The 204,865-nt window shown below is 40.0% G+C and overlaps 11 protein-coding genes across 17 annotated transcripts; 5 read left to right on the top strand and 6 right to left on the bottom strand.

The window, feature by feature from the left end:
• Nucleotides 1-14,121: 14,121 nt before the first annotated feature.
• Nucleotides 14,122-36,326, bottom strand: kpna4 (karyopherin alpha 4 (importin alpha 3)). The gene is made up of 17 exons (XM_036150219.1): nt 36,081-36,326; nt 31,889-31,933; nt 31,252-31,341; nt 28,605-28,634; nt 28,431-28,483; nt 26,837-26,932; nt 26,480-26,565; nt 22,881-22,967; nt 22,516-22,685; nt 22,162-22,206; nt 21,890-22,021; nt 20,253-20,381; nt 19,578-19,682; nt 19,412-19,483; nt 18,156-18,318; nt 17,978-18,072; nt 14,122-16,605 (listed from the first exon to the last, which is right to left on the bottom strand). The coding sequence occupies exons 1-17, from the start codon at nt 36,147-36,149 to the stop codon at nt 16,510-16,512; spliced, it is 1,563 nt and encodes a 520-aa protein (XP_036006112.1). The 5' UTR covers nt 36,150-36,326; the 3' UTR covers nt 14,122-16,509.
• A 4,394-nt stretch (nt 36,327-40,720) lies between these two features.
• Nucleotides 40,721-44,264, bottom strand: LOC105932597 (ADP-ribosylation factor-like protein 14). Its single transcript, XM_012871827.3, has 2 exons — nt 43,714-44,264; nt 40,721-41,877 (listed from the first exon to the last, which is right to left on the bottom strand). The coding sequence occupies exons 1-2, from the start codon at nt 44,026-44,028 to the stop codon at nt 41,569-41,571; spliced, it is 624 nt and encodes a 207-aa protein (XP_012727281.1). The 5' UTR covers nt 44,029-44,264; the 3' UTR covers nt 40,721-41,568.
• A 1,766-nt stretch (nt 44,265-46,030) lies between these two features.
• Nucleotides 46,031-107,362, bottom strand: ppm1lb (protein phosphatase, Mg2+/Mn2+ dependent, 1Lb). Its single transcript, XM_012871825.3, has 4 exons — nt 106,453-107,362; nt 59,191-59,401; nt 51,198-51,359; nt 46,031-48,877 (listed from the first exon to the last, which is right to left on the bottom strand). Exons 1-4 carry the CDS (start codon nt 106,849-106,851, stop codon nt 48,534-48,536), a joined length of 1,116 nt encoding a protein of 371 aa, XP_012727279.1. The 5' UTR covers nt 106,852-107,362; the 3' UTR covers nt 46,031-48,533.
• A 2,896-nt stretch (nt 107,363-110,258) lies between these two features.
• On the top strand, nt 110,259-130,150 carry nmd3 (NMD3 ribosome export adaptor). 2 transcript variants are annotated; one of them, XM_012871837.3, is made up of 16 exons: nt 110,259-110,367; nt 111,755-111,836; nt 114,088-114,222; nt 114,338-114,434; nt 115,517-115,597; nt 116,110-116,238; nt 118,816-118,906; nt 119,520-119,598; nt 119,873-119,969; nt 121,037-121,154; nt 126,151-126,296; nt 127,818-127,930; nt 128,151-128,223; nt 128,423-128,529; nt 129,057-129,127; nt 129,943-130,150. In XM_012871837.3, the coding sequence occupies exons 2-16, from the start codon at nt 111,793-111,795 to the stop codon at nt 130,074-130,076; spliced, it is 1,515 nt and encodes a 504-aa protein (XP_012727291.2). In that variant the 5' UTR covers nt 110,259-110,367; nt 111,755-111,792; the 3' UTR covers nt 130,077-130,150. The 2 variants fall into 2 exon arrangements, with proteins under 2 accessions (XP_012727291.2, XP_012727292.2); XM_012871838.3 differs by having other exon boundaries at nt 110,319-110,396.
• Nucleotides 130,151-133,641: 3,491 nt separating this feature from the next.
• On the top strand, nt 133,642-140,036 carry sptssb (serine palmitoyltransferase, small subunit B). 2 transcript variants are annotated; one of them, XM_036150174.1, is made up of 3 exons: nt 133,642-133,916; nt 134,032-134,131; nt 137,290-140,036. In XM_036150174.1, the coding sequence occupies exon 3, from the start codon at nt 137,298-137,300 to the stop codon at nt 137,538-137,540; it is 243 nt and encodes an 80-aa protein (XP_036006067.1). In that variant the 5' UTR covers nt 133,642-133,916; nt 134,032-134,131; nt 137,290-137,297; the 3' UTR covers nt 137,541-140,036. The 2 variants fall into 2 exon arrangements, with proteins under 2 accessions (XP_036006067.1, XP_012727257.2); XM_012871803.3 differs by lacking the exon at nt 133,642-133,916 and having other exon boundaries at nt 133,953-134,131.
• An 8,443-nt stretch (nt 140,037-148,479) lies between these two features.
• otol1b (otolin 1b) lies at nt 148,480-156,992 on the top strand. The gene is made up of 5 exons (XM_012871805.3): nt 148,480-148,655; nt 151,440-151,867; nt 151,962-152,051; nt 154,706-154,777; nt 154,860-156,992. The coding sequence occupies exons 2-5, from the start codon at nt 151,453-151,455 to the stop codon at nt 155,756-155,758; spliced, it is 1,476 nt and encodes a 491-aa protein (XP_012727259.2). The 5' UTR covers nt 148,480-148,655; nt 151,440-151,452; the 3' UTR covers nt 155,759-156,992.
• Nucleotides 156,993-159,106: 2,114 nt separating this feature from the next.
• On the bottom strand, nt 159,107-164,648 carry LOC105932611 (Fc receptor-like A). Of its 2 annotated transcripts, none has more exons than XM_012871848.3 (6): nt 164,578-164,648; nt 164,444-164,479; nt 163,929-164,216; nt 163,442-163,714; nt 159,801-160,082; nt 159,107-159,680 (listed from the first exon to the last, which is right to left on the bottom strand). In XM_012871848.3, the coding sequence occupies exons 1-6, from the start codon at nt 164,600-164,602 to the stop codon at nt 159,394-159,396; spliced, it is 1,191 nt and encodes a 396-aa protein (XP_012727302.2). In that variant the 5' UTR covers nt 164,603-164,648; the 3' UTR covers nt 159,107-159,393. The 2 variants fall into 2 exon arrangements, with proteins under 2 accessions (XP_012727302.2, XP_012727303.2); XM_012871849.3 differs by having other exon boundaries at nt 159,586-159,680; nt 159,763-160,082.
• A 3,011-nt stretch (nt 164,649-167,659) lies between these two features.
• rabgef1l (RAB guanine nucleotide exchange factor (GEF) 1, like) lies at nt 167,660-175,378 on the bottom strand. The gene is made up of 9 exons (XM_012871806.3): nt 175,240-175,378; nt 174,343-174,528; nt 174,051-174,223; nt 173,117-173,295; nt 172,188-172,269; nt 171,947-172,079; nt 171,769-171,860; nt 171,420-171,676; nt 167,660-169,890 (listed from the first exon to the last, which is right to left on the bottom strand). The coding sequence occupies exons 2-9, from the start codon at nt 174,510-174,512 to the stop codon at nt 169,456-169,458; spliced, it is 1,521 nt and encodes a 506-aa protein (XP_012727260.2). The 5' UTR covers nt 174,513-174,528; nt 175,240-175,378; the 3' UTR covers nt 167,660-169,455.
• Nucleotides 175,379-176,788: 1,410 nt separating this feature from the next.
• LOC105932585 (caspase-1-A) lies at nt 176,789-183,201 on the bottom strand. 2 transcript variants are annotated; one of them, XR_004933310.1, is made up of 3 exons: nt 183,067-183,201; nt 177,070-177,317; nt 176,789-176,928 (listed from the first exon to the last, which is right to left on the bottom strand). XR_004933310.1 is itself a non-coding variant. In XM_012871807.3 (3 exons), the coding sequence occupies exons 1-3, from the start codon at nt 179,782-179,784 to the stop codon at nt 176,920-176,922; spliced, it is 264 nt and encodes an 87-aa protein (XP_012727261.2). In that variant the 5' UTR covers nt 179,785-179,867; the 3' UTR covers nt 176,789-176,919. The 2 variants fall into 2 exon arrangements, 1 of the variants encoding a protein (XP_012727261.2); XM_012871807.3 differs by lacking the exon at nt 183,067-183,201 and adding an exon at nt 179,778-179,867.
• Nucleotides 183,202-185,562: 2,361 nt separating this feature from the next.
• On the top strand, nt 185,563-204,554 carry LOC105932578 (caspase-1). Of its 3 annotated transcripts, XR_004933240.1 has the most exons (10): nt 185,563-185,672; nt 185,944-186,186; nt 186,403-186,687; nt 186,957-187,066; nt 187,451-187,627; nt 187,720-187,954; nt 188,046-188,183; nt 188,268-188,377; nt 188,691-189,073; nt 204,536-204,554. XR_004933240.1 is itself a non-coding variant. In XM_021321139.2 (9 exons), exons 2-9 carry the CDS (start codon nt 186,114-186,116, stop codon nt 188,808-188,810), a joined length of 1,248 nt encoding a protein of 415 aa, XP_021176814.2. In that variant the 5' UTR covers nt 185,563-185,672; nt 185,944-186,113; the 3' UTR covers nt 188,811-189,247. The 3 variants fall into 3 exon arrangements, 2 of the variants coding, with proteins under 2 accessions (XP_021176814.2, XP_036005779.1); XM_021321139.2 differs by lacking the exon at nt 204,536-204,554 and having other exon boundaries at nt 188,691-189,247; XM_036149886.1 differs by lacking the exons at nt 185,944-186,186; nt 204,536-204,554 and having other exon boundaries at nt 188,691-189,247.
• LOC118566708 (caspase-1-like) lies at nt 199,520-203,208 on the top strand. The gene is made up of 8 exons (XM_036149887.1): nt 199,520-199,596; nt 199,677-199,955; nt 200,072-200,154; nt 200,294-200,470; nt 202,335-202,569; nt 202,647-202,808; nt 202,884-202,993; nt 203,094-203,208. The coding sequence occupies exons 1-8, from the start codon at nt 199,590-199,592 to the stop codon at nt 203,196-203,198; spliced, it is 1,158 nt and encodes a 385-aa protein (XP_036005780.1). The 5' UTR covers nt 199,520-199,589; the 3' UTR covers nt 203,199-203,208.
• Nucleotides 204,555-204,865: the final 311 nt, after the last annotated feature.

The raw sequence follows: 204,865 nt of genomic DNA, 5'->3' as shown, positions 1-204,865 counted from the left end.
GACAGGGAACCTTCTAGGCTTAAGCCGACTATAAACTGGAAACTGCTAGACACCAACGTCACTGTCCACAGTGACGCAAGTTTCATACCAACATAGACAGAGAGGGGGACCGATCATGAAAGATCAGATAGCTCAAATCCATTTTTAAAAAGGGTCACAATCACAGGAAAAAAAGATTATGTTATCTGGCCACAATTACAGGAAAAAGCTTTGAAAAAGTCACTGCAAAGCTTTTAAACCCATGAACAAATTTATTGACATAAAATAACTTCTCAAATAAAACAGTAAAATCACAAAACTGATACTTATGACGATGATGAGGGGATGGAAACTTCCAGACAGGAATTACCCCTTTCCCAAAACCTGCTTGGTGGGAAATTTACTGACCTGCGAAGGGGCAACAGAGCGCAGTCACACAGCAGAGGGTTGTCCCGCAGGTCGATCATCTCAAGGCCGGTGAGCGCGCTCAGGTCAGGAAGCTCCCTCAGCTGGTTTCCCCTCACAGTCAGCACCGTCAGTCCAGGTCCCAGGCCCAGCAGGGCCTTCTTCGACATCTAACCACAAATACAAAATATAGACAAGGACCTTCATTATAGAAAGGACTTCTTATTTGCTGCTTATTTTCACAGTCAAATCAACACTTTCTGTATCAGAAGGTTTTTGTTTTAGTTCAGTCATCAAAATTCTAATTCATCTTTACAGGATCTCTCTTACCTTTTTAATCCCCATCCGATCCATGTAAAGCCTCCGAAGACTCTGCGATATGTGCTGGAAGGTCCGGGGTCGGATCCAGCGAACTGAGTTTCGAGACAGGTTCAGCTCCTCGAGGCGCGGGGCGTCAGCCAGAGCGTCAGCAGGCACCTCGGTCAGCTTGTTTGAATCCAGGTGAAGTGTTCCAATGGGAGCAAAGCTCAGGGCCCCTTTGGCGATAACGCTGATGGCGTTGTTGCTCAGGTATAGGTTCATCAGCGTAGGAGCGGCTGAGGACGGTAAACCTGCGGGCTCCAGCTTTGAGATGGCATTTCGCTCCAGATGCAAAACAAACAATTTTGGTAAGCATGACAGAGCTGCAGAGGGAGAGCAGAGAGAAAGAATAAAAAAGCAACTTTACTTTGGTTCCATTCATGGGTGCAGTGGAACCTTTAGGAACATTACTCTGACCTGCTCCAGGGACTTGTGTTAGTCGGTTCCCCTCCAAGTGAAGATGGGTGAGGTTTGGGACTCCAGCGAAAGCTTCGGGCTCCAAAGATGTGAGGTCATTGTCAGACAGATACAAATAAAGCATGTTACTCATTCCCTGGAAGGCCCCGCCTTCGATTTTGTGGATTTTGCAGAACTCCAGGTTAAGAGACTCAACTTGGCCGGTGCCTGGGAAGCTGCTGGAAGGGATAAAATGGAAGTGGTTGTATCTCAGATCGAGGTGCCGAGTCCAGTTGGGGAAGCCTCGAGGGACTTTATTAAAACCCCGGCTCTCACACGTGGCATGACGGGCTTCAGTCTGGGAGAGAAATCAGCCAGAGAGGAAGTTGTAGTGCATGCTTGTCAAGAATGCTTTTTTTTAGATCCTACAATAATCTCAGGTTAACTTTCAATTATTCAAGTCTTCAACATTCAATGTATCAAAACGTTATCATCCCACTTTACTGCAGACCTAGCCGAAGAAAAATTAGGCTTAGCAGATCTAAGGAAGAGTCGGATGTTTCATTTTTACAGCTAAGTCTGCACCGTTATATTTGTACATCGTTTCACTGTAAAACTAAGTCACGTCTCTTTCTCTGCTCAAAAATAAACAAATGTGTTTTTAATCTTGATTTAGAGGAACTCAGCTGTAATTGGCTAGCATGTTGTCTTCAGTTGTTGATTATAAATGATGGCCACTCAGAGTTTAAAAAAAAAAAAAAGTACAGCTTCACCCCAATGCTGCCCATCTGTGCTCGAATATCATGGCTGTGTCTCATTCCGCCTACTTCTACACTTCGAACACTTAGTTTTAAGTAGGTAGTGTAGATAACACAAAAAGTCAGTGCACTGAAAGTACCCGGATGACCCCCTAAAAACGGGCACAAAATGCAGTGTGTAACGATGGACCCTACTCGCACTAAACGGACGCCATCTTGACTACAAAGCGGAAAGGGAGGGGCTAAGGACGTCGGGAAGATGTTCCCATTATGAAAATAATGGCGGACAATTCAGCCGAGACAGCCAAAGCTGCGACACCGCAATCATATTAAAGTAATGGTGTTAACGATTTGTGTTTTTAAACAAACGCCGGCATATATTTTTGGCGGGCTGAAAATTCGCGTTCACGTGTGTTGTATTCGTCACGTCATCTGGTCATTTCCGGTAAGCGTTTTAACATAAGTGTTCCTTTTGGAACACTACTAACGATCGAAAGTGGGCACTACTGCAGTAAGTGGTCAGTGCACAACAGCAGTGCACTGACGGAAGTATTCGGAATGAGACACAGCCCAGGAGTCTCAACCGCGGCGCCGGCGGCAGGCGCAGCGCGTTATATATGACAGGTACTGGCTATTAATCATAATTCTATGAAGGATGTTTAAAATATCGGGCTCTGAAAAAAAAACTTTGGTCTCCAAAAGGGGGTGCGCGTGCCACCCGCGCCCCCGCCTGTATCCGCCACTGTACACAGACACCAGCACTTATCTACATAGGAGCAAAACTATATACAGACAAGTGAGAGCAAAGGTGCTCATAACAGCATTTAAAAATTCTATAATTCAAACTGCGATCTGGGTGGGGGGGGGGGGGAATCAACAAAAAACCTAATAACGCATCTTAGAATAAAAGGCATTACAAAATCATAGCAAAACCAAAAATACCGTATAATATTTTACATAAATCATGTCTATCCAGTAATTTAGGACTATTTTGTTTGTTTTTGGTGTTTAATGTACTTTTCTCTACTTCCATCCCTGCTTCCAATTAGCACATATTGTGTTTATGGCAGAAAAACTGTAACTGTAAAGCATGAGGATTATCTATCATAAAATCTTACTTATGGAAGGTAATTCCCCAGGATCTAGTATCCTTTTATATGCGCACCCATAAGCGGAGCAAAACTCGGGTAGCTCTGGAAGTTTACTTACTTTCTATACAAAATCGAAATTATTTATTAAGTTAGACAATAATTTAATTCAATCAGTTGGTCCCATGTAACCTCTAAAGGGGTGACGTTTCAGTCAGTTGATTTATCTGGAAATCGGTTGAGAATTCACCGGATTCAGAGTGTCTGAAAACATAAAGTAAATTTTCCTGTGTGTGTTCTGTCTGACTGCAGCTTGGTTTGACCTAAGATAGCCGTTCTGTAGGCGCGCCCCTCACCCGACTCAGTCGTTGATTTGATTGGTTGGACTGAGACACTCAATGCTCGGTCTTTTCGCCGGGTCTGACTCAGCGAAGTGGCTGGGCATTGACAAATGACATTGACAAAAAAAAAAAAAATACACCCCTCGGTTACTTAGCGGATAACAGGCTGGTCTAGATCGTGCTAGACCAGGTTGAACTTCCTCACCTCGTCTACTTCCAGGGGAATCTCTTTTAAGTTCTTGCCAGCGCAGTCCACTGTCTGTTTGGAGTCTTTATAGCTGCACTCTTTGGGACATTTCCTTGCTTTGATGTTTAAGCTTGTTGAAACGAGCAGTAAGAGTACAGCAGAGCGCTTCAGCGCCAGCAGTGTCATGATTTCAAAACATCTGAGATATCCTGCAAGTCAGAATCAGAATCAAGTTTATTCGCCAAGTACGTTTGCACTTACAAGGAATTTGATTTGGTATTGATGTTGCAGACAAAAAATAAGAATACAGTGAAATAAGAAGTAAAACACGGAAGCTATATACACTCAGTAAACTGTGCGTTAATGTAACACAGAAACTTGTAAATCCTGAACGGGGGGCGGGGGGAGACAGTGTCCAGATTCACAGGTGGCTCTTGTTCATAAGGCTGGTAGCTGATGGAAAAAAACTGTTCTTGTGGCGTGAGGTTGTGGTCCTAATGGACCGCAGCCTCCTGCCAGAGGGAAGTGACTGAAATAATCTATGACTGGGATGCGAGGTATCGCGTTTGTCTCACAAGCTACATCTTTTAAGGGAAAATGTGAAAAATCAAAACTGCAGAAATCTTCTGTAGTAGCCTATGTCAAACTGATCAAAATTGCTCTGTAGAATACAAGTGCTGCTGGAGTTCAGACCCCTTCAGATATTTTCTCTTCTTTGCCTTTAAAACTACTAAACCATTTTACTCGTTTGGAAAAGGTTTAAATAATCCACTTGTGGACATCAGAACTTTTATATACAGTACAGATTAAGATATACACGTCAGCTAAGTGAAGAATATCCAGAGCGACATGCAGACACTGCAGACACCTTACCTTAAAGTAGTGATGTTACGTTATGTGCCGAGGCTTCGAGGCGTGTGTCGAGTAATGGAGGGGGCGTTTCCGTGAAGCGCGTATCGAGGCTTGCTTCATTTAGGGGAGGAGCCGAAAACGATGACGTCCGATGCCTCGCTGGCCGGCTGTACCACGTGACTGCTTCGGGAAGTGGGTCAGATGTTGGCGCGGCTTCGACAGCTTTAGAATCCCCACAGGCTCCATTCAAAATGTGGGTTGTTGTAGGCGAGTTGCGGTCAGTTGAGAGAGTGGATAGAGTTTTGATAGTTTGGATAGCAGAGTTTGGATAGTGGTTATTTAGTTTGAGACAGTTAGTTTGGTGTTTGGAGAGTTTAGGAGAGAGATAGATAGATAGGAGATCAGTGCTCTCAACTATCACGCATTGACCGTCACTGACTTCACACGGTCACACGCAAACATGGCATTTTTCACGCATAAAAATCCCAACGCCCATCTGGGCAGCGGACGATAAAAACTCCGCCTTCTGCTGAGATGTTTCAGCTTCTTTCACAGCTTGTGGCCATCAGTAATTCCTGCTGCAGTTCATGTTAACAGAGCAGCAGGAAGAGCGATCAGAGTTATGAATAATTTTAGTCTTAACCAGCGGTTGAAAGTGTGCCGGTAAGGTCCTGTACTACGTACGCAGGAGGGGAGGGGGCGGGGGAAGAGAGCTGCTGCCAGATATTGCCTTCATTCAGAACCAGTGATGGCTGCACTCTGGATCATAAAACAGTTCTGCTCACCAGATGCAGTTTAAAACGCTACGTCTGGTTATAAGTTGTTTTTATTAATTCTGCATTTTTTAACTACATGCACCGTATTTCTGTGCCTCAGTGCTTCGATGCGCTTCTGCCGTGCGCTTTTTTCAGGTGCGCAAAATCACGTTACTTGTAATTTGGGTGCGCGCTTTCATTTTAAAGAACTTGTAACATCAGGAGGCTGATCTCAGACTGGTCAGCTCCTATGATCACTGTATAGGAGCCCTTTACAGTTTTTATTTATGCATTTCCCCTGTTTATCCCTCGCACGCAGCGCACCATCGGGTAAAATCCTCCCACCTCACCGCCCAGAGCGCACTGAGGAGAGCAATAGAGATTTGTCTGGTCGACTGAGATGAGAAACCTGTTGCTGTGAAAGGTGATAATGGTTATAAACTGTTACTGTCTAGAATTGCATTGAGCTGAAAAGAGAGGAGACATCAGCAGCTGGATCGTGCGTAAAGACGCAGCGGGAACCTCTGTGTGCTTCAGTGTTGCTGCTGAGGGGAAACTGTGGGACCGTATAGTACTGGGCTAATCATTGGTCACAGTACCCCAATCTGTACATACTTGCACTTATTTATTTATGCACCCCGGCATCATCTGTGCCATGTGAGCGTGTCTTTTCAAAGGTTGGAGAAGTAGTATCAAAAAAGAGAAATCATTTGAAACCAAAAACTGTGGAGAAATTGTTGTTTCTTAATAAAAATGCATGAAATCATCCAAGTTACACAAGCATTAGCCTATTCACTACCCCCTGCCTAGTTCCACAAGCACTTTCATTGTCCTCTGCCTGATTAAGCCCATGCCATTTTTCTAGAGTCACAGAAAAACATTATTACACAACATGCCATATCATGTCACTACTATTTTGGGAATAATTACACACAGAGAATACATTCAAACAATATTTTATTGTACACATGTGTTTACAAAATTTATGTAGACAAATGATTTCGTCCTACACCTTCTGTGAAGTCATTCCCAAGAGCCATAATAGACAAAAAAGATATGCATCACACGTGTTAAGATACAGCTGGCTGTGATTATACAACTTGCCAGTAGGTGGTGCTGTGTGCACATGAACCGTCAAGAAATGAACCTTTTCTCGAACCAGTTGGCTGAGTGGTTCAATGCCTCATGAGGCTTCATCTCGCCATCACTACCTTAAAGCAGGATCCACCACCAGTGCTTCCCTTGGGAGTATTTCAGAATGAGCTGTCTCACTTACTCTTGTGGGCCCCTCCCACTGAGCTTAGCTCGGCGTGGCTATGGGCGTGTCAGGAAAAGAAGTCTGGTCGGAGCGTGGAGGTTCAAACACAGACATATATACGTAGACGCGTCATAGGGCGCAGATTCGCACGTCATATTGTATGTGGCAGAAAAAAGTTGAGTTCTGTTATTGTGAACGTGGATCAGAGAAGATGCCTCATTCCTGTGTTGCAATAAATACACACACACACACACACACACATATATATATATATATATATATATATATATATATATATATATATATATATTTGTGTGTGTATGTGTTATAAATATAAGGATCAATTTGTTAAATCTAAACATTGTGGTCTTCATTATTTCATAAAACCGCGTCACATGTGAACCTTTAGGAACAGACTTTTTGGGTGAGTATTAAAGAGGTAAAATTAATAATATGAGGAAAAAAAGTCCTAGGTCAATAAAGTAAAAATAAACAAACAAACACAAAAGTGATAATGTTATGATAAAAACATCATATTATGAGAATTAAGGGGGAACATTTCCAGAATATTCAGTTTGGAGAATTATTTCACTCCTGGAGTAACAGGGCCAGGTTAGATTATGTTAAATATTTTTATTCTTTAATAGAATAAATTCAGGAGAATGAAGCTAAAGGGATATGAAAATAAACTTGTAATATTACAAAAAGAATACTACGAATACAAAGTATATTCAGAGATTAAAGTCCCTCTGATACTGTTTAAGTGACTGAGTAACTGCAGATTTGCCACATTTAAGATGGCGGACGCTCTGACGCATCGCAGCATAGGCAGAACCCGCCCAATGACGCGTCTACTCTTATATTATGTCTATGGGTTCAAACGTCATGTTACTTACTCCAATATGGTAGGTGGCGGTATGCACCTAAAAGTCATGGTTGTAATCTGCAACTAGAAAAATTTGCATTTCCTGCGAAAATGCACTGTGAATGCAGTAAGCTGAATGATTGAGCAAAAGATGCAGAAGTTCTTTGAAAATAGCTGAAAAGCATTGAAGAAGTTGAAGAATTTGAACATGAAAGAATAATAGCTGAATGATTAGAACAAGAAAACACTGAGGGAATGGCACCAAACATCTCCTAACTCATTCTAAACACTGAATCATTTAACAAAGCAGAAGTAGAATTTGAAACTTGAATATACTGTAGCCATATGTGGGCCTGCATTTCAAGGAGTATAAGGGGTTTCACCCCCCATTGAAAAGCATTGCATGTTTGACACCTCATAGCTTGGAGATGCTTTATGCGACGTAGACCAAATTTCTTGTGTAGCTTTCTCTTTAAAGGAAGTACAGACTCTGTGAAGCAGAAGTTTGTACAAGCTTCCTATGGCTACTTCCGGTTAGCAACATGCTAACCATTAGCTGCTAACATGGTTGTGTTTGGTATCACTGGGTGAGTGTACTCTGTTAGTTTGGTCCAAATCCTGTACTGGGATGTGCCTCAAATGAAGAAAAGACGTCGTTTATAATGTTGCCATGGTAACTCAAAATGCCGGGTGGTACAAAAAAATACTTCATGGGATCAGCAGACATGTTTTGATATACACACTGTGGAGATTATAATATAAAACTCTACCGTCTACCACACCGGGAATCGATCCCATGACCTCTTGCATGCAAATCTGCACTTTCCATCTGAGCTATACTGTAGCCATATATGGGCATGCATTATTGGGACCATAAGGGGTTTGGTCCCCCATTGAAAAGCATTGGATGTTTGACACCTTGTGGCTTGGAGATGCTTTATGCGACGTAGGCCAAATTTATTGCGGAGCTTTCTCTCGAAAGGAAGAACAGACTCTGTGAAGCAGACGTTTTTACAAGCTTCCTAGAGCTACTTCCGGTTAGCAACATGCTAACCATTAGCCACTAACATGGTTGTGTTCAGTATCACTAGGTGATTGTACTCTGTCAGTTTGGTCCAAATCCTGTACTGGGAAGTGCCTCAAAAAGGGGTGCCAATGCTTAATGTCACCAAACGTGACCAAAGTTCATGGGTCAGATTGGCCTTCTTTAGCAACTCAGCCTCACCAATCTGGGCCCAGAACTCAACATTTGACCAAAATGGTGTGTAGCGCCATTTCCCACAGGTGCGTGGTGCTGTATTGGCCAATTGGGTCGTCTCTAGGCATCATGCCAGGTCCTGTTGGAAGCAAAGGCCCAATAGGAAAGCATGTGAAATCCAAAAAGTGACAGAAAAGTCACACATGCCTCATAATCACTTGAAATTTTAAAAATGTTAAGAGGAAGTGACTGTGCGAATTTCAGATTCCTACATTAATCACAGCCACTGCAGTGGGTGTCAAAAGTTGCCATTCTATCCCAATGGAGCCTGTCCCTCTGGTCAGCAGAGTTCCGTCGTCATGGAAACTCGCTCACACCTGCAGCGGGCCATTCTACCGAAGTGCAGAGACTTTGCTCAGAATATGTCCCATTGAGTTATAATGGAGAACTTTGCCTCACACAACGCTCCATATCTCCTGATCCGTAAATGGTAGAGACGTAATTTTTTCTGCGTTTATTTCGTAACAGCGAACAAGACAAACTATCTGTTTTTGCTGGAAATATTTTAATTTAGCCGTAAAAAATTATGATATAAAGGGGATTTTTAAGGAATTTCAAAAATCCTCTAAAAACGGTCCCGAACAAATCGCTCTAGCTGACAAAGTATAAGAGATATCAAAATAATTCTTTCACTGTGAGTATCAGCAGGCTTTGGAGGACTATGTTGCTCATTTTTATGTTTGTACAAAAATCGGTGTAGGCATAGCGACGATGTAATAAAGTGGATCATGTGGAAAAATGCAGCTCTAAAGCATTTTCAGGATTTTACACATTCGCTACTCCCGAACAAATTGTTCCTGCAGCAAAACCATAACAGTTATCCAAAAAATTCCTTTTTTTGTGAGTGCCAGAAGGGTTGGGACATTCATGTGTGAAAGTCTCATGCCTGTACATCAAACGGTTTAGGAGTAGCGACGATGCGAAAACGTGTGATGTTTTGGATTTTCAGACGTCATTTTTCAAAACCGCTCCATAGGAAATGAATGGGGGAGGTTTCGGGTTTGTGTCACTCTGAGGTGATTTGCGAAAAATCTATAAATACTACACCAATCAGGGTTACATTTCCTGAATCCAGACAAAAATTCCTACGTTTTAATGTATAATTTATGTGGATAGGTTAAAAATTGAGCGAGTGAGAAGAAGTTGTTCGGAGAAGAAGAATTTGTTGAATTTCTAGAGTGTGCACTCTATAACTGTCTCCTTGACAACCATAGCAACGCATGTTATATGCTGAATTTCTTGAAAAGCCAAAATTATTTTAAGGAGGTACTATATGAAAATGGTAAAAGATATGAAAAAGCTGAAATATACCATAATAGCTGAAAGATATCACTACATTTTAAAAGTTGAATGGCGTTTCTAGCTAAAAGTAGGCTGAAGCAGTAAACTGTCAAAAAGCCGCTGAAATGAGCGGAATTTTAGTGAATTACATTAATTTCCTATGGGAGAAAAAAAGCTAAAAATTTGCAGGAAAAAAAAAGTCTACTCAATTCTGACTTTTTTCTCAGAATTCTGAGATAAAAGACAGAATTCTGAGAAAAAAGTCAGAATTCTGACTTTTTTTCATCAGGAGTTTTGACTTTTTTCTCAAAATTCTGATATTAAAGACAGAATTCTGAGAAAAAAGTCAGAATTCTGACTTTAATCTCAGAATTCTGAGGAAAAAAAATCAGAATTCTGAGAAAAAAGTCAGAACTGAGTAGACTTTTTTTTTGAGTGGCCCTAATCCTCTTCCGTAGTTTAGAGTTGCAGCCTTATCTTAATAATTTTAGATGCACTCTTACAAGTGTGTCTTGTAAAAAATTTCATAACAGCTTACTGTTGGTGATGCGAGGAACTTCAACAAACGGCCTTAAAAACTTTCCCAGGTGAAAGTCCGACTCTAGGAGCCATTACAGTTGATTTTTTTCCATTCAGAAGCCAGAATTTCCGAGCTCTGACTGCAAATGGAATGCAACATGACCTTCCATCCATTCTGACCTGTACAGGTCCCGGGCCAGTAAAAGGGCAGCTAGAATAGCTGTCTACCCTACTCATCCTAGCCACAGGTTATTTGGACTTTACCCTTAAGGTCGCTACTGTAGGTTAGGGGTATTTATCCATCCCACAGGTGAAATCTAAAATAGAGTTGCAGACAATAGCACTTCACCATGAAGACAATTGATAAATCTCCATAGTGAGTGCTTCATGGTTTAACTTAAAGGGGCTGGTGTCATTGTTAAGGTGTGTATCGTTATTTGCTTTCAAACACTGTCCTCTTGGGATGACTCAATGTGCAAAGTCCAACCATTTAATTGAATGTGGCATGCTCTTACATCAAGGTATGGCGATGTGGTGTCAGATTTATTTATGGAATACCAGAGATCAATAGACTGTTGGAGAGGAAATGGATGTTTCAACTAAACCAAATATGCGTGCTGTGATGGCGCCTGAGACAAGCACGCGACCCGCGTTCGGAGGCCTCGGTACTCAACACGGCCGTCCTGGGTTTGAGTCCTGACCTTTGTCTCATGTCTTGTCTCTCAGCCCCATTTCCTGTCAGCTAAGTGTCAAGAGAAAGGCTACTAGTGCCAAGAAAAAAAAAACCCAGAGACACCCATAAATGAGCACCATTAACCTTAATCCAGACCATAATGTACATTACTGTCCAGTCCAATCCAGGGAGCTTCATCCTGCTGAAAATGTGTGGGGAAACATGGAGCATGCTGCTTCTGTGGTAAAACCAAAAAATGGTGAGAAACTATGCATCGCTTTGAGCTGGAATACCTTTTCACAGGGAGGACATGTCCCTGCAACACATGTGAAGCAGTAATTACACAACTACGTGTAGTGATTCACAGTAAAGCTACCGGTAAATGTTCTCGTATTATTTGATTTATGCAGAAAATTGAGGTTGATAAAGCGTATTTATTTTCCCCTCACTTCTTCTCGGGTGATCAAATTTAAAATGTTCTCTGCGTCTTGCTTTAGAAAATATCGTGAAGGATTCTTGTTTACCTTCAGGTGCATGGAAATGAGAGCTAGTTTAAGAATTGTAGTTTTTTTATTACCGGTGTTATTTTGACATCTGCAGAAGTGGGAAGCCTGGTGACATGGCGTGATAGCAACATCACTTCCTCTAACATTGATAAAACCAGGGAGAAGATTTTGGATTTGTTGATGAAACTCAGGCTTGACCATCAGAGGACTGAAGCAGAAAGAACCAACTGTTCCAAATAAAATAGATTTCATCAGCCTGAATGACTGATGAAGTACCACCAAAGTCTGTGAACATCTATAGTGATAATGAGCTCAAAGAACCGTCTAGTATCAGTGTGTTTACACAATCAACAGATGTGTGGGGGGAAAAAGGGTTACTCCGAGTGAGGGCACTAACCTGGTTTTGTTTTATCAGGGCAGAATGAGGAAGAAAACCTTCAGACTCCAGAGAAATCTTCAGAATAAAAATCAAATCTGAGTTTAAATGATCATTAATGTCCATAAATCATAAAAATATATATATCTTAGAGCCATAAAATGCATGGTTGTGAAAGTATGAAATATAAACCATGATAGGCGCTTCTATTGTTCAGCAAAACAGGGTTTTCTTTGGCACTATTGGGCTTTATTTGACATTAAGCTTACAGGAAATGGAGTTGAGTGACAGGAAGAAGATATGTGGCAAAGGTCCACAGACCAGGACTCGAACCTGGGATGGCTATATTATAAAAGGGCATAAACTGTTATTATAAAGACTAATGGGAATATATTGAATGAAAGTGTATCCTCTTATTGGCAAGACCTAAGACAAGATGGAGCACTTTTGTTACACTATCTATACGAATAGTGAGTGAGCTCCATGCAATAAATGGGTAGAGATCAGTTTTATTTTCTTACACTAAAGCCTCAGTTGCTCTTATTGCCTCAGGATAATGTTAGAAAACGATTGAAATTCAGGATTTGGGGGGAAAGCACAACTTGACCTTGAAGAGCACAGAACTAGCCCTGGCTAGGACGGACAGCTTGAGCAGTGAGTCAACAGGCAGACCGTCTAGATTACAGAATATATAGTGAAGTAAGAAGCCATTATTTATTGTAACTGATATGGTTTAGAGATAACAAAAACCCCAAATTCTCTCAAAAGTTAGAATATTACATAAGCTTAATTAAAAAAGGATACTTTAAACAGGAGTATCAGGCTTCTGAAATATGTTTATTCCTACGTAGTCATGGTTGGGGTTCCTTTCACATTAATTCCTGTATCCATGAGGTGTGGCAATGAGGAGATAAGCTGTGGTTCTGCTGAGGTGTAATGGAAGCCAAAGATGTTTTGACTACGGCTGCTAGGCTGTCTGCACCGTTGGATCTGCCGTCTCTCACCATGACAATAGTTTCTCTATGGGGTTCAGGTCAGGCCTGTTTGCTGGCCAACCGAGCACAGTAACACTATGGTCATTAAACCAGCTTTTGGTAAATTTTGCATGGCAGGCTGGTACCAAGTCCTGCTCGGAAGTGAAACAAGCATCTCCACAAAGCTCGTCAACAGAAGGAAGCGTGAAAATATCTAGATAGATGGCCGTGTTGACTGGACTTGTGGAAACAGTGGATCAACACAACCAAATCATCCCTGACTGAGAAAACCTCACACTGGACTCCAAGCAATATTTATTATGTGCTTTTCTATTATTCTTCCAGACTCTGGGACATAGATTGTTTTTTTTTTTTTTTTTTTTAATGAAATGCAAACAGTACTTTCATCTGAAAAGATTACTTTGGACCACTGAGCAACAGTCCAGTTTGACAATCGCTTTCCCGGTGTAGGGCAGGATTAACCTGTGCATAGTGGCTCTTGATGCACTGACCTCAGTCCACTCCTTGAGAAGTTCCCCCAACTTCTTGAATGGATTTTGCTTAATCTTCTCAAGACTGCGGTTGTCCTTGTTGCTGGAGCACAATTTCCCCACTATACGTTTTCCTTCCACTCAACTTTCCATCAATGTGCTTGGATACAGCTCTGTGTACAGCCAGCTTTGAGTTTCCAATAATTAACCCTTTCCCAACCTCTTAATTTTCTGAGACCTTGAATTTTTATCATCTGTAAACCCCAATTATTGTATTTCAACTTATTTTCCATCCAACAGATGTGGGATAAGGGAAACTAGCTGCAGCGTGATTGGCCTAACAGTTAAAAACCCCTGCAGGTAAAAACACTGGGTGATTCTGTGTAGGGGGGAAAAAAAGCATGACAACTGCATGGTTTGCCAACCCAAAGTAGGCCATTCTGGTGACGGTGAGCTTTTAAATCCCTCCACCGGGTGCCAGATTGTTAGGTCTCCAAATTACTGACTCTTCCGACTTCTTGCTCATTGGACAAACTCTCATATTTTCACTTTGAACACAAGCCAGCTGGAGACTTTTATATCCCTACTTTTGTCTTGGATGAACATCATGCTAGCCCTAATGCAGAGTTTAGCGTTACAGATTTTTTGGCTGCTTACCAGGCCATCGATTCCCTTTCACACTTGTAAAAGTGCTCTGTGCCACTTAAGTACATGCATACAAATTATGGTGTTGGATAGATCACTTGATTTTTCACAAACATCACACACACACACACACACACCCACACTCAGCCTCTCGGTTTGGGTTTCACTATTTATTTTCATGAAGACAACCTATGCTTTAGCCTTCCTTTCCCCTCCCCCCCAAAAAAAAAAGTTTTTTTAGGCTTCCTCCAATCTTCCAGGTCATAATTTTAAGTTTTGAAACCACTTTGCTAACAAGGAATGCTGCAAAAACAAAAACAAAAAATATTACCCCTATGTTCAACAGAAGGTTTATGAGCACAATGTATAATCATTACTACAGTGTTTGCAGTTAAAAAAAAACAAAAAACAAAAAAAAGGAAGGTTAAGCTTGTACACTTAGCTTGTAGAAGAGCAAAGAGGGGTAAAGGGAGGAGACACTGCAAGGTACTTAAATTACAGCAAACCTGTTCATGGGTTCATTTATTATTCAGGTAAACCCGCTTTGAACAGCTCCAGTCTGACACATGGGACGCCTTTGACTTTGAGAGGAGGGAGGTTAAATCCCCCCCCCCCCCCAAGTCAAGCTGAGATACGTCAGCAGATTCAACTGCTGCTCCTGAAATGAAATAATTATATTCTCAAGTAGCACTAAAAAGTATCATTAGATCACTTTAGAAAGACAAAGACTGTGGCTGAGTGATGCATAATGTAAAGGTTCGTTGGAGGGTGGGGTGGGCGGTTGAAACCCACCAACACTCACCCGGGCCCTCCTTTGCAGTACATGTGCAAAACCATACAGATCATTTAGCAAATTTGACAATAGTGAGGAGAAAGGGGGAAAAGGGACACATGTAACATTTAAGCACAGTATTACTTAAAAGAAAAATTACACTGTATTCACAGCCTAAGGAAACTAAAATACCCTAAAAATAACTGTGCTAGTACATGCAAGGGTTATGATTCACGATCCTACGTAACGTGGCCATCGATTTGTTCTCCTCTGGCGATACTCAAAGCTGTGGCAACGGTACTCCAAAGCTGTGATTATGCTGTAAAACGAAGAAAGATGAGGGGGGGGGGGGGGGGGGGGGGGTTACAAAAGGATGTGGTTGATCATGGTGGTGGAGTCTAAATTTCACAGCATCAAGCCCACGTCTTGTGTTCAGGGTAGGGGGGTTCAGGTTGAAAGGATGGAATATGATGATCGTCATCATCATCATCATTCACCTGTACAGAAAAGCTGTGAAACTAAAAGCTGAAAATAAAATAAAGAAACAAAAATAATAAAAATAAAATAAAAAAAAGGAACACACCGGAGGCAAAAAGAAAAGCCCAAAAGCATCTTAATTCAACGCACTGCTGCTCCTCCACACCTGCCAGAAACAATGTCCAGTGTCAATTAATACCAACGTCATAATTCTGAACAAAAAATATTAATCTTTGTGATGATTTCTCTTTTTTTTTCTTCCTCTTCTTTTTTTCCATTTTCCAAAGTTCTTCCTTTCAGAGATTTGAGGATCGGCCTCATTCAGAAGGCAGAATTGCTTTCCTGCAACCTTTTTGCGTTTAACGTGTTGCGATTCTCTTCAGGTGTTGTCGTCGTTTTCGTATCCCTTCCCTTTCTCTGCATGCGCTCTCACCCAAACTCGCACTCTTCCCAGTCACGCACGCAGCCAAGCGCACACACAAACGCATCCGTCCATTCTCACGCACATGCGCCACGTTCAGTCGGACTCCTAGCCCCGCCCACTGTGGTGAGCCGGGTGAGGAGGAGGGATGGTGGGGGGGTGGTCGCCTCGTTGGAGGAGATGAACCTGGCTCCTCAGCGCTGAGTCCAGACATTCATACGCAATGAGTTCATTCACACAAGTGTCTGATAAACGTGGCCGATTGGGGGGAGGGGCACGTCGTAGGTGGCGCCCCCCCCCCCTCGTGTCGAGAAGACCGCAGAATTGTGATTATTTGTGGTTCATCTCTGTTCATAATTCGATTCATGTCTGCGTTTTTCCCGGTGATATTTTCGAGATGTCGTGATTTCCTATTTTAAATGTCCACGGTCCCCCCCCCCCACCACCTGGACAGACATCCCGGTTCTCTTTTGTGTTTGTCGTCGTTTGAAGAAGTTTTCCCGACGTCGACAGCTCCGATAACACAGAAGTTACGCCGGCGTGTCTCAACGCATTCGATGTAGATGTTTTGCTTCTTTTTTTTTTTTATCCCAAATGTTTGTGTTTGTTTGTTTTTTTTTGCAACATGTAGCCACTCATTCTCACTCGCACCCACTCGCCATCTCAAACTTCATTTGGGCTGGTTCCCCCTGGAATGCCAAATGAAATCCACATATTTTTCTCTCATAAGATGCAGCCATGGATCCCACGAGCCAAGCACAATGGATCGAATTTCTCACACTCGCTCTCTCTCGCTCTCTCTCTCCTAATTGGTTTATGTTGAACAGGGTGCTGCATCGCGAACAAAACTCCAGAATACCCCCAGGTGACGTCTAGAACTGGAAACCCTTGGCTGGCACGTTGGCTGAGTTAAAGCTGAAAGTCCCGCCTTGGATGGCGTCTGGGACCAGGCTGGTGTCTTCGTCAATCTGAGTAAAACAAAAACAACAAAAAAATAAAATAAAAAAATAAACACAGTGTTAACAGAGTGCAGCGTGCAGAGAAACAAAACAACAAGAGCGATCAGGCTGATAAGCGGAGATGCTGGTGAACTGGCATCATAGGGCTCAGAGGAATGCTTAAAACCACTTAAAAATGTAATATTTTAAAGAGTAAAATCACCTTTTGCTTTTATTCAAAAGCGAGTTAGCAATAATAATGCTAATATGTAAGATTTGTTGTGATTTTGCTGCACCTTCCATGAATGGAGAGGGTTTTTTTTCATGAACAGACATTTTCGCACCAGCATATTTATCCTTCAGCCAGCTGACCGACCATGTGCAGCAATAGGTGGGGGAGGGAAATCGTCGCTTTGCTCAAATTTCCTGCCCTTTCTCTGGCCTCTGAGAAATTAGACTAAACTGTAGGAACGGTACGACAAATGATTTGAGCACGTTTTGAAATCATAACTGGAATCAGAATCAGAATGAGTAAATTTGAGCAGCGCAGATGAAGACTTCAGAAAGGTTTTAGCAAATATTTGCACATACACAGAACGTTTTGGTGACATAACCACAGAGGACAGAGATTTCCATTTGAAATGATAAAATCCACATTTAACCCCCACTAAATTCTGGAAAGGTGCAGTCAGCAAGTGGACAGAAGCTTTTCATGAGGAGATTACTATCAGATAGTTACGCCTTTATATACACACAATACTCTTAAAAGCAAAGACGCCCTGGGAAGAGTTTCACTAATCAGGCTTTCCTGTCTAAAACCAATTTCTGTTTCTTTTTTTTTTGGTCTCACTTGTCAATTATAGTTTTGACCTGATTCAGATTTAGTTTTATTAAGCATACAATATTAATAATGAGCCACTTGTTTTTGATAGTAGTAGAAAGCACAATCGAGTAAAGAACTTGTTTTAAGAAGCCAACAAAAGCATCTAAGTTAGTTTAAGGAATGGACAGAAATATGAAAAATGTTGATTAACCCCTGTTAGATGTGTACCTTTTTTCTTAACACTTTTTCCTTCCACTCAACTTGCCATAAAAAGGCATATTCAGTATTCTGGACAACTAGCTATTTCAGCAGATTTAGATCAAATTAAAAGAATGAGTTCTGCCTTTTTCCACCCTAATGTTTGAATTGTGAACATTCACTTTTTTTTTTGTTTAAGGTTTTTTACCTTTTGTTGTTTCTTCCTGGCCAAAAGATTTGTGCAAAGAGTTCAACAAATCTACCTTTGTTCAAATTTTTCCACTTTCAAAGATTACAGGAAGGTTTGTCTCATTGTGAATTGCACAAAGTCATAATAATGAGCATTTCTTTAATAAACCTGTTCACTTTTGTGTCACTTACATCATCAGATGAGAAGTACTGATCTATAATTTCATATGCCAGTTTGTAGATATCTTCGTTTTCATGATTTTGCAGCAGTTCAATTTTTTCCAGCCCTGCAGAAAAAAAAAGGTCAACGGTCATTTATTACACACGACTAAAACAAGAGCTGCCCAGAGATGAGGCTGGCTAAACTTACCTCCACATTCCTCAATGAGATTGGCAATAGTTTCGGCCTCGTCGTCGGCCATCTTCAGGATATTACTGAGGCCATCGAGAACGACTTGCACGACTTGAGCGTCCTTTACTGTGAGCAGGTTGCAGAACGGAGGGATCACCTGCTTCTCTATGAGGTGTGCCACCTGTGGACGACGCATCCAGACAAAGACAGATCTTCATTAATTAATTCTTCCCTTTTGAACTAAATTATATATACACACACACACATTCAAGGTGGTTCTACAGTAAATTAAGGGTAACAAACAACTTACAATTCTCATACCTTTATCAAAAAACATAGGTGCATTTAAATTTATATTAAAATGTTTTTTTTACCCCAATTATGTGTGTGCTTTTTCTTAAATTTTCCATTAACAGGTGTGCATTCAGTATCGTGGTTGTCCATTACTGTCAAATCAGCTGTGCTTGGTGTGCTTGTGTAGGCCATAACATCAGATTTCTTTATTAAAATTAGGATTGGACGATAGGGGTTACAAATAAAATCCCAGATTTTATAATCCTGAATCACATTAATCAAAAAAAATAGATTTCAAAAACTTGCTTTTATTTCAAGCTTTTCATCTGGGAGTTGACCTGAATTTAAAGTGCAACCAAATACAAGCTGTGAAACATGCTTGTAAAACAAGATGGCGGCCCTGCCGTTGTAAACAAAAATATTTATGACATGTCTGCTGCTAGTGGTATGACACAAAGAGCTGAGAACACCTATACAATTTCAAACTACCTATTAAATTAATAAAGTGTCTCGTCTTATGGTAAAAAGGTTTCCTCTTTACATATTTTGACAATATATTGTCCTAAACATATATTCAGCATTGCTGTTCTCTTCATGCAACCCCAATGAAGCCATTGGCGAAATAAAGTCCAGATTTTCAAAAAACAAAATCTTAATAAATTGTAAATTTCAAAAATTGATTAAATCTGTTTATTGCCTAGCCCTAATTAAATTGGTCTCATATAAATTTGAGAAACTGAATTTTGGGCGTTTATTAAATGTAAGCCATAATCTAAGTTAGCAAAAAAGGGCTTAAAAAGGTATCACTGTGTTTCATTAATCTATGCGAGTTGTTTGGAGTAAAATTATTTAACTTTTCAAAGCTCTTCTAATTTAACACAGACACACCTGTAGGCAGTGTTTTGTGATAAAGCTGTGGGTAAAAAAACAATAATGGCAGCCATTATTAGCATTAGCAACAACAATGTAGGATATTTTACCTGATCCTTCCTCCCGCTTATCGTCAGGTTACTGATGGCCCAGGCCGCTTCTTTCTGAGTGCCGAAGTCGCCCTGAAGTTCACACATTCAGCATGAGCAACACATCTGTTGTGTTTTGATTAAATGTTCTTCACAACAGTAAAAAAAAAAAAGGCGTGATTCAAACCTTGTCGAGCAGGTGGATAATCATGGAGACCAGCTTTGCATCAATGACCGCCTGCACCTGCTGCTGGTTACCTGCTGTGATGTTGGACAGGAACCACACTGCCTCCTACAGGACAAAGAGTTTAAACGCAGGAATGAACCCTGATAGGCTGAGCACCTCACACGCAGCCGTTCAGCGTTTAAAGGCTAATAAAACACGGATTTGTGTTTCGGGTTGGATCAGAATCCAGAGGTTGACCCTACAGAGTCGACCTCTGGTAGAGACAGGAGTGCTGTGGGTGGGGAGAGGGTGATTTGAGGCTCTAATCATCGCCCAGTCACAAACAAGGCCTCGTTTTTTAATGACTGGACTCAGATGCACTCCGATATCAGCAAAGATTATTCAGCACCCTTTACTCCTCCGACCCATGATGACACACATTCACACTGACACACACACCTGAACCCCCCCCCATATCTATCACCAACTACAAGTGGCTGTTCTTCTTCACCGTCTTCATCCTCACGAATCTTCTTGATGTGAATTCTTACCATTAGCTGCCTAATCCCCCTATCATCTCTCACACAGCAATCACACCTGCACATAGTCTCAGATTTCATCACTTCCAGGTAAAATGTGTTGTCTGTTTCTAAAAGGTTGTCAGTGTGTGTGCAGTAAAGACGAGAAGCACCTTACCTTGTTGATCTTTTCTTTAGGATGAGTGAGGAGTGATGGGAAGTGGCTGAGGGCGTCACAGTTGAGGACCACCTGCGTCTGTTCGTCCGTTCCGGTCACTATGTTCCCGACGGCCCTGAGGGCTGCAGTCTGGAAGTGGAGAGCAAGCAGGAAAACTTACAAGCTCAGGAGGCGTAGAAGTAAAAGCGGTCTGTAAAAACCTCAACTTTAGTTTTTCCTCTAACAGAAAAAAAGGTGCAACACAGAACGTATAGAAAAGACCGACATGACTGATGCTTTAAGTAATGATATATCCAGTTCTAAAACATTTTATCCTAAATCATGGATGTCCAAATCAAGGAATATTTGTTTTTATCAGAATTTAAGTCCATGACAAACTTGTCTCCTGATATCTGCAGATGCACTGTGAGATTTAACTGCATCTCCAGTGCAGCTGCATACCCCACAGCAGATATTTAAAATTCCCCAGTGTTGCAAAACTGTATTTTAGATAAGATAAGAAACGCCTTTAAGGTATCATGGTAGCTTTAAGTCATGCAGAAGTATCAGTTTCTGTTAAGAAAAATGGAGGCTGCGGTTTCCTGAATGCCAGTGATGAGTTAAGCCCAAGTACCGCTGGTTCACCTTTGATGGTGATTTGTTTTTTTCCCGGACCAGTTTTGAGTGAAAGCCCCTCTTTTCAGTGATTGGCCGCACGGCGAGGAGAAATGAGAAGGTTTTTCAGAAGGTTTCCCTCTTCCAGGCCTTTTTAGGCCTGTCGAATCACTAAAGCGGGCCAAAATCATCCAAGCGAGGAGGAGCTGAGTAGGGCGGGTGAAACCAGGCGGGCCAGTGACAGCTCTACACCATAAACCCCCTCCGTGGACCAAACTGTACACTTGACACAACGCAGTTAGCAAAGTGCTGCTGTCCTGATAACGACCAAACCCACACTGCAAAAACAGAACTAAAAATAGGTACAATTTTCTTAAAATGAGTGTATCTGCCCTTGATTTAAGCATATAAATAAGATGATCTGCCAATAGAATAAGAGTTTTGAACTTAAAATAGGAGCAACTCATCTCCATCATCTTATTTCAAGTGCAGGATGTCTAATTATCTTATTATACTCATTCCATTGGCAGATAATGTTATTTAACTGCTCAAATCTAGGACAGAAACACAAATTTTAAGAACGTTTTACTTATTTTTAGATCCGTTTTTGCAGTGCAGACACTGGACTGCTGCGCTCTGTCCTCAACCCAACATTAAGGCGTCATACAGCTTGGAGGTTTGTAGCCAATGACTGCAGAAAGTTGGCAACCTCTGCGCTCTGTGTTCCTTAGCATCGGCCGATCCATCTCTGCGATTTTAGTTATCGTCGTTCTGAATATCTCCCACGTTCTTATAAACACCACTAGCCTGTGGAATATGTAGAGGCGAAATATCCCGACTGGATTTATTGGACAATGGGCATCCTCCTGATAACGACCCGTACTTTATCAAATGTTTGTAGAAGCAGTCTGCGTGCATAGGAGCTGGATTTTATAAAGCTGTGGTCATGAAGTAATTATTTATATGGCTGAACGGATACTTTTGGCAGCATAGTTTATAGGATTGGAACTTGATCAACATCCCATTCCGTTTCCTCCTCATACCTGAACTTTGACTTCGTGATGACTGAGCAGCGGTACCAGGTGAGGAACAATGCCAGAGTCAATGACCATTTGGATCTGCTCATTGCCAGCGTCAGTCAGGTACGACAGGGCCCAGACAGTGTCCACCAGGATCTGGACAGAACCCAAAAAAAAAAACAGCACGGTTAAAACAGGCTTGTCTCTTCAGCTCTCCCTGACCTGTGCTGCTGTAACAGAAACCCATCTGTGACCAATCCAAGGTAGAAAAACAATAATTTCTGTTGTGTACTTACACTGACGTCAGTGTGATGGATCAGCACACAGAGAGCAGGCAGGATCTGAGAAGAAATGATGCCATTAGTGACCCAAAAAGCTTTGATTTTAACATAAGACGCATCAGGCTCCTTGCATAAAAAAAAGCCTCATTAGCACCGAATCCCCTTCAGTTTTACACGAAGCTCTGAAATGTAATCTTTCTAAAGCTGCGGATTAATCAGATTAAGACCTCAGAATTTAACACAGTCACCTTTTGCGGGATTTCTCAGATAAAAGCAATCCCTCCAAAACATTTCTACCAAAAAAACAAACAAAAAAACAATCCCTTCCTGAAAACAGGCACTAAAATAGCTGCTTATATCTCCACACACCTCTTGGATCGTCTCCATTGGAGGTGGAGGGTCCTTGTGGCGGCACAGGTTGACCATGACCCACGTGACGTTGCGGAGGAAGGTGATGGGGATGGAGGGACTGATGAAGGACAGCAGGGGCTTGACCACTCCCAAGCTGATCACGTAGTCTCTGCACTGTGGACCGTCACCTGAACACATGGGACAGAAAGCCCAAAATAAACCAGCAGATATGATGCAGACGGGTTGTTTCGGCTTTCAAGCGCCCTTCCTGCCGACCTCACTTATCAACCATTAAATGCTCGTTACCCCCATCGAGACGAAGCGTTAAGATACATTATTCATCCCGGCAGTCAGAGAAGGACGTGAAGTCAGTGGTTACTCACCGATGATGTTTCCCAGGGCCCAGACGGCCTGTTCACACACATTCTGATGAGGAGAGTGGAGCAGCCTCAAGAACAGCGGCACAGCATCTTCACAAAAAGAACAGAGACGGTGATACAGACATCGTGCAGACAGAGCTCCAGACACACACCCTGCAGAAAAATGATAAAAGTCTGCAGTAAAAACCCTTTAGATGCAGCAGGTTTTCTTCACATGTTTATGTCTTATAACACGTTTCTGCAGAGGAGAACAGAAGGGTCCCTGAAGTCGACCAGTTTCAACAGACTTTGATTAGAAGCTGGGTTCAAGGTCTTTTGGAAGACCCTTCCTTAGTCCTGTACACTTTCTGCAACATAGGCACACAAATGAGGAGTTTGCATCCCTAAATATAAACTGCGAGTAAGATTTTAAGCAGGCTGCATAATAGAAAGCGTATCTCTACCTTCCTCAGACACAAGTGTTGATTATCTGTAACTAATGAGCAGCCTGCAGTGTTTCAACATCAGATTTCCCCAGTGGGTTCACTAAGAACCTCAGGCCGACGCAGCACAAAAACAACAACATCAGTACTAGCAGTGCTTCCTGCAAAAAATAAATAAATAAATAAAGTATTGTGCCATGTAATGAACGTTTTAACTCTCCAGGTAAAAATGTATCAGCTACTTTTTAATTAATCTGCTGTAGGTTTAGCTACAGCAATTATCCAATCAGAGACTCTAAACTACTTAAAGCAAGATCGTGTAAATCAATACATGTTTTACAGGGTTTATCCAGGTTTTTAGGGAGTTAATTTAACAGCGTTAAATGCACACATTTTTTCTATTTAAGATTTATATTAATAGCAGAAGAAAAAAAAAAAAAAAACACGTAATATACACAACTCATCTAAAACGGTCAAACAAGGTAAATTCAATTATGAAAACCTGTGATGATGATTATGACCGACACCAGGGTATTTACACCTGGATTACTACATTTTAACACGCATCGAATATTTTTCAAAGCGTCCGGAGTCTAAACGGTCATGTCGCATTTTACGGTCTTTCACATCACTCTGCCGTCTCTCGCTACACATCCACACACAGTAGTCGCTCCATAGAAGACCATTGTCCGCAGTTTTATTTAAATACTTTCTTTTTTTGTTCAATAAATTTATTGAACACCTGTAGAAACGATTACATGCATAACCATAGTATGAACAGCCGCCTCATAAAAATCTGATTTGAGCGGAAAAATCGAAAATGAGCATCAAGACCTGCAGTGTGAACGTAGCCTAAAACATACATGTTGCTAGGCAACCACGATCACCATGGCTTTCAGACAAACAAAGTATATTGATACTCTTGATGTGCTAGAGAACGATTGCACCACCAAAAAAAAGTCGCTGCTGTCAGGATCGACCCGTATGAGGTAGATGGTGCAGACAAACTGCCTCCGGTATCTTAATACGACAAAGTTAATTAGTGAACACGCAGAGTACCTACACAACGAAGGAGCGTTGAGGCCTGAAATCCACGGACGCACACCATCAGTGTTTTATCAGCTTTGCAAAGAACGTTTGAACTCATGTGAATAACAACTGACTGGCAAAGTAAGTAATAACACCTTAATGTCCCTCAGCTTGCAGACACAGGCTACATCAGCTAAGCTAATTTGTCTAGTGTTACAGAACCCAGGAAATCGTTATGAAGCGAGCAGGTACACCAATGATGCCAGTATCACATCATCAAAACTGACGACGAGGACATTTTTGATGACATTCTGAGGCGTGCCAAAGTAACTAAAAGCTCAAAGCTACAATGTACTGCAGGGGACCACACAGGCAGAGCGAGTGTTTAGCATAGCGTAGCTAAGGCAAGCACAGCAGACACAAACTAAACCGTGAACAGAATAATTAGCAGAACAAAAGCATTTAAAAGCAGAGTCTTGACGTTTTCTATGGCTGATCCTTTATAGACAACGTTTCCATGTCAGACTCACAGACACTCAGCCCTCAACTACAGTTCTTTGTTTTTTTCCTGATTTTTGGGATGTAGTGAAAACTATGCTTTGCCGAACCGTGTACACGGCTGGAACGTCCTTTCACCCAACATGAAATAACCACAGCAAGCTTTATAGAACGTGAAAATAAATAGCTTATCCAGCCATTTCTGAAGCAATTCTACCTACCGACATGGCGGTACGACATCACATGAGAACTATGCATACCACACAGTCCAGTGACTGCTGATGTATTGTCTTTCCCTATTCAAGACCCAAGAAATTTAATTAAATCTAAAGCCCCAATGAAAAAAAAAAAAAAAAAAAAAACATTCAACATATTCAGAAAACATTCAGGTTTTAGGACCCAGAAGAAACTTATCAGTTTGTCAAAAGCTGCCGGTTTAGAGTCTAGAAAAAAAATCTCTCTGCTGTCTTTTGGTTATAAATCTAATTTCAGAAGAGCCACAGCCTAAAAAGCTAAACAGAAGCATCTACTTTTAATTTAGGTGAAGCCACTTTTAAAGTGTAACCAACATTTTAAAACAACTAAGAGTTTCTGTCAGTGTTTCTGAAGTTTTAAATACTCTCGATGAGACACCAGCCAACATTTTGGAGTGAGCAGAGTGTTTTCAGCAGCACAGAGTAACAATGGGGACTCTCCACCACCTGTAGCTACAAACTCTGTTATCCAGGGGGAGCTCAAAGTAGAGCCGCTGCTTCTCCGCATTGAAAGGAGGCAGCCGGGGTGATTTGGGCATCTGTTTAGGATGCCCCCCCTGGGCGCGACCCCATAAAGGTTTTCCAGGCGCATCCGACTTGGAGGAGACCCACAGGGAAGACCCAGAACTTGTTGGAGGGATTATACAATCATATTCAGTAAATTATAACATGAAAATTACTTTTAAGCAAGTATTAAACACTTTTCATTAAGCCATCGTTTATGTATTAATTTAAACTTTACTGGTTTGATGTGATATTATAATCTTGAACACCATGTTTTCATTAAATGCAAGCAAAAATCTTCATTAACAGAAATAAAGTCTTTAAAACATCAGTCTGTGAGTAATTAATCCATACTGTGTGTTTAGTTAACTGTGTAATTGAATCAAACTGACTTTTTGGCAATAATAATAATAATAATAATAATAATAATAATAATAATAATAATAATAATAATAATAATAATAATAATAATAATAATAATAATAACAACAACAACAACAACAACTTTATTGATCTCACAATGGAGAAATTTACAGTGGCAGTGGGCTGCCACTGTGCGCCACCTGGGGAGCAATCTGGGGTTAAGGGTCTTGCTCAGGGACCCAGAGTGCAGGCAGTGGGGATTGAACCGGGTACGTCAAACCTTCTCATAGCGCAAACGCGCTGCTCTAACCACTAGGCCACCACTCCCCCCTTATTATACACTAATACATTAAATATGACCGTATATCCTGTCTGGCCAGGGGTCGACTTGGTGTCCCCCACAACAAGCAGGAGGATGTTGGAGGGGAGAAAGATGTCTGGGTTTCTTTCCTGGACCTTTTACCCCCACGTTCTTTGATGAGTGGTAGACTATGGATGGATGGATTGCTTTTATCTGAGTGAGTGGACTTACTGGACTGAACCACAGCTTGGGTTTGCTCCGAGGTACCCGACGCGATGTTGGTTAGAGCCCAGGCTGCTTCGAACTGGAGAGACGGGCTGCAGGAGAATAAAACGGACCGATTGAGGTGCGATCGGGCCGCAGAGTTCAACAATACCGTTATGCTGATTAGTCATTCACCTTCTGGGGTAAAAACTAGATCACATTTACATAACGGCAACACTATTCAGATGTGCGGCGAAGCCCTACCAGCTCATCTGCCCAACATCGAACAGGATCAAGGAATGACTTCGACTATAATTACCACACATTCAAGAAAAATAAAGCATGAGTCATTGCTGCAGGCGGACAGAACTGCAGCTAGCTTACTTGTCATCTCTGTCCAGGCAGTGGACCAGGATAGGAAGGATCCCAGACTTAATCAGGTCATCTATGGGAGGATTACGGTCACTGGATAACAGCTTCCTGCAAAAATATAAAGGAAACATCAGAACATGGCAACCCTAACAGGGGGAAAAAAACCTGCACATACAGAGAAACAGCTAACAGAACCAGCAGGGTCCATCTTGTTCCCAGTTTAGCTTCACTTTAGCGACCGTTTGGTCCCGTTCCAACCCCCCATACGTTGCCACAGAGCACAAGTTGGTGCAGGTGAACGCAGAAATGTTTGCATCAGACGCTGAATCAAGGCTTGGGACACTAAAAATTAACTAAAATATTAGGTTTGTGTAACATTTAGGCAGAATTATTATGGTAAGTTGAAGCAGCTCATTGCAGGAGATAATTATGTTAAGATTGATGGAGGTGTGATGAATGGTGGCCAACGCAGATAAAGGATCAGAATCACAAACACCTGAAATCAATTGAACTTTTAAACATCCTCTTTGCAACTGCAGTTATAAGTAGAGCTGCAAAAAAAAAAATAATCTAACATGCTGAATATCAGCATGACAGGACTTAAAACGATAAATGTGCATCACTTGTGAATTAAATCTCCCCACAATAAATGCTGACACCAGCATTAAATATTAATAGCCAAGATTAAAGATTATGGAAAAATGATGGAAACAGTGAAGACAAAAACAAGAAGAGTCCATAAAATGTGAGCCACTCACTGCTGAATTAATTGTTGCAGTACTGATTTGCTAAAACAACAAGCCTGTCAAGTAAAAAATGTAATTATTTGAAAACGCTCCCTAAACCATTGTGCATAAATCTAATGTTCTGTCCAACAATATCTCTCAGCAGCTAGAAACCCTAGTCTACGTTATGAAAAGCATTATTAAACACAGCCTGCTCCATAAGCTATACGGCTATAAAGCTGTCCGTCTGCAGCTCAAAAGAACAAATAAACAAGAATGAAAGATGAAAAATAAACCTTTTCCCCGCACTGCAGCTCTCAGCAGAAACTGGGAGCAGAGTTGGCCTTAACCAACAGCAGCACCAAATCAGGAACAGCACAGCTATGATGCAATTAATTAAAAGTATCACAGGAAGAAAAAAATAAATAAAAGGCGTGGAATATAAACAAGATCAATACATCCATGAATTTTGGCAGCTTTCAGCTCCCTTCCAGTGGGCAGCGAGATGGAGCCACATGGCCCCTTCCAACATCCATTAAACAGACAAGGCCCACTGCTGAAGCACAGCGGCGGTCTCCAAATGCGGAATCAGCAGCTTATAAAGACACCTGTGAGCCAGATGCGAGTCATTATTACAGCCAAGCTAAGACTCTTCACATCCCAAAGAAAACCTCATCAGTGAAGTCGCCACTTGCTGTAAATCCTGTTTTTTTTAAAACCATAACGTGCAACATGTGTTTCCGATGTCAGAAACATAAGCTTGACACACATTACAAACATAAATCCTAAAATATTTTTATCTAGCTTTCAGATTTCTGCAGCAACAGATAATAATAAACCCTGTAGTTTAATGCAGACAGACATGAGGCGCGTTTCCTTACCTGGCAGCCTGAACGGCGCTCAGCTGGATGCCCTGGTTATCACTGGTGGCATTCTGCAAGTCAATGTGGCAAACTTGTTTAAAAACAAACAACTACATTCAATTTTAAAATGAAAAAAAAAAGGCCTAAAATGCACAACGCAGAGATGTGTAAAAAGTAAAGAAACTGACTTACTTGAACTATTGTTTCGAGAGAGGTGTTTTGCTGCAAAAAGAAAAAACAGCAGAAGTTAGCTTCAAGAGGTTTTAAATGTAATACGTAACCGATTAACCCTAAAAATGACAGGAGGAAGCTCAAAGGGGCCATTATGAAAAAAGGTAAATGGTTCCTTTCCTGGCAAACAGACTGTGAACAAAGAAGGCCTCTTGTCTTTTTGCATGTTACAACCTAATGAGTATAAAAACGGCTGACGATGGACCGACCCGGAGGAGGGAAGAGACGTGTTTTAGGGACAGAGAAAGTCACCGAACCAATCAGTGGATGCATCATGACACTCAGTGACGTGTGTGAAAAGCATATATTCAAAGTTTTCCATCAATAGATGCTTTCTATACTACAGTTCAACATCTGCAGGCAACTTATTGTTCCCTTTATCGTATTTTTAGGACTAAAATCGCAATCTTTTTCATTGTTTTGCTGATCAGGGCCGACGTATATAACGTTTTTAAATTGCTAATTCATACTGACCAACACGAACCAAGTAGTAAACATTACCGTCCGCAGCTACAAGAGGAGCGCTCCAGGCTTGTGAAAACTAAATGCAGCTTCTGTACCATCTAAAGATTTATTGAAATGTTAACTTAGACTGAACACGTTTAGCCTTTTCAGCATGCGTTCACGCAGCAGAGCGTTGCGTGGTGCAGCTCGAAGGAGGAGTCCAGACCGTGACAGAACTCTGTCCGTGAAGCTAGTAACAGCTAGCATTAGCTTATGCTGTCCGGGCAGTTTATAACTTCACTGATGCACGTTCAAGAGCTTTACTGAGCTTTCTATGTTGCTCTCAAACATCCGTGTCGCACTGTTAGCTTAGCATGTAGCACTGTAACGCCCACGGTCTAATTTCAGCATAACGGGACGATTTATATTCCGGAGTCCAATAAATATTGCAATTATCAACCGACCTTGAATGTGATCTCTATTAGGTTGGCTGCTGTCTGTCAGGGTATTGGTCAATTTGCACCTTCAGCAATTTGTAGACCAACTTCATGCATTTCATTTAACTGCTGCAAATCTATTTACTTCTCCTGCTAGTTCAGTATTATCTGTGAATTGTTGCAAATAATCACATTTCACCTATGATTGGATTTACATTTAAATAATGACACCCTTTTCCCACAAGTTACGGTTCTGGTCCCTGTTTGGATCACAACTCTTATTAAAGGTTGAAAGATCTTTAGCCCAGATGAACCCAAAAGATCCACCAGAGACTTGCTGCTGGATCAAGTCAGGCATGATTCGACACATTGTTTGATACCATCTAATTTTTGTACAAAACTACAATCCTAAAACAGTAAATCTGCTGTCTCTGACCCTCAGACACTTCTGTGCCCAAATGTTCTGAAACTACAACACAAGAAGCACGACCATTAGCATCATTTAAACTTGAATCATAATGGAGGTAGCTTCATTCTTTGCTAAAAATAAGAAAAACAGTTGAGAAAGAGTAAAATAGTTCATTCAGGAAACATTTCACACCCACAAAAAAAAGCACAGATTGGGGGTGACATTTTTTAATTTTGTTTCAAAAACCATCTGTGAATGAAAAGCTAAAACATATGTCTGTCAGAGATGATAACTACTGCATTACTGTAGCCTGCCTTCACTTTCCCCAACAGCAATTACAAGGCCCCCCTAATGCCTTTCACCAAGTCGGACCAGCAGGCTGTGCCTGATATACTGCTGAAAGGAGCCCGCTCTGGACCAGCCTTCAGCACCGTGAAGTAGTTACAGTGATTGAATCTCAACAGCCGAGTGGACATTTTAATCTGGCAATGCCACCAAACCCAGAGACCTTTGCCGAAAGACGGGGGTTTTGAGTCATCTTTTTCCTCTGACGTTTTTAGTACGCCACAGGCGGCCCTGATGTTTGCCCCGACCGCATGTTCTGACAGACGGCTGCTGCCTTATAGAGAGGACCCAAGATTATACAGCAAACTATAAAAAAAAAAAAACTGAAGATCAACATTTGGCCAGCACATTATCAAAGGATGCATGTAAATAGTAGATATTGTTACCCCCATTTTCCTCACTGTCATTTTGTGAGCTTCAGCAGCTCGATCATCTAAACCCAGACCGACTTTGGACTTAACTGTCCTTTACACCCAGTCAAACTGGGCAAAGCTACCACTGCCAGGCAGGGCTAATGGTTGTGACTTAAAATATCACAGCCTGCTGAATTTTGCAGCCAAGCCGTCCTTTTTGGTTGCAGTATTAGACACTTCAGCTGCAAAAACTATTTGATATAGTGTGCAACTCTGGTACAAATTCATATTCCTTATTGAAAGTAATACCTAGGAACCGTTCACTTTGAATGGATCAAACTAAACAAAAATATTGACCCCAAAGGATCAATTTGGGAATGAAACAGGTAGGCAGATCTTCCCTCTACACCTCTAAGGCTCTAAATATCATCCCCAGACCCACAGAGAGTTTAATCTGTTAAAAAGCCCAAGGTCCCGTGAGATTGTGTTTGATCAGGAATTCATTCACAGAGTATCAAAAAAAAGAGCCTCACTGGAGCAACAAGATTCTGTCTATTACATATGACGTCTGAAAATGATCGACAGATATTTAGTTAATGTAAAACAACAAAAAAACGTACCGCTCTGAAATCCCCATCGACATCAGAGTCCTCGCAGATGTCTTCGTGGGGCACGTTTCTCCTCTTCAGAAGGTGCTCGTCTCTTTTGTGCTGTGGCATAGGAAGCAGGCGAATTACTTTATAGACACTCCTGTGTTTTCATGAAGTTATAAATCAGAGAGTGTGGATCACTACAACAGGATACCTTTCTGGTCATTGCATTGTGTACAGCACATTTATTTAGGCAGCTCTGTAATTTAACAATAATTCAGCTAATTAAAACGAAAGAACTACAGAGAGCAGATTTGGCAGCAATAAAAGAGTTTTCTGGTATAACAGCAAAAAATATTTCAATTAAAACTGCTAAAAGAGACTGGAAAATGATTTTTTACAAAGTTTAACAGAATATAATAGCAGCTGTTAAGGTGAATGGGGACTTGTAGACTTCATTCATGTGTAAAGCGGGTACAGGCCAGTTTGTTGTGTCTTTTGAGCGTTTGCTCAGAACAGAAATGGCTCTGGGGGGGAAATAACTATTTTCCAGCCTGTTTGTGTGTGTTTAGAGGGATTTGTATGTCTTCCCAGACGACGGCAGTTCAAATAAGCGATGGCTAACTGGGTAGGTATAGCGGATGAGACAATGTGACCGAGTTATTACCTTCCTGAGTTCCACCACCACCTCGGTCCGCTGTCGTCTCATGGTCTGTAGGAAACATATGAAGATTAGACGAGAAAAATATAGACACAAAAACACTGATCATTGCTCAAATATAAGCCAATATGTACCAGCCTAACTTAATGCAAGTCAGCTTCCGTTACTGCAAAACCAAGGTTAAATATGCACATTTTAAGTAATCTACATTTTTATTTATACCTCTGCCATTTCCTGTTGACATTTGTTGTAAAAAAAATATATACCAATAGTCTGCATGGACCCATTAAAAAGGTCTGTGATGTGCATTTTAAAACTCATTATTCCAGCTTTACTAAAAGCATATGTTTGTTAGCTTTATTATGTTTTACCAAGATGACATTATGCTGAGGTACACCTTAAATATGTAAATATATTGTTGCATTGAGAAAGAGAGAAATCTTAGGCCCATTTCTAACAGGCAGAGGTCAACTGCAGGTTGCAGAAATGGCCTCCTGTGCTGGCAGTTTCAGTAATGGACCCGAAGGAGTTTGTCTGTAAATGTGTAATATATACATATATATAGGTCATATGTGACGCACTAATAGATGTTCATTTGCTCTTTTTCTCCTTTGATTCTGTGGCTCTTCCTGCAGACTTGATATCCGAAAGGGAAATTTACTTTCATCCGAAACAAATTGAGTTTGAATTGTGCAACAAAACTTCCAAGTTCCCAACTACATGAGAAAGATTTACACTGCATTTGTATTTTTAAGAAACAAAACCTTCTAAGCACAGATATGCAACAAGTATATTTAATAAAAACTTTAAATACAAAATTTTGAAAACTGGGAGATGGGATGTTTCATTTAGTTTGAAATATTTTTGTTATCACTATAAGCATGAATTTCTATGATATGTCTCCACAGCAAAGCCTGACAAGAAGCAACACATAAAAATACCAGTTATCAAGTTAAAGGTAGTCAATGATATTTACTCATTCTAACGTTAACGCAACATTGTTTCCGCCAAGGTTCCCATTTCAAAGTAAAAAAAAAAAAAAAAAAAACTTATGGTTGCTCTTTTGGTTCTAAAGTTTTTTAACGAGAATCCAGAGAAAGTGACAAATAGCTAAAATCAAATGTTAAATTCATATTATATAGATTCATCACACAGTGTGATATATTTCAAGCCATTATTTCTGATACGTTTGGTGGTGACGATAATGAAAACCCAATATTCAGTGTCTCAAATAAAAAGAATACAGCATAAGATAATTTAAAAAATAATATTTAAACTGATATATCAGGTTTCTCAAAAGTGTTTCCTATGCACTTAGTTGGACATGAATTACTGGATCAATGCAACGTCGAGAGAATCAGCCTGTGGTTCTGCTGAGGGCCAATGAAGCCTTTGATAGCGGCCTTCAGGTCATTTGCATCGTTGTGATCCTCTATGGGGTTGAGGTCAGGCGAGTTTGTTGGCCAATCAAGCACAGTACCACCACGGTCACTGAACCGGCTTTTGGTACCTTTGGCAGTGTGGGCTAATACCAAGTCCTGCTGGGAAAGTTTTAATCAGCATCTCCAAAAAAACAAAAAATAAAACAACAACAGTGGACCAACACCAGCAGATGACACGACATCCCAGGATCATCACCAACTATGGAAACTTCACATTGGGCTTTAAGCCACGTGGATTCTGTGCCTCACCAGTCTTTCTCAGGACTCTGGGACCTTGATTATTAAAAGACTTCAAGCTTTGCTTTACTCGCCGACTCCAGCCTCGGTCCACTCCACAAATTCTTGAATGGATTTTGCTTAATCCTCTCAGGGCACGGTTATCCCTGTTGCTGCATGTTTTCCCACCACACATCTTCCTTCCACTGAACTTTCTAAGACTATGCTATAACCCTTTCACAACAGTGAAATTCTCTGAGACTGCATTTTGGGTTTTCATCATCTTTAAGCTATAATCAGACATTACAAGAAATATTAGAGGCTTGGAATATTTCACTCGGTGAAATTAATCTGTATTTTATACGAGTTTCTCTTCCTGAAATGAGACAAAACATCAAACTTTCGACAACATTCACATTTTTAGCGGCATCACTACCAAGGCACTTTTTTATTTGGTTAAATACAAAATAGTGTGAAAAGGCGACATAATCACTACACGCACTCCGATTCAGTCATTAATTGAGTCTTCAATGTCGTTCTTTTCAGCCACCGTGGGCACACCGACACAGAACCAGATTCAGATGGAAGATTCTTCGTATTTAAAGAGTTGTTCCTTTCCACTGTGGCCACAAGCTTGCTCGAGTCAGGAACTGATGCAAAACGAACACGACACGATCAACCAGCCACAGACTGGAGACGTGTTTGCTGCAAAGTCAACGACTAAAATGATTCAATCAGCTGATAAGGTTTTACCAAACCCAACTACCGGCGGCACTATATTCTCGCTAGGATTGATTACGGATGCATATAACGAATTTGAATCTGCATATGACTGTAGGATTCATTTGTTTACAGCATTTAACACATTTTGGAACTGTTTTTACTGTAAATCGTCTTAATGCAGCACTTGTTGTGAATATGTGTTATTTAATCAAACTGTCCTGCAATGAGAATCTCACAGCAGCTCGTATCTATCGTATCGTATGTTGGTGAAGATTCTCAGTCGTCCAGGTCACGATCAATCCAAAAAAGGTTCAAAAACAAAAAACAACTGGACTTCGATTCCAAAGCTAAAGACGTTTTGCTTCCCATCCAGGAAGCTTTCTTACTCCAGACATTTTGAATTGAGAAAGCTTCCTGGACGGGAAGCAAAACGTCTTCAGCTTCAGAAAAGAAGCTCGTATCTAGTCCGAAGTTCAAGTATCGGCTTACATCAAACCGAAAATTAAATGTTTTTCTCATGATCAACGAGCTTAAATTAGGGCTGGATCACGCTGAGAGGGGGGGGGGGGGGGTTAAATACGATGTGCACAAGTGCATTTGTATCTGCAGAATCCTCGGCACTGAAGCTGATTGCGCAACTGATGAATTTCAGCGCAACTACGAAGCACAACACTGGATGCAAGGAAGTTGCCTCACTGTCCTGTATTGAATTCAGCCATGTGTGACTAAACTCTGGAGCACTTTAGCATGCCTGTAATGGCATTTAAACAGCAAATACATTTTTTTTTTTTGGTTCATGGTCCGGCTGCTTGTTTGGAGATAACGAAGGGTGTGTTCGGCATTTACGTGCCTCTACGTATATCTCAGGTTAAAAGACGACACGAACCTTGAGGCCCGTCTCGCTAACTGCAAGTACTTGTCAGACAGGATGTAGGACCACACGCCTCGAGTGAGCCCACCTCCACAAATATCGATACCCGCCTGCAGCCTCCATGAGACCCTGACACGCCGGGCTGACTGTAAATCACCTGGAAATGTAGTGACCCGACATCGGCTAGCGTGTGTGTAGCATTCATCTGTCAACCATTGGATTCCGCCTGAAAAAAAAGTGGGCGCCCCGAGTTTAAAGCATAAGCGGTTTTTAAACACGTAGTCAAAAAAATAAATAAAAAATAAAGATTCACAACTGACTTTACGGCAAGGTAACAGGGCAGCCGGGACGCTGACTGGTTTCCGCCATTGTTTTTGATTATCGGGACGGGGGATGGGTGGAACTGCAGCTAGCAGCGGGCTAAGCAGGCTAGCCTGCTGCGGTGCTGAAATTACGTTAATCTACTGCCGTGCTAACGAAGCAAGTAATATAATAATCACGTCCTGATAGTTAAGAAATAAGTTGACTATATCAGCTTTTAAACAAACCGTTTACATTTGACACCGGGCAAAAAAGGAGTGGGGGGAAATGATATGCTTCAGTTGAGCTAGCTAGTTAGCTAGCCAGCTAGCTAGCGTGCCCCCCCCCCACCCGCGGGCCTAGCTCACCCAGCGGCTTTTCTGACATGTTTAACGAGCAGCGCGGTCCGCCGGGGTAACGAAGCCAAAAACCCGAACGGGGAGACCGCCGGGCCGAGGCCAGCGCTCTCCACCGGGCTTTATGTGAAGGGCCCCGGCCGGGCTCACGCTACAGAGTTCCCCGTTGAGTGGGAATTAGAAACGACGTCACAGCAGAGCCGAGAGGCAAACGCTGGCCGTGAACGCAGCAGCAGCGGCGGCGGCGGCGGCGGCCGTTAAGCGGAGACTCCTATCTGCACAACTTTTACCTCCAAATCTCGGCCCTTATTCTTGAAATTCTTCAGCCGCTGGTTGTCCAGTTTCTCGTTGTCGGCCATGGTAGCGGTTGTGGGCAACGTTGGGTACAGTTGGGCTCTGGAGTTTAGCTGGTGAGCTACTACCACCGTTTCTGGTTCCCTTTTCACAGCCTTTCGTTAGCAGACTATTTTTTGCTGCTGTGTCCGCGGTGCATACTGGGAGGGAATGCCGGGTGGTGGAGGAGGGCAGCCTCGCTCTGGCGTAGAGGAAGGGTGGGGAAATCCCCCTCACTCTCATTGGTTTCTCCGCTCACGTCGGAGTGCTGGGAACGCCACACCTCACTCACCCACAGGCAGCGGGCATGCGATCATATTCATTAATGTGAAAACATCCATCCATTTTCCTACAACCTCTCTAGATTAAAACATTTGCGAAAACAATAAAATAAACAGGTGAATCTAAATTGTAATAGAATAAGAAAGTTAATTTATTTCAGTAATTAAAGACAAAAAGTTCATCTCATGCATTTATGACATGCATGGTGATGTATTTCGCCTTTTTTCCTGTTAGGTCTGATGAGTGTTACCTACATTAGGGGTGTCCAAACTTGTCAAAATAGTCAAGTCAAAACTACTTGAGGGCCATAAAAAATAACTTTCAAAAAACAAAGTGATCAATAAATTATATTGTAGGGTACTATTAATTTTTTTACTTGCTCCCCACAAAATGAGGATGCAATATTTAAATTAAACAAATAGTCAGATTTTCTGGAGGAAGGAGATTTGATAATAATTACTGATTCCAAACTCGAAATATACAGTATATATATACAGTATATATATATATATATATATATATATATATATATATATATATATATAGATAGATAGATAGATAGATAGATAGATAGATAGATAATATATATATATATATATAATATATATATATATATAATATATATATATATATATATATATATATATATATATATATATATATGGCCTTCTCAGCAGTAAGATCAGGATTTCGGTCAGTCAATGTTAATATCTGAATTAAAGTGCACCAAAGTCTGCCTTTGAGTAAAAGTCATTGGATAGATGCTTCCTTTTTACTATTAATTAAAGAGAATGTGAATTGTGGCTTTTAAAAGACAAATACTTTAGGTTGTATTTAAAATTTTCAATTCTAAGAAGTTTTTAACTTCTCTGTAATAATTTAGCTATATTTGAAAATTTAAAAATCTCCATCTGCATCAAACATCTGTGCTGGTGGGCTGTGCTTAGGGGCTGCACAATATAAGTCTAGGGGCCGCACATGGCCCTGAGCTACACTTTGGACAAACCTGGCCTACATGCAATGGAAATCCAAATTTGCATGAATTACTGCATCAATGCAGCATGACAATGTAATCCAAATTCTTTAAAACAAACATGTTTTAATGATAAAACAAACAAAACAACGGATTCAGTGGGAATGTATAAAGGTCTCCCTCAAGAGGAGAGTTTGTGTTTTTGGGATCTTAATGTACCCTTTGTACTCTGATTTAAGATTTTCTTTATTTTATTGTATAAGGTAACGCAGATGTGTTTTGGTTATCCAAAGACAAATTGTTAAGATGGTTGTATGAAAGGGAAAATTTTGCATTTGTTGTTTTTATTTGTAAAGCCTGGGAAAGAAGACAGCAAGTGTTGTATCCTGTTTGAATACAGAAAAAAAAAATCAATGATATTTACCTTGAGTTTGTGGTACATAAATGCCCATCCTCCACTGTTTTTTTTTTTTTTTTTTTTTTGTACATGGAGTGCCTTGAATGCCCATGTAGACTGGGCACTTTCTATTAAATTTGTTAATAGAAAGTTTGGAAGGAAAGGGTTTGGCAGAAAACGTCCTTGTGCAACATAATTGAATTGAGAAGCAAAATTCATGCAAGAATTTGGAGAAAATTTCCCAGTGTGAACAGCAGCTGGAGTCTGTGCATCAAGAACCACCACACACAGACATATCTTGCACATGGGCTACAAAAGTCCTTGTGTTAAGCCACTCCTGATTAAGAAACAACATCAGAAGAATGGACATAGAATGATCATCTTGGTAGGACTATGCTGAAGAATAACTGGATTATGGCTCAGTTCAAAATAGTTCTTTTTAGGAAAAAAGGTAAATTGGCATTTTCTTTGGAAATCAACAACCGAGAGTCTGCAGGAAGCACTGAAAGGCACAGAATCAAAAATGTTCAAGCTGCAGTGTGAGGTTTTCACAGTCTGTAAGGATTTGGAGACCCATGTCATATGATGGTGCTGGTCCACTTCATGCTTCTCTCCTCTGACAAGCTTAATAGAGGTGTTAGTTTCATTTTCCAACTGAATTAGGCACCTGAACAGATTAGCAAAAGCACTGGTTTATTAGCCATGGTATCACAGGGCTTAATTGCAGGCCTGGTCTAAAGTGGTTTAAATCCTATTTGAAAGACGGGGATTTTTTTTTTTTTTTTTTTTTTTTTTTTTGGGTTAGTGTACTGTTGCATCAGAGACCACAACAATCACTTGCAGGGTTCCCCAAGGGTCTGTCTTGGACCCTATTCAATATCTATATGTTTCCTCTAGCTCAGATCATTAAAACAACAACATAAGTTTCTATAACTATGCAGACGACACACAGCTCTACATCATCATGTCACTAGATGACTATGAACCCATTCAAGCACTGAGTAAATGCTTAGACGAAATTATTGCATAAATTTGCCAAAATTGCCTTCAGTTAAATAAAACCAAATATAAAGTAATTATTTTTGGACCAAAGGAGGAACGATCAAGAATTAGCTCACAGCTTCAGGTGCTTCAGCTACTAACCACTGATAAGACACAAAATCTGGGTGTAGTGATGGACTCACACCTGAACCTTCAGAGGCATCTACAGACAATTACAAAGTTGGCCTTCTATCACCTGAAGAACGTTTCCAGGATTAAAGGGCAAATGTCTGAGCAGGATCTTGAAAAACTAATCCATGCGTCTATCTTTAGTAGAATTGATTACTGCAACAGTGTTTTCACAGATCTGCCAAAAAAGTCGATCAGACAGCTGCAGCTGATCCAGAACGCTGCTGCCCGCGTCCTCACTAAGACTAAGAAAGTAGAGAACATCACCCCAGATCTAAAGTCCTTACACTGGCTCCCTGTAGCTCATAGACTTTAAACTACTTATGTCAGTCTTCAAATCCCTGAATGGCTTAGCACCTAAAATACATCACAGACTTGTGACTCAGTGTATCAACCCTCCAGACCACTAAGGTCTTCTGATTCAAGACTACCCTGCATACCTAGAACCAGAACCAAACACGGTGAAGCAGCATTTAGTTTTTATGCTCCACTTATCTGGAACAAACTCCCAGAAGACTGTAGAAGTGCTGAAAGCCTGAGTTATTTTAAATCAAGGTTAAAAACCTATTTGTTTAAAGTTGCCTTTGAAGGTTCTAGTGTTATATTTTACTGTCTATAGAGGGACGTCTGTGATGCCTAGTTGGCAGTCTGGGACTCTGAGGGTCCACGTGATCTAGGTCCATGGGACATCAGGGATGTCTATTTCATAGTCGGCTATAAAGGGGTTCTGGGAACCCTTTAATAAATAACAAAAAATTGATCACATTATTAATGAATCTAAATAGAAAGATTTACTTTTTGAATAAAATGCTGAAATAAAAGCTAATTTTCATTATGTTCTGATTCATTGCGATGCTGCTGCTTATTCAAATGTTCTGAGGAATAAGGATACGAAAATATCCATTATAGCAAAGGATATAGTTCTTTAATAGTCCTTCATCAAATAGTATTATTTTAAAGTAGATTTTTATTTAGACCCCTCATTCTGAGTTTGAACTGAGCATAAATTTATCCCTGAAATGTTAGGAAAAACAAGATTGCATACCGCAGGTCAAAAAAGGATGTTGTTCTATATTAGTGGACTGAACTTTAGGTGTGAATGCAGCAGAAATGTTGCACTTTGTTGCATCTCTTTGTGGACTGAAGTACCTTCATGTCTGAATTTAAAATGCTCATACTCTTTTTCAATACTCCAACCTTGGAAGGGTTCACAGTTTTATCATTAATTCATGTTAAACAAATTTCTGGGAAAAAACAACACATTTACTTTTGAACACATGAAAAAACACATGACTTTCCTTTTAAAATTTGAATTTCAAATCTCTAAAATTGTGTTTACACTCATTTAGATTACTTAACCAATCTACTGATATCATAGGAACACCTTAGATTAATCTAGCATGATTTAAATCACAAATTGCTTGCCGGTTCTAATCAACAAAATAACTTTCCTAAACTGGCATCGTTATCATGTCCTTAATTTAATCAGATACATCTGTTCACACGTCCCACCCCCTCACTCAACTCTGCTGTTCAAATGAAATCGACAACAAATAACAAGTGTATACATCTTTATTTATATAGTTCTTTTTAAAAACCAAGGTTACAAACAAAGCATTGCCTTGGAGTAAATATAAAAACTGAAATAAATTGTTTGCAAATTCAGTAAAACAACTGGACAATACACCACCAGGATACAGCTCCAACCACATTTATGGTACCTTATGGTACCTTACAACCACCATTATATGGCAACTGGGTATCTCCTATTAATGCCAAGAAAAAGCTTTTCTGATCAATAATTACAAATGTAAACATGCTAAATTTGTCAAACGCGACCGGAGCTTTCAGGAGAACCTTGTATTTTGGGACAAAGACTGTGCTTTTTGGCCCAGGGAAACTTGTTTAAGTACCAGAATAATTTAAATACCAGTATGATGGACTCTACCAGTTAACAACAAAGAAAAAAACTATTTACCAAACACAAAATCAACCATTTGCCTTGATATGAACTATTTTTTAAATACACCTGCCTGCTTTACATTCAATGTAAACCACTTTATACTTTTTAAAAATATTTTATATCAGTGTAATACAAAGACAATACCACAATAGATCAGTACTTACATGTCAGGAGTTGAGACATGTTACTGTTTAGCGTGTTACAAAACTTACTATTTAGTTACGTTTTAGTTACAGGAGACGATCTTTGCAGTCTAACAGATTTTGAGTCCAAGTCCAAATAAATTAATAGAGGTTCAGCGACAAAGCAGCGGCAACTGGTGAAATTTGATAAAGTGATGTTGAGAATAACACATAGATAAGCAGATAATAGAAAATACAAATTAATCAAAACACCAACCGGCATTGTTTATGTGACAGTCTTTCTTGAGTCAGATTAAACAAGGTTTCTCCCAGATTCCTTGTGGTTTATATTTTCCCAGCTGAAGACGCTGCATCAGGACCACAATGAGACGTTGGTCCACACAGATTAACTCTGACGTCTTGCTTTGCATCATCATTCAGCCTTGCAGATGCCTCGTTTGAACCATGTGCAAATAAAGGCCCTAGGAAAGCAACAAGGAACCTTTAACATTTTATAAAACAAGGTGAATGAACCCCATCAGCTGCCACAGAGCATGGCTTGTTTCACTGACGTGCAACTAAAACCTTTGGACCTCATCTTCACTTTAATGTCCTCTTGAGTCTGTCTCAGTGGAGTTTTCATCAGATAGACCATTCTTCTGAAACCTTCTTCGAGGCCCGCGCCCGTGGCGGCTGAACAGGGCTTGATGTACCACGCTCTGCCGTCACACACTCTCCTCAGGTCCAGCTTCTGGCAGAGGATTTCCGGGCTCAGAGCGCCTGGAAGGTCCTGTTTGTTGGCCAGAATTACAAGAGGAACTCCTTTCAGACTGTGGTATCTCAGGATCTAAAACGTAAAGGAGAGTATTATAGTATTACTGTGATGTAAAATAAACAGTTTAAAGAAACACTCCACTTATGAGGCATTTATAGTTTCTATCCTTTGTAGGAGGAGCCTTTTATGATCTGATGATTTAATTACAAAAACTGTATTTCATGGGTCACCTCCTAATTTCCTTGCCTGCTCTAGTCACAACCTCTCGGCTGTGCAGTTGCTGTCCTCCAGTTTCCAACATATCAATGTTTTTGACCACCTAAGTGTTTGTTAATATAAGTCATTGCTCTCCTATGAATGTTTTTGCCTATTTAGAACTTCAGAAATTGTTGATGGTTAGTTGTCTTTGAATATTGATTGATATGTTGACCCAATTCTATTTTTAACAGCATAATTGAACGTTGTTAAAGTAGTTCCATGTATATAGTCATTTTTCAACAATGATCGCTTGTTGACAATTTTTGGTCTCTCTCTTTTAAGCAGCGATTTAGGAAAAGTTATCAATTCCCTTTTTCCTTGGCAGTGTCACATGACTTTGCTTGCATGTTCTTCTACGTCTGTCTCTGATTGGCTGATGAGTCCCCCATGACAACTCCTCCCCTGGAAGCCCCAGCTGCTCCGGAGCGTTTGTGACATTCGCGATAGGCAGAAGAACCAGAGAACTCGGCAAGAAGCCTTTTTCCCAGTCGAGTGAGAGTCTAGTCTGGTAAGCATTTCAGATGTGTTCGCATCCCTTTATTATATTTTTCTTATTTTCTGTCATGTTCTTCCAAGGAGTTTATTTTGTTTTTCCGCCACACTTTGAACGATGTGTTCAGCATCATTAGGAAACTCCCTTTCAGAAAGATTTTTCTTCATCACCAACTGGTTTCTTATCCATAGAAAAGGCCCATGACTGCTACCAGTCTAGAGACCTTTAAGCAGACAGAACTGTTGCTGGAGCCCAATGACTGTCCCTCAGTCTGAGAGGGACTGATCCGGGAGAACAAAAATTGCTTCAGAGAACATAAATATCTCAGTCTGACCCAGAGAAGCACTCTTTCAGGTTCTATCCTGTGTGGTTCTTTGATGGATGGATGGATGAAATGTGGTTTCAAGACTGAATTCCCTCTGCGTTTTCTTTTCTTCTCAATTTAACACAGCATTGGAACTTTATGTTGTAAACCCCCTTTTTTTAGGCTCTTGAGAGATCGGTAAACTCATAAGTTTATTTTTGTTCCTTTTCATAGTTTCCCATTTCTAACTTATAAATGTAGTTTGTACAGTAGAATTAGAAACTTCATCTGTTTGGGTTTATTTGTAATAATTTAAACTGCTAATAGAAATTAGTTTGATTAATGAAAAAACATAATCCTGGATTACACTGATTTTAAGCTCCTGGGGTTTTATTAAATTCTTCTCAATTCAACTGATGTGTAATCGTTGTAGATCTATTCGTCCTAAATATATCTTAATTCTGAGAAATTTATAAAATCTTGCTTTATTTGTGATATATTGCTCAATGCATTAGTAAAGAAATAATTCTCCAGACTGCTTTTTGTGTGATTATGAAACTGAATGTGAGATGAAGTTATTTATGCACAAAAATATATCTTAACAAGGCATTCACTGCTACATCTGTTAAAGTTTTCACATTCAATAACCTTAGTTTTATATTTATTCTATATTTATTCCACATTTGCATGATCAGCAAAAAAAATGTTGATTAAACTGTAAACAACATTTTTCTATTCATTATTTTATTCACCCATTATGAGACAATTTTGTATCAAATCTCAAATACAGAAAATAATATGTTGACATGCTGCTAAACAGAGTGAGCAGACCATTATTCACGGATTGCATTACCCGGTGGAGCTCCTTGCGTGCCTCGTCCAGCCGCTTCACATCCCAGCTATCCACCACAAACACCAGTCCAGCGGTGTCCGAGAAGTGATGTTTCCAGTGGGGCCTCATCTTGCTCTGGCCCCCGACATCCCACACCGTCAGTCCCGGGCTGCTCCTGTCTGTCTCCAGCATCTCCACGTTGAATCCCACGGTGGGAACGGTGGCGACGCTCTCGTTGTACTTGAGCTTGTAGAGCAGGGTGGTCTTCCCTGAGCCATCCAGGCCCAGCATGAGGACCTGCACTTGCTTCTTTGGCTTGGACCCATGCATACCCATCTCTGAAGCCTAGTAAAAAGTGAGCTGTGCTGTCTCCACTCAGTAACTTAGGTCTATGGTCGGAGAGCTTGGTGCGTCTGCTCTCTTATGACTTTTTAAGCCATCTCTCTCTCTCTGTCCTCTGACGGGAGACAACTCTGTTGCTTTCGGTAAAGCTATTTATATCAGGTGTGACGATGCAACTAAGAGGGACGGCATGCAGCCCGCAAGCCAGCACAGTCACAGCAGTCACACTCCACCTGTCTCAGGTCATCAAACACATTAACGACCTGGGGGTTTGTGTTTGGAACAACGGGAAGATTGCATTTCCTTCTGGCTGGATATCCAAAGCAATGACATCATCGTTATATTTTTATTGCCCTGGCTGAGAGATACATATGGGTAAATGCTTAGAAATCTTATTCTTGTTGAAGTAGACCTTCTAGATTCCTCCTAAGATTTTTAGTTTGGACATTTTTGTTTTAATGGTTAAGAAATATAATGAATGCATATATAGATTTCAGTTCTTGTAAAATTAATCGGTATAAAGATGCATATTTGCATAAATTGTAAGGAAAAGTATATCAAAACAATACCTCAAACATTGAATGTCTTGAATGGCGGTTTCTTGTTTATAACTGTTGCACTTTTTACATTTTGCCATGCAAAAACCACAAACTTAAATGCATTAGAGGAATTTCATGTGACAAATAAACACTAAGGATATAACTGTGAATTGGGTACAAAAATCTTACCTGGTTTAAAAAAAAACCTAAAAAGTGTGATGTGTGTTTGCATTTGGACCTTTTGAGTCAATATTTTGTAGAATCATCTTCTGCAGCAATTTCACAAAGACTTTTTGGGGAATATCTCTACCAGCTTTGCAGACCAAGAGACAACTTTTCACCAGTGGTGCTTTGTGGTTTAACTCGAGGAGAGTCAGAGTGTACGGGTATTTAAACATTCATTTTCAAGTGTTTCCTCAGATTCTGAGTCAGATTTAGGTCTGAACTTTGAATGAGCCACTTTTAACATAATCTCTTCTGTTCCTGACAGGTTTTGTCTTTCAGGATTTATCCTGCATTTAACTACTTTAATCTTCTCAGCAGTTCCGATCCCTGTTCCTGCTAAGGAGTAGCAACCGAAACACCACGATGCAGCCACCACCATACCATATATTTTGTACAGCACTAGTTTTTCATCCAACATAAAGTGTTTTGTGCAAAATGTTAAATTTTGTTGTCTCCCCTGCATGGCTTTCTTTCCGCAATATTCTCTTCCACAAAGGCCAGAATCGTGGAGTGTACTAGTTATAGTCCTGTTCTGTTGACAGATTCTCCAACCAGAGAAATGGGTCTCTGCAGCTCACCCAGAGTTACTGTGGGTCTCTACGCTGCTTCTCTGATTGTTTCTGGATGATGGTTGAACAGAGCTTTGGGGGATGCTCAAAGTTTAGGCCATTGTTTTATAATCCAATGCCGCTTTAAATTTCTATTTTCTAGTCTTCCTGATGCTTTTTGCTCTCTAGCAAACCTCTGAAGGCTTCTCGGAAACACCTGGATAAGGGGACATGAGGATGTTTATTTGTCCTTAATATGCTACAATGAACCACAGCTGGACTGTATTTACTAATCAGGGGTTTTTAGAGGTGATGGCTTTGGATTTTATTTAGGGAGGTCAAAACGAAGAGGGCAGAATACAAATGGACACCGTACATTTCCAATTTCTTTGGTAAAATAATTGAAAACCATGAATAATTTTCCTTTCCTTTCCTTTCCTTTCACAACTACACGCCACTTTGTCTTAGTTTTTCATATACAATCCCAGTAAAATGCATTGAGAAATGTGGTTGCAACGTCACAAAATGTGAAAAAATTGAGATATTAATCCTGTCGCAAGGCGAAGTATATAAATAGGTCCTTTTATTCTTCAAAGGAAAACAAAGTTTCAAATGTATCTTCAACAAACAACACAGTTAATCAATCTGCCCATTATTTTGTTTTAATAATTAACAAGTAATCCATTTTTTTTTACCTTGCTGTGATTTTATTAGTTGTATTATAATTCTTAAGTCGTGGTCGGACTTCTAACCTCTTTACAGAATTGCGCGTCTGCATTTAATTTAATTAGAGCACAAAACTAGGCAGGTGCTATTCCTTGTATGAACATGACGAAAAGCTGTAGCATAAGCATTGTAACTCAGCAATCTCACAGTCCAGTCATTCAATTAGCCAAAAACTTTTTGCACATGAATCAAAATCAAGGTCTTCAAAGAAAGGAAAGGAACACATTTCACGTTCTATGTTTTAGTTTACACATGTAATTAAAATGCAAACAGACTAGAAATACTTACATTATTATTTTATTAGAGTTCCCTTCGTCTGTCAGGGATATAATGCTCATTTATAATTTATAGTTTTTTAGGGTTATTATTTGTAACATTTTCCTAAGACTATGATGTTTGTAATTTAAACTACAAATTATCCTCATTAAAAAAACAAAACAAAATGACAATCATTGCTTTAATGTCTCTATTATGATTTACAGTGTAAATTTGCTTTTTTTTTTTACAGTTCATTAAAATCAAGAAAAAACAAGTACAAATGCCACAGACATTCTGTTAGATACATTATAATTATTATTATTAAGGAAAACACGTGAACTTTCATATGTTTTTTTTATCTTTGTCGTAAACAGCGTGTTTGAGTGATATCAACACATCGAAAGTATTTACATTCATCTTACAATTTTATGTCTCTCAGAGACGTTCTTCAATGCTGCATGTTTGAATTTACAAGATATGACGCTGAGGTCGAGCCTTGTGTGCGGGCGTGATTGCCTGTTTAAAAATCATGACACAGAGAGAAGAGCAGTTTTGGCAGCAGAACACAATAATAAGGCAACAGCGACACATCTTAAAATCAAAAATTCAATATTCTGTTACATTCGAACTCGCTTCAAGTTCAAACCCTTGTTCTAGTTAAGGTGAAATTGTATTTAAAAGGTCACATAACAATAACCTGTCACTTTCAGCATAATAGCCTTTTATTTACTGTAGATATAACTAAATTATAATTTTAAAATTAACTAGCAGGTCTATCTTGTATCTATGTCTTAACATAGAATTATAAATTAGCGAAATTATGTTGTTTCAATTTGATCAAAGTTATATGTCATATAGTAAGTATTTGTGTGTATAAGAAAAGTGAAATCTTATGCACAAATAATTAGCAGTCCGCAGCAATGAGAAGTACATTATCAATCCACTGAGTATGAAGTATCTCTAGCTCCAAGATCTTTCATCCCTCTCCGACAAGCTGCGGTTATATCATTAAAAATTATTAGTCACACAGATCTCAGCTGTGCTGAAACAGTAGAGCTGACTAATATCGGCCGTAAAAGTTGCAAACGAGAAAATTCATCAGAACTGAAGTCAGTCGCAAAAAAATGATAAAACACTTTAAAAAAACAGGATAGCTCAACTCAAAGTCATTCGTTCTCACATCACATACAATAAATGTGATATAAAAACCTAGTCAGTTCTATTACTGTACAGGTTAAGGGGTTATATATGTGGCATAGGCAAAATTAGCATTTGTGTTGTTTATGAAAAAATATTCAATAGCTTCTAAAATAATACATGTGAGGTGTACTTGACAAAAAAAAAAGTAATGTGAAAATAATTTTTAAAGGAGCATAACGCAGGTTTTAGAGTTTTTTGCAGACGTCTGCCCCCTATGGCCAAAAGTTGAAATGACACCAGTGTATGGGACAACAGGAAAAAGGATCTGCTGCTGGGACTGCACAGGTATTTTAAGAGGGGTAATGTCTTCTGTGGTAAAAAAGTTATAAATATTGAAGTTAGCCCGTGTTCGCTCGCTAATGCAACGATTACAGCGGAGACTCAACAAAGTAGCCAAGTGAACGAGAGCGTGCAGTGTGTCACACCCACGCGCACAGCAAGAGAATATGACCTGAATCACTCTCCCATGAACTGACTAATGGAGCCTATAAAGGCAACTGCGGTAAATAGAGGAAATTCATTTTACATGTTTTGCAAATGTAAGGACATGTATGGGAAAGAAATTTTTTTTACCTTTAAACCTGCGCAATGCTCCTTTAAGCATCATATTAGACTGAAAAAATATGGTAATGACAGTAAATCATCTGTTTAAAAAAAGAATCTGTCTCAAACATCAAGACTATAAGTGACACTGTTGTGTTTTTGTTCAACATAAAGAGAAATACGTCTGCATTTCTCCTTAAAATCCTCTTAAAAGAACTCATAACAACTCAAACTCAAGACCCACAGCTGTATGAAATGCAATCTGCTTATTTACATAACAGCAACCCTGCTCCCATTCGTGTCTAATCTTTAATGCAAAGCATAAATTCAGCTTGTTTCTGATTCAAAAATAGGGACAATTGGGGGATGTTGATGTTAGCTTTGACGGGCAAATGCTGGAAATATCTGTGGTTAGTTCTCGTTCCAACGGTGTCTCCCAACCGAAGCCCTTATTCATTTCTTACTTCTTTTCACCCGTCTTGCCTTTAAACTTGACCACCATGACGGTGATGTTGTCAGGGCAGCCACGGTAGAAGGACTGGAGGACGATGCTCTTGGCCCCGAAGTGCGGCTCGTCCAGTCGCTCCCTGATGAAGCGGACCGCCTCCTCGTTGCTGAAGGTGTCCCACAGGCCGTCCGAGGCCAGGATCATGAACTCTGGCTGCAGCTTGTTCAGGTCAAAGGACATGATGTCGGGATCGGGGACGATCACGTTGAGGTTCTTCAGTGGGTAGTCGCCCAGAGAGCGGGACATGGCAAGGATGCCCTGGACGCGCCACGAACCGTTGAAGCTGATGAAACCGCCTGCGGAGGACAAAGGGAAAACAGAAGGCATGATGGGAAAGGAAAAGTGGGTGACGAGATGACACGATTAGGGGTGTGAGGGGGGATTGAAAGTAAAGGAGAAGATCACAAACATCTAACTGCAGCTATAACAACATATCTGTTCTGTTGATAAGTGCCTGAATATTTATTAATTTCGTCAAAGCTGAAACTAATGAATTCACCTTAGACCTGAACTTTAATCTTGATTGCTGCCCCTGACATGTTTCTACTCATTGTTTCCTCTCACAGAAGCGTTTGTGTTGGATATGTTTCAGTTCATCTCCTATCCTGGTAAAGCCGCTGTAGCTTTAACAGATCTGTAAGAAGGGAACTGCTTTGAAAATAAGCACAGAAGACGGGAGATTTCGAAACTTGGTCATGAAACCCTCTTTATTCCTTGGTGATCAGCCCTAACAGCAGGGATTTGAAAAATATATGTTCGACGACAAAACCAGTTTGATGTGTTTTTCCACTATAAAATCCCTCACAGGGATATTAGATACTTTCTAACATCTGTCAGGAATATATGGTCATAAATAATATTAGACATTTGTTTTTCATGACTCTTTATTTCCTATTGTTTATTTTATTCCTTTCTGAATTTTTAGTTTGTGTATTCATTTATTTAAAATGCACCAGATACCCAATTTATCCTTAAAGGCAAAAATTAATAAAAAAGATGAGTGGTCAGAAAACCTGAATTATAAATTCCACATCTCAAAATGTCTTAAAATCCTGAGAAATCCATAGAAATTTAACATTACTATACTATACTTTGATTTGGACTGAATTGGGCTCTATGTAGCTGGACCTGGGCATGACAGAACTGTATTGCACTGATACGCACTGAATTTCAACTGAACTTTTGGTCATATAATTGTATATAAATGTGTTTGAATATGATTTTCCTGTAGAGGGCCTTCAGGTGACTTTTTTTGTATAAATTGACAAGATATAATTAACATGAATCGAAAAGAATTCACATTTACCCAGTGAGTTAAACTTTACTATGGTTATATGCTAAAATGTATAGGTTCCTACATGTTCTTCATTTCTAAACTCAAAAAAATATATTTTTTTAAACATTTAAATCAAAATATCAAATCAAAAAATCAATCATCCACTTAGACTCTATTTGTAAAGTGGTATTTATGTCGCTTTCCAGCTTATCAAAACCTAAGATACTGATGCCTGAAATGTTAAACTTAGTACTGATGTGGACAAACTAAATTGTAACATCCCAGTGATGGCATTTTCATCTTTTTATTTAGAAACAGTTTGAAAATACTTTGGTTCGTTTTGCCATTTTTTTCTCCAAGATGAATTAATATCGAATATTAGGAAGGAAGCGGTGAAATAATGATGCTTCTCTTTTCTTACGTTCTTTTTGTGAGGAAACTCTAAAGTGTTTGGATGTTGATTTGGTTTCCCAACCTAAATTTGAAGCTTGCATTAGAAAAGTGGCCAAAACTATAAAAACTTATCTGAACCACTGTCTTTTCATAAGATCAGAGCTGCTTATAAATGCTGACAAAATAAATTGAATCATACTTTGTAACCCTTAAGGGCCAAAGGGGTAAAATTTCAAGAAAGATTGTTTACAAATGTAAATAGCTTTTAAATGTGGTAATGGCCTTGTTACAGAGGTAAATGTTCAACTATAATCCAGCAAGATGCTTAAAATCTTTTAGACATTAGGAATACAGGGTGATGTTTGCGTCGATTTATGGAAAAGGTATGATTGTAAATACGAATCGGCCATCTTGTTCTAACAACATTGAGCAACGTTGGGTTTTTACTTTTGCCACTTGAACCATTTTTGTGACTGTTGCTTTGATCAGATCATCAACATGTGCTGTTTACCTTTAAAACATGATTGGATGTGATTATATGATTTATCTTAAGCTGTTCAATTGTACAACTGTGTTAGAACATTGTCATTTGTCCCCCAATTTATTAATGGATTTGTAAGTGGGAAGCCTTTTTTTTAGGAGTCGAACTTACCAAGGATCAGGTTTTTTTTTTTCAGTGCACAAAAACACCATTAGATGGAGCTGTTGAGCTTTGTTAAATTAATATCAGTATCTCAAGTCTCCTCTGAAATAGCATGCAAACACATCCACCTGATATAATGTGCCCCCCTCTCCCTGCATAATGATTCTCATTATTGATCATGAAGAAATACACTTCTTGCTTTTATTGTCAACAACTGGGGCTCTGATCAAGTTTTCATGAAAGCATTTGTTCAGGCATAGGGGATGAAAACACAAGTCTGCAACCGGGGGTTGAGCTTTCTCACCAGCCTTCTTGATCCTCTTGCGTTCCTTGAGCTGGTAAGGTTTGTGATCATGCGACAGAGGAATGGCGTTTCCGTCCTTATCGCACACAACTCCCCGCGAGTCACCGACATTGGCCACGATCAACTCCTTATCAGACAGCAGCGCCACCAGACACGTAGTGCCTGCAGTGGAGGAAGGAAAGATGCAGAGGAGGATGAGAATCAAACCAACGTCTCTCAAAATATTGCATGTTCGGGAAAATGTCAGGAGATCACAGACTGGAGTCTGTAAGATTTGTCCTCGGGGCAGGAACATGTCTGCAAATTTTCCAGGCTGTCCATCAAACTGTTGCGGGGAGATTTCAATTTTACCGAAGGGATGGGGAAGCTGAAAGACTGACATGACATCAATACCCGAGTGCTTCTTGTTAAACCTATTTGGAGGATGATTTATTTTACCCTGAAGATTAGGTGAAGCCCAGAAACATTTTAACTGCAGAGATGAAACCGCCGACTGTTTAATTACAAGACAATCCATGTAAAACAAACACTTAATAACAACCACTGTCAGTTGAAACTAATTCAAGTCAGGCTGTAAAAACCAAGCTGCTAATAAGAGATTAAAGCATGCAAGAAGTGGTCGCGTTAACCTCGTCTTGTTCAAGTCCAAAAATGCTTTTGTTTCTCCTTCCTCTCTTTGTTTAGTGTCCCAGCCAAGCAGACCCGGAGCGTAGGTTCGGAATCTGAGGCCCATTGTCTGAGATCCAAAGTCCTGCAGAGTCAGAACAGATCTCCCCGTTTGGCACTGTGCTAAACCCTAAACTAAAAAGGCAAAACTGGAGAGTGGGCGAGGAGAGAAAAAGAAAAGACAGGGGAGAAAGCAAGGGGTCCCACCACTTGGGGCTAGACCACCCAGACAGAGAAAGATGGGGAAAATGAGGCATTCGGCAAAGTCACACCCGGGATTTGATTGAAATCCAGGGAGAAACATGAGTGTCATTATTGTAAAAAATAATAGCACAAGAGGTTTACAGTTAAAGCCTTGATGAAAAGTCAACGTAAAGTATTCACAACCTCTTGAGCTTTTGCACATTTTTCACACTATATCCACAAACTCCAGGGCATTTTATTGGGATTTTGTGTGAGACACCAACATCACTTATGAGACATTTTCCATGTTTTTCAAAAATGTTCCCACATAAGTTTGAAAACTGTTTGGTACATTTGCATTTAGCCCATCGGCTACGTTGGTGCTGTAGAACCACCTTTCGCTGCAATAACAGCTCCAATTATCTATCTACTTTACACACCTAAAGAATTAAACTTTTACTCATTCTTGTCAGGAAAACAACTCAAGTTAAGCCAGAACGAATGAGGAAGATATGTGAACATTAATCCTCAAGTCTTGCAACAGATTCTCAATTGAAAATAGTTTTTAGGTCATGCTAACGAATATGCTACGAACTGATCCATTCCACTGTAGCTTTGGATGTGGCATGCTGGAAGGTGAACCTCCGACCTCTAACAGGTTGTCTCACAGGACTTTCCTGCTACTTTGGGCTGGACGATATGGCCAAAACTTATAGCACGATATATCTCTTAACTTCTGTTGATACAATATAATTACAACATCGATACAAACAAAAATAAAAGCCTCGGAAAGACTGCAAAGAATGCCCACAACAGATCACTGTACACATTTATGACAATTATTGTGCCATTTTTATAAAAGTCCTCAAACACTTTAGAAATATTTGCTTTAATATTTAATATTTAAAATTACATAAAGCCCAGAACGTCAGTCAGTGACAAATGCTGTAATCGGGACAGAGGGCGTGAGGGCAGGATCGCAAATGACCAATCTGACTGAATGGCAGGGATTGGTTAGAGTTTTTACAGGCCTACGGCTCCCACAGAGTTAAATTTTTTTCAATACATAATGTACTTACTACTTTCAGGATGGAAGGACCATTTTACCCAGTATAACAAAAAGTGTTTCTGAATAGGATTACCAACTATAGCTTTAATAGTTGATGGATTGAACAGTATTACATTGTTTTAAGTGTGATTTAAACTTCTCAACTGTTCTTTGGTCTTCATGATGCCTTTCTTCACTACTGTTCTCTAACAAACTAAGTAGAAGTCACAGAACTACATGCTAGTTAAGTCCACTTTTCCTTCAAAGCTGCACGCACGCACAATCGCGCACTGCATCTGGATTCAGCGCGCACAGCAAATCTGTGCAGCTGAACTGGAAACAAAATAATAATAATAATAATAATAAACAAAGTTATTTTGTACCACTTTGCATTTCTGGTGAGATGGTTTTCCACGGTCCCACGGGAACGGGTGGGAAAGACACCTTTTATAGTTGGGCAGGTTGCGGTGTGCTTCTTTGTTACTCCTGCCACATGTCAACTGTTTCTGTCGCTGTGTTCTTTGGGATCCGCTTATCTGAGATCGTAAGTGCCGTTGGTTGTTTTTTGAGCGCTACACCTTCTGTTTGTTTCTGGAGCGCTGTTGCTCCACTGGCGTTATCAGCTGCAGATGGAGTCCTTTGCAGCGCACGGCTTCTGCTGGTTTCTGACCAGCCTTCTTGTTCTACCTCTGTTTTTGAAAAGCAGCTCTGTTTATACGTTTCTAATTTTCTGAGCGCATGCCTGAGGACGACAGCAATATATATAAATGGCTTAAACGTGCATAGCACTTTATCAAGTCCGACGACCCCAAATCGCTGGTCAGTCATTCACACCCTGACGGTGGTGAGCTACATTGTAGCCACAGCTGCCCTGGAGCAGACCGACAGAAGCAAGGCAGCACACATTACCACATGTTTGTGCTAAATCTCATTGCACAGATGTAAATAATTTAATCGCAAAACAATTTGAACTCTGAAATATGTACATGTCTCTCAGTTCTTCCTTGGCAAGACCCCTACTCTGACAAAAAACATACTATACAGCTAAAAAAAAAAAGGCAAGATGTTTGCATTTTTCATTTAATCGGGTTAAATCAGTTGTGTCCTAACTAAGTAAATTAAGAGAAATTATTGCTGTAATTTGATTATTTTAGTAAGACATGTAACTAACTGAGTTATAATCTCAGATTTTGAACAGGTGTAATACTGGTGTAACCTCAGTGTGCATGTGTGATGTTGCTCACAGAGGTCAGAAAGTAAGTGGTTGCACTGCATTTTATTTAGGGGTAACTGAGTAAACTGGGCTTTTCATTTTTTTATTGGTAAAAACTTTAGAAACCATATCTCATCTTTCTTTCATGTCACAAATTTAAGCTACTTAACAAGCACATAGAAATCCAAATAGAGTAAAAAGAAATTTGTGGTTATAATGTGACAAAATGGGCAAAGCTCAAGGTTTAGGGCACTGTATGACAGCCTGTTGGGACGGTCCTTCCATCCTTCCTGATGCAGTAAGTCTGTACACAATGAGAGGTGACAAGACAGATAAAATAAAAATTGAGAGCACAAGATGAGAGGTTAGTTGGCCAAATGGCAATTCTTTACAATAGGTATAAAAACTGAACATTGTGTTGTTTATCCTAGTTTCAAGCGAGTAAAACAGAGACAAAGCAGTGAGAAACACGCTGAAAGGAAAATTACACTGACTGATGGAGATGCTGATACCACAAAATTTAAATAGCTCCCTGAATAATGATGTTTCTTTAAGTTTCATCATAGTTTGCATCCTTATATCCTGCTGTACGGGCTTATAGCTGAAGCAGCATGGTGCCTTGCTGTCCAGCTAATTATCCTTATCTAGTTCCCATGGTGATGAGATAATAGACTGAGGTGCTTTGCGCGCACACCCTTCCCAATTAGCTCAGCCATGCCAAGCATATATTCAGTATTCCCTATTAGAATGGCACCAAGGTCCACATGGACCCAGCACTCATGCCAATAATTAGCTTAGCTTGGACAGGAAAACCCTAAGCACTCCAGTAAGATTAGCATCTCCTCACCAGTTTTGCTTTCCCTCCAATCTGCATCATTGTGGCCATTTGTGGAGAGCTGAACATCTCAGACAGGCTGCTTTTGAGCCCTTGGTAGAGCTCCGTTCATGTTCAGCTGATTGGCTGAAAAATAAGAGGTGATGGCCAAAAAAAACTCTGCAACACACTTTTCAGGTTTTTTTCAAAAAAGCCTTTTGGCAATTAAGAGAATGGTTCTGCATTTCCTAGAGCTGCACAGTTTACAGAAACAAAATCAATGCATCAATGTGTGCAATATTCTAGTCGCAAAGGACTGCTTGGGGGGAATATCTGCAGGCTAAATTATTTTAGTAGTCATGCATTAATGCTGCTCACCCACGGAGAGTGGCAGGAACACCGTTATGACTGGAAAGAGGGTATTAAGCAAAACACGGTTTTAATCTCAATTAATATTAATGCAATATATAAAAACAATATCCCAATGTCACGTGTTTGGGCTTGTTGCTTTCAGATATATGGCCTTATGTTCAACTCAAAAGAGTAGAAATAAAACCTGTCCGTCCTCCTATCCATCAATCGGTCCAGGTCCAGAAGGGAAACCCTCTCCCCGGAGAGAAACATGAAAGTGAAACTCGTATATCATATATGATCGGCTCCATGCCACACTGCACTGACGCAGTAATTCATGCAAAAGTAAGCCCAACCTAAGAATGTTAAAATGTTCTTTCTTTTTTTACTGAATTTATGTAATTCTCATTGTCTAGAAGACATAATCATCAAACTCACTAGAAATATTTCTGTCTGTGTGTAATGAATCCATATAATTGATGAGTCTCTCTTTGGCAAATGAGTGACTAAAAATATTGAACTTTTTCACCATATTCAAACGATGACAGACAAAGGACCCCCCCCCCCCCATCAAGGCTGGCAGTTATCTAAGTCGATGTCCACACATTAATAGTCTTTCTCCCTGTGCAAAACTTGCCTCAGATTGTTTGGAAATAATCTTATAACCCTTCCCAGACTAATGAACAGCAGCAACTCCTTCAATAAGGTCATCACTGATGTCTCTTTCACCCAGGCGTTGTGTCAACAAACACCTGTATGCTTTAGAGAGCAGCACACTGCCAAAACCCGTTTTTAATAGAGTTGATCATTGATTTTAGGGCATCCAGATGCTACTTTTCCTCTTAAATCCTATAGAAACAATGAGGGTGCTCTTGCCTATTGCTGCTGCTGTCTAGAGGCAAAGTCTGAATTTATGTAAAAAACAGGCAATCACATAGGATTATTTACGCAACCTTCCCCATGCACTGCCATCTGCACCATCACAGAGAATATTTTAATCCCTTAAAGAGTTAAAAAGAGTCAGGTTGACTGCAACAAAGAAAAATACTGAAGTAGGAAAAAAAAAGTTGATAAAACCTCGATTAAATGACTTGCATTTTAGGACAAGCTCTGAAGTAAATATATGCACCCTTCACAGTTCAAATAGAATAATTTCCTGCCTCAGAAACAAAGAGAAGCTCGAGCGTGAAACGCTGAAGTGTTTGAACAAACATGCTTGATTTTAACAAACACTTAATCTAAAGGGAAAGGAATTTATTTTTTCAAGTAATCAGAGAAAACTGGTATCAAAGCGCAGAGGAAAAAGCTCTTGTAGTAAATTGCAGCAACAACAATCAGATAAACACAATTTACAGAGAAAATTGACTGTAAACTCAGAAAGGCAGAGGAAAACCAAGCCAGATCGGTATCTGGACAAGGCACCGCTGTGCCCTGCACGTTTGTGGATCTACTAAGCAGAATATCCCTCTGCACCGGAGAGCCTGTTTACATAATAGTCTTTATTTTGGGATATCAGAGTAAAAGAGGTGGAACAGACTCTGGTAACAGACAAAATAAACCAACTTAGTGTTTATTTAAAGGTAAGGAAGCAAATTTCTGATCCTGTAAAGATGCGGAAGAATAAAGTACTCCAGTTACATACTCTAGTAATATCCATAAGAGATTTTATTAGGGGGCCTCAGGGTAAAAGAGATAAATAAAAGACTTTGGCACATCATAGTGAAGGGGTCTAAATACCAGATTATTAATAAACATAATAGACTACTTAGGCCTATCATAGAAAAGGGGAGGGAAATAATAGGCTCTTGTACTAAATGTAACAGGCTTTATTTAGGGGCATCACAGTGAAAGAGGTTGAATATCAAAGTAATACATATTAGATTTTCTTCTGGGCTATCACAGGAACAAGGGCTGCATATTAGGCTCTGGTAACAGTGATAATAGGCTCCCCTGGGTGCTCCATCAAAGTCTATCTTTCTTTCAAGCACTTGGGTTTTGCTGTCAAACAGAGGGACGAATGAACGGGGTGAGAAATCCCATACGCCACTTTCCCCTCACTCCTCGCTGGCTCATTTTAGGACCCAATTACTACAGAAGCCTGGGAACTGTGCGCTTCAAATGATTTTAAATCTAATTCTGGAAATCAGAGGCAAAATGTTTACTTCATCATCAACTATATACTGCTTCAAACTTATTCTACAAATTATCAACCAAGATAACGCAAGATTTCTATTTACATTTATAACAGTAAAGGATTTTGACATTTGTGCTCTAAAAACACAGAATGGAAAAATAATAGAAAGAACAAACATTGTGGATGGATGCTGACTGCAACAGTTTGCTGAGCCTAAAGGACGAAGACAGAGAGTTGAAGAGCAGGATGAAAGCTTTGCCAAGCTGATGTTTTCCTGGCAATACCGGCATCAACGTTGATGCTCATCTGAAGGTCAGAAAAATAGTGAACTTAGCAAAAGTAAGAAAAGGGTACAGCTGAAGCAGGATGGCCCCTTAGCATCAGCAATTCTAAGCAGTCACCTCAAAGTTGCTCTAGATTTGCACCTATTAATTCTCTTCAGTGCATCAGATGACTCCTACTTATGAGGATATGAGACCTCAATGGCTCTTTCATACAAGTGGCCCCTACAAGTCACATGTCAGCAGTTTTTAATAGGCTGTACACTATAGTTCAGACTTACACACTGGTCTGACACTTCGGATCGGATCAGGCCCTCGATCAAAAACCCGGCTACGGATACCTGTTGGAGCTGTGCGTCAAACATTTGTGCAGCCAATTTAAACTAAACTGTGTTTTGGACAGGGCACATTGCATTACGGATCTAATAAACCAGAGGTTTTCCTGACAAATTCAAGTGTTTTTCACTGCTTATAATGACATAAACAGTGAAAGAGAGACTGTGTTGAATGCTGCAGCTCCCCGTCTGTGTGCGTCATGTAATCGGAGAGCAGCTGAAACACCAGTGAATACGGTGTTTAAATGATATGCGCTTTCCTTAAAGCTTAAGCATTTTATAAATTAACCAGATTTTATTGCTTGTATTGTTCATCCTTTTTTCTTCCTTTCTTTGTAGACCAACATATGTTCTCATTCCATTTCCACTTCTGCAGTGTGGTCCTTTTCCACTGTACTGTTCACCTCTCAACAGCCCAAATGCTCCCTTCCCACAAAATATCCCTATATTTGACCCATTCCTTAGCTGTCTCCGCCCACCTCTCCTTCTCTCACGCTATTCTCTTTCTTCCATATATCGCTTCAGAGATAATTACTACAAGCTTTGTAAAGATCAACTTGTATTCAAACAGCTGAATAAGCAAGACCTCCAGGTGCTGACAGTCCCTATTCAGCTACTGTCAAGTGCAACACCAAAGTAGAACATGCTGCTTAAAATGCAGCATTACGAGATACTAGGTACATAAAACATGGAATATTTTGTTCTTATTATATCTGCTTTGAACCACAACACACGGGGCTTCCTTCTATCTCTACAGTCTGTAGTTTTGTAGTCTCATATTCAGGCTGATTTATTGCTTCCACATTTAGATCCCGGAGGGTTAATGAACCAACGTAGCGTCTTGACTTATCTATGGCACATACTGACATTTGTGGAGAAATCAAAGGTTCCTGCATGGATGCATTATGTTTAAAGTTATTTGAGCATATATATTTTACAGGCATTTGGGGTGTTAAATAGATACAGACCTGCTTCATTGTAGTTGGCAGAGAGTTTGTCCAGCATTTCCCTGTCTAACGTCAGTATCTGCTGCTCCAGGATGGACGGATAGGAGAGGCCTCCCCTCTCCTTTTTTTCATCTTTGTCTTTTTCTCGGTCTCGATCTCTCTCTCGTTCATAGGCAAGTAGCTGCTGGCGCAGAGCCTCTGCCAGGTGGGTCTTGGCAAACTCAGCAGCAGCCTGATATTGGAGAGCAGGGGGAGACAGAAGAGAAATTAGATGGCTGCAGATAAAAATTAGGTTGCTTAAAGTAAAGACTGTAGGAGGTATAGCACAGAAATTCGCAAATGTTCACATGTTTCAAATCTAAACCTTGAAGTTTAGGCAGCAGCTAGGCAAAAGTACTCATACAAGCCTCATCTGACAGTGACACATCATTCCTTTAATATCTTTACATGTTCAAACCCTGGTAATGTCTAATCCAAATTTTGCCTTTAGCTATAAGAAATTATAGCTGTCACTTTTTACAACAGTGAAGGTTCCTAATAAGGCTGCATCATAAAATATTAGGAAAATATGTTAATAAGATTATTAAGCTGAAAATGTTACAACTAACCAAAAATGTTCTGCCTTTTTTTAAGCATTACACAATATCCCCACCAATCTACATGAGCTTCAGCAAATCAACCAAGAAGTCCAAGAAATCTGCGCTGGGCCGAGCGGGGTGCCCCCCTTTTGGCCCTCACAGTTTTAAATGCACTTCAGAACAACATGCAACAACACGACATTTGAGTGGGCGGAGGCACGCGCAGCGAGGTCTCCGCTCGCTATCTCACACCCCTGTTCTCCGATTGCCATTCAAAGTTTGGGGCCTGGAGGAGGAGCGGGCCACCTAGTCGGGGTCAGGGCTGGGGACAGGCCTTGGGTCCCGGGGGTCAGCTGGGGCTGGCACTTCTGCTTTCCCCTGGAGTCCTGGGGTAGGAGGGTTGAGTGTGGGGGAGGCAGCTCCTTCGGGTTTGTGGGGTGGGCTTTGGTTGGCTGACCCGTTCAGTTCATTTCAGCCACATCTCTGGGTGGATGGGCTGGTGGGTCGACCTGGCTGGGATGGGGGTGGGGTGTTGGGGCTGGAGTATAGACCGGGTATGTTGGGTTGTGGGGACTGTTGGGTTTGATGGTCCCCCCTCCATCCTGATGATGGGGTTCACCTCCCGGGTCTGGTAGCTGGATACCCTTTTGGGGTGCTGGTACCTTGGCCTGGGAGTATAAGATATGTGTGGTGAGTGCAAGTGTGTGTGTATCGTGTCCTTTTTTGTGTGTGTGTAATGTGTGAATGTGACTATGTAACTGTCTTTTTCTCAGGTTGGGTTATGGACTAACCCTTTCTCCTGGGACATCTCAGGTCTCCACTAGGTAGGGAGTCCCCCCTGTCCTGCTCCCCTCTGTTGGCTGGCGTTTTACCCCGTTGGTGCGTTGGTGGTCCTGGGTGTCCAGGGCTGGGTACTTGGGTGTGTGCTGGCTCACTCCTGGCGACTGGTTTGCGGAGCTTGGGCCCAGTGGCTCTGTCGGGGCCCCGCCGGAGTGTGGGGTGCCCCTGTGCCTCAGGTCTCTGGGCCCATGGCTGGATCCGTTCCGGCATGGCTGCCAGCGGAGCCTGCGGGCTCATCGCTGCCGCTCCCAGGAGCTTTGGCGCTGTGGCTGTTGGGGGGGTTTCTTGGGGCTCCTCTCTGCTCTTCCAGGGGATGGGGGGGTGGGGGGGTGGGGGAGCGGAACTATCCCTGTGTTGGTCCCTCTTGGGCACCTTTGCTCTGGGTCTCCTTTCAAGCATCTGGGGTTCTGGTCTCCCCGGTGTCTGTCTCTGTGCTTCAGGGGGCAGGTCTTTGGTTTCTCACAACCACTATTGAGAATTTTCCTATTGATAAACCTTACATATAAAAGTGCACTCTTACAAACGCCTACAGGTGCTTGTATTCAGGTGCTTACAGATTCACTTCTGTACAGAAAATCATTAGCTTTAGCTGTCACTTTGTACGTCTTGTATTAAACAATATTGTGTACCTGTAATACTTTATTGGTTGATTTTGCTGCTCTTTTTATATATCTCTTTGCAGGTGTAGAAGCAGACTCCAAGGACGTTATCTTGTTCTCTCCTTTTCCTCTCCTCTATTTTGTTACCTTTTCTCCCTTTTAGCATTTTGTATCATCTGTTTCTGTTCCTTTTTTTTCCTCTTCTACCTTCCTGTTTTTGTGTCCATTGAATGTGAAATATTCCCAGGATAAAATCTAACAAAGCTTTTTGCATATATAAATCAAGCGGAGCACTATGGCGAAAGTAGTAATGCTCCACTTGTGAAAGTAAAATCTATTGGGCTCTCTTTGGCATTAAGATACCAATTATTAATGCTACACTGCCAGACAAGACATGTAAAAAAAGAAGTCCAAGAAGTCGCTTGCATTTGCAATATTGCACATTTTGATGATAACTGCGATTCAGTGTACTATGTAGTTCCGACGGATTTTAAAATCAAAATTCTGTGCTGTTTCAGAATCAAAGCACTAAAGTGCCAACTTTTATACAAATTCACATTAAAGTTAGGACAGATGATTCTAAAGTGGTCAGACTTTACATCAGAACCTCAGCAACTGAAACACTGACTAACTGATGGGAGGATGAATGGAAATGCACATGGAACATTGACAGCAGATGGATGGATGGATGGATGGAAGCATAGATAGGTGGAATGATAGATGGATTACACAGGATTTTTAAAAACACTTTACATAGATCTACTGTAATAAAAACAAAGAATGTTGTGTGGCTTAATTACTGTCATGCATCCAGCCGGTATTCTGTTGTTATTTGGGCTGGATGGATGTATTCAGCTGCCCACTCTGCTAATTAGTGGGAGCAGCTTCACCTGCACTGATCCTAATTACCTGCATGGGTTTCAGCTGTGACTTTGTCCATTTCAACTCCAACAACTATGTATCCCTTGCAGGTTTTGTGGCGCTTTTGCTTCGCTTTAATCGTCAAAATCGCATGTTTTGCGTCGCTAGAATTGCCTCTGTGGCTTTGCGTCACGTTAGTCCTCTGTGGCACCTGTACATAGGGATATCATGTAAATCTGTTGCTTGGCCTGACACATTCACGCTCAATGTGAACAAACATTAACATCGTGTCTGGCTGAATTAACAGGTTCTCTGTCTGGTGAATTATAAAACCTTAATATTACAATTGTTATGGTGAGATATAACGTGCTCCCATGTTAATTACCAGGAGCCTAGAGAGCAAAGCTAGATTTCAAGAGGTAAAACTAATAATCTCAGCATTGGTGAATAAAGTATTTTGTTGAGAATGCTGTTTACTACAATTATGCAACACACGAACATAAATTCCATGATTCTGAAATGTGACAGACTTTTACTCCTTGGGCAACGCTGACCAAAAAAAACTGTGGGAAAAAAGTGCAAGAAAAGAGCAAAACCCTAACCAGGCACTTGTTTAAGAATGCATTCCTCCAAAGGAACCACGAGTCCGGCGTTGGCGCAAACTTCTAAAAACTATTATGATTTAAGCTCCGGTCAGATCCAGACGAAACATTAGCTTTTTTCTTCAAACATGGAATTTGTCCATATCTCAGAGATAATAGTTTACCTCATAGATAATAGAATTGCTTCAGTTTAGGCAACTGAAGCAATTCAGTTCAGTTCATTTATACATTGTCACTTTGTCTCAAGGCATTTTACAAAGTCAATTCTACCACATCATACAGGCAAATTGGTCAAAAGGTTTTGTATCTAATAAAAGCAAGCAGATTGTTTTCACTCATTGAGCACATACTCCTCCTGGATGAGCATGCACAGTGACAGTAGAAAGAAAGAAAAACTTAACCAAGTTATTTAATAGAATCTTTGAACATTAAGAAACCCTAAGTGTGCAAACATTTGTTTCCCTTTGGTCATCTATGGGGGAAACCAGGTCTTAAAGGTATAATGATTGCCTTAAAAACCCACCAAGGAAACTAACTTTTTCACAGAAGCTCATTTACTTCTCTGTTTTCTTGCTATGGCGTACTGCAAAGAACTTTCCTGCAACACACAGACTGATGGAAACCCCCCCACAAATACACATGTATGTACGGTCTGCAGAAAGCTGGTCTCAAATAGCAGTAACCTTGATGTCCTTTCTGCCTTGCCACAGAACATAAACAGAGATAAAGAAAGAAATAACCATCCCCAGTCAAACACACACACAGGCCTGAGCTGTGGGATACAGCTGAGCTAGAGAAACTATATCCTTACCTCTACCTATTTCTTTGCCAAGGGTAACACAAAGTGAACCTTTTCTCACACATTCCCTTTGTATTTTGAGAGCAAATAATGCCCCACCCCCACCCCCCTACTCTCCCAGGCACAGGGGCAACCAGTCAACACAAGGTCACAGAGTGTGAATGTGAGATAAAACACTGCCAACATGCCTCCAATCAGTATACAAAACTCAAACAACTCATATTTTACACAGATACAATCTAACATCTTCAGAAAACGGTAAGCAAAAAGGATTAAAAAGAAAGAAACATAGCCAATTTAACGTAATTTGACGAAAAAACTGGAGATAAACCCAAAGTTAAATGCCTGAACACTGTCTCAATTTAGCTCCATCTCAAATCTATACCTCCCTCTGCATCCTTGCTTTTCATGGACTTAAATAACCCTGAAAACTTTGCTTTTTCCTACTTATGCAAACAATTTATCTACCCTCTCATTATATTTTGTCAGCACAGGTGATTTTTTTTTCTGTCTGTGCACACTCTGTCAGTCTCGCTCTATCTTCCCCCACTTTTCATCTCCTACAGTCTCTTCAGTCTGCTTCCATGGTGATGCTCAGCCTAAAATCACCCCGGATCTTCTCTGCGTGCTTTTCTGACTCTGCTCGGAGAACAATATGAGCTGACATACTTTTCTTCTGTTGTTACAAAGCACAAAGCTCCATTCAACAAATTGGGTTCAGAGGTCAGAAATGGAGCCCGGAGTCTTGCTTCCTTGGGTTATGCTGTCCCAATTACCAATAACTACTACTTCCTACCTCCCAGGGTTACAGTTTAGATCCAAATGCAGTTTCTAATGATTTCATTTAAAAGAAGAAGCCATCCAACTCTACCTGGCTCTATATGAACAAGTAATTACCCTCTCAACCTAATACATTTTGTGCCACCATTTCTTATATCTGGCAGTGAGTCTTTTACATTGCTATTGGGAGGAATTTTGATCCACACCTTTTTGCACAGTTGTTTTAATTCAGTCATACTTCAGGGTTTTTATCCATGAACTGCCTGTTTAAGGTCAAGCCACAGCTTCTCAATCAGATTTAAGTCCACACTTTGGCCAGGCAACTCCAAAATCTCTCCAAAAATCGAACTGCTCTTGAGTTTAAGGTCACAACATGATGGCTGGATATTCTCTTTTAGGATACTGCTGGAGGGCACAATCCATCCAGTATGGCAAGTTGTCCAGGTCTTCAGTTGGACTATGATACTATTAGCTTTTCCTGTCCAATCGTTCTGATTTTGTTTCATAAGTTCAAAGAATATTTTCCCAACTATATCTCCAAGTCTTGTGGATCATTAAGATGTGCTTTTGGCCTTTCTCATCATGAATGCTGAGCTTAGGTGAGACCTGCAGTATTCTATATGCTTTCCTCAGTTCTTTGTGACTTCCTGGATAAAGTCGTTATTGCACTCCTGGAGTAACTGCAGTAGGTCAGCTACACATGGGAAAGTTCACCGCTGTTATACATTTTCTCTAATTGCGGATAACGGCTCTCAGTGTTTAGTCACGTAAGCCTCTAAGTCTTACAGTGGCTTTGTAGCCCTTCCCAGAGTGCTAGATTTTAATGACTCAGTTTCTCAGCTATTTTTTTTTTTCATGCAAAAATCTCTTTTTTAATCCTTAAATACATTTTTGTTGTGTGCTTGGAGTCTCTAGGAGTCCAGAAAATGTGAATGTAGTCTCTCCAGGAGCTGCCTGTATCTTCATATTCTTTTTGGTTCATATTTTTTCAAGCCGTTCAGTTTTCTCTGTTTTCTATAACGCTTTTAACAGTTATTTCACAGTATTTGCTGTGGACCTGCAAAACAAGGTCATGGACTTCCAGCTTACCAGCCCTACGAATCTGCCATTTTTAATTCATCTAAGCGGTTTTGTAGTCCAAGTTGAAGGATGGCAAAGCTACAGGTGTATAAGTCATTGGTTGTTCATCGCACCATCCCCGAGCATACTACAAAAATGGCCAAATGGGGTGAAATGGAACCCTGTGTGACCTGAGGGTCAGATTTAAAGCACCAAAACAAGTTGCTCTTAGATGCACACCAGAACAGGGGAAAAAAGGGGGAATGTGGCGGTAAAGTAACGAGGAATTCAGACCAAAGCATTGTATTTCCACTTTACATAGACCAATGATGAATGATTTCAATGTGAAAAGGAAGAATTGAAAAGCCTGATTTATCCCCATCAAGGTCAGGGCAATAACGTGTTAGTTTTATGAGATCTTTCAGTCAACTTCATGCGGTCAGAGAGGGTTTTTTTTCTTTTCTTGATCCAACAGGTCCTATGGTAAACAAGTCTGGATGCATCTAGTGAAACCCAACTTAGCAATTACTTTTTCTTGTTATGGGAGTTTTTGTTCTCCTTAGTAAATGAAATCCGCTTCTTGTATTTACGGTGAAAACTGTTTCTTGTATTTACTCAGGTCAACATTGTCCGAGAATTAAAATCTTGTTTAATGACCTGTAACATTTAAGTATGTGACCTATTTTACAACGTGTACCAATGTAGGTTCCAAACGGGAGGGCAAGTCCTGAATATCTGACTCCATACCCTGCTGGGTACCCAGACTGGCCCTTCTAACACCAGATTAGAAGATGAAAGGAGGGAATGGTGGATGAGGGAGGGAGGGCAAGGATAGAGGGAGATGGAAACTGAAACAGAGAGATGAGGACTGGGATCAAGAGAGGTAAAAACACAGGGGAGCAAAATGTAGCATGAGATTAGTAAGAGGCATGAGAACAGGGTGAAGGAATGTAGAGCATGAGAGGGTAAGAGCCAGAATAAATGGGATGGAGGAGGTACTGTAGGCATTATAGTCAAGCAGTAGGGAATGTAGGAATGGGCCAAAAACGTGTTGCATCAAAACAATCATACAAACAGTATAAAATATATAAAAATTGGCATGAGATTGTATTACAATGCATGTTCCGGACCCTTATGTGAAAGCCTTCACATCAATAATAAACCTGGAGGTGAAATACATCTAACAAAGGAAGGCAACACAAGTCTCAACAACCCAAATCGAAATTTTTAGCTGGCACACAATCATAAAGAGCTTTTAAAAAGAGGAAAGAAAAAGCTTAAATGATTCGAATTGTTTTTTGTTTTAAACCAAAACATCCTGAACAAAATCAATTGGCTCATCTTTGAAGAATCAAAGCCCCAGAAAAAAGGACAAATAATGTCAGATGTGCAGTGTGGGAAAAAAAAGGATAAACAGTTCTTACTAGCAGGCAAAGAAAGCCTTGAAGTTAAGGGAGCTAGAACCAAATATTCCAAGAATCCAACACTTTGAAGAGCCATTCATGCATCCATCCTCTATACTTTTAGTTCTGACAGGACGGGATTTAGTATCCATCTCCAGGGATCCAACAATCTGATATACAACATTTGGTTCACAAGACTAAAACGAGATATTTTAAATGCTTGAAAGAAAATTAAACAACCCAGTAGTTTCGCGCCAAACTGGAAGCTATGAGATGAACGCAAAATGCACCTTAGTGTATACAGATTAAAAAAGACCAACTAAATTATTATTATTTGTCTTTTCAAGCATTAAAAAAATCCTCTGTAGCTTATTAAAGAATCTGTGAGCAGTATTGATTCAGGTTTGGTTGGACCACCGCATTAAATGTTTGAATTTGATATTCGAATGGGACGCTACAGCAATATTGTCTTACAGAACATTCAAATCCTTCCTGTCTTGTTAAGGAGAATTTAGCTTCCCAAAATGTCGCCACAACCTCGCTATAAAAGAATACATCGCTATACATCAGAATCTCCAGGTCAGATTTAGCCACACTGACTGCCTTTAAGACATTAGTTCACAACACAGACTTCCTCTATATGAGAAACAACGTGATGTTTCCATATTCACATCTTGTGGTAGCAATCTTGTTACAATGTGATGTCATGTTTTAATTTAATTCACCGCTGGGACTTTTCAAAACCATTGCAGCACATCTTTTAGGCACAAGTTTGTGTTTTGTGCCAAACCAGGACAGCCAAGCGTCAGCTAAATCTTCTAAAAAAAAAAAAAAAAAAAAAACTTCTGTCTTTGCTGTTCAGCCAGACAGAAAAAGTGAGAAGTAGCACTTTATAATGAGCTTCATGCTGTCAGGGAGGCATTGTGCTACTCCCCTCTGGCGGAGTGATTATTTTATGTGTAAAAAGAAGCTAAAAATAAACAGCACAGCCGTTCACTCTGACTAAAATATCAGCAAAACTCCTGACTCCTGTTTTCACGTGTTTTTTTTTGTTCCGATTGTTTTCACTGACGAAGGTGCTTCCTAGCTGCACGCAGACTTGTTTCCAGCAGTAGTCCCCTCATTCAGAACGACTACACACTGAGCCCACGTTCACGCAACATGTCACCTGGATCAAACATTAACAAACCTGTAAGCAGAATCACGACACACACGCACGCACAAACTCTTCTCTGTCCCAACAAGTCAACCGTTTCCACCCGTTATGCTCCCAGACGGGCTCGTCCTGTCAACACGGGCCTATACTTGTACGAAACAATCCACCAGAGGTAGACGGTCCTTTCAGACGATCCTGTTCATCGTTTTTTGCCAGGACGGCAGAAATGTTAATATCCATTTTCTCTTCAGAGTCACAAATGTCTCTCCCTGCCCCCTGCATGCTCTGCTGCTGAGAGGACTTGCTATTATCTGACAGATCATGCTGACAGAGAGCAGAAAAAAAAAACGGGGAAAACAAGGGTAGGAGTCTGGGAGGGGGAATGAAGTGCCTCCATTTAGCAACATTCAAGCAGTTAATTAAAAGAAAATACTCTTATTTTTTTTTCATATAAGTTAATGACCCAATAAAGGCAAAGAACTGCAGGGAAAGCGTTTAATACACGCCAATAAGCCCCAGGGCCGGATTATCCATAAGGGCCAGTGGGCCAGTGCCCAGGGGCACCAACGATGGGGGGGCACCACATGACACATGCTTTAAAAATATATTTTTCATAAATTGTTATATTATTTACTTGAAATTGTTGAAAGACCATGCGTTATTCGTTTTGTGAACACTCTTGTCACAATAATAATAAATGATAAATAAATCAAGATTTTTTTGATTTCAACATTTTAAAATGAGATATTTGAATATTGCTCACTGCTCATATGCCTACATGTAGTTGTGTAAGTAAGTGAATAGTAAATTACATTACAGAAATCCCCTTGATTATGTCTGATGTTTTTGACCGGAGGACAGCACGGGTAAGGGGGGGAGGGGGGGGGGGGGGGGGGGGCTTTGAGGTATAGTGCCCAGGGGCACCACATTGTCTTAATACGGGCCTGATAAGCCCGACGGAAAGGAACAGCTTATTTGAATTTCGAGGTTTGAGTTTGATTCCTGGGGAATAACAGACAATGATCTTAAATTGTAAGTTAAAACTTTAGACCTTCACGTAGAGCATGAGAGAGAACAAACTTTCTGAGCACAGATGGCCTCCGAGAGGGAGGGGGGAGATGGTGAAGGCGACGCTTTGGTGAACCTCACATCTCCTTTATCGAGCAGCAAAGCTCAAAAACTTAAAAGAAAAAAAGAAGAAGAAGAAAAAAGCACACCACGGAGCATCTTTCATATTCAAATATGCGTCATGTCCCAGAGGTGATATGTAATGGCCCACAGCAGGCCGCCTGGCCGACAGCGTTAAAAAGGAAGGGAATGATTTCTGTGAAGTGAATGAGGATTTCAGAGGCAAGACGCAGAGCTATAAAAATGAATGAGGACTGGAAAGTTGAACAGAGGTCCATTAAAATGTGCAGGAAACGCTTCAGTGCCTTCAGCCTTCAAAGAGAGATCTACAAGAGGTGGGACGCCGCCAGCTTTTAGCGCAATGATTATACAAGTGTGAGACAGGTGTGATGAGAACATCTGGTAACCACGGTTACAGCTGTCAAAGGTACTGACAGGCTCGACATCCCGTCCCACCTCAGCAGACGTCTCACTGCATGGCCCCTCAAACCTGAAAGCCCCGCGCCGGAGGACAGCAGGCGGTTGGCTTATTGTGCGTCCTATAAAACACGTTTTATTACAAAGGTGACCGTTCAACGACTCCCAAATCTTCCGCTCTGAACCCCACAGCCGGACAGATACACACCTTCGCACAAACAGAGACAGCCCATGCCCATAAAAATGAAGATAACTATTTCTGAGGCTTCTCACATCCAGGGAGAGATCAGACTCGGGACTCATCAGCACAGCTCTCCACTCATGACACACACACACACACACACACACACACACACACACACACACACACACACACACACACACACACACACACACCTCTGGGTAAAAAGGGTGCTGCGTGTCCTTCCTATGACCGCCAGATCCATTAGAAGAGGTGAGACTCATATTAAACCCAAACAGACTATTGGAAGGAGGCAGCCTGGGTAATCCATAGCGTAACCTGGTAGAAGGAGCTCCCTGTCTGAGTCACTGACTTGGATACAGACTCTAATAGACTGATATTTAGTTTACAAAAAAAAAAAAAACGAGAAAGAAAAAAAAAAACGATAAGGCAATATTTTCAAAGTTCAGTGTTGTGTTAAACAAGATCAATAATACTGCCGAGGGAGGAAGAGATCCATGTATACATCTTTTATTGAATTAGACATTTGGAAATAGCACTTGATATGCTTAAAAAGGTCAACCACAGGATATTTATCTCAATTTAATTTAAAAAAAAATAATGTTTTTTATTTTTTTGTTTGTTTTTACACTAACCAATTTACGCTGAACACAGCTGAACAATGTAGTATAGATTTTCACAGCAGGACTTCAAAGCATACAAACATTTTAAAGTGTGCACTAAAGAAATTCTGTTTGTGTTTTACTAAAGCTTGTATGTAAGCATTAGTAAAACACGAGTGAAATTCATCAAATTCCAGGAGGGATTTTGAAGCATTTGAGTTGCAAAAAGCACGTCTTCATTCACCAAATAGATGATACAAAACAAATGAGATGAAGAATATCTTGCTAGCATGGGGCAAAATAAGATGGATAGTTTCTGGGGCTGCAGCGAATATCGGGGATCACTCTGCTCAGGTTCCCTGAGAAAGCTTACTCTGGGATGTTGGAGAGCGAGCACCGACTGATTGTTGAACCTCAGAACTAGGAGGATCAATGTTGCTTTCGTCCTCGCCGTGGACCAGTGGACCAGATCTTTATCCTTGCACAATTGTTTAAGGGTTCATGGGTGTATGGTTCTCCAGCCTACATGTGTTTCGTGGATCCAGAGAAAGCCTACCACCATTTCAAACAAGGTATTTTGTGGGGTGCTGCAGGAGTATTGTGGCTTTTGAGGGCTATCCAAGACTTGTATTCAAAGTCGAGCCTGTCCCCTAGTGTGCGTTGGACTATGCCAGGGCTGCCTCTTGTCACCGATTCTGCTTGGTGTTCACCGATAGGCATAGTCATGGAGAGGGGGGTGTCTGGTTTGGAACCTTAGGAGCTCATCTTTGCTTTTTGAAGATTATGTGGATTTGTTGGCTTCTTCTGGTCACGACCTCCAGCGTTTACTGGAGTCTTTCGCAGCTGAGTATGAAGTGACCGAGACAAGAGTCAGCTCCTTCACCAATGGCCACGAGATATCAATCATGACTGAAAGGGTGAGATCCCGGATACTTGCAGCCAAAATGATCTTACTCAATAGTATAGACAGGGTGAGGACCTCTACCGTCCTGGAGGAGCTTGGAGTACAGCTGCATCTGAAGGACTCATTTGAGTGAGATTGGGCTTCTGATTAGGATGCTTTCTGGGCACCTCGCTTTAAAGCTTTTCTGGGTTTGTCTCACTGGGAGGAGACCCCCTGGGAATACCCAGTGACTGGAAATGCCTTGGAATCTCCCAGAAAGAGATGGAAGATGTCGGTAGGCAGAGCAATATCTGCGGTGCCCTATTGGTTCTACTGCACCCACAACCTGATCTCGGATAACCGGAAGACAATGGATAGATGGATGGACAGACACACAGATAGAAAGCATTTTCAGGAAACAACTAATGTAGTTCTCAATCATTATTTTTTTGATTTTACAGTATACAATATACAACCTGCATTTACAGCGCAGACCCTCTCCTCGAGAGTCCACAGGCAAGACAAAAGATAAGTGAAGGGTAGCCTTGGCTTCATAGCAGGGCACAATGCTGTGAGAGGCAGTCTCATGTTTCAACTCAGTCCCGATTTTTCCTCATGGCTTGATGGCACAACACATGGCAGCGCAGGAGGACGCACGCGTAGCTGCTGCTATCACATCTGTTTTGTCAGGATCCACAATTTCTTCTTTGAAAGAAGAACAGCAAGAAGTGCCTTGACCAGCTTACCTTGTTGTGGTAAGCTAGTCAAGACGTCTGCTGCATACATTTTCATTTGATACTATGATTGGCTAAAACCAATCTTTGGTAGGCGGGCACTAGGAGTCGTTTCGGCCGATCAGCTCGGAAAGTTCTGCTGAATGTCCCGCCTTTCCCCAAGTGGATTCGAAAGGAGCAGTCTCAGGTTGATAATGTGTAGAACTAGAGTGCTACACATTATCAACCTGGGTTGCCAGGTTAGCTTTAAGTAAGTACTAGTTTAAAACAAATAACAGTGGAACAAAATGAAACCATGACATATTGTACTATATGTGACCAACCGTATCTAATGAGAGTTTAATTGATTTAAAAAAAAAAATCTAGCTAGCAGTTTGAAACATTTAATTAGTATTCCCTAGAAGTCTTGTTCTCCATTTTTATAGGAGTGTTGTTTATACAATTTCAATTGAAACTGCCTTGTCATAAGCATATCTGTCACATGTAACACTGGGAAAAAAACAGGAACACTGCCAAGGGAATGAGAATATAAATCATCTACCTCTTTCTTTCCAAGAATTAATGAATTAGAACAAATTAGAGCCATATTTCACAAGACAGTTGCAACCACTTATTAAATTAGACCATACTGAAATCCAACTGCTACTGCAATGGCAGCCTATTTGGCTGGGGTTGAATTTCCCATAGCGTCTGCCACCAGTGTTTTGCAAACAAGAGTTAATGTGCTTTAAGGCAGGTGGATCACGCACAGATTTTATCTGCATAAATTACCTAAAATACCTTTGGTGTCTCTTTCCTGACTTTCCTGACTGATTTCCAGAATCAAAAAAAAGCGAGCCTACCAACATTACTTCAAATATGTAACAGCTTAAATACTAAATAACACTGTTTTCTTCCACAACACAACAGCAACGCATTGCTCAAATGTACAAACAGCTGCCAGAAGGCAACTGTGGCTCCCGTGACATGCAATGCCACCCACTTAGCAACACGGCACTTTCATGTTTTGGGAAAGCGGTAAACATACGATTTACTGTAAAGCAGCAAATAAAAAGTCTTGTGCCGTGTGCAGCAAAGGTGTGAATATCTGCACTTCCCTAGGCCATAAATAGGAGCATTAATAACATCTAACTTGGTGCTTCACACGTCACAAACATCTCACAGAAGAAACGTGCAGCAATGAGAAGAACGACAACTGGCATAAACTGGTAAAGCACCCCAACACAGGAATACAAGTGAAAAATAAAAGCAGCACATGTTAGGATGGAAGCTACCACAATAAAACTATTTAATATGAGAGCTGAGGTGAGTAAAACTGGTGAAATGAGGAAAATAGGTGGAGGGGGGGAAAAAACAGCATCAGTTCCTGCATCGTTCTGCTTCTAAATTTCTTTCATCTCTGGGAGTGATTGAAAAAAAAACGTGCAAGCCAACTTCGTCCCACAGCTGCTTCGCACCAAAGAATGACTTCTCTAATCCTCACTGAAAAGTAAATAACAGGATAAAACCATTTAAAGCATTTTCTGACCACAAATACCTCCGAGTAAAGGTTTTATAACAGGTAATTACAGATATTTACTGTAAACTTTAAAATTACTATAAAAAGTGTGAATTCTGCAATACTGAACCCTTTGGGTAAACTGTTTTGGGTAGTTTCTCAGCCCACACCTTCAGCAAGTCTGTTATTATAATAAACAACCACGCAGCATCCCGAGCCTTTACTTCTGCTGCAAAAATCAAATAATGCCGTATAAACATCACTCATCCCTATTATGAACCTGAGCAAATAAAAAACAGCATACAAGCTTCTTTGTGCAAACGCATTTAAGAAGGCTATAATCTGAACATAATAGCTGGAACAATGAGGGATGAAATGAAGTCACAAAGTCGCAGGAACAACAGTTCACCTGCAGAGATGACTCTTCTTCATTAAAGGGTCTATATCTGAATTTAGTTTTAGTCTGGTTAAGAAAAATACTCTTTATCCAATATATTGTGAGTTTAAAGATGTAATATGATAATAATTCAGTAATTCATCGCGCGATCAAGCAAGTCCAGGCTTTTTTTAGTAGGAAAAATGGTTAAAATGTTATGTTTTCCCACATCCTGCACCTTTTGTTTGCTAACATAAATAAGACGCTCGACTGTTGGTAAATACTTGGCATTGCCAAAAACAAAAAACAAAAAAAAAAACAATGACACGGACAGTCAGAGTGAAATCTAAAGGAGGGCCAGCCATCCCTTTAGCTGGGCTAACACTGTTTCAAACCACAGCGGGCGGTACATCTGTTAAATAGTCGGCTGCAGGCTAATTAATAAAAAAAGACAAAAGTTGGAGGATTCTTTGCACTACCAATAAATTTGAGGCTTGCCTTATTTTTTATTAAATTAAATGTATCAAAACTTAAATACCAAATAAATGTGATGAATATTATGATTCATAATCTGGTTGATTTTCAGCAGCAGTAGAAGAACTATTGCATTTTTGTTTATTTATAAAAACTACTAAGATCATGTAACTACAGTATGTGTTGTGTTTATACTGTGTAAAGGTGATATTTTTACTCATGACATTTGTGAAAATTTTTCTTTTCTGAAAGCAACATTTTTACAGCCTTGTATTACTAAGAAATAAATAGGTAAAGGGTGACTAATTTTAATATAACCGAGGCTACAAGTGATTTATTCATTATGGCATGAGTATTTCAAATGGCATGTCAATACTGATTATAGTCTCAACCGAAGTTCAGATTGTTCTCCTGTCCTATCTCCTGTTCATTTCTGGCCACAAAATCACAAAACAAAATAAAAATCCGAATATTAGAGAGAGAAATACAAATACAGTAGTACAAATCCGTAGTTGACTACAAGACGGTTAGCTCTATCTTTCACAGACAGTAAATGGTAAATGGCTTCTCCTTGTACAGCACTTTAACTAGTCCGACAACCTCAGAGCACTCTACACTAGAGTCATTCACACACACAGACACCACTGTCGCCCCATAAGAGTGGTAAAATTTTGTAAGGGTTAATAACTTCTGCAGAGCTGAAAGTAAAACTATCATTCTGAAATGAAAACAAAAGAAATCTTAAGTTTCAAAACTAAAGTAAACACAGGAGCTCATCTGAATACAGTCTGGTGGACAAAACCCTGCCACCACATCAACAAGTTGCAGAAAGCACAAACTTTTTTTTCTAGATTTAAAACTGGGAAAAACATGCATAACCACGGCAAACTAATAATTTTGAAAAAGAACATCAACATGGCTTATTTAACACTTATTCTATTCATTTATTCTATTGGTGGGGCAAAATAAGAAATAAATGTAACAAAATATTCCAACTGCAGTTGATTTGGCTAAATAAATAGCAAAGGAGACGGTCATCTCAAGGTTCTAATGCTGTCAGCGGTGAAAAAAACAATTTACTTTAATGGCCAAAGTGCAGAATTATGACAATAAACGGCCTAATCATTGCACACTTGCAATTTTCAGAAATGAACAGATGTAAGATGAGAACGATGAGTGTTTCGGTTGAGGACCCAGCGGGTTTAGCTAAGCACTTCTCAGATAACCATCAGTTCATGCATTTCAATGTGCTAAAGACAACAGCAGTGCCGTTATAGGTTTGTATTTATATTCTATTAACAGCTTAATACGTTTTAGAGACAAGAAGAAGACATTTATTAGAACAGCGTTTATCCTTCGAACCCCCACTCCTACCTCTGGTCTATTTATACACACTCTGTAAGGTGTGCAGAGAATAACGCTGACATTTACTTGTCTTCATTTCCTCCTGCTGTGTGGGAACAGAACGACCGGAGGGATTTCACAGTGGTGCAGCTCTCCATGCAGAACTAGAAAGCCTCCTCTTGTTCTATTAGTTGTTTCTTCACACTTAAAAAGGTAGCAGTTTAGCTGCTAATAAACATTTTCAAAAACAAATAAAAAAAAAAACATATTTAGGAAGCTTGATGTGCTGAGGAATGTTAGTCAGTGTGGGTATTTATCAGGACAGACAATCACTCTTCAGTGTTAGCTTCCTAGCTGACTTTGTACCAGGATGCCACGATGTAATCACTTAAGACTAGACTTTACATGTAGGGCTGGGCAACTTATTTTTTCTAATAACCTTAAGCCTTGGTTAAAAAACAACAAAAAGAAAAACCGTTAGCCCAAAAAGGCTTGTGATATATACAATAAACTTTAAGGCTTTTAAATACATTTTTACTAGAGCTGCACAATATATTGAAACCCAAATCCTTATCTCAGGGTCAATGTGTGCAACCTCCTAATCACAAAGCACTGCCAGGATGCAATATTTGGTATCATATGTGCCATGTATGCTATTTCTGCAGACCAATGTTATTTTGGCCTGTTGGATACACATTTAAAACTCATAAAAAGTAGATGCACACTGATGAAGGAAAAGAAGGGACTTTCACCCATCACCCGTGATTTTGAAAGCATTTTGACCCAATTTTACAAGATGATTTCAACTCCCTGGTCTGATGAAAAGGTATTCTTACCCAATGGCGGAAGAAAGCAGCAAAAACTGTGATTAATGTTTGATATATGAACATTTCGGTGACACGCAACAAACTTTTACAATGTTTTTTGGCGAGAATGGCTGTGTAAAACTCGAATATCTGCTAAATGCAAGAGTTCCCGCTTACAGACAGCTCGCTTGGTAAATGGCTTGAGCTTGTATAGCGCTATATCAAGTCCAACGACTCAAAAGCGCTATACACTACAGTCAGTCATTCACGCATACCCAGACGCTGGTGAACTCATTAATTCAACAGTACAGTAGTATCAGATCGGTATCGGTCAATACGCTCAGCCTAGGTATCGGTATCGGATTGGACCAGAAAAAAATGGATTGGTGCATCTCTATCTGGTTACATTATTCCATCAGGGACAGCAAGTCTTCCAGGTCCTGAAGAGCTAAAGAACTTCCAGACCATCACAATGCCACCACCATGTCTTATTTTTAGCATATTGTTCTTTTTCTGCTTTTTTTTTTTAGATACTCCAGTATACCTTAACACCAAATGACTTATCAGGAGAGGTCTACCATGCTTGTCCTCCAGTTGCTGCCATGACAGCAGAAAAAAAGGGCATGACAAGGAAAAGAGCAGCAAAGAAAGTGCAAACTCTGTCTCATAGAATACAAATTGCCCTCAACCTTTTTTTTTTTTTTTACCCAGCAGCATCCATGTTCTGGATTTCTGTGCCATATAGGTAGCCATTAATAATGTGTAGGTTCATTTCTCGGAGGAGGAATCCTTCAGTTTGATTATTAAGATAAAGCTCTGTGAGTATAAATAGTTAAATGTTTCTGTGACCCAGGGAACCTGCTCTTGAAGATCGAGAAAAAAAACATAATTTTATTCCATTTCCCTTTTTTAGTGGCTTTAAAGGGTGACAACACTAACAAGAGAAAAATACATGTCAGTAAATCAGTACATGGAATTCATAATTGAAAAAAAGAGACCAAATTAACCTTTAATGTTCAATATGTTCAGGCTGAAAATGTGGCCAGACAGCTGGTTGGTATTTCTTACCCAATCCTTGTCCCCCTTTTACATCAGTGTAAGAGTGGTGTTTCTCAGGCTTTCATCTCCTATTTTAATGTCACACTCTGAGCTTATTTTAGCAACTTGCTCGGAACAAACAGAATAATGCAACAGAGAGAGCGAGGTTGCACTAGTAGTGGGGGAAGACGGCAAGGGAAAGTTTCACAGACAGGAGTCAATGTTATTCTCCCTCTTTTGAATGTGGGGCACAAAAAAGCCTAGAGGAGAAGAACTAAGTAAATGTCAGCTATGCCTTTTCCTTCCCTCACTGACATGCCGACATACACACACCTCAATTTTACACCCGCCCAAAAGCTCATGTACTCCCAGGCCTATAATCTTTCACTGCGCCCACACACGCACTTGGAAATGTTCTTATTTGTATTCCTCCTATCTGGAGCCTGTGTTCTCTGGCAGACACTGATATATCAATTGCATAAATATTCATACACTTGTCAGGGTGGTGAGCCCCATCAGCCTCCTCTTTTCTTGCAAATGTGATTGAAGAAGTATACACATACACACATAAGGTTGTCCTGAAACAATGTTAACCTTTCATGCAGACACAGGTGCATCCCAGGGAATTAGAATGTCACCAGAAAATTAATTCACTTTAAAAACAATAGATTTTTTTTTTAGAAAAATAAATGTCATCCAGCTGAAAATCATGTCTATGCATGGCACAGAATATGCACTCAGCACTTCATTTGGACTCTTCGGAAATATTGCATCACTGCGACATGACATGGACCTAATAGATTCTTGATGGGGCTTAGGTCAGGAGGGTTTGCAGATCGGTTGAACATGGTGACACCGTGGTTATTGAACCAGATACGTTTGACATTGTGAGCAGGCGCCATGTCCGGCTGGAAAATGACATCAGCTTCTTTATAAAGCTCGTCAGCAGAAGGAAGCATGAAGTAGCTCTGAAAGCCTGGCAGGCTGCATGGCTCACCAAATCATCACTGCCTGTGGAAACTTCACAATGGACCTTAAGCAATTTATAATGTGTGAACCTCCACTTGGGATAAGAAAGCCTCCTCTTGTTTATCATGAAAAAAGCTTAAGGCATTAAGAATTAGTGATAAACTAACAGACTATTTATGCAAATACAGTTTGGTTGGGATAGTTGTTTTTCCTGTTTATCTATTTTTTTTTTTGCATTACAATTGCAAAAAAAATGGTATGATAAATACCAATAATCATAATAATAAAAAAAATTCAAATAGTATCTTTACTTCAGACCACTGAGCAACAGTCCAAACCTTTTTCCTATTTAGAAATATTTCTTCTACCACAATTTCTCCTTCAACTCAACTTTTCATTAAAATGTTTGGGTACAGCAATCCTTAAAAGGGCCAAATTCCTATCAGTTTGGTATCATTTTGGGCTTACCCTCTTTATGGAGCGAATCACTGACTGCAGGATTACTGTGAAATGAGCATTCTTCCCTGCAATTTTGTAGGCCATAATAAAATCCTGCTTCTACTAGTTTCTCAATACTTTAAAAATTTGAGGAGTTGAATTTTGAGTTTTCCTCTGCTATAAGCCAAGATCGTAAAACAAATGTCATCCTCTGTGTACCAAATCAATGGACAGAATACACTTTATAAACTTAATTACTGAGATTAAGTAACCTTTTGACGCAAATCTAATTTATTAAAGATGGTCCAGCACAATTAGTGACCTCTGAGCTGCAGAGGAAACGTTCTTCATATAACAACCACATCTGTGTCTGTTGATTATCCCACACAAACACATAATAGACGCGTTTTTCAAGTTGTCCATCAGCAGCCGAGCACGTTTCCTAGAAACCATCCTGATTTAAACAAAAAAGCATCGAGAAATCTATAAATAATTAAAAAGGCTGCAAATGAAAATCATTTCTTCTCAACTTCATTAAAGTGGGAGCACAAATCCCCTCGCTGTTATTTCCTTGTATGCCATTAAGGTGCTGATGGTGGAGAGACACTTGAGGACCTTTTGTCACAGTGCATCAATCATTTTGACTCAGCAGCTTTGTCTCCAACGTCTTCACAGCTCATTGCTCCCATGCAATAAGCAAACCCCCCCCCCCCCACACACACACACACGCATTTCACAAATTCAGCTCCTCTGATCTGAGATATCCATTTACATTTTGTTCAATTCACTGCGAACACTGTGCAGATTTATGCACAGATACTCCATCAAGCGCTCTCAGTAAAACCTTATTCTTCTCACTCTCTTCAGCTTTGATTGAAGGACTGATTCTATTTTATTTTGCAGTCGTCTAAAAAAGGGGAAAGAAGAAGGCAGAAGCTGAACTTAAAAGTCCGCACATGTCTCACTGCTCGCCTCCCTTTCCGTTCTTCATGTTGAGACATCCTCTGCTTTTATCAAAACACAAAGTCAGTGTAAGCGTGGCAGCAAAAAAAATGAAAGTGAAATAAACATAGATGGGAGTTCAAAGAGTACACGTGCAGTGAGGTGTAGAAGGGGAAACAAAAAGATTTAGAGATTAAAAGGCTGGGGATCTTTTGTGACGGCATCAAAGTTAGTCTGAAGAACAGCAAATCAAACTCTGATTACAGATTACATCCTTTGTTCCTCAGCTGTGCCAATGCTTAATCCCATCCCATGCTTCCAACTTTTCCTCTATAATATTCTAACTTTGATTTGCAAACTGCACCTCCTGCTCTTCCAAACAAACCAAAATATCCTCCTGACACTGGTTGTGTCCGAGGGTGGGCAATATGGACTTGAAATTGTATCACGATACTTTGTGCTACTATTGTGATAACGATAAAAGTGACAACAAATAAAAGCATTACTTCTTTGCAGTCTTTAGCACGCATAACTGTATTTGCACTGCAGTCAAAGCCCCAAACACATATACTGAAAAATACTTTAAAAGACACACCTATTTGAAAGAGGCTTCTTCAGGACACCACATGCAAAAAGAAGTCAGATTTTTTTTAATTACTAGACTCAACACTGCAACTGCATATAATCATATTTTTAAATGTATTGATATTTATTGATGCTCTAATTGGGAAAACAACAATATGAGACAATACATTCAGATAATAAGACATTTTTCATGATAACGATATGATAAAAGCCTACCCTGGCTGTTTAAAAAAAACTAAAAAGATTAGATTAAAGCAGACAGCACCTACACAACCCGTTAGTTTTATATTAAAATTCAGTCATCCGCAAAATATAATTTTCATTCCAGTTTTGACAGATTCCAATATTTTTGCTCCACGGGTTTTAGCAAATAAAAACATGGATTCCAGGTTCTTTGATATAAGCTGTAGCTTTGAACCCAACAGAGGAAGGAAGGAAAGAAGGAAGACATTTCAAGATTTTTTTAAATCTATGCATCAAAGCATCTGTCCCTAACCTTTTCTCTGCAAGACGATGGATATTAATTCTCAGCCCTGTGTGAACTGGAGCTCAAGGTTCCTAATGAATAAAACTAAATAATCAACATGGTTTTATTTTCTTAATCAGAAAAACACTAAAAAACCTTTCCACAATTTCTTGTCTACAATATCTTTTGACGCTGTATGTCTGCTGTTCCTAATAATGCAAATTAGAGCAGCACAATGTATCCAATCACAATCGTAATCATAATCAAATTAACAATTTGGTAATGTCGCAACCACCAAGGACGGCTTTCTCTGGCCCTGAAGCAGAAACTTAATGTAGAATCCATGGAAACAAAAGCTAAGAGAAACGACCGGGTTTGTTAATGAGATAAAACAAGGGGAAGAGTGAGAAAAACGCCTAGTGATCTCCATTGATAATCGCAATCACAATTTTCTACAACTGTGTTTTCTACAACTCGCAACTATTTATTTTCCTTATATTGTACAGCCCCGCTATAAATGCAGATATAAGCTGTGTCTCAATTTGCAGGCTGCGTCCTTCGAAGGACCCAGCCTACTCAGCCTTAGGAGGACCCAGCCATCGGAGGATGCTCCGGAGGATCCTCAACCGTTGGTAAATGGGACGGTCTAGCCTTTGGAGCACTTCCTGGTTGCGACACGACGTCCCCAAGCCCGGGGAAAACAGCGCCAGACGACAAAAAAATGGATATGGAAATTTTTATTTTTTATTCACTTGTTATTGGAGGAGGAGAGTCTGCTTCGGCGGCAGCAAAACCGGCGACAAATTGTTCTCAGGCTGGGAGAGCGGAGTGGAGAGGTAACATTTACCTGCTATTATTTTCACCCAGGGGCCTGCTAATGATCATAATATACCAGTTATTAAACAAACGCTTGTCAGCAGATTGCGAATATGTTTAAATATTAAATTTTATATTTATTTGTAGGACTTGATATAAGCTTCTGTTTGTAACTTTAGTAATTTGAATTGAATAGTTAAATGTGTACAAACCCTGTAAATAACTGACTTAAATCACTACTTTCACTATCACTAAAAAAAAAGCGTGCGCAAAGCACCTCGGGAAATCTTATGGCAGGCGAGGCCACTAAGGATGGTAGCGGTGCATCCTCAGAATTCGGGGAAAAGGAGGACGCATTCGAAGGCTGCATTTTAAGCATCCTCAGAATCTTTGCCAAATGGGACAGCCTCCGCGCATCGTTGTGACGTCACTGGCCTTAAAATGCGTCCTTCGAAGGACGCAGCCTGAGACACAGCTATGGTTGGTGCTAGGGCTGTGCGACACGGCGAAACATGTATCACAATATAAGAGTTCATATCATTCGATATCGTTAATTATTGAGTAGTGTTTTGTTTACCTATTTGAAACAAAGACCAGGGGAAAAAAGCCCAAATACAAACTATAAGCCTATTTAAATGTAACCTTTAAATGTCAGCCCAACTACCAACCTTGCTTAGTTTAGCCATCAGAGGTTAAGAGTCTAAATCCTTTCCTTTGTCTATATCCCCCCAGACTACCATGTGGTTCTGGATCGGAGTTCAAGTGGAATTATTGAACATTTTATCAGACATATTTTATATTGCTATTGATCAGGTGTCTATCGTGATATATATTGATATTGATTTATTGCCCAGTTCTAGTTGGTGCTGTGGTTTTCCCAAGTCACACCGCAACAGACTGAGCGTTGCTTCCGCCTCTCAGGAGTCAACCGCTTCCTGGACTCCATTCATCCATCCATTCACGGCCACGCTCATCTCCATACAGCTGGCTTCCCTGGCAGAAGAACTGTTTCAGTTAAACAACACTGCATCTATAAAAACCTCCGACCTCAAAGTGAGCATATGGCGCAGGGCTCCGTATTTTTTTCATTTCCACATAATCACCACACACATCTAGCACAGTGAGAGGCAGAAAGCAGCAGGCTTATAATTGGGACACCCATAAATAAGGATAAATAAGGAGAGCAGAGCGATGCCTGGAATGCTGCTGATTTGTTTAGCAGGGGATGTGCGTGTGTGAATAACCTGATGGCGTTTCGCTGCATGAGAACGGCAGTCTGCTCGTAGAGTCACCCCCCCCCCCACCCCCCCACCTCCAGCTACAGCTCACAACTTCTTTGGTTCATCATCCCTCACCCTCCTGATCAGACTCCATCACAGTCTAATTTCAGGGCTTCAATATATAACCTCCTGGTCCACGGCCTCGCCCACTTTATCTGTCAGCCGTATTAGAGACAGATGTCGGATTTATAACATTAATAACAAAGTACCATTCTCTCCATCTCAATCCGGAAAGTCCCAGATAAAAATGCCACACGCTTAACAGATCTTCTTAAAGAGCAATAATGAGTTATATACAAGTTTGTGTCTGCAGTGCCTTGCAGGAATATTTATACCTTTTGAACTCTTGTACACTTTGTTAAAATTGGGGATGTCATGTGATAGGGAAACACTAAAGAGTGCATGATTGTGAATTGGATGCAACAGGAAAAAAAGATTTTTAAATGTTTTTTTTTTTTTTTTTTTTTTTTTTTTTTACAAATACAGTAGTGGTGTTACGATACTCTGATTAGTGCTGAAATTATCTGGTACAGCCCCGTCAGTTCGGTGTGCACATGTACTGGACAAATACAGCGATGTCTTATACCTGAACAAATGGACGATGAGCAAAGTGTGCAATGCAACGTTCTGTGGCGCAACTTCAAAGGCCCAGTTTGTACAATTTTGTCATGGTAAATTATTACAAATAGCTTCTATTGAGGCCTCGGAGTATAACAAGTGTGATGGCAAAAATAAACTTCACTGTTAAATTAGATAAACTTACTTGTCCAGAATAAAGCCTGCAACTTCCGCATCAGTTCTGAGTCCGCGTTCCCTCAGAATTATCTTCACTCCTGGTAATAATAGTTACGCTAAGATAAAATTATATTAAAGTGATAATAAATGAGTAATAGAGCTTGACGAGTTGATGAGCTGGATGTATTGTGTCTCAATGAGACTACCTGTATAATTAAGCAGAGAGGAAGACCCGCCCGGTAGGTTAAAAAAAACATTGTTCACAAAGGATTATTTTGGTGTTTTTGTCTTGTAAAATGGGTGGGGGTGTTGGCGACATTGCAGCGTAAACACAGACGTACTAGCGCGCGTGAATAGGGGCGTAATGCAGCTGCTGTCTGGTGAACATTATTGCACACTGATTGCACGAAGAAAACTAAAATGATGCGGAGTGCTGCTGCTGCTGCTGTATCGACTCCGCTTCTCCCGGGCCCCGTCTAGCGATCGCCACCTCCCCTCCGCCGCTATTTAAGTAGAACAATGACTAGTGCAGAATTAAGTTGTATTTACCAGAGATGAAGTGTAGACTGCAAATTCTGTCGTAATATGATGGCTCCCCCAGTCCATTGGGAATGTCTGCCTGCGCTCTTTTCATTGAAATTATCCATTTCTTTCTTCTTTCTTCGTCCTTCGGTAAACGACAGAAACGTACATCCAACGATTTGGAATGCCTCTCTGTGCAACCGGGAGCACAACAAGTCGTAGGCATTGTTTAGATTCCAAAAATAAACGAAATAAAAGTACGCTCTAAATCACCCATTTTGTCATGTAGTAGACGAGAACAGTACTGTTTTTTGCCTACCCGCGGGACCCGGATGTAGCGCTGACGTCACGCGGGACGTCATGCGTGAACTGGTCTATAGATAAACAGCAATTCTCCAACCTAAAAAAACTCTCACAGATTTTCTGAATCCTAAATCCTAAATATGCTTCTGATCATGGGGGTGGGCGTATGTTTAGGGTTCTAGTCTAAAGTCTTTACAGTCTCCAACGGGTTTTCTTCAGGACAGCCCCATGATCTTTGGTGCCGTCCATATATTCATCAACTCATTCCCTGTCCCTGCTTTAGAAAAGGCATCCTTTAAGCATGATCCGAATACAATCCACTCTCTTCATATTTTTTTTATTTGTATACCTCTTTATTACCATGTATCATTTTCCTTCCACTTCCTTCTGAATTATTTTCTGTTGATCTGTCAAATCCCAATAAAATTACTGGAAGTTTGAGGTGGTAGTGCTAGAAAATGTGAAAACGTTCAAGAAGCATCTAAACAGGGAATTTCCTGTTTGTGAATGTTACTGAATAAAACCTAGATACACACGCTAATAAACTTACCAGCGTTCATAAAAAAATCAATACTCATATCTGCTCTCTCTGCTCATAGGGCCTAATGTAAGCGCTACACCACGGAGAGTTATGACCCCTCTGAAGCCGAAGATGTAAAAGATTGAATGGACGCTGGATATGCGGATTGTTTAAGTGCCTGCAGAGGGACTCAGCAGAAGGAATTACAATAAGCCAGAGAGGAGTAAGTGTATAAGGAGGAACACAGAGGAGTAGATCCTGAACATCAGTTTTTGTGTCGCACGCTCCGTGGAGGGAAAAGTTATCCATTCCCACGCATGGGAACAGGAGATAATGGCTAAAACCAAATACGGTATGAGAAATAAAACTCCAAACGTTAGTCTTCTTCAGCCCAGGGACGGAACAAGGTATTAACTTAATCAGTTTTAGTCTTGGAAACTGGTTGGCTCACAGAACTCGGGCATGTTCATAGGATTTATTTTGGGAAAAGAAAATCACCTCTTCCCACGGGTCAGATTAATTTCACAGCAAAAAAAGCATATAAAAAGGACAGATGATGAGCTTCTGACGACATATGCCTCTTCGTGATGGCTCAGTATGCCAGCGCAAGCCAAGTTCCCCACTCAACGTAACGAGGACAGGATGTGAAGCCAAAGACTGGAGCGGGAGCCCGCTTTCAAAAACAACCCTGCACGTTGCCAATTCCAGCTCAAAACTATACCGCAGCCATTTAAAGTTGGACACAATTAGTAATCTTAACATGGAGAGCATCCATCCTCTCCAGAATGGTCCAGCTAATAAAATGACCCTAAGGTTAAATGCTTAGTGAGATTTTAGGATGCTTTTACATAAAAAAACACCTAATTAATCTGGTTGGCATTTTGTTACAGTGTCTCGCACGTTTGTTTTCATGCCTGTTCAGAAAGAGTGAGGGGGTGATAGATCCAGTGGGCATATGGCCACACAGCCTTTAAAGCAGCCCAGTTTCCACAGCAGGTGCAGAGCCGCCATGGAGCCATGGAGCGGCTCCACTCTGGCCTAGTCAACATTTCCAGCCTCAGACAACGCTGCTCCCAGAGGGGACTGCCCGCTAAGAATAGAAGGCAGCGTGAGCTTCTGCCCCTGCCTCTGTGTACATTTGTGGGGTGGAACGTATAAACCATGTAAATCCTGATGGGTTGCTAAGCGGTATGTGATGCAAAGAGCAGAAATAACCTGCATACCACTGGTGACAGCTCTCCAGCAGAGAATTGATTCTGTTCTTAAGAATTAGGTGTTTTCACATAATTTATAGGCAACAAATCCAATGTTGCACAGTTACAGTCGTGTGCGTGTGTGTCTTTTTGCCCTGTTTTTGCAACTAAAAAAGTATCAAGAATCATATTAAGGTCTAAGCTGCAATGGAAAAACCTTCTGTGACTTCAGAGCTTTGCATTTAGGAAAGAGATGAATACAGTATTTATAAAAAGGAAATACATACATACTATGTACAGAATAGATAGTAATAGGTTGCAAAATTGGAACCGTTTTTACCGATTTTCAAAACCTTTGTGATCTTGGGGATTAATCATTGAATTTGTTACAAACTGGTAATACCATGAATCTTTTCACATTCTTGTCACATTACCAATACAAACCTCAATGCTTTTCATTGTGATTTTAGATAGATAGATAGATAGATAGATAGATAGATAGATAGATAGATAGATAGATAGATAGATAGATAGATAGATAGATAGATAGATAGATAGATAGATAGATAGATAGATAGATAGATAGATAGATAGATAGATAGATAGATAGATAGCCATGTTTTTTGTATTTAACAAGTTTTAAGTGTTTGGAACCAAAATTTTTAAAGGAAAAAAGATAACATCAATAAAAACACTGTTGGTAAAAGAAAAACAAAAAAATAACTGAGATCTGTGGCCAACATGGAAGATGATGAGACTGGGCACCTGCTTAGGATGAATGACGCTAAATAGTCGACAATCTTTGAAGAAAAGCTGTTAGACTTGATGACAACCTGAAGCATCCAGCCACGACTGGAGTGAAATGGTTTAGGATCAAAGCACGTGAGCATGTTATAATGACCCGGACTTAAATGCAATCGGGAATCTGTGGCAGGAATTAAAAACGGATGATCACAGATGATCTCCGTCCATCTGACTGAGCCTGAGCGACTCTTGCAAACAAGAATAGGCCAACGATTCAGTCTCTAGATGTTGTTCTATAGGTACTGACCTGAGGGCTATATACCAAACACATCTCAAGCGTTTTCCAACAAACATGGACGGATGTTCCTGCAAAGCCAACATCCCATTTTCCAACTCATATGAGCTGATCTCCAAAGATCTCCGGCTGTCAGTGGTGTCCTGGAACTGACGCGTGTACCGCAGTCCCTCAGGCACACATGCAGAAGGTTTTTGACAGCATTCGTGTATCTACAACGTCCCAAAGGAGCAGCATTGTTCAAGACTCAGTGCTGTCTGTCCCTCTCTAAAAACCAAGAGCAGGCGCTTAAAGGCCAAGACAGATGTAGCAAGAGAGTTTCCAGCACTTTGTACATAGGGCGTATTGTGTGCATTCAAAGAGAAAGACCTGGACTCCCCTCCAGAGGCAGGAGGCTATTTAATATTTCAGAGCAGTGATAAATAAGTCAGACAGACTGCGGGGAGATAAGGTGACTCTGCGGGTATGCAGGAAGCAGTCAGGGGGGAAGGAAAACCGGGAAAAAGGGGAAGAAGAAAGGCGATATGAAGGAGGGGAAGTGTATGACACATGGTGATGAGTCAAAGCTTAGAGAAATAAATTAAAAATGGAAATAAGAAACATCAGCTTTAAGAGTCTAAACATAGACCGGAAGGATGCAGTGGACCAATGAGGTGCGAACAAAAGAGGAGGAATAGCTTTTCCCTCGTGATTCCTGCTTCCTAAAGCACCGACTTGAAGACACTCGGGGTGAACGGCGAACTTTGATTTCTGTCAGCGGAGGAAAAAGAAAAAAAAAAAAAAAAAGAGAGGATGAGACAGAAAGAAGAGACGAGGAGGTGAGGCGGAAGGAAGGAGGGAGTCAGAGCGGAGATGGAAGGGAGGGGAAGAGACGGAGAGAAAACAGAGACGGTTACTGTAAGGAAAGGTCAAAGCAGACAGAGAGCAAGTGTGAGGGATGAGATAGAAAGAAAAAAATAAAAAACAGGCCAAAGAGGTGGAAGTATTCCAGCTTTCTAGGAGTCCCATAGTGCTGCAGCCTTCAGTCCGGCAGACCTTATGATCAGAAGACGACGAAGCTTCACTGACACACGATCCACAGCGCATTCCCAAAACATATTAATGTAATTTCGACTTTTTCACCCATTACTGACACAAACTTTGGGATGTGACGGACCAACACAAATCAACATGTATCTGTGAAGCGGAAGGAAGATGATGCGTGATTTCAAAATAACGTTCTGAGACGCGAGCAGTTTGTTTTCTCGCTATAAACGCAGCAGTGCTGTCAATGCCCCAGAGGCCTGTTAGAGAAGGTTAGTGAGCGAACAACATCGCACGGAGCACTTTTTAATGCATCATCTGAGAGTGGAAGGAGTATGTCATACTAACTGCAAATCTACCAAGGCATGGTTGTCAATCTAATCTAACAGGCAGGGCAAACAGAGCATTAATCGCAGAGCTGCAATGATTAAAAGCGCTGGGCGATCAGTTGAGAGGACAGATATTAATTGGGAACTCCACAAATCTGACTTTATTTTGGGCACAATTGCAAGACGAAAACCTTGTATGTAAGTACGCTGCAAAAAGAGAACTCAAGGTAAGTCAAAATTTCTTGAAATTAATACATTTTCCCTTGATTTGAGCAGCTAAATAAGACTATTTGCCAATGGAATGAGTATTTTTACTCCCCAAATAAGATAATTAGATATCCTGCACTTGAAATAAGATGATGGAGATGAATTGTTCTTATTTGAAGTGGAAAAATCTTATTCCATTGGCAAATAGTCTTATTTAGCTGCTCAAATCAGGGATAAAAACACAAATTTCAAGAAAATGTTACTTACTTTGAGTTCCCTTTTTGCAGTGTATGATTCCGTATAGCTTTCGTTCCGTTTGCCACAACTTGTTGTTTTTTTTCCGTTTTAACAACAACAAAAAAACGACTTCGCTCAGATGCAAAAAGGTGCCAGTGGAGGAACACCAAAACTAAATCTCAACTTGAACACACCATCCCTACGGTGGAGAACATGGCAGCATTGTGCTGTTGGGATGCATCTCCCAAGCAGGGACAGGGAAGCTGCTGACAGGAGGATGGATGGAGGCAAAGCCTGAAAGGAATGCTGGGACAGGCTGATGCTCTGTGTTAGCCTATTGCATGAAAATAAAATAAATGCACTGCAGTTAATGTTGATTTTAAAGGTTTAAGGTTTACACTGCAAAAACGCTGCATCTGGTTCACATGTTCAGACTATCCGGCAACTATTTGCTGCACAAAAACTCTTTAAGACAACCAGGTGGGTTCTGACGAACAGAAGCTGTGCAGAAGCGCTGCAAAATCTTTAAGCCGCAAGCAAAGAGTTGCTCCTCATCCATCCATTTTTATCCTCCCCTCTTGAAAGAAGTATCTTCTTCCCCCGCCTTTTCTCCACCTCCAAACAGCAGCTCTAAGCTCCATCTTCTGCCATCCTGGCTAAATGCTTCCGTATGCCAGAAGCATTTTTTATTTCCTAACAGCTTTGTCACTCTCTCTCTCCCTCTCATCTTAGCATCACTCCCCATCCGTCCTACTCAATCTCTCCTTGACTAAGGACACTCTCCTCTGTGGTGTAACCTTCATGTTTTGCTGTGCAACACACAGACATCGCTGGGTAAAACATGAAACTGCAGGAGCTATTTCAATTTTATTTTCAAAAGGTAGAAAATAAATTAATTGAAGCGTTAATTATATAAAGATGACTGGTATATAGTTGATGAAGGAGGTGGGGGTGGAGTGGGGGGGAATCCTAAATTATTTCCAATCTCCCTGAGGGGATTAGTGCTAATCTAACCCGCCTTGCTGTCTCTTCTTCGCTTTATAAACTCATCTTAGTGGCACTCTCAGGAAGCGAGCCGGGATCTTATATGAGCTTTGAGCTGATGGCATTAGCTCCCATCGCTATAAGCTGCTTCTGCACCACACAAATCAATTACAAACCCTGCTTATCTGCCTCCAAACTTGCCATCCATCCACAGCCATCAACGGCTAGTGGCTACACACACACACACACACACGCAGAAAACAAATCTGTAGGAGACCAATTTGTCAATATGTGGGAAATCAAATACGTAGGTTAAAGCTGGCAAAAACATTTATACACTAAAAATAAAATGAATGTGGCTCCACAGATTTAAAGCAGGTGTGTACAAAGCCCCCCCCCCCCAATTGTACGGCAAAGGGAAGCATGAGAGACACAAACAGTTAAATATATACAGATAAAACACCAGAAATGTACATCGCAAAAACGGATAGAAAAATAAGTAAAATGTTCGTAAAATTTGTGTTTTTGTCCTAGATTTGAGCAGGTAAATAATATTATCTGCCAATGGAATGAGTATTTTGACCCCTAAAATAAGATAATTAGACATACTGCACTTGAAATAAGATGATGGAGATGAGTTGTTCCTGTTTTACGTGTATAAATCTTACTCCATTGGCAGATCATCTTAATTACCTGCTCACATCAACAGCAGATACACTCATTTTAAGAAAATTGTACTTATTTTTGGTTACGTTTTTGCAGAGATAGCTAGAAAATGTACATTTTAATAAAGTTTACTGAAGTTGCTAGGATCACGGCACGTCAGTAACCTATATCGGATATTCTGACTTTCTCAATGAGGCCATTCTGGGGAGCTTGAAACTTAAGCCTCTTGCAAGGTGCACACAGATACATCTTAATCACATTTAAGGCAGGCCAAAGTGTGTGGCTTTACCCCTAGTTGTTACCCTCAGCACTTGTTGTCCTGCTTTGGGATTACAGACAATTAGGTCAGAAAAACCCAGATTGGAATCGATTTTTAATCCTATTGAGGGATTAAGTATATTTAAAGTAGTTACACCAATGAACACACAGACTCGAGCTTCAATCTGTTTACAAATACCTCTTTAACCCATAATCCTTTAGTTTAATCAGTTTTTATTTAACACAGATACAACTCCTTTAAGGAGTAATCCGTGTTAAATGTTAACAGTAATATTCGTCAATTACGTTGTTTTTCTGGACAAAAATAAATAAATAAAAAACTATGATATAGATGATTGACATGGTAATTTACAAATCAAATCAAATGAAAATATGCAAGAGAGATTAAATCCCAATCATATCTAATTAAAACCAGTAAAAGAAAATAGGGAGTAAAACTTAACCATAAATTGGTTCAAATATCAACAGTAAATCTGTTTTTGCTTTTCTGTGAAGATGTAAGAAACCTAAAAAAAAATCCCTCCCTCTATAATGTGACGCTGTAGTAGAGTGAATTCATGGTAGAATGTTGAATAACAATTTACATGATTTGCTTGACTAAAACTAGAATAAAGTAAACTCAGAAAAAAACTATGGATCCATAAATTGTGACTAAACTAAAGTCTACATTTTCAGTCAAAATCATCACTGGATGACAACTTTACACCGGTGGGAATTTTACCCATTCATCCTTCTGGCTGTATCTTCAGGGTTGTTGTTTTGCTGGAGGATGAACTTCTGCCTCAGAGAGTTTGCAGTCTGTAACAGGTTTTCTTCCCCCGTTATCCGTTTGTAGTTTTGAAGCACTATTTTTTGGATAACTAGATTAATGAGACAATCGAAGCAACCAACAGGATGTAGTTTTATCGTCCGCCGTCTTCTTGGTCCACGCTGCTTGATCCCTAACAAACCTCTGAGGCGTCCTCAGAACACCAGCATTTATACTGAGATTAAATTACACGCAAATTGACTCCATTTCCTGATTAAGTGAATTCCAAAGTCAATTAGTTGAATTTCATTTCATTTAAACATAATCAGAGTAAAGGGGGTTTAAACTACTTTGTGTTTGGGTACGAGGGAAAATTGAAGAGGTATTGATAGTTTTGCAAGACACTGTAGCTTCAGCCACACTCTAGAAAGCAGTGTGTCGTAAAGGCCCTGTATTAGATTTTGTAGTATGTTTTTTCAAAAGGAAATTAACTATAAACTGGATAATGAAACATTTACATGACTTAAATCTCAATCTACAGGGAATGGCATAAACATCTTCAAGACCCTAATATATGAGACTACGCAGCAAGTGACTGCATCACACGCACACACACACACACACACACACACACACACACACACACACACACACACACACACACACACACACACACACACACACACACACACACACACACACACACACACACACACACACACACACACACACACAGGTTCTCTCTCCTTTGCAATTTTAATCACAAGCACAAATTAATGACATTCTTTGGAGTCTGATCTCCCTTATATCCCATGAGCCTTTGTTGCAGTGTAAATTAAAGGCAATCCAGCTCAGGACTGGTTTCACCGCAGAGTTTGTTTGAAGGTCTGCCCCGATCCCGAATAGGAACCATGTGAAAATATCCAAACATTAATATCAGCTACATTCCTCCTGTCTCGTAAGGATCCATATCTGGAAAGGCTTTGCGGCACATGTGTGCGCCAGACCGGCTCCAACATGCAACATATGTGCGAAAATATCTTAAGGTAGAACAGAAACGAGCCGGAATGGAAAAGGAAGCCATAAGAAATTTCTTAATGAGAGGTTAAACATTTTTTAAAACCATGCAGCCTCTCCAGGTTCCGGTTCCGTTCCACCAGAATGCACCTGCCTCAACCTTCTGGTCCATCTGGGCAACGAAAAAAAAAAAAGACACAGAGCGACAATCACGCCTCAGTTCTTTTCGTAACACACACACACACACACACACACGCAGCAACACAAATGTCACTAACACTGAACAGCTGCGACTTCATACCTTCTCTCGGCCAACATTCTTCTCCAGCCGTCTCTAACTGCCAAGGCAGCTAGCAGGCAAACTCTAACTGACTCATCTCTTTTCCTCAAACACACACACACACACACACACACACACACACACGCACGCAGATAAACAAACAATTGTGGATCTTGTGCTCACAGGCGTAGGTCTGTGGCCCTGAATTCGAATTGCGGACAATTCTGCACAAGCATTCTTTTATTTAAGCATTTTATGTAACCGCCATCTACGTGCAGAGTCCCCCTTTACAAAACAAAGGGTAAATTAGACCAAGCCGTCTAGTCTGCTCCCGCCATGTGATCAGATTTAGAGACTGTTAATCAGCTCCAAACAAACAACAACATAAAATACAAAAAAATAAACACAAGGCTACACACTTTATCTGTACGGTTGCTGTAGCCAAGCATTACACATTCAGAGCCAGACTTCTGGCTTTGCAACCTCTCGAAATGGATTTGAAGCCTACAGCTCCGACGTAATCAGCAGGTATGGAATTTGAAATCAGGGAAACGCCACATGAGATGCCTTGTTAGGGCGCCACATCGTGCGGTTGAGTGTGAAAAGCATAACGGGTGTTTGTGCAATAGAAATTGATGCTACGATTAGATATGCACGGAGAAGGCTGCAATCAGCTCTGCCGGCCCTGCTTTGAGACTGGTAGGGTGAAAACTAAAAATCAGATCCTCTTCCCAGTTTACATGGAAGGAAAGCTCTAAGGCTAGCATTGCGCTGACAACACTGAAGTTGTTACCGTGGGAAAAGAACTCCAAGCTAGTCATTTTCAGTATAAGTCAAGTGTTTAAGAATTAAGTCAGCGGAAGCAGAAACGTTATAAGAAGCCTCTAGAAATCGATTGATTGATTAATTCATTTTAGTGTCCACATCAGTGGAAATTTATCGTCGGTTCACCTTTCACAATCTCATCATATATCATTAAAACAAATTACAATTAGTTAATGATAAAAACAACTACTGTGATTTGCTACATACTACATTCTCAGGCTATATAGCTTTTGTTCAAAAGGCTGACTGCAGCTGGCACGCACAGACCCTTATACACCTTCTTTCTTGCTAGAGGCAACGACGTCTGGACAGAGGGCATCAATCTAAACTCAACGAATAAGGGATGGTCCACATCTTTGATAATAGACCTGGCCATTCTGCTCACTGCTGTCTGGTAAAGAAGTTCCAGTGATTTTTTTTTTTTTGTTCACGGCCGATCACCTTCCCTGCATTCTTTGCAATTCTGTGTAACTTGTTTTTATCCACCACAGTAAGGGTACCCGAATCACACAGCGATATTAAACCTTTAAGCTTCCTAATCATGAAAAGTCTCTGATTGGCTTTCTTATAAAGCTCGTCCACATTCAGTGAAAAATTTTGCCTGCCGTCAATGTGCAAACCTAATTATTTGAAGCTCCTGAAAACGTCAACAGGCTGGTCAGAAATAAATAAGAGCTGAACAGGACCAGATTTACCTACAACAAGCTCTTTGGTCTTATCTACATTGACAATCAGGAATATCTTGCTTGCACCACTGTCCAACCAAATGCACTTGAGCCTCATAACCACAGCTGGCATTATGGTCAGAAATACCCACAATAGCCATATCGTCAGTGTACTTAGAGAGTTTAACATTGCTAACCTCTATCTGTACGGCATTAGTATAGAGAAAACAACACAGATGATGATGCACATCCCTGTGGTGTACCCGTATAGACAATGATTTCGTCAGACTCTGCTACAGTCATGTGGACCCTCATCAAAAAGTCTCTGTACCAGTGGATCAACCCCCCATTCACTCCCAAAATGGAAAGCTGTCCCAAGAAGATGTCAGTTCTCGCCGTATTAAAGGCAGAAGTCGGGTCAATGAATAGTATCCAAGCAAACGCGCTCTTCTGCTGTAAATTACCGCAATCATGTTTATTCGAGTCAAAGTTGTGTCCTCCACACCACTACAAGGCCTACAGGCAACTTGTAGGGGGTCAAGTTGGTCCTTTTACAGCTGCCACAAGTTGCTTACTCACAACTCTCTCCATAGATTTTGCTATTACTGAAGTGAGTGTAACCGGTTGGAAGTCATTCAAAGCCCTAGAACCAGGCTTTTTAGGCAGAGGCTTAATGATGGAGATTCTCCAAGAATTTGGGACGGTGCAGGTGTTTAACAAAACTTGAAACAGAACCGTCAAGACCCCCTTTAGATCAGCAGAAAACGCCCTCAAAACGCGTCCGCCCAGACTGACAGAACCAGGTGCTTTGCAAGGTTTAATCCAGGACAAACAGCCACCGACATCCTTCCAAGAGGATTGGTCTTTGGGCGCCTCCGCATAGACAGAAAGAGCCTTTTCTTTAGCATCAGCGGTATCAAAGCGACGGTAGAAGTGGTTGAGTTCATTTACAAAGATGAATTTCTCCTCAGCAGTCCATCGTTTTATTTAAGCCTTCCCGGGCCTGACAAGGATTATCTGTACAAAGCTTGTTTTCAACTTTGCTTTTGAAGTCAAGCCTTGCTTTATACATCTTTGATCTGAACTCCCTCCTTTTGTTGAGGAATTCCTCTTTGTCCAATCTGACAAAAGCGGCATGTATTTCAGTAAGACACAGCTTTAACTCCCTTGTGAGCCATGGCTTGTTAATGGCAAACACACGCACTGTTTTAGTGGTCACCACCGACTGCTCATAGAATAGCATATAAGATGGTATACGGTCTGTAAGCTTGTGTGGGTCTGATTGTATGAAATAAAAATCAAATATTTGTTTTAATTTGTTGTATTAAAACAGTATTTAAGCTTGTCCTCACTCTTGGCAGGTCACCTGCGACTTGTCAGTCTGATCTATGCTACCAGTGAAACATTTGGACATGCCGTCTCATTCAGTGGCTTATTTTTATTGCTACCTCCGGGAACTCCTTCAAAACTATCTGAAAACCATTTAAGGTGACTACCTCCTGAAACTTATCGTGAAAATGCCAAGAGTGTGCAAAGCGATAATCAAAACAATGGGGGAGAGGGGGATCTTTTTGAGAAATATAAACAAGTCTAACACGTCTATAAAATATGTTCTTTGCTACATAACTATTTAGTTTTTGCTCCATAGTTTGGATGTCTTCACAATATAGCTACAATGTGGAATGCAATAAAAATATGGAAAATCCTTTCAATGACAATGGTGCCTCCAAACTTTGTACTGGTGGTGTATATTTGGCAAAAACGTCTGTAAACTATTGAATATTGCGCCTGTTGTTAAGCAGCATCAAACATGGTATGTTCCTGTGCTTTCCAGGTCTTGAAGCTGTTGGAAGGTTACCCCAGCGGACTAGCGGTCTGCTGACCCACCAAATCTTTCTGGCGAGCTCATACTGACTTAGGTCATTTTCACACCTGATAGTCCGGTAGAATCGGTTCCGATTGGGGACCAAATTGCACATTTTCAGCTGGTGCGGTTTGTTCTCACGCTGAACTTTTGTCAAACAAACTAAACCTTATGACCAACCTGCGCAACGCCTCGCCTGTGGTGGCGCAGCACCACGAAAAAAACAGAAGGAAAGAGGTTGGTCAGCAACGCAGAACAACTTCTTTTTTTCTCTGAAATGTAAACAAAAATGCTAAGGCAACAGATTTTAGCTGTGTTATTGCAACGCTGTCTTTGGCAACTGTGTCAGAGCAATTTAAGAGTGGGCTCAGCATGAGTGGAGGGACCACGCAGATTGTTATATTTTACACAAGGTGGGTGAGACAGCTTTGGGGTGTACAGCTTCATTGCACTGTTTTCACAGTTACTCAGACATCAAGCAATATATTTACAATATATGAGTTACTTCATTAGTATTATTGATCAATTACAATTGTATTTACCCAGATTGCCTTGTACTACAGACCGCTTCCTGCTTTTGGAGCGGCCTCTGGTCCGCTTGACATTTCCATATGTATCAACCGAACTGAGACCTAAATTTTGAGGCGGACCAGAGTTTGTTTTTTTAGTCCGCATCAGAGTTTCTGAACAAACGAACCAGAGTCTGATTAAAGCCGAATAAACAGGGCTGTTATGAATGCACCCTTACTGTATCTTCCTACTGAAGGCAAGGAAACTCCTACTTCTAGCTTCACAGAAATTCATATTCAATCAAAAAAACAGAAGAAAGAAATATTTTGTTTTGTCATTTTACAGTTCTGTGGAAAATTGGAAAAAATCCCAATCATCGGGTCAGAGCTCTGCAAAGCCTAGGATCGGAAATCAGCCACAAAAGTTCTGACTGGTGCATCCCAGGCAACAGGTAAGATGTTGAAAGCAAGCAAAGCAAAGAGGGTCCTTTAACAGTCCTATATTGCAAAATCCATCAGACGAAAGGAAGTGGGGAACCTGGTTCCAGGGGGAACCAGGGTTAAAAGCTTTAGTAGCCAACCCACATTTCAACTTTCAGCCCCTTGTCACGAACGACCGACTTGCAGAGAACAGCTCAACACCTCAAAGCCCAAAACTACATAACTTTCCAGGCAATAGCTCTCCTCACAAAGAAAAAATAAAATCCACCTACACAGCATGACTTGGACATGATGTAATGTGTATGTGTTTCTAAACAATGACCTTGTGGCTTCCTTCTCTCGACGAGGGAGTAGTAGATATATTTAGACAGGAGGGTTTAGAAGAAGTGACAGAGGGGGTGTTGAAATATTAAACAGTGCCAGCAGTGAAGGGTGGCAAAAGGAGGCTGAAGCAGGTCCGCTTATCTCCTACCTGTCATACAAAAACACAAGCTGCTAATATAAGAAGCGTGCATTGTCTTTTCAAAAAAGAAAAAGAGATTCATATATCTGGTAACTTTCTGGAGGAAAATGATGCAGGACATAACAAGAAGAGAAATGGCTACGAAAGCTTTAAACAAGCTTGTAGCTCAGCAGGAAACCGTTCTGTTCATCCATTTGTGTCATTTTCCTCTCCTCGAACTCTCACCTCAATCACTCCCCGAGGACGAAAAGTAAACCTCCCCACTAGGGTTGAATTACCAAGATATCAGGAGACTCTTAAGGAGAATCCGCTGGTCTCTTTTTCTGCTGCTGGAATATTTTTCCCCAAGAAATCATGACCTCTCATGTATTTTCTGCTTCGCTTTACTTCAGGGAAGAGATGAAATAGCGTAAGCTTCAACTGACAAGCCATGCCACTGATCCGTTTTAGATGAGGTCCCCATACTTATCTAATCTACAGTGAAGGTCCGCCCTCAAGGGCACATTGCTAATATGTCTGTACATTCTAAGTACACTGCCAGCCCTTAAACAGCCATCTCGCATGACCTCCTTAAGGTATGAGAAACTTCCAGCTGCATCGGTTAGGGTAAAGTAAGTTGTGTCCAGCCGCTGGATCCAGGCAATCATGCTATATATGGAGTTAGTTAAGACACTGATCTCCTAGAAACAGAAACAGATTCAGAAACTACTTTGAAAACATTATAAGTTCATCATTTCCAACCCCATGCTGTGAATCATCTGCTGAATTCTCCGTTCGGTGCCAAGCTGGTGAGATTTAAACAGGACTGGCTGGATCGCCACGGTAACTAAAAACGTAAACATGATCGGTAGAAGATATGTTTAGAGTTTGGGAATAGAGAGGAAATGAAGAAGAGAAGCTCTTTTAGAGTCTTTTTATGCATCTGCTGACATTATTTGCTATAAGCAAAGCAAAGTCGAAACAGAAGAAGGCTGCTTCTTTCCTGATGCTTACAAAGATTTCACACTGTTTCTAAAAACTCCATGTTGCAAAAAAAAAAAAAAAAGACTAGTTTTTGGGAGGAAACTACACAACACCACCCATCGACTCTTATTCTGCTATAATCACCTAAGCACATTTACTAACAACCAGTATTACACTTTAGTGGTTTAGCACACTGTCTATTTACATTGTTACATTGTTTTTCATTTCAATTGTTTACATAAATCGCTGCTGCATCTTTATCCTGAAAAATAGTGCAATCTACTGTGATGTTTTAGAGTGATGTTTTTCAAGCTGTATGCAAGCGAAATTTCGTTCTGTACGCACTTTGCGCATAAAAATGACAATAAAGATATCTATCTATCTATCTAACTCTATTTTTGCCAAAGTATTAAAATCTAAATAACCCAGAATGAATGCTGTAGATAACAACTAATTTGTAAAAAATCTATATTTTATGCCAGCTAGTACCATCCGTAGCAGTGATGGATGCTGTTTTTTGGTTGGATCATGTTGATTTTTGCAATAAATGTGTAAATACTGTGAAAACGTTGGATTCTTAACTGAACATAATCACATGGTGCGGCCAATGCCCACACGACCAGCGACGCGCCGCTGCTCATGCAGATATCCATCGATGGCGAAGATGGAAAGCCTGCAGCGCCCAAATAACCTCCGTTCTCAACAAGGCAAACCGTCTCTTTATCTGTTCATGATGTTCTTAACGAGCCTTCACAAGGACATGTTTTTTTTTTTTTCTTCCTCCGGTCCAATTCATCATGCGTCAGTGGCACAAACATATTTTCAGAAGAGGTTAATTTGAGACACCAGACACTGAGCTTAAAATAACCCAAAATGCGTAACATATGAGCCTACATGCCTTTTATTTTTGTTTCCTTCACGCTGTTGAATAAATAGAAAAAGAAAAAAAAAAAACACACTTTGAGACACACATTGGTCACATAGACATAATGGACGGACTGTTTTCAATTTATTTTTGTCTGGGTTTGCTACACAAACGAATTCAGCCTGTACTGAACTTGTCTTTAAGAACATCTTTCATCTGTTCGTGTGCTCTGAGAGGACCGGGGGCCGGCAGTAGTTCACATTGTAAAGCTTGTGTAACGTGCACAAAGCCTAAGCACTTAACTCAGAAACCTTTGTTCAGTTCAAGTCAATGCTTCACGTCATTACCTTCGCTTTCTCTTCTGCTCGTTGCCTTTAGCTGAGTTAGTAGGCAAAAAAAAGAAAAAGAAAGAAGGCCTGACTGATAATTTCAGCGTAAGTGCCTGTGAAGCCTATTTACCAGAACCGCTGAGTTGGTATGAATCAGACGTGTGCTCCCGATGAATCTCTGGCTTTTAAAAAGTCACAGACGCGTCTCTCTGTGGAACGGAACGACAAATCGTCCGACTTATCTCTACCTGAACCATCAGCATTCTCGTGCAAGCTTGCGAACACACATTAATTGGTTCACACACTCCGGCGCACACGTTTGCGTCCTTGCTCTCCATAATCCCGCGCCGCCAACAGTGCAATTAGTCACATGCCGGGTCTTTCTTTCATCTCTCCAGTTCGAGCGAGCTCACGAGGAATTCTGACTGCTTACCACGTCAACGACATTACTCGCCGTGTGCTTCTCCAAAAAGAGGGGGGGGGGGGGAAACTTGCCTCATTAAAAAAAAAAAATTATATTACCAATGAAAGCCTTTAGTAGCTCTCATTTGACTTCACTTTGAAAATCAAAAGGACTTTTGCTGCATGATCACACTTAAAATTCCTGCTTTAATGCCAACAAAAATAAAAATAACTGAAAACTAAATACCCAGATGACGAGGAATAGGTTGCATTAGAGCAAAACTGCAATAAGCCAAATAAAGACAGACAGCAGCCTCAATAAATGGTGGTTTTAGCATCATGTCTGACTCCCTGCTCTGAGATCCCCAGTCGCCTCCGTCTCAGCATGTAAGGTCAAGCTGTGATAAAAATGAAAAAACAAAACTAAAAACTGACCACACACAAAAGGCGAAAACGACCGCAGGCCGGACACAGAGGGACATCGCCCCTGATCTCCAGCTTTAACAGGCTTGCTGTGAATGTCTTCTGAAATTTAGCAGCAACCGCAGCCACGGCCGGACTGTGAGACGGGGATGGGAGCGAGGCGCGGCTGTATCTCTGCATCCCCGGTAAGAAACGAACGGCTTGTGCTCCCGCTAAATGGACGGAAAGCCTGGGGGGGGTCATCAATTCTTCGCCGGGTTATTTTTTAAGTGTCAGGTAAAAAAAAAAAAAAAAAAAATCCATTTCCATTTGACAGATAAATCTTGTTACTGAGTCAACACATCAAGTGATTGAGGCTGCTGATGGATACGCTCACATTACACACCAATTATAAACACCCTGAAAATTCAATCTAAAGCGTTGTGTGTAAGTGGGTGTGTAGATGAAAAAAAAAAAAAAGAAAATATAGAGGAGGGGAAAAAAGGATATTCCAGGTAGAACTGATTGATGATCTGCTAGAAAATTGGTTCATTTCTAACAAGCTGCTAAAGCACTGAAAGTAAATCTGAAAGGGTTTCTTCTACTTTTCAATATATTTTACAATATTCAGATCACTCCAACCAATGGGAACACCTAGAAAAAATTAGATAACTTTTTTCCCCCCCAAGTATTGCTTTATCAGCACTTCTGTGTTTTTGTGGTCCCCACACACACATTGAAAGTACCCCTGGCTCCAAAACGACAAAACGGGCGACGGCACAGTTTATGCCATTGTCTTTTTTGTAGAAAGTGCCCCAGGCTCAGTGCTTTTGGGTATAGTTTGGGTTTCTTTCGTAGACTAAGGCTTATTTCTTTCCTAAGGAAATGGATGGTGCTGCTGTGCTTTATGGTCGGTCTCCGTTTTTTTCCCCCTTCCCATAGAAAGTACTCTTGCCTCAGTGCTTTTGTGTTTAGCTGCGTCTCTTTCCCGGATAACATTATTGAAAGAGATGCTGATGCCACTACCGTTGTAGTGCTCTATGTTTTGATTCTCCTTTCCCACTGAAAGTACTCCTGTTTTGTGATTCTGAGGTCTTTTCTGTGACTCCTTCCTGTCCTCTCAACCCCCAGCTGGTTGTAGCAAACGGCACCACATACTAAGCCTAGTTCTGCTGTAGGCTTCATCCTTTTATTTTATTTTTTTAGATTTTTCTCTCTAGGGTTGCCTGAAAGCTCTTCAGTATGAGTGATTGCTGAAAAATCAACACCTTGACACAATTAACTAGGCTTCCAACGGTCCATGAACTAACATTCACTGTATTATTTTATGATTTAACTGAATTAAACTGTATGTAATTAAACATTCATTGGTATTGTATTGGTATTAAATTGATTTGAATCAAAATGTGTATTATTTAGATTTAACACAATGTTTGGATATAAACTTGATCAGGTGATTTGTTAAGTTCCCCCAGATGATATTTGTTGTAAAGATGGCGCTATATATATATATATATATATATATATATATATATATATATATATATATATATATATATATATATATATATATATATATATATATATATATATATATATATATAAATAAAAAAGCAGAATTACAGAAGAAACGCTTGGTTTCTGCACTCCAAGTCCGCCTCGGCTGGACTTTGGGAACTTGCTGATGCAGAATATTGAAAAACTGATAAAATCTTTGTTTTACTGACGCTATGCGGTTTCCGTGATACAACTGTTAGTGCACACAAAGAAATAAAACGTTTTGACAGCCAACTGACAAGCCAGCTGAGGCATTTTGTATTCTTGGTGCTGCCTCAGGCCACAATCTATCCCACTGAGTTAGTTTATTCAACAACTTTTGGGGGAATAAATCCAGATTTACCAAATATGGAAACTTGTTTCTAAAGGACGCTGTCAGGCAAGTTGCGTCACGAAAAAAAACCAAAAAAAAAACGTAATTGAGGACATACGTGAAAACAGATGAAACTGTCACTCGCATACAACTTACCCTTACTCACAACTGATGCTCTGCCGCTCATTATCCTCTGGCCAATAAAAACAACATTCAGTCTTTCTATTTCAGGAGACGTCTACAATTGAGATCCACAGAGAGAGGAAGTGCAGGGGAAAAGGCAGAAAGACAAAAAAAAGAAAAACAGCACAGGAACCAAGTGACCACTTTTGGTCAAAATCTGCAGAGGCGCACGCGGGGCCGACTAAATTTAATTTACCCTGAAAGAACGACAACTTCCTGGGCCTTTTTGTGGCTATTTTCAGCGGATTACTGTTGCGCTTCAGGCCACAGCAGTAAAACCCAGAGTGGAGACAGTCGCTGTCAGCGCGTGGTGGTCCTCAGAGAGACGATGTGGCAACAGGAACGTTCAATGCACACTTTGAAGAGAAGGGATCGAGTGAATTTTTGCATTTTATGCTATTCCTTTGTTGCATCAGTGCAGTCAGATGGCAGCCCAGTTGAAATCCAGCTATTTTGAAGGATCTTGTAGTAAATAGCTTTTTCTTTGTCTCCACTCAATCCCCCAAAGAAACGACAACAGCAAACTGCTTGATTCGAAACACGCTAGAGCGGCGTTTTTAGAATTGGATCAGAACTACTGTGCGTGAACAGTACATCATCATCAGCCGAAATCAGTCAGAGCCCACCTGTGTTCTCTCTCTGCAACGACTCTGATTTTGGCCACACATCTGTTACGTTTGATGTCTGTGTCGGGCATTCAACACAAAGACATTTAGACACGTGGTCCGCAGCCTTTACAATCCCAAGCCTTAGTCTGCCTCATAAAAACTCGTTTACAACCACAAATGTTACATGAGCTTTTTAAAAAACACAATGTAAAATGTTTGACTAATATCCACAAAAGGAAATTTGTTGTCATTTTTCAAGAACTGCCTATTTTTAAGTTTTAAAATAAATGAAACATGGAACTTTTGCAAAACAAGGATGGATACATTCTCTTCTGTGGGATGTTGAGATTTGTGGAAAATTATTTAAAAAAATAATAAAATCACAGTTTCCAACCTAATGACCTATATTACTGGTAATTTTATAGTCATTCTGACATGGAAACCCTCATTAAAAACTGCCAAAACCTGCAGGTCTTAATATATCTATATCTAAATTAATTGGATGGTTCATTAACATTTCTGGCCCTAGGAATAAGGAGCCGTTGTGGAAGACTCCGTAGAAACTCTATAGAGTGTCTCAGAAGACGGACCCCTGATTTAGGAGAAGATATGGTAATGTTTTGTTCAGGAACCATGAAGAACCATTTGATATGATTAAATCAGTGAATTAATAATCAAATACATAACCAACACACTAAAAGAGTACAGTTTCAGCTGCTCAACCTCTCCTTTTGCCCAAAACTGGATGAAGGACTTCCCTCAGGGGTCCCCACTCGTAGTGTCAGTTTTGTGACACCTCATCTTAATAGTGTTTGATAAGTCTAAAAAATATATATAAATAAAAACCAATCAAAGTGAATTTTGGAGAGGTTTCAGCTGACATGGCAAGAAAGTACACATCCTTACTTTGAGCCACTGTCCCCAAGAGGTTTTATGTCAAAGTGCACTTTCAAGAGCTTCATCATTAATTCAGTTCATCCTGACATCTTACAGAACCCTGAATCAACTTTAGATTGACTCAAATTAGTACACCGTGTATTTAAAACTGGGATATAGGCCCATTCAGAGGACATATGAACAATAAACTACAGTGCCTTTCATAAAGTATTCATACAGCTTTGAAGTTTGCACATTTTGTCACATTACGACCACAAACTTTATTCTATTGTGTTGGGTTTTTACTTGACAGACCAACTCAAAATAGTGCAGAATTGTTAGGTGGCAGGAAATTGATTACAGGTTTTTACAAATGAACGTGTGCCGTGTTCGATAACACGAACAGTTTGCCTTCAGAACTCACCTTGGTAAATAGAGATTATACGTGCTTTCCTTTTTTTAATATAAAAATCTTAAAAGTGTGGCATATATTTCACTTTAGCCCTTTCTGCTCTATTACCCCTCAGGAGTCCCCCCACTGTATCATAAACCTGGGGGCCACCAAACTTTACGTGCTCCCCCTCGCCAGGCTAAACATTGTTTATTTTAAATACGTCTTTTTTTATACATCAGTAACAGTAACAAAAATATTTGATGTCTCAATATAATCAACACTAAAATATTAGATATTCAAATATATAGATTTGAATAATCTATATAAACTGACTCATTCCCATCAGCCCAAAGTGTCGCGCTTCTTCAGGGACACTCCCGCCTCCTCTCTGCAGCCGCACGCCTGACACCAAACTAAGAGCTGCTGCCGCTGGAAGTTTCTGAGTCTGACAACATGTGGAGAACAGCCAGAAGAAAACACGTGAGCCTCTTTACGGTGCTACATGCTAAGCTAGCATTAGCGGCGCCTTCAGAGATGTGCAGCGCTGCGTCACAGCATCCCAGCATGCAACGCTCCGCTCCGACACGTCACCAACCCACGTGTATATCATATCATTTCATTTCAATATACGTTTGTTAGAGAGCCTTCCTAAACAAACAGCATCGTGACGACAAGGAAAACTCCACACAGCTCAAAGAGAAGTTGTGGGGGAAGTTTAAATTAGGCTTGGATTATAAAACAAAATCCCAAGATTTGAAAATCTCACAGACCTCTGTTCAGTCTTGCAAATATGAATGGAGAGACCATCGCACACCTCCAAACATAGTAACGGGCTATCACCTTCAACTCATTGACATGGTGAGAATTAATGAAAGAAGCAGACAAGAGGCCCAGAGGTATCTTTGGATGAGCTGCAGAGAGCCACAGCTCAGGTGGGAGAGTCTGTAGGCAGGATAGCTATTAGCCGTACACTCAATAAATATGGCCTAGACGGACGAGTGGCAAGAAGAAAGCCACTGTAGAAGTAAAAAAAAAAAAAGACAAAAGAAGTCCAGTTAGCAACTTACCACACAAGGACTTAAACACATGGAAGAAGGTGCTCTGGTCACAGGCGTTTAAGGCTGAATACAGATGCAGGCCACACTTTACAGACCTGCTTTGGCAGGAACCCCTTTTCCTTCCCCTTCACAATTACGCCTTACATCGCGTTGACCATAAAATCCTAACAACGCATAGAGTCTGTGGCGGCAACGTGACAAAATGTGGAAATAGTCAAGCGGTAAGAATACATTTTGAAGGTATAATCTTAATTTGACAGGTTTGTTACAGAAATCTAACACATTCATTACTGCTAGAAAACGTGCACCTGCTGCGTCAGACTGCTGTGATTGATGCATAAGGTTGACTTATTAAAAAAAAATGTCTCAAAGTAGAATGGACAGCTTCAAAAGGACAATAACACCTTCAAATGAGTAAATTCTGAAATGACTGATGGATAACTACAGTTATCTGCAAAACATTTTTTAGCCTTTCATGCTACAACCACAACCTTTAATGTCTTGCACTGGGATTTGCATGACTGTGAAATGGAATGGAAATTACAAATGCTTTCAGAAAATATTTCAAATATTTCAGAAAATAAAAACAATGCATAGTGTAAATAGTAATAATAGTGTAAAGTAGATTGTAAGTGAACCTACAGAAGAGAGAATCTGCAATCCAAACCACCCATGATGTAATTAAACTGAATTAAACTGGACGATCTTAGTGATCGCCCAGATTAATGGAGACCTTGGTTTCCCCGCACAGAGCTGATGGACCGCGGGGTTTCTGGACGCGTCCAGCACACCGTCATAATCAGACTCACCTCTCCTCCGTGGCCGTCGAAAACCCCGAAGATGGCCGGGTGGCTCTTGTTGACGTTGTCGGTGAGCACCTGGAACCTGTCCTCCATGTGATCCCGCCGGCCTTGGATGGAGTACACGGCCACGTTGTTGCTCTTGAACTCCCAGGTCTTGGAGAACTCCGCGTCCAGGACGTCCAGGCCGCCGAAGCGCTCGTTCTGCATCATCTCCGCCACCTTCCCCTTGACCATCTTCACCGCGTCCCGGCTGGACTTGACGATGGTCTTCACCTCGTCCGTGTGGAAGAAGTAACTCCACAGGGCCAGGCTGATGCACAGCAGGAACAGGGTCTCGGGTCTGAGCAGAAAATAACGCATGATCCTACCCAACAGAGACAGCAGGGTCATCGTATCCTCTATCATCTACTTGTTTACAACGCAGCTCGGGGACACCACGGCAGGTCGGTGCTGTTGGGTTTGCGCGCAGATTTCACTCCATCGCCGTCACGGACGCGCATTTATGGCAGAGCGTTCCGCACCACGGAGATATAAAGGTGACACCTTTGTGTTTTTTAGAGCGCTCCTAAACCCGGGCCCGCCGGGGGACAGAGTGGCAACCCACGCACGGAGCAAAAGGGGAGACCGACGCAGCGCTCCGGCGGGTTCTTTCTACGCGTAGCCCCGCGGCGGTGTGCCCCCCGACGGCTGTCCGCTCACCATCTACTCGCGTTCCGAAAGCACCGATACGGTTTGGACTTTAATTTAAGTAAGCGTTCGGGTTGGCTTACTGCAGTACAGTCACGACGGGACTGTCTCCTGCGACCAGCTCAGCAAGACTTCCCAGTCCTGAGAATAGCGTGCGTTTCCAGCCGCACATTCCCGGTGGCCACACACACTGCTTTGAGACTCTGCGCCTGCTGTTCTGAATCACGGTGCTGCCTTCAAGTGCGGCTCGGAATGTTCTTAAGCAGTGGTTGTGCCTGTCTGTTTTTATGGCAAGTACCACCTGAGGCAGGGGTGTCCAAACTTTGCAGATTGTGGGCCGAAATTGTTAAGTCAAAAGCACCCGAGGGCCTAAAGAATCAACAAAACCAAACGGCATAGACAAAAAAAAAAAAAAAAAAAAAAAAAAAAAAAACATTTGTTCAACCTGGAGTGCAAAATATGATAATTTTAAGCTGTCTTTATTTAGCTAATTTTCATAAATAATTTCTAATCTGGTTTTATTGCACTAAAGTCTGCATTTAAGTAAAAGTCATTGGTTAGCTGTGTTAGTATTTACTAAAGAGAATGTAAAAAGTGTGGTTATTAAAAGACAAATGTTTTGTGTTGTATCTAACATTTAATTGTAACATTTGAAGTCGTCTGCAACCACGTTGCCCCAATTAAAAATAAAACGTTTACATCTACACGCGCCACCAGGGCTGGTCAAATCTTACTTGAAATGCAGTCCACATAAAATCAGTACAGGGGCCACAAATGGCCCCCGGGCCACTCTCTGGACACACCTGACCTAAGGAAATGCTCATTTCATACTCCATATCTGTCCCTCATAAACAATGACCCTCTTTTAAACATTGTCATTAAAACAAATCCATTATGAACCTCAGTCTTCAACGTATGTAAGAAAGATCAATACATTTTTGGAAATTTCAATACACCGTCAATGCAACAGGTAAAAAAGAACAAAAACATACAAATTGGATTTTCTTTAAAATAAATATTTTTGTGTCTCTAATATCTTTCATAATTTATGAGTGCTAATATTTACTATATGCACAGCAAGGATTAACTTCCCTACTTTTTAAATCCTCACGTGACCGTTTTAAAGTATTTCTCCCTGTTCTCTTAATCTCGTTCTCTGTCCTATCCTTTTTTGTTTGGAAAACCACATAAAGTCATAAAGTAATTTTATTTCCTATCACATATGCAAATTGGAATTTATTTATGAGGGGTGGGGTGGTCAGAAATGGGCACATTGATTCGGATTCCTTTTTTATCGCTGCTATAAATGAGTTAAAAAGTAAATATTTTTTATTCACTGCAGGTGAATCATTATAGCTTTCTTTTAGAAGGGTTAGAAATCTTTTTAAGAAAAAAGCTAAAATGACTGACATATTTTTAGCTATTTTTTAAAACCAGTGCTAACCAGGGAAGTTAATGGATAGCATAAACATACTGAAAAGGTTTAATAATATTTTACAATTTACTGAGTTAATTATATTGTTTATGTACTGGAAAACTAAACAACAAATTCTGGCTAATGTATGAAATGTATCATTGTAAGAGAAATTTAAACAAAAGAGTAATAAAAAGTTCACCCCAAAATACACAACCTGGTCACATTTTATGCTGTTTGAATCAACACATAATAAAACACAAATTCAGAAACAAGTACAGTTGTATCTGAATAAAAGGAACATGTCAACAATGTTAACATATATTATTTATTAAATTAGAAAACTGGAACTCATATTACAAGCTCTGTACACCCACACAGTATATTTCAAACTTATTTCTGTTAAATTCTACAATAAATCCTAACAGCAGATACGTTTCTCTGAAATTCATTTAAGTGTCACAATGTATTATAGTATTTTTAGTAATTCAGTGTGATAGCCTACACAATCATGAGAAGGATAACTTGCAGAAAGTGACCTAAATCCTTTACAAAAACAGTTTTCTATATAAGCTTGCTGTTAACAGTGATTTAAACTATCATATAACTGGAAAGTTATGTGGAGGGAAAACTGTGGCAGATAAATATGCATGTAAAACAAGGAGATCCACAGCAATGGTCATTGTCAGATTGTCTAAGATTTCATCAGGGCCTGATACTCCACGCTATATCTTGTGTCACAGACAAATCCCCAAAGAACCAAAGGAGTTTGAGAGCCATCAAAATATTTATTTCGGTTGTGTATTGTGACAAAGGCTGATTCTAAACTTAAAATTAAATAAAATGACCACATCACCATTTGATGTAAAACAATAACAACCTGACAACAAATCACCAAACCATCGAGATGTGCAGCTGTAGGAAATAATGATAAATAATGAAATACCAGAACTTTATTATGAAACACAGCAGCAATAAAGTAATCCCACCCTGGGCTCGGCTGCAGCATGCACCCCTTCTTTCCAAGCTCTGTTTTGCTGGCTAACGCCTGTTGCACATCGCGATACCAGGCTAATTTCCCATCCACAGTACCCAGTCAAACATGCTCAAATAGCCTTTCGCAACTAGCATGCTGAATGAGCAAAAGTTTTAACTGCTGAATATTTCCGACCGCACCTGAATGCATCTAAACAAGCGCTCATAACAGGTGCATTCAGGCTCCCTTGAATTGTTGGGGATTCGTTGTGTTTTTCGTCACGACAAATGACAAAATAGGTAACCTGGGCACTGGTGGTTCCCGGTCCTCTTTGACAATAAGTTTCCATCCATCCATCCATCCATCCATCCATCCATGAACGCTGGAGATAGACAATAAGTTTACAGACTTCTATTTCGGCTACAACTTGGTTCAACTCGGTTCGACATAACAACAACGTTGACTTTTATTTATTTATTGAATTAGAATTTTAGCCAAAAAATAGTAAATGAGATAAGCATGAAAACATAAAGTGCGTAATTTTAATTTATATCCCTTTCTATGTTTTGCAGTACAGAATAATTTCATTACAACTTCTTACTGCATTGTTTTACATATTTCACTTCCTGACGTATAAAGCATGTTTTTTTTTTTACGATTTTAATCACGTTATATTTCATAACAGGAACACATTGGAGGTTTAATAATATATTTAACATTGTGTGTAAAGGAAATCTATTCAGGCAAAAACTAAGGCAGCTGAAACTTCTCTCTGGGTCCTCTCTGTGACGCGTTCCTCGCCTTTGGTCCTCAGTTGTGAAAACGTGGAGGGCTCCGTCTGAAGGTATTCTGTGGATTCCTTGTTGATACAGGGTTTGTTGTTAATTTGTCAGCCCTCGGTTAGGCCAGTTGCAAGTATAAAAGATATTTTGCGATGTGTTTCAGTTCATTCGGTCGTTATTTTCCTTTAGAATTGCTTGGGAACCGAGCCGGTTAGCCAATGCTAATCATGTGCTACTAAAACCCAGAGCCTCAGCTAGGTTAGCAGCTTTTAAGTGTTCAGTGGCTATAAACTGTATCCGTTCGATGTTACGTTGTTGTGGATTAGTTATGGTATGAACTATGGCGGTGTGTTAAATGTAGATGGTGGCTTTCATGTCTCTAGCAAAGCTTACTGTTGGTTGGTCCAATGCATCTCTCATGTGTCTGTCAATTAATTTTTCAATTCAATTTTATTTATATAGCGCCAATTCATTAAACATGTCATCTCAAGGCACTTTCCAAAGTCATATTCAATCAGATTTTTCAGATTGGTCAAAAAGTTTCCTATCTAAGTAGATTGCAATAAAGTATTGACAAGCAGCATTCACTCCTGAAAGAGCGTAGAGCCACAGGGACAGTCATCTGCATTGTTGATGGCTTTGCAGCAATCCCTCATACTGAGAAAGCATGAAGCGACAGTGGAAAAGAAAACTCCCCTTTAACAGGAAGGAAAACCTCCAGCAGAACCGGGCTCAGTATGAACGGTCATCTGCCTCGACCGACTGGGGGTCACAGAGGACAGAGCAGAGACACAACAAGAAAGACACAAAAAGCACAGAAGCACACATTGATCTAGTAATCTGTTCTACATTAGATGGTAGTAGCGGGTGATCTGTCTTCTCTGAATGATGTCACAGTTAACAGAACGCCAGACCAGGTGTACCTACTATGAAGAAGAAAGAGAGAGAAATGACAACAAGGAATGCAAATTGGAGAACAGTAGGAGAACTCAACAGAGTGATAAAAATAGACCCTGAATTCCTCCAGCAGCCTAAGCCTATAGCAGCACAACTATAGAGATAGCTCAGGGTATGAGCCACTCTAACTATAAGCTTTGTCAAAAAGGAAAGTTTTAACATTAGTCTTAAAAATAGATAGGGTGTCTGCCTCACGGACCAAAACTGGGAGTTGGTTCCACAGGTGAGGAGCCTGATAGCTAAAGGATCTGCCTCCCATTCTACTTTTAGAGACTCTAGGAACCACCAGCAGACCTGCAGCCTGAGAGCGAAGTGCTCTGTTAGGAACATACGGGGTAATCAGAGCTCTGATATATGATGGAGCTTGATTATTAAGGGCTTTATACATGTGAGAAGGAGAATTTTAAATTCTATTCATGATTTAACAGGAAGCCAATGAAGGGAAGCTAAAATTGTGGAAATATGATCCCTCTTGTTGATTTTCATCAACAGTGATCCGGAGGTCCTGCGGTGATCTGTCAGCCTGAGAGATGGAGTACATGCAAGCTCCAGCTGCCAGCAGTCAGGGGAACATGTGAGTAAAACCAATGACCGCGTCACCAAACGTTGAACTATTGTTTGCACCGTAGTGGTGCATGTAGACGTGCAGACATAGACCACTGTTTGGCCCTTCTTGTAAAAATGCGTAAAATACCTTTAAAGTAAATTAATTTACTCCTTTGATTACAGAAGCTGAATGTGACACTTAAGTAAAATGCTTTAACTTACTTAAATTTTTCTAGTAAACATTTTTTAAGACTTTCTTTGGGGCTGGGTGTGTTTTTTTCCCCCTCCCCTCCAAGTGCTTTGTATTATGGTTAAGAAAAGTTTCCTTTTTACAATATGTTGAACACATATTTACCTAAACATATGTTCTGCATCTTATTCTCTTCATTTAAGCCTAATGAGTGTATTGTCAAAATAAATTCTAGATTTTTCCAAAAATTAAAAAACTGTACATTTGGTTAAATGATCCTAACACAAAGCTTTTCCTGCACCTTGTTTAATTAAAGCACTGCATGCTTGACTTGTTGTTGAGCAGGTAAACATTTACAATATAGTTTTTTGTGTTGTTTTTAAATTCAAATTTTTCAGCCTGTGTGTAGTTTTGACTAGACAGTTTTTGGGCCACTTCACAAGAGGTTTATACCTGAAATTAGGGTTGGGAATTGAAAAGATTTTCACGATTCCGATTCCTTTATCGATTCTGTGAAACGATTCGATTCCTTTTCGATTCTATTTTCGATTCCAATTTGGGGAAAAAAGGAGAACAAACAGTTTGATGATGAGCATCAACTTTGTTTACTTAACTATCACACGACCTTACAAACTAACAAGGTCAAGATGTCCACAGAAAATGTGCAACTGGAGTAACATTTATATTTGTTTAAATAAAAAAAGGAATATAAGAACAAACTTAAATACAGTAGATAAGTTGTTTAGAATACAAGAAAATGTAAGTTTATTGTGACAGTTGCTTATTAATCTCTCTTTAGATAACCTCAGTCATCTAAATCTAACAGAGAAGGCATCCGTTTAATGAAAAAGCATTACTGTACAATTTTGGGAAATAAACTCATCTCCCCCTGATTTAAATAAACGAACACCACCTTTCTCTCGCTCCCTGAACTGCGGAGCAACTTCGTAGCATGTTTCGTTACATCCACTGCAATAGCTAGAATCCTGTAATAATCCCAGCTACCAATAGTTCTAATTAAACATGCTACCAATGAAGGGCTGGGTTAACGAGAAAGGCACACTCCCTTAATAACCCCAAAGAGACGTAGGAAATTGGTTTATTTCCAGAGATGGCATATGATTGATTTACTGGGAACCACATTAAGCACAGCCACTGATGTAAAACTAGCTACTTACCACCAGAATTGCCTTCCATGCTGGTCGTACCATGCCGGTAAGAATCAAAAACACGGCATTCATTAAATTGTATGCCATGTTGTGTGCGCAGGAAGTTCTGCCTGTTGGGTCTATTTCGTCTCGCGGATGTATATGCCATTTTGCAATGATTGCAAAGCGCATCGTTGCCATCGTTCTCTTCCTTAAAATGAAGCCAAACCTTCGACCGCTTACCCGATGGGGCGGCATTTTTTTTATTTTGTTGTTGTTGTTTTTCTCCTGGTCACGTCGTACTTGCTTACTGAATGCCGTATGCGTAACTTGCGTGAAAAACGTGACGTAACTTGCGTGAAAAACGTGACGTAACTTGCGTAACTTGCTCAGAGCCGCAGCTCAACGGAATCGAAAAGAGAATCGTTTAGCGAGCTGCCAAACGGTGCCACGGAATTGAAAAACACAGAACCGGTTCTGAACAGGAACCGGTTTTCGATTCCCATCCCTACCTGAAATGCTGAGCTGGTAAGGAACATGCATGTTGGCACTCGAGAGTACGAAGCAGCATTTCTTATCAGTTTGTATTTGCTCTGAATGCTCCAGAGGACCTCTAGCTGTATTAAAAACATGGGCACACGGGTTCATTTTACAAACTTTGTGGTTATGCAGGACAGGTGGCTTTGCAAGGATTCTGTTTTTATTTATTTTTTTTTTTTCCATAAATCCCATCCAGGAGATGTCTGGTTGTTGTTGCATTGTGAAAACTTCCCTGCAGTGCAACCTTTAAAAGTCAAGTCAAATTAGTTTAGCCCAACAAGTTTTTGTTTTCCCTTTAAAGTTTTGAAAGTTTTGGTTTAGTGCGTTTTATTTATCAGGGGGAGTAAATCGGCTCATCCATGGGTCTTTTCCAGTTTTAACCGCGTTTCTCTCCTCCGCAGCCTGTGCTGTACCTGTGGCGTCCCCATTCCTCCCAACCCTGCCAACATGTGTGTGGCCTGCCTGCGCACTCAGGTCGACATCTCCGAGGGAATCCCCAAGCAAGTCACGGTGCACTTCTGCAAGCAGTGTGAACGGTTCGTTTTACGCCCATTCGTTCAGAACCGCAAAGCAGCTGTTTTAGAAAAATCATGAATCATTGTTTCTCTTTTAGAAACCTTTTAGAAATGCTGCTTGTTTTCTTTAATGCAGGTACCTGCAGCCTCCAACCACCTGGATGCAGTGCGCTCTGGAGTCCAGGGAGCTTCTGACCCTTTGCCTGAAAAAACTTAAGAGCTCAATGAGCAAAGTAAGGTGGATTCTTATTGCACTTTAGGTAAAACCCTATAGCCCTGCAAGTAAAGAGACCTAAAAGGCATGAACATCACTCTGTGTGAAGCACGTGTTGGGAGATTTATTTAGGATTTAAAGAAATAACTTCAATATTGCTTTTAGCCTGTGAATTTTATGCCTTTTAAAAGATTTGAATCTAATGCTTATATTCTTACACATTAACCTTTTTATTAATGTACATAGCGACCCGTCACATTAAGACCACAAACTATGTCGTTTTTGAGATTCTGTGTAAAGAGGACGCAAGTAAAGACAAAGTGGTGCATAATTGTGAAGTGCAAGGAAAATTATAAAATTATCAAAAGTTTTTTTGGCTTATTGGTTGTCTTAGAGTTACCCTCTTTTTTCCCCCCTCTTTTTTTTTAATAAACTGAATGTTTGCGGTATGAACCTGTCAATAATATTTCAATTGGTTCTGTTTTAAATGAGACTAGGAAACAATTTTATTGTGAAGTTAATCCTATAGAAGTTTTCATGGTACCACTGCATACGGTTCATGATTTATTTTTTTTATTGGTAAGCTTATTACTATTATTTAGCATTTAATGCATATTATTTATTTTGATCTATTTTTTACATGATTTATGTTGCCTATTGCACCATGCTGTTGCTGGTGTATATAGCTGCTTCTGTTAATAATAATAATATTAATAACGACGATGATCTAAGCCATGGTTGCTGATATACCTTGAAATCTAATCACCACAACTGCTCAAAATTGGGTACTTTGTAAGTGTCATTGCACTTGTCCACTTGTGGTATGAATCTATGCGCTTTAACCATCTAGAGGCTGAAATATTTGCCTGCTTTTCTGTTCAAAATAGCTTAAATGGCCGTTTGTAGTTTGCTCGCTTAACTCAGATTCCCATAAATAAAACCTAGGCAACCAATTGCTTTCAGATGTTATCTAAATGGTAAATGGAGTCCACTTCTGTTTGTAATCTAAATGAAATGTGGGAAAAGTTCTAGAGGCATTTTTCACATGGATTGGCTGCTCTGTCTGAATTAGTTTATTTATTCTTACTGATCATTTTTCAGGTGCGTCTTATCGATGCCGGCTTCTTGTGGACTGAGCCCCACTCTAAGAGGATTAAGATCAAGCTGACCATCCAGAAAGAGGTGAGAGGACAGAACGGATGGGAGACAGTGACATTTTAAAAAGATAAAGTCTGATTACTGATCTTAGATTCTTATAGTTTGAACGTTTTAAGTGTTTCTTTTAGAGGGTCATTAAAAGTAAAGTGTAATAAATCGATGATTTATTTAAGTTATGTTAGAAATACATTTTAATTAATAGTATCCGTTAAATAATTACACAGCTAATTGATCCGTTAATAGATTGCAGCGCAGAGCCGCAGATCTGTCTGTATTTGCTGGGGGAAGCAGGTTTTATGTGGCTGTTATCTCATCCTCTTGACCTTTACTGAGAACCCGAGCCGCTGGACTTCTCAGCGGACTTCTCTTTTGTTTGTTGTGACGGAGAGCCTTTTTGTTTGCTCCATAAAATAATCCTTAGTTTTATTTTCTGCTTGGCCAACGAGTGATTTTCAGCACATAAATGCTGTCGGTGTGTGTAGTTATACACCTGGGGTAAATGGAGCGACTTATTGCATATTTTTTTGTCGCTCCAGGTGATGAATGGGGCTATCCTGCAGCAGGTGTTTGTGGTTGAGTTTGTCATCCAGTACCAGATGTGCGACGACTGCCATCGTGTGGAGGCCAAGGACTTCTGGAAGGCCGTGGTTCAAGTGAGGCAGAAGGTACGTCTGTGGTCTGCTGGTCCGTAAATAATACTTAATGTATGATTTTTTGACTCCAGCTGCTGGCATTTCTATGGTTAAGCCCTAATGGTCCATTTGACACATTAGTCTGGTTTTAGATGATTGACTTTTATGAAAGTCAGCATGCATACTGTCTGTTATAAATATCTAAACAGGATCTTTTATTTAACTTTTTATTCTTGTTTTACTTAAGTCATAATGGCGTTTCCAGACGAGCTTTTGGTTCTAGGCATGCAGCAGGATTGGTTAACGGTATTTAATGTTTACATTTTGAACAAACTTCATGCTCCTTGCAGAGCTAAGTTCTTCCACTTGGTGAACAGAAAGACGCTAGTTTAGATTAAGATTGAAGTCTCTCATCTGCCTTTGATAGCTGGATTTCTTATCAGTCTCACCCGTTTTATAACTATAAATCTCGCACATTGTCTAGAAAAGTCCTGAATTCGATGTAATCATCTTCCAAATCTGTATGAGGATAAGTCCAGGGTTTACTCTAGGATTATTATTTTAAACCCTGGTAGTGTTTTTTTGTTATTTTTTTGGGGGGTGGGGTTGGGTGACATCATCATATAATTTGCATATTTACTCATACATGTGGGACCCAGGCTGTAGGAGAGCTTTTGCCAAGACAAGAAAAGTTATTACAAATGGTGATTAGCTGTGTTTGGGACTAAAAATTTCCTTTATGAAATGATTTATGTATTTTAATACATTGCCTGAATCCGTGCTACAGAAAACAAACTGTACCAAAAAGAAAGTCGGTCGAGGCAGATGACCGTTCATACTGAGCCCGGTCCTGCTGGAGGTTTTCCTTCCCGCTAATGGGTGGTTTTTCTTTTTTCACTGTCGCTTCATGCTTGCTCAGTATGAGGGATTGCTGCAAAGCCATGGACAATGCAGATGACTCTCCCTGTGGCTCTACGCTTCTCCAGGAGTGAATGCTGCTTGTCGGGACTTTGAAGCAATCAACTGGTTCCCTTATATAGGACATTTTTGACCAATCTGTATAATCTGATTGATTTTGACTTTGTAAAGTGCCTCGAGATGAATTGGTGCTATATAAATAAAAATGAATTGAATTGAAAGTTATTAGAGGCACACAAAGTGAATGAGGTGACTAAGTGATTGAAGCTGCGTGGGATTATTTAAGTGCAACAGTTTCAGAGACAAAGAAAGACTAAAAGTTGTGCTTACGCGACGAGGCAGCAGCTGCTGTGGTGCGCCTGTGAGACAGCGCTGAGGGAAGGCACCCTCTTAGCAGATGTCGCTGCTGCTTCAGTACAGCGACTCCAGAACGACCGCTGCTTTTGGTAAATCGCTAAAAGTCGTTTTTGCTGCTCCTTTTTGAAAGAAAACTGCTAGAGGAACCTGAAAAGTCACTAAATCTAGCAACAAAGAAGCCAAATGGACATCAGCGGACTGTCCTCTCTAGTTTTCCGCTAGTCAGCTTTGCAGCCAGACAGGAAGTAGCAGGCAGTGTTGGTTTTTCAAAATAAAGTACATTTTAACTTTTCATGATATTTACGTTCATTTCAAACTCGGATTATGGTTTGTATAAGTGCACAAATATAGGCTATACATGTAGAGTATATATATATTTCTCATACTTTACATTGTTTAACATATAAAAGAAAAAAAAACTTCATTCTGAATGTGTGGTGGCTTTTATTTTGCCGTGGCGGTGCGTCACGATCAATTGCGTGTAGCGGAAAAAAACTAGAAAGCTTAACAGTGAGAGCTGCAGTCTGATGAGATCACTTTGGGGGAAAACTAAACCCCAGAGGGCTGTACTGAAAGTGCATGGAGGTCCTCAACCTGTTTTGTAGTTGCCTAAGCAAGAAGCAGAGCTGTTATGTCTGACATAGGTGTAATATCAACCTAAGGGGCTCAGATGGAGTGCTACAAAGAGCCTCCAGCACAACTTTCTGATCCCAGGAGGGAACGCTACACTTAACCTTAAACACTTAAAAATTGCACAGCGACGGGATGATTCCCAGGTCTCACTCAGTCAAAGTCCACATGGCAGCCAGGTAAATCTTAATTTTGGAGAAAGCTAGACCTTTATCTAGCAGCTCCTAATATTCACAATGGAGCCCTGGAAAGAAGCAGCGTATGGGCATAAAGGAAGATGTGGAAGATGCCCGAGGGCCAAGGGGAGGCCTCCTGCTATCCAGCAGGACCTTTCAGCAGGTGGCCTTGCAGCATCCACAGTTCTGGGGGTGGTAGCAGACCGAGAAGCTGCATCCCCGAGGACAAGGGCGAACAGGGGACTCCTGCTCTGCTATTATTTAAATTCATTGGTGCTCTTCCAGAACCACAAAGACAAAAATCAGATAAAAACCAGTGCTCAGCAGGGAGCAGTGACCAACTCTACCAAGGGCAGTTAAACCGTTAAGGTGTTGATCTGACTTTAGTTGGTTCACATCTCCATGAATGAAGGATTTTGTGTTTTTTAAATGGAAAAATATGTAATCTCTTCGGTATCCATGCTGAAATTATTTACAAGCTTTGTCTGAATACATTCACATGTATGTCTTCTTTTCCTTTCCCCCCCAGACTATTCATAAAAAGACCTTCTACTATTTAGAGCAGCTGATCCTGAAGCACAAACTCCACCAGAATGCCTTAAACATCAAAGAAATTCATGGTATGTTCACTTTTTTTTTTTAGTTTATCTTTAAGGAGGTTTGGCGAGTGTTTTCATCAAGGTCTTTAAAGCCAAACTTGGACTGAAAAGCTGGTTAGAGGGGAGATGAATGACGCGTCACGTGTTAATTACCTCTTCCTGTATGAGACCGTGAGCCATGCATGTGTATCAATGGCAGCAATCTCTTCATACAGCTGGCCTCAGGAGGCCCCGCGGTGGCACGCGTCGTGCATCTAATCAGCGCGCCGTAATCAGAGCAGCCACTTCAAACCAGCTTCTCGCTTCTTACCCTTTTCAGATATGCTAAGAGCCACTTTGCACACGCACATGCTGTGACGGCTCAGCGGCGGCTTTCTGCACTCTTGGACAGGATGCTAAAGTGGAATCGGGCTCAAAAGTGTAATTCAAATCATCTCTGTGTCAGGGCAGGACTTGAAAGCTTTATGAAGGTTAAAACATCTGGCTGCCATATTTTCCTCCCTCTGCATCGGCTGCGCTCCGTGTGTGTTTGCACGCGTGCGTGCATGCCCTGCAGCGGCGATGACCTTTGAAGCACCTGTGATTAATTTGCTGGTGGGAGCGTGTTTTTGATGGCGTTTGTGTTCTCTCGTAGAGGGCATTGATTTCTACTACGGCTCCAAGCAGCACGCGCAGAAGATGGTGGACTTCTTGCAGTGCACCGTGCCCTGCAGGTGAGCATGGCTTCAGTTTGTGCAGAAAATACCTTTTAAAGCGATGATTGCACACCCAGGATTTATACAGCAGATGTATTTATAAGGTGAAGCCTAATAAAGCACAGAAGGTATCAATGATGGTACGCAAATTAAATCAAAGGGTACATGCTATTATTTTCTATACACTGGAAGCATCTTTATGCAGGTATGCTAGTTTAGTGTTTAGGTATCCAACTTGTTAAGCTAATTTCTATAAAGCCATATAAATTGTTTCCCTAATGTTTCTTTTAAGGTCCAAAACATCCCAGCGCCTCATCTCTCATGACATCCATTCAAACACATACAACTATAAAAGCACCTACTCCATAGAAATCGTTCCTGTCTGCAAGGTATGCAACCGTCTTATTTCTGTAATTACTGCTTTTTGTTTCATTTTTGATTTGAGAGCATTCAAAATATATATTTTTAATTCTTTCTATCGTATGTGGATATGAATTATTTCCCTTAGGAGCCGAGGCAACGTCACACCCAGTGTGTGAGAGTTATAAAACAGGGTTTTATTATTAGAGTTGACACTGTTAGTAGCATTAGTGAATGTGTTGAGTTTAGACAAAGACATTGAGAAAAATCAGTCCAGGGGCCACAAATGGCCCCCTGGCTGCACACTAGAGTTATTGCAGTGCTGTAAGAAAGGTGGTGGGGAATGAAGTAAAGTTGTGTTTTAGCTAATCTGGAGAGTTTTATTAAGAAACGAACGCTTTGGTTTGCATTAGCAGCTGTCAACACTCTTTCATTAACTGGGATTTCCGAAAGGCTGGCAACATTTTTTAAATCTGGTTTGTTCACGGACACACGGAGGCCGAAAAGTCAAAATGATCAAATGGAGGCTCCCTTTGGTACCTGGTAAAGGTTTTCGACTTGATGAACAAATTGACAAAACGTGTTGTGCTAAAAAGCTGAGCTGTGTGTTCCAGCGGCCGCCGTAAAAAAAATACGGCTGTCTTTTTAATTAGCCTTTTCCAGCTTTTTTGTACCACCTAATATCAAACTATAAGTCTTGTTCCTTCAGTAACCGCTTCCACAATGAAGAGTTTTCTTGTTGGCGGAAGTTACTATTAAATTAGTGCAGCATTTTCTGCTGACAAGATTGATTTAGATTTTCTGACCGACTGAAAATCAGCTTAATTCAGCCAGACATTTTGTCAGTTTGGGTCTAATTATTTTGTTAGAAATTGCTGTTAAATATTCTCATATGTTGCTTGAAGTCCAAACCTGGTGAGGAAACTTTATTGTTTTGAAGAAAAAGAAAAAACCTGTTGAAAAGAAAAGCATGAATAGATTTAAAACTGAAACTAAAACGGGAATCTAAGCTTTTTTCAAAGATTATTTTTTTTAAATAGGCACTTCCCTCTGGACTCATTTTGACCCCAGCTTGTGTTTTTCTTGTCGTTGCCAGGACACTGTGGTATGTCTCCCGCCACGACTGGCGCAGAGCCTGGGGAACATGGGTCAGATCTGCGTCTGCATCCGTGTCACCAGCACCATCCATCTCATCGATCCCCGCACCCTGCAGAGTGGGTACTTCTTCTTCTTCTACGGCTGTGATTGCTTTAAATCCAAACTTTGAGCTGAAAGACAGACCCCTGATGACCAGTGTGACCATCAATAATGGCGTACATGTGTATGATATTAATAATTTCCACCATAAACCCGCATTTACATACACTAAAACTGAACCAAACTATTTTATACCCCACTCTGACATTAAATCATAGTAAACCTTTATTTATCAACAAAAATATTTCATGCTAAAGGCTGGAACAATGAACAATATAATTTTTTATTATGTTTTAAAGGTTTTATACATGAAAACTGCTATGCCTTAAACACACATGTCAAACTCAAGGCCCGCGGGCCTCCAAGACAATTTATTCGGGCCTCAAGTGCCACAAAAGGCGTATCATATCATAAAGTAGACGCATATATGTATAAAGTAGCTAAAACTGTGCCTCTTGTAACGAATGTTGATTTTTTTTATTTTTTAACTGTGTAGTACCAGCGTCCTGCCACTAGATGTCAGTTTTTCCACAACACATTAAAACAACCCAGAAATGTCCAAAAAGAAAAAGTGATGCAGAATGATGAGTTTAAAGTTTCTTTTTGCAGATAAACTGTATATACTGGGCCTAATGGTGCTACTTTTATGTTGCTGACAATTTTGTTTCGCATTTTTATGTGAACTGAAATGGCATCATGAAATACCATTTCATGATGCCAAAGTGGGCCAATATAGAAATGAGTTTGACTGCTTTGCCTTAAATGGTTTGGAAAAGCCCAGATGAAGATGTCATGGCTTTCTCAGCTTCTGTGAGGTTAATTCGCTACATTTAAGTTAAATGTAGGCAGGCCTGTGGACGTATTAATCAACTGAGATGAAATTGGCGATTGAAATGAATTGTTTCTGACTAATAGTTCTTTTAACCGGGTAAAAGGATCCTGAAGTGAGTAGCAGCCTCGCTACTTGTCACCATCTGATTCAGCACAGGAATATTCTTTATGAAAGGAAAGGAGACGCTGCCATCTCACAGTGGACCTCATTTATCAAATATCCTTACAGGAGGGGAAAAATGGGTGTGCAGCCATTTTCGCAGAAATTTCAAGTCGTCTCAGTTTGGATCTCAGATCCCACACCAGGTCTCAGATCATGTTGGCTAGTTAATGTCGGAGACCTGGGATGCAGTAGAAAAAGTGGAGCTGAGCTGGAGAAATAGAAGTCCACTCTAGATTAAAGAGATTAGCAATGCAGGATTTAAAATACTGGTTAAAGTTGGGTATGTTTGATTATAATTAAACAGTTTCTGCTGTTTTTATATATAGTAATCGGTACAGAAGGCCACATTTCCTGGATCAGTTACATTAAAATGATGAACAGCGTTTACAGTAGGGCTGCACGTCGATTCAAATTTCAACAATCAATTTGATTCCGATTGTCAAGATTTATAATCAATTCTTTTTGATGCGGTCCGAGCTCACATTGGATCGCTGGTATTAACATTTTTAGCTGTTACCTGAATTACATGACCGTGTATTTATGTAACATATTGATTGCCCTATTAACATTCAACAGCAAATGTAGAAAGTAATGGTAGTTAATGGCGGCTGTAGTGACCAAAGCCTCTCCCTGAATCCTGAGACGGTTGCTTTCACAAACACGCCGAGGAGCAGAAAACCCAAACAGACCCTGGTTAGAAAACACAGGATGCCAGAGATATCTGCAGCTGCTATTTGGAGACCAACCGTGTGCATTATTAAAACTATGACATTAAAAATTCACCTCCCGGAGGGGAGTGTGAGCCGGAAATGCCGGTGTATGTGGAAAATGCATTTTTTTTTAACAACCGATCTTTGATTATATGAATGAATTGTTGGCGATTATTTTTAAACATAGCTCTAATTTACAAAGAGGGAATCCGGTCTAACACGGGACAGTTGGGATCATCTTAGTTTGTGCATTTCTGCACCACATTAGGCTGGATCAACGGGTTCATTAGGTGCTCTGCTGAGCTGATGTGGCTCTGAAAGCTCAGACAGACGCAGGACCTCATCCAGCACTTTTGTCACTGATAAATACTTTTCCTCTGCAAGTATGCTAGTAGAATAACATTGTAGGACATTTGCAGAAGTTCTGTTTGAGAAACTACACACCAGGTTTCTGTGTTTTACTGTTTCCATCCTCTGTAATGCTACACCTTTAAATATATCTGAGGGATGTCTTCTACTCATCCATGTGGCAAATTCTCTGGCCACTGAGACGGTGAATTAATGGGAGCGCAGCGTGTCAGTGACGGGTGTTTCCAGTTGGCTGATTTTGTGCGTGGGGACTGGCCTGTATATGGAGAAAGGAGTCATCTATTACCACCTACTTAGGGAAGCACAAAAAAAAAAAGTATTTGGCCTTTTTATTACCTTCGCATTAAATAAGCTCTGATCTGACGGGGGTTGAAAGGAACAAGCACTCTGTGCCGTTTGATGTCTCAAATTAAATTTGAGTCAACTTTCTGGGAAGTTTGGAGCTTTGGGACTTTGATTAGTGATGCACTAAACAACTTGCCAGGGGTCGAGGAGACCACATTCTTTCTTAAGCGGTTCCAACTTGGTCTGCATTAAATTAATAGAAAAGGAAAACGTTTTCAGGCTGTAACCGTGGCAACAAATTACACGTTTCTGATGGATTCGGCTTCAGTAAGTAGTCGAGAGCTTTTACAGTCTGGTGTAAATTTCTGGTTTTCTTTGAGCTCCGCGTCAGAATCATAAATGTTCAAAAGGAAACGTGCTGTGGCGTCCTGGACAGAGGTTGTAGTTTTAAATCCAAAAGGAAAGGAAGATTTATCAAGTCATTCCCATTTATGCATTTGAATTTTATATAATTAAGTGCATAAAGTAATGTGCTCTGGGTTTATGGGTTAACAGACTAGAAAGGTGTACAATTTCCATCTTGATGCATTTTATGAGCAGCAAAAAAAAAAAAAAACTATTTCAGTCATTGTCTGATTAACTGTTGCTTTGCCAGTAGAAATCAGATAAATAGAGGATAATAATTTTATCCTCTTCATTGTGTTGGATTTAATAATACTGCTGCTGTCAGGGAGCATAAAACGCGCTTTTTTTTTTATTTTTGTGGACAACAATTGTGTGATTTAGTTGTTCATTAGACCAAGCAGGTTGTCTTATTTAGAGATCTTAGAAAGAAACATGAAAGCTGGACATTTTTATTGGCCTGTAAAAGGCTGACTGGTGCATTCTAAATGTTATTTGATTGATTGTAAATCTCACATTACTAGGATGCATTTTCAGCTGAATATCCTGAGCTTATGTTGTTTTTTTTCCCCCTCTTCCACAAACATTTCTCCATTTAATTTGTTCAGTTTCAGCTGCGCACACAGGCTCTTTTAAGAACAGTTGCCATAGGTTACTGTGTCTATTTGAGACTTGAGCGTTTTGCCGACCTCTTGTTCATCTTAGTCATCCTAATGGATCCCTCTGCCTCCAGTGACAGCAGAATCAGACGCGGCGCTGTTAGCACCTTTAAACCATCCATTTCTGTGTTCTTCCCGTAAATTCCCGACAAACACAAAGCGGCATGAGGACGTGCCTCCATGCTGGGTGCAGCCATTTGTTATGTGAGCACACTTCTGACGTTCCGCCGCGGCACACGTGTTTTTAATTGCACTTCAAAGTTGGGGCACGTTGCTTTGGTGGAAGGTTTCTGGGCCGACAGCCTTTGGGCCTGTTGAGCAGATTCGATGTCAGTCAGTAATTAACTTTTAACGTTTTTTTCTACTCATACAGCTTATGTGTTGTCTAGAAATGAAATAAATTCGTGCAATTTATTTATATAACAGGAGTTAAAGGAAAAAAAATGCATTAATAATAGTAAGCATATATAGCAGTGGCGGCTGGTGAAAAAAAATCTTGGTGGGGCTGGCCAATAGATTTCCCTGTCTAACCCAGTACATGCATTTAAATTAAAAGTCGGAAAATTACTACGATTCCACAATAAGCATTTAATTAATAAAAAAAACATTGTTCACAAAGGATTATTTTGGTGTTTTTGTCTTATTAATCCTTTTCACAGACTCATGCCAGAGGGTTTGCATACATTGTACATGTACGTATTTTATTACAAAATGAACGTTTACGTCTTGACTTAAGTATATATCCTAATTTTTTATTTATATAATGATTTAAGTAGAACAATGACTAGTGCAAAATTAAGTTGTATTTACCGGAGATGAAGTGTAGACTGCAAATTCTGTCTTAGTATGATGGCTGCCACAGTCGATTGGCTTCCTGCATCCTTTTCATTGAAATGATCCATTTCTTTCTTATTTCTTTGTCCTTCGGTAAACGAAACAAACGTACATCCGACGATTTGGAATGCTTCTGTGTGCAACCGGGAGCACAACAAGTCGTAGGCATTGTTTAGATTCCAAAAATAAACTAAAAGTACGCTCTAATTCACCCGTTTTGTCACGCTGGTAAGCGAAAACAGTGCTGTGTTTGCCGACCACCGTTACCCGGATGTAGCTCGTGACGTCACGCGTGAAGTGCACCTATCACTGTGCAGCTAGGGCTACTACTCCAGGAGCCCCAAAGCCATTCATTTTGGCGATGCTGATTGGCCAAATATTTATAAATCTTCCCTAGCAACAGTATACGATTGGTTATTTCGCTACACTTGCAGGGCTACTTCAGTCACAGCCCCAAAAGTGTAGAAGAAGAGAAATGATACGTTCTGTTGGTGGAAATGCACTGTTAAATGATAGAGTAAATCAGTAGAAGTGTTTTAATAATTCTTATTACATGTAGCCACGTACTATTAAGTAAAAACTGACATTAATAATAAAATCTATATATATTTTGACTTCTCACCTCCACATCTAGGGAGGGCAGCGCCCGAGCGCCCCCTATGGGCCAGCCGCCACTGATATATAGGATTATCTGTTTTTGTTGTTGAAATGTCTATAATGTTGTAGTTATTGATCCAGATTTGACCTTTTGTCACACCAGTTGCTGAAGTGGATGGGAACACGTACTGGCGAAACCCCTTCAACAGCCTCTGCAGCCCCCGGCAGCTGGAGGAGTTCATCGTCATGGACGTGGACGTCATCAGAGACCAGAAGCTGGGTGCTGGAGCTGGCATCAGGTCCACCAAGGTGAGGGAGAGCGTGTGTGCTGGTGTAGAACGGATTGCAATGCAAGGGAACATTGTTCTCCTCTAGGAGGTAAAATCAATAGCAGACCATTACATTATCACTGAACCTGTACGCGGGACTCCAGCCAAGATGACAGAACTGCTCAGGAGGTTGTTTTTTTTTTTCTTCTTTTTCCTTGTTTGTTTGATTGGAGTTAGGTTCCCATCTCTCCTGTGTCTGAGTACGGCGTTCATCGTTGATGGGTTTTGAAAGGAAGAGTAATATTTCACCAGCTTTATGCCGTTTCCTTTTCCCTTGTTTGTGTTGGTTTTTTTTCCCTGATGCAGTTCCTCTCTGCTGGATGTAATCCTCAGCTGAATCCTCAAACAACATGTTTGCTTCTCTGAGATTTATCTCAAAGGCACATGATCACCAAAAGTGTCTGTTTGATTAAATGTTGAATTCTCCCTCTGTGTTGTTCTGAATGTCTGCGGGATTGCAGTTCGGGGAGCCAGTTTATCAAAATGTGAAGTGTTTGTAGCATCATCTCTACAAAATATGTCCACGTTGTATCCTGGTGATCCGATCAGTCTATACGTTGTGGTGGAAATTAGGACTATGAATAACATAACTTCAATTGAAACATCCAGAATCGTCCAATAATCCAGTTCAAGGACCAGAAAGTGGATTATTTGAAATGGAAAAAAGAAAATGCTGATAAAAAATACACAACAAATTAAACTTAAGCTTTTAACTAAATGTAATTTAAGATCCAGTATTAAAAATCTGGATCCATTTAGGGCAGGGGTCTGCAACCTGTGGCTCTGGAGCCGCAAGTGTCAATTTGGACTTTCCACAGTGGCTCTTAAAAAACTTTGGCTACAAATTATATTTTTATTATAGTATTTAAATGTAATAATGATAATAAATGCAGGTTTTAGCAGTTTTTTTCTTGGAATAATTGCATTTAATTTTCACAACAGAATGATGCTAAAAGTGCCAGTAATGTTTAATTTTAAATCAATATTTTTTCATTACGTTGGAAACTGATTGTCTTTTACATCATTATCCACAAATATCAACATCCCGTCCATCCTCTTTTTTAAAACCTCAAATAGACATAAAGGGAGTTTCTTTTACGATGACAACAGATTTCCTACAGTAGATCTTTATGAAAAATTATAACTTGTCTTTTTTCAAAAGGCCAGGCAACATTTGTGGCTCTGAACGAGTATAACTCAAGTGGACTGTAGGGAAAATGACTCTTTAGACTGTAAAGGTTGCAGGCCCCTGATGTAGGGTCTAAAAGGGAGATTAATGAAACTTTTGAAGATTTTTTTTTTTTTTTTAATCTTTTTTTAAATTTGTGAAAAGCAAGAAACTGAAGTGGAAAATAAAAAGTCTGCTGGTCTCTGGTCCAACGATGGGTGGGGAGCTACAGTGGACTTGGAGGTTTTGATTTAAAACAGAAAAGAAAACTGCTCTGAACAAGCCCTGGGGCGGGTTTCAGATGGAATAACCTCTCCATGTGTTACGTTACAGCACACCATGGCTGAGGTGTGGGTCCAGAAAACCTCAGAGATGGACACGAGTCAGCAGTATCACTGCCGTACGTTCCTGGGCCATCTGCTCAACATCGGAGACCTGGTGATGGGGTGAGTGTGCGGGTCATATGCTGCTCCCAAGATGCTTGGCGAGTTCTGATATGTGTGTTTGGGCCCAAGTCTAATTCATGCAGACCCCCTCCCCAGTCTTCCCTCTTAACTTTTCTACTTTTCTCTGTTGTCCTGCGTTGGTTTCACACTGAAACAAGAGCAGGCAGCCTCAGTGTTAAGACAGTCCCACTTACAGCTTTACCGTTCGTTTCCTCTGCAGGTACGACTTTGCCAATTCCAACGTCAACGATGACTACCTGAACAAGATGAACCCGCACCATCTTCCTGATGTGGTAGGTTTTATCAAAGAGTGCCTTTGTGCCGTTATTTACGGTGTTTTAGCAAACGTTGCCCTCTAGTGGCATCAGAAACTACTGCCTTTTTACGTTTGGTAGTATCAGGGGCATATATTGTCAGAAGAGTGTATTGAAAATATTTCAGGAGTGTTTTAGTTGTTTCTAACTTGGATGCTTTGCATTTGGACTGTAAAAGGTGCTGATCAAGAAGAGCTATGACCGCAGCAGGAGGGCGAAGCGCAGGAACTGGAAGCTGCAGGAGATGGCCAGAGACCGTGAAGGCATGGACACAGATGATGAAAGGTGGGATGTCTTATTCATATGGTTTATATTCAGGATTAGGAATTTTTTTTCCCTCAGTTCTCCTGCAGATTTCTAATATGGGCTGTGCATTTATGTGAGATTTGCAGCAGGGTGGTTTGTAGGCTTTTACTCAGAATGTGGTGGCCTTGCTTATTGAAATCATCATGGTGGCTGTGGCAGTTTGTTTATGGGCAACAACGAAGCTTTACATGGTGGAGGGATATGTTTTGGGCTCTACAGGGAATAAGAGTAGCCATCAACATTTATTTTAAGCTGTAAAATGATTGTTTAATTACTCAAAATTAAATTTCCTACAAAGAAAAACCACAATATCAGATTTTAGTTTTTTTTTCCAATCAGCTTTCACATTTATTGCATACGTCACACTTTAGAAAACATGAACTGGTGGCTTTGTTTTATTGGTGACATGTTGGATAATGTGCCAAATATCCTGATGATGTTTATTTTCATGTGGTGAGATGTGCATTTTCCTTAATTTTTTTTTCTTTTTTTTTTTCTACTTTTAGACAATACCAGGACTTCCTAGAGGACCTGGAGGAAGATGAGGCGCTGAGGAAAAATGTCAACATCTACAGAGGTGAGTAGCTCAGGTGGTCTTATGTAACTGTAGGCTAATGGATTTCACAATTCACTTCAGAATAATTATGTAGGGTCAGTTCACCACAAAATGTAATCTGAAGACTAACAGATCCAAGCTATACGTTATTTATATAACATCTAGTTTGGTTCAGGTTGAATTGCACTCAATAGTTTTCATTTCTGTGCCTTTCAGTGATGCAGTCAGATTCTGATATAATTACATACAGTCCAATTCATTCTTATAATAATATTTAGTAAAATGTAAATTGGTGATCTATTTAGGGAAGTCCAGCTGAGTGCTTTATAAGCTTGACATCCCTCACCATGAGCAAGCAAATGGTGGAAACCTGCTGCTGAACCCAAACACAGCAAATAATGAACCATTGAACCAACTCTACTTTCTACAGGAGGGAAAACCAAAATGTAGACAAATTTAGTGGCAGAATGACAAGATCTGGAAAATGTTTAACTCTGATGCTTTGAAGCAGGAGTCCCTTTTGTAGGAAGGAAAAACTATAGTTAATAGCATATATAGCTCTGCTAATAACCTTCCAGAAAGCAGATGTAGCTAAACACAGAAGCCCTGACCCAGGAGCACTTTCTCTGGACAGACAACAAAGATAGTACAAAGTTAATTGAAGAAATAATTGTGAATGATTTATAAATGAAAGGAACCTTTTTAATATGTTTGTTTTGCAGATTTTAGCTCAATTATTGACAACGGCTGCTTAACTTTTTTATAAAAGCATTCATTTTAGGATTTAGATTTTTTCGTTTACAGGTAATGACCACAATTTTTCTTTCCCACATCAGATGCTTCAAAGATCCCAGTGGAGAGCGACACTGATGATGACGGAGCGCCACGTATCTCCCTGATGGAGATGCTGGAAGAGCTCAGCCTGACAGATGCCACGGGAGCAGAGGGTGCCGACATGATGACAGAATAACCAGCCTTCTGCACGGCTTTGTCAGCTAATGGGTCAAATTCATATCTGCTGATTAAAAAAAAGTGACACAACTACAGAAGTCTAATTATTGAGCTTGCAGCATGTTAAGGACAGAATGTGTGATAAGGCAGTAAAAACCGTAACACCACTGAGCCTCCGTGGAGGGAGGCCTTTTGGTCTCTTCTCAGATAAACAATGTATTCTCTGTACTTGTAAATACACTTTGAGGAATTCCAGTAGTACTCCTTTTGGCATCTAAAAATAATAAATATACCTTATCAAAAAATAATTGGAGCTCATATTTGTGTTCGTTTCCTTTAAAAATCCACCAGAGGGCGCTGTGCAAGGGAAAACAAAATAGGGAATATGCGTTCAAATAGCAACTCTTGACCCACGTGGTCAAATAATGGTTTCATTTGACTGTTGGCAGAATGCAAAAACCTTTATGTGCAATGCATGTCCAGCTAAAGAAAGCTCAGTGTGTGCTCTGAAATCTGACTGAGCTGGAGATATGAGTTTTATTTGAATATGCTCTCAATGGGACTATTATGTCTGACCACTCCTCTGTTTATTGGCCAGGCGTGCGCGTTGGCACTTCATCAAGGGGAAATTTACATGTCTCACTTGAAATCTGCTTCTGTTTGCAAAAGCAACTCTCAGAGATGGCTGTCGTATATTCGTACTGATTTATGAAACGGGTTAAGTTACGATGGAGTAAAGCCTCCAGTTTAAGAGTCGATGTTTGAGGTAATGAGATCGTAGTTAAATAGAAATATTTCTATGGTGGCTGGTGGATGGATGTGAACAAAACAAATTGAAAGGCTGCAAGTTCTGAGTGAAATGAAAGCGAAAGCAGAAAGAAAATGTTGAATTTAAAACAATGTTCCTACAATTAAAAACTGCATTCATTAAACTGTGGGTGTGCATTTTATATAGCCCTGTGTACATCAGGCAAGTCAGGGAGAAAGTTGCTTAAGAGGTCAAAGCAGGGTTATGTAATACAACGTTCCAGCTTCAAACATCTCACAGAACACTACTATGTCAACCACACAGAAAGATTGTGGCACAGCTGCAAACCTACCAAGGCTGGGAAGACCCAAACTGAGATGAACGCCCATGTGAACAAAACACTGAAACTCGGTGGCTGTATCATGCTGTTTTTTTTTTTTTTCTTCAGCAGGGACAGGGAATTTGGTCCGAGTCCAGGTCAAGATGGATAGCGTGATCTAAATATAGGGTAACGTAGAAGATCTGCTGGAGACTATAGAAAACTTGACACTTGGGCCTTTTCACATTAAGAAAACCCGAAGCATACTGAGCGACAGCGGAACGGTTCAAATTGGAGCATATTCAAGAGTAAAAATGCCCCCGTTAAAATCCATAGCTAAAATAATGTCAGAATATTTGGCAACACTTCAAAATCGATGTTCACAGATGCTTCCTGCCCAATCAGAGTTAGCTTAAACCACTTTTCACAGAAGAATAGGCAAAAATGTTAACAGCAAAAGGCAAAACTTCTACAAAGTTTTAGGTCAGGAGGCTCAGCAGAAATGTCCTCTCACACATTTTTTTTTTTGTTATTTGAAGGCCATGTAGATATGCACCGGTATGGACATTTGGGCTGATACTGATGTCCTATATTAATATTGCCATTATATGCCAGTTTGTTTTCCTGTCACCTAAAAAAGTGGAAGCAGCTGAAGTTGAATAGTTTTTGTTGATCCTCTGATTGGCAGAGATAGCTCACATGTGACCTTTTTGAAATTTTGACCCAAGAAAAGTCAGTTGTCTTTTTTTTTTCCTTCCCAGATTTGTTGTTCTCCTGTTTTTAAGCCTCTATATAAACATGTAGTCTGCAGCCCAGAGGAACGTGTGTCGCACTGTCTTGGTCTTTTGTGACATGTTTCACATTTTACCTGGAGGAGAGTCGGTCTCGTTTTTCACAAACATGAGCTCGTTGCTGATGGTAATCAGATCCACTTGGGAAAGTGAATGAAGTGAATCCACAATACGAGTGTGTGAATTTCACCATGACTTTTTCCACAATGTTTTTTTTTGATTCTTACAGAGTGAACAAAATCTTATTTTAGCCAGTTTCAACTGTTGTTAGTATTTTTAGACTCTTTCAAGATGTTAGGAGACAATATGCCGATTCCTTGTGTAAATAATTTTTCTAAATACCTGCCAAGCAAAGCAGATCGAGACTCGGGGTGATTTTACTGCTAATCTTAAGCAGATCTGTGTTAGGTTGGGTTCAATTTTCAGTCATGCACTAACAAAAACATAAAAATAAAGTGTATCCATGCATAACGTGTGCTCCTTATCAGTACTGCTGCGTGTTTATGCATCAATAATGCAGCATCACAACTCAGCTACTCAGCAAACCTATAGGAGAAAAATGTGTTTGATGCCCCCCAAAACAAAGAGGTTGTCCTGCTTCAAAATGGAAAATACATTTTCAGCAACTTTACATGGATATAAGATTATTCAGATTTTACAAACTGGTGTATTTTTTTAATCATTGATTTTAAATGCTGGATTATTTAGCCCCCAAAATCTTCACACTTGACCTCAAGTAACTTGAATTTTGTGCTCTTTGACTCTTCCTCCTGAAGAATCGTTGCCTATCCACTCTTCTTCTCGAAGAAAGAACCTCCTTTTCCAAACTAGATGCAAAATGAGTTTGGCTCTGGAAAGAGGGCTTTGGACCTTAGAGCATAAATGTAAGTAATCGCTGCCATTGAATTAAGCTGCAGTCCATCCTTTGTGAACAACAATTTTTCCTTCTACTAAACTTTCCATTAGATAGTGCACTCTAAAAATCTACCGTGATTTTTAGAGTGATTTCTAGAGTGATTGTTCAAGCTGTGTGCAAACAAAATTTCGGTCTGTACGCACTTTGTGCATACAAAATGACAATAAAGCTATCTATCTATCTATCTATCTATCTATCTATCTATCTATCTATCTATCTATCTATCTATCTATCTATCTATCTATCTATCTATCTATCTATCTATCTATCTATCTATCTATCTATCTATCTATCTATCTATCTATCTATCTATCTATCTATCTATCTATCTATCTATCTATCTATCTATCTATCTCTGATCAGCCAGCTTCTTAATAATTGACCGTTTGTGGCTTATTCTCATTGTTGAAAGTGTCACCAACTGTCAGGGCTGCAGTTACTTAAAGTGAAGTGAGAAGTTTCCACAGACAGTAATGATTCAGATTCACATATTTTTAAATGAAGACTATTTATGTCTAAACACGCACTTTTTAGTTTTCTTTATGCAATCTTAATTTAAGAGAAACTGGGTTGTTTCTTTTTGGCGTATTCTGCAACTTTTTAATATTCTAATCTGTTTAGGCGTGCGTGTTGTTAAAACGTCACACTAAATTAAGATATTAGGAGCAATCAGGCAAGAACCTATTATCCGTTTCAGCTTTTATACCAATTCTTCAGTGTTTTGGATTTGTGGTCTTTATGATGGTGCTGCAGCTGATTCCCCGACCCTCTGCTGCTGCCGCTGCTGCTGCTGCACTCTGCGTCAGAGGAAGGGACTGACTGCGGCGCAGCTCCTGGCTGCAGGATGGCGGGACAGCAGCGCCAGGGATGCGGCACGAACTGGACAAAAGTTTAAAGATGCGGCACCAAGCATGGCACGAATACAGCCGGAGCCCGGAACACGTCGCCTCCCTCTGCGCCCGTGATGCGCCAGCCGCCTCCTCCTGGCCGCGAACCTTAACGCGCGCACCGGCCTCTGCGTCAGCCGCTCCTCCTCCTCCTCCTCCTCCATCTCGGTCGCTCCACCTGCGTGGTCTGTGAGCCAGGTGAGGGGTTAGTGTAAACACGAGCTGTGGGTGTGGTGCCATTTTCAAAGCATGGATGAGGGCTGCATATATATGTGAGAGAAGTGAACTGGTGAGACGGCTTTTTGGTTTACAGAAAGCAGCGGAGCAGCAGGGGGGACGAGGGCTGCAGCCTGTCCTCCTCTTAACACTCCGACAGTAGAGGAGACACAACCAGGGGGTTCCCATCGGCTCAGGTGGGTAACAAGATGGAATCAGACACACACACACACACACACACACACACACACACACACACACACACACACACACACACACACATACATACATACATACATACATACATACATATATATATATATATATATATATATATATATATATATATATGTATGTATATATATATATATATATATGTATGTATGTATGTATGTATGTATATATATATGATCCGTATATGTGTGTGTCTCAACCAACCACGAATTATATATTTATTTCTATATATTTGTTACCAGTCATCTTTGTTTTATTCCTTGTAGATGTAAACAAGGTAAAATTATGTTTTGCCTTTTACTTCAATTTATAAGCCCATATTTATGCAATCTTAATTTGGTCAAAGCCTCATTGAAGTTCCGTTGCGCTCGAAAGCTGTTTTCTCTTTTTTTTTTTTTTTTTTTTTTGCTGTCAAAAAAGAAAAACAAGCATGTAAAAAAAGAGACACCTTTACCTGTTGGCCCCTCCCCCTTTCCACGGTGCAGGAGATCAAGTGGCTGCAGTTACCTTTATCTTTGTGTGTGTATATAAAAAAAAGTTAAATGAAGCACTTTCTTCTAATTTCTTAGAATTGATGTAAGCAAAAAAAACAAAAAAACAAAAACATGTTCAGTAGTCTGGTAGAGTATCATGTGGGGAATTAGTCAGCCGCCGCTTATTTTCCCCTGTGCAATAATTAACCTAAGCGTGGTAGAGCAAATTAGTGACTCTTTTCAAGCCATGTGGGATCTGTAGGCATAATTTTATTTGTTTTTCCTGCTATCTGCTTTGTAAGGCTTTTTTGATTTCCAGTCACCAGTGTGCTTTTAGAAGTGCAAATGCAGAGGCTGCCCAAGATTATATGGGGTCTTTGAGCAAAATTTGATTTTTTAGTCAAGCCCATCAGCCACTGCAGCACCCATATTTATCTCCCTTAAATTATCCGAGCTTTGTTGTTTGCTCTTTGTGCATTTTAGGTCCTCCAAAGTTCATGGTTTTCTAGAATGGGTATAAATATACTGACTTAATGACAGAATGTGTCTTTAATTTTTCACTCTACATAATCTGCTAAATGAACTATAAAGACAAGCTTAATTTTCTGACTTATGTTAGCTGTCATGTCTGAAGTAACAGTGTTTCAGGTCAAAATCCGTAGAGTTTGAAAGGAGTATTTATTCTAAATGCTTATATGCTAACAAGCATCGATGGGAAAATGGTAAATTCTTGCTTGATTGATTAATTCGTCATTGTAGTGTGCATTAAATCTGACTCCACCAGAAACCCATGTTGCAGAAATGGCAATTGAATAATTGACAAATCAAATGACGACTCTCTTACGTAACTATCAAACTGTATGTTCTCCTGTGGTTACAGCTAGACTTGCCAGTTCTGAAGATTCTCAGTCATCCAGGTCATGGTCATTCCAAAAAAAGTAAAAAGCAAAACAACTGGACTTGTTTTCCGAAGTTTGAAGACGTTTCGCTTTCCTATCCAGGGAGCTTTCTCAATTCAAAAAGGGTTCTTTTAAACCCTACTTTTAAGAATTTTAAAGTCATTTAAAAGTAGCAATTGAATTTTAGACATAGGGTCATTGTTCATAAATGTAAAGTGCATATTTCAAATCAGCTGCTCTGAGGGTCTCCCTGTCGGCCGCCGGGCTGAAAGCAGGAGCAAAGTTTGCTTATGTCTTTAGTCGGCTTTTTGCTTGAGGAACCGTGCAGTCCTCTTTGAAATAATCTTATTCATAAAAACAAAACCACAAGGAACTATATTTTATTTTTTGAGTAAACTGAAAATCTTTTTGTCTCAAGAAAACTGGAAACGTAGGCCAACACATATTTTAATCGGCATTTGGAGGTAATTGATGAAGATCTTGATTTCCCTGAATCCAAACTAGTTACATCTTAATATGTTCAAAAATCTCTCAAAAATATGTCAATGTGGCCGTAAATTTACATGCAGCATTTATGTTGGCCCCATATCGCTCAGGTTAGATGGGTGCTATGGTGGGCCTTGGCCCGCAAGGACCATCTGGACTGGGTTATATTGCAGAACGCATCTAGAACCCTAAGGGTTCCCACTCTTTCCAGAGTTGCCGTGCAGTTTTTCATATCGGCAAATCACATGGGACCATTGTGTTTGTTACCTGTGAACAATCCCATCCAAGGGTTCAGTGCCTATCTAATTAGGGTCACTTTGTTAATGTTTCTTATCTTTTTTCAACATGAAAGACCCTTTAATATCACATTATCAATGAAATACAACCGCAACAATCTTTTTCATTAACCTGAAAATCATTAGTCTGTGTTACGAAAACTGGAAACCTAGATAAAAAAACATGCCTTATGTTGTGTTTTTGCTGGGCATGGTTTAAAAACGTTACAATTAAATAATGTGTTGACAGTATTACTGAATATTATAATGTACTCACATAGTCATTATAAGTGGGATATGTCCCACTTAGGCGGACTGCATCCAGAATTAACAAAACCAGTTGGGTCCCATTTGCAAGTTTTAGGTGAGTCTCAAATGAATAATGAGATTCATTACTCTAGAGAGAAAAATCTCTCTTTAAAGCATCCTAGTGATGTACTCTCTTCTTTTTATTATTGTTTGCCTTTTTTGCAAACAAGGATAATGAAAATAATGATAAAATAAACGCAGAAATAAAATATTGAACGTTATTATCTTTTCAAAATAAAATGGCCTATTACTATATTTATTGAACCATTTTGTTGTTTTTTTTATATGGATTCTTGATCTTAACAGTTTACGTTCTAAACATGAGAAAAAAATAAAAATCTAATTTCTAGCACATTGTTTTTAGGTGCACTTTAATCCACGGTGCACTTTATATGGATAATGTAATTTGAAAATAATCATTAACAATAATTTTTCATTATTACAAATGATATTGGAGTGTGTTTTACTGACAGTCATGTTTGGGTGGTTGAAATATAAATGAGTCTCTGTGGGAAAAGTGCTGTGCTTTTTGTTAGTATTTTAGTTCTCTGTCTGTCAGAGTATAAGAGTGTTATTTCATAGTAATTTGAATCTCATTCATACTGCTTCACTGTTTACTTCTTTTTCATTTCATTTCCTTAAACTCCCGAGATTCCACTTCTGTCTGTTCTCCACCCAGCTGGCAGGATGAACTTCAAAAACATGAGGGAGTGCTTGGCTTGGCTGTACTACCAGTACCTGCTCATCACCGGCATCTACGTCCTGGAGCCGTGGGAGAAGTCCATCTTTAACTCCGTTCTCTTCTCCGCCGTCGCCATGGTGGTCTACACCTCGTACGTGTTCGTGCCCATCCACATGCGCCTGGCCCTGGAGTTCTTCTCTGGGATCTTGGGCGGCCAGCCGGAAAGCACCATGGCACTCATGAACTGACACAAAGGAGGAAAAAAGACAGTAAAAGTAGGAGTGGTTGGTAAATCATTTCCGTGGGACTCTGAAACTGGACAGTTCGTCAAGACTGAAAATATGAAGATCTTGCTGGAATGATCTGGAAGCCTTACTCACTTCTTTTGGATGCCGCTCCCTCTGGCCTTACCCAATGGTATTACACAGCAGTGCTTTCATTTCCCACACGTGTGAAACGTCTGGTTTTGCCCTTTTCTCGCCATATGCCTTGTGTGAGTGCATACCACCCCCGGGTTTTGCATGATAGGGTGATAGATGACAGGTGGATTTGCATGCTTGTCTGACAGCAAAAAACTGACCGGTCTCTTTCCTGCGTCTGGCTTCGGGCGACAAACTTCATGAAGGTATTCCAGGAGTTCTGATTTTTAGTTTGACGAGAGCAGGACGTCTTGGCTGAAAGTGTGCTTCAGAACTGAAGCGGCCAAGGTTAAGAAACAGTTTCTTTTTTTCCTCATTCTAGTCTGGTTGTTTTTTAGATGTCTTGTCGCCCACACGTGCAATCTGTGCCACCCTTCACATGTAATGGCACCCAACAGGAAGTCGTATGAAACGCCTTTGAATAAATTCATCTTTTATTGCAGTAACATAATCTCACGCAAAGAAAAAACTTAAACTTCTGATTTGAGTGCATTCAATGGGCGAAGAAAAAAAAAATCACACTTGGAAAGAAAAAAAGTATGTGTTTTTTTTTTAAAGAATCACAGGTGCCACGTTGTTTGCCTTCCTTTATAATTCCTGAAAAAAGTGTAATTTAAGCATTTTTTTTTTTAATTTAACCTTCAGTTTTCAGGATAGTGTTTGGCTCTTTGTCAGAAATTTGTGCGAATATGATATCACACCCACATGGCATTCCTCAAAATTGGAAATACAAGAGAACTTACCAATTAAGTAAGGCAGATGTATTTCATCTTCACGTATTAGGAAATTGCCACAGGAAAAGAGGAACATTTTGCCCATGTCTACAGTCAGAGGAACAAAAACAAAGTTAAAACAGCCGAAACTGTGATGATTAAAGCTGTTTTGCTTTAAGGAGGGAGGGAAAAAAAAACTCAACTTAAACTCAAGTGCAGCATTTTCAAATTGGGATGATGTTACTGCAATAACAGATTAATTTATACTAAAAGTATTTATACATCTTCGCCAGCCGGTGCCAATAAATGTGGAGAACGCTGTTATTAGAACCTAATTTAACCAAAATTTGGAGAGGCCCTAATTGTTTTATAAATATGTAACTAGAAGATCTGCTGTGATTTTTGTCCACTTCTAATGAAACAAGCTGGTAATTACGCATATGTTTGACTGCTCAGTTCGCTGTGCACATCAGCGTAAACACCTGCAGGTCTGTTACTTAAAGAGTTGTGAGTCCCATAACAACACATGGCAACTGTTCCCACCTGCAGCCAATGAGTGTGTGCGTCTCTGCTGCACGTGTGTTGACACACCACACCTGAAGATACATTGCTTTCTGAGGAGAAGAGAAGCTACTACAAAACTTACCGCAGCTGTGTTCGACATGCACCAAATATTAATATGTTTTTGGTTACGTCCAAAAGAGAGAGAGAGAGAGAGAGAGAAAAAGAAACCTTTTTTTAGTTTTCTTTATGCACTGAAAAGCAAAGAATGCAACACAGAGATGCAAACGTTGTGTAACTGATCTCAACAGAGAAAGCTTAAGCTATGCAATGGATTTATCAAGACTCTGCTCCAGTTTGTCCTGAGCCAATGTATCGATCAAAGGGAGCAATGAAAAAATAACAGCGATGAAATGTGCCAAGCCCTCCATTCATCTCTGTTTTTTTTTTTTTTTTTTAAGATATGTTGCCATGTCTGGGAGGTGTGCTCAGCACTGAGCAGGAACAAACATTGATTCAACGCTCTTTTATGTCCGGGCTTGGCTTTGTTCATGGCATAGCTTTGCTTTGCACGTGTTTGCTGACAAAATGCCACCAGAAAATTAGTTGAAAGGAAAAAAAAAAAAAAGTCTTCCTCGGCCATGGAGGCTCTATAGAGATTGTACCGCATTTAGTAGCTGTGATTAGCGTTGGGCATACTTTTGAGTTTAAGATCATCTTAGATTATTTGTGCTTTGGATCAAGGGCTCAGTGAGGAAATGTTAATTTTATTTATACGTGTATTTATATTCATTGGTAAATGCTTGGCTGGTTACAATGTACATTACCAAACTTTATTGTTCAATTATTTATGTTTGAGTCTCTTGTGGCCATAATTATTGCATTATTTGTTGTTTTTTTTTCTCTGCCTTAAAGTGCTTTTGTATTATTCCCAGATTGTATTATGGTTCCTTAACTTTTGATAAACATTTTCATTAATATGATACATTTCCAGCAAGGCCGAAGATGCCTCTGGGTTTCCTTTTTCACAGTTTACCTATATGAATGTTGTATTTCTACATGATAGTTACACATCACTGTAGCATTTGCTAAATAAAGGCATTAGATGATTGTTGTGTAGTTGCTCTTTGTTTTTCTTTTTTAATCTTCTTTGCTTCTTTTGCTACCACTGCTGGTAGCACTTTGAAGCATATATTCATGCTGGATTGGGCTTCAGGTCAGCGGATCGGTTGCTTTGAAACAGAAGAACAAGGAGAACAAAACCCGACCCAAAAGCCTTGACCACATGAGATGAATTCAGACAACAAGAGGAAGACCCATCAAACCGGTTCTTCCAAACCGGGCTCAGATGCTGTGTTTACCGTTCTGAATCGCACACCTGGTGATCTGTCTATACCCACCAGGCTCTGGTGTCCTGAGGCCGCGGAATGAGTTCGACCCGGTTTAAGTAACACTGGCAGAGACAAAGGAATGCTTTTATCTGAAGATTAAAAACAAATTGGTGCTTGTTAAGTGGGGGAAAAAAAACATTTTACAAACAAAAATTTCGAAATTTTGGAGTGCATATTGGTTCATCCCTGCTGAGGCAATACGTGAACTAAAACTGCATTTTGCTGTATTTACAGCTGCACGTCTTTTAAAGTGTGTCTCTGCCAGTTTTGCACGTATAGAAACTGAAATGCTGGTCCATTCTTCTTTGCAAAAATGTGTCGGGTTTCTGCAGCTACTCCAGAGTTGCCATGGACCTCCTGGTTAGTTCTTTAATTAATGTTGTCCTAACCCTGCTCTAAACTTCCCTGTAACTTAATCTGACCTGTCTGGACCCAGCTATGCTTATACCACGTTTAAATTAAACATGTAGGTGGAGTCTGTTATCTAACGAGGTGACATGTGAAGCCCGGCAGCAACACAAGAATGTGATCCGGGAAAGGCCGCTGAATAAAAAAGGCGTGCCACACTTTTCAGAAGCTTTTTGTAACAAAAAAAACACACACACAAAAAAAAAAAACACGTGTCCCTTTATTTTTATTTTTCAGTCATGTGCTGCTCTGTGCTTGTCAATCACAGACCAAAATCCCAAGAAAATACTTTGTTGTTTTAATGTGACAAAACAAAAAAATAGAAAACAAAAATTGAAGGGGCATGAAAACCTTTGCAAAGCACTTTACTTGTGTTGCACATTTATGTACCTTGGTGATGGATTGAGTAGCAGCTTATCTGAGGTTAGGTTGGACTACAGGGACTGGCAGGGGTTGTTGTGTTTATGAGTTGTAACCGAACACCTTCACCTTGTATTTTTCCAGGATGTTGGAAGGCGATAGGTGCAACACCCTCCGTTTTCATCCCCACACACCCAATCCTATCCAAAATCCCACTGTAGGCCTCTGTGCTCCTTCTAACTTTCCTTCTGTTTTATTTGGTTTTAACTTTCTACATCACAAAACGACAAGGCTAACCCTCACCCTGCATCTTTTGTGTTTGTGTAACTTTTGTTTCCGCTCCATGGGCTTTAAGCAACAGCTTCGTTGACTCTGTCCGTGTTCGTTTATGTCCCGTGAAGGAACGGGTTAGAGGTTAAACTCTGTGAAGAAGAGGTTTAAACGAAGCTGTCTGCAGACTCCAAACCACTCAAGCAGACGGCCGGTGAATTGCTTCTGTGGCGTTTACGTGTCCCGCTTGTGTTGTTCACCCAAACAATAGGAAAAGGTGCTGAAGTGGGAGGGAGGGAGACATCCTTCAGTGATGTTCACACTCAGCACACCTGACACCGAGGAGATATTTGTGTGCTTTGTCATGTTTGCTTTCTATAACGGATAAAAAGTAGTGCTGAGCGAGTGACTTTCTCAGCAGCCAGCTTGCCTGTTCGACGCAACAGGTCCCAAAACGTTGCAAGGTTTGCGGCGTCTTTATTCCTTAAGATGAGTCACGAGAATTCGAAGAAAACATTAATGTCTCATCTTTATCAATCAGAAAAGATAAAATCTTCTGAGTCCTCCAAAAGCGAATGAATGTCTGAATGCATGAAGAAGAGGTGTCTGTAAAGGTCAACTCATTTGCAACAGTTTTCCCCAAACTCTAAAATAACACTTTACTTGTGATCCCAGCTATTGGTTGAGTAGTGAAGCACTAAAATAAGTTGATTACACGGCATAATAACAACATGGACATCATCAACCAGTAATATTTTATGAAGTTCTAAGTTATATTGTGTTGCACCGAGATGGGCTGGCAGCTTGTTAAGGGTGTACCCCTCCTCCGCTCTAATTACTGTTGGAGAAACAAAGAATCGGCCCGTGCTGCTTCTTTGTTTTTCCCTTTTTGGACCCCTCTAAGATATGAAAACCATACAACACAGAGACGTTGGTGCAGTTACGCTCAGTGCCGGTTTTTAATATGCGTCGTACGGACAGTTGCTCAAGGTGCCATTAGAAAGCGGGTGGGGCAAAATAGCACAAGGTTGGTAAAAACAACTTATCTGTCACGTGCCCTTAACCAGTTTTTATTGCTTTTATGCATATGCACTAAATTAGTCATTCATATCTATGCCTCTGCTTCTGCCTGACAAGGTCCTGGATAGGCAACAGCAAGGGATGTACTCACAAACAGAAAAGCAAGAAATGCAATTTTTGAATTATCACTGACTTTAACTGTTTTAATGGGGTTTTCTTTGGTGAACATTGTTTGTAATGCTGTGTTTATTTGTCTGTGAAAGTGTTTTCCATCCATCCATCCATCCATCCATCCATCCATCCATCCATCCATCCATCCATCCATCCATCCATCCATCCATCCATTAGTCTTAGTGAGGACACGGGCAGCAGCGTTCTGGATCAGCTGCAGCTGTCTGATCCACTTTTTAGGCAGTCCTGTGAAAACACCGTTGCAGTAATCAATTCGACTAAAAATAAACACATGGATTAGTTTTTCCAGATCCTTCTGAGACATTAGTCCTTTAATCCTGGAAATGTTCTTCAGGTGATAGAAAGCCGACCTTGTAATTGTCTTTAGATGCTTTTGAAGGTTTAGGTCTGAGTCCATCACTACACCCAGATTTCGGGCCTGATTAGTGGTTTTTAGCTGAAGCGACTGGAGCTGTGTGCTAACTTTTGATCTCTCCTCTATTGGTCCAAAGATTATTACTTCAGTTTTGTTTTTATTCAATTGAAGAAAGTTTTGACACATCCAGGCATTGATTTCTTCTAGGCATTTACTCAGTGCTTGAACTGGTTTATAGTCACCTGGTGACATGGTGATGTAGAGCTGTGTGTCATCTGCATAGTTATGGTAGCTGATGTTGTTATTTTTTATTATCTGGGCTAGAGGGAGCATGTAGATATTGAATAGGAGGGGACCCAGGATGGACCCTTGGGGAACCCCACATGTGATTTTTGTCATCTTTGATGTAAAGTTACCTACTACAAAAAAAGTCCCTGTCCTTTAAGTAGGGTTTAAACCAGTGGAGAGCTGTACCAGAGAGGCCGACCCAGTTCTCCAGGCGTTCTAAGAGGATGGAGTGATCAACAGTAGCCAATGCTGCACTGAGGTCCAACAGAACCAGCACGGTGGTTCTTCCACAATCTGTATTTAAATGGATGTCATTAAACACCTTGATATCCATCCATCCATCCATCCATCCATCCATCCATCCATCCATCCATCCATCCATCCATCCATCCATCCATCCATCCATCCATCCATCCATCCATCCATCCATCCAAAACTCTTGTTCTAACTTTTGCCATTTATTAGTATGATTAGCAAGCCTTGACCAATGGCTCTTATTTATCCAGAGCAATGAAATCTGTTTTAAACATCTACACGCAATAAAAATCTCAGTTTAGATCTGGTGCGAGCTTCACTAAGCAGATCTTAAGCAATCACATTCTCACTTGACCAATAGCTGTTTTCACGACTCAGTAGAAACATTTTGGGCACAAACAGTTCAGAGTCACTTTGTATTGTTTCATATTCGTAAAGAATGTCACTGATTAACGGCACGACTTAATCTTGAGCTTCACTGAGTAAACATAGTTGGACATTTCTCATCTCGAGCTCCTTGAGGAAAAAGTCTGTGCTATCAAACAAATATAACAGGGGCAGTGCCCAGTCATTACGCGGTATTACAAATCCATTTAACGGTCTTGTTTTGAGTGAGCATTGTTAGTGCTGCTGGGTGTGTTTGTCTATTTCCGTTGTTATAGCAGTTTAGGATGGAGCTTGAGCAAACACAGGTTTTTGACAATGGATACCCTTCTAATCCTTCAGACAAAAAAAAAAAGTAAAATGTGTGCGCAACTAAGGACATTTTTCGTCCTTTTATAATAAGGAGATACTTTCTGTGAGTAATTTTCTATCAGAATGTTTTGAATTATTTAAATTGCTAATTATAAAGGTTTCCGGACCACACACAGTCAAACATTTGGCATTCAATACATTTTACCCACATGGACTATTCTCCCTATAGAATCTTATTATCATAAATACAACAGAGGTTTTCTGTGCTTTGACAATAAGCATTCTTTGATGCATTCAAACACTTTCCTTCTTTCTTCCCCGATCAAACAGGTCCTGTGCCGTGACATTTAGAAATGTTGTTCAATTATTGACCTTTTTACAGATGAAAGAAAGACGAGGAATTCACTGCATGACACACCTCCCTCTCTGCCATATCTGATCTATGAATCAGTTGAATATGACCATGGGAGTGGCTGATTAAATCTACAAGATGTGAGAACAAAGGACTGGGTCGGACTGAGTCAATAGATTTACAATTAAGATAAAAAAATAACTTTTTAGTCATCGCTGCTGAATAACAGTGACGCTTAGTAAAAATGGACCGGCTTGTGATCCCTATATATTTATTAAGCTATTACCTTTTGTATATGGATACATTCAGTGGACTAAATTTATGTTGGGAAATGTATAACATGATATGCATTTCTACGACAGTGTATTAGAGCCATTGTAGATAAAAGGGAAAAAAAGAGGAGCATAAACCAGATTCATTGCAAACACCTGATTCATTTATAAGTGCAAAGAAAAAAGAAAGTCTGCCACCAAGTGGGCATGCAAAGAAATAACAGTTTATTTATGTCTATAGGGGATTTTTTTTTTTTTTTTTGCTCTTTTGAAATTAGAAAGCCGCTGAAATTGACATAGAGAGTACTCTCATATTGAGATAAGTTGTGAGTTTTTAAAGTGGTTTTGTTCTGCCAATGTTACAGGAATAAGGCCTTAAGTAATAATTGAAAAACAGGAAATCTCCGAGCTTGAGCAAGCTGCTGTGAAGGAATGTTTGATCGAGTACCAAGAATTTTACTGTGAAACTCACCAAGACAGGGAGGCAGAGAGAAGCTGATACCGTAGCTGTCTGATCCTTCCAAGGTTCATGCAGCCTGTTTGGTCGACTAAAGCTCACCCCTGGAGGGGGGAGGAGGATTAATAAGGTTATTCTTTAAGAGTAGTAGTGGGACGTGGAAAGCAGAATGTATCTTGTTTGTTGAACACAAAAGTTGGAGGATGTGTTTGTGTTGGAAGGCTCAGATCCTGCATGGTAGCACGGTTGGTAGCTCTGTTGACTCAAAGCATGAAGTTCCTGTGTTCAAATCCTGGCTTGGGTTCATTCTGTGTGCAGTTTTCATGCTCTCCATTTGCAACCTTTGGTTTTCTCTGGGTACTCTGACTTCCTCCTGCAATCCAAAAACATAAATGATCAGGTTCTAAATTGCCTTTAGGAGTGAGTGTGGATGTTTGGATCTTTGTGTCACTGTGTTGCCCTTTGATAGACTGGCGATCTGTCCCAGGTGTGACCTGCCTCTCATCCAGTGACCGCCAGGGATAGGCACCAGACCACCAAAAGGACCTTGAGTGGACAAGCGGGTCTAAACATTGGGCGGGATCAAATCCTCTCACACTGCCAGCTCCAAATGGGGTCCTTCAAGGTTTTGTTCTTGGCCAGGCTTGTGTACCTTTTATATGAGTGATTACCCAGACTTACTTCAAAATTTAAATATTTGCATGTCTCAGGATGACAAAATCATTTCTTAATGGGGAAAAAAACTATTTGTCTTTACATGTCCAAATTAAAGTGCTTTAAGCCCTGGTATCAGAGGGCCTTGTAAAGAAAAGTGTATTTAGTATTTAGCCATCAATCGTCCACAGTGATACATTTCTTCATCCTAAAATCTCAGCGGAAAACAAATATGTGTCCTGAATTGTAACAGTAAGTGTGATGGAATGAATGGTTGCTGTTTGCTTTGTTGTTTGTTGAACATGTCTGAAAACCCCCTCTCTAACTTTCTCCCTGCACATTCACAGCAGCTTGAGCATCTCCTTTACATGCAGAGGGTTAAAGTAAGTTAATACACCTTCCATCCAGCTAAGTCGTCTTTGGTCCGCTCTCTGCTCGGCTGCACCTGTAATTTAACTCCTTCCTGTCCCCATCCCTTTAGGGTGTGTGCACGGATTTGATAAGCTTTGGTAAGCTGTTTAAAAGGGCCAGAAATCAGTCTGTTTCATAAAAAAGTCGTCAGTCTTTTAGGTTTTTTAAATATCAATCTGAATTAGAAGTTCTGTCACAATTAGGGAGCTATAATCATATATTTAAGAAAAGGAATACGGACATTTATATGTTTATCAAAAGTAATGCTAATTTAGCATTAAAGTAGTTCAGCAATCCCAATGACGTCTATTTCTTACAGATCTATAACAATAAACATGAAAATGTAAGGTGGTCAAAAAGACAGTTTCTGAAGGAATGAAGGTTTGGAGTTCTAGCAATGAAGCTGATAAAAGACTAACTTTTATTAAGATTTGTTTGCCTCTCATCAATTTCAAGAGGTGGATTTTAAAATAGTTGGAAACTTAAGTCCTTCTGAGATTTATAAATTATTTAAAGTAGTTATCAAAAGGGTATTAAAGAGGAGATATCATATAAAATCTACTTTTTAGCCCTTAAATACATTTTGTTCTGTATTTGGAGTCTCTACAATTGCAGAAAAGTTGAATGTACAATGTAGTCTCTAAATGTATTGCGTTGATATCTTTATATTCTGTTTGGGTCATATTTTGTGAGCCATTTCTGATTTGTCAGCTTCCAAAACCAAAATGCCACAGATAAAAGTGATAAAGAGTGTCTTTCTGGGCAACAAGAGACAATTTATTTTCTCTGGTCCAAACTTTGCATGCTCAACACATCCCCAGACCATTACGCCTCTGCCACCATGTTTGACCGTTGGTCTTATGTGTTAATATTATCCTGAATTTAACTGGACGGGCACCTTCCAAAAATGTTCACAGTTGTCTTATTAGTCCACAAAAAAAAAAAATCTTAAAAAATCTTTGCAATTCATTAATGTCTTTTTAAAAAAATGTGAGGCAGGCCTTTGCTGTTGTTGTAGTCCCTGGAGACCACTTCTGTTAAATCTTTCTCTCATTGACGAATCATCAATACCAACCTTAAAAGTTAGGTCTGCTGAAAGAAATTGATGTTGAGCTCAAAAATGGAATCCAATAATAAAAAAACAGTCTTTCTTACAAGTTTTGTGTATTTCGACTATTTCGTTGGCTGTCTTTGAAAGTTGGATAAAGGACAGTTTACAAGAGCTGCTTAGAAACAGGAAGTGTTTGTTGCACAAAGAATAATGCATCAAACAGACAAAACCCTCTTCCTTTAGGTACCACCAAACCCTCTCCATTTCCCCAAATTTCATTTCCCGTCTCCCTGCTCACTTTTAGCCAGTTGCAGATTTCCCCAAGGACACGAGGTCTCCGACAACCGAGGCATGACCACTTTTCAAACATTCTTTGTCACCGGTAAGTCAAGAGTTTCAGCTCGACAGCCACCAGAAAATCACTTTTCTACGAAAACCTGAGGTGATCTAGTTACGCCGTAAGAATGAGTCATTGTCCGGACTCACAATCACAGCTACCAGATGTCGTTGCCAGCAACCTTGAGAGTTCTTGTGCAGGGGGGGGGGGGGGGGAAGCCCGCCACAGTGATTAGGCGAGCACTACAACTGCATTGATTTAAAAGGATAAGTGGGTTCGTTTGACAAACAGCTCAGGTTTAGCAGCACCTCAATGATTATGAGAGCTTTTTAGGCCAAAGCTTTCCTCTTGATTTCAATCAACCACTGGCAAATTTAAAAAAAATAATGAGCTCCCAGTGCCGTTTGCCAGTTTGTAATTGTTGCTTGGAATATTAGCTTGCAAGATTAGTAATAACACCGAGAATGCATTCAAATCTAGAAGAAGTTAACTTTGCACCCATATGCATGTCCAAACCTATGTCTGGAAAAAAAAAAAAGCCATTGGCCTCTCTGTCTCAGACTCCTCTTTGCTTGGCTTTGTCCCACCTTAAGAGCCTGGACAGAAGGAATGCCTCGCATATCGGGTGACCCATTGCCCCGCCGGCCTCTGCTTCTTGCCCAGATCATGGTGAGGGAGTGCACCAGGCGGGCGCTGTATTCCGTGTCACAAAAGCACCTTTCTACACAACAGGGACACAGAGAATGGATCACAGCACAGTGGTTCTTTTTGGGTTTCAGCCCACCATAGTGGGATTGAAGACCTCCCCCTTTTTTTGCTTTACACAAAAAAATACTCCCCATTGATGAGATGTTCTTTCACCCAAGCCTGGCAGCGACAGCAGAAGGACCTGGAGCTCCTGGTGCTGGAGACGAAACATTGCTAGAGAGGATAAATGACTTTACTACTCATACACAACTGGGTGAGTCCAACTTCCTCTGCTGAATACGTATTTTCAAAAGCTTTATTAAGATTAGCTGTAGAAATCGGACAGAAATCCAAATAATAAGTACTTTTATGTAATATAGGAATCTAAAAGGACATCGGCTTGCTTTTACCTGCAAGCATAAGTATGTTTTTTTTAACCTTTATACATAAAGGTTGTCTCACTGAGATTCAAGATTTCATTAAAGAGACTTCTTTTGAGAAAACAAACAAAAAAACAACAGAAAAGTTTAAAAGTAACAATTCAAATAATTAAAACCTTCGATTGAATTTAAATAAGAAAATAGAATATGATCTAAAAACAAAAATGAGTTTTGTGGAAAGATTTCTCTATATTTTCTCTATATTTCTTAAAATAAGTTTAAATTGTTTAAAGAATCAATGTGAATAGTTTCAGATCCTGCTGCAGAGTGGTCCAAGTTGACGGGGCAGAGTAAAAAAAAATGCCCTTTTTCCAAAGTTCTCATTGTATTAAGTGAGCGCAGAAGGAGATAAAGTCCTGAGAACAAAGTCTGTGGCTGGACTGTCCAAGTGACATGTTTGAGAATAAATGAGGCAGAAACAGTCCAAGGATTGCATTATATATTAAAATATTATTAATACAGGAGTCTACGATTTGATAATGAAGGTCAGCTGAAAAGAGAATATAAAGAACGTGGATGATTGAGAGATTTTTCCCCTGTCAAGAACCGTAATGCTCCATGATATACAGCATCCACAATATGCACAGAGGTTGCCGATCTGTTCATATAGACAACATCATGGTATCCTAACCAAGCCAGGAAGGTCATTAAGACAAGATGCTTCCTTACGCTGAAGGAAAAGCCAAATCTATTACTGAATAAAAACCCTAGTTTGATCTGCAACGTCTTTACAAAATGAACATTTTAGCTCTAATGAGTTGATTCCTAAAGAGATATTAGATAAAAATGTGGCACAGATAAACTAAAGCATGATGCCTCGATCAGATCGGGTCTTTTCTAGGCATTTTCTTACAGACATCACTTTCAGATATGTTTTAAGCCTGACATTTTTTTCTATTTTGTGCTTCACTTATTAAGTTGTAAGCCCATGCTGAAAAATATTCTATTATGTTCAGGAAGAAGCTGAACAGAGAAGGGGTAAAAAAAAAAACCCCAGCTGAAGTCCAAATAAAAACTTTGAAAACCTGATAAAGGCTGCTTTCGAAAACTATAGAAAAGACTCACACATAATAATCAAAACTCTTGCTTTGACAAGTCTTGAAAAACCATGCAGCCATTTTAAGATCTACAAGGCATTTGACACCGTAAATCTCTGACACTGACACTATCGTTTTTTTTAGAAGCTGTCTGATATTAATTTATCACATAACGCTGTATCTTGGTTTTTAAATATCTGTCTAATTGTAGACAATGTGTGCAACATAGTGGTCTGTTGTCAGAATACTGTAACATCACAAAAGGTGTGCAACAGGGTTATGTTTTAGGTCCAACTCTGTTTTCAACTCATGTGAACAGTGTTGGTGAAAATGTTACTGATGCTCGTAAACAGTTTTTATGCAGATGACACTGTGGTTTAGTGTAATGCAAAAACTGTTACTACCATGCTTTATCTGTCTACAGTCAGCTTTTGACATGAATCAATCTGACTTGCTTTGTCTGAGACTTGTCCTAAATGCTGATCCAAAGGCCTTGGACCAAAGCCTTCCTTTAGTTGAGGTTTAATAGCAGTATTTTCACTTAATTCACGACCACTCACCTCCAGCCACAAATCCTTTGTGCAACAGTGAGGACCCGCCTGGTAGTAGAAATCTAGAAATATCCTTTATTGTCCCACAGTGGGGAAATTCGGGTAATCACGTCAATCTGAAGGAAGTTATGACACTTTACCGGTCTCCAAACTTTACCAATGACGTTGATTGTAGAGTAAACCAAAGTGAACCTGTGCCTTGATGAGTGTTCCTCAGTTGACAGCCGCTGTTACACCTCTTAATACCAAAGTAATCCTTTGTAGTCCTGCTCACTGTGCATGGTTGCAACAGATAAACTTGGCTTCTCCTTCAGCCTTCCGTGTCACAAATGGTTAAACTTTTTTAGTCTTTCTCTCACTATTGATACCAATTTTAATCCAGTAACTATTTTCTTGCAGACATTATCAGACATATTAGGATCAAAGCAGCTTTCTTGAATGACATGTTTTTCTGTCTTTTCCATTTTTAATGCCATGAACAACAGGACCCAATGTCACATCATGTTTATAATCCGAGGGAAATTGAGGACACTCTCAGCAAATTAAAAAATGGCTCATCTAAGTCCTTTTGTAATGTTTATTTCATTCTGATCCTTAGGTGAAGGTTGCCAAGATCTGTTGTCCTAGTAATTTTAAAAACACTAAAAAGTAACGTCTGGATGTGGAAAAACCGCCTGAGATTAATCTATTCATTTAAATTTTATTTATATAGCGCCAATTCATGAAACGTGTCATCTCAAGGCACTTTACAAAGTCAAATTCAATCATATTATACAGATTGGTCAAACATTTCCTATATAAGGGAACCAGTTGATTGCTTCAAAGTCCCGACAAGCAGCATTCACTCCTGGAGAAGCGTAGAGCTACCAGACCAGGTGTACCTACTATGAAGAAAAGAGAGAGAGAGCTTTTAATACTTTTACAGTATTAAAAGCAGTTTTTTTAAACCCATGTGCTGCATATGTACAATATCAGATCTGAGGTCTGTTTTGAGGGCTTAGTGTTGTTTTCTTTCCTAATTCCTTCTCAGATCCCTGTCAACAATGAGGATTATCTCCTGCCAGTGGACTCTTGTGGCTGTAATTGTGGTTTCACTCACTGTGGTGTTCTGCACTAAGACCAAAACTACAGCAAAACCAAAGTACCTGTATACAAAGAAGCCAGTCCCGCATGTCACGCCTCACAGCCCCGTCACCACCAGTGTGCCCAAGACCCTCAAGATAGTGGTGACCCCAAATCCGGTGAGGCCTCAGCCGCAGCCTCCACCACAGCCCACTGCGGTGAGGAACACCCACTCGAACCAAAACCTTCCACAGCACTACAGCGAAAACACTGAGCCCCCAGGTGTTAGTCCAGACAATTACACCCTCGACTACAACGAGTGTTACTTCAACTTCTGTGAGTGCTGTCCACCAGAGCGTGGTCCCAGGGGATTAAAGGGAGAAAGAGGCTCAGCAGGTATCAAACTAAACCAAGTTGCAAATTGTATTATATTACATTAATAACCCTTGTGTGTGTGTGTAGCTTCAGTTATTTATTTTTACTTATCCAGGACCACCAGGTGATATCGGGCCAGCGGGACCTCAGGGTATACCTGGACCACCTGGCATGAGTGGTCCAATGGGCTTTAAAGGAGAGAAAGGTATATACACTCTGGCTATAATGCTTATTAACATTTTTACAGGAAATTTTAACCTTACAAGATATTTGAAGACTAAAAACAAAGATGAGGTACATGTCTGTGTTGCTAGAGCATCCTGGCAGAAAATGTGCAGCCTGGCAACTCTTAATACCATAGTAACAAAGCAACACTAATGAGAAAATGATAAAAACAACAACAATACTACTACTACTACTACTACTACTACTACTACTACTACTACTACTACTACTACTACTACTAATAATAATAATAATAACAGGTTTTCGTAGATCAGATAAATAAATTCATCTTTCAAAAATTCAAGAAATATTAAAATTGGAGCCGAGTTCAGGCAGGTTACAGTGCTTCCAGGCATATTCATTTTTGTCATGCCAGGTCAACACAAAGTTGTGTAGAATTATTACGATAAATGAAAATAATGGATGATCTTGATTCTATCTTTTAAATAAAATTTTGTAAATGCAATCTTAATATTTTGTAACCCTCCTGTGAATAAATACATTGTAGAACCACCTTCCTCTTGAGTTACAGTTGCAAACTATTTTGGGGGTATGTTTCTGCTATCTTTATGCATAGAGAGACTCAAATTTGTGTCCATTGTTCTTTGCAAAATAGCTTAAGCTCAGTCCGATTGGACAGAGAGTACCTAAGAACATCCATTTTCAAGTCTCGCCACAGATTCTCAATTGGATTTTGGTCTGGATTTTGACTGGGCCGTTCTAACATGTGTATATAGTCTGATCTAAACCATTGAATTGTATGTTTTGGATTGTTGTCCTGCTGGAAAGTGAACCTCACAAAAATAAAAGTATTTTCCTGCCTTTAGCATATTTACTTTGAGTACTGAGAAGTATTCAGACATTTAGTAAAGGAACATGCAATCTCATGCTAAATGTTGTGGAACAAGGTAGGTGAGAGGTAAGAGTTAGGTTTAGAGGTGTCTTTTGCATAGAAATAATTGGCTGACACTGAATTTGTAAAAAATACAGGACTGTCTCAGAAAATTTGAATATTGTGATAAAGTTCTTTATTTTCTGTAATGCAATTAAAAAACATGAAATGTCATACATTCTGGATTCATTACAAATCAACTGAAATATCGCAAGCCTTTTATTGTTTTAATATCGCTGATTATGGCTTACAGCTTAAGAAACCCAAATATCCTATCTCAAAATATTAGAATATCGTGAAAAAGTATACTAGTAGGCTATTCAACTAATCACTTGAATCGTCTAATTAACTCGAAACACTGCAGGGTTTCCTGAGCCTTGAAAAACACTCAGCTTGGTTCAGTAAACTAAATCACAAGTATGGTAGTGGTTAAGAGACGACATAAGATTCTCACAGTAACTGGTGTACTGACCATGGCATTACTGTCCTTGATTGGCCTGCCAATTCCCCTGACCTGAACCCCATAGAGAATTTGTGGGGTATTGTGAAGAAGAAGCTGAAAGACACCAGAGCCAACAATGCAAATGAGCTAAAGGCCGCTATTGAAGCATCCTGGGCATCCATAACACCTCAGCAATGCCACAGGCTGATTGCCTCCATGCCACGCCGCATTGATGCAGTAATCTGTGCAAAAGGATTCCCAACCAAGTACTGAGTGCATTAATGGACATTTTCAAATGTTTGATTTTGTTTTGCTGTTATAATTTTTTTTACTTGGTCTGAGGAAATATTCTAATATTTTCAGATAGGATTTTTGAGTTTTCTTCAGCTGTACGCCATAATCAGCGATATTAAAACAATAAAAGGCTTGCGATATTTCAGTTGATTTGTAATGAATCCAGAATGTATGACATTTCATGTTTTTTAATTGCATTAAAGAAAATAAAGAACTTTATCACAATATTGTAATTTTCTGAGACAGGAGCAGGCTCACTGTCCGTGGCAGACAAAGAGGAGACCTTCTCACTGCATAAAGCCTTTAACCCATATAAAATAATTTTGCTGTGATCAAAAGTCTGCGATACTGTATTCAGAAACTGCCCTTGTTGTTCCAACCATGGCTGAGGAAAAATTATTCTCATAAAGCTCTAAATATCAGTCTGGTCTACCCTCCACTTCTGTTCCACCCCCACACGGTGCCCAGGCAGAAAGACTTTAGTTTATTTTTATTTATTTATACCAACAGGAGTAAAATAGTGTGGAGCCTGGCAGTGAGAAATAGGGTTGGGGGAGATGTAAAAGGAGCTAAGGAGATGTAACGCCATCGGTTGTGCATTGTTCTCCTGTTTCTCTGGAGTCCAGATGAATGGCAGCATGGTGGCAGGATATGGATACGACTTCCCATACATTTGTCTGTTTGACCGCTGTCTTCTTGCTGCCACCCACTGGACTGGAGTGGTACGGCAGTTTTTCCTCACACGTCCCATACACCACGGGGCTGTTTTACATAAATGGCCTCTAGCTAATGGAAACATGAAAACCGAAAAGCTCCAGACTTTGGTTTACCCCGGGAGATCAAAGCCTGGGGCTTTAAATCCTTTTAAGCCTTTTAATGGAATAGGGAAAGGTTTTGAACCAAGTGTGGTTAGAAAAGGTTCAGAAAACTTTGGTATTGGAGACACCCGATGCTTATTGTTTGAAAGAATAAACATTTATCTTACTTATTTAAATGAATCTTTCAGGGGATAAAGGTGAGAAAGGACACAGTGGAACATCAGGTCCACCAGGTATTCCAGGAAAACCAGGACAAAAAGGTACAATGTTGTTTAGGTGGTTGTTGAATTATCTAAAACTGTTGCATACAATTTATTCTGATACCGTTTTGCAACTTTTCAGGTGAGGCTGGCCTCAAAGGTGAAAAGGGGGAAGTAGGATTTCAAGGTGTCAAAGGTGAACAAGGAGAAAAAGGAGAAGCTGGCCAGAATGGAACCTCTGGTGGGAAAGGAGAACCAGGACCACAAGGGCCCGTTGGACCTCCAGGAACAGCTATGGGGCAGGGTCCTAAAGGAGAAAAGGGGGATAAAGGGGACTGTGGCATATTTGGGGAGAGAGGTCCAAAAGGTGACCGAGGGGAACCAGGTGCTCCTGGCATTCAAGGTGCTATGGGAATTCCAGGATTACACGGTAAACACGGCACCCCCGGACCCGTTGGCATCCGAGGGGATCCGGGACACCCTGGGCCTCCAGGAGAACCAGGGGTGTCAGGGCCCCAAGGGCCACAAGGGATACGAGGGATGCCCGGGCCAAAAGGGGATAGAGGGTACCCTGGCATGAGAGGTGATCGCGGCTTTCGTGGATTAAAAGGAGCAAAAGGTTCAGGAATGCCCCAGAAACGCTCCGCGTTCAGTGTCGGTATCTCACCAAAGAAATCTTTTCCTCCCTCTGGCTTCCCAATCCGCTTTGACAAAATCTTCTACAACGAAGAAAACCACTTCAACATGAGTTCCAACAGCTTCACATGCGTACACCCCGGGGTTTATGTCTTCTCCTTCCACATCACTGTGCGTAATCAGCCTCTGCGAGCCACACTTGTGGTGAATGGGTCACGGAAAGTCAGGACGCGAGACTCTCTATACGGCCAAGACATCGACCAGGCATCCACGCTGGTGCTGTTAAGACTGGCATCTGGAGATCAGGTCTGGATGGAGACGTTCAGAGACTGGAATGGGGTTTATGCCAGCAGTGAGGACGACAGCATCTTCTCCGGGTTCCTGCTGTACTCGGACAAAGCCTGAAGTAATTCTTGTTCGCTAAACTGACAACCTCTCTCTTCTGCCGAACTGTTGCAACCTCACCACATGGGGGAAAAACACCAGATACTGACGGTGCTATGCTATAACTGTGAATTATTTGTCTGTAAATTTGCTATTATCTCCAAACATATTCTCTCATTAACAGATTTCTAAATAGAACGACCACTCATGACCTCAAGAGGCAAATATGTCAATGCCATCAGTCCAGGCCTTAACAGAAAGGACAACTGTAATCACAGGGAGTCAAGATTTAAGTCATAATACATAACACATTGAGGGAATTTAATTGATTCTCTGTTTTCTCACAAAAGTGAAAATATAAGAATATGAAACAAAACGTAGAAACAACTAAATCTATAAAATGCATCCAATGTTTAACTTGCTTGTAAAAAACATTATTGCAGCAGTGTAGTCGCACGCAAAAATAGAAAAGTCCCACTTTTAAGCCAGTTTAATTAATTCAGACATTAACAATAACTAATTGATTTTAATGAAATAAGTGGAGGCAAAGAACCTTTTACCTCCCCTGCTGTCAACACTGTATACAGCTTAATTTTGTCAAGAACAACACTTATCCGTCTCCTTGGTCACTGCACATGGCTGTAACACACCAAGAGAGGAAAATTTGACCAAACTATGTCCAATATATCCACAAACTAATACATGACAGAAGAAATACAGAGCTTTGCAAAAGTCTTCATAAACTTCTTGAACATTTACACTACATTGCCAGGTTCATACGATATTTAGACCAACACAAAGTAGTGCCTCCTGCTAAATTTCTTATGTGAATTTAGAGCTGGACTTTGACTAGGCCATTTCCACACTTGAACGTGCTTTTATGTAATTCACAGCCTTAAGCCTTATTTGGTTTGTCTCTACAAGATTTCCACACCTGGTTCTGATTGCGCCATCGCTGCAGATTCTCTCAAGGTCCATCTGATTGGATGAGCAGTGTTTTAGGCAAAGATTTTGTGGCCTTTCCACTGACAATGACATGCAATAACATTTTAACCAGGCAAAGGCTGGGGGACTCAGGAACATTCCCAGATTGCCCCTGAAGCAACTTCTAGACTGTAGACTTTGGGTCAATGACGTCTTAGAATATGAATTGCCTTAGTTTTAACCCTGGGCAAAAGGGCTTTTTTTGAGGATATCTCTATACTTGGCTGTTGTTATCTATCCTTAATACTAGTTTCTGCCACACACACAAAAATACATCCACATAAACATCACTAGGTGAAGAGCAGTGCCATTTTTTCTCTAGATATGATGAATTAAGTTTAGACCATCTCCACCAACACACACTGCCTAAAGGATTCAAGATTACCTTTCTGATAAATACCTAAATTCCCTGATTACTCAGTTGGGTTGGCAGCCACATACAAAGGAGGGTTCTGGTGGGTCCAACCTTCTTCCATGTTCAGATAATAGAGAAATTGTCTGAGATCCACGGACAATTTATTTGACTTCATTGCTCTGTGTCTCCTCCGATACGCTCTGTCAACTGCCAGACCTTGTATAGAAAAGGTTTTTTTTTATTTCATGTTCAGTCATCCGAAATGACCACAGATGGACTTAAATCGAGTTGCAGAAGCATCTTCAGGATGATTAATGAAAATCAGATGCATCTCACGGAAATTCTGTGTCCCATAGTAAATATGGAACACAAAATTGATTTAATATTTATTTGCCTAAAATGTTTAAGTGTTAAAGATGTACCAAATTCTCAACACAAAATTACCACTTTGTGATTATTAAATAATTATAATTATTATTAAATTATTAAAAAATAATAATTAGTAAGACGATAAGTGTAAAGCCTGAATCAGTCGTCATCCCAAGGTTTCTAACAGAAGATTTAGTCAAAGCACCATGAGATCCAAGGATATGTTTTATCTTTACAGGTATGTTTTCTGGTGCAAAGGTGACTACTTCAGTTTTTAATTCATCTAATTGAGGAAAACTCTCAATTATCCAGCTTTAATTTAAATCCAGGCATTTTGGTAAATTGTGCAGTTTCAAAACTTCATTTAGAAAAAAGGAAATATACACCTGGATATCATCAGCATATCAGACTACACACATACATACATATATATATATATATATATATATATATATATATATATATATATATATATATATATATATATATATATATATATATATGTGTGTGTGTGTGTGTGTGTGTGTGCTAAGTTGTGTAAAAAACTATACATGGATGTACTTAACTTATTTAGTGCTCTTCCAGTTTTACTGACTGCTCAAAGCACACACATCCATACACCAAGGGAATTTGGGGTTATGTGCCTTGCCCTGAAGCACACCAGCATGTGGTAAGAGGGAGCTGGAATCAAACCTTCTACTGTCAGATTGCGCTATATATATACTCATTCCACTGAGCCACAGTCGCCCGCTGAATACTATATGCCTGTATACTGTAAGCCCAGATCCTTTAATCAGTTCCAGAATATGTACCATAAAGTGTGGAATAAGGGAAGGGGTGTAAATATTTTTTGGCAACACTATATAACTGCCTCAACTGTCTGTTACAGCAGAATTAAGTGTGCAAAGAATGTCTCTATGATCTGATGTTATTTTATTAAACCACTGTTATCTGATGTATTTTTTTCCTAGTAGAGCATATTCTACCGATATCTACTGACGAGTTAATCCGTTAAAGGCAACACATCATGCTATTCAGTTCTTCCTTTTCACATTGAAAACATTCAGCTGTGGTGTACTGTATATAAAGTGAAACTGCAATTCTTTGGTCTGTATTCCTTGCTAATTTACATCCACGTTCCCCGTTTTTACCCCTGTTCTGAGGTGCGTCTGAGAGCAACTCGTTTTGGTGCTGTCATTTTAAATCTAAAAGAGGCACTTCACACCCCGCCCCCTCCAGGTTTGGCCATTTTTGTCGGATGCCGGGTGATGGTGTAATGAACAACCGATGACTTATCCACTAGTAGCTCCGGCATCCTTTAGGTTTGGACAACAAAATTGCTACCGATAAATAACAATGGCAGATTTGCTGGAAGTCAGCAGCAGATATTGTGATGTAATTGTTAAAAAAATGTTATAGGAAACAGAGAAAACTGAACGACTTGAAAAATATGACCCAAACATAACATTAAGATACAGTATCCATGCAGCTCCTGGACAGACTATGATCAAATGTTCTGCTCTCCTAGGTACTGCAAATACACAACTAAATGTATTTAAGGGCTAATAAAGTGGACTTTGCATAATATGTCCCCTTTAAAGTGTTTCCAGTATTTAAAATGGTTTTGATGTGCTGTAGGACTGTAAAAAAAACAACAACCGTTAATTGAAAATAAACTCAGCACAGCTGATAGATAGCTTTATTAGGTTAAAACAATGATATGCGTTCTTATTAACTGTATTTATTCTGTTTCACACGACTCAATGAGGATGATAAGAAGAATAACTGTAAATCTGAAGAACAGTATAATGGTGTTAATATTTGTTAGAAAGCTATGCCTCAGATTATTGCTCTGTCAGGTATGATGACAATTGATCAAAAGGAGCTGAGATGTAAAGGACCTCCAGATATGTCACAGGACTTTCTAAAATAACACTCGTGGGACACCTCAAGGTTCTGGGGTTAGGGTTTCGTCTGGAAACTGGTCTGGAGGTGGCGGACTGCTTGAGACCGGGAGCTCAGAGTCCATCGAGGATTGCTCTGAGCCCTCTGTGTGCTGATCAAAAGACCGAGGTGCAGCAAAGTACTTTGGTGTTGCTGGTTGACCTGCAGGAGCCAAGAAGTGGTGCAGGGGTGAGGTAGAGGGAGAAGGTGCCATCTGGGTTGTGTGATGATGATGATGATGATGATGCGGATGATGATGATGATGATGATTTGGAGACATCAACTGTTGCTCTGTTGGGTCAAAGAAAAAAATGACCTTAGGAGTCCCGCATGACTGTGATGTGCTTTTGACAAATCAAAGTGTGATCATTACTTTTATAAATACAGCAGAGCAGATTTAGACTTAAGCACCTGGGACATCTCCGTAGCTTTTGGGCTCGCTCCACCTCGCGATATTCAGCTTCGGCACCCTGGCTCTGCAGCTGTACCACCCTGGAGCCCGTCTGATGAGGAGGTGGTCTTGTGAGGTTGCTGGTCCCAGTAGGTTGTTGTTCTTGTAGAAATAGTAATTTACCGGAGGGGCGGGGGCGGGGGCAGGGGCGTTGTACTGGACGTGGCAGATGAGGTTCATCTTCTTTGCGTCGCGTAGGATGTTTTCTTCTGTAATCTCCAACACCGGCTGAGTTAGAACCTCTGAGGTGGAGCGAATGACAAAATAAAAGCTTATTAACACAGTAGAATATTGATTTCTAGTGATTGATTTCTACAGGTTAGCAGTTCAAAACGTCGAGAGAAATTGTGGAAAAAGTCTGAACCAATCCTTATACACCCCAGCGTCTCCTGCAAGCTTGATCAGTTGTTCTTTCTAAACTCTTTTCTGTCTCTTTTATTTGGACTCTGGCTGCTTTTTCCATTCATTTTCTGTCCAGTCTTTGTCTCTGTGAAGTTCCAGACCAAACGACTGAAACAACAGGTGTCAGAGCAGACGAGAATCTGTCTTCAGTTATGTTTTTTTTTTTTTTACAAACAGTAATGACACAGAAACTAGGAGAAGAACGATCCTTTAGTGGACCATCTACTGTATGTGTATTTTTCAACCTATTGCTCATTGGAAATCACCTTCTCTGAGCTGTTGAATTGTGTTTGATGTTTTCATTGATTCATCTAAACTAACCTTAACAAGCCACCTCTTTCTGACAGGCTGCTAGTAACAAAGCGCAGCGTCTTGCAGACGTATTCACACCATTTAAGCTTCTCCACAATATGCTGCATTACAACCTCAAGCTCCAATGGATATTAGGAGGATTTTATCTGACAAACCAACACAAAGTAGAGTACAATTCTTAAATAAAAGTGTGGCATATGTTTCCGTTCAGCACCCTTCAGATTGACACTCCTAAATAAACTGCAGTGCATTTGCTGAAATAAAGCATTAAGCCCTATTGTCTAAAATCCACCACAAGTCATGTAGGTAGCACAGCGAACATGCGGAAGAACAGCTTCTGGTCGAATGAGACCAAAGCTTAACTTTTGGCAATAAAACAAAAGACTGTGCGATGGAAAACATGAGCAACAACGTCCCCACCGTCAAACATGGTGGTGGCAGTATTGTGCTGCGGGGATGCTTTTCTTCAGCAGGGAAAAGGAATCTGCTCAGAGCTGACGGGAAGAAGATCGAAGGAGCCAAAAATGAGAAGAGGAACCTCACAGAGGCTGAGATCCCTGCAAAAACGGATCTAAAACAAGTAAAATGTTCTTAAAGTTAATCTATTTGTCCTTGATTTGAGCCAGTAAATAAGATTATCTGCCAATGGAATGAGTATCTTTACCCCCTTTCTGTCTCCGTTTCTCTTCACCCTCTACACCTCGGACTTCACCTACAACACAGACAGCTGCCACCTTCAGAAGTTCTCTGACGACTCGGCCATTGTGGGCTGTGTGTCTGAGGGGAACCAGCTGGAGTACCGGTCGGTCATCATGGACTTTGTGGACTGGTGTGAGAAGAACCATCTGTGCTTAAACACCAGTAAGACCAAGGAGATGGTGATCGACTTCAGGAGAAGACCCCCACCTCACTCACCCGTGAACATCCAGGGGGAGGACATGGAAACTGTGGAGAGTTTCAAATACCTGGGTGTTCACGTCAACAATAAGCTGGACTGGACACATAACACCGACTCTCTGTATAAGAAGGGCCAGAGCCGCCTCCACCTCCTGAGGAGGCTGAGGTCCTTTGGAGTGAGCAGACCTCTGCTAAAGACCTTCTATGACTCTGTGGTGGCCTCAGCCCTCCTCTACGCTGTCGTCTGCTGGGCTCCTGGCAGCGCAGAGAGGGACAGAAAGAGACTGAACAAGCTGGTGAGGAAGGCCACTTCTGTCCTGGGCTGCTCTCTGGACTCAGTGGAGGAAGTAGCTGAGAGGAGGGTGTTGTCCAAGTTCACATCCATCATGGACAACACCTTCCACCCCCTGCACCAGGACTGTAGACGAGCTGAGCAGCTCCTTCAGTGCAAGACTTAGACATCCTGTCTGTAAAAAGGAGCGCTACCGCAGGTCATTTATTCCTGCTGCTATAAGATTTTACAATGCTGCACTGTAACTGCAACTGTGACCATAACTGTAACAATTAATGTGCAATAACCAAGGTGCAATAATCTATTTAATACACTGTCCTACAACCCGTGCAATAATCCTGATGTAGTGACTTCTGCTGCTATCACCACCTGAACATAAGTCAGCCCACATGTATGTATGTATGTATGTACAAATGTATACAATGTATATGCACATACATACGCGTAGGTGCGTATGTAAGTAGGCGCATAGATATATGTATATATTTAAGTATATAGATATGTTTATATATATATATATATATATATATGTGTGTGTGTATATATATATATATATATATATATATATATATATATATATATATATATATATATATATATATATATATAGACCACTAAGAATGTAAATGAGACATCATATGCCCATTCCTATTTCCTTTTTTGTATTTTTTGGTATTCTTTCTGATCCATTGTATATATGAAGATTCACTGTATATAACTGAATGCACCTTCCCTACTCTGCACCTTCTTGTATGAGCCGATGTGACGAGTGAATTTCTCCATTGTGAGATCAATAAAGACTATCTTATCTTATCTTATCTTAAAATAAGATAATTAGAAATCCTGCACTTGAAATAAGAGGATGGAGATGAATTGTTCTTATTTTAAGTGGAAAAATCTTATTCCATTGGCAAATAGTCTTATTTACCTGCTCAAATCAAGGACAAATACACTGATTTAAAGAAGATTTTACTTATTTTTAGTTCTATTTTTGCAGTGATAGAGCTGGGACTTGGATGGAGGTTAGCATTCCAGCTGAACAACGCCCCAAAACATCCAGCCTGAGCTAAAGCAGAATGGTTTGGCTGGTTCTGAGAGGGTAAGGATACTTTTGCGAGCTTTGTAGCTACCAAAAATTTTATCTGATTCTGAGGGGTCTGTTTTTTGTAGACGCAGCACTGGTTCGTCCTTTGGGTTTGTAAACTTTTGTGAAAATGGTTAGGTTCTACACAAAAACAAAGTCAAGAAGCTGCCAAAACATTAAGGAAAAATCATCTTTTGAAAAACAGTTTAAAAAGACGAAATATGAATGAAAGCTCAAGACTTTTGCACCGTTCTGTAGTTTAGTATAGATCATCCTGCAACACCCCTGATCTTGGATCTGGAAAGGGCCTTGGAAAATATTTTATATTTTAATATTTATGGTATTAAGGAGTAGCAATGTTGCACAGTTGGTAGAACTGTTGCCTTGCAGCAAGAAGGTTTGAACCCTGGCCAGGGGTCTTTCTGCATGGAGTTTGCATTTTCTCCCTGGGCATGTGTGGGTTCCTCCCCCGGCCCAAAACCACCACTGTTGGGATAATTGTTCGCTCCACCTTTTGACCCTGCATGGATAAGCAGGTGTAGACACTAGATGGATGGCATTGATGTCTTATGTAAAATGTGATCTTTTCTCCACTAGATGCATCAGTAACTCACCTAAAATATTTACAGCAGTGGGAACTGACATCACAGAGGCTGTACTCCTCCTAATATCCCAGGAGACCCTGCATGAGTACATTCCTACGTCCTCCAGGCTCACGTCGGTGAGGCGGAAATTTAAACCGCTCCCTCTCTGCACCATCACTTGAACGCCGTCTTTGTACAAGATCGTCTGATGGACGGGAGGGTTCGCCCGGAGGCGGCACTTCAAATCCAAGACGTCTCCAACGAGGACAGGGTGTCGCGGCGTTTCCAGGATGACAAACCCTCCTGAAAAAGACATTACAATCATTTAGACTTAATCATTTAGACAGTCATGTGCTCTTGTGTAAAATAGTTGCAGCTTGGCTTGCAGATCAGTGCTGGAGAAGAAGTTGAGCAGGTCAGGAAGAATTTCTGGTTTTGACAGTTTCGGAAATTGGGAAAGAGGAAGAAAAACTGCCAAGCGAAAAACGTTCGCGTCTTGATGTAAACAAGATCTTACCATCGACGTTGATCTCCTCTGGTAGACTTATTTGTGTTTTTAGTTTTCCCACTAGTGTCACCTTCTGTCCTTGGCAGGAATATTTGCCGCTCTCTTTAATGTGTGCGTTCCACAGTTGTAATATCTGCCCAGACTGTGGAAGCTGCACCGTCCCCCTGAACCACAGGTAACTCCAGGTGCTATTGTAAATGTCAGGAATGTTGCATCTCAGGCGCAGATGTTCCCCACTAAAGATCCTGGGGTTTCCAGAAACTATTTCGACTATGGCCCTATATGGGATAGAAGGAACTGGAGAGAAAAAAACAACATGTCCAGATAAATATCAGGGGAAAACTGCGAAGAAAATTACCTCTGATTTGCTTACAATGTAAAATCATACACTAGAAAATGAGCTTAAATATTTTTTCTATGCATGTTACACAGAGCAAATTTTTATGTTGTAAAAAACAAAACCAACATGAAACCAATACATATTTCTTATATGGATTATCAGTGTAGTAGTATTTAGCACCTACCCTCAGGCACAACGAGCTGTGGCAACAATGAAAAAACTGTCACAGAGAAAAATATAAGGTTAATGAAACCACATAACATCATATTATCAAATAGGTTAAATCAGATCTTAGTAATTTAAGTTATGAAAACCTACTGAGGAGGGATATTACAGCATCCATTCTGCTCACTGTGTTTGTAAGAAACAGAATGGACAGCAAGCTTTATCCTAATAAAACAAGAAGTAAAACTGTCTTCATACCGGATATCCTCCTTTCCAAAAAGTGCTTTCCCCATAATTCTTTTTTTTTTTTATTGCGTTTAATGTAGAAATACTTCATTTAATTTAATATTACTTGGAAACAAAATGTAAACTTTGCCAGATAAGTAATTGAAATACTATTCAGTATCAGTATTTAAAATATCAAGCTCAGTTGTTAAAGTTAAAGTTGCTTTCACTTTCACTAACCGGCTTTCCTGCATCTCCTCTGGGGTGTGACACAATCATGGAAACTTAGCAATATGGTGGAAAGGGGAACTGAGAACACCCAAATTCTCTCTGACAACTCAGATCTTCAGAAGAAATGCACCAACGCCTAATGAAAGGCAAAATACAGGAACAACCAACCCTCCTACTTTTCCAGATTAGAAGCAGTTCTTTTAAACAGCTGTTGGCCAATTTTTCATCTGAACTTAGAAATAAACATTTATGCTTTCTGTTCTAATTGTTATCGCCCTGTCACACTATTGTACACCCTCCTTGCATTTCATTGGTGTATGAAAATGGAAAATGGAAATAAAGATCCCACATGACTTGAGTTTTTTTACGAATTTGATTCTGTAGCAAAGTTTGATCTCAAGCTAAGCCAGAACGCCCCTCATTATTTCGACATATAAACAAACAAACAAACAAACAAAAAAACATCCTGATGCATGGCCTTGGCAACTTAAGTGGCAGCTACAAAAGTTAGCTAAATGCAACCCAAATTTCAAATTTTAATACTACATAATTTCACTCTATCTTCACTAATGAAGATTCACTCACCTCGGTATGCCAGTGGTTTGAAGTGGCTGATGCAGCAGAGGAGTTCTCCCTATTTTCTGATTAATTATGGCGGTATAAAAATGAATGTAGAGCGCTGAGCCCATTATGGGCAGGAGACCATTCAAATCGATGTACTTTTCCTTATGTTGTCTATTTGCTGGGAAATCCAAAATAACAATTTACATGTGTCTATGTAGGAAGAAATTAAGCTTCTTTTGTTTTGTATAGTACCCGTATATTGGGATGAATGGTGTGAAATTTGGTGCTATGTTGCCAGGACAGCAAAACCTTTTGCCACTTTTTGCATTGCATTTTTTTTTCTGTTTGCCATATTTTATGACTATCCATGACCATCTTGGACTGAAGGTTTCAAGTTCTATTCACATTCTATAGACACTCCCAAGTGGTCAAATAAACATTAGCTAAACTATTGAAGAGAGCATATCATGCAAAATCCATTTTAACCCCTTAAAATCCATTTTAACCCCTTAAATATCGTTTGTGGTGTACTCGGAGTCTCTAGGAGTGCAAACAATTTTGATGTAGTCTCTCCAGGAACTGTGTAGATATATATTTATATCCATTTATCCTTTGACGTGGGGGTGGGCTTAATGTTTTTCAAGCTGTTCAGTTTTTTCTGTTTTCTATTACATCTCTTGGACTATTGAGCCACAGTATTCGCTGTGAAACTGCTAAAGGGACTTCTAGCTTACCAGTCTCACAAATCCACCATTTTTATTTCTCGGAGCAATTTTGTAGTCCAAGCTGAAGGATGCCAAAGTTTCAAGTGGAGAAGTCATCGGCTGTTCAATACACCGTCCCCCAGCGTACTACAAAAATGGCCCAATGGGGTGGAGTGAAACACTGCGACCTGGCGCAGGGCCACATGAGAAGTGCCTCCTTTAGATGTAAAAGAATAAGTAATAATACCATCTAGTGGGGAAAATCAGAACAACACAAACAATGCTTTTCACAGACACCAGCCATTCACTCAACGGTCCGTTGCTGCTGTGAAACCCCACTGAATTTTAACTTACACAGGACAGGTATATGATATTGTATTTTGTTCCATTTCTTGTCCACTTCTCTTACTGGCTTCCATGTTTGCAGGCTGCTGCTGTTTTGCCAAAATAAAATACCTAATGCTGCACTCTGTTTTGGGAACCCTGGGAACTCTCATATGATTGGCTCGGGAACCAGGAAGTAGAAACAACGGGCTACACTCTGAACCGAAGTTGTTCTGGACTGTACCTCTAGGTTTGAAAGGAGAAACACTTCCATCCTGTGTGACAAATGAGAATGATTTAGGTTGATTTTACAGTAAATATCTTACTTATTGCTCCTTTAAAGAGCCAGCGTCAAAATGAGTTGCTCTCAGACGCACCTCAGAGCAGAGGTAAAAAAAAAAAAAAAGAGGAGAATATAAGGATAAATTAACAATGAATTCAGATCAAAGCGAGGCTGTTCCAGTTTATATAGATCTATACTAAATGACTTTAATGTGAAAAAGAACTGAAAAGCGTGTCACCTTTAAGAGTATATGCAGTCTCTTGAGTTGTGATGCTCATCCCACAAAAGTTTTTAATTTAATCATTTAATTTAAAATAAAATGAGTGGCAACCTGGCTTAACCTGTAATTATGCCACAGTATCATGCATAGGAAAAGAAACTTAAGAAAAAAGAGCTGATGTCATGACAAAAATGAACTATGTCATCACAAATTAGCACAGGTTTTACTGCCTTTATCTTAATATACATGCAATATTTAAAAAAGACTTCTTGATGTTAAGTCTACCACCATACCTGTAAAGATATGAAACAGTGTGGCAATAACCTAAAACTGTGTTTAGGACAAAGTTTCAGAAAAAGAAAGCTGCGTGTTTTTTTGTTTTTTTTTAGTCACTTTATATGCGCTAAAAGAAATAAACAAGCTCTTGGGATTGAATAACTCTTCTTTTGCTCAACTGTCCACTGTAGATCAGAGAATTTCAGATGTTTCAGATGTTTTAACATATCTGAAAATTTCCCCATTTTTTTTTTTTTTTTTTATTACTATGTGCTGAAATGACCCCTTCAACATTTAGAGATAAAAAAAATCCAGGAAGTCAAGTTCCACCTCAATTTTGAGGAAGAATGACTCAGCTCCGGGCAGCGATGTTAGTCATGATGAACAGAAACTGCACGCATACAAGTGCTGATTTTTGAATTTTATTAATCATCATCATTGCACTCCCCTAGACGTAGGTGGAACGAACCTGTCCCAATAAATTACGCTTTAAATTAAAAGGCAGTTTTGAGTTAATCTCTCTGACCTCAAACTATAACAAACCTATAATCAAACAAACGGTTTAAAACACTTCTTCAAAAACTTCAGGTTTCAGTGCAAAATTAAAAGGTTGTTCAAGCCACAGCCAAGCGTTGGAAAACCTGGTTTTCAATCAGCAGGTGCGTGCGTCTCTTCTGTTGCAAATAGCAACGAAATACATTAAAATCTTGTAACATAAAAGAAAAAGAAAATCCAAGCTCGTGAGCAAATGTAATAAATATGCCTCTTGCATCTTTTTGAAACTATCAGCAATGCAACATTCAGTCTCACCTGATAAAAGCCGAAATATGACTCTGAAAAAAGGAGCTTAAAATTTTAAACAAGAAGAAAAGTTCAGCAAAAATAACTAAAAGAAGCAACCAAAGCTTTAAAAGTGATCATTATTTCCATTTTGATATTTGGAGGAAAACAGCAACATTTTTTGTTTTGGTCTTAAAAAAACAAAACAAACTTAAAAGCTTTTATGGAGCAAATAATAATAAAATCTCTATCTGTGACTGTTCCTTTAACAGAGACAGCCTCAGCCTCTTGAAAACCAGATCATTCACAATTTCAACTAAATTACACCCATGCTCTTTGACTACTGTTAATACTACAGGTGTAAAGTCATCATAGAAGTATTGATATTCTGACACTTTATAGAAAAATAAAATCTGAACATCCAGCTGACGACAGGTGATGGAAACCAGACAGTATTTGGACATATGTACTACTGGAGAACTTGAATGGAACGTGCATGCAGCAAACACACACACAATCTCTCTCTCACTCAGGTTTTTTTCAGGGAAATTAAACTAAATTCAGCATTAATCACAAGCTGGACTTGAAGAGCAATGTCAAGGGAGTTCAATCGTTCAGATTTTTTACACGTCTTTCTTTTTGGCTTCCAAACTTTAATTCACTTTTCTGTCTGATCAGATGTTCACTGGACATCTCATATGTCGAAGGTATTATACTCTGCCTGAAGGGTTTAGGACTCAAACACACCATTTATCTTCACTGCACAAATGTAACAACTAGAAAAAGTACTGAGGTACTGCAGGTAGCGGACGACGAGAAGATATGTTTTGGAAGAGCTTATAGTGGAGTGTTTTCCCTCCTTTGTAACCAAAGTAGCCACATCAGAGGAGCAGGAAATTCTGCCCCCACAGTCTCCATGGGTCCGTCTCATGTGGAGCCATGGGTAAATTTGACCACTTATTTGCCTTTTTTTAAATAGTCAGGTAAATGAGAAGATAATTGCACCTTCACTACTGTGAGCAGCTTTGTTTAAAACTAGGGTGCCCAAATCCACCTCCTACCATTTCAGAGCGAACCTACTTTAGTTGAGACTGGAGTTTTACCTCCTTTGACCAACCGGTCGATAAGACCAACATCTGGCTGCAGCTTACAGTGAATCTACTGTATCTTCTCATTTAACTCGCTGCAAGAAAGTAAATAAGCGCACTTTCTAAAAACCTAACAGTGACATTACTGTTCTGCTTTTATAGCCTCTAAGGTAGCAGAAAGATGGAACAGACATGGCCGGGCGAAAAAACCCGGACCCAACAGACGGCGCATGTGCAGATGGAGTGTAAAGAGAACACAGGGGAAGATGGAGCAGGACCTCTAGGTGAGTTTCTGCTGAGCAGACGCCCCCCCCCCCCCCCACCACCACCCTTCCATCAGCCTGCAAACACCTGAGGCTGCAGCGGCGGGGGCAGCAGCTCGTTCTCAACGTTTTCAGAGTCGATAGCGGACAACGCCGCGGACGCCGTCTCGCTCGCTGCGCTCGCTGTGGAGTGTTGCGTCTCCAGCGGAAAGCTCTCCAGCGCGCTCTGCACTTTCTGCTCGACTTCATCCGTCCAGTCTATCAGGTCGCTCTCCAGCTGCCGAGCCTTCTCTATGACCCGCTCCTGCCTCTCGTCGAGCCCGGTCAGCACGTCCAGGCTGTTGTGGGCTTGGCTGAGAGCGGCGCTGCCTGAGGAGGAGGAGGAGGAGGACGCAGCGGGCTGCGGCCCGTTTGGGGACGCCTGGCCCGACATGTAAAGCTCGAACTCCTCAGAGCTCATGTTGAGAGACTGGCCATCCAGTTTCTCGATGAAGGCCACTGCACAGCACTGTAGAGAGGAGGAACAGTGCTGTTAAAACCAAAATGATCATCTACCAAGCCCCGATGATGCATAAGTTGCAGGAATGAGGGGAGGAACTGTGCTGTGTGTCAACAGCGCCCTCTGCTGAAACTCCCATTTAAAATCTTTTAGACCTTACGGTCACCATGACTACTATACACCAATACAAAAAGACTGCAAGTGAACGCATTACCAACTTGAAACCTGTACTCTTGGGCTAAATAGAAACAAAACGGATTTTTAAACCAGAGGAAGAACACATCTTCAGTTTCTTAAAGCCAAGAAGAAACTGTAAACTTTGTGTTTTTCCACACAAATTTAAAGTTAGTTTTTGGCCCGCTTTTACAAAATGGGTTAAAGCGACAAGTATGAACTCCAAGGATCACCAGTAGTCATGCTTTAAATGTGTAATCTGCAAAAAACACACACTGCAAGCATGGAGGAGGAGAATCTTCTGTGTGGTTGATTTGGCGCTATATAAATAAAATTGAATTGAATTGAATTATGTAAAATGGTCCAAATGTTTAAAACACGGTCTTTAATGGGGCGGCTTTTAAAATTAAATAGGTCCAAACACATCTGACACGGTTACCGGTTTAGAATTATGGGAAATAAAGATAAGGTGACACATCTTTCAACAATCAAGACTCAAAGAAAACAGAGTGACATGTTGCTTAGTAACAAATAATGAAGTGTTTTACCTACAAATACTGGGAATAATTTCCCAATATTTAGGTCTTCTAACATTTTCCAGCCCTAATATGAAAATCTACAATTTAATAAAAAGGGAAGAAAGTGTAAATAATATTCTGTAGACCACAGATTCACAGAGATGCACTGATTATGCTTTTCTAAGCTGATACCATTTCTAATTTTCCTTGAGGTCTGATAGGCAGATTCATGTTTTGTCTATTATTCCTTAATCACTAAAAAGAACACGAAACACTAAATTTAACAGAAACTAAAGGTATTAAAACATCACTCCCACTTTTAGAGTTTATAAACAGAAAACAGTGTTGAGTCTTATAGACTGGGCGGATTAATAAATAGTGAAAAAACATTTGGCTCCGATTCCAATTTCTCGTTTCATTTCAACTACATATAATTAAACAGCAGCTGCACGACAGATCAGAATAAACATTTAGTGAGATGTTGCTGTTTATCCCGGCTAAAGCTGTAAGAACAAGCAGGAACTGAAAACGTGGCACAGCTTTCTACTGCCCAGTTCTGCTTACTAAAGTCTGACATTATAATAAATCACGGTGACACCTTGGTGGAATGTTAAATAAGACAAATCAGTAAAAAAAAAAGCATGTAACTAGACTGGATTTTCTGCTGAATATTTGGCCAGATTTGGACATGAATGTCAAGAAAAGACAGCCGTACAATAACATTAGACCAGTTAGGTGTGATGTATTTAATTTGCTATTACTTCATCTAATGTTAACACTAGGGCTGTATTTTGCAGCTAGTGCTGCTAGCCACTCATATGCCAGAGAACGCTCTCATTTGCTCACCAGATTAGTGAAGTAGTATCCGTCCTCTCCGGTCATGAGTCTGCTGGGGTTGCAGAAACGGGTGATGTACTGGATGTTGGACTGCAGCCGTGGGGGGTTCGCCTTCAGGACGATGTAAATGAGTGTCGGGAGGAAGTCGTCGGCTGAGGCGGCCTCCTTCTTGCTCACTCTGATGCCGTTGAAGATGTGCTTACTGCACCGAGTAATGCACCCCAGCTTGTCTTTGGGTACTTGCTTCGAATCCATTTCGATTATATCTGGAATCGGGCACAAATGTCAGAAGAGGAGTGAGCTAAAATGAGCAACGAAACAAAAACACAAAAAACAAAAAAACTGGTGCGAGACTCACCTGTGATAGCTTTGACGACACTATCCGAGACCTCAGGGATCTCCTCATCCACCGGCACGCACAGCATCTCTATGGTGACCCAGTGCAAGTCTCTGGAACCAAAAACAAACAGGATAGTGGGACATTTCTACTCTTCTGTGCGTAACAGATTTAAAATTGGGAGCTTTTGTTTGCAAACCTGATTCTCTTCTGAATAGCCAAGTCTTTCTTCTCGTCATCTGTGGTTTCAGGGCAGAAAACCTCTGTGTAAAGTCGAGTCATCATGTACTTCTCTACTTCATCCATGACCCTCTCCACAAGCTCCGACGAACCTGTAACACCCCCAACACATAGATACTTTTCACAGGCCTAATCTTTGACATTTGATATTCACTATATGTGGTCATCGTTAAAACATATTATTTAGGGAGATGAAGCACCTTTGAACTGGTTGTGAAGGCGATCTGACAGGTTCTGGTAGAAGTCTTGCACACACTCTGATAGCTCATCAGCTCCCATGTCCTGGACAGGGATGGAAAAATTTATACTTTGTCTGACAGAATCTGATTACACAGTGACGGACAGGTTTGTGTTGTGAATGAAAGCAGAACAAAGTAGTGCATGGTTGTGAAGCGCAGCTAAAACGATCAAGTTTGCTAAATTGAAACTTGAAAAGCGCAGTGAGCCTTTTCATTCAGCTCTTTTACTCTGGCATCCCTAAATAACATTCGGTTCCTTCAGAGGTGGTCTCGTCGGTAAATGAAGCACACCTAATTTATTCTTGATACAAAACCAGCTGTTCTGTGAAGGCCTCAAAGGTTTGTTAGAGAACTTTAAGGAACAAACATGAAAACCAAGCAGCACAGCAGACAGGTCAGGGAGAAAGCTGTGGAGAGGTTTTAACCAGGGTTCATAAATCAATATTTTGATCTTTGAAAATCTCACAGAGCTTTGTGCAGTCCGTTATCCAAATTCAACACCACTATTATTTTTCAGCTTTATCTGTAAGCATTTCTGAAATCCATGTCGCCGTTCTTTTTGCTTCATAATGATGCACTACTTTGAGCTGGTCAATCAAAAAGCAGAATAATGAAACACATGGACGTCTGTGGGAGTAAAGTGACGAGAAGTGGAGAAGCTGAAGAGATATGAACACTTGCATTACATTTACGTAAACAAAAAGCCAATATATTCAAAGAAGTAGAATGCTAAAATCTCAAGTTTTGGTGCCATGCGGTAATAAAACTGTTCAAGAAAACGTCCTCCTTAAAGAAGGAATAAGCAAAACGTCATTAATTTTAGACGTTGTGTGAAGAACTAATAATAAGTGAAAAACGCATAAGTTTAAACAGGAAAGATCAAAGCTCACCCGCTTGTACGCCATGCTTTCCGTGAAAGCCCTACACTGTTTAAAGATTTCCCTGCCAGACTTCACAGCCTTCAGGAAATCAATGAACTCTTGCGTTGCGCGGTCTCTGTCCAGAGAGGACTGTCGACCGGCTGACGAGCTGGGGCTGGGAGTTGACTGTGTGTCAAAGGGGCCAGCATCTGGGAATGGACAATAAACAATATTTCAGAAAGATTTCTTCACATCCTTTGCAACAACTGTGCTACAATCTTCTAACCATTGTTAGTTTTTTTCTTTTATTTTCTACATCCAGGAGATGTGGTAAACAAAAGGCAGAACAAATATACATTTCATAAACAAATTAAAGGCGGAAAAACATAACAAGAGGAGCAAAAATTTAGCATTAAGGATCTATTGGACAACTGTTTGTGCTCTATTTACAAAATAAATTGAATTAACTATGGGCTAAGCATTACTAAATTGGCTGATTAAAAGAGAAGTGAAATTCAGCTAAATGGGTCAGCTGTTTCCAGGTAAAAACATTCAAGCATTCAAGAGCTAAGGGCATAGAAGCTGGCCAAACATTGAGTTTCAGGTTAACGTTTCATGTAGCACTACGCACGGTAAATCAAGCCCCTGTAAGAGAGTTAAGTCAATTTGTGCAATAGATAAATAAATAAATCAATAAAAAAGGTAAAAAAAAAAAAAAGACAAACTATGGGCGTCTTATCACTTTATAGACATATTCAATCGTAAGGTGGCTGCTAGGATTTTGAAAAACAAAAACAAAAAACAGGAACAATAAAGATGCCAAACATTGAGCAAGAGTTTATGCAATGACTGTTTTTAAAGGCACTAAATGGGACGTGTGGGTGGGGCGATTTGTCAGATATAGTAGGAGGTGGATCCTAGGTCAACAATAAAGTTGGTAATCATTGGTGATTAGAAAGATTACCTTTTTTGGGGGGTGTTTTTGTTGATGGGGTGAAAAATTTTGTGACTGTGTTGACTCGACTGGACTTCTCCTTCGTCTTTCTTTCTTCAAACTTGTTGAAGGGAGTGACTGCAGGTTGTGATTGCGCCCGCTGATGTCTGCTTGCATATGCTTCCTCTTCCTCTCGCTGCAGCCTGGGAAGACGATGACAGAGCAACGGAAGAAACTCGTCAGATGGAGAGTAGGACAAAAGCCACATCTCAATGAGGTAAGAGATCAACGAAGCAAGACGTAAAAAACTAGACTCGCAAACCTCTCAGCAAGAGCCTGGTCCTCTTGAATTTGCCTTTGCTTTTCTCGTTGGTTTTCCTCTCGCCAACACTTCGAGCACAGCCCCTGCCAGGCTCCGTTGCCATAAAAACCACATCCTTTCTTGCATAGCAGCTCCGATTGGTCCACATGGATGCCACGTCGTTGGCTCATCCTAATTCAGTGACAGCTGGGAAGGCAGAAAGAGAGAAAAAAAACGTAAAATAGCAAACACATCCAAAATACACTGTGACTTCTCCTGCATTGTCTACATTTAAATTGTTTACTTTTAAATCACTGCCGCACCTTATACTGTAATTTAATTTTTACTGCAATTTACAAGCTGTATGCAACGAAATTTCGTTCTGTACGCACTCTGTGCATACAAAATGACAAATAAAGTTGTCTAAGTCTAAAGAGCTGGTTCACTACTACCTAGCTCTTTAAACTGATTACAACAATAGTACACGGTTATTACCAAGTCAATGCAAGCTTGAATTCAAACAAAGTTGCTTGTATGACTGAGCACATCAGCTGTTCAAGATGACTAAGTCAAACACATTTCAGCAGGACTTGTTTTCAGTGACACATCTGGTCCAAAGGAATGCAGAGTTGCTATTGGCTAAGCTAGCATTAGCTCGCAAATCTGAAAACACGTAAAACCATCAAATTATTTCTTGTCAGATGGCGACACACGCTATGAATAATTTCGGACTTAGCATATTAATGTTAGAGATAGCTGTTAAAGCCCAACAGAGTTTCTCGTTCTCAAAAACGACAAAATTCACAAGATAATTAACTGTTAGCCAATCATTAGCCTCTGCTATGTGAGGTAATGACACAAATAAAATCATCTGTTATTTACACAGTGTTTGTATGAATCATTTGAAAATATACACACTTATTCGTCTCAAAGGGTTATCGCCGCTGTCTCCAGCCAGTTCTTGGTGGATATATTTACATTAGCTAAACAGCTAGCTTCGTCCTAGAGCCATCTTCGCTGACACATTCTTCTTCTTCGGGGATAAGAATAGAAAACTGTGTGAAAACTCTCGTCTCCCCCTAGCGTTAGCTTTAGATTGACAAAAATAACTAAATAACAAACGACGTTATTTTACAGTGAAAAAAAGATTTCTATCTTTTTTAACTTGTTAATAATAATAATAATAATAATAATAATAATAATAATAATAATAATAATAATAATAATAATAATAATAATAATAATAATGCATAAACACACTTATATTAGAATAAAACTAAAGTGAAATTTAGCTGGCAACGATTTTGTGATTAGTGTTTACTCATTCTAAATTGATTTCCAATTTGGAAATTATCTTCCATTAGAGTAGATTAGATATTGGAGACGCAGCACTCAAAAACAGGAACATTCATTTTTGTTTCACATCTTAAATTAAATTTTATAATATAAAATGTGTATGCTGAAAGACAATTTATTTCCAGACTGGTATTTAGTCTTTGTCTTTAATTTAACCTAATTCAATAGTTTTTAAAAAATTGTTTTATTTTATTGTTCTCTCCTAGGTCAGTACACACCATGTCTCACCTGCCCTATTTTCAAGCTAAATGCCCACTTGTCTTCCCCTTCAGCAACAAATCTCAATCTGTCCTCCATAAATTGCCCCTCAGGGTTACATGGATTCATCATCCTACATTCCAAGATTGCATTATCTGCATGCATTTACTTCTCTCTGTTAACAAAGATTGTTTGATATCCTTTTGTTATAAAAAGGTTTTTAATCTCACATCCCTGGTTAGGTTTAGCAGGTTTTTGCCAACTTGTTATTTAGTTGTTCCTGAGGTAACCTTGTTTTGCTCTTAAATTATTAAATTAATAAGCATATTCCTAAGACTCACATCCAAAAAAATAATAATTATTATAACATGTTTTTTTTTAAGTTAATGGTTCCTCTTGCAGGGCTTTCTGCATTTTTGACATTGTTTAAAAGGGGAACATTTATGTTCAAAAAGGTATCTAACATCAGCTCAAATTCTCCAACAAAAATAAACAATAATGTAAAAAGAAACATTATTTTAAGTAATATTATTAGAATTCATAGTCACAGACATCTGATTGGGATGAACTATAAGTGAATTTTAATAAGATAAAATAAAAAGACTCTACATTTGGACATTACAATGTCCAAATGTCCAAACTATAACTTCATAGTTTGAGATGTAAGGGAAGAGATGCAGAGTAAGCTAAATATACATTCTGTTCCTGTAGATGTTGAATCATGTCTCATACTGTCTGACAGACTTTAATATTCACACAGTTCATTTGGGGGGAAAACAACAACATCATGTCATAATAAAGTGCTTTTACAAAACTTCAGTTAATTCTTTTCACCATGCCAGTTTTCTCTAAAACTCAGCAGAATAATGTCAGTTCTTACATGTGCTGTTAAAAAACATCAAGGCAAAGGAAAATATTTGAAATCTGACCATATTTATTTAAAACACTACATAGCCATTCATGATAATTCATTTTGATTGTAGATTTCTTCAGTCTGCAGGGCGCCATCAGCTGGGATGAACACACATCATTTCCCCTTCAAAGTTACAGCAGCTGGAAAAAGAAAATGTTATTACTGACTTTACATTGTTAATCTGAATGATGAATTTTTCCCTGCACATGGTTCTTTTTGTGAAGATTATTAACTAAAATTTTTGGCAAACAAATGTTACTGAAGGGATCTGTTTACATTACCAGCGCGTGGAGCATAGGATCTCTCTGTTGAAGGTGATTGATCAACGCCATGCTGGGTACATCTCCTCTCTTACGAACTACATCAATGAGATCGCGAGCCTTGTCCGCGCGGCTCTTGTTCTCCTCCAGTATTGATTCTTTCACCCCATCATTGATGATGCCATCCAACAGTAAGTCATCCAGGAGCTGATTTATTACTTCTTTGGGACATCTGTCCACAAAGCTTGTCCTAATCGCCATGAGTGTACCTGTTAAGATAAAAGATACATTTACATTGGGTAAGACCCTCCTCCTACATCTCCACAAACAACCAACCACACGTTCTCTCCCCTTCAGAAACTCATTTTGTAACTTGTTAAAAACAGAAATAAAAACAAATACTCAATTCAATATAGCAACAGACAGACAACCCAGTTCAGGACTAACCTAGTGATGTTCAAACTTAGTTCAAAGTCATCAACTTTTTGATTTTTGTCTTGTACTGGCCCCCACAGCACCATGCTTTGAGCAGAACCCCATTTTGTTTTTTTTTATATAACCTTTATTTATAGGCCTACTTGTCTCATTGAGTTCCAAGATCTCGTTTACAGGACAGACCTGATTTGATAATACAAAAAAAGGACAAAAAGGTTACAAATGCAGCAACATTGCAAATAATTAAAACATCTGACTCATACAAAGTTTCATAGGAAGATTTCTAAAAATCTCTTAAAATAAGTTTAAATTGTCCCAGATAAATGCATGTGAATAGTTTCAGATCCTGTTGTAGAGTGGTCAAAGTTGACAGGGCAAAGCAAGAAAATGTTCTTTTTTCCAAGTTCTGATCATGCTAACAGAGCGCTGAAGGAGACAAAGTCCTGAGAACAGATCTATGGCTGGATGCTAAGTAACATGTAGAAGGATAAATGAGGCGGGAACAATCCAAGGACAGCATTACACATGAAAATGTGACAATGAAGGAGTCTACGGATTGATAATAAGGGCCAGTTGACCTGAGAATATAAAGTAGTGATAAGGGAGAGATTTATGCCCTGTCATGGACCACAAGGCTCCACGGAATACAGCATCCAACATATGCAGAGAAGTGGCAGATGCGTTCAGGGCAGGCTCAAAATTATGGTGCCTTAAGCCAAAATAGATTGAATGTGTTGAATGTGGCAAATCTGCTGTTTGTCTCAGACACTTAAACAGTATCAGAGGGACTTTAATCTCAGAATATACTTTATATTCATAATATTTTTATTTTTGTAATATTACGTGTTTATTATCGTATCCCTTTGGCTTCATTCTCCTGACTTTATTCACATAAGGAATAAAACTAATTAAAATAATCTAACCTGGTCCTATTACTCCAAGACTAAAATAGTTCTGCCAACTGTGACGATTCTGCAAATGTTCCCCGTTAATTCACATAATATGACGTTTTTCTCATAATATTACCACTTTTGTCTTTTTTTTAACTTTATTCTCCTTTAACTTTTTTTTCATATTAGTAATTTTATCTCTTTAATACTCCCCTAAAAAGTCTGTTCCTAATCTGTGTCTTTACCGGATCTTAAAAGGTTCACACAGTTTTATGAAATAATGAAGACCACAATGTTTAGATTTAACCAATTGATGGCCCGGCCCGGTCCCTCTTACCTGGGGAGAGCCTATATCCCCAGCCTAATCACCACCAACGTGTATATACACGTGTGTGTGTGTTATGAATATAAAAATCAATTAGTTAAATCTAAACATTGTGGTCTTCATTATATCATAGATATAGATCTGCATATATATATGTATTACAAATAAATAGGTGTGTGTTTATATATAGCTATATGTTCAGACTATATATATATATATATATATATATATATATATATATATATATATATATATATATATATATATATATATATATATATATATATATATATGCACATCAATATCTAAGAACTTCGATCAATAGCTCTCTGTTCTGCTAATCTCGATCAGTTTATATATATTTCTTTACACGTATACATAAGCTACATCTATATTTTCTATCTAAATACTTAAACATATATACAGGGAACATAGAGTTTCACTACTTTTTGCGACATACAATATGGCGGTGATGTCCACGTGGAAATCTGTGCCCATGAGGCGTCTACATATATGATGTCTAATGGCTGACACAGCATAGTTTAATGTTGCCGAGCGTGGCTTGGGAGCTGTTCGCCGTCATCCTCGTGTATATTCAGTGCATTTTTTTTGACAAAAAATGTAAAACTGAAACAGATAACTGGTCTGGTGCTTAGATTTTTGAGGTAGAGAGATGCATGGCATTCCAGCAACTTAGAACGTGATCCTCATTGAAGGAAAACATTTGCAGGCAGAGGAAGTGACACTTCCTGTTGTTAAAAGACAAATTCAAGTAGATGTTTGCGTTTTACTTCAAAAATATATTAAAACGTTTTGTGGTTACATAAAAACAAGTTACAATTGTGCGGGCTGAACATAAAAGAAGAAGAAAAAAAGGTTGTGGTAATAGTAATAAAGCGTAACTAAAAAAAGATCCGGTACGGCGGGGGAAGGAAGACGACGACTGAGTCCCATTAAATGTAAACTGGAGCTGCACTCTGTTGAACTTGACTTTCACCGCAAACTAAATCAGAACTTTGAAATTTGGTGTGAAGCCTTTGCAATTGTTTGCATTAAAACCTTAAAATCTGTCTTCTTACCTGCCATTGTTCTTCTAACGGTGTGGATGAAAGTAGTCTGTCTCTGTCTCTCTCCGAGGTCGGTCGTGTCTTTTCTCTCTCTGCAGCTTTCCCCCCTCGCCCCCCCTCTCCTGCTTTGCTATGTCTTGTCTTTCTGAGCACTTTCTTCATATCAACCGAACTCTGAAAAACATGGATCTGGAAGCTGGTCTCAATACTATTGATACATTTTTTTCAACGGGTAGGCAACTAAAGGGGGACCCTGCGGTCCTGATTTGACTTATTTTGTGAGATACACCCTAAATTCCTGGAGGAAAACGGTCTGTTATTCGACTTTGTCATTCCTGGATGTCAAATACAGCGGATGTCGGCAGCCATTTGGCCTTGATCAGGCTGCTGGCTGCAAACAACGCGCTCACTGTGGCTGTTAACGGACAGTTCTGGTAGGTGAATGGAGCAGAGCCGAAAAGCTGGCTGTGCTGGAACGCAGACTGGCTTTGGTGGTTGAACTCAAAGGGAGATGAGATAAAATCTGGAGGTGAAGCGCAAAAAAGCCCAATCAATTTGGAAGATTGGATTTACCATTTGGAGCCAGCAAAAGACTTTAAAGCTGACAGGAAAGGCAGTGCAGCTTGTCTCATAACAAATAACATATTTGGATTCCTCCCTATCTCTACTCCTGGATTGTTATGGCAGAGATTGCTCAGAAACCCCCCCCCCCCCCTTCCCTGCGGACACCTGCGAATGCTTCTCTGAACTGTGGGCCGGCTGATAACATCAAGGACAATGGCCTCTGGAGAGGGTTCACGGAAATATAAATACTTTCATCCAAACACACTCACATAACTGATACCCATAAAACTGATGAACGTACATGCAATCGGCCTCAGATGTTTACCTTTCTGCATATATGTGTGTCGTAATTATTTGTGCTTCTCGTGCAAATGAGGTTTTTTGGGGGATGCTTCACATTATATGTGGAAACATAAATTGTGAAGCATCTGTCTTTTTATCTCCCTCCACTTCCCCCATGTAAAATCTTTCTTCAACAGATTTTCAAGGGCAGCGCCTGTGGACTCTGTGTAAGGCAGGGTCTGAGGCACTTTGGAGGAACGCACCTAAACGGCTGCGCTGAAATAGCAGCGGCCGACTGGCTGCGTTCCTTGGCAACGCAAGGCCTCAGTCTATCGTTACCCCAAAATGTTTGTTAAGTGTATGTGATGGACGGTTATACTGGAACTGAATTTTCGATTGCAATGCAAATTGTAGTTGACAATAAAATTGATCGATTGATTGATAAACTCCACCCCGCTGTCCAGATATTAGAGCACCATACATTACAGTAGTAATGCCTGAGACAACTTTTCAAAATAAAAGCAACGTGTTTGACGTGTAACAACATATTTTATTCTTTCTTTTTTTTAACACATATCGACATTTAGCTGATATAACTTCATACAGCTTTATGTAATTTTCTTTTTATTATTCAGGTCTGCTGGTGAATATGGGAATATATATTTCGGTCAGAGTCACTGTTTAGCCTGAATAACTACTAAAACAATAATTGCAAAGAGGCATAAACAGACTTGCTGTTGAGATGACCTGGATAACTGGGAATTTGCAAAGGGATATTAAAAAAGACTTGTTTGTCCAAGTGACTGCTTTCACTTACAGACGACAGATTGAGATCTCCAGATGTTACTCATCAAAATCCATCTACATGTTGTGAAGTTTCTAAATTAAAGCCCTCCAAAACCTCCACGTTAAGTCAATTTGACCAAGGTTGCTGTAAATGTTGCTACTAAACGATACGTTTTCAGTGGATACTGTCACTTAAGCATGACAGTAGAACACCTCCAGATGCTGCTCAACAAATTTAATTCACGTCTGATGTGGTATTTCAAAATAAAAGCCCCCTGTAATGTTGCCTGATTCCACCTGCAATCCCATTACACTGTCATAAACTGTATGCAAAATGACAATAAAGTTTGTCTAAGTCTAAAGTCTAAGTCAAAATCTCTCTATATTGACAGTCACTTTGACCTAAGTTGCTGTCAATGTTGCTGCTAACCCTTACGTTTTCAGTGGATACTGTCACTTCAGCATGACAGTAGAACACTTCCAGATGATGCTCAACAAATTTCATCCACATCTGATGTGAAATTTCAAAATACAAGCCCTTCAAGATTTTTACAATTAGTCACTCAGAACTAGTTTCTGTCAATATTGCTACTACACTGTAAGTTTTCTGTGAAAAATTCAAAATAAAAGCAACTCAACATATGATTTTGCAGTTCTCTTCTCCAAATTGCTGAGGTTTACATTTTACATAGTAATTACACACACACGCACACACACACACACACACACACACACACACACACACACACACACACACACACACACACACACACACACACACACACACACACACACACACACACACACACATATAAATTAAGGTCCAGAAAAAAATGAAATATAAAAAGGTAACCATAAAATATTAAAATTATTATTACATAATATGCACTTTAGGGGGGCTATGTCCCCCCCCCCCCCCCCCCCCCACACACACACAAAAAACAGGGTTTTTATCAAATCAATCACTGATCAAAATTTGGGAGTCAACCCCAGTCAAGATGGCCACCATGTCAGCTCAGCAGAGAAGCTTAATGAAACTTAAATAATTTCAAATGTATTGTTTTATACATGCCCTGCGACAGACTGCCGACCTGTCCAGGGTGTACCCCGCTTCTCGCCCAGTGAATCCTGGAGATAGGCACCAGCAACCCCCGTGACCCCATGAGGAAATAAGCGGGTTAGAAAATGGATGGATGGATGAATGTTTTATACATTGATGTGGAAGTAAGTATTATTTATCCAAACACTGACTGCAGCCAATCAATATACTATCTTTATAACGCAGAGATATTCATTTTAAAAGCCACATGTGTTTCTTTTGGGGAAGTTATCTCAGTAATGCATTCATAGGAAACTCTCCTGAAATAATCCCTAGAAATTTTCCCTAACCACATTATTGATAGACACAATAAAGTCCTTGCAACCTCTTCTCTTAATTTATACTTTTCTCTGCTTTAACTACAGACATCAAAAATGGCCTGTAGATAAAGATGTTTGTAAACATGGACTATTTAAAAACTTTTTTTATTAATCAGAATATTATTATTCGAGAGAATAGCTTAGTTACCTGGCCAATAATCACGATTCTCTGCAATTTGGAAATTGTGTTTTTAAAAATTACGATTATATTTCAAATGCAATTAACAGTCCAGCCCTAATTCATACTTACCTTATGTAACCGCTAACATTGCAGAAGCCTGTAGCAATGACTTGCAACGCTAGGGATGTTGACTGCAGCGCACACCTTTCACCAAAAGCTATCGTTGGAGAAGACCTGTTCATTGTACTTTTATCCTTTTCTCAGATGTTTTTCTGTCAGCTATACAATTTCCTGTATGTTTATGTTTTTCTTTTTGTTCTGTAGAACAGACAAATAACAGTTTGCTGTAAGAAAAACATAGGCCAGTCTTAAAAAGAAATAACATTGTCAGTAAGGAGCAAAAACTGGGATTGTCCAAGATGTCTTGGTCTGCTGAAGCATTCAGAGTTCCTCTCACTGGAACTAAGCAGCCAAGCCCTGCTCCTGAAAAACAGCCCCACACCATAAACCCCCCCTCCGCCAAACTTTACATTTGGCACAATGAAGTCAGACAAGCACCGTTCTCCTAGCAACCGCCACACATAGACTCGTCCATCAGATTTCCAGATGGAGAAGCGTGATTTGTCACTCCAGAGAATGCCTCTCCACTGCCCTGGAGTCCAGTGCTCTTTGCATTGCACTTGGTGATGTAGGGATTGGACACAGCTGCTCAACCATGGAAATCCATTCCATGAAGCTCTCTTGGCTGTTCTTGAGCTAATCTGAAGGCCACATGAAGTTTGGAGGCGTGTAGTGATTGAGTCTGCAGAAAGTTGGCAACCTCTTTGCAGCACTATGCGCTTCAGCACCCACTGACCCCGCTCCGACAGTTTATGTGGCTTAACACTTGGTGGCTGAGTTGAGTAGCCCAGCTGACACAGTTAGCATTGTTTAATGCAGCCCAGCGGGCTTGGGAGCTGGCCGCTGTGATCCTCACGTACATTCAGTGCATTTATTTTGACAAAAAAAAATACACTTAGATTTTGGAGGTAGAGAGAGGCATTGCTTGCCACACATATCTTGTTCTGGTCTACAGCCAGTGCTCTACAGCCACCTAGTGGTGACATTTTGCTTATTGCTCCTCCTTCAAATATTAAATTTCAATACTAAACTAATGTAATCTTGTAATTTATCTCTGCTAAAACTATCAAATCAAACTGAGTAATATTCTCTTTCCCAATTTAAAAAATAAACAATACAAATTTTAGATGTATAGTAAATTAAATTTCAATACTAAACTAATGTAATCTTGTAATTTATCTCTGCTAAAACGATCAAATCAAACTGCGTAATATTCTCTTTCCCAATTTAAAAAAATAAACAATACAAATTTTAGATGTATAGTAAATTAAATTTCAATACTAAACTAATGTAATCTTGTAATTTATCTCTTGTAATTTATCTTCTTTCAATTCTGTTATTATAGCATAAGACTAATGATCAAGACTTACAAAGTTACTCTTCGCAGAATAGACATTATTGTAATATTGTAGTTGCTTCTGTGCAGGGCAGATGGCGGTGGGATGGGGCCCTCACAGCTAGGGCCTGATTCCTGCAAGAACCGCCTCTTCCAGCAACTCACAACGTGATCCTCGTTGGAAAAAAAAAACTTTTCAGGCAGAGGAAGTGAGCAACTTCCAGTGTTAAAAATACAAATTCGAGCAGATGTGCGCGTTTTCCTCCAAACATGTGTCAAAACGTTTTGTTGTTACATAAAAACAAGTTAAAAGCGCGCGGGCTGAACGTAAAAGAAGAAGAAAAAAATGTGGCGGTAATAGAAATAAAAGCGAAACTAAAAACGTCCCGGTACGGAAGAAGGAAAAAGACGATTGGTTCCCATTAAATGTAATAAAGCTGGAGCCGCTCTCTGTTGAAGTTGACTTTTAACACGGGGTTTGCTTCCCCTGTGCGGGGTTAACCCAGATGTTTCACTAAAGCAAACCTTACAACAGCCGCTATAAGAAATGACAGAGATCTGACAACTCATCAGGTCCGCACGCACACAAATCCAAACTAAATGTGATGGCCGTCAGGGTTTAATCAGGCCTTGTTAGAGATTTGGAGCGAAGTCTTTGCGTTTAATAAAATCTGTCACCCCGTGTTGTAAAAACGAGAACCAACCGTGAGGTTTAAACCACAAGCGTAAAGTTCAAGGCTGCAGATAGCTGTAGCATGAGTAAACGGTCATATATGGCTTTTGTTTATCAGGAAAACTGATCGGAACCTATGGGGAAAAATATATAGGCGTCTTCCTTTATTTCAACAGAAACATGCAGGGCTTTAACAGGTAAAACTCAAGGGTCTCTATTATTAAATACGAAGAGGGTGATATTCAGAGCTCTAAAGCACACGTTCACACATTTTTAAGAAGGATAGATGAAATAATAAGCAGGTGTTGGATAAGTTTTCTTACCCAATTTATGCCTTTGTGTTATCAAAAGAATCGTTACAAAACAAATAGTCACATTGTTCATATTTAAGCCATAAGCTTTTTTTTTTTTTTTGTATAATCGCAGCGGTATCACTACGTGCAGCTTCCATTTCAGCAGGAAGTCGGTTAGTTCCATTACGCATGACGCACAGCGTGCCACTTAGCCAGGAAGTTTTCAAGTAATTTGTTTCGCGCATAGTTCGGGAAAGCGAAAGAAAATATATATTGTCTTGATTTCAGTTATTGGAAACCTGAACAATGGCAGGTGAGCAAAACAACTTTGACTTTTGCAGAAACGACTGATGTTTGGTTGTATATTGGCGACATAAAAAAACAACCTGGTTTTAGGAATAAATGGGGAGGACAGAAGATGGTTATCGTCTCATATCTGTACAGTTGGCGCTTTTAATCAATCAGACTTCGGTAAAGTTAGAAAGATATTCACAGATTCGGTTATGCTCCGGCCACTTTTTTAGTTTCTCTTTGAGGAAATGATTTTTTGAGCCGTTTTGTTCTTTGTCACCTTGTCTAAACAGAACAGATTATGAGAGCGCAGCAAAGATCAGCCCATGAAACCCTTTCAAAACGGGGCAAAACGCAACCATTTCCCAAAAACGGTTCTAAATTTGTAGCATTGTTACGTGTGCCCATAGAAATGAACAGACACATTAAACATAGCAATGCTATTTAGAGCCCTTTTTGGGAAATGGCTACGTTTTACCCTATGGACAAACGTATGTATTACACAATTTGGAATGAGACTGGGTTGGCCCATGAAGGTTTGTAAATATTCAAGGTTTATACTACGGTGCATTCATGCATACTTTTATATAAACACAAAATAGAGCATAAATGTGACTGCCAAATGTGCAACAACCTTTTACACTTTCGGTGTTTTATTTGTAAGCCCTCTTATCATTATGTTTTTTCTACTTTACTGAAAGGATTCTAACAGTTGTTTGTTGCTGTTTGGTTCGACAACTTTGTAATTTCAGATAAGGAACTTCAGAAAGTGAGGACTGAATTTGTGAACAGGGTGAGCACTGAGGTGATTAAGCAACTCCTGGATTGCCTTTTGGATGATGGTGTGTTGAATGATGGGGAGAAAGAGTCGATACTTGAAGAGAACCACAGCAGAGCGGACAAGGCACGGCAACTCATTGACAAGGTGAAGAAAAAAGGAGCTGAAGCCAGCAAGAGGATGATTGCTCACCTGCAAGACAAAGACAAAACCCTGTACGGTGTGTTGGGTCTGTCTGGTGGCCAGCCTGCTCAGCCAGGTAAGAGGCGTAAGAATATGAACAACAAATGTTATGAAATAAGTTCAGCTTTGATCACAGTAACATAATCTCACACTGAGACGTTGGGAACATCATGCCTTAAAATACAGTGCATTCTTGTGTCTTTTTTTAAAATTAGTACTCCTCCTTTTTCTTGAGTATAAATATTATATGACACCAATTAATATGCATATAGGTATTGCATTCATAAATGTGCATTGTTAATGCTTCTTTACAAAAATGCAATACTGTTTTTCATTTTTTTTTAGCTCCAGCAGCTCCTGCAGCTCCATTAGCTCCAGCAGCTCCAGCAGCTTTAGCAGCTCCACCACCCTCCACCGTAAGAGAGTTCTGGATGTCCAAAAAGGATGATCCAAAGGTCAGTTGTTTATAAACGCTGTATGACATAAATGTATTTAGATAGATAAATAAGAAATATGAAAATGTATTTACAGAACAAGAGCAAAGGTGGGGTGAGCTAACATGTATGAATATTTTTTTTCTTATGTTGGATGTACTGTATAACCAAGTATATATGCGTTTATACACATAATGAAAGCATTATTTTACTGTGTTGTTGATTTTGCAATTTTCTCTATGTGCTGTTGGCTCTGAGAAACAATTTTTAATTAATCTAAACATTAGAAGACAATAAGACGTTTCCTTTTCAGCTGTATTTTTTATATTATTTTATTTATATACTTTTTTGTATTTTTAAAACAACAGCTAATTTTTTGTTTCCTTTGTCTCTTTGTAATTTCAGATCTACCCTGTGACTGAAAGTTCCTTTAAGAGCCGTGTAGCCCTCCTGATCACTAATATAGAGTTTACTGAGGAGAAAATGAAAAGAAGGGGAGCAGAGAAAGATGAGGAGAACATGGAGAAACTGCTCTCTAGCCTGGGATATGAGGTGGTGAAATTCACAAACCTCACTGGACAGGTATTTTAGTTTAAAATAAAATAAAAATGGTTCTTGTCTGACTGATGAAGAAATTAAAAAAACTGATGGCGTGATCTTCTTTCTTCCCTCAGGCGATTGACGACGCTGTAATTTACTTCACTAAGCATCCAAAACTAAAACAGGCCGACAGTGTGTTTGTGGTTATCATGTCCCATGGACAGCTGGGGAAGATTCTTGGGGTTGAATGGAAAGAGGGCAAGCCAGATGAATTTCCAATCAACAACATTTTTAAACACTTGGGGTCTAAGAGCTGTCCAGCGCTGATAGACAAACCAAAGGTCATCATCATACAGGCCTGCAGAGGAGGTGATTCTGATCTACCTCTACAGATACACCAAAGTTGTAATTAAATTTACGAGCGTTGTCTCACCTGTATGCCAATCTGTTTATGTTTCAGGTGAAAGAGGAAGTGTTCTGGTCAGTGACAGCCCAAACACAGCTGATGATGTTCAACAACCGCAGGACTTTGAAGAAGACAAGATTCAGTTTGTGCACCAGGAAAAAGATTTCATTTCCCTTCTCTCCTGCACACCCGGTAGGTTTAAAGTAAACCTTTAGATAAACCTGTTCTAATGGTTGCAACTTCATTATCTTTTCATACCTGCTCCTCTTCCTCCAGACACCGTGTCATACAGACGACCTGATCGTGGCTCAATCCTCATCCAGTACATTGTGGAGGTTTTTACCCTGGAATCTTATCAGGAACACATTTATGAGCTTTTCCAAAAGGTATGTAAAAGCTTTGATTTCTGAAGTGAGTGCTCAGTGCACTTTGTAACATATTTGAAGGTTGAACACAAACGAGGCTTCAGATGGATGGATGGATCTTTTATTTAATGGGACATATGCATATTCCCATCCCAAACATATATACAAATATGGAAATAGAAATATTTTGCCAAACTCTGTTTTGTTGCATGCTTATTCAGACCTGGATAGAAAATACACTTAAAGAAGAACACCACAAATAGTCAGTGATGAAGATGTTGCTGAATTATTCTTGATACTTTAGCTAATTGTTTACACTATTTCAACTTTACAGGTCATGCAGCATGTTGAACGCTTCAGGAGCTGTGATAAACTACAGATGCCAACTATTGACAGATGCACGTTGATAAAGAACTTCTATATCTTTCAAGGCCTCCTAAACAGCAGTCGCTAATACCATTACATGTTCTAGCGGGATTTGAACCAGTGCATTTTGGAAAGTGGGTCAGATGAAAAACATTTGTCATAATCCTTAGTTTGAATTTTGGGGTTTCCCTGTTTAGTTGCTGTCATTTAATTTCATTCAATGTGCTTTTATTTTAATTTTTTTTATGTGTCTTGTGGCTGGGGTTAAAGGAGCTGTAGTTCCCAAAGCAGAGCGCAGCATTTGGTATTTTATTTTGGCAAAAGAGCAGCAGCCTGCTAACATAGAAGCCAGTAAGAGAAACAGACCAGAAATAGAACATAATACATCATATCCTGTCCTATGGAAGTAAAAATTCAGTGGGATTTCACAGCAGCAACGGACCATTGCAGAAAAGGCTGTGTTTGTTGGAGAGCGTTGTGTATGTGTTGTTCTGATTTGCACCCCCCCCCCCCCCACACACACACACACACGCGCGCACACACACACACACACACACCACAGAAGAAAAAGAAACATTTATATTACACCCACCCCAAAGAGACACATGTAAAAGTTGCAGGACACTGGACCTCAAGGACTGGAGTTCAAGATCCCTGATTTAGACAATAATTTTGGGGGGTTTAGATCCATGAACTATGAACTATTAAATGAACGCATTTAATGGCATTTGTAAATCAACATTAATAAGCATAAATACATTTTTTAGTATAGATTTAATCTGTTGATATGCTATAAATGTACTTTTGTCAATACCATATTGTGTATATATAATTAAATGGAATAAACTCAGTTCCTTCATGTTCCAGTTATTCAGTACCTTTACTTCTCCGGTCTGGAAAGTTTATCATATAATTTTTTTGCAGGATGTCAGGGTTATTCCAGATGGGTGTACGGCTGTATGGGATAAGTGATGACCCAGTCATCTTAGGAAACTCCCCCCATGCTGTCAGAGAAGAGCGGATGTTGATATTTTTAAAGCATGCATGCCTTTTTATAATCAAGCTAATAAATTGCAAGCTAGAAATCTTAATATTATTATATACTGCCTGTTCTATATCTAGCCAGGACTCATTTTGCATTGTTTAGTAAACAGCGTATACTTGTGAAGTTCCCCAATAAACAAAGTTCAGGGTCCACTGGAGCATTAATTCCAGTAATCCTGGTTAAAATGGAGCAGAGATCATGCCAGAAAGGCCCGACTTTCACACACAGCCAGGTACAATGTTAAAAGAAACCGATCTCTGTGTCACATCTGAAGCACATTTCTGACAGGTTAGATTGGAATTAATGTAATTTTTCTGGGGTAAGGTATAATTGATGTAGAAAATTATAGTTAATCAGTTTATACCAGGAATTAATAATACCTGATACGCTGCTTTTACATAATTCTGTCCAAATTTGTTCATCAATTTTAACGTTGAAGTTTGACTCCAACTTAATTCTAGACTAATTCAAACCTGGTTTTGGGCCTTCATCCAACAACAGGCGATACATTTTAGAAATAAATGTTTGTGTGTTCCCAACATAAAGAAAGCTTTCAACATCATTCATGACAGGCAAAGGCGTTTCAGGACCTGAGCTAGCTCTCAAAAAGGATCTTATTTGGAGATAAAAGAAAAAGGTTTGACTAGGGAAGTTATATTTATATATATATATATATATATATATATATATATATATATATATATATATATATATATATATATATATATATTTACTCTTCAGGTGTTAAAATGACATTAAATGTCCTTTATCGATGCAATCCTCCAAGTGTTGGATTCCCTTATGAAGCCATATGTCCAGAATCTTCTTATCAAGAGTCACGGTTATGAGTTCATCTTGCTTTAAAAGTGTTTTAGGTGACAGTCCCACCTTCAATCCGAGACTTTTGTGAACCTCACAGCAGATTTTTATCAGATGCCTCAACACGGGGTTATCTATTCTGTTATTTACAGTCAAACGATTATTCTTATAAATAAAGTCACTGTGGTGGATGGGTGTGGTATTGATCACGTGGTGTCAGCAGTGATTGTAAGATCACCTGTTTTGCTCACCTGAGTAGTTGTCAGTGAGTGGGTGATGGGGGATGTCTACTTTTTGCTGACCGCTTTAAGCATTGGATGCCTTTTGTACTTTTTGCCTTTGATCACGGTTTGAACCTGTGGATTCATTTTTTTGCTTCATTGCAACTGGTGTTATGAAGATCAACAACAATAAAAGGATCTTAACCGCAGCTTGGACTGAAGTTTTGAATAGCGAGCGCGTCAACAAGAATTCCCCTATTCAGCCGCTCGGCGACGCAGAGTTTGTTTGACTGTCGCCAATATTTGTCAGCAAAAAACTTCGACAGCAACGGAGCTTCTCGCACATCAGGAACTGTGACGCGAGCCCGCACAACCCCGCCATCCTACACCTACGAAAGCGGATCACTTGAAACGGAGAAGGAGAAGACAACGGGGGTATGTAACCGGCGCGTTTTTTGTGCCGTTTAAACCCAGCTTGGTTCCGCCAGGTGAAGCTGTTGTTGTGACACACCCCGCCCCCGCTACGTTTTGCTGTTGGACTGTGGCTGCGGGATTTTGGTGTGCGTGTGTGCGTGGCTCTGCGTGAGTTCAGCAAGCTGATGCTTTGAAGTTTCCTTTCATTTGGATTTTGGCAAATGACATAAAATGAGTGGATCATCTGCTGCCTCTGTTGGTGAAAAACCTGAAAAGGATAAAAGAACTATCGTTCTTACTGAGAAAGCTCTCGCAAATAAACTTGAAACGATCCAAACAGAGCGGAAAAGGCATGTAAATAAAATGAAAGGTGTAATTGTGTCTCTCAAAGATCTAATGAAAGATGATGAAAATTATTCACAAGTAATGTTACAGTTGGATGAGTTAAGACACCTCTCCAAGGATGCCAATGCATTGCATGACTCGCTGCTGACTTTAATTCCACTTGATGAGAAACATAAGCAAAACACATGGTTCTCAAGCATCACTAAATACAACAAGGGGTTTATTGAAGATGTTGAAATATGGCTTTCTGAAAACAATAAATGCTCAAGCAAGCCATCCTCCGGCATGTTACAGTCAGAGAAAACCCCAGTAGAAGGAAAGGCCGAGGTTCAACAGCATATGGAACCTGAATTGTCTGTTAATCCCCAGCATGACAACCACGAGGATGTGTTGCCATCTGATAGTGTTTCAAATCAAGGGAGCAGGTCAAGCTCTAAAGTATCATCAACTTCATCTGCACGTCTCAGGGCAGAAGCTGAAATGGCCGCCTTGCTCACGCGTCAAAATATGCTCAAAGAAAAACATGCTCTGGAAGAACAAGAGGAGCAACTGAGGAAAAGGAAAGAACAGCTTCAGCTTGAAGCAGAAATAGCTGCAACTGCTGCAAAAGTAAAAGTGCTGAAAACTGGATCTGCAGTGCAAAGCACAGCTTCACGGAAATCCAACGGAATGGAATCCTATTTCAAAACAGAAGGAAATGCTCTTGAGCTCCTTAAAGCAGATTCAAAGACTTTTGTTTCACAGACACTTCCCAGGAGAAGTAAAGATTTTGGAAATGCAGAGCTACAAGTAAAAACAATGCAACAGAATGCGACAAGGGAAAAACCTGCACCTCTTCTTATGGGGCCTGATCCTCTAACCAGGACAGCTTCATATATGCCTCTGCAGGAAGCAGCTCAACCAGTAGCCAATGAAACCCTGTTGTCCATCATGGAGAAACAAAACGAGTTAACTTGTATGTTGGTACGTCAGCAAGGTCTTTCTTCGCTGCCTAGAAGAGAAATTCAACCCTTTGATGGTGATCCTCTTCATTTCCAGGCCTTTATGCGTTCATTTGAGCAGGTTATTGAAGGAAAGACTGACGATCCGGATGATTGCCTGCATTATCTTGCACAGTACACTAGGGGTCAGCCCTGCGAACTTGTCAAAAGCTGTCAACATATGCCTGATGGTGCTGGATATGTAAAAGCTAAGACTATGTTGTATGAGCACTTTGGAAATGTGCATATTATTGCATCTGCTTATCTGAATAAAATTCACTCATGGCCTTTGATTAAATCAGAAGATGGAAAAGCTCTTCAGGCATACTGTTTGTTTCTACGTGCATGTTGCAATGCGATGGAGGAGGTTTATGATCTTTCTGAATTAAATACACCTGCCAATATGCTTGCTGTGATTAGAAGATTGCCTTATAAGTTGAAAGATAAATGGCGAACAGCAGCATGTGACATCCAGGAGAAGCAGCATCGCAGAGCTACATTTATTGACATCGTTTTCTTCCTTGAGCGTCAAGTTAAAATTACTACAGATCCTGTCTTTGGAAATCTATGTGACGCTCCATCAACATATTTAACAGTCAAAAAAAGTGATGGAGAGAAATGTTGTCCCCGTCCAAGAACTAGAGGAAGTAGCTTTGGCACAATCATCTCTGCCGTCGAGAGAAATAATTCTTCAGAGGCTCAAGAACATCAGACTGCTGTGAAGATTTGTTTGTTTTGCAAAGGTGGACACAAACTGGATTTATGTTCTGTGTTTGATAAGAAACCTCATAATGAGAAGATTTTATTTCTTAGGAAGAATAATGTGTGTTTTGGTTGCCTGTGCACAGGGCACATCAGCAAAGAATGCAGAAATCGCCTTTTATGTAAAATCTGTGGTTTCAGACATGCAAGCATACTTCATATCCATCACAAGAAGAACAAGGTTAAACTTGACACTGAAGCAGATATCACTCCTGTCACAGTCCAGACTAGTGGTCTTACTGGGGCCGGGGAACAAGACTGTAAGCTTTCCATTGTGCCAGTCAAAGTAAAATCAAAGAAAGGTCAAAGAACAGTGGAAACATATGCCTTTCTAGACCAAGGGAGTTCAGCATCCTTTTGTACAGTGGGTCTTATGGACAAGCTGAATCTCACTGGGAGAAAAACAAAGATTCTTTTGCGCACCATGGGACAAGAGAAAGTGATGGACAGCTTTATTGTGCCTGAACTGGAAATTGCTGGATTGCACAGCAATATGTATAGTGACATGCCTGACCTTTTCACTCAGCACAGAATGCCTGTAGACCTGAGTAACATCCCAAAGCAATGCGACCTGGATAAATGGCCACATTTGAAGGATGTTCATTTACCAGAGATAAAAGCACAGGTGGAGCTTCTGATTGGCATGAACATGCCCAAAGCTCTAGAACCTTTGGAGGTCATCAGAAGTGAAGGTGACGGACCTTTTGCCATTAAAACGTTGCTCGGTTGGACAGTGAATGGGCCACTTGAACAAGAATGCTGTGGAAAACCAAATTGTCCATTAACAGTCACTACCAACAGGATATCTGCTGTTACATTGGACAAGTTATGGAAACAACAGTTCAAGATGGACTTCCCTGAGAGCAGCTATGATGAGCATGTGGGGCTGTCACAGGAAGACTCTAGGTTTCTGGAGTTGTCTAATAAGACCGTGACCTTGAAGGATGGACACTACAGTATTGCCCTGCCTTTGAAAGACAGAGACATAAGAATGCCTGATAACCGTGTAATTGCTGAACAATGTGCCTTAAGCTTGAAGAAAAGGTTCATCAGAGATAAAGACTTCCACAAACATTACACTGTGTTCATGAAAGATCTTATATCCAGAGGTATGAAGGCAGAATCTTTTCTGCGTGACACTAAATGGTTATCTGGTCCTGCATTCCTTACACAGCCAGAGACAGATTGGCCAGTTAACCCAGAGAACTTGCAGGAACTTTCACCTGAAGACCGTGAAGTCAAGATGTGTGCCTCTGTGGTTGTCTCACCCACACATGATCATGACCATCCATTGGATTCCTTGATTCATCGTACCTCATCCTGGACTCGTCTTGTCAGGGTGATGAGTTGGATTTTGAGATTCAAAACATTGCTCTTACATCGCAAGAAGAACAAGACACATTTCCAGCCTGCATCTAATACAGCTCTGTCTAAATGTGCTCATCCTAGGGTTGAGTTCTGTAATGACTTTCTCTCATTGGGAGAGATTGAGGATGCTGAGATGCAGATAATCAAGTTTTGTCAGAAGAAAAGATATGCTGAAGAGATCTCCTGTCTCCAAAAGGGAAAGAGCGTGAAGCGAAGCAGTCACATATACAAGTTGAATCCTGTTCTAGAGGATAACGTGCTGCGTGTTGGAGGACGTCTCAGCAAGGCTGTCATGTCTGAAGATTCCAAACATCCTATCATAATTCCTAAGGACCTTCACATTGCTGATCTCATTCTTCAGCATATCCATAAAAGTGTGGGTCATGGTGGTAGGAACTACATACTCTCAAAGCTGCATCAGAAATATTGGATTTCTGGTGCTGGAGCCTTGATTAGAAACATCCTGTCGAGGTGTGTGACCTGCAGACGGCTTCATGGAGCTACAGGCCAGCAGCAAATGGCTGACTTGCCTGAAAGCAGAGTGATTCCTGAGAAACCCCCTTTTAGTTTTGTTGGAGTTGATTATTTTGGTCCATTTGAAGTCAAGCGTTGGAGAAGTCTTGTGAAGAAGTATGGAGTTCTCTTCACGTGTTTAGCAATTAGAGCTGTACATATTGAGGTCGCCTCATCTCTTGACACAGACTCCTTCATTAATGCCTTTCGCCGTTTTATTGCAAGGCGAGGCCAAGTTCAAGAGCTGCTGTCTGATAATGGAACCAACTTTGTGGGTGCGGAGCGTGAGCTGAGACAAGCCATAGAAGAGTGGAATTAGGAAAAGATCACTGATACGCTGTTGTTGAAGGGAGTGAAATGGATCTTCAATCCTCCAGCTGGATCGCACCATGGCGGAGCATGGGAGAGATTGATTCGTTCCATCAGAAAGGTCCTTAATTCCACCCTGCAGACACAGCATTTGGACGAAGAAGGACTTCAAACTGCTCTCTGTGAAGTGGAGTCAATCCTCAACGGTAGACCTATTACATTGGAATCTACCAATCCAAATGATCTGGAAGCTCTAACACCAAACCACCTCCTTCTGCTCAAGTCTAACCCGTTCTTACCACCTGGTTTGTTCCAGAAAAGTGACCTTTACGCACGCAAACGATGGAGACAGGTCCAATACATATCTGATCTGTTTTGGAAACGATGGATTAAAGAATATTTGCCACTGCTTCAACAGCGCCAAAAATGGATGAAAATTAAACGCAACTTTGTTCCTGGAGACGTGGTCCTTATAGTGGATGACTCTGCACCTCGTGGTTCCTGGATCATCGGCAAAATCACAGAAACTGTACCAGACAAAAGGGGGCTTGTACGCCAGGTCTGGGTTAAGACTCCAACCAGCCATTTATGCAGACCCATCACAAAGATATGCCTTCTTCAGGAGAGATCCGACCAATAAAGACAACACTTTTTCGACCTGGTTTGACATGACTCTTTGACTTGACTTTAATACTACTAGATGTACATCGCAGACTGACTATATTAGGCTAAGTGCTGGTAACCTCTGGCCTATGACTGACTGACTACATATGGACAAAAGAAGAAAAAAGGAAATGAGTTTATGGACTATTTCAATGTGTGATGTCTCATTCAGTGTTCTGATATAATGTATATGGTGTTGGATGTGTAATTATTACTGTGTAATGATGTAATAATTAGGGGCCGGAATGTGGTGGATGGGTGTGGTATTGATCACGTGGTGTCAGCAGTGATTGTAAGATCACCTGTTTTGCTCACCTGAGTAGTTGTCAGTGAGTGGGTGATGGGGGATGTCTACTTTTTGCTGACCGCTTTAAGCATTGGATGCCTTTTGTACTTTTTGCCTTTGATCACGGTTTGAACCTGTGGATTCATTTTTTTGCTTCATTGCAACTGGTGTTATGAAGATCAACAACAATAAAAGGATCTTAACCGCAGCTTGGACTGAAGTTTTGAATAGCGAGCGCGTCAACAAGAATTCCCCTATTCAGCCGCTCGGCGACGCAGAGTTTGTTTGACTGTCGCCAATAGTCACTGTGGACCCTTTCTGCCAAGGGTGTGCAGTCCGATTTGTATCCAGGAGGGGGCGTTCCTGCCCTCAAAAGGATGACGTGAACCTCATTTGGCTGCTAAATAGTAGTTTTTAAATTTAGTAGTCGAAGTCCCCCTAAACCATTATCCCATGTTAGCTTTACCATTGATATCCGGGGGACCTTACAATTCCATAAAAATTGTCTGCCATATCCATTGAGAGCTTCGAAGAAGTACTGTGGCAACGGAATGGGCAGTGATTGAAACAAATATTGCAACCTCAGTTGATTATATACTCTTTTATGAAATTAATTCTCCCCATCAAGGTGAGAGGCAAGCCCAACCATCAATGTAAATCATCCTCAATCTTACTGAGCAGTGGAAGGTAATTCAATTTGTACAGGTTTTTGAGGTTGTTGTTGTCCGCAAATACCCAAGGTGTTTCATACCATCCATGGGCCACTTAAATGGACTGGTGCGCTGGAGTTCGGAGTGATCAAAATTTGTCAATTAAATTATTATGCTTTTTTCAAGATTCACTTGAAAAAAGTGAATCTTTTTTTTTTTAGTAGTCCGAAACACCACTATAAGTATTTAGAACAGTTTTAATTTGAAAAGAGAGTTAGTAGGACCTTTGAAGTACAAAAAAACATTGTCTGCCAAAAGGTAAACTCTCTGGCCCACCTGAAAACCCTTTATATCAGGATTTTGTCTAATTGTTTCAGCTAAAGGCTCAATTGCCAAGACAAAAACTCCTTGAGACAAAGGGCATCCCTGTCGACTTGATCTGCTTTAACGGAATGTAGATGAAATCTGTCCATTGGTGCTAATTCTCGCCTGGGATTTATGATACAGAGTTTGAATCCAACTGACAAATAACAGGTCGAACCCAAATTTGTCCAACACTTAAAATAGATATGTCCACTTAGACCTATAAAATGCTTTCTCAGCGTCTAAATCTACAGCTCCGTATTAGATTTTGTTAAATGAATAATATTGAAGAGCCTACATAGATCATTAGCTGAGGAGTGCTTTGACATAAAGCCACACTGGTCTGGATTTATTAGTTGCGGCAGATATTGGCCAACTTTGTTAGCCAGGGCCTTAGAAATTATTTTATAGTCTATTTAACAATGAAATAGGCCAATATGAAGAGTATTTCAATGTATCTCTATTTTTCTTGTGAATTACAGTAATTGTGGCTGTATAAAATAATCGAGGGAGTGTTTGAGTTGTAGAGGCTCAGTTGGTGACATCCATGAGGAGTGAGAGGAGTAAGTATTTAAATTCCCTGTAAAATTCTGGAGGAAACCCATCTTCTCCTGGTTATTTGTTTGCTTGTAATGAGCTCAGAGCTCTTTCAATTTCTTTTTGTGTAAAGGGCAGATCAAGATGTTTTTTTTTTTTGTTCCTGTCCAAGTTCGGGCAGTTCAATCATGGAAAGAAAATCATCAATATTACTCAGATTTTCTGGCAGTTCTGATGTGTATGAATGTGTGTAAAACTGTTTGAACGCATCATTTATATTTGTTGGGTTATATGTTACAGAACCTGTTTCAGTTTGAATTTAGTTAAATAATCCTAGTGCTCCTTACCTTATTTTGGAGTTTTAGTAACCGGACGTCAGTCAGCTCCAATGGAAAATACAGAAGATACATCTCTAAATACAACTTTTGGATCACAAATCTATCACATCTAAAAAAAGATATTCCAGATTACATCAGAACAAAAAATCGAATAGATAATTCGTTTGTCCAAATAGACAGAATTTTGTGCACCTTCTCTCCCAATTCATAGTATCTTTGCTTGCTTCTCACACTGTTTTTCTCAATTTTATAAGTATGCAAAGTGTTGCGTTTAAGTGTTTTAGTGTGTCTCATGATATAAAACTGTTGGGGAAAGAAGCACAGTTTGTTTCACAGAAAAGCCTAATCTGATCTCTTATAAAGCCGCAGGAATGTGTTTTTTGAAGGAGCGTAGGGTTAAGACGCCACCTATACATATTAGTAGTTTTTCAGTCATATGAATGGATAGGGTCAGAGATGAATGATCTGATAGTGTGCTTGACAAATACTCACAGTCTATTGCTCTGTGAACCATCTGTGTTGACAAGAAAAGATTAATCCGAGTAAAAGAGTCATGGTGACCAAAATAAAAGGAATAATCTCGGGTTTGAGTTCACTAAAACATATCTCCCCAATGTATCAACAACATTTTTTCCAATTGTTACGGGGGTGTTCTTATTTATCTAGATGGTCACGCCTCTGGCTTTAGAGTTAATGGATGAGGATTATCACATGTCCCATCCAATCACTATTCAATTTTCTTTTGCCATCATTATCTTTTGTAAAATCCTGTCTGACAAACTGAAACCTGTTATGCAAGAGTTGAAGTTGAAAAGCTTGATGTTAGAAGTTCCAAGTAAGGGAAACAAAAACAAAACACTTCTATTTTCGTTATCGGGTACAATGATTGATGCACGAGCTGCTATTCTGAGGGAAAAAAAATAACATTTGCAAGACTTGCAGATAATTACTGGGAATCTAAAGGCCAACATGCATTAAAGCACAACTAGAGGGTTAAGCAAATAAGTTATAAAAGCTACTGGAAAGGGTTCATCATCTGTTCCTCCAAGAAAATCACTAAATGGACACATAGCATAATTGGCATTTTTTTCAGGTCTTAGTGACAAACATGACAAGGTTGTTCTAGTTTAACAAGTTTCCAACTGATTCCTTGGAACTTAAGCTTTCAGATGAATTAAAAAAGCAGCTCCCTTTCCTTTGCATGCACACACACTCCCTTAACTGGTAGCAGGCCGGGCATTCAACTACAGAGTGATGGCTGGTAAGGCTTGATTAATCACAGTTCATATGAATTTATGTCCTTGTCAGTTTGTTTTTTTCAGATCCAATGTTTCTCTGCAGACAAGGAGCTTACCAGAGTGAGAGGGAGATTTGTCGAGAAGATCTCAAAAGCCCTAATTAAACAGCTCCTGGATGACCTTTTGGAAGATCGTCTGCTAAACGATGGGGAGACAGACTCTGTGCTGGAGGACAACACTGGGAAAGCAGACATGGCTCGGTGTCTCATCGACATGGTGAGGAAGAAGGGGGACAAAGCCAGCAGGAAGATGCTTGAACACCTTAATAAAAGAGACCCTACACTGTTCTCTGAGCTTGGCCTCACCGATACGGCAACACCAGGTGCGATCAAAGTGAAATCATTTTAATATGACAGAGTCTGTGTTGTGAAATGCTTGAAAAAAAAAAACACATAATTTGTCCATTGCAGTAGCAGAAATGTTCTGTCTCACTTCCAGCTCCTCAGAAACAGCAGGGCTGGTCAAACACACTCGTCACCACGACGGACTCCTTCTGGAACGAGAAACGCAATTCTAAAGATGTAATTTCTTAAACTGAAAACTCTCACGTTGTCTCCCCTGACTTATTCAACACCTGTGGCCACACAGGTTCTCTCCACAAAAGGCCTTTTAAATGAGTAGTAATTGTTGTCACTTTTGGTATCTCATTTGATTTTTCAGATTTACAGCGTGTCAGACTGCTCCCTTAAAAGTCGCGTGGCCCTTTTGATCACTAACAGAAACTTTTCAGACACAAAATTAACCAGAAAGGGAGCTGAGAAAGATGAGGAAAACATGGAGAAGCTGCTCAGATCTCTGAACTACGAGGTGGTGAAATACAATGATCTCACTGCAGAGGTACGGATAGCTTCTATTTTCCTTTTAATAATTAATAATCATGATAATTAATAATGGGAAAAAAGACAGACCCTGCTTGCAAAGGCATTATAATGTATTTGTAGTCATTACTGACTGAATTAGACAATAACATTTCAGTATTTAATATTTGGTTAAATTAATGCCTTTTATTCCATGTTCACAAAATAGTGTTCTCTATGAGCAAGGCTGGTAGCAATATTAACTAAAAGACTTGCAACAGTGCATAAATGAAGCACACCAAATTTTCAAGACTTTTTTTTTGGAAAAAATATAAACTTTAAATTGCTCTCACATAAAATAATAAGAAAATATGCTGAAGTGTGTGTGATGTAAAAAAGATTTGGAATATTTTTTGCAAGGCTCTGTGCTCCTGATAAAGGAGCTCATTGCATGACAACTCTGCTGCCGCCTGTTCATATCAATGGAAAACAAGAAAATCGACGTGTAAACTTTGTCTCTAAGTCGCAGAATCAGCCTTTGAAATTAAATAATGCCTTTTTTTAACTGAAGGCTATCATTGCATATCTGCCTAAGGCAAATGATCACCTTTTAAATGATTTCAATGACCTGCTATCTGTGATGTGTGTAGATTACGACTCTTTAATTAATTCAATTCAATTAAATTCAATTTTATTTATATAGCGCCAAATCATGAAACATGTCATCTCAAGGCACTTTACAAAGTCAAGTTCAATCATATTATACAGATTGGGTCAGATTATACAATTACTGTGGGAAACTCCAACATTCACTTTGACAACCCTGAAGACAGGGATGCAAAACACCTTTGTGACACATTTAGACATTTTGGTTTAACTCAATATGTCAAACATCCGACACACAAACGGGGACGTATTTTAGATTTGATCATCACAAAGCGTCTAAACATTTCCAAGGTAACCGATGTTGCCCTGTCCAATTACTTTTCTACGCAGCCTTGTAAGTGTCAGTGGGTAAAAAAAATAAAGTGGGTGTAAATCCGTGCTCACACTTTCCTAAAGCTTTTGCGCTCAGGTTTGCAGTCTGTGTGCATGGTTTGATAAACGGTGCGCTCCGTTTCGCATGCAGATTACTCGGTGACAGCTGTGAAGAGTTTGGACGCATGGCCACACCTGTGTCATTTCAAACGTCTCGTCTCAGTTTAAAATTAAATAAAGTCATAAGGCTATAAGGTGTGCTGATTAAAGCAGTGCTTTGACAACATTTCCACAGAATTTACCTTGCAGGTGTGGACTCGGGCAAATTGATCACTGCAACAATGTCTTCACAGGTCCACCTAAAAAGTCTATAATTCGATTCAGAACACATCATTTGATGTAAAGTTCTTACACTAGCTCTCTGTATCTCAGAGAATAGACATGGAGAAGCAGCATTTAGTTCTTACGCTCCAATTATTTGACAAAAAGGCAGAGAAGATTGTAAGAGTGCTGCTTTAAACCAAGGTTAAAAACTTATTTCTTTATAGATGCCTTTAAATGTTAGGGTTTAAGTTCGTAATCCAACTTGTCTTATATCTTGACCTGCTCCTACGTTTCCACTGCAATGTTTTCTTTTCTTATGTTCTGTTCGTGTAAAAAGGGATTACGGAAATATGCTTTACAAATAAACTTGCGTTGCCTAGGCAGTGACTGAACTGGCTGGATAACAAAAAAATTTTTTTTGTAATCATGACAGGAAAATGTGTCTTTAACAATGAAAACCTATTTCAGGACATTTGTTTGCACAGACTGATTTTTGTATACAGCTAACAGAAGTATAATCAAGACATCTGTTACCGATTGACATTTTGTATTGTCTCTTTATTATGTGGTGACAGACGTTTTTCCATCTTCATTTCTTACAGAGGATAAATGAGGCTCTGCGTAATTTTAAAGAGCACCCAAAGCTCAGCAATACAGACAGCGTGTTTGTGGTGATCATGTCTCACGGAAAACGAGAATTTGTCCTTGGCGTCAATCACAGCAACGAAAAGCCAGACGAATTCCCCATTGACAACATCTACAAATACCTGGGTCCACAAGAATGCCCTGCCTTGATGAACAAACCAAAGATCATCATCATCCAGGCCTGCAGAGGAGGTAACCTTTACCCGTCCTGGGTTTGAAGCAACAGTTTGGAGCCGATGCAGGCGTAATCTGTTCCTCGTGTGTTGCAGGCTCTAGAGGATCGGTGATAGTAAGTGACAGCGCTTCAGCTGAGACGGTCTCTGATGACGTTTCACAGCAACAGCCTGCTAGTGTGGGCAACATTGTTGATGATGCCATCCGATACGTTCACAAAGAAAAGGACTTCATTTCTCTCCTGTCCAGCACTCCTGGTTGGTTTGTCATTTAAATCCATTGTTTTCTAGGACTTTGCCTACATTATTCAAATCAACTGTGGTTTCCTGCAGATACTGTCTCATACAGAAGAGAGGATTTGGGCTCCTTCCTCATCCAGTACATCGCTGAAGTCTTCAACACTTGCTCCCATGAGGATGATATTGATGAACTTTTCAGAAAGGTACAAGTTTTCACTATTAAAGAGATAGACTATTTAAATACTGGGGAAAGACAAAACGCATCGATAAGTCGCTATCTTTATTTTTCACTGAACCCTGCAGGTCATGCAACGCTTTGAAGAGTTTCCTGATGAAACCAAAAGACAAATGCCAACAAAGGACAGATGCACCCTAACCAGGCGCTTCTACCTTTTCCCCGGCCACTGAGGCAGAAACGTTTCGTATCTTCATCTGTTGTTTATCTAACAATGCTATACATGCTTTGCCGTTTACAATTTTATTATGTTGGTAAAATATACCTAGCTTATGTTTGTATAACGTTTGATGTACATATAAAGATAATTTGGGGTTAACTTTTGACACAAATCTTTATCATTCTTAGACTGTGAGTGAATGGATTGTTTTCTGATGTAGAATACATCTACCTAAATTTGATTCAGTTTCATTTAAATTAGATTTTTGTTAAAATCTGATATAGTTTCACTCTTTATTTTGTTAAAATGAATAAAAAACATGGTCTGTCACCGTTTTCCAGTGTTTTGTATTGCTGTGTAACTCACATTTAGATATAGTTTCAATAAATGCATTAAATCCTTATAGATGTCAAAAAAGCTCAGTTATGCGTGGTCTATGATAAATAACCCACGTGATTAGCACATAAAGGGCTAACTCTGAAAGACCTGTGCAACATTCTTAGCCAATTAGCTGCTGGAAAATGGCGCATTGTCCCGCGAACCGGGGGTCTCATTTATAAAACTTTGTGAAGAATCCATACTAAAAGTGTACGTACGTAAAAAAAAGGAGAAAAAAAAGTTTTTTTAAAACCATGCGCATGCACACCAGCCCGCAATTGTCTTTTATAAACCACAGCCACCCAAGGACCAAGTAGGAAGAAGGGCCCATGAAAATCCCTGTTTTTTTTTTGTGATGTTCTTGTGATGAAATTGAGCCCTCTAATTAATTGGTGTCATAATTTATTTCAAATATATTCATAACGTCAACTCAGACAATTAACTTTATGTCACTATCACCCAACATATTGGACATTCCATTTTGCGCCTGTTGAAGGCGCAAAATGGTTTAGTCAGTCTGACAACAACCGGTGAAAAGTGTAACATCAGTGAGCCCAGATTTATTAACCAGGGGTCTAGACATCATGCTGCCCTAAAAGCATGAATCAGGGCATCAAAGGACGAAAAAGAGGAAAGAAAAAGAAAGAAGGCAGAGAGAGGAGAGGCAGCTGTTGACTGCTTTCTTTCCCAAAGGTGAACCCAGTTTGGTTTTTATGCAAAGTCCAATGAAAGTTAACATCCACTCCCGGCAGCTGCTGCTTGTATGTGTAACAACTATAATTCCACCTGTCATCACTTTTTATTAGGGCCATGCAGTATGGGTAAAACAGCGCCCTCTCTCGGTAGTTGGCCATGATAAGTGCAGTGACCACACGCGCGCGCACACACACACACACACACACACACACACACACACATACGCACATATATATATATATATATATATATATATATATATATATAGAAAGAGAGCACACACACACACACACACACACACACACACACACAGGTAAACGTATTGGTGGCTTAGTTGACATTGCTATCTAAAGCAAAGTTCTTTAAATGAGACAAAAGACATTTTATATAATGAATAAAGAACAAAACAATATAAGAACACACACATTTTACAACAGCAGCTAAAACAGAACTTGCATGATAAAAGAAAAATACAAACTGCTTTCTTAAGAAAAGTGGTGAGACCAATCAGTACATCAGGCCACATCTTTTTATCCCAAGGCGTTCATACGGGGGGAAAACTGCTCCAGTGGTGCAGATGCTATCAGAGAAGCAGAACATTTTTCC

Source organism: Fundulus heteroclitus, chromosome 18 (assembly GCF_011125445.2).
Source record: "Fundulus heteroclitus isolate FHET01 chromosome 18, MU-UCD_Fhet_4.1, whole genome shotgun sequence".
Classification (NCBI taxonomy): domain Eukaryota; kingdom Metazoa; phylum Chordata; class Actinopteri; order Cyprinodontiformes; family Fundulidae; genus Fundulus; species Fundulus heteroclitus.
Note: the sequence above shows the minus strand (reverse complement) of the source record. Positions and strands in the feature narration are given on the sequence as shown.

Bases quoted from the DNA above. Each gene is read 5' to 3' on its own strand.
- kpna4 (XM_036150219.1), bottom strand. From the start codon at position 36,149: ATGGCCGACAACGAGAAACTGGACAACCAGCGGCTGAAGAATTTCAAG. The intron at 20,382-21,889 runs GTATGAGGAGGA...CTCCACTTCCAG, and splicing joins ATCACGAAGTCAAAGTTCAG to ACTGCAGCCCTCAGGGCCGT. The intron at 19,683-20,252 runs GTAAGGTGCTTC...TTTGTCCTGTAG, and splicing joins CTAAAGAAAAGATCAACAAG to GAGGCAGTGTGGTTCCTGTC.
- LOC105932597 (XM_012871827.3), bottom strand. From the start codon at position 44,028: ATGGGTATGCATGGGTCCAAGCCAAAGAAGCAAGTGCAGGTCCTCATG. The intron at 41,878-43,713 runs GTAATGCAATCC...TTTACGTTTTAG, and splicing joins CACGCAAGGAGCTCCACCGG to ATCCTGAGATACCACAGTCT.
- ppm1lb (XM_012871825.3), bottom strand. From the start codon at position 106,851: ATGATAGAGGATACGATGACCCTGCTGTCTCTGTTGGGTAGGATCATG. The intron at 51,360-59,190 runs GTCTGTATCTAT...CCTCCACTGCAG, and splicing joins TGCCAACTACAATGAAGCAG to GCACTACGTGTCTGGTGGCG. The intron at 48,878-51,197 runs GTGAGAAAGCTC...TGTCCTCCGCAG, and splicing joins CAAGAGGATCAAGAAGGCTG to GCGGTTTCATCAGCTTCAAC.
- nmd3 (XM_012871837.3), top strand. From the start codon at position 111,793: ATGGAGTACATGCAAGCTCCAGCTGCCAGCAGTCAGGGGAACAT. The intron at 128,224-128,422 runs GTAGGTTTTATC...GGACTGTAAAAG, and splicing joins CGCACCATCTTCCTGATGTG to GTGCTGATCAAGAAGAGCTA. The intron at 128,530-129,056 runs GTGGGATGTCTT...TTCTACTTTTAG, and splicing joins ATGGACACAGATGATGAAAG to ACAATACCAGGACTTCCTAG.
- sptssb (XM_036150174.1), top strand. From the start codon at position 137,298: ATGAACTTCAAAAACATGAGGGAGTGCTTGGCTTGGCTGTACTACCAG.
- otol1b (XM_012871805.3), top strand. From the start codon at position 151,453: ATGAGGATTATCTCCTGCCAGTGGACTCTTGTGGCTGTAATTGTGGTT. The intron at 151,868-151,961 runs GTATCAAACTAA...TTACTTATCCAG, and splicing joins GGGAGAAAGAGGCTCAGCAG to GACCACCAGGTGATATCGGG. The intron at 154,778-154,859 runs GTACAATGTTGT...GCAACTTTTCAG, and splicing joins AGGAAAACCAGGACAAAAAG to GTGAGGCTGGCCTCAAAGGT.
- LOC105932611 (XM_012871848.3), bottom strand. From the start codon at position 164,602: ATGGATGCTGTAATATCCCTCCTCA. The intron at 164,480-164,577 runs GTAGGTTTTCAT...TCTCTGTGACAG, and splicing joins TGCTGTAATATCCCTCCTCA to TTTTTTCATTGTTGCCACAG. The intron at 163,715-163,928 runs GTAAGATCTTGT...TGTCTTTTTCAG, and splicing joins AGAGGAGATCAACGTCGATG to GAGGGTTTGTCATCCTGGAA.
- rabgef1l (XM_012871806.3), bottom strand. From the start codon at position 174,512: ATGAGCCAACGACGTGGCATCCATGTGGACCAATCGGAGCTGCTATGC. The intron at 172,270-173,116 runs GTGAGCTTTGAT...ATCCCTGTCCAG, and splicing joins AAAGCATGGCGTACAAGCGG to GACATGGGAGCTGATGAGCT. The intron at 172,080-172,187 runs GTGCTTCATCTC...GGGGTGTTACAG, and splicing joins CCTTCACAACCAGTTCAAAG to GTTCGTCGGAGCTTGTGGAG.
- LOC105932578 (XM_021321139.2), top strand. From the start codon at position 186,114: ATGGCTACGTTTTACCCTATGGACAAACGTATGTATTACACAATTTGG. The intron at 186,187-186,402 runs GTTTGTAAATAT...TTGTAATTTCAG, and splicing joins GACTGGGTTGGCCCATGAAG to ATAAGGAACTTCAGAAAGTG. The intron at 188,184-188,267 runs GTAGGTTTAAAG...CTCTTCCTCCAG, and splicing joins CCTTCTCTCCTGCACACCCG to ACACCGTGTCATACAGACGA.
- LOC118566708 (XM_036149887.1), top strand. The intron at 202,570-202,646 runs GTAACCTTTACC...CGTGTGTTGCAG, and splicing joins CATCCAGGCCTGCAGAGGAG to GCTCTAGAGGATCGGTGATA. The intron at 202,809-202,883 runs GTTGGTTTGTCA...GGTTTCCTGCAG, and splicing joins TCTCCTGTCCAGCACTCCTG to ATACTGTCTCATACAGAAGA.